Source organism: Balaenoptera physalus, assembly GCF_965194825.1.
Source record: "Balaenoptera physalus genome assembly, chromosome: 10".
Classification (NCBI taxonomy): Eukaryota; Metazoa; Chordata; class Mammalia; order Artiodactyla; family Balaenopteridae; genus Balaenoptera; species Balaenoptera physalus.
Window position 1 is genome coordinate 19,870,714 of NC_138889.1, and position 217,516 is coordinate 20,088,229.

Sequence of the window (217,516 nt, forward strand, 5' to 3'; positions counted from 1 at the left end):
CTTACTTGGGAAAGGAAATAGCCACCCAAGTCCAGGAAGCGCAGCGAGTCCTATACAGGATAAACCAAGGAGAAACATGCCGAGACACACAGTAATCAAATTGGCAAAAATTAAAGACAAAGAAAAATTATTGAAAGCAGCAAGGGAAGAATGACAAATGACATACAAGGGAACTCCCATAAGGTTAACAGCTGATTTCTCAGCAGAAACTCTACAAGCCAGAAGGGAGTGGCATGATATACTTAAAGTGATGAAAGGGAAGAACCTACAACCAAGATTACTCTACCTGGCAAGGATCTCATTCAGATTCGATGGAGAAATCAAAAGCTTTACAGACAAGCAAAAGCTAAGAGAATTCAGCACCACCAAACCAGCTCTACAACAAATGCTAAAGGAACTTCTCTAAGTGGGAAACACAAGAGAAGAAAAGGACCTACAAAAACAAACCCAAAACAATTAAGAAAATGGTCATAGGAACATACATATCGATAATTACCTTAAACGTGAATGGATTAAATGCTCCAACCAAAAGACACAGGCTTGCTGAATGGATACAAAAACAAGACCCATATATATGCTGTCTACAAGAGACCCACTTTAGACTTAGGGACACATACAGACTGAAAGTGAGGGGATGGAAAAAGATAGTCCATGCAAATGGAAATCAAAAGAAAGCTGGAGTAGCTATACTCATATCAGATAAAATAGACTTTAAAATAAAGAATGTTACAAGAGACAAGGAAGGACACTACATAATGATCGAGGGATCAATCCAAGAAGAAGATATAACAATTATAAATATATATGCACCCAACATAGGAGCACCTCAATACATAAGGCAACTGCTAACAGCTATAAAAGAGGAAATCGACAGTAAGACAATAATAGTGGGGGACTTTAACACCTCACTTACACCAATGGACAGATCATCCAAAATGAAAATAAATAAGGAAACAGAAGCTCTAAATGACACAATAGACCAGATAGATTTAATCAATATTTATAGGACATTCCATCCGAAAACAGCAGATTACACGTTCTTCTCAAGTGTGCACGGAACATCCTCCAGGCTAGATCACATCTTGGGTCACAAATCAAGCCTCAGTAAATTTAAGAAAATTGAAATCATATCAAGCATCTTTTCTGACCACAACGTTATGAGATTAGAAATGAATTACAGGGGAAAAAACGTAAAAAACACAAACACATGGAGGCTAAACAATACGTTACTAAATAACCAAGAGATCACTGAAGAAATCAAAGAGGAAATCAAAAAATACCTAGAGACAAATGACAATGAAAACACGACGCCCCAAAACCTATGGGATGCAGCAAAAGCAGTTCTAAGAGGGAAGTTTATAGCTATACAAGCCTACCTCAAGAAACAAGAAAAATCTCAAGTAAACAATCTAACCTTACACCTAAAGAAACTAGAGAAAGAAGAACAAACAAAACCCAAAGTTAGCAGAAGGAAAGAAATCATAAAGATCAGAGCAGAAATAAATGAAATAGAAACAAAGAAAACAATAGCAAAGATCAATAAAACTAAAAGCTGGTTCTTTGAGAAGATAAACAAAATTGATAAGCCATTACCCAGACTCATCAAGAAAAAGAGGGAGAGGACTCAAATCAATAAAATCAGAAATGAAAAAGGAGAAGTTACAAAAGACACCTCAGAAATACAAAGCATCGTAAGAGACTACTACAAGCAACTTTTTGCCAATAAAATGGACAACCTGGAAGAAATGGACAAATTCTTAGAAAGGTATAACCTTCCAAGACTGAACCAGGAAGAAACAGAAAATATGAACAGCCCAATCACAAGTAATGAAATTGAAACTGTGATTAAAAATCTTCCAACAAACAAAAGTGCAGGACCAGATGGCTTCACGGGCGAATTCTATCAAACATTTAGAGAATAGCTAACACCTATCCTTCTCAAACTCTTCCAAAAAATTGCAGCGGAAGGAACACTCCCAAACTCGTTCTTTGAGGCCACCATCCGGCCTAGCCTAAAAGCAAGTTGGTCCCCTTTCTTTTAAGATCTTATCCTTACTTTGGTCTTACAGCTTCCAAACTGAGTAGGGTAGGGACAAGCGTTCTGGCACAGGATGGGACCCAGCCAAGGAAACAATATTGAATTTGAAAATTTAAAAAATAATTTATTATGGGCAAATAGTGCAGGGAGAAAAAAAGAAGAAGGTGGGTCAAATTTTAGGAAAAGTAATGAAATCTTGGGAGAAGATAATAGTTGAAGTCAAAAGCAAACGAAAATATAGCATGAGTTTAAATAATTGATAGTAACGACAGAAGTAGGGGCGTCATACCTAGAGAGAAGAAAATACAGTCCTACCATACTCTTGTCCCCAGGACTGAGCAAAACTTAAATAGTTAATATAACTTCTTGGTTTTCAACCCTTGTTGTCAACCTGTAGATAAAACACAGGACCCTTTGCTGTGATTGCATAAGAAAATGTAAATGTGATCAGCACAGACAAACGAAACAAACATGGTATTGACAAAAGGTGAGCTGTACAAGGGGAGAGGAAAGACAGAGAGCTGTGGAGACACAAATAGTCTCAGGCAGAAAGAAAATGATGAGATTGGGGGGAAAGTTGATACCATAAGAAAGTTGAGAGTATAGCTATATACTAGAGCTAATATTTCTTGAGAGCTTCTGGGTGTTGGATACTAAAGGCTGCAAATGCCTTATTATTATCTGCATCGTCATGAGCAACTCCGTGCAATGGGTATCATCCATTTCCTTGGTTTACAGGTGAGGAAACAGAGGCCCAGGAAGGTTATATGAATTACTCCGGATTGCAGAGCTAATTAACTGAGGAAGAAAGCTTCCAAGCCATGTGGTCCATGTCCAGATCCAGTGCTTTTAGCTACTATGCTACCACTTCTCCCATCAATAAAGCTAGCAAAACTCCATGAAGTTACAAAAGAGAAGCAGCATGAGTAATGACATGAATATGATGTATTGGAAAAGAAGAGTGATGAGTAGTAGTGGGGGTAGGGGTTTATGTTCCTCCTTCATGTTAGGGTGTTAAAATGGATCTAAAATGGATATAGCAGGATAAACATAATGTTTAGAATTATGGGGGTGACACTGAAGTAGCGAAAACCTGTCTCTGGAGAGGGGAACTGGGGTTAGATGGGTTGAATTTCAGTATTATTTGAGTTGCTATCATGTTCATGTATTATTTTCATTAAAAATACTTTAATTTATTTAGAAATAGCTTCAACTGTGTAAATGCATCAAAACATGAAATTCAAAATTATCTTTAAATCTCTCATACATTTTTTAAATGCTTTCCTTATCAGGATCGTTCTTATCAGCTTTGAAGGCCATTTTTTAAAAATAAAAATCCAAGAAGTATGAGTTTTTAAAATTAAAAATTGTCCCTGATAATATTGCCAGGCACCCCAGAGAGAAGGTGTGGAACTATTAGAAGCAACCTGGATATCAACCCTGCTTCTGGGAGGCAGTTCTGACTACAAGGGCAGGAGAGTCTCTGAAGCCAGGTAGCAGGAGTTTGTTTTTTATTTTAACATTTTATTGGAGTATAGTTGCTTTACAATGATGTGTTAGTTTCTCCTTTATAACAAAGTGAATCAGCTACACATATACATATATCCCCATATCCCCTCCCTCTTGTGTCTCCCTCCCACCCTCCCTATCCCACCCCTCTAGGTGGTCAGAAAGCCCTAAGCTGATCTCCCTGTGCTATGCGGCTGCTTCCCACTAGCTATCTATTTTACGTTTGGGAGTGTATATATGTCCATGCCACTCTCTCACTTTGTCCCAGCTTCCCCTTCCCCCTCCCCGTGTCCTCAAGTCCATTCTCTACGTCTGCGTCTTTATTCCTGTCCTGCCCCAGCAATCTCACTACTGGGCATATACCCTGAGAAAACCATAATTCAAAAAGGGTCATGTACCACAGTGTTCATTGCAGCTCTATTTATAATAGCCAGGACATGGAAGCAATCTAAGTGTCCATCGACAGATGAATGGATAAAGAAGTTGTGGCACATATACACAATGGAATATTACTCAACCATAAAAAGAAACGAAATTGAGTTATTTGTAGTGAGGTGGATGGACCTAGAGTCTGTCATACAGAGTGAAGTAAGTCAGAAGGAGAAAAACAAATACCATATGCTAACACGTATATATGGAATCTAAAAAAGAACAAAACAGAAAAGGTTCGGGAGCAGGAGTTTTGATCCTCTGGAACCGTAACAAACAACTTAGAGTAAATGAATCAGGCGCCTGGGTGCCTGGAGGAGTCTGGAAGCCTCTCTGTGATGGTGTTCTTTGTTTTTACAGGTCTAATCTCATAAATGTTTCACTAGGCTCAGTGCTGTGCATTTTTAGGCTGTTATATTTTTCCACCTGTGTACTTCATAAAAGTAAGCACTTTTATGCTCCCTTTAAAAAGGGGATCTCCCATTTGAATTGCCAAGTGAAAGCTTTAGAAGGAATTCATTAAGCATACATATATGTGCAGTATCTCCATCTGTCACTGAAGTGAGTATGAATGTATGTATATCTATCTATCTATCTATCTATCTATCTATCTATCTATCATCTATCAATCATTATCTCCCTGTTTACCTATCTGTATCAGTCTGCTTAGGCTGCTATAACAAAATATCATAGACTGAGTGTCTTGAACAACAGACGTTTCACACAGTTCTGGAGTCTGGGAAGTCCAAGATCAAGGCAAATCCAGTTCCTGGTGAGTCCTCCTTTTTTGGCTTGTAGAGGGCCACCTTCTTGCTGTCTCTTCACATGGTGGAGAGGGAAAGCTCTGGTGTATCTTCCTCTTCTTATAAGAGCTAATCACATCATGGCAGCTTCACCCTCATGACCTCTTCTAAACCTAATTACCTCCTGAAGGCTCCACCTCCTAATTTCATCATACATAAGAGGATAGGGTTTCAACATATGAATTTGGTTTGGGGGGGCACAGAAATTCAGTCCTTAACTCTATCTATCTATCTATCTATCTATCTATCTATCTATCTATCTATGTATCTATCTCTCTCTCTCTCTATCTGTCTATCTCTGTATCTATCTGTCTGTCTATGTATCTATCTATATCTATCTCTCTATGTCTCTGTCTATCTATCTATCTATCTCTCTATATCTACCTATCTCTCTGTCTATCTCTCTATCTCTCTATCTATCTGTGTATCTATCTATCTGTGTGTCTATCTATCTATCTGTCTATCTCTCCATCTCTCTATCTATCTCTCTCTCTATCTGTCTATCTATCTATCTATCTCTATCTCTCTCTCTGTCTATCTCTCTATCTCTCTATCTGTCTATGTATCTATCTATCTATGTATCTGTCTATCTATATCTACCTGTCTACCCATCTATCCTTATGTATAGAACAGTAACAGTGGCTTATAAGTCACTTCCCTACATTATTTTATCCTTCCAAAACTCTTGAGAGGTCAGTAGGCCATAGGAAAAGCACTGAGTTCACTGAAACACTTGAAGGTTGAATTAACTGTTTGTGATCACTCAGTCAATAAATGGTGATGCAGGGAATTCTACACACATCTCCTCTGTCCTCCTTTCCTCCTTCCCTCCCTCCTACTTGCTGACTCTATTCCAGCCACATTATTTACTGATTCTTCCCTGAGGACACTGGCATCCTTCCTCTGGGCCTTGCAGAGGTCATTCCCATGATCTGGAATGCTTTTCCCTCAGATGTCTGACTCATCTGCCTCCCTCTAGACTGTTCAAATTCCACCTTCCCAGTAAGACTTATCCTGTCTACCGTTTACGTTGAAAGCCTTGCTCCTCTCTGCCCACAATCTCACCTCACCATATACTGCTTAATCTCCATAGTATTTATTCCTGGCGAACCTACCAGATAATGTACATGGGTTTCTGTTCTCCCTTCCAACTGGAAGATAGGCTGCACAGACTCAGGAATTTTGCCATTATTAAACCTGGTTGAGGCCCAGTAGAACTCTAGGGCCAGCCAGAACTGGGCACAATTGTCACTCTTGTGATTTGATATTTTAGTGGGTTAGCTCAGAGCCAAGCCAGTTATTAAAGAGGATCTTTAATTTTAAGCAACATGGTACATTTGAGGTCAACTTAAATTTTCGGTAATTACAGAGCAGGTATGAACTCTTCCTTTGTTTCTCTAGACACATGGACCTGGATGCCAAATCTGTCCTCTCTGGGTGTAAAGGGAATATATGAAGTTGACTGGCCTAAGTCTCAATTGAATAAAAAGATGCCCCAAAAGACATTTCAACATTTTTGAAAAGTACAATCATTAAGTGTGGTTCCTTATCACACATCAGGGATTCTCTAGCCTCCAGTGTGGTCAGAGTGGTGAGGGGACAGACATATAGAGAAGCCAGGGTGAGTCACCCCATCTCTCCCTCCTCTGGACCTTAGTTCCTCCTGATTGTCACTCGTTAGACTGAAAACAGATTTCAGGAGTCAGCACGTGCAGCCATAATGTGTGCCTAATTCCACATCCCAGTCACTGGGACACAAAATTTTGGTGTCTTAAGTCGGGCTCCCACATCACCACTCACATGTGTCAGTTCTTCCTCTACAGCTGAGTCAGTGAGTAAAGACACATAAACAGAAGCAGATTAATATGAACAAGGTTTTATTGACATATATATATGTACATAAAGCTGGGAAAGAGAAGGGCCCATTGAGGCAAATGCATAGGGGGAGGGGAAGCATCTGAAAACAGCAGTGGGCATCCTGCCAGTTCCAAGTCTAGGGAAAACTGGCCAGGAGCTTGGGTCCGCCAAGTTAACAGTCAAGCCAGGGATGGCACAGTGGATGATACAGCCAGCTCTCTTCCATTCTCCTAACTGGAACTTCTCAAGTCTGGTGTAGTTCTGAAGTGGGCTCATATGCTCCTCACCCTCCAGCACACACACACACACACACACACACACACACACACACACACACACTCTTGCACACCCCTGAGGTGTGGTCCTCCGGCTTGCTGTAGGAAGAGAGGAGGTTAAGTTTCACTTCAAGGGGCTGAGCCGCTTTCCAGTGAGGCAAAGTCCATTCATGGTTACACACAGTTTGCAGAATAAGATCTGCTCTTCATTTGTTGAGTTTCTTCATAGAAGAAAGGAATTCGCTGGTGGCTCCTATGAAGCCCTGGGCAGGTTATGCGGCTGCCACACTCCTATGAGCACAGGCACAGCTGCCCTGACCAGGGGCCTGCAAACACAATGCTGGCTCGTCTAAGTCAGAGGGGTGTCCTGACTCGGGGACCCCAGTGTTCTTCCTGAGAGTGGAGCTTCCTCTCTAAGTATGGATGCTGCTATCCCCCATGGTACCACCTGGGTTTTGACCAGGGGGGGCCTCAGGTGCTTTGTATGAATGTGGCACCAGAAGTGTATCCAGTCACAGCAGGTGTGGTGCTGTCCCCCATGCCCCCTCCCCCCGTTCTCAGCACAGATGGGTTCCAAGTCTGATGGCAGTTATTGACACAGGGCCTCCCAGCACCGGTGAGATGTTGTGCCCTCCGTCCGCACCACCTGTGTGTTGGCCAGGTGGGTCCCAGTTGTAAGCGGGAATAGCAGGTCCTCCAGTCATGGGCATGATGTTGTTCCCTCCTAGACGACCACCACCTAGATTGTGGGCAGGTGGGCCCCTTGTGCTTGGCAATAAGGTAGAAGTAGAAGTGTGTTGAAACCCACGGGTGATGACCACACTTGCAACTGCAACAGATGTGGTGTGCTCTGTTAGAAGGAGGAAACTGACATGTCCCTTGACAGATTTCTTCTCCTTGGTGATGGAACTTTTAAAAGTAGATTTTCTACGTCCAGATGGGCCCTGTGTGCAGTGACGGCAAGTGGAAACACTAGGGCCTCCCATCGTGGGGATGGTGTTGTCCCCTGCCATCACCGTACCACCTGTATTCAGCCCAGGTAGGCCCCAAGTGTTTGGATTTAAGGTGGAATCAGGTATGTTCCCAAATGCTGGGATGGTGCCTGCCCCTCCTACTGCAGCAGCCTTGCCGTGGTCAGGTAGATGGCAGGTTGTCTGGCCCGAAGTAGGAACAGAAGCGGTGCTGGGTGCCCCACTTAGTCCTGCCCCAACGTTAAGTGGTCTGGATGCCTGTGAGTGAGTGAGGCCTGGGGCTGGCACACCGACCCCAAGGCTCCCACCGGCCGTAGGGGCTGCAGGTCCCCTGAACAGTGGGCCCGGTGTGGTGTCGGCAAAGAGTGAGCTACTGTCCCCAGTACTGGGCATCCTGGTGGCAAGTCCGAAGCCAGTAGCAATGGACACAGCCCTGGGGAGAATGCCTGGGTTGTCGCCAAAGGCCGGCTGCGTGTTGCTGGTGGTGGCGAATAGGGAAGCTGGCAAAGCTGACTGCATGATGCTGACTCGCGGTGGCTAGGCTGCAGGAGCGACTAGGACTTTATCTTGTGCTGAAGCTGCTGGGTTTCCCAATAGAAAATTATCGTTAGGCCTCTGCCCATCATTGGCCCCCAATGTGGCCTGAGACGGGAGACCTGGGTCTAAGGAAGCTTGAAGTGTTGGTCTATCTGTTGGCCGGCGTTGCAGGTAAACGAGTCGAGGCATGGGCTGAGGCATTGCTACCACTGGGTGGTGTGTTCCCAGAACTAGGAACAGCCCTGTGAAATGCCTATTGCTTCTGCCTAGAGACAGGGGCAGACTGGAAAATGACAGCCTGCGAAGGAGGTGTGGTGTCCATAGGTACAGTGTCAGAGCTGCTGCCTGCTGAAGCATTGGTGACGGCCGAAGCCGTAACTGGGGGGCTGGGGAAAACAGGAGCCGAATGGGAAATGACAGCCTGGGAAGGAGGTGTGGTGTCCATAGGTACAGTGTCAGAGCTGCTGCCTGCTGAAGCACTGGTGACGGCCGAAGCCGTAAATGGGGGGCTGGGGAAAACAGGAGCCGAATGGTAAATGACAGCCTGGGAAGGAGGTGTGGTGTCCATAGGTACAGTGTCAGAGCTGCTGCCTGCTGAAGCATTGGTGACGGCCGAAGCTGTAAATGGGGGGCTGGGGAAAGCAGGAGCCGAATGGTAAATGACAGCCTGGGAAGGAGGTGTGGTGTCCATAGGTACAGTGTCAGAGCTGCTGCCTGCTGAAGCATTGGTGACGGCCGAAGCCATAACTGAGGGGCTGGGGAAAACAGGAGCCGAATGGAAAATGACAGCCTGGGAAGGAGGTGTGGTGTCCATAGGTACAGTGTCAGAGCTGCTGCCTGCTGAAGCATTGGTGACGGCCGAAGCCGTAACTGGGGGGCTGGGGAAAACAGGAGCCGAATGGGAAATGACAGCCTGGGAAGGAGGTGTGGTGTCCATAGGTACAGTGTCAGAGCTGCTGCCTGCTGAAGCATTGGTGACGGCTGAGGCCGTAAATGGGGGGCTGGGGAAAGCAGGAGCCGAATGGAAAATGACAGCCTGGGAAGGAGGTGTGGTGTCCATAGGTTTGGTGTCAGAGCTGCTGCCTGCTGAAGCACCAATGACGGCCGAAGCCGTAAATGGGGGTCTGGGGAAAACAGGAGCCGAAGCTGTAAATGGGGGGCTGGGGAAAACAGGACCTGAAGCCATAAATGGGGGGCTGGGGAAAACAGGAGCTGAAGCTGTAAATGGGCGTGTGGAGAAAACAGGAGCACCAGGGAGAGAGGCCCTCTGCTGCCCATCAGAGGTCCCAAATATGGGCTGAGGGTTGGTTTGGGGGCCAAAGGGATGGTTAAAAATTGGGGTGGCGCAGGGGACCATCGGCACAGGTGGGGTGATGGACACTGGTACCCCTGCAGGGTGCCTCTGCTCCACCCTGAAACCTGGGGGAGACCTAACAATGACAGCTTGGGAAGGGGCAGTAGTGTCCGTGTAGACACTAGGCTGCAAGGTCAAACTTCCAGATGCCGTGACCATGCTGGTGGAAGGGATTGCCACAGAAGTCATGGGCTGCCCAGTTAAAATAGGGGGATTGATGGTAGGGACTGGAAGAGGGGTAGGTAAGTATAAAGGAGGGGTAGGATCTACACAGATGGGTGTTGGGGGTTCTTTTTCATGGGACGGTGGCTGGACCTTCCTTATATTCTTGGGGATCTTTTTCCAGCGACACTGAATGTTCTTCTCCAAGGTGCCTGGGTTTTTGGCAGCAGCTAAGCACAGAAGCTTCGGAGGAGGGGGCAGCTCACCTCGATCCCATGTCAGTGCCTCGTTCCCCGACGGGGGCGACCTCAGCCTTGGCAGCGGCAGAAAAAGCGGCAGGGGAATCTTCCGCTTCCAGGGCCTACTGCTGGTAGATAGCAGGGAAGAGGAGCTTCTTGTTGGGATGCGTGAAGACTCTTCACGCTGCAGCTCCTTCCCAGACATCGGTGAGCCTGGTGATTTGGGCCGGTGGTCTTCACCCAGCACTTTTTTTGTTGGCTTTTCCAGCAGCAGGGAGCAGCATGCGGTTGGGGCAGAGGACAGCACGGCATGGGATGGGGCCTTCACCTCCCTCTTCTCACCTCCTTCCGGGGCTGTCATTTTGCATTCTGCCCCTGATTTCCCCAGCCCCCGTCTCCTCAGTGGGAGGTGACTGGATGGTACCGGCTTCCTGACGTTGACTCCCTGCTCAGGGCAGAAGGCAGGCGCTGGAGCAGCAGGGTGGTCCCGGTCAGATGTGGCAGCCTCCCAGGAGGGCAAAACCAGCGGGTGACAGCCCACCAGGGCCCCACGGCGGGGCGGGCGGCGGGGCCGGCGGCGGTGGCGGAGCCAGGTACGAAATTTGCATAGTACATTGCCCATGTAGGACCGGTTGTGCGCCAAGCGATCCGAGAACACAGTGAAACTGGGAGAGCTTCTCCTTAGCTTCACCTCCTCTCAAGGTCTAGCACGCACTGGACACTGGATGGCTCAGCCTGGCGCTTGTGACATGGCCATTGTACTCGTCACAGAGAAAGGGTGGGCGGGGCAGGGGGTGGGGCAGGGGGTGGGGCGGGGGGCGCATGCAAGCCCAGCCCGTGGAGAAACCCCGGCCCAAGGGCAAAGGGCGGGGCCCCAGAGCCCGACCCCTTCTGGACTTTATAGTGGCTGGGACTTCTCGCTGTGGGTGGCAGGTGTTTGGCACCGGATGGGCCACCATGCGGAGACTGTTGGGGACTGTGGGAGCCTTCTCCTCCAGAGCTCACCCTGCCTGGGCACCGGCTCTGCAGGCCCCTCAGCCCTGCGTTATGTATCGGCCAGCCCTTCCCCCACAAGGGGCCCAGGGGCCAGAGCCTGTTCAGAGCTGAGTGCAGGAGGCACCCAGAGCTTGCCAGGCTGTGGCCCGCCTCCTCCAGGGACCTCCCCCGCCTTTCTGCGAGGCCTGATGACGGGAGCACCTTCTCCAGGGCTGCTCAGCTGCCAGCATCACCATGAGCCAGGTGGCGAAGGTTTCTGAGCAGGGGATGCAGAGCCCTGACCCGACTGGGTGCTGCACCCCACGATGTCCCTTCCTGGCAGATAGGTTCTTTCTTCACTTCTTTTTCGAAATTTGGTAAAACAACATTTAAACCTTCGACTGTTCTTCAGGGTATACAGATGGTAGTGGCTTAGCCGGGATTCGAAGCAAGCCTGTGTGATTCCAGAGCTCGTGCTCTGGACTGTGGCGCCTCCTTATCATATATGCTTCATGTGTTACTTTTTTTTTTTTCTTCTTGTGGCCCTTATGGTACTTAGCCCTAAGTGCCATACATGTGATGAACACGTACACTGCCCTGTAGGAGGTCTTTTGTTCAACGCATGAATTGTTCATCCACCACACGGGGTTCTAGTCTCAGAAGATACAGGTCAGGGAGCACCAGCTGTCAGCATAGCAGCGTCCCACATTTCTAATTGAGGCTTGCAGCCCAGATTTTCCCTTTGGTCTAGTTTGAAGGATCCAGATATGTAAAGCTTATATTCTAGATAAATCATGGGCTATCCGGAAAGAAATTCACCAGTAAGTTATTCCAGTTTCTCTGGCCTTCCTGGAGTATATCCAGTAAGGCATCTCATTCATGTCTGGAAAGCAAATATATCATTTATTGCAACTTCATCGTGGAGCGACGTATTGGTTTAAACTACGATAAACACAATTTGGTCATTGTGAGTATGCCAGCTGGGTCCACTGTTTACTACACATATGTAACTCTAGCGATTCTTATGCCCAAGAGAGGAGACATACTCTTGGGTGTCTAGGGCAAGGGAAACATGTGTTGTTATTCAGGAGCTGGAAGCTTCAGCAGGACAGGAAAGAATTGAAAAATCCTGGTCTACACATGACTTTACCTTGTTTGAAACTTGTTTCTTTGGCTTGCTTCATTGGAGTGTTTTCTCTCTCCTGGGGCTGACATTGTGTGTTATGTATCACGCATGTGACATGTAGAAGTTTCAGAACCCAGAGTCATATGGATCAGTAAAAATGTATTTATATATTTTAGTTTAAAATCTATTGAAAATAACACTGGGCATAATTCATATATTCCAAAATTAGTTTGACCCTCTGCCCATGAGATTCTTTTTATGATATGTGACAGCTAATTTGGACTTCCATCCCCAATAAACTTTGAGGTTTGAGGACACAAAAGGTTTTGCTCAGACCTAAATTCTGTCTGAAAAATAGGGGTAAATATTATAAGCCCTTTCTAACCTCTCCAGGAGCAGAAATGATTTACAGCTGTGGCATTGAACCATAATTCCTTGATCTCATTTGAGAAGAGTTCAGTAAGAAACAATGTCCTGATTTTTGTTTGTTTTGTTTGTTCCCTGTTTTCTTGTCTTGCTTACCAACAATCCATTGTAATTCATGAGTTTGTATGGCAGCAGGCTGAGTGTTCCCTGGAGCTCATTAAATGAACTTTTGTTCCTAAAATGATTTTTGTCTCCTTGTTTTCAGCCCCTCTTCTTTCCTCTGCCCTTGACTATAACCAGAGCTCAGCAAAAGCTGACTGGCTTTGTGCAGACCCTACTTAGGGTAGTCTTTTCTTAATGATTTTATTCATGGCTCCTCCATTTCATTGTTTGCCTTCTCAAAATGTGTTGAAATCTTTCTGTGGTTGATGACTTCCACAATGTCTTGGCTTTTATTGGTTGCTTAATTTTGGTATTTCTACAGTTTTATTTAAATATGGTTTCAGGAGGAACAGAAAGTAAAGGTTTCCTAGTCTGCCATCTTGCGCTCAAAATCCCTGTTGATTTTAGCATCCAATGTTCCCATCGGAAAACACCCAACCTTGGCATTAATAGATGTAACACTCAAGATTTCAGCTTTTCTTGAGCAATCACTAAGGATTTAATATGTGGTCATTTCTAATGGGAAAATAATAACTATCTCATGGAGTTGATTTGAGGATTAAATTAGATAATGAACATGAAAATGCTTTGTAAGGTTTAAAAATCTATAAAAATGTTTTGTGTTATTATTTGATTTGTTGCTATTTCAACTTTAGCTGACAGTTGTTTATGACCTTGCTTATGTGAGAAAATGCCTTCTGGTTTATTGTGTTGAAAGCCAGAATATATTTTTCAATAGCTGAATGGAAATGGCATCATTTGTGAAGGTTAAGGTTGAAGGCATAAATGTTTCTTGACACCTATCACTTTACAATGTTTTCAGGAACTAATTGACTCATGTATTCCTCTTCCAAATTTTGCTGAGGACCTCCTACCAGCCAGATGCCTTCCATCAGGTGTTGGAAAGCATTTTCTGGATTTTAAATGTCTTAGGCTTTGTGGGCCATATACAGTTTCTGTAGCTTCTCCTCCCCTTTTTTCTTCAACAACCTTTCAAAACGTGAGAAACATTATTAGCTCACAGTCACACAGATCCAGGCTGAGCGCCTGATTTGATTTGTGGCCAGTATTTGCCGATCCCGGCTCTGCGTCCTCACTGAGGAGGAGGCGCATTTTTGAGTAAATCACTTCTTTGAATCAACTGTTGGTCTTCTGGGGCTTGTCCTTATTCTCCTACAGTCTCTAATCAACATGGCATCCAGAGAGATCCTATTAAAACAGGTCAGATCATGTCACCCAAGTCTCTTCAATGGCTTCTTCACAGGAAAAGCAAAGTCCTCAGAGTGCCTCCACAGCCGTAGAAATCTGGGCCTCTGTTTCCTCTCTGACTGTTTCCTTCTCCTCTCCACTTTGCTCCCTCTGTTTTCCACACACTGACATCCTTTCTGCTCCTTGGATACTCCAAACCCACTCTTGCCTCATTGCCCTTCCATCTGACTGTTCCGTATGCTTGTACTATTCACTTCCCAGATATGCACCTTGCTCCCTCTCACAACCTTAAGTTCCCTCTTAAATTTTATCTTCCCCAGAAAGCCCTCATTGATCACTTACTTTCAGATCGCAGCCTCCTCCTACCAGCTAACAATCTCCATCTCCCTTCCCTGCTTGCTGTTTTTCTACAGCACTTACCTGATATACTAGTTATTCTACCCATTTATTTAATTTTTATTTACATATTTAAACTTATGATTTTATATTTGCTTCTTTACTTTTGTCTCTCCCCTCAGCTCGAGAGAGGCTATATTCCTCTGTGTTGATCACTGCTGTGTTTCCTGAACATGCCTATAAAACATACTGAAGAAGGGTGCCTGAAATTTGGTAAGGGATCAATCAATTTTCTTAGCTGAATGAAGAAATATATTCATAAATTAATGAACAAATCTCTGGGGTTTCTGAATTAAGGACTAATGGGAAGAGGAAGGCAAAGGGTTGGGACAGGGTACTGCAAGAAGTAGTATTTGGAGTACTCTGATAGCTATCCTAATAGATACGATTTTGTTCATTTAAGTAGTTTTAATGAGAGAGCTGGGAACTAGGGACACACAGCATCAAGAGTTTTATAATGCATTCTGTAGAGTTCTTTTTAAGTGTGTACAAATATCATTGAAAATATATGCATACATATACACCTCTGTTACTTTATTTAGTGCTTTACAAGAGCCCCTCAGTGAAGGGGTAGTAGCAACTATCAGTGTCCTTCCTTTATGATGAGCTTAATTTATTCAAAGTTACATCATAATTTATTGGTAACTGAGAAACTAGACTTAGTTATTGAGTAGACCCTCCCTAGAAACCTATGACATTAATAAAACCAACAAAAGTTTGTTCAGTTTCCAATGATACACACACTACAATTATGGGCCATCCATTTTAATGAAGGGAAGAAGTGATTTAACAAATACAGAGCAAACAGAATATTAAGTTTTGTCCTCCATTAATATTAGTAACGGATAAAGTAGGCTCCAGCGCCTTCAAGATAGCTTGAGACCATCATCTCTGTGTCATGGGCAGGGGGATGTTCAGCCAGGATGTCTTTCTCTGTCACTGAGAAAAATTTCCATAATATATAATGATACTTACTGAAACAGGTATGGGGCATTTGGGTAATTAGGAATCCGTTAGCATATTTTTCCGGAAGCCTTGACTACAAAATGAAGATAGCAGATTTGGACACTTTCAGCTATGAAGAAGTTGTTTGGGTATTCATCTTTATGCCAAATGAAATAAGCTTATTTCATCTCTGCAGCTTCCCATATACCATTTTCCAACCTCTGTTTTGTGTTTGGAAAGACTTTTAGAAATTAAAAATCAAGTTAAAAAGTGAGTGACAACTTAAATGGTATATGGAATATTTTGCTGACTTACAGGAGCATGCAGAATTAAATATGACCCAGTTGAAATGTTAATTTTATTTTAATATGTATGTTGGGATGGAGTCTTCAAGGTGCCAGAAAACAAGAATTCACCCATCCTGTTTGGAACTGCAGCACACACACACCTTCAGTTACCAGTTCTGTTCATGCCACAGAATCATCTTGAGAATACATACTGTTTTTTATGTACCTGGTATATATCTCAATTAGTTTGAAGAATTTCCCAGATACCTGTTAATATGTAGTGCTCCAATTCCAATCTTGCCACGTCCTGTACCAGTGACACAGCACATAGGAATTTTATTTCTCTTTCTTTCTCTGGGTTGTTCAGAACCCAACGAAAGAACAATGGAATGGCATCAAAGAGATCAGGGTTCTTGACCCAGATTTACCATAAAATAATTGTGTCCTCTTGGGAAAATTATAGTTATTCTAGGCCCCTTTCCTTTTCTTTACTTTGACAGAGCTGCACTAGATGACCCCAAATAACATTGCACTCTTTCAGTCGTAGCTTAGATGTGATTGGTTTTCTGAAACAAATGAAGACAATGACACATGAAGCTGTGCAACATCTCTGTCACTATGTTTTCTTAGAGTTGCCTCCATTTTACAGATGATAAGATGGCTGAGCACAGAAGTAGATTTTTGGACCAGAAGTTCCAGAGTAAATGGAGCTAAACCACAAGTTTCCTTCTTTTCTGAAGCTCACTTAGCCAAAACATAGGCTGCTGAATATTAAGCTGTAAAGCATATTATGAGTACATTTTAAAAGAAACTATTCCTCTAGGATTTCCAATTAATAGCAAGAGGTTTTGAAATTCTTCAAAGATCATCTAATTTTGTGAGATTTACAGCTCTATTTTCCTGTCAAGCAAGTTGTATTAGTGCCAGATAATCATGTGAGCTTCTGGATGCTTCTCTGAACCTCTTGAAGTTTTCTTCTTGCTATCTGAAATTCATTCCAGATAAGCCTTTTTCTAGAGTGTACGTACAGACTTGTGTATTTTTATATAGGAAAGCGATGCAGTGAGTCAGGACGGGCGTTAAGCCCTCATTCTCAGACTGTCATTGAGCTCCTGATGAAATACAATCATCATTTCCTCAGAATCGAAAAGCAGTTATCTCTAGTTTTTAATCCCATTAACTATTTATACATTTACGTATGATACATGTACCTATTGTACCTACTAGGTGTGTTCTCTTCGGGACGTACAAAGCTCTTTGAGACATAGGTTGTTCATATTTTTGTTTTCCCACAAATACTGTGACCTTTAGAGCAGGAAGGTCTATATTTTACTAACATCTAGAACCAGCAGTTAACATGGTGTCTAAGATGTAGTCAATAAATATGAAATAGATAAATGAACACATTTCTAAGGAAGGGCCAGGACATGAACAATAGAAAATTTTCATTTTCAGTCACAAAGCCACAACAGACATAAAAATTATACAGACAACAAGTGCTACGGTCATTCAAAGAAGGCATAGAATAGATACAACAAGGATCTCCTCTATGGCACAGGGAACTCTACTCAATATTTTGTAATAACTTATAAGGGAAAAGAATGTGAAAAAGGAATCACTGTGCTCTACACCTGAAAGTAACACAACATTGTAAATCAACTATACTTCATTAAAAAACAAACAGACAACAACAACAACAAAAAACCAAAGAGGTCTTAGAAGTTCTTATGAGATTCCATAAGAGAAGACAAATGAGGACGGGAGAGATGGCTTTTGAATCAATACAGAGGAGAAGTCACAGAGAAACTTGCCTTTGGCCTGAACTTGAGTTTCCATTAAGATTGCAACGCAGGGATATTACAGATGAAGGTAATCACATAAACTTACTATACTGAAACTTGCAGAGGTTATGAGTGTTGTTCAAGATCCCAAAGAAAGTGCATTGTGGAATCAGAATTTTAAGTGAGGCCTAATGAACTAAAAACAAACAAACAAAAAAACAAGCCCTTCCTGCGATACCATGTTGCCTCTGAAGTCGTTTTTTTGGTGGGTTGGTAGAAACTGGTTCCAGTGTTTCTTGCAGGAATGACTAGTTCTGTCCCCCCGCGGCCCCCCACCCCCGAGTTGATCCTCCAAGTCTCCTTTAGAATGGACTTGCTAAAATGCAGACACACAAGTATTCATGACGCCTGTGTCCAGTCATTTCTCCTGCCATTGCCTACTTCACTTCTGGATTATATGAACAATTCACTGTCTTCATTTTCCCTCCTCCAAGAATTCCTTTCTCCCTATGGGGCACCTGGGAAACTCACTTCATTTTTCAAAACTCAATTTACATATTATGTCTTTTGTGCACTCTTCTTTTTAGTGTTGTGATCACACGCTCCTTTTTGCTGCCCTTGCACTTCTGCATGCCTGATTGTTGCACTCGCTACACTGCATTGTAATTTTATTTTTTACATATCTCTGTCTTCTCCTGGGCAACATTCCTTGGGGCCAGGGACTACCTTTTTTCATCTATTGATGTTGCCTTAGCATGTTACTTGTTGTGAAGTAGTTAGTTATAAAAATGAGATTTGATTAAATTGAAAATTGTTATGTACCTATTAGTTATTATCATTTACAGATATAACAGGAAAAAATATTAATGTTGGTGCTGAAAGTTCACTTCTAGTAAATGGTGGTGGTACTTGACTTCACTTATATTATTTTCCCCACTATTTTATATCTTTCTACCTGATAGCTCTTCTTTATTTCCATCTATGTTTCTTTATTACTAAACCAAGAAAAACAGGGATAAGGGTAGGGCTAGGCCATACTTGGCTGGAATAGTAAAGAAATTGTGTGGGGTTTTGGTGAGAAAATCCTGAAGCATACAGGTCTGCATCTTCCCTTTGAGGCACGTGGAGGGGTCTGCTTCTAAAGAGTTTTATTAGCAACTAATCAAGATGCTTTTGCACAGGCTCCTGATTAGCTGTTGGTACACTAAGAGTGAATCAGAGTTAGTGTAGTTTCTGATTTCTTTTACATTGTCAATGTGGATGATCATTTTTTACTGCTGGGGGTGGTGGTGGTGGGGAGTGAGGGAATGTTCCTTTCCTGCTCCTGATGTTTCAGTCCTGTCAAGAGAGCTCTTAGGGACATTTCAGCCCTGCTTCTTTACTGACTCTGCCCCAGGGTGATCAAGTGACTTATATAGAAAGCTTGAAAAGAATTAAGTGAGCATGCTTGCCTTGACTAATTCTGTTCTCTCCCTTGAGAGTGTGAGTGAGTGTCTTCTTGTTTCTCTCATTCTGTGTATTACTAGTTAGTAAATCTGCCCAATTCTGGGGTTCCGTTATGTGATCATTTCTTTGAAACTGGATTCTCAAGCCAGGGTTATCAACAGTAACAGGAATATTCGGCCCTCCATCTTTTCTCTTTTATCTTATTTCCTAATTTATTCCAAACCAAATGGAATTAAGGCATTGTACTTGCTGGAAGGTAATTAAAAGACCCTAACATTTGGTGCATTACCTGGGAACACTGAGAAATAAAAAGAAAGGAGTAGACATTTTGGAGAGGAAAATGTCCATGTGGAAAATATTTTGATACTGCCAAGGAAGGTAGTCTAGTGCCTTGGTCTTTAATGTATGGTGGGATGTTGAGACCTTTGACTGTTTGAAAATATTTAGGTTTGTGCAGTAAACTGCTGAAGCCTAGAAAAGGTTTAATGCATGCTGTGTAAGTGTCCCGTGCTTGCTGGGAGACTAATAAACTTGGAGGCTTAACACAATAGAAATTTACTATCTCACAGTTGTAGAGGCCAGAAGTGTGATATCAAGGTGTCAGCAAGGCTGCTCTCCCTACAGATGCTCTAGGGGAGATTCTATCCCTGCCTCTTTCAGCTTCTGGTGGTGGCCAGCTTCCTTGGCTTGAGGCCACATCACTCAGTTTTTGTCTCTGTCTTCACATCACCCCCTTTCTGTGTCTGTATCTTCTCTTTTGTCTATCTCAAATGTCCCTCTGCCCTTCTTGTATAATAAGTACAATTTTCATTATATTTAGGACCCATCCAGATAATATAGGATGGAAATCCCATCTCAAGATCCTTAATGACATTTGCAAAACCTTTTTTTTCAAATGAGGTAACAGTCAAGGATTAGGACATGGATATATCCTTTTGGGGGCCACCATCCAACCCACTATACCAGCCGTAAGATACTTTGATTTTGGCTGATGGCTGCAGCTTATGCTGTGGCAGAGTGGCTGTTTCTTTAGAGCCACTTAAGTAAAGGTCTGACATAAAGAAAAGGGGCGTTAGGGAGTTGCAGGTGACTGAGCAATACCTGGAGCGGAATGAATAAGGCACCTGGAGGGTCTTTAGTATACAGAGACCTTTACCTGGCACTTGACTTGAGAGTGTGCAGGAGTTTACAGGGCAGGAAAGTCTCAGGCAGCCGTCCACCTTGCCTTACTCTTCAGGTACAGTTTTTCCCAAGCAGGCTTGACTGAGACAAAAACTCAATTGTAAGGAAAACATGTTTTGTAGAACTTGTCGGCATTGACACATATGGTCTACCGTAGGCTCAAGTGACTCCCTTTACATGTGGACACAAGCTGACACTGGATTTGTCAATTATGTTGGAGAAAGAAATGTTCTTAAAGGCAGCCGCCTTTGGTCTATGCAGTTCCATAGCAGGAGGCAGTGAAAATGGCCATGGCGGCATAGGACTGTCAAATCTACGCATCAGAACTGGAGGTGTAATGTCACTCGACAGAACCCATAATCAGTTCAGTACTGCAGTGTGAACCACAGGGTCGTCAAAGAGGAAAGATAACTCGAGTCCATGTGTGACAGATGCTCAGGGCTGTGCACTGCACCTGGCAAATTCATAGTGACAAATCAACGTCAGGCTTCAAAGATTCCTCCTAGTTCGAAGTTCGCAGGTCAGAAATTTCAAATAAATGGCATAGACTAATGGACATCCTAGTGAGGCTAAAACGAAAGAGACTTTATCTTTCTCTCAAATGCCATTGAGTTTCTGCTATGTTCTTTGTTCAAATTCTGTACTGGATTCTGGGAACAAAAATGTGCCTAGTTTCACTCTTCTAGGAGTGGGGGCTTGGCTTGCTTTTGAGATTGTTTTTAAATTTTGGGGATAGTGCTGTAAAATCAAATTGTATCTTAGTAACTCTTTAGACTCTTTAAAAGCATGGTTCATGAGAGGCTTGATAAACTGATAAAACAGCCAAGGCCCTGAGAGACCCACACCCGTGTCAGTGACAGAAGTCCAAGCTACAGATACTGAAGGAGCCCTCAGTCCCATTCAGGCAACGAAAGCCCTGTCACTGAGAATGAACCAAATGTACATTTGGGAGGATTGTTTATGGACATTTAGGACTTTGGATATTTAACCCACAGTAACAAGGAAACTTGATTTGAAAATTGGACTTTGATACTTTGGGACCTTAATTCATAAGAGCGTTTAATGTGTGCCCTTTTAATTTCTCTGTGAAGAATTTGATACTGGCAAAGGTGTACTTCCAAATTTGCAACATTTCTATGATTTCTGAATTGTATTACTGGATGTTTTTATGTATTTAATCTTAGTGTATCATTTAACCTCATCAGCTTTCTATGGTTAGCTGTGCTGTGGATGGCTGGTAGAACAAAAAGTTGTTTCTGATCATTGGATATGAGTAGCCCTGGAGTTAATTTAAATTAATGCAATTTCTCACCCATATCGGAGACTTCTGGGATGAAACTCTAAGTCATCCACCAGCAGTTCCCGGAAGCCACTCAAATGAGTAGCCCCATAAAAGTGTGAGCGGGACTGTCCTGATAAAGGTCTATTATTTTTCCTGAAGGGAGAGCCATATTCCATTAATTACAGGCTTAAAGGCATAGTTGAGTGGGTTAAGAGATTGAAAAAAACACGGGAGCATTAGTGACAATTTCCCTTCTCATTCCTAATGGTACCAGCATGTGAAGGGAATTTGATTAGTATAACTTTTTTTTTTTTTTTTTTTAATTTATTTATGGCTGTGTTTGGTCTTCGTTTCTGCGCGAGGGCTTTTCTCTAGTTGCGGCAAGTGGGGGCCACTCTTCATCGCGGTGCGCAGGCCTCTCATTATCGCGGCCTCTCTTGTTGTGGAGCACAGGCTCCAGACGCGCAGGCTCAGTAATTGTGGCTCACGGGCCTAGTTGCTCCGCGGCATGTGGGATCCTCCCAGACCAGGGCTCAAACCCGTGTCTCCTGCATTGGCAGGCACACTCTCAACCACTGCGCCACCAGGGAAGCCCTGATTAGTATAACTTTTAACCTCCCTGCTCTTATATTCACTGACACTGGCTAGGTGAGGTGACCTACTTGACTGGCAAAGTTAGGAAGAATAACTGACCATGCTTTGCTAAGCTCTTCTTGCCTTCATCTTGGGAGTGAGTCTGGTGATAGACAAAAGTTCTCTGCTCCACTGTGGACATGCCCCTTTCACATGGGTTTGCCTGGAACCAACTTGCTGCAACAAAGTGGGTAAGTCTGGATAATTCTAGAATTCAGTTGACAGACTCACTTGGCTGTCTCATGAAGCCCCTTTTTCCAACATGGGCTCTAATAGTAAAAAGTGACATAATATGTGGGCTCCAGTGCAAAATGAAAATATAGTGCCTCTTGTTCAAACTGCAAAGAAAAAGTGTTGTTGAAAGTATTTGCACTGGGGTGCATAGTGTCCTCCCCAAATTCATGTTCACCTGGAACCTGTGAATGTGCCTAAGTAAATCTTTTTTCAGATAGACTCGAGATAAGATGACATCATACTAGATTAGGGTGAGCCCTATATGGGTTCTGTGGGTTGTTCTCTCTTCTCTTTTTCATATATGTCATCTTTTTCAGCAGAAGGGTTTGGCTAATATTGGGAAGTAAAATGAGTAAGAAAGGATATGATAAGATTCCTTGGACATTCTTGTCTCTTAAAAAACAACTGCTTTCTTTCTGTGTTAGAAGTAAGTTCAGATTCAAATGGAAAGCGTGGCCTCCCGGAGCTGTTAACACCTTCACTTAGTCTTGGATGTGACCAGTAGCACAGAATTCTGGTGGAATTCAGTAAGACTCCAAATGGGTACCAAATAAGCATGTCATGGAAAGCACACCATGAGCAGGGTGAAAACTAGATGTGAATGGGGCAGCAGGAATGGTGGCAGACACACATATTGCACATGTCCCCTCTGCTCATGCGTATATTTTATTGTCCCATAAACTTTACTAACAAAACGTAAGTTCAAAGATAAAATCATTAAGAATTTCAAGACGTCAATAGCAGAGCATGAAACCAAGCAAACGTGGGGCCTTTCTGAGCATGGTTCATGCGGGACTTGATCAACTGGTAAAAGAGCCAAGGTTCTGAGATACCCACACCATGTCAGTGACAGAAGTCCAAGCTAGAGATATTGAGGGAACCCTCAATGCCATTCAGGCACTGAAAGCCCTGTCACTGAGAATGAACCAAAATGTAAATTTAGGAGGATAATTTATGGACATTTAGGACTTTGGATTTTTAACCCACAATAACAAGAAAACTTCATTTCAAAAGAAAGTGTGAGGTCTTCAAGTTTGCTTTGGTTATTGAAGGTCCTTTGTGGTTACATATCAATTTTGGAGTCATTTCTTCTATTTCTGCAAAAATAGGGGATTTTGATAGGCATTGCATTAAATCTGTAGGGAGCTTTGTGTAATATGAACATTTTAACAATAGTTCATGAACATGGGATGTCTTTCCATTTATTTATGTCTTCCTTAATTTCTTTCAATAACCCTGCAGTTTTCAGTGTACAAGTCTTTCATGTCTTTGGTTAAGCTTATTCCTAAGTATTTTATTCTTTTTGATGCTATTGTAAATGGATTTGTTCTAATTTCTTTTTCGGATTGTTCATTGTTAATGTGCAGAAATGCAAGTGATGCGTATATGTTGATTTCATATTCTGCAAACAAACTTTGCTAAGTTGTTTTATTAGTTCTAATAAATTTTTTGTGAAATATTTAGCATTTTCTACATCTTTTTCAATAGTTTCCCTTTCAGCCTAAGTGTATCCTTCAATCTAGGGGACATTTTGACTTCCATCTTAGGCTTTCATCTTAATTCTCAATTTATTCAGAGTCTTAGTTGGTTAGTGTTCTCCTTATTGTTTGCCACTTTGGAGAATCCAACAAAATGTTCTACTCAAGGTGAGACCTCTTTTCTCTTCCACCTCTGAACCTGAAAATCACTTATTACTCACTTCATTCTCTTAGAACATAGCATTCGAAGTTTAAATGGTGATCTTTCTTAAAGGAGGTCAATATGCTCACCAAATTCAAGACCTCTGGTGAGTTGTGTCAAGTGTGTAGGAATCATATTAACTTGTTGGCTGTTAGCACCCCTGGAAACATTTCTAAAGTGGCGTTTGAGCTTGATATTCAGGTTTATTAGACACCGCGTTAAAGAGTTTAACAGAATAAGAGTAGGCTGGTCTTTCCTAAAGCAGAGTTTATCCAAGGGTGACCTTGTAGCCACCTGCATCAGGCTCATCCTCGTTGAGTCATTGAGTGCCCTCAACTCCCCTAAACTGTAAACTCCTTATAGACAAGAATTATGTTTTATAGCTCTTGTTCCCCTTCCCTATACCTAAACATGCCTGGAATAGAAGGCGCCTCTACGAACAGGTGTTGCTTTATTTTAAACTACATTAAGTACATGTATATTTTCATTTTCCTCTGGAAAAGGAGGCTACATTCCACAGGATTCAAATATCAAGCCTTTAAACTTCCTTGAACCCATAGATATATAAATAGTTGCATAACTATCCCCCCTCTATACAACTCTAAGATGATCATATCAAAGTATGGTCATCATTAATTGTTTTTCATTGCAAACAGATAATAAGCAAAGTGAAAGGAACTTCTTCCACCAAAGTAAAGGCCAAAGTTCAAAAAGTCAAATTAATATGGGATTTGTTACTATTCTAAATAGTAAAGAGCACTGACAAGAAATATCACAGTGCTGGTTGCTATTATCATCTTTTCATTTTCCATTACAGTTGTTTATATTATCTTCATGGGATTTCACTGAAGTTATCAAGGTTTTTTAATAGTCAAATTAAAAAACAAAATCCCTTGAAATGCCAATACAAAGAAAAATGAGTCAGAACATGAAAAAATGTTTTAGACAAGTTGACAACATATATTCTTTGCTCATTTCTCTTTTTGAGACAAGTTCCATCTTATTCACATCCACATGTACAATAGACTGAATAAAATACAACCCCATCACTCGATGGTGATAAAAAAAGGAAAGACAAGCTGGGTCCAGACAATTCCTCTATTTATTCCTAGTATCTTGTTGCATCTGGCAAAAAAGAGCATTTTGGAATATTCTCTAAAGTTTTGTATTTTATTTTATAGTAACTTGCTTATTTATCTCAATGTAAATATTAAAAACGCATGAGAAATAGTTTAACATTTGGCATTTGACTATTCCTATCTATTTTCTTAATGTTTCCTTTGTGTCCTATGATGATCTTTTGGGATAGACAGCACATACCACTCTCATACTCCCCAGACTCTACAGCCCCATACACATGCAAAATAGCTTGTGGGGATGTGTTAACATACACTTGGTTGAGGCAGGAAGGCTGTAGAATACATAGTTTTTACACCTCAACATTTTAAGTGTTTTTGGAAAGTAACCCTAGTTTGAGTGCAAGATCCATCGATTTATCAAATGCATTTCAGGTATACCTAGGTATGTCCAGTAAAATGGTAAGACTATATTACTGGGAGACTATTTACATGAGCAAGTGAAAAGGCATCAGTGAAAGAATATATTATAACCAAGAGCCAGATATAATATGTCAATCAGATAGAATGTAGATCCCAGAAACATATCCACACATATAAGGACAATTGATTTTTCAACAGAGCTGCAAAGCCAATTTTGAGGAGAAAGGATAGTCTTCTTGAAAAATGGTGCTGGAAGCATATGGCACACGGATATTGTGCATAGATAGCCATATGCAAAAGTATGACCTTTGATCCCTACTTCACACCATATAAAGAATAAGCTAAATGTAGATCAAAACATAAATCTCTAAAACTAGGACAAAATCTTTTTGATCTTGGGTTAAGCAAAGATTTCCTAGAGATGACACCAAAAACAAGATCCATAAAAGAAAAAAAGTGATAAATTGGGTTTCATCTTTGGAAGCCATTATTAATAAAAGAAAAGCCACAGGTTGGAAGAAAATATTTATAAATTATATACCTGAAAAGACTTGTGTCTCTAACACGTATAGAACTCTCAAAACTCAATAATTAGAAAATTTTTTTTAAATTAACAATATGGGTAAAAATATTTAAAAAGAGATCCTGCCAAGGAGGTGTACAGATGCAAATAAGCACATGAAGTTGCTCAATGTAATGAATTATTATCTAAATGAAAATGAAAGCCCCAGGAGATGCCACTACACACCTATTGAATGGCTAAAATTAGAAAAGTCCAAGCACACCAAGTATTGGTGAGGCAGTGTAGGAACTGGAAGACTTTTGCACTGCTAGTGGGAAGGAAAATGGTACAGTCACTGCAGTCAACAGTTTGGCTGTTTCTTTATAAGTTGAACATACACCGACCGTATGATCCAGGCTTTCTGCACCTAGATATTTATGCAAGAAAAGTGAAAGCATATGTTCATACAAAAACTTGTACGTGGATCATCATAGCATGTTTATTTTTAATAGACAGAACTGTAACGACCTCGAGCACCCATCGACAGGCGAACGAATAAACATGCTGTGCTAAACTCATCCAGTGAGACACTACTCAGCAAGCAAAGTGATCAGCTATTGGTACCCACAAAAACATGAGTGACTCTCAAAATAATTACACTGAGTGAAAGAAGCCAGATAAAAGAGTCCTCACTGTGTGAATCCATTTCTATAAATTTCTAGAAAACTGCGAACACATCTCTAACGACAGAAAGCATATCAGTGGTCACTTGGGGGTGTGGAGGGGTGGAATGTGAGGGACAAAGAGGGGCTTTATGAATGAGGCATAAAAACACTTGCAAGTGATGGATATGTTCCTTTTCTTGATTGTGTTGGCAGTTCCATGGGTATATGCATATTTCAGAACTTAAATTGTGTTCTTCAAGTATGTGCAGTGTACTGTGTGTCCATTCTATTTAGCAGAACCACTAAAAAAGGCTAAGAACAGACGTTTGTCTCAACAAATAAATGTAGCAAAGAACAGAAAAGTCAAGTACAGTATGATCTCTGTCAGTTGAAGTTTCCTATAGTTGATTTCCCTCAAAAAATATATCCCAGTTCTTAAAAGAGATGGGACTCTTAATAAAAGGTAAAAAAAACCGGCAAAGCCATCAGCAGGGTGAGCTCCAGCCAGTTTTCAATTGTGAGACACTAGGTGCACGGAGCAGACATGCTAGGATGTTTGTTCTTCCTGCCCAATATTTTAGAGAGGATATTAAACACCCCCGTTAAATGCCTGCAAGTGATGGCCAGAGTGGAGTTTGGAGAATGATGGCTGTGATCTTTAATATGGTTGTGCCTTTGTAAAGAGTCTCACTCAGAATTTCCAGGGTAACTTTGGAGTCAATTTTTTTTTGTTGTTTTTTGGATGATATATATGTCTAACTCACCTCAAGAATATATCCACATAGACTTGAAGTTAGAGACCAGCTGGTGTAAATTTGTGTGGTTATCTCCTGACCTAGCCTTTTAGCTTCTCTTTGTTCCTTGATTGTAGTTAAGCTTCATCTTGCCTCAGGGCCTTTGTATTTGCTGTTCCCATGTTTTGGAAATATTATTTCCAGAAAAATTGTCCATAAATGATTCCTTTCTATTCTTTGGCACTAATCTCTTAAAGATATTTTTTCCTTGATGGTCCTACTAGCCTAACTTAGTCCCAATTTATCAGATTACCTTACTTCTTTCACAGAATAATAATAAAAACAAATATTTTCTTTGGTGTCTCTTTGTATTTAGATGAACTTCTTCCCAAAGAACTCAAGCCCCACAGTGACAGAGGCTGTTACCTTTCTTATCCCTTATTCTGTGTCTTAGAACTGTGGCTGGCATGTAGTAATCACTCGAGGCCTGTTGACTGTGTAAAGAATATGTGAGTAGATGAACAGATTTGGAGTTATTTGAGTTCACTCTTAATGATGGCTGGTGTTGGTGATTAAATTAAAATTGTAGGTTTTAGAGTTGGAAGTGATCTTGCTGAGTCTCACAGCTACGGCAAAACTCTCCCTACTGCAGCATCCCTGACAGATGATCAAGTCTGAGCTTGAATAACTGTATATGAAAGACCCTAACCAAGGCAACCTCCTAGCTTTCTTCAAGCAGATCACAACCTTCCATGGGAGTTTGCTCCCTATTATTCAGCTGTAATTAGGAGAAAACGGTTTGATTTACCCAGAACCATCTTCTCTCAGTCTCCTTGTTCTAGTTCCTAGAGAATAGATAGGACAGAGTTTCCTCTAAATTACATCCTTTGGGTTTGCATTCCCGCTTGTAACAAAATAAGCACCATGCTATGGCAAAGTTCCCCTTGATTGTCTGCCACTTGTTGCTACATTCCTTGTTAGTGTTTAGAAATAATTTGTCTTAATGTTCCACATTATAATTGATGGAGCATAGAAATAAAAGAGATCTCGGGGTTATGTCAGAAGCAATCAGACAGATATTTTAACTTACCCTTTTAATGCATTTAATGCTGACACTGTGAGGAATTGAGCAGTATAGTCACCGCGTTATTGCCATTGCTGAAAAAAAATGTATTTATGGTGAAATTTATGGTAACTTTGAAAGCATTAGCTGATGGGGGAATTGTCAGCTACATCTTAGAGCTCTGAGCATTTCTCAAAAAGTTGTGATACGAAACACCTCTGCCTTTTCTTGTATTTCTGTTATGTTCAACTACTTCACAAAAAGCATTCTTCATATTCCTGAAATAATGATGGGCTTAGTTGAGATTCTTTTGGGTCCTAAGGGACCAACATGTGTGCATAACAGTGTTGAGTTACACAGAGCCTGGATGTTTAGCTCCAGACTGAAAGCCCCATGGAGTCGTTTTTCACATCTGTTCACCAATGTGTATGAATGGGAGCAAACCAAAGTTCTGGCTCGTTTGATCAAGGGGAGCCACACTCCTTTTACTTTTGCTGTGACAAACATGTAAAGAGGTGTAAAATATCTGAAAACAGCCTCTTAGGGTTTGGTAGAACGCTTAAGTGGGATGTAGAGAATATACAACAAAAAGAAAAGCAAGTGAGTACTGCTGGCAAACTTTTTCAAGGACAGCTAACAAAATAACAATAGTAGTAACAACAATAGTAAGATTGATTTTAAAAGACTTAAGAGTGGCATGGATTCCTAAGCACTCTACGTGTATTAACTCCACGCCACAGCTCTGTAAAATGGGTGAGGTTATTAAGCCCTTGTTTTTCAAAGAGGAAGTGAAACACAAAGAAATAACACTCCTGAAGTCCCACCACTAATAAGTGGTGGAGCTGGGGAAAAAAGATCCAGGCAAATTAATTTCAAAGTTAGTGCTCTTAACCAGTAGGTTATGTCCCACAGGTAATATTTGCACATTTTGAAATCACTTTACAAATACTCTTTTTACCCCTAAAGTACACAGGGAATACCCAGGGAAATTGGCATTATAGTTATTTTTATATCTTTGCCAATAATCTGTTAACTTTTGGCAGTTCAATATCCTTCCCCAACTTCTTAAAAATTCAGCCTACAATCCAAAAAAATAAGGGCTAGTGAAAATAAATGTCTTGTAAATCCAGTTCAAGAGAGCAACTAAAAACTAAGGCCCCAAGGATGTAAAAGAGAAAGCAAAAGAAAAGAAGAGACAAGAAGCCCAAACCCTGTGATTAAGCTCCACGTTGTTAGGTAAAGGGGCATTTAATTAATGCTTCTTTAATACCTTGTGCACAGAGGCATGGCTCTACAGAAGCCAAGGAGTCTCCCTTTCATCACTGATTCATGGTATGCTTCTGGCAAGGTCACTTCCTTCTTTGAGCCTCAAAGCTTTTCATCAATACAGTGAGGGAATTGGAACAAGGTTAGCTCTCACAAGCCAGCTCTCATGTTCTCTCATGTCACCTGTGAGTCTAGGTAAGTGCTGAATGTCTTTAACATGACAGATTATATTTTTTCTTAACCATTTCTCTTCTCCTGATTTTTACGTAATTTCTAGTACATAGTAGAATAGTAGAAAAGAAAAAATACCACACTGAAAAGTAACTGATACACTAATTTCCCATTCTCATTTCACTGCCAATTCAGCCAAAAGTCTTCTGTAGAATTCTGATGCAGACCATAAAAACACGCTGTAAGTGTTCCAAAGTCTTTTCCATATTTGGTAGTCCTGTGATTTCCATTGGCAGAACTATCTTGGACTGTCATCTGAAAATCTATCAAAAAGAAATTAAGTAATAGGAATTCATATCAATGGTATTGGAGAAAGAAATCCTTGAACTTATCTTACTGTATGAACCTTCATCCATGTACAAAATCAACAAGAAAGGTTAAACTTTAAAGGCAACATATTCCCATGAATAGAAGGGAGAACATAACACAAATAATATACAATGCTAACATTATGTACATACACGTATATACAAGTGGTCTTGAAATATATTCCCAGATATTAATTGGATTAAAGTTTGGGGCAATAAAGCATTTTTTCTCATAGAGAACATTATTCTTTAAGGCACATACAGACACACATATCTGCCCTGCTGGCCTCTCACAGTTTCAGTTGATTCCAGTCATGTCCCCAGTTCATTTCCCCATATATTTATTCTCGGATTAGTGATTTTTGAACAGGTGTTCATCTCTTTAGAAATACCTGTGCCATGACTGCAGAGTACTCAGATTTCTTTTTGGCATTTGGTGTCATATGATGGGGAAAGTGACGAGTTGTATGACAGGAGAGGTACAAGGTGAACCTTAGAGTAAGTAAGACTTTATGCATAGTTCTTAATCCCAAAAGGAAAAGAGAAGGATAGCAGCGAAAGTCATTGGAATAAAGGACCTCTCAGATGAATCAGCATTAGGATAATTCATTGGTTACTGACTGTCCAGTCGTTTTTGGTTATAAAGTATTCCTGAGTGACTGCATCACTTTATGAAAGGATCTACCTAACTATAGCTTTCTTTTGCTGGAATTAGTTTATATGGCAATAATATGCATAGAGAATGGCAATTGTGAATTCATGTCTTCCCCAAATTGAAGACACTCGTTAAGGTACAAGTTTCCCCAAGACTGCAAATGATTTATCCATACTATACTAACTGAGACTGTGGCTTACCATTCTTGTTTGTTAAAGGAGATAACAAGGCTAACTTTGAGTAGAGTAATAGCAGGATACTTAGAAAATACTTTCAGGTTAAGTTTTGTAAACAAAGTTCAGTGTTTACCCACCAAAGGCAAATCAGCTCATTTAGTATTGCAGGAAATGCCTTCATACTTTTTCATTGCCACTAAAGGAATTTAAAACACCTGTTGGATATATTCCCTCCTAGAATGCCATTTGTATGCTTATTCCTAATAGGACCTGTTATTTTAAATGCAAACTCATATTATAAGGCTCAGAATTGATACTCAGTATTTTTAGTGATCACATGGTTTAGGGTTCTCAGATTTGGGCTCAGACTTGCATCTCAAGCATTGCAATCTGGGCTTGTTAGATGATTTCCTTGCAACCAGGAAAAATTGTTTATCTGAATCTAAAGTCCAATTAAAGAAATGTGATAGTGGTGATAGCGGTTGATGAAGCAGACTAGCATAGCAGCTAGGGCAATTATGGACAAGTTACATTTAACCTCTCTGTGCCTCAGTGTCTTCCTCTGAAACTGAGTTTCTTCATCAATGGGGATAAATACTGGTACCAATCTGACAGAGTTATTGTAAGAAATGAAGGAGTTCACAAATTTCCTGAAGGCTTAATGTTTGGCTTGCCGTTACTAAATGCTGGTAATTATTAGTAAAACAATATCCCTCTATTATTTATTATATCAAAATAATAATGATAAGGACCTGTTATTTTAGTAGTTCTATTTTTAGGTCATATAGTTTAGACTAACTCATATTGTTTAAATGTGAAACCAAGAAGAAAAACAGTTTTGTTTTGTTTTTTAACCTGGTCAAGGAACCCAAATCACCTAATTCAGAAATGTTTCTAACTTGGCATCTGCTTTGAATCTGTCACAGCCAGAGAAAGTTTATTGTCTCAGAAAGTGACAGCCTTGTATTTGTGTAGCATAAAAAAGAAGATACATGCTAGATAAGATATATATACCCCTTATCATAGTCATGCCACATACAGTGCAAAACTATTCCTGCTGGGTTCAAACACTGTGATCCAGAGCCTGCCATTGCCTATTATCAGGAGCAGGAAAGCGTAAGAACCGTATGTGTTTGCCCTTAAGTTGGTCTACAACACAGATACTGTCAATCAGCCTCTGATAGTACCCTCCCCGTGGACAACCTTCTGTGCTCTTTTGAGCATGCTCAGATGGAGTCTACCATCAGTGTGGTGGGAGTTCACTTGGCTTCAAGTGTGTCCACGTTGAAGGGTGAAATTAACAAATACTAACCAAATTTGTGGCTGTCCAAACTAGGAACATAGTTAAAGAATCAGGACGTGAGGAATCAGGCAAATACTCATTTGGCGTCAACCCAATAAAAAAGCTTCTTGGGGGCTTCCCTGGTGGCGCAGCGGTTGAGAATCTGCCTGCCAATGCAGGGGACACGGGTTCGAGCCCTGGTCTGGGAAGATCCCACATGCCACGGAGCAACTAGGCCCGTGAGCCACAACTACTGAGCCTGCGCGTCTGGAGCCTGTGCCCCGCAACAAGAGAGGCCGCTATAGTGAGATGCCCGCGCACCGCGATGAAGAGTGGCCCCTGCTCGCTGCAACTGGAGAAAGCCCTCACACAGAAACAAAGACCCAACACAGCCATAAGTAAATAAATAAATAAATAAAATAATAATAATAATAATTTAAAAAAAAAAAAAAAAAAAGCTTCTTGGTGAGAAAAAAGTTGCCAAAGATGAAAGCCCAGAATAGTGCTACTTTAGCCTAACCACAGTGTCAAAGTGAATTACACACATACACACAAATGCAAAAGGAAGCCCTCTTCACACTAATGCCCCAAAGTCCTTTATGGGTCTTCAAATTGAGCAGATTAGGTAGGTTGATGGTTGTCCTTTATGGACTGGGTCCAGCTAACAAGACTGGTTACTAACAGAATATCTCTGTTTTGTCATTTAATAGACATCCCAAACTTAATATACCTTGCAATCAAATACACACATAGTTACTCGTACTTTTCCTGTAGACTTTCCAAAACAGAAAAGGGCAGCTCCATTCTTCCTGGTGCTCAGTTACAAAATGTGATTCATCTTTGACTTTTTTCTTTCTCTCTCCTTTCACATCCAATACAGAAGCAAAATGTGTCAGCCCTATCTTTGAGATAGAACCAGAATTTGACAGTTTCTCGATTTTTCCACTATTACCCCTCAGGATTAAGATTTCGTTGTCTGTCATCTTAATTATTATCCCTCTGAAATGTGTCCTTAACACAGTGGCCAGAGAACCCTTTGAGAATCTAAGTCAGAAGAATTATGTGACTTCAGTGTCTTCCCCTTCATCATAGTTGAAGCTGAAGTTCTTAAAATGCTGGAAAGTTGCTACATGATTACCCTCCACATTATATATTTGATCTCATCTCCTCCACCTCTACTCCTTGCTCACTCTTTTCCAAACACCTTATACTCTTTAGTCCTTGATGTTCAACAAGTATAGTAGGCAGACATTTTCACTTGCTGTTCCCTTTACCTGAATTGCTGTTCTCTTTACTATCTACAGTACTCATCCACTCACTTTTTTAGGTCTTTTCTCAAATATCACTGTCTCCATTATGAGGCCTTGCTTGAATTCCCTGTAATAACCTGCAGCCCCACTAATACACCCTACCTCCTTAGAAGCCTCCCTTCTGCTGTAGAATCTGTTGAATGAATGAATGGAGTGAGCTATGTCTAATTTCCAAAAACATAAACATCAGCCGTAAACACTTGTGGAGAGATGGGTTCAGGGTATAAAGAATAAAAGAAGTGTAAATTCAGGCCTTATCATTCACCATCCATTCCTTCAGGGTTCTGCTATGGTGTATCTTTGAATAAAAAGCACAATTTGATAAGACTAATTAATAGCTTAAATTTGTTAGACTCCCAAACCTTTTATAGTAGAAATGTGATAAAAAATTATTTCAGAGATTCTCAACAAAATGTTAGCAAATTGAAGCCAAAAAAGTACAAAAACAATTATATACCGTGACCAAACGGGATTTGTGTCAGGTATGTAAGGCTGGTTCAACATTTGAAAATTAATTAATATAATCCATCCAAGACAAAAAAAGGGAAAAAACCATATAAATACATGCAGAAGAAGCATTTGACAAAATCCAGCATGCGCTCATGAGAAAAACTCTCAGTAAACTAGGAATAGAGAGGGACTTTCTTAACTTGATAAATACGATCTACAAAAAAACCAATAGCTAACATCATACTTACTGGAGAGAAACTCAATGCTTTCCCACTAAGATTAAGCACAAGGCAAGGATGTCCTCCTTTATTATAACTTTTCAGTATTGTGCTGCAAGTCCTTGCTAATGCAATAAGGCAAGAAAAGGAAATAAAAGGTGTACAGATTGAGAAGGAAGACATAAAGCTGTCTTTGTTCACAGGTGACATGATCATCTATGTAGAAAATCTTAAAGAGTTGACCCAAAACTCCTGTAACTAATAAGTGATTATAGCAAGGTTGCAGGATCCAAGGTTAATATACAAAAGGCAATTGCTTTCCTATATACCAATAATGAACAAGTGGAATAGGTTAAAAAAAAAACCCACACTATTTACATTAGCATTGCCAAAAATATAATACTTCAGTATAAATCTAATAAAATAAGTACAACCTCTATAGGAGGAAAACTACAAAACCGTGATGAATGAAGTCAAAGAATAACTAAATGGAAAGATATTGCATATTCATGAATAGGAAGACTCGATATTATCAAAATGTCAGTTCTTTCTGACTTAATCTATAGAAATTCAGTGCGATCCCAATCAAAATCCCAGCAAGTTATTTTATGGATATTGGCAAACTGATTCTAAAGTCCATATGAAGAGGCAAGAGACCCAGAATAGCTATCACTTCATTGAAGAAGGACAAAGTTGAAGGGATGACACTACCCAGCTTGAAGACTTATTATGAAGGTGCAGTAATCAAGACAGGGTGGTATTGGTGAAAGAACAAATAGATCAATGGAACAGAATAAAGAGCCCCAAAATAGACCCACATAAATACAGTCAACTGATCTTTGGCAAAAGAACAAAGGCAATACAATGGAGCAAAGATTGGCTTTTCATCAAATAGTGCTGAAACAACTGGATGTCCATAGTTAAAAAAAAAAAAAAATCTAGACACAGACTTTATATCCTTCATAAAAATTAACTCAAAATGAACCACGACCTAAATGTAAAACACAAAACTGTAAAACTCCCAGAAGATAACATAGGAGAAAACCTAGATGACCTTGGGTATGGCAATGACTTTTAAAATATAACACCAAAGGCACAATCCATGAAAGAAAGAATTGATAAGCTAGACTTCATTAAAATAGAAAATTTCTGCTCTGTGAAAATCACTATCAAGATAATGAAAAGACAAGCCACAGAGTGGGAGAAAACATTTGTAAAAGACGCATCTTGTTAGGATAAAGTGGCAACTTGCAAGCTTCTTACATGTGCAACTGGTGTAATTTATTTTGGTATGTAGTGTGAGGTACAGACTTTAGTTTTCAATGGGTGTGTAGTTTTCTAGGCATCAGTTTTAAAGATTATGACTTGACTTTATCACAATCAAACTTCCCAGACATACTTAGAACTATTTGTGGATATTCTTTTCTGTTTAATTTGTATATGTGTTCATTCATGTAGTAATGCTACAATGTTTGAATTGTAGTGGCTTTATAGTTAAGTTATATAGCTACCTGCTAATTAACAGATACTCAACTTCTAATAAAATTTATGACTTGTACCTGAATGCCTCCAGATTATGTTCTCCAGTCAGACTCTTTACTATTCACTCAATATAAATTCAGAGCTGATATACATTAAAAACTGAACTAAGGTGGCTAACATGTTTTAGTTTTCATCTATATTCCTAGATTTCAAATATGAGAAAGTAATAGAATGCAACATTTTAAAAAACCTCTAATGACTCACATTTTCTATATCCAATTAAAACAGAATACCCTATGGAATATCTTTGCATCATTTACCCAGTTTCATTAATTCTGGCCGCTGAAGTTAATTTAAATTCACTCTGGTAAAATGAGAGCTCAGTATAAGCTTTTAGCATACTCAGTGAGACTTACAAATAGTCATCTGCTAGGTGGTAAACAGTAAACAGTCTTGTTTATTGCAAATAATCTTAGCCAATAAATGTTATTTATGCTCCATTTAAGAATAAAGATGTTAATCTGAGATCACAAAACGATCTTTTTGTTAAAGCTAAAAGCAATTCTACTTTGATTAGTTGCAAATGCAAATATTACCCAACTTCTTTCTCCTTCTTTGATAGTTGTATAGAAATAAAACTAAATATAAGAATGTAAGCCAAACCCACTACAAATGAAACTGCACTACAGGCCCAGTCTCTTCAGTGATTTCTAGATGATTTCTATGCTCAAACCTTCATTATATCCTCTTTTCCTAAACAGAATTGTTTTTTTGTTTTGTTTTGTTTTTTGGTTTTGAGTAACTTTTATTACACAAGGGATTCATATTCTTTATAGAGAAATCAAGTAATCAAATAATCCAAAAATAGATTAAAAAGCAGCCATAATTCCACCTCTCAGATATATTATCACTGTATCTATTTTATAGTATAGCTTTCATATATATTTTTTTAACATCTTTATTGGAGTATAATTGCTTTACAATGTTGTGTTAGTTTCTGCTGTATAACAGTGCCTCAGCTATACGTATATATATATCCCCATATCCCCTCCTTTTTGCGTCTCCCTCTCACCCTCCCTATCCCACCCCTCTATGTGGTCACAAAGCCCCGAGCTGATCTCCCTGTGCTATTTGGCTGCTTCCCACTAGCTATTTTACATTTGGTAGTATATATATGTCCATGCCACTCTCTCACTTCGTCCCAGCTTCCCCTTCCCCCTCCCCATGTCCCTAAACAGAATTTTAAGAAGATAGCCAAGATAAAATGAGAATCTGATTTAGCCTTAGGTCCCAAATTTACAGCTTCAATGATTTAGGAAAATTCCTTGACAGCTATACTGAGCCTCAGTTTTCACATTTGTAAAAGGGTGAGGATTAAAAAAACTGATACTTCTGGAAATGCCTGTCATTCTGATTGGATATTTTTTAAATGTTAACTGAAATTTAAATGTATAAATTATAAAAAGAAGATGACAAAAAGGCCTATTATCATTTTATTACCCAGATAAACCCTGGTGGTCCACTGATAGGAGAAGGGGCTTCTCTAAGTAGTTTTCTTCATCCTGATTTCTGGACACTCCCTTCTTTAATCTGCTTTTGGAGGCAGCTGGTGACATTTTGGCAAGTTTTATTCAATTTCTTTATGCCTTGATTTTAGGAAAGAAGAATAGTAGCTGTGCTGAGCTCTGCCAGGTCAGGTAGAATTTTGGAGTATTCTCTTTCTCTCTCTTGTAGACAGCCACTGTCATTTGGTAAACCATAAGCCTTCCTTTGCTTTGACTGTGGTTAGTGTGTTTGCTGGATTTCTAAAATATATATTTTAGTGTTTACTTGTTTAGATTGAAAAGATTGGGCTATATTTTTAAAACTTTATCCCTTCATTTTGGAAGGCCTTTTAAGTTGTGATATTGCATGCAAGAGAGCTAACGGAATTCTGGACTCCATATTTTCGTTTTTACCTTTTTTTTTTTTTCTCAGACTCTGAACCAACAATGGCTAAGAATGAAAGGAACTCAGACCCAAATATTTTTTCCCTTGTAAAGCACAGAGAATATGGGAAAAAATGAAATTGGGAAATTGTTTTGCTCTCTTCCTCCTCCTTTTTGGTCAGTTACCTCAGTCGTCCACCTCACTTTGTATTTCTAGCCTGGCTTCAGAAAGACCTGAATTTGATGAACTACACACTGTTGGAGTAGTAGATTGCTAGAAGGAACCAAGATCCAGACAACCTTAAATGGCGGCTTCATGGAATTATATTCAAGAAGGATGGTCCAGCCAATTTCCTCACTTCCATTGTGAAAGGAGTTCCCTATTCTTAAGAAAATGGACCTATGTCCGACTGACACAGAAGATGGAGATTTATCCCAGTGCATTTATATATGTATATATATTAAAATTATGTATATATATATATAAATATATATATATATATTTATATATATATAATGCCTAATAGAAATATCTCAGATGGTCTATTTTGTGTTTTTTCTTTAATTTTACTTATAAAATTGTGACCATTTTTTAACTCAAAAGAGGAGAACCTTAAAAATTAATTAAAAAGACATTCTCAGTAGTCTAAGGTTCAGAGTGACTTGGCAGAGAAAATTGCTGAATGGTTAGATAACAGTGCTTGTATGCTTGGCTATTGTAACACTTTCCATTTGAGTTTCTCTTCTTTGAAATTACAAGAACTATTGACTCAAGAGAAAGATTGATAATTAGGAATATTCTGCTTGCTTTTTATATAGCCTATTGAAGAACATTTTAATTAATTATTTGGAGGTCATAGGAAGGAACCTTCATGATCTAACTTTTGAACAAGTAGTGTTGCAACGCAAAGCTATGACTTCAAATTAAAAAGGAAATTTGAAATGACCTATTTCTTTTGGTATCTCAATCCAGATATCTGTCAGTAAAATGAGTCACTTTTCAGTCAAATGGCTGGTCAGCAATATAATTTTTTATTGGGAAGCTGAAAGACACCATTGCCAAACAGAGCATCTGCAGTGTTAACATCTATATTTGAGCATCTTTTGTTTTCCCAAGGGGTGCAGATGAGAAGAAGGAAGGCAGAGAAATGCACTTGAATAAAGCTTTTCAAGGTGGATAGAACAGAGAGCATTCCCAGAGGCAGGTCAAGTTCAACCCAAGAACAACTCTCTCAGTGCTTTCACAACTAGTTAAAATACAAGACCAGTAGTAACAGCTCTCAAATCAGTGCTGAAATCAAGCAGAAGGTTGTTAATATTGATACGGTTAACATACATCAAATAGGATTACTGAATTTTCTGAATCCAAAAGTTCTCCACAGTGTTGACATTTCCTTACTGAACTCCCAGGACTGTTTGGTTTCAAGGGCTGTTGGGCTCAAGACGCATTTTGTTTTAAATAATCCTTCATAAAAAGTTCAGCTTTCAGTCTAATATGATTGAAACCCAGCTTGAGTGTGTTTTATAATGCACTGAACTGGAAAGACTATGGGCATTGAATTATTCAAAACATGGTAGGCGAAGGAGTGATATGTGGGGAGGAGGTGATCAAAGAGATCAGCGAGACTTGATATGTCTTGTTATCTCATTTTATTTACCTTTTAGAACTCTTCCAAATATTAGAGGAAAGAAATCAATATCAATTTTCACCTGTCACGTTCCACACTTCAATTATTAATGAATGTCAAATTTGACCACAGTTTTCTGTACCACCTGCTCTGCAATAATATTTCTGAGCCTTTATTAAAAATGTAAGATTGTCATTGAATTTCCAAATATGATTCTCCAGTGGCTAATTCAGCTTGTTTTATTAATAAGCAAGTTCTGATGAGTAATACTAATTTAATACGCCTGCATGTAAGGTTAAAGTGTAAATTATTCCTGCCGAAGGTGATGAGATATGACTGCGATGTGGTGGTAGGGCACTCACCTTCCTGAACGAACCCTGCGAGCACACAGTTCATGGGAGAAACCAGTACTTCATATAGTAGCAAATCTGATATTTTGCATGTCTCCTGTAGCAGTGGAATGCACACACACACACACACACACACACAAACGTGATCATGGGTGAAAAAACACACATGCGCACCTTAGATGCTTACATTAATTTCTGAATATAGTTCTCCGGAAAGAAAAAGCTTTACTGATGATTTGTATTTTTATAGTTTATTATTTTATCCATACTAAAACACTTCATGAAATCACTTACTGTTTTGTTGTCCATGGAATCCTTTCAATTTTGTGATGCTAAATAGAAATCGAAATAATGATTATAGTCCTTGGCCATGAAAGACTAAGTTACAGAGAACCCGGTGACTGGAGGTCAGAGCTGCCACGGAATTATTCTCTCCTCCAGAGACCATTAGAATATCACTGTGTACCCACTTAAGGATAGAATGCTGCTACTGAGAAACTAGCTCTCTTTTATTTCTACTAAAAGGAGAGAACAGTAGGGGACCTTGGCTGTGTGAGTGTATGAGACTTTCTCTGTTTTGTACAATAAGCCAAAAACTATACATGAAATAGCCTCGAGCCTTTTGTCTTTTGTACCCAGCTCTTTCCTGTATTGCTCCTGATCAATTACACTTAAATCAACAAGGGTTGCTTGAACATTTTGACAGTTATGTGCCCCATACCCTGAAGCATTTTTAAAGGGTTACTGAGATAAAGCTATTTCAAAAAATACTCCCTCCAAATTTTTTCAGGGTGGCATCAATGAAAGTAACTTAGAGGAAAGAAACTAGACCTTGAGTTCCTGGCCTACCACTCTAAGGCCAAGCAAGCATAAACCTTCATAGTAAAACCTAAGTTTGTTCCCAGTTGAGAATTTGGTTTCCATGGTCTTATATAAAAAGTATATGGAGACTTTAATTCCCTATAAGCCCTTTCCAAAGAGTAAATACAGTTGATCATTCATAAGAGATGATGAAAATTACAATTTTGTTGAATAGGTGGAATATATATTATATATAATATATATATTTATTTTTAATATATATATAAAATACATAAAGTTACTATTCAGAGTCCTAAAACATGGATTTTTCTTACTTACCAAAAATGAACAGTAACTTGATCTCTAAACACAATAAAGCACCTGGTCATAGCAGAATCATAACAAATATTTGATATCAGAATGAATTCACTGTTTAGGTGTAAAGAGGGAATACCTTCAGTTTTCCTCTTTCTTGTACCCCATTATTGCATCCTGGACAGAGGGGATTTTCTTGATTTTAATCTAAAGGAGAAATGTTCACTGTTGTTAAGCTGGAAATTGACAACCTCAGTAGGCAGAGGCACTGTTTTTATTTGGCTGAATTCATGTTTCTAGTGATAATTCAAGGTGTAATAGGGTCTTCTCTGCCACTCCAAAATCTGAAAATGATAAGCATCTCACCAGAGTTTCAGGATGGCCCGTTACCTATTCTGTGGAAAGGATATTCAAAATACCATGCTTCATCAATGTCTTCTTTGACTTATTCATCAATGGACAACTACTGAGTTAAGACAGTGTCTTATCCTTGCTTCAAAAAAACAAAAACAAAAAAACCCCACAAACACAAAAAAACTGTTAACAATGAAAACTTATTATGCCAGGCCTTAGTATGGCCTGACTTGGAAATTTAGTTTCAGAGGCTTTTGTGAATATACCAAGGAAAGAGGACCTAGGTGTATCTTATTCCCACAGGCCGCCAATAAATATTGGCTTAACAGAGAAAAAATTAATATATAGTATAGGAGAGAACCTGACAGATGCTTAACATTATTGAGTGATAGCAATGCCCAAACTCATCTGTGATCAAACACTATGAAAGTATCCTCCTAAGGATAAACTTATTACAAATAAGAAGTGAAAATTCAATTATGGAGATATTTTCAGTTTCAGTTCTGATATGCAAAAAGCTTGGAAGTTGTCACTGTATCTTGTCCTTACAAGATAATGCTGTACAAAATGAAAATCAATGACTTTTCTCAGACGTGGTTAATAATATGTTAACTATGAAAGAATTTTAAAACTGTAATTATGTATATGTATATATGTGTCTCTGAAAAATCTGTGTCAAAGAAAACTGAGGCTATCAGTATGAACTCATTTACCTCTATCTCTTCTTACCTTTATTTCCTCCCAAACTTACCAGTATCCATCCAACTCGAAGGATACAAGTGATTTTTATATACTGTGCAAGGTTTTTTTCTTATTCATATGTCGATGTTTCCCCAATTCTCTAAATTATTATCTACATCTTCAGGATCTCCTTTATCGGTTCCTTCATTTCAACATATAAAATATAAGTCCTTCTCATTCTAAAAAATTCTTTTTTGCTAATTATTTTCTCCTTTCATCCAAACTCCTTCAGAGCAGCCTATTCCCACTGTCTTCACTAGCCCCGCCTGGCCCCGACAGGCAGCCCTATGCCCTCAATTTATTGCCATCTGGCTTTCTTGTCCACCACTTCACTGAACTACTCTAAGGTCACTGGGGACCTAAATCCAATGGACACTTACATTCTCTGAAGGATGATGCTGTCATCTACTTCCTCCTTCTTGAAACTCTTATCACCTCTCTCCTTCCCAGAATTCTTTCTCTGCTTATTACTTAAACGTTGTCAGTACTCACAATTTTCTGAAATCTCATCCATTTTCATGATTTTAATGACTGCTGATATGTGCTGATGACATTCAAATTTTTATCTTTCCATGTCTTCACATGCAGGTCCAGTTATCTACCAGTTTGTCTCCTGAATTCTACAGGTGCTTTAAAATTCAACGTGTCCAGAACTAAAGTCTTTTCCCCAATTCAGTTCTTTATCCCCTATTTCCAAACTCAATGATACCACCACCCAACCTTAGTCACACAGATGGGGGTTCAGCCTCCGCCTCCTACTTCTTCCTTACTTCCCAAGATCAAGTCTTGCTTGTAATTTCCTAAATACAATTAGAACTTATTTCCTCCCTTCATCTATACCTTATTTCAGACCCCTTTCTTCTTGCTGTTACCTGGTCTAGAAGTTACCAAATTGCTGTTTGGTGGAACCAGTTGTTAGGCAGTTCTATTAAAAAAGGACTCTAGAGTCAAATAGCTTTGAGGATGGCTGTGTACCATACGCCTGCTGTGACGATCCAGAATGAACATTAGCCTACAGCAGCCCCAAGAAGCTGTGCAGTAAAGAAACCTGATTAACTTTACTTAAGCCAGGTTCTGCCTTCTGCCGGCCTATAAACCTTTCAGTAGGGGCAGGAAAGGAGGTGGCAGCGTGAAAGTCCCACTTGAAAATAAAAAACACTGCTCCTCAGAAGAGTGGGGCATAATTGTCTCCAGGCTTCTTCAAATTCCTCATCCATACTGACGTCAGTGGTCTAAAATGCCACCTGAACTTGTCCTTTCCATTCTTAGCTATTTTTTGAGGAAACCAGCTCCACGCACATGGATGGCTAAGACCCGCTCTCCTCCTCCTCGCTGCCTCCTTTAGGGGCGCTTGCCACTGCCTGGTGACACTGCACTGATGCTCCAGAGCCTGTGCCTGTGGCTCCGTAACACACCCCTCGCACACTCACGGCTCTGGACTTCCGCTGTCCTCTCTGCCTTGAGTGTCCTTGCCCTTCACCGGCTGACTCACCAGTTTTTCACGAGTCCTTTAAGACTTAGCTTAGGGACTGCCTCTTTCGATGACTTTTCTTTGCCTCACAGCTCCCCCTCTTCTTCCACAAACACTGACTAAACGCCCTGAATATGCCCGTCACAGCATGTCACGCGCAGGATGAGACATCTGCTGTGCGTCTTCCCCCTCACTCCACTGCTAAAGGGCCAACGCTACATCTTGCTCATTGTTTTACTCCTCTAACACTCAATCCATGACGAATGAACTAACTAGTACTCTAGTAGTCCTCTTAGTAACAATCAGGCAGGACCTTTTAGAAGAAATCTGACACTCCAGCTCTTCTCTGATCTCACCTTTCAGTCTGATTGAACTAAAGACTTATCTGTACATGTTTTACCAGGGAGACATAATTTAATCCATAGATGTGTCATCACATACTCTTACATACTCTGCCATTTAAAAATTCTGCTCAGATGGGGGAAGGAGACAGGTGTGCTTTCTGACAGCCCCACTGTTTTGCACTTCTAGTACTCACTGGCTTCTCTCTCAGTGCCTTCCTTAAACCCTTCCTCTCTTAACAAGGAAACAGGATAACAAAGTAATTAAGAGCCTGGGTTCTGCCTATCTGTGAAAGAGAAACATAACCAAGGACATAGAGAATAGACTGGTGGTTGCCAAGGGGGAGGCGGTGGGAGAGGGTTGGATTGGGAGTTTAGGATTAGCAGATTCAAACTGGTGTATATACAGGATGGATAAACAAAAAGGTCCTACATGGGACTTCCCTGGTGGCGCAGTGGTTAAGAATATGCCTGCCAATGCATGGGACACGGGTTCGAGCCCTGGTCCGGGAAGATCCCACATGCCGTGGAGCAACTAAGCCCGTGCGCCACAACTACTGAGCCTGCTCTGTAGAGCCTGCGAGTTACAACTACTGAAGCCCGTGTGCCACAACTACTGAAGTCCATGCACCTAGAGCCCGTGCTCCGCAACAAGAGAAGCCACCACAATAAGAAGCCCACGCACCTCAAAAAAGCCTCCACTCACTGCAACTAGAGAAAGCCCACGTGTACCAACGAAGACCCAACGCAGCCAAAAATAAAAAAATAAATAAATACATTTATTAAAAAAAAGTGGATGTATTTAAAAAAACCCCAAAAAGGTACTACTGTATAGCACAGGGAACTATGTTCAATATCCTGTGATAAACCGTAATGGAAAAGAATATGTAAAAGAATCTATATAAATGTATAACTGAGTCACTTTCCTGTACAGCAGTAATTAACACAATGCTGTAATTCTACTATACATCAATAAAAAATAAAATTTAAAAAAACTGCCATAAAAATCATCACATAAGGGGGACTTCCCTGGTGGTCCAGTGGTTAAGACTTCGCCTTCCAATGGAGGGGGTGAGGGTTCGATCCCTGGTCGGGGAGCTAAGATCCCACATGCCTTGTGGCCAAAAAACCAAAACATAAAACAGAAGCAATACTGTAACAAATTCGATAAAGACTTTAAAAATAGTCGACATCAAAAAAAATCTTTTAGGGCTTCCCTGGTGGCGCAGTGGTTGAGAGTCTGCCTGCCAGTGCAGGGGACACGGGTTCGAGCCCTGGTCTGGGAGGATCCCACGTGCCGCGGAGCAACTGGGCCCGTGGGACACAATTACTGAGCCTGCGCGTCTGGAGCCTGTGCTCCGCAACAAGAGAGGCCGCGATGGTGAGAGGCCCGCGCACCGCGATGAAGCGTGACTCCCGCTCGCCGCAACTGGAGAAAGCCCTCGCACAGAGGCGAAGACTCAACACAGTCATAAATAAATAAATAAATAAATAAATAAATAAATAAATAAAAGAACATGAATTTCTTTAAAAAAAAAAAATCTTTTAAAAAAAATCACATAAATCAGAAACAAATGAAACATAATAAAGTCCATACATTAAAAAAAAGAGCATGGGTTCTGGTCACATCCCAGCTTACCACTTACTTATAGCTGTGTAATTTTGGGTAACTCACATAATGTCTCCTCAGACTCCTCATCTATAAAAAGGGGGTGGTAATAGTTCCCTACCTCATAGTGTTGCTGTAATCCATAAACACGGTTAAGTACCTTGGTAAATGTTTGATGCTCTCTGGTTATTGTGAATTAAAATATGTCAATGGCTTCTGGCCATATGATTTATAATAGTTTGACATTTAACCAAATGGTAAAACTATTCCATTTATTATTCCCATCTCTTTTTACCCCTTACCCTGTTTTGTTGTTTATGTTTTCTCCCACCACAGAGTGTTAGTTCCAGGAGAGTAAAGGCTTTATTTTGTTCACTGCTGAAAGCAATAGCACCCAGAGAAGTACTGTACATATGAAGCCCTCAGTAAACACCAGCTGAATGAATGGTGCAAAGTGTCACGAGGAAAAATACACCAAAACTTTCATTATAATAAAAAAGTATAGATAAATCTTTCTCTAATGGCTTCCAGTCAAGTATTTTAAAACACCATATGCTATAATAAGAGCATAAGTAATTTATTAAAATTTGAAGGCAAAACATAATTTTAAAAGATTGTAAAAGATTTAGACCTATGTTAGGCATGATGGAGTATGGATGGTTTCTGGAAATTCACAATCAGATCCAAGAGTATCACTTTCAGAATCTTCTAGTAGACTGAGTTTACTTTTAGTTGTCTTTGATGAAACAGTCACTATTCTACTCTCTTTCTTAACAGAAATGTGTTTTTTCGAAGACTCACTTCTAATTGGTTCATTAAGCAAAGAATTATTTTGCCCAATTCCTTTGCTTTTCTGCTTTACAGGTGAGTCAGAGCAGGAATGCAGGTCCTTCCCAGGTTGTTTCTTAGCAGAGTATTTTTTGGTATATTCACCTGCTTTGCTCATTTTCTCTGAAGAAGACCTGCTATTTCTAGATAATTCCTCTTCTTTTCTTTGACTTCCAGTTCCAGAAATGATGTCTGCTGAAGGAGAGCATGTTCTAGCAATGAAATCTTCAAAAGACTCGTGCCGCTGCTCTGTGACTGGGACCCCCAGCTTGTCTTTGGAAGTTTCTAAGGCCTCCTGAGTAGAGACTGGGACACGGAAGGAGTCGAGAGGCAAAGGAAGCCCAGCATCACCTGTAATTTTCTGAAACTGGAGGGAAAGACAAAAGACAAGACAAAAATTCAGTGATGAACAAAGCCAACCATTAAAAAGTAGAGTTCAAAACTTCAATGTTACTCTGTGATCTTATTATTAACACAGTCAATTGATTATTCAGAAGATTTCAGAGCCAGTTTTTTCTAATTATATCTTGCCAAGTGATTCTCAGCTTAACCTAGCTATATCCAAGGCTATGTCCGCTACATTTTCAGACTTTGGTGATTGGGGTAGTTATTACCCATTTCCTTTCCCTCACTAAAAATGAAACTCTACTCTGTAAGAAAATTAATTTCTTTTCTATCCTCCAGGCACATGTAAACAGTATATAGTTTGTGACCAGACTGTGTTCTCAAGCTGTCAGTTCCCAAGACCAGTCTGAGATTGGCTGAGGTGGGCGAAGGGGGTTCCAAGTAAGGCTAGAGGAAAAGCTGACAGGTTTCCCCTCCCATTCCCATGACCAGGTGAGTCACAATAATATCTTACATATTAGCTATGTCAAGATTACTTATTTTTTTTTTTTTTTTTTTTAAATTTATTTATTTATTTATTTATTTTTGGCTGTGTTGGGTCTTCGTTTCTGTGCGAGGGCTTTCTCCAGTTGTGGCAAGTGGGGGCCACCCCTCATCGCGGTGCGCGGGCCTCTCACTATCGCGGCCCCTCCTGTTGCGGAGCACAGGCTCCAGACGCGCAGGCTCAGCAGTTGTGGCTCACGGGCCCAGCCGCTCCGCGGCATGTGGGATCCTCCCAGACCAGGGCTCGAACCCGCGTCCCCTGCATTGGCAGGCAGATTCTCAACCACTGCGCCACCAGGGAAGCCCTAGATTACTTATTTTAAAAATTATATCAGTACGTGTACCTTCATTAGTGTTCCTTCATTGTAAGCTGACTGCATACAAATAGAAACCTAGATAAAATATGAATAGAATAGACATTTATACAATTTAAAATTTGGAATATTTTCTGTAATGTTTTCTTTCTTCATTAAGGAGAGTTTGCTTTAACTCATAAATTTTCTAAAGAACTTCCAGTTTTCTTATGTACAACAATACAGTATCATGAAATGGGCCCACATTTACTAATCTCAGATTTGGAGAGGACTCCACAGTCCTCTAGCTCCCGAGCATGTGAACTATTAGAGACCGACCATTATTATTTTCTCTCTGACTTGGTCATTTCCTTTTTGCTAATCACTCTTAGAATCATTAAGTGCTGTCCTGTCCACTTACTTGGAGATTTTGCGTTTGTACTGGGGCACTCTGCTTTGATTCTGATTTTTCTTCTTCAAGTGCCTTCTTTTCTTCTTTAGGTGGACTACTAACAGTGGAATTCATCTGGGGACGACCTAGTAAATGAAAATCTGACTGATCTATACCAGCCATTGTGGCCAGCTGCCCAAGCCTGGACCAGAGGAGGAAAGGAGAAAAGACGAAGGTTATTATAATCACATAAGAGCAGTTTAGATTTCCCCAGACCTACAATCATGAAATACTTCTAAAATCTTAAAAGCCAACATCCTACTCCAGACTACAAGCCTCTCTCTCCCCCAAATTCTCAGCCCTTTCCAGATTCATCCTCTAGGAGACATCCCACTGTCTCACTAGCAGCTTCAACATGTACCATGCACGCCGTCCACTGCCTGCCACACCTCCATTCCCACACTTCTTTACCACCTTTCCTCCAGTTTCCAAGAATGTGTTTGTTCCTTCCTTCCCAACACCAATTCATTCACTGACAAAACACCACTCCATCAACTATCAATCTCCACTTCCCTCTTTCAGCAAAATTGCTCCCGGTTGAGAACCACTGACCTATATCTTCCCTGCAGATTAATCATAATTTTTATGTCTAAGACAAAAATAACTTTAATTCAAACTTATCAAACAAGCAAAATAAATGAAAGATAGGAAAATTCTTATCCATTCCCGAATATTTTCAATGAAAACTGCCCTCAATTTAGTCTTTACAAAAAACTATACCTACTAATTACTCTGTCTACAGGTTACTGCTTTATAATGGGCTCCCCACTCTACCAAAGCAGGCTCCCCTATCTGCATTTCTTAAAAAATTTAATTCCTCATTTTAAAACGTCTATTATATTACCTATAATTGCACTAAATTTGGCTGAATATGGCCATGTAAGTGATGAAAATTGCTCCAGTTCCTCAGCAAACTACCATTATAGTCGCAAAGAGGAGAACGCCATGAAGAGAAATGAACTAACCCAGCATCTTTAAGGAGATCCAAGGAAGCATGGAACTTCTGGAAAGAATTCTCAATGCTGCCCAGAACACCTTCATCATCCAGGATCATGCTTGTCAATGAGTGGGCATGAAGGGCTTCAGACAAAGAGAAATTTATATTTCTTAACTGGGCGTTTTCATGTTCCAGCTATAAAAGAAGACTGAAAATGTCTGACATGATTTTTTCTCATTGTCATCAAAAGTAGTCTTGTCTAGTTTCAAGGAACAAAACTAAAACACTCAAAATGTAATTAATCTGTAATTAACCTAACTCTCCACCAGTAAAGACAGAGACCATATCACATAATAACCAAAACCCCCAGGCACCCAACAAAGTTTCCTATATAACACTTAGATGGTATATAAATAAACCAAAGTTATCGTTTTATTAATGATCTTTCACAAAAGATCACATTTCTAACTGGTTAAATTCATAATGGAGCCTCATTCCACATTAGAAAATTACCTGCTTTAAGTTTCCCTTAAATTAGAAAGTTAATTATAGAATCTGATTTGAACAAAACATATTACAACTCTGCTGAATGTTAAGAATTAACTTTAGTAAGCAAAATATCTAATGCTTACGTTTAAAAGTCCTAAATCATACCCAACCCGATTTATTAAATGTACGATCACCAATATTTTCTATGGCTTCTTCAAAATATTCACTCCCGTGCACTCTTCCCCTTCCGCTCATCACCTATGCACTTAAAACCCCCTATAAGCTCAACTCTAGTATTTCTCAGGAAGGCTGTTATGTTCATGATGCCCCTTTTGCCTTATATAAGCAGGTGCTCAACATTTATTGAATGCGTGTCCGCCAATCCAGTGGATGCACTTTGAAAAATTCCTCCCTACGCTCAACCTATGATAAAGTATATTTATATAGAACTTTTTAGATTATGCCCTGCTTTCATGCACATTACCTAATGTAATTCTTATAGTATATATTTTTATCTTTCATTGCATTCTTAGAAGTTTTCCAATATCTTAAATTTATTTAAATGATTCACTTTCCTAATTCATTGCCAGGAGAGTCTCATCATGTCTTTTATGCTACTGTATATACAGTATATGCACAAAAAGTGCTTTCTTGAGTCAAAGAATCATGAACAGAAAATAAGCTAATGTCATAAGAAAGCACACACACACACACACACACACACACACACACAAAATGAGATTTTCACATCTTTAAAAACATACTTTCTGGAATATAGATCATATGATCACTAAATACCAGTAAATGCAAAAGTCCATATGATACAACCAATCTGCAACATATTACAGTTTTAAAGTTTACAAACTATGTGTATATGGCTTAAAATCAAATCAAAATAAAACCAAAACACTCTCAAAAGTATAAGAAATTGTTTACTTCATTGACTCATTTATCAGCCTTAAGTCTTATTACTCTTTCCTCCTTTAACTGCTTTAGGCACTCCTCCAGTTTTTCCTAAACAAACAGAGTAAATGTTATAACTAATTCGTAGTATAATATCCAAAAGCCTTTCCAGCTATAGGACTCATCAGGATTTAAGGGCATAGCCAGAAGTGAATTCAGATTTTAGTCTGCTACTGGTAATATCATACCATGCTAGTGAAATGAATTATCAAAATCTATCAAATTAGCATAGTAAAGATTTATTTAAATTCTACTTTTTCCAACATAAATTTGTGGCAGCCCACCATAAAAGGCATATGTGTATAACATAGCAAGTCAGAAATAAATAGTTAAGACCAAGAAAGAAAAATTCTGTTTTTATTTGTGGGTCTCTCTATAGTAGGAAGTCCTATTAATGAACATGCTTAACATACCTGAATTGCATAATTGCAGATTCAAAAGCATATTTTTAAAAAGTAATCACTTTTAAAGCAATTTACAGTCAAGCACTCTTCCTGGAGTTCCCTGGGCATTAAATAATCTAATTATCAAAACCATAAGAGGGGGCTTGGCTTCCCTGGTGGCACAGTGGTTAAGAATCCGCCTGCCAGTGCAGGGGACACGGGTTCGAGCCCTGGTCCGGGAAGATCCCACGTGCCTCAGAGCAACTAAGCCCGTGCGCCACGACTACTGAGCCTATGCTCTAGAGCCCCTGTGTCACAACTACTGAACCCGCGTGCCACAACTACTGAAGCCTGCGCGCCTAGAGCACATGCTCTGCAACAAGAGAAACCACCGCAACGAGAAGCCTGCACACCACTACGAAGAGTAGCCCCCGCTCGACGCAACTAGAGAAAGCCCGTGAGCAGTATCAAACACCCAGCGCAGCCAAAAATAGATAAATAAAATAAATTTATTTTAAAAAAAAAACAAACCTTACGAGGAAAGAACAATCACTAACCCCGTGTTATTTTACAGATGAGGGAAACAGAGGCAGAGAAGTAGAGTAAGTAGAGTAGCACAGCCAAGGTCACACCACTAAGTAGCAGAGCCACACTGTGGACTCAGGAAGCTGGGTGCCATTCCTGTTCACGGAGGTGGTAGTCTTCCCATTCACCAAGGTCAATAAAATAAAATGAACACTGATAAGCTCTCTTAGGAGTTTTAGGAACTAAGACACTTCGGTCCTTGAGGTGGGGACACTGCTTGCAATAGGCAGAATTCTAACAGAGCCCCTAAGTCTCCTACTTACTGAAGTGCACAAACCTTCCACTCATCCAATCAAACCCTAAATCTGGGTGCGGCAGTGAAGGGATTTTGCAGACGGAATTAAGGTTCAAAATCAGTTGATTTTTTAAGATAGGGAGATTATTCTAGGTGGATGTGACCTACTCAGGCACCCCATGAAAAGGACCTGAACTCTTCCTGAATTGAAGTACAAAAGGGACAAGAGGGAGACTCTCCATTGCTGGCTCTGAAGAAGTCCAATGCTGTGGCAGGGAAGGCAAGCGAGAGGCGTCTAGGAGCTGAGACTGTCCCCCGACTGACAGCCAGCAAGGAAATGGGGACCTCTGTCCTGCAACTGCAGAATCTGAATTATGCCAACAAGCCGAAGAAGCTTGGAGGCATTCTTTCCCAGAGCCTCTGGATGCTAACACAGCCAGACTGACATCTCGATTTCAGCTCTGTGACCCACACAAACTATGGTGAACATCCAACATTTGGGGCTCAGTGTGTTACACTTAAATTTCACGTGCTTTAACACTCTCAGGAGGGAAACCACATGTTCCCGTGTGTATCTGAGCAGGAAACCCAGTCACACTGTGCCTGGACTTCTGACCTGCAGAACTGTGAGCTAGTCTAATAGGTATTGTTTTCAGTCAGTAAGAGTGTAGTAAAAGAATTAATATTCTACTCAACCTCCAGGTTCATGAACAAAATAAATGATTGTCATTGTTTTAGGCCACTGTTTCGGGGTGGTTTCTTATGCAGCGATAAACAATCAGAATACTTATGAGAACAGTAAGGTATATTTATACATTTTAACTGCTTTGAACAATCACTTAAAGAATGAGGAACTCTATTATATGCCATCATTGGGAGAGGAACTGGTGTCACTTTCTGGAGAGTAGCTTTTGGTACCTAACAACAATCCTACATCAGGAGTTTACCCTAAGGAAATCAAAGATGTGGGCAAAGATTTATCTACCAACGTGATGTCATAAGATTGTTTATAACCAAACCCTAGAAGAAAGCTAAGAGCCTCCAAATTGGGATTGGTTTCAATAAAAACAGCTCACCATCTGAAGGAATGCGCTATGAAGCCACTAAGAAAAGAATGACAGGAGGTCTCCACCAGCGTTAATGAATGGGCTTCAGGAGTTCTACATTCAAAATATATCTGTGTGTTTTTCCTGGGAGATGATGCATAAGCTTAATCAAATTCTCTGATGTAGAAGAGTATTCAGTGACATAGCAAAATATTTTTGATACTTTTTTAAGACAAAAGAGCAGATTAGGTGTGTGTACATGCAGAGGTGGCTTTTATTTCCTTCAATAAGTTGTTCATTGTTTTCAAGCATTTGCTCAATGAACATATATCTTTATATTCAGAACATGTTTAAAAAATTGAGAACCTAAGAACTTCAAATTCTTTAATGTTTCATTACTAAAGCCAGTCAAGTTTTCAATGGGGAAAAAGGGGAAAAAATTGCAAAATTCCTCTACTTTTAATATAATGGTTTAATCAATCTTCTAAAACTGATTGCAAAGAAATTCTAAACAAATAAGCAAACAAACAAAAAACCCTCACCACAGTCAGAGGAAAGTAGACTAAAATTCCTGACTGGTTCTAAATAGCACATCAAAGTGCAATTACATGAAATAGTTTCTCCCTCTAATGGAGGGAATTAGAACACAGTGTTAAATTTTTGTGAAAAAGGGTACCCTCCTCCTACAAAGTATTCATAGTTCATGTCCCTTACATGGAAATATGGAACCAAAAAAGTTAGAAAGTAAAATTGCTTGATATTCCATTACTTAAATAAGACTAATGATAAGGCTTTGGAATAATTTTCCTTCCTGTCATCTGCTCTCCTTCCTCCCTTCTGTACACTGGCTAGGGTGATTTTTCTGGGACAAAGCTCCCATCATATTGGATATCAAATTTTATGTTCAACTTTTCTCCATTTAACATTGAAATCAATCATTTCTCATATAATCAGGGGATTCATAACCTTGATTTTTTTTTGTGGGCTACAAAATATTCCACTGAGTGGGTTTACTGGTTAACCATTTTACACATTTAAATTCTTTCCAACTTTTCAATATTATAAGACAAAATGACCGTTTTTATGCATGAATGCTTTTTTCCATATTGAGAATAACGTTCTTGCAATAAATCCATAAAAATGAGTTTGAGATCAAAGCAAATGAACATTTCTAAGGCTCTGAGGTACCTATCTCCAAACTTCTTTCCAAAAGGTTTCTGAGATTTTATACTGCCATCAGCGATGTATCACTTGGTATATAACCTCTACTATAACTGTTGGCTTACTTCCTCACTTAGAGTGCAAGTTATTTGAAGATAGGGGGCGTATTTTATTAAGTGTTTATCCCCAGCACCTGTGCCTAGCACAAAGTAGACGGTCAATAAATAATTGCTTAATAAGAAAAATCCCTGCCAATACAAAATGTACGTGTTTGAAAGACAGACTGTGTGTTTTTCTCTAACTGGATAGATGAAAACTTGTCATCTTCTTTAATGTGCAATTTTTTTGCTTATAATTAGTAATTAAATTTCTCTTTTAGATTATATTGTAAAAATTCAGATTCTCTGAGGCAAATGGGCCTGGCACTACCCATTAGATATATAACTTCTTTAAATGGTGATATTAATCATTCTCTAATTTACCACTCTTTGTGACGAGGATGGACCTGATATTAAGTGTCTCAAGAAGAAGATAGGAAACCACAGAGTTGTTAAACTGAAGTGCAAAGACTGGGGATTCAACACTATAGTTTATGCAACAACAATTCACATTACCATCTGCCAAAAAGTAGTCGGTTGTCCAATGGGGATTATAAACATCCATTTAACATGAGCAACTGAACAGATATTTTACACAGTAACTACTTCAAGTACTGTTTAAAATCAGTTCTCTTTGTTTTCTTAAGCAATTGTTAATCCCCAATTTCGTGAATACTACCAAGTAAGTCACTTGAAAATCATCTAGAGCAATCTATTTCACTTAGCAAGCCTAAAGCTATAGTTCAACAATTTTATTTACTGTTCTGTGACAAAAATTACTATGAACAGCTATCCCCTGGATAAGTAGTCAGGTAAAGCTAGTTTGACTCACTATATCTGATTTACTGAGTTAATAAGCCAGTTGATTTAGAATAGGTCTAATGCATATTTCTCATCCATTCTGCATTAAACTATTTCCCATGCCTAAAATGTCTTTTTTCCCATTCGTACATACCCAAATTCCTACTTCTGTGCTGTAGGGCTTGGCTCAACTACACCTGCCTTTAGTGAAACTTTTCTCACCTGCACAATTGGTGATAATTTTAGTCTCCTCAAGACTCCCACGGGGTTACCTCTGTTGTGACACTTGAGAAGCAACTTGAAACTCCCAATTTTTGTTTTTGTTTTTCTTCCTGAGAGGGCTCATTAGGCAGAAGCCATGTGTGGGTTATCTTTTTTCCTCTATAGAAAGCACCAGAGACCGCCCACATAATAGAAGTTCCAAAATAAAGAATTCTGAAGGACTGAAAAAGACAGGCAATGCAAGCCCATTACCTGTTCCTTTTTGCACGTTCTGCAGTACGCCACGGCAGGAAACCAGACACACCAGGTGGTAGAGGTTCAGGAGCATAACATTCTTTACCAGCAGAGTGTTTCCTTCCATTACTTACAGGTTTCTTTGCGGCCAAGCCTATGTTTGACAAAGCATGAAAAGAAGGAATCAAGATGCACCAAAGGTCTACAGAGCAACTGTCACACGGTTACACTTCGAAAGGAATCAAACAGGCACTTGACAATGATGCCAAGGCCATTAAAAAGAGGATCGTTTGGGCTTCCCTAGTGGTGCAGTGGTTGAGAATCTGCCTGCCAATGCAGGGGACACGGGTTCGAGCCCTGGTCTGGGAAGATCCCACATGCCGCGGAGCAACTGGGCCCGTGAGCCACAACTACTGAGCCTGCGCGTCTGGAGCCTGTGCTCCGCAGCAAGAGAGGCCGCGATAGTGAGAGGCCCGCGCACCGCCATCAAGAGTGGCCCCCGCTCGCCACAACTAGAGAAAGCCCTCGCACAGAAACGAAGAGCCACACAGCCAAAAATAAAATAAATAAATAAATAAAAATTAAAAAAAAAAGAGGATCGTTTTGTACAAAGGTTTTACATAAGCCAGCATTTTAAAAAAATATAAGTTCTCTACAGTAACAAGTTATTTTAACTAAAACAAAAGTATTGAGATGTGCAGAAATGCAAAAATAAATTTTTAAAATAATCCCAAAGTATGATACGTTTTATGTATCATGCAGAAGCACTCAAGTTTACTGAATCTTAGAACACCTTTGGCATTTCTGAATCTCAAGGACAGAGAAACACAGATACACCCACGACTTCTGCCAAACAGAATCTTCAGAATTAGACCAAAATTTCAATTTAAGATGAATTTTTCTATGTAAAAACAATAAAAGTTATAAGGCTGCAAGTTGCTGGGTGGTTGGTGAGTCAATATTATCTCCTATAAGCCTGTCAACCTTCACTGCTCCTTTGATTTCATATAGAAAACACAAAAAAACAAATGAAACCCACTGGATAAAGGAGTGAAATGTGGAGACCTACCCTATATTTCAGTAGTAAAGAGGCAAGTATCTTTATATGAAATATTTGGTTGCAAAAATTAGACCTACGTGGTAATATTTTATTTAGAACAAGCCACATATTAAAATTCACATTTAAATATTTAATTTGAATTTACTGAAAACAAACATCATAGGTTAAAATGGTTATATTTATCCTTCAAATCTACTATATTTTATGTTATGATATTTATGTTATTTTATTTATTTTAATAGATATTTATTGGAGTATAATTGCTTCACAATTCTGTTAGTTTCTGTTACAAAGCAAAGCCAATCAGCCATATGCATACACATGTCCCCATATCTCCTCCCTCTTGAGCCTCCCTCCCACCCTCCCTATCCCACCCTCCCTATCCCACCCCTGTAGGTCATCGCAAAGCACCGAGCTGATCTCCCTGTACTATGCTGCTGCTTTCTACTATATTTTAGCAGCATTAGGATGCAGGGTAAAATGGAGTGTATGTGGTAATATAGAACAAATATTTCATAGAGTGTAGCTTATTGATAATCACCACACGATCCTGGGTGACTTACATGCCTCTTAAAAATATATAGGAGCTCAGTTCATTTTGTGCTATTTTATTGTGTTTTTTAACTTAATTACCATCAAAAAAAATGTTTGTATGCATGTGGTTTGTCTGTGTATACCCTTCCTTTACTTTCAGAAACTAAAGCAAATACATTTTTATTAAAAAATTTTTTAATTACACTTTTCTTGTTAGGAGATAAAAAAAATTTCTAATAAAAGTTCCCATCTTTTTTTAGGCATACATAATTACAATATAAATGTGACACAATTCACACCATTATTTCACCCCTATACTCACCTGGATCTAGGTATATACCCAGATACTGATTTGGCTTACCTCTATGTCTCCAAATAACTGAGGCAAATACAAAAAAAAGCCCAAGAAACAAAATTACTCTTAAAATAGCTCAATGAGCTTGTATACTTCAGTTACGTTTCCACTTTGTTTAATCATGCTAAATAAAAAAAAAGTTTAATTGTTTTCGTCTCATTCCATGATGCCCTATTATATGCCACCAGGTACTAATTTTACAGAATTCCTAATATGGTTTACATATACATGTTTTATTTATATATATTTCCATTTCTAATATCATAGCAAAAGTCAACTTAGCTATTTTAAGAATGCTTTACATATGATATAAATTTTTAATAATAATATCTAATTAGTGTGATATCACAAATCTTAACTTCTTTGTATATACTATTTGATTATTAAAATATCACTCTCTTGAAATAACAATTGGCAGACAATCATAAGCTTTTTTTTGACTTCATAAACACTCGTAACAACTTCTATTTAATACACTATTGCCTTTCACAGAAAGATAGACAAGATGAAAAGTCAGAGGGCTATGTACCAGATGAAGGAACAAGACAAAACCACAGAAAAACAACTAAACGAGGCAGAGATAGGAAACCTTCCAGATAAAGAATTCAGAATAATGATAGTGAAGATGATCCAGGACCTCAGAAAAAGAATGGAGGCAAAGATCAAGAAGATGCAAGAAATGTTTAACAAAGACCTAGAAGAATAAAGCAACAAACAAACAGAGATGAACAATACAATAACTGAAATGAAAACTACACTAGAAGGAATCAATAGCAGAATAACTGAGGCAGAAGAATGGATAAGTGACCTGGAAGACAGAATGGTGGAATTCACTGCTGCGGAACAGAATGAAGAAAAAAGAATGAAAAGAAATGAAGACAGCCTAAGAGACCTCTGGGAAAACATTAAACGCAACAACATTCGCATTATAGGGGTCCCAGAAGGAGAAGAGAGAGAGAAAGGACCAGAGAAAATATTTGAAGAGATTATAGTCGAAAACTTCCCTAACATGGGAAAGGAAATAGCCACCCAAGTCCAGGAAGCACAGCAAGTCCCATACAGGATAAACCCAAGGAGAACACACCAAGACACATAGTAATCAAATTGGCAAAAATTAAAGGTAGAAAAATTATTGAAAGTAGCAAGGGAATAACGACAAATAACATACAAGGGAACTCCCATAAGGTTAACAGCTGATTTCTTAGCAGAAACTCTACAAGGCAGAAGGGAGTGGCATGATATACTTAGTGATGAAAGGGAAGAACCTACAACCAACGTTACTCTACCCGGCAAGGATCTCATTCAGATTCGATGGAGAAATCAAAAGCTTTACAGACAAGCAAAAGCTAAGAGAATTCAGCACCACCAAACCAGCTGTACAACAACTGCTAAAGGAACTTCTCTAAGTGGGAAACACAAGAGGAGAAAAGGACCTACAAAAACAAACCCAAAACAATTAAGAAAATGGTCATAGGAACATACATATTGATAATTACCTTAAACGTGAATGGATTAAATGCTCCAGCCAAAAGACACAGGCTTCCTGAATGGATACAAAAACAAGACCTATATATATGCTGTCTACAAGAGACCCACTTCAGACCTAGGGACACATACAGACTGAAAGTGAGGGGATGGATAAAGATATTCCATGCAAATGGAAATCAATAGAAAGCTGGAGTAGCAATACTCATATCAGATTTTAAAAAGTCTAAAGTCTTTAAAATAAAGACTGTTACAAGAGACAAGGAAGGTCACTACATAATGATCAAGGGATCGATCCAAGAAGATTATAAATATTTATGCACCCAACATAGGAGCACCTCAGTACATAAGGCAAATGCTAAAAGGGGAAATCAACAATAACACCATAATAGTGGAGGACTTTAACACCCCACTTACAGCAATGGATAGATCATCCAGACAGAAAGTAAATAAGGAGGGACTTCCCTGGTGGCACAGTAGTTAAGAATTTGCCTGCCAATGCAGGGGACACGGGTTCAATCCCTGGTTTGGGAAGATCCCACATGCCACAGAGCAACTAAGCCCATGTACAACAACTACGGACCCTGTGCCGCTCTAGAGCCTGCAAGCCACAACTACTGAGCCCGTGTGCTGCAACTACTGAAGCCCGCATGCCTAGAGCCCATGCTCCACAACAAGAGAAGCCACTGCAATGAGAAAGAAGCCCGCACACCGAAACGAAGAGTAGCCCCTGCTTGCCTCAACTAGAGAAAACCTGTGTGAGCAGCAACAAAGACCCAATGCAGCCAAAAAAAAAAAAAAAAGTAAATAAGGAAACACAAGCTTTAAATGACACAATATACCAGAAGACTTAACTGATATTTATAGGACATTCCACCTGAAAGTGGCAGAATACATGTTCTTCTCAAGTGCACACGGAATATTCTCCAGGATAGATCACATCTTGGGTCACAAATCAAGCCTCAGTAAAGTGAAGAAAATACAAAATGTATCAAGCATCTTTTCCTACCACAATGCTATGAGATTAGAAATCAATCACAGGAAAAACTATAAAATACACAAACACATGGAGGCTAAACAATACGCTACTAAATAACTAAGACATCACTGAAGAAATCAAAGAGGAAATCAAAAAATACATAGAAACAAATGACAATGAAAACACAATGACCCAAAACCTATGCGATGCAGCAAAAGCAGTTCTAAGAGGGAAGTTTATAGCAATTCAATCTCACCTCAAGAAACAAGAAAAATCTCAAATAAACAATCTAACCTTGCACCTAAAGCAACTAGAGAAAGAAGAACAAAGAAAACCCAAAGTCAGTAGAAGGAAAGAAATCATAAAGATCAGACCAGAAATAAATGAAATAGAAACAAAGAAAACAATAGCATAAAACTAAAAGTTGGTGCTTTGAGAAGATAAATAAAATTGATAAACCTTTAGCCAGACTCATTAAGAAAAAAGGGAGAGGATTCAAATCAATAAAATTAGAAATGACAAAGGAGAAATTACAACTGACACTGCAGAAATACAAAGGATCATAAGAGACTATTATAGGCAACTATATGCCAATTACATGGACAACCTGGAAGAAATGGACAAATTCTTAGAAAGGTATAACCTTCCAAGACTGAACCAGGAAGAAATAGAAAATATGAACAGACCAATCACAGGTAATGAAACTGAAACTGTGATTAAAAATCTTGCAACACACAAAAGTCCAGGACCAGATGGCTTCATGGGCAAATTCTATCAAACATTTAGAGACGAGTTAACACCTGTCCTTCTCAAACTCTCCCAAAAAATTGCAGAGGGAGGAATACTCCCAAGCTTGTTCTACAAGGCCATGATCACCCTGATACCAAAACCAGACAAAGATATCACAAAAAAAGAAAATTACAGACTAGTATCACTGATGAACATAGATGCAAAAAACCTCAACAAAATACTAGCAAACAGAATACAACAACACATTAAAAGGGTCATACACCATGATCACGTGGGATTTATCCCAGGGATGGAAGGATTCTTCAATATATGCAAATCAATCAATGTGATACGCCATATTAACAAATTGAAGAGTAAAAACCATATGATCATCTCAATAGATGCAGAAAAGCTTTTGACAAAATTCAACACCCATTTATGATAAAAACTCTCCAGAAAGTGGGCATAGAGGGAACCTACCTCAACATAATAAAGGGCATATATGACAAACCCACAGCAAACATCATTCTCAATGGTGAAAAACTGAAACCATTTCCTCCAAGGTCAGGAACAAGACTAGGATGTCCACACTCACCACTATTATTCAAAATAGTTTTGGAAGTCCTAGCCACAGCAATCAGAGAAGAAAAAGAAATAAAAGGAATACAAAGTGGATAAGAAGAAATAAAATTGTCACTGTTTGCAGATGACATCATACTATACATAGAAATTCCTAAATATGCCACCAAAAAACTACTAGAGCTAATCAATGAATTTGGTAAAGTTGCAGGATACAAAATTAATGCACAGAAATCTCTTGCATTCCTATACACTAACAATGAAAAATCAGAAAGGGAAATTAAGGAAACACTCCCATTTACCATTGCAACAAAAAGAATAAAATACCTAGGAATAAACCTACCTAAGGAGGCAAAAGATCTGTACTCAGAAAACTATAAAACACTGATGAAAGAAATCAAAGATTACACAAACAGATGGAGAGATACACAATGTTCTCAGATTGGAAGAATCAGTACTGTGAAAATGACTATACTACCCAAAGCAATCTAGATTCAATGCAATCCCTATCAAATTACCAATGGCATTTTTCACAGAACTAGAACAAAAAATTTTACAATTTATTTGGAAACACAAAAGACCCCGAATAGCCAAAGCAATCTTGAGAAAGAAAAATGGAGTTGGGGGAATTAGGCTCCTCAACTTCAGGAGATACTACAAAGCTACACTAATCAAGACAGTATGGTACTGGCACAAAAACAGAAGTATAGATCAATGGTATGGGATAGAAAGCCCAGAGATAAACCCACATACCTATGGTAACCTAATCTATGACAAAGGGGGCAAGAATATACAATGGAGAAAAAACAGCCTCTTCAATAAGTGGTGCTGGGAAAACTGGACAGCTACATGTAAAAGAATGAAATTAGTACACTCCCTAACACCATACACAAAAATAAACTCAAAATGGATTAAAGACCTAAATGTAACACCAGACACTATAAAAGTCTTAGAGGAAAACATAGGGAAAATCACTCTCTGACATAAATCACAGCAAGATTTTTTTTGACACACCTCCTAGAGTAATGAAAATAAAAACAAAAATAAACAAATGGGACCTAATTAAATGTAAAAGCTTCTGCACCTCAAAGGAAACCATAAACAAGACAAAAATACAACCCTCAGAATGAGAGAAAATATTTGTAAATGAAACAACTGACAAAGAATTAATCTCCAAAATATACAAGCAGCTCATGCAGCTCAATATCAAAACAACAAACAACCCAATCAAAAAAATGGGCGTAAGACTTAAATAGACATTTCTCTGAAGAAGACATACAGATGGCCAAGAGGCACATGAAAAGATGTTCAACATCACTAATTATTAGAGAATGCAAATCAAAACTACAATGAGGTACCACCTCACAACAGTCAGAATGGCCATCATCAAAAGATCTACAAACAATAAATGCAAGAGAGGGTGTGGAGAAAAGGGAACCCTCTTGCACTGCTGGTGGGAATGTAAATTGATACAGCCACTATGGAGAACAGTATGGAGGTTCCTTAAAAATCTAAAAATAGAACTACCATATGACCCAGTAATCCTGCTACTGGGCATATACCCAGAGAAAACCATAACTCAAAAAGTTACATGTACCCCAATGTTCATTGCAGCACTATTTACAATAGCCAGGACATGGAAGCAACCTAAATGTCCATCAACAGAGCAATGTATAAATAAGATGTGGTACATATATACAGTGGAATATTATTCAGCTGTTAAAAAGGAACAAAATTGGGTCATTTGTAGAGATGTGGATGGCCCTAGAGTCTGTCATACAGGGTGAAATAAGTCAGAAAGAGAAAAACAAATATCGTATATTAACACATGTATGTGGAATCAAAAAATGGTACAGATGGACCTATTTGTAGGGCAGAAATAGAGACACAGATGTAGAGAATGGACATGCGGACACAGGGTGGGGAAGGGGAGGGTGGGATGAATTGGGAGATTAGCACTGACATATATACACTACCAGAAGTAAAATAGGTAACTAGTGGGAAGCTGCTGTACAGCACAAGGAGCTCAGCTCGGTGCTCTGTAATGACCTAGATGGGTGGGATTGGGGGAGGGGAGTGGGAGGGATGTCCAAGAGGTAAGGGGTATATGTGTACATATAGCTGATTCATTTCGGTGTGCAGTAGAAACTAACACAACATTGTAAAGCAATTGTACTCCAATAAAAAAAATTCTAATTAGATGAAGTCTCCAAGTGATAGCATGAATAAAGCGTTATAACTGGCCAAAAACTGCTAATTTTTGTTCTACTTAGCACTTGATTAGGCAAGGTAAAGTTTTTTCCTGGTATTGGGAAAGTGAATAATTGTGTAATGATAGATAATGAAATAAGTATTAGAAGTGATTTCGTGCCTGTATGTGTTTCTTTCAGGGCCTTTTACATCCCCCTTAAGCCAAAAAGTCAATGTGACCTCAGATGGCAGCTCCTGCCACTGTAGCTAACTGACATGCCACATGGGGGGAGCTAGTGAGATGCTGTTTTGAACACTTTCCATCACAGTTGCCGCAAGACCAACAGTGGTCGCTGGAGGGCTCCAGAATGCAAGGTTAAGGATCCCGGAGTTAAAACCTCTGACTTGTCTTCTCTCTTCATGGAGAAGTGTTTCCAACTGCTGGCGACTCTACTTACTGGGAGAGTAAGAGAGAAAGGATGAGCTTGATTTGGGCACTGGAGGAAAGAGGTCCAGAGGATATGCAAATGGGTCCAGCAAAAAAGTCCAAAAATCTGCAGTCATCTCTGGTTTAATCCCTCCTCTCCTATGTGAAGAGAGTTAGGGTACATCATGAGAGTAAGGCAGGGGAGATTCATTGCTGTGGACAGGGGGCAAAGAGGAACTAGAGTTTGAGTTTTCAGTGAGGCAGCCTCAGAGGAGATAAGAATCAGGTCCAGGAGTGAAAGTTCAGCCTCACAGAACAAGCAAAACGTGCCTTGAGTATTTGTCTGTTTTGTTTTTTTCTGAAACCATCCTTAAGACAAGAAAAACATTAAATCACAAACCTGAAGACTTGAATCTAGTCTCAGTTCTGTCAATCAACAAAACTAGCTGATATGGTGGAATATAATTTGACCCCAAGCAAGTTCACAGGAAAGAAGTTGGTCAACCCCACACGTTGGCTAAAATATCTATTTGTTCCAGAAATCACGTACCTAATCACTGGTTTTTCAAGAATTAATAATCGTGGGGACTTACAGTATTGTTTTGCAATATTTTTAACCTTTGGACACTTTTGCTATTTTTTGGCTTTTGGGGGATTTTCTGTAATATAAATAGAATATCATAAGCCCATATTATTTAATTCATCCTTGTCTAGAAAATATAATTGAGGCATAAGCTTCAGGCATTAGTTAACAATTGTTAATGAAAGATCTTAAAAGAACAGGTGACTATTCACCAGTTGCTTTGAGAAGACTAGCCCCAAACTAGTTATTAACATTTATTCTCCAGGGAATTCCCTGGCAGTCCAGTGGTTAAGACATCGCACTTCCAAAGCAGGGGGTGGGGGCATGGGTTTGATCCCTGGTCAGGGAACTAAGACCCCACAAGCCTTGTGGCACGACCAAAAAAAAAATTTTTGTTCTCCAGAATTCTCAGTACCTCAGATAAGCCCATGTCTCTCCCCGGGTTCCCTGCCCCCTCTAGTAAAGGTCAAGAGAATTCCCAAGAACCCTGTGGATTTGAGTGAAGTAGAAGCGGCCCTTCCCAGCTTCCGCACTTTCAACTGCAGCAGAGAAGGGGACCCTAGAGCTCTGTGTGTTTCTGGCAAGGTCCCTATCCTTCCCTACTGCCTGACACACCCCTATTATCTGCCCTTCCACCATTAAAACCAATCTCATTATGCCTTTAGCTTTGTTATGTCAGTCTCCACAAGGAACCCCAACACCTAGTATTACCCCTTATCCAGATACACCTCAGCACTTACCCTTCTGATTCTATCTCCCCTTTGCCCAACCTGCAAGCCTCTGGACAGGCAGTAAAATCCTCCGTAGCCTCAAACTCTTCTCTTAATAGTCTTTTACTTTCTTATTCTAAGTGATACTTGATTCTCCTCTGAAGTCAGTGCTTCTCCTGCATCTCTCTCAAGTTATGGCTGACGTACCACTGAGCCTGAGTTCGTGTGCTGGTCTTCTTTTCTCCCCACTGCCACTTCCAAATCATCCTCCTCCCCTCCTCCCTAAAAGCACTCACCTTTGAGTCTGGTGTCAATGGACTATCCATCCATTAACCCTCTTTGTCACAATCATGCACTGAACCCCGCCCCCAGGTCATACTCCCTCATTCCTTAATTTAGGTCCTGACTCTCTATCATTCTCTCCAACATGACTCCTGTCATAATTCTTAGTGATTTCAATATTCACAGAAGATTGTGAGTACCCTGATGTTTTAGTAAGGTTTCTCCTGAAAGTAGACCCTGAAACAAGGACTTTGGATACAAGTGGTTTATTTGGGAGGTAACCCAGGAAGCAGGAACCAGGGAGCAAGGAGAGTAAGATAGAGGGAAAGAGGAAAAGCCTCTGTAAAGGTGTGGCATCAAGGTCACCGCTATGAAAAAAAAAGGGGGGAGGGTATTCAAGTCCAGTGAGAACTCCAGGAAGCATCCTGAGTGTCTCACAAAATTGTCAAAGGACCAGAGGCTGGGGCACTTATTCACTGACTTCTAACCCTACTGGTTGAGGGTTGTTCCCTGAAGCATATCTTCCTCATACTTGCTGTACTTTGTTCTTGCCTGTGAACCTAGCAGGCTCCTGAGCTTTCAGAGAAGACCTTGAGGTGGGAAGGTGCCCTTTTCAGGTGGGAAGATGTCAGAGGGAGTCTGAAATGTCTTCTACCACAGCTGTTGCTGAAACCAGAAGTAGGTCAAGGAGATATGACTAGGACATCAAAAGCATCTGGAATGCCTGGCTTCTCAGTTCTCTTACCTCTTTTTTTCCAGTGATCCTGTCCTCTGCCCTACCTCAACTATTCTCCCCCTTGATCATAATTTAGCCATTGTCATTACCAATTTCACCCTCCAGACGCTTCCTTCTATCTCTCAACTTGGTCCCTCTTGTATCTTTTTTCTTTTTTTTGGTATTTTTTTAATATTTTATTTTTATTTTTTTATGAATTTATTTATCTATTTATTTATTTATTTTTGTCTGCATTGGGTCTTCGTTGCTGCGCATGGCTTTCTCTAGTTGCGGTGAGCGGGGGCTACTCTTCATTGCGGTGCATGGGCACGGGCTGTAGGCATGCGGGCTACAGTTGTGGCTCGAGAGCTCTAGAGCACAGTAGTTGTGGCTCAAGGGCTCTAGAGCGCAGGCTCAGTAGTTGTGGTGCACAGGCTTAGTTGCTCCGTGGCATGTGGGATCTTCCCAGACCAGGGCTCAAACCTGTGTCCCCTGCATTGGCAGGCGAATTCTTAACCACTGCGCCACTAGGGAAGTCCCCCCTCTTGTATTTGACTCCAACAATCCTTAGACTCTTACCCAGACATACAGTACTTTGATCCTATTATCTTACGCTGTTCTTCACCCTCCAAATTCAGCTTTAATCCTATGGTCAATCATCATACTCACTCTTTTACATCTATGCTCACCTCCCTCAGCAAAACTGCAACCTAGGTTACATTCTATTCTATACCTATTCAGTGTTTGTGCCTGAGCAGCTGAATGTGGTTTTAGAACCAAATAGGTCTTGCCACTCATGAGCTGTGAGACCTTAGGCACATTACTTAACTCTGCTGAATCTTAGTTTCCTTAGCTATGCTGAGTAGTCTCAAAAAAAATTCAGGATCACTAGTCTCAAGTGGGTCCTTGGGCTGCCTAACAATCATAATACATTTCCTTAGTCCCTTCACTCTCCCTCCAACAAAAATATCTTCTTCTTTTTTCCTTTCTTCTTAAACCTCACAACATCCTAACTATCAGCTAGCTTCCAACTTCAGCCAGAGAGGAGGAGCAATCAGAAGAGAACTTTCACTTCCAACAGCCCATCTGCTGCACTGTATCCGTTCCACTTCTATGAGTGATTGCCCATGCTGCTAGCAAAGGCCAGCCCCTCTCCATTTGTGCACTAGGGGCCATCCCCTCTCTTTATCAAGAAAATGATTCTGGGAATTTTCCCCTTCTTTCTTCTGCATCATCATTTTTTTCCTTTTAATGTTTCACTCCTATTGGCCACTTTTGACTCGTCCTTTTCTAAGATGTAAAGTTTAAATGATACTTAAGGTCTCCACAAGGAGGGATTTAATTCCAGCATTAAATGTATACATCTATGTAAAGTGCATAGAACAGTGCCTGACATACAGTAAGCATTATATAAGTATTAGGTCTTATTACATTTATTGAGTGCTTTCGTGTGTAATACATTATACTATATTATATTTTACATGTATTATCGTATTTAATCCCTACAATAACCATGATGCAGATGCTACTATTTCTATCCTAATTTTACAGATAAGGAAACTAAGACCCAGCAGGGTTAGTAATGCACCCAAAGTCTCTCACAGCTCGTATGTGGCAGGACCTGTTGGGTTCTAAAGCACATGCTCCTAAGGGTTCTCAATCACTAATACATATAAAAATCACCTGGGATACTTGGAATAGGCAGATTTGGGACCTAATTCCTGACCTGTGAAATCAGAGTCTTCACAGGTTGAAGCCTGGAAGTCTGCCTTTTTAATAAACACTCTAGGTTATTTTGATGTAACTGATATATCCACCACATTTGAGAAACTCCTTCATATATCCTTTAATGTATACGCAGAAAACAGAGGAGAATAAAGCAAACGGTGAACAGTGGATTTCTAGGAGGTGGCAGAGAGGAGAATATAAAGAACATTCATTTTCTAATGTATGATTTAACATGATGTTTAGATTTTCTTCAATGAGTAGATGAGTTTTAAAATATTTTAAACGAATAAAAAGTAAAAATTATCCCATTTTCTACCGAACACATTCAAGCACTGATAACATTTTGAAGATTTTCTTCCAGTTTTTTCCCCTATTCAGAGTAGGAGATAAAATTATAGGTTTTTTTTCAAAGTTAGAATTTTAGTACATATGTGGAATTTTGCATCTTCTATTTTCATGTATTATATTCTGAGCATTTTCCCGTGTAATTAGCCTTATATGAGTTTTAATAACTTAAAAATTGTCATATATCTGTAAGAATTATTTGACGATTCCTGTGCTGTTATATTTTTATGTTGTTTATACTTTCTGCTCTTATTGATAATGCTAGGATGAAAGTGCTCATACCAAAATTTGAGGATTTATTAAGATAAATGGTTATGAACATTTTTAAGAATCTTGAACCCACAGATTAAAATGCTTTTTACTGACATTAATGTTCCTTTGCTCCTATCCTACCTCTTCATACTTGTGTGGCTTTGAACCTGAGCACTAGATTTTATTTTCTTTCCTTACTAGATATTGTCACATTAGCTCATTATTACAGCCAGGTGAGATATTTTGGATTCTGATCCTTTTCTTCAGACACATTAGATATCTTTACCAGCTTCATATCATCTGGAAGTTAATATATGAACAAAAATTCAAAAAAGAGTGGAGTCCCAACTCCTAAATGAGACCACAATCAGACTGACATTGATTGGACATGCATTATGTTTAACAGAAAATGTTCGTAGAAAATTCTACTTTTGGGACTTCCCTGGTGGTGCAGCGGTTAAGACTCCGTGCTCCCAATGCAGGGGCCCCGGGTTCAATCCCTGATCAGGGAACTAGATCCCACATGCATGCCGCAACTAAGAGTTTGCATGCCGCAACTAAGGAGCCCGCCTGCTGCAACTAAGATGGAGAGCAACCAAATAAATAAATATTTTTTTTAAAAAAAAGAAAAGAAAATTCTACTTTTTTCCTTAATATTCAGCATGCTGGAAAACACTTTCCATACCTAAAGCAGAGAATAATTATTTTATTTTTCCCCTATATATATTTCATAGAATCTTAATATTATAGTAATAAAGTGCTAGTACATTTACTCTTAGTAAATAGGTCATAAAATTTTTCAACAAGGTTGTGGTTCCCGAGATTTGAAGATGGCAGAATAAGAAGTCCCAGCGCTCACCTCCACCCATAGGCACAAGAAAATTACAACTATTTACCAAGCAGCTAATGATGAGAAAAACTGGAAGGCTATCAGAAAATATCTTCTATAACTAAAGATATAAAGAAGGAACCACAAGATGGGTAGGAGGACGGAGAGGCGTTATAGTCAAAACCTATACCCCTGGGTAGGCGATCCACAAATGGGAAGAAAATTACAACTGCAGAGGTTCTCCCCAAGGAGTGAGGGGTCTAAACCCCACATTGGGCTCCTCAGCCTGGGAGTCCTGCACCAAGAAGATGAGTCCTCAGAACGTTTGTGTTTGAAGGGCAGCAGGACTTACTTTCAGGAGAGCTAGAGGGCTGTGGGAAATGAGACTCTACTCTTAAAGGGTGCACACAAAATCTCACTGCTTTGGGAACCAGGGCAGAAGCAGTTATTTGAAAGGAGCCTAGGTCAGACCCACTTGCTGATCATGGAGTGTCTCCTGAAGGGGCAGGAGGCAAATGGAGCTCAACCTGGGGCCACAGACACTGGTGGCAGCCAATTTTTGGGAGCTCGTTCTACCACAAGGACACTAGTGCTGGCAAGGGCCATTTTGGAATCCTCCCTGGAGCTTATTAGCGCTGAGACCTGACCCAACCCACCAGCGTGTCAGCACCAGTACTGGGATGCCTCAGGCCAAGGAACTAGCTGGGCAGTAACACAGCCTCACCTACCAACAGGACTACTACCTTAAGACCCCCTGAGACCACAGCCACCTCAGACCAGCCCTGTCCACCAGAAGGCTCAGGACCTGGCCCCACACACCAGGGCACCGGCACTAGCAGTGGGGTCCCTCAGGCCATGCAGCCAGAGACCCTGGGCCCAGCTCCACCTGCCAGTGGGCCAGCACTAGCCCCAGGACCAGCCTCATGCACCAATAGGTAGACACCAGCCACAGGAGTCCCTGGACCCTGGTCCCATCCACCAACAGACCAAAACACCAACTCCAGGATGCCAGAGTCCTACAGCCAGAGACCTCAGGTCCCAGCTCCACCCACCAGTAGACCAGCACTAGCCCCAGGACTCGACCTCACTAACCAGTGGGCAGACAACAGTCCCAGAATCCCCTGGGCTCCAGCCTTGCCCACCAGCAGGCCATCACCAGGTCCAGGACTCTCAAGGCCCTCCAGCCAGATACCCAGGAACCTGGCTCCACCTACCAGCAGGCCAGTATCAGCTCTGACAAACTTTGGCCCCCTCAGCCAGCTGCCCCAGGATGCAGCCCCACTCACCAAAACCTGCCAAGAACCAGCTTTGGGGCACCTTGGACCCTGCAGCCAGTCAGGAACTTGCCCCATCTATCAGCAGGCCGATCCTGGATCCTGGACCAGGCCGATCCTGGACCCTGGACTAGATCCTGGACCCCTACCCGACTACCACCCACTGCAGAAAACAGCTCTAGCTCTTGGACCCCTCAAGTCCCCTTAGCCAGCAGCCTTGTGACTCGGGCCCTCCAACCAGTGGCCAGCAGACTCTGTACAAAGCAGGACTTGGCCACCAACTGGACCAGGGCCAGTCACAATTACCAGACTGCCCACAGTAGTCAGCCCACCACAACAGAAGGACCCATGGAGCCCAAATATGGGGCACCCCTATAGTATATAGCTCTGGTGACCAGAGAGAGTGCATTGCTGGGACCATAGGACATCTCCAAGGACTCAAAGGCCACTTCTCCAAGGTAAGGAAATGTAACCAACCTACTAGAAATACAAACAACAAATAGGCAAATTGAGGCGACAGAGGAATATCTTCCAAACAAAGGAACAAGAAAAAAACCCAGAAGAATTGTGAAGTGGAGATAAGCAACCTACCCTGTAGAGAGTTCAAGGTAATGATTGTAACTCAGGAGAAGAATGGATGAACAGAATGAGAAGTTAGAAGTTTTGTTTGTTTGTTTGTTTTTTAATTTTCAGTAGCTTTTATTCCTTTACACTATATTTTGAATATTTTCCCGACTTTGAAAGTATTTTAATGTTTTTCATTCAATTTTTATTTTATTTATAAATTTATTTATTTATTTTTGGCCACGTTGGGTCTTCGTTGCTGCACACGGGCTTTCTCTACTTGCGGTGAGTGGGGGCTGCTCTTCGTTGCAGTGCATGGGCTTCTCATTGCGGTAGCTTCTCTTGTTGCGGAGCACAGGCTCTAGGCACATGGGCTTCAGTAGTCGTGGCACTCGGGCTCAGTAGTTGTGGCTCGTGGGCTGTAGAGTGTAGGCTCAATAGTTGTGGTGCACGGGCTTAGTTGCTCCCCGGCATGTGGGATCTTCCCAGACCAGGGATCGTACCCGTGTCCCCTGCGTTGGCAGGTGGATTCTTAACCACTGTGCCACCAGGTAAGTCCTCATTCAATTTTTAAAAATCATATAGCTGAAGACATACAGATGGCTAAGAAGCACATGAAAAGTTGCTCAACATCACTAATTATTAGAGAAATGTAAATCAAAACTACAATGAGGTATCACCTCACACCAGTTAGAATGGGCATCCTCAGAAAATCTACAAACAACAAATGCTGGAGAGGGTGTGGAGAAAAGGGAACGCTCTTGCACTGTTGGTGGGAATGTAAATTGATACAGCCACTATGGAGAACAGTATGCAGGTTCCTTAAAAAATTAAAAATAGAATTACCATATGACCCCGCAATCCCACTACTGGGCATATACCCAGAGAAAACCATAATTCAAAAAGACACATGCACCCCAATGTTCATTGCAGCACTATTTACAATAGCCAGGTCATGGAAGCAACCTAAATGCCCATTGACAGACGAATGGATAAAGAAGTAGTGGTACATATATACAGTGGAATATTTCTCAGCCATAAAAAGGAACTAAATTGGGTCATTTGTAGAGACGTGGATGGATCTAGAGACTGTCATACAGAGTGAAGTAAGTCAAAAAGAGATAAACAAATATCGTATATTAATGCATATATGTGGAACCTAGAAAAATGGTACAGATGAACCAGTTTGCAGGGCAGAAATAGAGATACAGATGTAGAGAACAAACGTATGACACCAAGGGGGGAAAGTGGAAGGGGGGTGGTGGTGGTGGGATGAATTGGGAGATTGGGATTGACATATATACACTAATATGTATAAAAGAGATAACTAATAAGAGCCTGCTGTATAAAAAAATAAATAAAATAAAATTCAAAAATTCAAAAAAAAAATCATATAGCTGGCTGTAGCAGCCAGTAGATTAAATAACACAGAGAAACGGATCAGTGAGCTGGAAGACAGAGGTTGTGGAAATCACTGATGCTGACCAGACAAAAGAATAAAAAAGAAATGAGGACAGTTTAAAAGACCTCTGAGAGAACATCAAGTGTACTTACATTCACATTATAGGGGTCCTAGAAGGAGAAGAGAAGGAGAGAACAGGGACAGAGAGCATATTTGAAGATTTCAGAACTAAAAGCTTCCCTAACCTGGGGAAGGAAACAAATATCCAGGTCCAGGTAGCATAAAGAGTTTCAAACAGGATCAACCAAAAGAGGACCACACCAAGACACAGTGTAATTAAAGTGGCAACAATTAAAGGTAAAGAGAATATTAAAAGCAGCAAGGAAAAAGCAACAAGTTACCTTCAAGGGAACTCCCATAAGGCTATCAGCTCACTTTTCAGCAGAAACTCTGCAGGCCAGAAGGGAGTGGCACAATATACTTAAAGTGATGAAAGGGAAAAGCTTACAACCAAGAACACTCTACCTGGCAATGCTTTCATTCAGATTTGACAGAGCGATCAAAAGTTTTACAGACAAACAAAAGCTAAAAGTGTCCAGCACCATCAAACCAGCTTCACACGAAATGCTAGAGTTCTCTAAGCAAAAAATAAAACGCTACAAATAGAAAAATAAAAATTACGAAAGGGGACTTCCCTGGTGGTGCAGTAGTTAAGAATCCACCTACCAATGTAGGGGACACGGGTTTGAGCCCTGGTCCAGGAAGATCCCACATGCGGTGGAGCAACTAAGCCCATGCGCCACAACTACTGAGCCTGCACTCTAGAGTCCACGAGACACAACTACTGAGCCCACATGCCACAACTACTGAAGCCCGCAGCCTAGAGCCCATGCTCCACAACAAGAGAAGCCTCTGCAGTGAGAAGCCCGCGCACCACACCGAAGAGTAGCCCCCGTTCACTGCAACTAGAGAAAGCCTGCATGCAGCAATGAAGACCCAACTCAGCCAAAAATAAATAAATAAATAAATAAGAAAAATATATCAGATTTGTGTTTACCAGAGGCAAGGTGTTGGGGTAGTGGGAATTGGATGAAGGTGGTCAAAAGGCACAAACTTCCAGTTAATAGATGAATAAGTTCTAGGGATGTAAAGTACAACATGATAAATATAATTAACCCTGCTGTATGTTGTATATGAAAGCTGTTGAGAGTAAATCCTAAGAGTTCTCATCACAAGAAAAACATTTTTTTCTATTTCTTTAATTTTGTATCTATGTGAGATGATGGATGTTCACTGAACTTATTGCGATAAGCATTTCATGGTGTATGTAAGTCAAATCATTACGCTGCACACCTTAAACTTACACAGTGCTGTATGTCAATTATATCTCAATAAAACTGGAAGGAAAAAAATTTCAACAAGGTTGTGAATTATCCTTTCTCTGAAACTTAAAACTAACTCCTCACTGATCAAAAGGATTGGCCAGTACTTTAGACACCCCAAAAAGATATTTGTGAACTTCTTCTCTCTGCTGAATAAAAATGAGATTCAATAATGATTAAAAAAAAAAAAAAAAGCAAATTAGCAAAGTGCTAACTGATTTATATGCTTTACAAAGGAGACAGGATAATGGAGATAAACATTTTTCTCACAGGGAATATATAGAATTGTATTTTAAAATAATAAAGTAATTATTGGAAAGAATAATCTTTTAGTACCCCAAATTAAGTATCATTTGGTAGCCTTACAACATATCAGATGGTCACTAATTCTTCCATCTGCTCCGATCCAGATCTACTACATAGAGAATGAATTAGAGAAGCGTATTTAGGGATCTGTTGAACTTATCCTGGTTTGTAATAAGGTGATGGCAGTGGTTATAGAGTGAAAATGGACAGATTCAAATTATGTTTTGGAAACAGAATCAAGAGGATTTGCTGATGCATTGGTTGTAGGGGATAGGGAAAGGGAGGAATGATGATGCCAAGGTTTTTGGCCTGAACAACTGGGTGGAGGGTGGTTGTTTAAACTGAGATGAGGACGCCTTGGGGAGGTGAGAGAGAAACACGTTTGGAGGAGGAAAAGGCGTGGAAATGGCTGTTAAAGAAGAGAGAAGATCGGAAGTTTTGCATATTGTCAAAGGTAAAAATGTTACTGAGTCCAAGCTCGCTCTGCTTGCCGCACGACAGGCCAATAAATCAGGAGACGAGGTGTTGAGGCAAAGAATACGACTTTATTCAGGAAGTTGGAAAACCGAAAAGATGGCAGAGTAATGTCTCTAAAAAACCATCTTATCGGGGTTTGGATGCCAGTTTCTTTTATGGAACAGAGAGGGGGAGGAGGTGGGGAACTGAAGTAAAGAGGCCATAACTCTTGCAAATATCTCTTGGAATGGCCAGCCTCGGGGAGGGGATGTGTTAATTTCTTCTTTCTTGCAGCCATCCACAGGTGGACGGGGTCAGGATACTTCCCTGAACAAAGGCACTTTGGTTTAACATTCAAGCAGAGGGGCAGGGTTCTATTATGTATAGACAGTATCCTTTCAGTGAACAAAAGCAGCGGAATGCAAAGTTTAAAGAAAGAGAAACAGATCCAACATGGCGTCGGGATTGGCTCTTCCCTGATACAAAAACACCAAGTAAGGAAGTTGATTTTACTCGGGCTATTGCAATGGGGAGAGCACCCCAAATCCAAAGATTAGAGGTAAGTCCGTAGGGTGATTTTGCCTGGAAGAATAGCCAAGTCATAGGCGGGGTTGTTATCGAGTCCAAGCTTGCTCTGCTCGCTGCACGACAGGCCAGTAAATCAGGAGACGAGGTGTTGAGGCAAGAAACATGGCTTTATTCGGAAAGCCGGCAGACCGAGAAGATGGCAGACTAGGGTCCCCAAAAAACCATCTTATCAGGGTCCGGATGCCAGTTTCTTTTATAGAGCAGAGATGGGGAAGACGTGAGGAAGTAAAGTGAAAAAGCCGTTTATCTTGCAAAACATCTCCTTTGCGTGGCCTACATTGGGGAGGGGTTATGTTAATTTCTTCTTTTCTGCAGCCATTCACAGGTGGGCAGGGTCAGATTGTCTCCATGTGAGCTAAACAAAGGCACTTTAACATTTAGGCAGAGGGGCAGGGTTCCCTGAGGCAGGCCATTATGTATGATTATAACCACAAAAGCAACGGAAAGCAAAGGTTAAAGTCAAAACACAGATCCAACATGGAGTCAGGATTGGCTCTTCCCTGTTAACAGGGTGATTTTGTAACTGAACAGAACCCTATGAGGCCTTCCCAGAAGAGACCCCTCCCCCATATCCTCTGCTTTAACTCTCGTCTGAAGTGTCTAGATAATAGTATCTGATGTACATTTCCTGAGTTGTTTTACAGATGCTAAAACCCTCACCAAATGGATAGAGTTAACTACTTGATGACATGAGCATGTAGCCCCCAGGCCTACTGGCGGCTACCGATTGATAATATTAACCCTTGTGACACCACTCTGTTACTATCAACCAATCGGAGAATTGTGCCTGAGCTGATCACATACCCTGGGACACCCCTCCCTCACCTTGCCTTTAAAATGCTTTGCTGCAATAGCAGAATAACTGAGGCAGAAGAACGGATAAGTGACCTGGAAGATAAAATGGTGGAAATAACTACTGCAGAGCAGAATAAAGAAAAAAGAATGAAAAGAACTGAGGACAGTCTCAGAGACCTCTGGGACAACATTAAACGCACCAACATTCGAATTATAGGGGTCCCAGAAGAAGAAGAGAAAAAGAAAGGGACTGAGAAAATATTTGAAGAGATTATAGTTGAAAACTTCCCTAATATGGGAAAGGAAATAGTTAATCAAGTCCTGGAAGCACAGAGAGTCCCATACAGGATAAATCCAAGGAGAAACACTCTAAAATGCTTTGCTGAAACTCATCCAGGAGTTCGGGCTTTTTGAGCACTAGCTGTCCCTAACTCCTTGCTTGGTGCCCTGAAATAAATGCTGCAATTTCTTTCATCACAGCCTGGTGCTAGTAGATTGGTTTTACTGCTGAAGGTGAGCAGACCCAAGTTTGGTTCAGTAACAATTTTACTATTGGGGTTGTTTTTATAATCAGGGAATCTCTATGTCTAGAGATTAGTTCAGCTAATCATTTATGAGACCAAGCATGTGAATTTGGAGGGTCTGTGTCTGGCCTTATCACAGGTAAATGAAAGAGTCACTTGTGAGTGAGTCTTCAGGGAGTCATGAGAAAGAATGGACAATCTAAGTCATATGGAGAAGGGTCTTTCTTTGTAGTAAGCTGTTTCTGGAAAACAAAGTTTGGTAGGGGGGATTACCTGTCACTGTTTTCTAGGAGCACAGGGCTCATGTAAAGTTCAACACTGTCAGTGTGTTATACTTGAGATATTTGTGAAATCCCAAGTAGAGATGGCAAGCAGGTGGCTGGATATATGAGTCAGGAATCTGGGAGGGAGGTTCAAGGCTGGAAATATATATTTGAAAGTTCTCAGCATTGTAGGTGATATTTAACACTATGGGACTTGGTATGATCACTAAAGGAGAAATTGTATATAGAGAAAAGAGGGTCTAAGATAGAGCTCCAAGGAACTATAATCATAAACATTAAGTAGAGGAGACGGGCATAGTATGAGAGAGATACAACCATGATGTGGGAAACAGGAGAGTTTGGTGTCATGGAGGCCAAGAGAGGAGAGCCTCTCAGGAAAGGGAAAGTGGAGAAGTGCACTGAAAGATGCAGAGAATTAAAATCAGGGCAGTGACCATTAAAACTGATGAGGGAATTAAAGGAAGGATTCTTTTCTTTTAAGATGAAAGATGCTTCTGAACATGTTTTTATGCTGAAGGGAATAAAATAGCAGAGAGGGTTAAAAAAACTGATGATACAAAAGAGGTGGGTGATGGCTAGTTCTTGAGATGGGATCCAGAATACAAGTAGAAGTACTGGGCTGGAGGAGGGGCCTGGCCAATCATACAGTAAGAGAAAGGGATTAAAAGGTGGAAGGACAGAAGTTTGAAGATTTCATGGGAGAAGAAAAGAAAGATGCCATTTATTTTTGCAATGAAGTATGGATGGAGGTAATCCACTATGGAGGAGGAAGGGGAGTAAGAGGTTATGAAATGAAATAGGTGTACAAGGGAATGGAGTGGAAGAGCAAGCCCACCAGAGAAAAATAGGACAGGATTGTTGGGTAGTGTTAAGTTCCCATTTGAGGTCTGAGTTTGAGTTTAAAGAGAAACCACTCAACCTGGTTTTGGGCTTCTGTCCAGCAATGTTCAGCTACTTGGGTGTAGGCATGAAGAAGACAGAGAGGGTTTATTGAAAGTTGTGATTTTATTACTTACGTAAAACAGAGGAGAAAAGGGGCTAGGTTGTTGTAGATATTTTCAAGAATGTGATTACATAACATGTATAAACTAGACTGAGGGAATTTCACTCCTGACCTTGTCCTATGGGTGGAAACCTTAGGATGGTTCTCTTCAGTTTCATAAGTTGCTAGTGGGGATTTCACTTCCTTATCTCCCCATCCCCCAGTCACCCATCTTGTCCAGGGTCCCACTTTCTGGAGATGGAAGTGGAGCTTAGGAGTGTTTGGGGCCATGGAAGAGGAAGTCATCCAAATATAGTCCTATGGGCTGAGCAGACTTAAGGTGATTGCTTTTATGCAATATGCAGAAGGCAGCTGCCTCTGAGACACCCTCTCCCAAGAAAGGCAAGTAATACACCCATCATCACTGGCAAGGTGTGGCATCCTCTGTCACAGCAAAGAAGGATCTTCTGGATTAGGAATAAGGATAGAAATTGATATAGGGATACAGTTCAATTCCAGTTACAGCTAGGCTTAGGGTTGGGTTTAGGGCTGGATTTGTGGGTCTTCCTGGTGCCAGGCAATGGTACAGTCTTTTGAGGTGAACTCTTCTTTTTCTCCATGTAGTACCCAAAGGTCTAGGAAGCCTCAATAGCCATCTTCCTCCCTCTCCCACTCCAAAATCTTGAAAACCCTTGATGCCCCATCTAGTTTTTCACCAGTTCTTTGTTTATTGATTAAACTTTACATACTACCTTTATATGCACAAAGCTTTGTTTTTTGCTTCTTACAAATGAAAAACTTTGACTTTATAGCTATTGTGTCAAAAATGGACTTCAAGAGCCTATTTTGGAAGTAACAATCCCAAACATCCTGGAAGCAACAGGTGCTTTAGGGTCTGCCAGTCTTGTTTGGATTTCTATAATGAAGTGTGGAAAAAATAAGCACAAACATATTTTTCAGAGATTTATATCATACATCTGAGTGGGGGAAAAAAGATGTTAAAGAGTATGTTCTTTCTGTAATTTTTAAATTTAATTCACAAGAAATTTATTATAATTGTGGTTGTCTCTGAGTAAGGGAGAATGGATACCTGAGGGACTGTGGAGGAAGAGGGCCTATTAAAATAAATTTCCCACAACATTTCATTATGAAAAATTTCAAACATATAGACAAGCTGAAAGATTTTACATAGAGAACACTAGTAAACCCACCCCCAGATTCTGTCATTAACATTTTTGCTATACTTGCTTTGTCCTCTTTCTATGCAACCATCAATCCATCTTATTAGGACCTCCCTGGTGGTCCAGCCGTTAAGACTCCACGGTCCCAATGCAGGGGGCTCAGGTTGGATCCCTGGTCAGGGAACTAGCCTGCATGCCACATCTAAAGATCCTGCATGCCACAACTAAAGCTCTAGCCTGCATGCCACAACTAAAGATCCTGCGAGCTGCAACTAAGACCCAGCTCAGCCAAATAAATAAAATAATTAAATAAATATTTTTAAAAATCCATCTTTTTTTTGGATACATTTCAAAGCAAATAGTAAACATAAGTTATCCCTAAATTCTTCAGCATGAATATCATTAACTAAACTCAAATTTTGTTTACTCTTTTTCTTTTGAATGAGATGCAAGAATCTTAAGGGTACACTGGCTGAGTTTTGACAAACACATACACCCGAATAACCCAAATACCTACCACAATACAGAACATTAAATTACCCCACGAAGAGGAAGGAGGCTTACTTTTTTTTTTTTTTTTTTTTTTTGAGGGCTTTCTCTAGTTGTGGCAAGTGGGGGCCACTCTTCATCGCGGTGCGCGGGCCTCTCATTATCGCGGCCTCTCTTGTTGCGGAGCACAGGCTCCAGACGCGCAGGCTCAGTAATTGTGGCTCACGGGCCTAGTTGCTCCGCGGCATGTGGGATCTTCCCAGACCAGGGCTCGAACCGTCGTCCCCTGAATTGGCAGGCAGACTCTCAACCACTGCGCCACCAGGGAAGCCCAGGAGGCTTACTTTTAACTGTATTCCTTTTAGCACCTTCTGAATTTTATATTATGTGTTTCTGTTCTCTATCTTTAAATAAATATTTAAGCATTTAAAATATTTAAACATTTTAATAATGATGGTTTATAGAGTTTAAACTGGATGAGGAAGAAAGTGAAAACAGGAGGGGATGATAGGTAACAAGAAAGTGGTGGGGTAAATGGAAAGAAGAACTCATTTGAGATCAGACTTTTGTAGCCGTGGTGTTTCCAGAACAAGCGAGTTGGGAGAAAGGAATGTCTTGTTAGACAGTGGGATATTTGAAACTGTTTTCAAAAGTAGTCATAAGTTCAGAGCATGATCATAGGAATAGTACTATCATAGGATAGTAGTCCCCTCCAAACCATATGCTCTGAACTGTACGTTGTATTTTACCCTTGCAGTATTTACCACAACTTCAATTAAGCAACATTTGGTTTGTATAACTATGCTTAATATCTAGCTCCCTTATTAGACTATAAACTCCAAGAGGGCAGAGGTCTTGTCTGTCTCATTTAATTCTATATTTCCAGTGCCTAGTACATAATAGGTACTCAAACAAGTATTAAATACTTAATTGGATTCTTTAAGCAGGGTCATTAATTTATGAATTAATTCAACTGTTATATCACAGTTTGTCACCTAACTTTTTTTTTGTGGTACATAAAGTTGGTTATAATTCAATCAACTTACACTTTAAATTAAGCAATAGAGTTGGACTAGGGTTGAAGACAACCCAGTTTCACTGGAAAAGGGAACCATAATTATATAAATTTATTCTGGACTAGGCCTTTTCTCTGACCCAGCTGTGACCTTGACCAAAGAGAAGCCTCCATTTTCCCATCTGTAGAACAAAGATGACGTCTAAGAGTCATCTCTATATTGACATTCTGGCAGGACATTACAGGCCTAGTGGCTCTGAATCCTTGTTCTACCACGTCATTGTTTAATCATGCCTAGATTACTCTCTAATAAATCACTGTAACATGTGGGGTAACTAGGCATGATTGTGCTGATTTAGTGAGATAGTACAAACGCTTTCTAAATTACCCTTCTCCTTCTATTCACTACACAGTAGTCAGAATGATCATGTTGGAATGGGAGTTTGATCATACCACTCTCCTCTTCACAAGCCTGCAATGACTGCCCATCTCACTCAGAATAAAAGCCTGTCTTTACTGCGGTCCACGAGGCCCTATAAGCCCTTATGCTCTTCTTACTCTCTCTGCTCTGAACATACCAACCTTCTTACTGTTCCTCTGACACTCTGGTCAACTTGCCACCTGTGTTTCCCCCTATTTGGAATGCTCTTCTCCTACATATGTCCTGACCTTCTCCCTCATCTCTTTCAAGTCTTTTTGCTCAAATGCCATCTTCTCAGTGAGACCTACTTGGATCCCTCTATTTAAAACTGCAAACTAGGGACTTCCCTAGTGGTGCAGTGGTTAAGAATCCGCCTGCCATTGCAACAGACATGGTTCGATCCCTGGTCCGGGAAGATCCCACATGCCTTGGAGCAACTAAGCCCGTGTGCCACAACTACTGAGCCTGCGCTCTAGAGCCCTTGAGCCACAACTACTGAAGCCCACGTGCCTAGATCCCATGCTGTGCAACAAGAGGAGCCACTGCAATGAGAAGCCTGCGCACCGCAATGAAAAGTAGTCCCCGCTCGCCGCAACTAGAGAAAGCTCGCGCGCAGCAACGAAGACCCAATGCAGAAAAAAAAGAAAACAAAAAACCTGCAAACTTCATTACCTTTCCCTGCTTTATTTTACCCTATAGCTCTTATTTCTGTACTTCTCTTATTTATTTCTAACATATTATGTGTCAATGAACACAGTTTGGAAACGTGTATAATACAATACTAGATATATTGTAGGTTCTATATATAGAGTATATTCTCTTTCTTCTCCCAGTGGTTTGAGGTCTGAAGGGATAAAGCTTAGGGGTTTATGGCTTAGGATATTCTAGGATAATGCGCTTTCAGGTAATCCAAGATTTATATTCATTACCTGAACAACCTCTTATAGGTTATTTCAGTGCCAGGCACTCCTGAGTAGAAATATTAATAGTTAACACTTTCGTGCATACATTCATTCATTCATGCAAACAAATATTTAGTGGGTGCCTTCTATGTGCCCTTTCTTCTTGAAGACAGCTATTACAAGCATTTCATTCGGGAATCCCCCGAGGCGGGGGATGAGTGAATACGTCTAGTGCCGCCAGCAGAGGGCGTGCTTTCGCACTCTCCGCAGCCTCCCGGCCCACGAGGCTTTCAGGCTCCCACGCTCGCTCCCTAGCGCGGCCCCGCCCGCCGCATCACGTGACTCGGCCACCGAACCAGAGCTGCAGGGCCCAAGCCGGGCTAAGTTCGTTGCCGGTGGCCTCTGCGGGTGCAACCACAAAGGCTAATCCGAAGGAGAGGGGAGGCTCGCGTAGTCGATGCTTCCTCTTCCAATTCAGGTCGGCTCCCGTTACCTTCTCACCATTCGCCGTTGCTATCTTCCTGAGCGTTTGCATGAGCTCTTTCGTGTGGGGAGGCTCCGGTGACCATGTAGGGGGAAAAAGTGAGGAAGCTCCAGGTGCCTGGGACGAGGTCACCGCTGTTGGCACGCCGCTCCGGCTCCCCCCCCCCCCCACATCTCCACTGCGGGCCGGTGGCCCAGTCAGCCCAGGTGGAAACTCCGGCCTGCAGTTGTGGCCTGGCAAGGAGCGCCACGAAATCTCGCGCCGTCTCGCGAGAGTCTAAGTTGAAGGAACATGGCGACGTCTAATCTGTTAAAGGTAAGACCGTCAGTCCAGCTTGGCTTTTACCCCGGGGGTGGTGGGTTCAGCACTTAGGGAATGGCTCGGCCCAGGTTCAGCGGCAAAATGTGGGAGTGTTCAGCGGTTGCCTACCGGAAGGGAAGCCAGGGAGGCTGCCGCCGGGGACCCGAACGCGGGTCTCCGGCCTTGGGGTGGAGAGGCCCTGGGTCGTCCCTCTTGCCGGTTGACCGGTGTGTGAAAGGCCCTGCCGAGGGCTGGAGGGGAGCAGTGCTTTCAAGGGACCAGCTCTGGCCTGGGGCCTCAGAAGAAGGGTGGTGCCGGGTCCTGAAGGATAGGGCAGTTAGTATTCTTGGGGGTCTCAGTTTATTCTGAAACCAGAGCCTAAGGCGCGTAAAAGGAAAATCCAAGAAAATGTTCCCTAACGGGTTTTAATGACTGGACCCCGACCGCCTCAATTTCTGTTCTCATTCTGCCTGCATGAAATTACAAGTCAGACAGCAGTGCCTGTCGCCCCACTCCCTCCCGTACCTGCATGCTACTCCTTCCTTCCTATTCTTCCTTTCTTAAGTTCATATTTTACCCTTTTTTCCTTAGGAAACTGTTCCTCAACCCCATTAGAGCACACAACCAGATGATTACTGTGGAAGCACTACCATCGTTTTATGGCTTAGGATAGTTGCCTTATCAAAGAAAACGGTTAAACTTAGTTTTATGTATTTGGGATAGCAGGGGCGATGTAGGCCCAGAGAGGCAGATTCTCTACCATCAGTTAAAAAGTTTGGAGGAGAAAGAGGAAGACATGGCACTAGTTTCTGCTATGCTGTCTTTGTAATAGGAACCTTTTGCCTTAAAAGTATTGACTGAAATGGGGGTAGTGATTAGCTCAGGGAACATAAATACAAAGGATGAACTACTCCTCCCTCAAACCCATCATTAGGCCTTCAGACAGTGTGGATCGATAATAAAAAATAATGGAATAGGAAATATATTAAAATTTACTGTAACCTCATTCATGTCTTCTTTAGACTACTACACTGTTAGCTACACTGTTAACTGTTTAATACATGGGACTGTCTCATAAAATGTAGACCTAATTTTACTAATTTAAGAGGCAATATATCTTTTAAAAGGGGGAGGGACCTCGAACTAGACTGAATTTCTGCCACTTAGAAGCTGTATGACTTTGGGCAAGTTTCTAAACCTCTCCGTGCCTGACCTTCTTCATCAATACAGTGGAATTATCAATAGCACCTATTTCATAGGAGCATTATGAAGATTGAGTTAACATATGTAAAATCTTAAAACAGTGACTGGAACTTAATTAGTACCCAATACACATAAATTGCTAGAGTTAAGTATTTCTGCTGCTTCTCTAAGAAAACAAATTCATGGGAATTGAGTAACCCATTCTCTACTCTTCTTTTATAACAGTATAACAAAGCTCTAATGTGTTAATTCAGAAAGAAAACTTTAACTTGTTAATTCAGAAAGTCTCCTGTTAATGCATCCGTGTATTTACATAAGCAGTAGTGTATGTTATTAATTGAAATGTGTTTAAGAAGTAATTGAATTCCTTATTCTTTGTGAATTTTTGACTTGTTGATTACCTGGATATAAAGCAAGGTCTTTTTTCCTCCCAGATTTCTCTCTCAGAAAAGAGCGAGTCACTTTATTCTACTCCATACAAAGCCTTACAAAGGATTGTTTGGAGGAGATATAAGTCTGAAGCTACTTCAGTCAATACTAGTAAGTGGTTACCTTGTAGAGATTGTGAATCGACATCTATAGCACACACCTACCTATAGAATGAAAAAACTGCCTGAATGTCTAGAAATCGGCACTTAGGACTTAGGTTAAAAAGATCGTAATTCAAACAGTCCTGTAACTCAAATAACTTTTATAAATGAAAGGAAAGTGGTAATGCTTTGACAAACTGGTAAAAGACTCAGTCTCTTTAGTGAACGTGAAGAGATGCCAAAGATACACTGGAAAATTTTCAACAAAATTATTTAATGGAATGTTGAAAAGGGAAAAAGAATTTCTAAATATTTTATATATTATGTGATTTTAAATATGTACAACTAACATAATAAAATGGATATTATAAGTAGACATTTGATTCTTTTATCTGTATCACCAAAAGTTTACGTATTCAAAGTGGCCAGAAAACCTTTTTTTTTTTCTTTTTTCTCTCCTCATTGCAGGGGTGGGAGGCTGGGGGGGAATTGCCTTGTGTTTATACATTTAGAAGTAGTTAATTAAAAAGTGGGGAAGTTTGTCTTCTGGGAGAAATGCAGTGAGATCCTAACAGAATTCATAGGATCATTTAAATTCAAGTCTGGAGGAGAGCGTGGGAGAGGAATGGAGTGGGAGTTTGGGGTTAGCAGATGCAAACTAGTATATAGAGAATGGATAAACAACAAGGTGCTACTATACAGCACAGGAAACTGTATTCAATATCCTGTGATAAACCATAATGGAAAAGAATGTGTGTGTGTGTGTGTGTGTGTGTATATATATATATATATATATATATATATATATATAAAGCTGAATCAGTTTGCTGTACAGTAGAAATGAATGCAACATTGTAAATCAACTGTACTTCAATTTAAATAAATAAATAAATTCAAGTCTGGTAGTACCTTGAATAGAGAGAGAGCTGGCTGGGGAGTGGCCAAATTAGCCTCATTTCCTTTTTTGACAGGATTAATAGGTTAGTTCATTAGACAAATGCCTTAGACATTGCTCGGTTAGATTTCATCAGAGCATATTTGACAGAATTATCATGTCTTATGGTCAAAATGGAGGAATGTGGGCTAGATGAGAATACAGTTAGAATTTGATTATCAGGTAAACAGCTGTACCTGAAGAATGATGGAGGGGTAGATCTTTCCCTCTCTGAAGGGAGGCCTTTAGTGTCCTGCTGAAAAAATATGTCCTCTTCCTGTGTACCAGTAACCTGGTTGGAGTTAAGTTTATTGAATTTGTGGATGAAGAGTTCGAAGGGATAGCTAATATGTTTATGAAAGATAACAAGGTTCAGAACTTTGCTATGAAACTTGAAAGTCAGAACACAATGCGATAAAAACCACCTACTTATTTCATATTGGAATTTGATTGTAATAATAATTATATTTACTAAAGTAAGTAGGCTATTGCTGGGTTTTGGAAATCTTTTGGATATACAAATATTTGTGTTGTACAGTTTGACATATGCAATTATCAATTGCTTGGGGGTTTATATCACCAAAAACCTTTCAGTATTACTACTTTAACTTTGCTGTTTTAACATATAATTCTCCTTGTTCCTTTACTTTTGCCGTTACCATCTAGGCCTTCAGTGCACATTTTCTTCATTTCCAAGTGATTATCCTATGTCAAATAGCTGTTGTTGAAATCTTATTTTGTTAAGCCTAACCCTGTTTAATTCTTAGCACATTACTTTATCCAGCTGTTTGAATGCCCTTAACTTTCTTGGTCAATAATACCACAACCTTTTCTAGTTTCCCCTATATTCTCCTCTTTTCCAAGGCACCTGCTACATTGCCTCCTTCCACTTGTTCTTGTTGAGCCTTCTTTTTCCCCCCAGGACTTAGCAGCATGTCCCCTGTTATTTTGTTTCAGTCTCCTTTATTCTCACTTCTATGAGGATAAGAAAGTTCACGTAGCCCCCTCATATAAACTTACCCTGTACTCTGCTTTGGCTTCAAACCTCTGCCCTTTTCTCTCTTTCCGTTCACTGTCATAGTTCTTAGAAAAGCAGCCCCCAATTGCTTCTTTTATAATTCTTCACCTTTTTCCTTAATTTATTATGACTTGGCTCTCCCTGTACCCCCACCCAATTATATTAAAACTGTCAGTCTCAGGATCACTAGCAACCTCCTGACTGCCAAAGGAGATTCTCCCCTGATACATTCATCCTCTATTCTGATATTGTTGCTTGCTTGCTACTTAATGCTTCCTTTTGGTTTTATGCCATTCTCTCCTTGGTTTCCTATCTCTCAAATCTCATGTGTTTTTCACCTCTCCTCCCCAGTATAATTATTTCTCAGGATTTAATCGTCATCCTTTTTCTGTCTTTGTACTTTTTTTTTTTCTGGGTCAGTCTTAACTCCCATGATTTCACTATTTTTATCTCTTAACTCTGATCTGAGGACTAGACCAAAACACAGTGCTGACCATATCACTTTCCAGCTCATTTTTAATTAATTAATTAATTTATTATTTTTATTTATGGCTGTGTTGGGTCTTCGTTTCTGTGTGAGGGCTTTCTCTAGTTGTGGCAAGCGGGGGCCACTCTTCATCGCGGTGCGCGGGCCTCTCACTATCGCGGCCTCTCTTGTTGCGGAGCACAGGCTCCAGACGCGCAGGCTCAGTAATTGTGGCTCACGGGCCTAGTCGCTCCGCGGCATGTGGGATCTTCCCAGACCAGGGCTCGAACCCATGTCCCCTGAATTGGCAGGCAGATTCTCAACCACTGCGCCACCAGGGAAGCCCTCCAGCTCATTTTTTTAAAAAATATTTATTTATTTGGTTGCACCGGGTCTAAGTTGTGGCAGGCAGGCTCGCTCCTTAGTTGCGGCTCCAGGGCTCCTTTGTTGCAGCTTGCCGGCTCTTTAGTTGCAGCACGTGGACTCCTTAGTTGCGGCATGCATGTGGGATCTAGTTCCCTGACCAGGGATCGAACCTGGGCCCCCTGCATTGGGAGTGGAGTCTTATCCACTGTGCCACCAGGGAAGTCCCGCTCATATACCTTTGATAGTTCAAGTTCTTTGAGATCTTTCTAGCTGGGTCTTCTCCCTAATACCTCTCTCCTCCCTCTTCCCCCCTCCTCTCTCTCTCTCTCTCTCACACACACACACACATACACACCCCCACCCCTCCCTCTACCTGGCTGGTTACCTCTTGATTTACTGCATACCAGAGTCTTCAAGACTTTTTATGTTTGCTGTTTCTTTTTTTTTTTTTTTAATATTTATTTATGGGCACGCGGGCTTTTCTCTAGTTGCGGTGTGTCGGTGTTCTCTCTCTAGTTGTGGTGCATGGGCTCCAGGGCACGTAGGCTCTGTAGTTGTGGCACTCAAGCTCTCTTGTGCGAGCTCAGTAGTTGTGGTGTGCGGGCTTAGTCGCCCTGTGGCATGTGGGATCTTAGTTCCCTGACCAGGTGTCAAATCCGTGTCCCCGGCATTAGAAGGCGGATTCTTTATCACTGGACCACCAGGGAAGTCCCTGTTTGCTGTTTCTCCTGTCAGGAATCCCCCCCTCAGTATTAGCCTGTCAAAATCCTATTTAGTCATCAAGACCCAGCCTAGATACCTGCTTTCGTCGTCTTTTTTTTTTTTTTAATATGTATTTATTTATTTGGCTGTGTTGGGTCTTAGTTGCGGCATGCAGAATCTCCGTTGCCGTGTGCGGGATCTTTAGTTTTAGCATACGGGATCTAGTTCCCTGAGCAGGGATCGAACCTGGGCACCCTGCATTGGGAGCGCAGAGTCTTAACTGCTGAACCACCAGGGAAGTCCCCCTCCTTTCTTTTTAGTGCTCTCATTTGGAATTTAATTGTTGCTTACTCTGCACAGGCATAGCACTGCATCAGTCTCTTCTAGCACTTAACATTTTGCCTTCTGTATTAGTTACAGGATATGTTTCCATATATATCTAACTCCCTTTCTAGATTGTAAGCACTATTAGTTTAGGGACTTTATAATCCGTTGATGCTTTAACCATTTAGCGCAGTGATTACTCATGGTAGGTGCTCCATAAATGAGTGATAGTTGATTGAAAAGAGAAGTCTAGTGCATGCACTGTAGATGCTCAGTAAATGAGTGTTGATTGGTTAAAGGGAGGAATTTTCTGCCTTTGTTCCCTTCTAAGTAGATCTAGAGAGGGGGAGAGAGAGGGGAGTAGAGGTATACAACCCACAAGGCAATCCAAACTTAAAACTGAAATGTGAAGAACACTACTTTTTTCAGTGGAAACTTTTTTACCCTTTGAGAGGAAAGAAAATGGAAATACAAAGGAGTGGTTCAAAGTGTGTGTAGAATTTATTTTTTATTTAAATAATTTTATAGACACATGTGCAAGGCACTGGGATGCAAAGATAATGCAGAACAATGTCCATGCTCTTTGGAAATTAACCAGATACTAAAGGAGATAAAAAAGTACTAATGATTTGTTTTAAGGCAAGAATTTTAAGAGTGCTACCATGTGTTGTATTGGTCCCTCATCGACATAGGAGATCACTTCTGGTGGGATGATCAAGGAAAGTTTTATGGAGAGAGCATTGGAGCTGGATTTTGAAGAATGGGTAGACTTTTTGTAGGTGATGATTAGGGGAAAATTTGGTAGAACATGCTTGGCAAAGAATATGGATGTGATACCAAGATTTGAATAGTGTCAGTGAATGTGGTTAAGATACACAACTGGATAATTCTTTTTAATGTCTATTTAAACATAAATGAGAGCCTTATTTAGAACCTAACTTTTCATTGGGTTGATGGAAATTGCCCTTTTGAATGGACATCTAAGAGGAATGTGATCCTTAAGGCCACCTTCCTTCACTCCACTGGCCTGTCCTAGAGACCTGGTTACATTTGACAGTCACAGCCGAGGGAGAAAACCAATTCAAGGGTGTGTGTATTGGCCATCACTAGAGGTGGGAGTGGGAATAGAGGACTAAATCATCACTTACTATAAAACTGTGATAAATATAAATGTGAAAATCTTTCATGTTCTGTGAAAATATAAATGAGTGAGCAGTTACCATAATCTGGAGGTGATATATGTTAATTAAAGCTACTAACAGGAAGTGGCAGTTTAAGATACACTTTAGAGATCAGTCATTTATCAATGGATTAGAAGAGAGGAATTTCAGACTGCAGTAGGGTTTCAAGAGGACACTAGGCATCCATCTGGTGGACAGAGAAGGAGAGTGGAAAAGAGAGACAGACAGGTGTTTCTTATTAGGTATTTTGTTAGGGTCCTAGTGAACCTAAGTTGTATCACAGAAAGTCATGGCTCTTGCCTTGGTATAGTAATAGAGTAAATTGGTGGCTGATAGGCTCTGTAAACAAGTAAACAAGTTACAGCTCAGGTTAAATCGTTGGTCATTATGCATGGAGTACATAGAGGTAAGTAACATCAAGGATATTTGATCTGTATAACTGGGCTTGTTCATTCCACAGATACATTAGTATCCACTCTGCTGAATCCTATTCTAAGTGTCAGTGATACAGCCGTGAATAAGACAGACAAGGTCCCTAGTGTTTGGAGCTTATATTCTAATGCATAAATACTAACACCAAAGAAATAAGTTAACACATTGGGAAGTTTTTATAGTAATGAGGTCTGTGATGAAAACAGTATAATCAAGAGTGCTCAGAAGATGGTGCCACTATTTTACTTACTTATTTACAGCAGAAAATAATTTTTTCCCCTAAATACGGCTTTCAATTATGTTCTGTTGAATTTTCCTTCCCTGCTATTTGATGACATTTCAGCCAGATCCCATAGCTTTCTGTTTTTTTTTTTTTAAAGTACTGTTTAGGGAATTCCCTGGAGGTCCAGTGGTTAGGACTCCATGCTTCCACTGCGGGGGGCTCGGGTTCGATTCCTGGCTGGGGAACTAAGATCCTGCAAGCCGAGCGGTGCAGCCAAAAATAAAAAAAATTACTGTTTAGTCTGAATTAACATTTCATTCTCATAGGCAATCAAAGTAACTGTCCTACCTGCTCAAGACCTTGGCTCTGGATCTGCAGAAAGGAAAAGGGATTGACATTCTTCTTAGGTTGGCTTGGGAAGGCCTCTCTGAAGTGACAGTGACAGTGAGACCCAAATGATCTGCTTTCTAGGCAAAGGTCTGAGGTGCAGTGGTGAGCTTGGCATATTTGAGTAACACCTTTAAAAGGGTGGTGTGGCTGGAACATATTGAGAATTGCCAGTATTCAAATACATACTGTAGTTTTGTGGTTCTTTTCGTTAATGGGGATTGCAAATGTGGTTTTAAATCACATAACTTGGAGCACTAGTGGCTCGTAGAGATTATGGGAACCCACACATTCAAAGAGCCAACGTCATAATTTACACCAAAGACCTAAAATATACAAATTGGTTTCCCTTTGAAAGTTATTAGAATGCCATCATTGGATATAATCCATAATCAATAGACTAGGAACTGTGCAGCGATATGCGGGATCTTAGTTCCCCGACCAGGGATTGAACCTGTGCCCCTTGCAGTGGAAGCTCGGAGTCCTAACCACTGGACCGCCAGGGAATTCCTGACTGGGAACTTCAAAGAAGGAACAAATACAAATCTTAAACAACTAAACTCCTTGTGTCGTGGTAAAATATTATGGGCATGAAAGAATACAGGTGACAAAAAATAATTGCTATCAATTGTGAGTATTATTATTTCTTGTCTTGCTTACAACTTGTCCTTTAACTTTTTTGTACTTTTGTCATCATGAAGAAGATGTAGCAAGAAGACCTACAGCAGTAATAACTACATTCTTTGTTTCCTTTTAAATATGCAACATTTGACATCATTATAAAATATTGTAGTAATATTGTTCCCACAGTTTGATGGGGTGTGTTTTGTCCTGTAGTATAGGGATTTCTGGACATTTTCAGGGCAAACTAATATGTCAATATTTGTATTATATTGTTGCAAAGTAAGTGAGTAATTTAAAAATGACTCTATTACTTTTAAAACATTTTGCAAGCCAGTAGGGTTTTCTGTTTCTCATGTGTTTATTTAAGCACTCCTATTTTTTAACATAGTACCAAATTTTATATTTACACATAAGCAATTATACATCTACTCTTTCTTGGGATCAAGTAACATGGAATTGTTGTAGATGAATTCATTGCTTGAAAAAGCACTTTTGAATTTCAGTGGGAGGTGTGCAGATTTTTAAAGCAATGATATATTCTAGAAGGATCTATATAGCATCTTTTTTTTAAAATTAATTGATTAATTTATTTTTGGCTGTGTTGGGTCTTCGTTTCTGTGCGAGGGCTTTCTCTAGTTGCGGCAAGCGGGGGCCACTCTTCATCGCGGTGCGCAGGCCTCTCACTATCGTGGCCTTTCTTGTTGCGGAGCACAGGTTCCAGACACGCAGGCTCAGTAGTTGTGGCTCACGGGCCTAGTTGCTCCGCGGCATGTGGGATCTTCCCAGACCAGGGCTCGAACCCGTGTCCCCTGTATTAGCAGGCAGATTCTCAACCACTGCGCCACCAGGGAAGCCCTATATAGCATCTTTCATTACTGGCCTATAACACCTCCCTCCACTCTAATATATTACAAAAAATTAATTTTTTTCTGTAATTTACCTTCTTCCTAGAGCACATTTGTTTTTCTTTGAAACAGCCACTAGGGCTATAAATAAGAGATTGTGGGACTTTACTGTCAAAACTGTTTTAGAACTGATTTTTCTACTAGGGAATATTTTTCAGGTAAAGCTGAATGTATTTTATTTGGGTCCGGGCAACCAACATGTTACATTAAGAGATTCTGATTTATTTGTACTGATTAGAGCAGGGAAAGGGAGCTGAACCTTTGTTCCCCTGTTTTTCTTTTCATTTTTCTTTACTGTTTTTATCCTCTCCTAATTGTTTGTGAGAAACTTTACACTGATTTTTTTTTTTTTTTTTAATATTTATTTTGGCTGTGCTGGGTCTTAGTTGCGTCTCGTGGGATCTTCGTTGTGGCATGCGGGATCTTTTTAGTTGTGGCATGCGGACTCTTAGTTGCAGCATGCATGTGGGATCTAGTTCCCTGACCAGGGATCGAGCCCAGGCCCCCTGCATGGGGAGCTTAGAGTCTTAACCACTGGGGACCACCAGGGAAGTTTCTACACTGATTTTTTTTTTTCCTCTCAGCCCTCGGGGTTTTACGTTAAGTAAAAAAACAATTCATTAGTAGATAAGCTTTTATCTTATTTAAAATAAAGAAGAAGGGAGAACGCAGGGAAAAAGAAATGAACCCCAAGAGTTATAACTTGAACATTTGCTTTTATTGGACAATACATCCAAAATGCATCACCTCTTATAAACCATCCAACTCAAATGCATTATTCCCCTGGCATTTATTTCTGTGGTCAGTGATTCCACCAGCCATTCATTCAAGTCAGAAATCTGAGAGCCGGGCTTCCCTGGTGGCGCAGTGGTTGAGAGTCTGCCTGCCAATGCAGGGGACACGGGTTCGAGCCCTGGTTTAGGGAAGATCCCACATGCCGCGGAGCAACTAGACCCGTGAGCCACAGTTACTGAGCCTGTGCGTCTGGAACCTGTGCTCCGCAACAAGAGAGGCCGTGATAGTGGGAAGCCCGCGCACCGTGATGAAGAGTGGCCCCCGCTTGCCACAGCTGGAGAAAGCCCTTGCACAGAAAAACGAAGACCCAACACAACCAAAAATTAAAAAAAAAAAAAAAAAAAAGAAATCTGAGAGCCGTGTTGTATTATCCAACAGGCAGAACAAGCACATGTCCATTATCCACAATTTAAGAAATACTATACTGGAAAGTGAATTACTTGAGGACCTTTCATTTATGTGTCCCAATGACTAGCATAATTCTTCATGTACGGCAGGTAGTCAGATGTTTGTTGAATGAATAAGTGTAGTAATGAATGATTAAGAATCCCCCCCCCAAAATAAGTTAAAACTCTTTCATTAGTAGTTATTTTTTTCTCCTTAAAATTAGTTGTTTGGGTTTTTAAAAGTACAAGCATTGTCAGAATTTGTTAAAAAAAATTTTTGTACCTCTATAAAAGAAACCTAAAAGCTTTTTTTTTTTGACTCCCCATTTATGGGTCAAAAGAAACTAAAAGTTTTAAAGGGAAGTGGAATGTGAAATTTTTCATTTCAGTGGAAAAATGTGTCCTCCCACTCCCCCACTATGTTTAAAGAGAAATACGTCTTTTATGTAGTGATGCTTCCACCTTATGGCTTCTAGATAATTGCCACTAAATTTTTATAATCATAGATTTTTTTTTCCCTTCAGTTTATAAGCCTGATGAGGTGAAGCCAAGGGCTGGATCTGGCCCATAGGTTAGAAGTCCTACCATTCCTCTTCCAGGAAAGGTCCAGGGAGTATTTAAGAATGTGGCTCTAACAGAACTAAACTGCTTGGATTTGACCCCTTGCTCTGCCACTTACTGCTTGTAACCTTAGGGAAGTAACCTAACCTAATTACAGTGTACAGTTTTTTCACCTCTAAAATGATAATAATGTCACCTAACACATAGGGTAATTGTAAAGATTAAATAAGTTAATATTTGTAGGTATATATTTAGAATAGAACATGACACATAATTGGCAATCAGATGTTATAAGGTAAAATGATCAAAGTGATGGAGTGATCTATACTGAAGTTAAATAATAGAGGGTATAAATAGCTGAACTCATATTTTTTCACAGATCTCAAATGTTTGAACTACCCTTGGAAATGTAAAGGAAACTATTTGAAGATAAAAGGAAATGCTCTTTGTACCACATTTATCACATGTACAAAATTTATTGGTTTCTATAACCCCGAATTAGCCAAATGCCGTATATTTGTAATGAAAGAAATAGTAGAAAGTCTTGCAGTGGAATGATTAAGCAACAATATAATCAGAAATTTTTTATCATTGCAATTTCAAGCATCCTACTCTGATTACCCTCTCCTGTTTTTCTAACTCATTCTAGTGCTCTCATTCTGATCATCCAGCTCCACTATGGTCTCCAACTCATTGATTCTGCCTCATTGTTTAATGTCTTAAATCTGTGGGTTTATAGTTTTCACCAAATCAGGAAACATTTTAGCCTTTATTTCTTCAAATATTCTCTGAATCCCAAGATTCCGGTTATATGTAGATGAGATCATTTGATGTTGTCTTACAGCTCACTGATATTCTTCTTATTTTTAATTTTATTTATTTATTTATTGACATATAGTTGATTTGCAGTGTTGCTTTAGTTTCAGGTGTACAGCACAGTGATTCAGTTATACTTACATATATATATATATTCTTTTCCAGATTCTTTTCCCTTATAGGTTATTACAAAATATTGAGTATAGTTCCCTGTACTATAAAGTAGGTCCTTGTTGGTTATCTATTTTATTTATAGTAATGTGTATGTGTTAATCCCGAACTCCTAATTTATCCCTCCCTGATACTTGTTTTTAAACAACTTTTGTTTCTATGATGTTCATGCTTTCTGCTATTTTCTTAAATGTGTGGAGTGTATTCATAATAGCTAGTTTAACATCATTGTCTACTAAAACTATCATCTACGTCATTTCTGGGTCAGTTTCCATTGTTTGGTTTTTCTCTTGATGGTGAGTTTATATTTTCCGTTTCTTTGCCTGCTTGACAATTTTTGATTGGATGCCAGACGTGTGTTTTATGTTTTAGGGGCTGGATTTTTAAAATTTCCTTTAAATATTTAAATATTTTGGCTGTGACACAGTTAAGTTACTTGGAATCAGTTTGATCCTTCTGAAGCTTGCTTTTAAAGTTAGAGTGGGTCCATACAACACCGAAGGTACGGCTACTTTGTTGTCATTATAGCTGCAATACCTTTCTGAAGTCTGCCAGATGCCTAGCATATTAAGGAGTGTTTCCACTCTGGCTGGCAGAACGTGAACTATTACTAGCCCTGTGTGGACTCTGGTGATTGTTTTGTCTGCTCCTTTCAAATGGTTAGTTCCCCAGTCTCTGATAGTTTTCTCACGCCCTTGTACAGGTCAGTATGTAGTAGTCAGAGGCTTGAGGGGAGTCCTCTACATACCTCCAGAGCGCCCTGTGTGTGCAGTTCCCATTTTTCTGATACTCTGTGCCATGCATTTTCATCACCTTGGCCTCCCCAAACTCTGAACTCTTGTCTCCTAAACTTAGTGAAACCACCAGGCTGTTTGGGGTCCCTCTGCTTATGCTCAGTCCTGGAAACTCTAGGCAGTGTGCTTGGGCATTTGTAGGGCTCACCTCATTTGTTTATCTTGTCTCAGGAAACACTGTCCTGTACTCCCCTTTGGTTTTCCAGTTGTTCAAGCAGGAGGAGAAATCTGGCACCTGTTATTCTATCCTGGTTGGAAGCAGAGGTCTCTGTCTTTCATCATCCTGTTGTCCTTTCTCTTCCCCTTACCCAGCATAAATTCTCTGTTCAATCATTATAGTCTCTCCCTGGAATACACTTTGGACTCCTTTGCTCCTCTCTTGTTTCACTGGGGAAAACCACAACCCTGGATCCACCTCTTCACCTTTTAGTGCCATCTACGCAGTTGAATGTTGCAGGAGAAAAAGATACACACATGCTATTTTCACTTTAAATTCATGACCACAAACTGTAATTGAGCCCAGTCACACTGTACTTCCGTAGTCATTTATTCTCCCACTTTCCTAGATGTCTGTTTCACATCTTTTCTCTCAAAATTTTGACACCTCCTCCCCCATCTTCCACGGCATTTTCCTTATTTCCATATCAGTGAGAAGCTGAAGCAATCAAAAAGGAACTTCTCACAGTGGTTCTACATCTACCCTCCTACCCACATCTGCACATACCATACTTTGCACGTACTTTGCCTTCTCCTCTTAGCATATAGTCAGTTCCTCCATCTGTGCATTAGATTCCATTCCCTTTTGCCTGTCCAGGGCATTTAAAATTCTCCAACAGTTTCCTTCTTTTCTCCTACATCATCAGTATTATATCTTGGAACATACTGATCAGTATACAAACATACTGTATTCCATCTAGATGGGTGGGATGGGGGCGAGGGAGGTCCAAGAGGGAGGGGATATATGTATACATATAGCTGATTCACTTCACTGTACAGCAGAAAATAACACAACATTGTAAAGGAATTATACTCCAATAAAAAAAAATTTTTTTTGATTCCCTCTCACCCTATCAGTTATCATGCTGTTTCTGTGTTCCCTTTTATAGCAAAAACTGTCAAGAGTTGTGCATACCTTTTCCAGTCCCCACTCCCCCCCCGCCCCACTTAATTCTACTCCAGTCTGGCTTTTGTCCTTACACCCTACAAAACCTGCCATTGACAAAATCTCAGTGACCCTCATATTGCTATTTCAGTGGTTGTCTCACATCAGGGGTCCCCAACCCCCTGGCTGCAGACTGTTAGCGGACCTTGGCCTGTTAGGAACCGGGCTGCATAGCAGGAGGTGAGTGGTGGGCGGGTGAGCGAGCGAAGCTTCATCTGCTGCTCCGCATCGCTTCCCATCGCTCGCATTACTGCCTGAACCAGCCCCCCTCCCCCCGTGGATAAATTGTCTTCCACGAAACCTGTCCCTCGTGCCAAAAAGTTTGGGGACCACTGTCTTACATGATCTATCAGTAATATTTGCTAAAGTTGATTACTCCTCCTTTCCTGATCAGCTTTGTTTAGTTGGTTTCCAGAATACCACACTCTTGGTTTTCTTGCCACCTCTTTGGTTGCTTTCTCTTTCCTTTCCTAGTTCTTACTATTCTCCCCTACTCTTTTTTTTTTTTTTTTTTCCCCCTACTCTTAATGTTAGATACCTAAGGACTCCGGCCTGGCTCTTCTCTATTTATATTTACTCCCTTATTGATCACATTCGATAACAAGTTTTAAAACCCATCTGTACTCTGATGACTTCCAAATTTTTATTTCCTGGTCAGACCTTTCTTTTACATTCTAGATTTGCTTATTGAACTGCCTGTTCAACGTCTTCAAATGGCTGTTTGATAGATGTGTCAAATGTAACATCTCTGCAACTGTACTCCTGAGCTTTCCTTCTTAAACCTGTTACATCTACAGTACATCTACAGTCTACATCTACAGTCTTTACATCTACAGTCTTTTACATTACATCTACAGTTACATCTACATCTGTTACATCTACAGTCTTTTCCATTTCAGTTGATGGCAATGCCATACTTCTTGGACATGTCAAATCACAAAACTAAAACAATTTAGTAACGAGTTTCCCTTTATTCAAGGGAAAATAATCCATGGATTGGAATAGTACAATGCCTAACTAGCAGTGGAGCACTCTTCCTGAAGGATTTTGGGGAAGAGCGAATTTTATAGAATGTTAGAAGAGGCAATACAGAAATAAGGCATGATTGGCTAGGAGGTCAGGGATTTCCTTATAAGGTAAGCAGGTCCTATTTTTTTAGGTAAGGTTAGCTAGCTAAAACTGAGTTAGAGGATTGTGATTGGTGTTATGTTTCCTTGACAGTGAGGTGTTTCCCATCTGTGCAGGCTGATTTAAGTTTAGATTTTTGACGTGGGCTGGGCCAATGGGGTGGCCTCCGTTTTGCTGTTCCAATATACAAATTAACTTTACCAGACAAAAACCTTAGAGTCAGGCTTTATTCCTTTCTCTCATCCCAGATGCCTGCTGTCAGGAAATCTTGTTAGCATTACCTTTAAAACATATAAAATCTAATTACTACTTACTACCTGCACTGCTAACACCCTGGTCCATGTCACTATTATTTCTAACCTTGCCTCTTACACTCAGGTTTAACACTTGCCCCTTTAATGTATTCTCAGCATAGCAATCAGGAAGATTTTTTAAAAATATAAGTCAGATCGTGTCATTTCTTGCTCAGAATCTTTTAATGGTTCCCTCATCTCTCTTATAATAGAAACCAAACTTTTTACAATGGCCTTCAAGGCCCTACAAGGTCCAGTCCTATGTTGCTTCCCTGACCTCATCCACTCTCTCCTCTGTCCTTATTTTGCTCTACCTTGAATACATCAGGCATGCTTCTACCGTAGGGTCTTTGCAATGGCTGCTTCCTCTGCCTGGAATATTCTTCTCCCAGTTATCCCCCATGGTCAATCTCCCATCAGCTTCCCCATGGTCCATCTGTGTGTTTGAGAAGAAGAGTGCCTCTGAGGGAATTAGTTGTGCTGTAAAAAGTGAAGGATAGAGGGACAAGGATATGGCAAATATTGAAATCCTATTGGTGAAAGAGAGCCAGTGGGTGAGATAATCCTAGACTTATTAGCTATTCTGAGTGGTAATGAAAGACTTAAGCAGAAGAGACTTGTAGCACATCAATAAAGATGAGGCAGCCTTTAGTTCGCCATTGGAAAAATTCATAAATCAGGGTTCGTAATTTGAAGGTGTCTTCGCTTATTAATATCTTTTGTAGATAGTAGGTTTGGTGTCCTGCTGCTTAGTTTTGATTTAATTATGTGCTTTTCAGTTTAACAGAGAATAGGTCAAAGAACTGCTTGAACATCGTTTTTGGAATCTATTATAAAAGCTTAATAGGAAAATTCAGTTATTTAATTTCTCCTTTAACTGAGTATTAGAGGAAAATGTTTCTGTAGTTAATCTTGTATGTTTCATCAAATAAGAGACAGTGTTTCCTGTCATTTTACCATAGCTGATAGATTTCAGAGCCTAACCAGTATTTATCTGATACCTGTTTAGTCTACTGTTCCTTTTTGATTTTGATTTTTTATTTATTTAAAAAATAATAAATTTATTTATTTATTTTTGGCTGTGTTGGGTCTTCATTGCTGTGCGAGGGCTTTCTCTAGTTGCAGCGAGTGGGGGCTACTCTTTGTTGTGGCATGCGGGCTTCTCATTGTGGTGACCTCTCGCTGCGGAGGACGGGGTCTAGGCGCGCAGGCTTGCTGCAGTAGTTGTGGCTCACAGGCTGTAGAGCGCAGGCTCAGTAGTTGTGGCGCACGGGCTTAGTTGCTCCGCAGCATGTGAGATCTTCCCAGACCAGGGCTCGAACCCGTGTCCCTTGCATTGGCAGGCGGATTCTTAACCACTGTGCCACCAGGGAAGCCCCCTTTTTGATTTTTAATTGCAGGATTTACACTAGGTTTAATTTTGTAAGTTGCCAGAATCGCGTATGGAAGTAGACCTAGTTGACATAAAATATTCTCTTATTAAGAGGGTGTTATGTTTCTCCATGTCATAGTCAAGAAAAGATTTGCATGTCCTTTCTGTGGTTCTTCCATATTTGTTTATTTGCACACTCTTTTCTTAGAGGTAAGAGTAAATGAAGAAATGATGGTTATAGGAAGATATTAACAGAAAAAGTGTAGCCAGCCATAAGATTAGTACACGAAGTATATACTATAGGATCTCAAATCTGACTGAATTTCTCATTAGCCAACACTAAGGAAAGCAAAGTTACCTACATGATTCACTTAGGTTCATAAGGTAAAAACAAACTAGTTGTTCAGGGGAGAAGCACAGTTAATCCCAGTACTAAATTTTGAGTATCTCCCAGGGGTCCCTATAATAAGAATACTTTGTGATAAAAGTAGGTACCTGGGGCAAGAAAGTACAGTAACTTTTAGGATCAGCTGTGTTTGTAGATGTAAGAAGTATCATTTGCTTTCACAAGAGTTTAATGTTAGTCAGTGGTTCTTAACTTTCTTGGGGTCATAGACCCTATAACATTTTTATGTAGTTTTACTGTGAATTTGCTAAACATGTAAATTCTGAACTCATCTCAAGAAATTCTGATCCAGCCGGTCTGTGGTAGGTTTTATAAATGTGTGTGTAAGCACCATCCTAGGTGATCCTGACGTAGGTTCTTGTTAGACCATATGTTTAGAAACTGCTTCTGGAATATAATTTCAGGGAGTTCAAAGATTACATTCAATACATGGATCTTATCTCATACAAGTGAACAACATTCTCAACAATTGTATGGTGAAAACAATCAGATTCATAGGGGTGTTTGGTGCTGCTGTATTAGAAAATTAATGATTTTTTTTTGAAATTTATTGATCAAAGCAAGTCACATGGCCATACCTAACTTGAAAAGGAACAATACTGATGAGTAACACATGTGGGGTGCCCCCTACACCCTCTCTTCTCTCTCTTTTTAGTAATGAATTGATTTTTTTCCCCTTAATAACGAACCACTTTCACATCACTGGAATAAACATGCATGATTATGAGGTATTATTTAAATGTTTAATTTACTAATATTTTTTAAGACTTGCATCTATATGTTCTAATTAGATTGGTCTACAGTTACCATTTCTTGTTCTCCCCTCACCAGTTTGGTATCAGGGTTTTGTTAGCATTATAAAATGAGGTGAGTATCTTTCTGGTTTTTTTTCTTCCTCAACTTTCAGAGTTTATATGGATTTTCGATATACTTTCTGTGAGGAGTTTAGGGCACAGTCTCTACACACAAGACCACACTCACTTCTGACATCAGCTGCAAATTTGGGAGGTTCCCAAAACCCTGAGGTTCAATAATTTGTTAGAAATATTCATAGGTCTTACTGAAAACTGCTTTGCTCATGGTTATGGTTTATTAAGGGAAAGGATACAGATTAAGATCAGCTAAAGGAAGAAACAGTGTCCAGGAGGGTCAAACACAGAGCTTCCCATGTCCTCTCTGGTTGTCAGGTCACATTTCTCTCCTTCCCTCATTAAATGACAGAGCATATAAGTACTGCCAGTCAGGGAAGCTCACACAACCTTTGGTGTCCAGAAGTTTTATTAAGGCTTCATCATGTAGGCGTTGCTCATGTGGATAATCTCAATCTCCAGGTTGGTTGACCCAAACCCCCTACCCTGAGTCATACTGTTGGTATTTCTGGATTGGCCTGCTCCCTAGGACTATATGGGTTTGCCAGTCCCCTCCCTGAATCACATTGTTAGGTTATCCAGTATGACCCAAGGCCTCAGGCTAACAGACTCTCTTATCAGATACAACATTCTCAGGGCCCAAGGATATTACCTACTGGAAGCCAAGGGCAAAGGCCAGACCGGCTCTTTGGACAAGGCCAAATTCTCTGCTACACACTTTCACGTAACTGTTTTTTTTCTTTTATGGTTGTCTTCCTGTGATTCTTTGATACCAGATTAAGTTATAGGGATTCCATTATGGAAAATTGGTTCTTTTAAATTTCTTTAGTTGTCTCTTAGGAGATAAAAATAACAGACACTTCTGATTTAACTGCACTTAAATTACTTTTTTTTTTTTTTTTTTTTAAGAATAAAGGTTCTCTTCAGTTTGAAGACAAATGGGACTTCATGCGTCCAATTGTTTTGAAGCTTTTACGCCAGGAATCTGTTACAAAACAGCAGTGGTTTGATCTGTTTTCGTAAGTAATCCATTCATTCTATCTTTTTGCTAACATAAAGGAAAATTTGGTGGCTATGTTCAAATGGAATATTGGCTCCAGATTGGGCTGTTTACCTGTTTGAAGTTATTACTGATTGTGTTGGGGGTCCCCAAGACCACCCCTAGGTTCAGTGATTTGCTCGGAGGACTCATAGGACTGAACATAAAGTCATACTCACGGCTATGATTTATTTCAGCTAAAGGATACAAAGCAAAATTAGCAAAGGGAAAGGTACATGGGTTCAAGTCTGGGGAACAGGCACAAACTTCCAAGAGTACTCTCCCAGTCGAGTCACACAGGACGCATTTAATTTCCCCAGCAACAAGATTGCCAGCATATGTGATATGCTGTCACCAAGACGCTCTTTGGAGACTCAGTACCCAGGGTTTTTATTGGGGGCTGCTCACATAGGCAGCCTCTGCCTGGCATGTACCAAAATTCTAGACTCTCAGAAGGAGCAGGTGTTCAGTGTAAACCATGTTGTTTGTACAAACAGGTTAGGCACAGTGAACCATTCTCATCATTTCAGGAAAATTTTCTATCAGTGTAGGAAACTGTCAAACATTCAAGTTCTCAGATCCCAGCCAAACAGGCTTTTCTAAGGAATACAGTCTCAGATCTGTTATGTTAACTCTTAGCCTTTGGCCAGAATGTCTTCACAGCAAAACTATTACCAGTAGGACACCACTCCTGCCCCCATCCCCACCCCCGTGTGCAGCAAGGTAAGACCAACTTGTAGTATTGATCTCAGTTATGCCTTTTAGAGGGCCTAAATTTAGTTAGTTAAAGTAAATCCCGCCAACCATGAGGTTTCTCTTAGAAAAGCAGGTGGCTTTCTCGTTCAGTTTCTGTATGGACCTTTTACATGGCCTGAGGCATCAATTCAGGCAAAGCACAACTATGGCCATAAAGTTGAATTTGACCTGAAAATTTTCCAGGGTTGAAGCAGTGTCATGATAGGGTACATACAAAAAGAAGTATAATTTCGGAGGACCCACATGGTACCCCTGGAAACAAAGAGTTTGCACTTTTTTAGGGTACTCCAAGCAAGACGTAAATTAGACAGTATGGGTTAACAGGGCCCTCAGTGTGTGCTCCCATGGGGCCTTTCACTTTAGCGTTCTCAATCTAGTTCAGTTAATTCAGTTCAGGCCTTGTTTTCAGACTACCTGAAGGCAATTAGTTCCAAGCAGTTTGTTTATCCATGACACCATTTCATTTGCTTCATAGTGTGGATGACATTTAGAGGTGTTCTTTGTGGAAGGTGTAGGAATTGGGGCTCCTCGCAGCTGTCTCAGAGTACTGCTAGGTGTGATTGAAGCGCAGCATTCAGTTTGAATTCAAAGCACTCACAACAGCATGGAAAGCCAACACCAGGAGCTGGGAAAGCTTTCAAGAATACTTATGAAAAACAAAAATCATTCATGTCCTTCTCCCTGGTGCCTCACCAGGTGCTGAGTTTTATTTTTTCTCCCTTACTAAATCAGTGTGTCCCATTCAGTAATGAAAGCTTTTCACTTTTTTCCCAATCACCCAGACCTGGAGGAGGAACAAAAACATTTTTACAGAAAAACATTTTTATACAGCTTAACTAGAAAGACATATGTTTAGGAATTGGTCTGGGTGAAATCCCAAATTTTCAAAAATTTTCATAATAAGTTTACGTCACCCCCACCCCTTTTGTCCTGACCATTTGCCTAGTGAGCAGCCTGGAAAAAGATCAATTCCTTTCTGGAGATAGCTGTGTTTAATAATGAAGTTGCCTTACTAAGGTGTGTGTGCAAGGAAGGATGATGCGAAAGTGAGGGAAATAAAATCAGGTTATTAATTCATTGTTGAAAACTGCAACTAATCCTGAAAGCTGGACACAAGTCCATAGCAGTGAAACATCCCTGAGAGGGGATCATGAATCCAGGCTGTAAGGAGGGAGTATGCTTTCTCCCAACTTGCAGCTTTTAGCAGTAACCACAAGTTAGGAATTCACTTTAGGTCTGTATATCTGATACAGAGGCTATCAGCAACTTGATTTCAGATGGCCCCATCAGAGAATGAGCCCTTTTCTGTGGGCATCTGCAAGTGATTTAGATCTTCCAGCCAGAATCCATGATGTTTTCAGTTTATGGCTTCACAGAGGGTGTCTTAAATCTTCAACAGTCCACAAGTCAAAGTCCTGTTCACTGAGCATATGCCTGCTTTAGTTCAGCACAGCTTGTGTTGAGGTTTAAATAGCCCAATGTCAGACAATATCAGGTTTCAGCTTAGAGTTAGATCCAAGCAATTAGGATTTGTGAATTCAGGATTCCAAAAAAGCCAGTGACTTTTCTCGAGCAGTGGCAAAGCCAAGATGCTGCAGACCAGACAGTCATGTTCTAAGTCCAAGTGACAAGCAAGACTTTTCTAATCCCCTTTTATTTTGTCAGTCTTAGAGTTCAGATTAATCCACTCAGTAATATGCACATCATGCTGGAAAATCATCAGCCTTTCAGGGTCAGACATCTGATTTCACAAGAGCTCAGTAGCAACTAAAAACTGCTTTTTAAAACTCCAGAAGTGTATTTCTATTTGGAAATTTCTTATGTTTTCATGTTGTCTCCCTTTTCTCTGAGATGGCAATAAGTAAAAGTAATAGTATCCATTATGGAGATGTATTTATTCTGTTTCCAGTACTCAAACAGTTCAAATTCTAATCCTTTCACCAGCAGTAAAAAGCAAGGAAATTGTCTCACTAACTTTTTTTTTAATTAATTAATTTATTTACATTTTATTTTTGACTGCGTTGGGTCTTCATTGAGGCGAACGGGGGCTACTCTTCATTGTGGTGTGTGGGCTTCTCCTTGCAGTGGCTTCTGTTGTTGCGGAGCTCGGGCTCTAGGCGTGTAGGCTTCAGTAGTTGTGGCTCGCGGGCTCTAGAGCACAGGCTCAGTAGTTGTGGCGCATGGGCTTAGTTGCTCCGCGGCATGTGGGATCTTCCCGAATCAGGGCTGCAACCCGTGTCCCCTGCATTGGCAGGTGGATTCTTAACCACTGCGCCACCAGGGAAGTCTGTCACTAACTTTTTATTTTGCAACTTTTCCTGATGGATGTGATCCCTCTAGCATTTATGAAAGTACAAGCATGTAATATTTTGTATCTTTATCATACATCCAGATGCAATAGCCAAAGAATACAAAGCCATCTTTAAAACTTTCCTTGTCTCTTTTTTCTTATTACAGATTTATTCAAACTCCTAGCAATAAATTTAACATTTACAATATTAACATTACAGTTGCTGGGAGATCCTGGCTGGAATGTAGGAGGCATGGAGAGGTTGCTGAAGCAGCAGTAGTCAGGCTGAAGAAACAGCTGGAATAGTTTCCTGTCCCTTGGTTATCTAAAATTTTCTCCAGCCCTGAGACCTAATGTAACTATTAATTCCTCCTGCTTGGAGGAGAGACCAGCACAAACATTTAACATTTTTGGTCCACCCAAAAGCTTACGTTTGAGAACTTTTGGGCCTTTTCTCCTCTTATTTGGAGGCAAGAACAAAAACCAGAGTCATCATCCATACTGGGCTTTTTCTCTCCTCACTTGGGTCAGCATGGCCAAAGCAGCTAGAAGATTTAATGAGCCAACTCTCTTGGGGTTAGATCTATCATTTTCAAATTTCATAGGTAACTTTTACCTTTCTCACAGCAGATAGCAACTCAGCTGCTGATTCATACCACGGTTGATTTCATAGCCATGCAAGTAGCAGAGGTTCATCATACTACCACTTAATCCTTCCTTTTCTCAAACAGTGCTTTCACCATGTTTAATGAATCCCACTTCTGACACCAACCATGTCAGTGGTCCTAAGACCACCCCCAGGTTCAGTGATTGTTAGGAAGACTCATAGGACTCAGCATATAGTTGTATTCATGGCTATCATTTATTACAGTGAAGGATACAAAGCAAAATGCAACAAAGGTGCATATGGTAAAGTCCAGGGGAAACCAGGTACAAGTTTCCAAGCATCTTCTCCCAGTGGAACATATCCACTTAATTCCTCCAACAACTAATTTGGACAACACATGTGAAATGCTGTCTACCAGGGAAGCTTCTTTTTTTTTTTTTTTTTTGTTAATATTTATTTGTTTATTTGGTTACACCCGGTCTTAGTTGCGGCTCGCAGGCTCCTTAGTTGCGGCAGGCAGTCTCCTTAGTTGTGGCACGCTGGCTCCTTAGTTGTGGCATGCAACTCTTGGTTGCGGCATGCATGTGGGATCTAGTTCCCTGACCAGGGATCGAACCTGGGCCCCCTGCATTGGGAGCATAGAGTCTTATTCACTGCGCCACCAGGGAAGTCGTCAGGGAAGCTTCTTAAAGACTCAGTGCCCAGGGTTTTTACTGAGAGAGCTGGTCACAAAGGCAGCTTCTGCCTGACATGAACTAGAATTCCAGATCCTAGACAAAAAGCAAGTGTTGAACATAAATCAGATTTTTTACATAACAATTTAGGCACAGTGAGCCATTCTTATCAGGAAATGGTGAGAACTCTCACAAAACCCAAGTTCCTATATGTCAGCCAAGGGCCAACCTTGCAACCATGTCTTCCTAAGGATAGTAGTTTCAGACTTGGTATAATTACTGTGTGTGTGTGTGTGCACTAGTAAAATACTATATCAGTGAGTTGAAGATGTATGACTGAATAATCTATACACATTAAGCTGCTGTGCTCATTTTTTCTCTTTATCACAGAAGAAAATAGTCTAATCCTAAATAACATAGAACTTGTTGCATAATATTAACTTATATCCATGATTCTGCCTTTTGAGAAATTAGAATTCAATAAGAAACAGCTGAGACCTTTTAAAATTTCATAGCATTCATGTATATGTATATTTTTCTTAAATTATTTGATTAAACGTATTTTATGAACAATGTGTTGAATGTGGTGGGTTTTTTTGTTTTGTTTTTGCCAGTTTGTGTTAATAATATGATTTATCATGTAGAGTAATGCTTGTTCTCTATGCATTCCTGACTGGAAAAAGGAGCATAGTGTGATGGTGTTTCCTGCTTAAAGTATACTTCTAAACAGAAATAGTACTTGCTACAGTTAGTGGCCTCAGCCCATCGTTTTTAAAAATCCTTGATCTCCTTGGAGTTACCCAAGGCTGCTCAATATGTAATCCTTTTAAGTTAAAGGATTCCTGTATGTCTTATCATGCCACACCAAAATTATACGACCTACATTAATTAAAACCTTTCCAAATTTTAGCCTATTTAGCCATATTAATTAATAACCTTTAGGTTAGTTATATCTTTCTAAATCTAAGGTACTAAAATAATGTTTTGGTGTTAAACTACATTTACTATTTGTTGCCCTTTTCTCATAACCTGTATCATTATTTTTCAGCAGGGGTACTGTTGGTGTTTTGGGTGGTTATAAGATTGTTCTGCATACTGTGGCCTGTTTATCACCTCTGGCCTTCACCCTCATAAACTCTAGTAGTGGATACTTTCTATGTACTCCTCTCCCTACCCCTCATTATTGAAAGAAAAAAAGCTCTCACTTCCAAATGTCTGAGGCAGTACTTTCCTCAGTTGAGAACTGCTGCTTTAGATACATGTTGTTTGGTTTGACTCTGGTTTGTGAAATTGAGGCTAAAATTTAAAAATAAATTATTTTCAACTTGTGAGACTTTATTTTTAAGAAAATTCATCTTTACTACAAATAATTTTTTTAATGTTTTTCTTGTTCCTAAGCTGGTTTTTATGATACCACTTTCTCCTCTTTTTTCTCCTATCTCTTGTCTACCTCATCTCAGTCATCTAAGCTGATTCATCCCTTTTGTGCCCGTTAAATGTTGGTTTCCTTCAGAGTTGTTTTTTTCTTATTCTTTTACCTGAGTTCTCATCTATTTAAGCAATCCAGATTATTCTCCAAACTTCCATACCCATGTGACCTATTGTTTCCTGCATACTTAAGTTCCATAAGTACTCCAAATTTAGAGTGATGAAAATCTGTTATTTATAGTCTCAAACCAAAAATCTGGAAGCTACCATCAACCTCCTGTTTTTTTACTCCTTCATATCCACTTGATTACTAGATTTCATAGACTTTTAAGTACCTCTTGAATTTCTTTCCATCCCATCTGTCTTTCCCCCCCCACTCTCTTGCCTGAATGATTACAGTAGTCCCATACCTACTTTGTTGTATTTCTAGTTATCTATTGCCACACAACAAATTACCCTGAAAATTAGCAGCTTAAAACAACAAACATTTATTATCTCACAGTTTCTGAAGGTCCAAAATCTGGTTGCAGCTTAGTTGGGTCTTTCTAGCTCAGGATCTCTTACGAAGTTGCAATCAAGCTCTAGGCAGAAGAACTAAGCCTATATTCAACTAGGAGTGAATGATCTTCAAAGCTTACTCATGTGATTGTTGGCAGGCCTCAGTTCTTCACTAGCTGCTCAGTTCCTCACTGTGTAGAACCCTCCATAAAGCTGTTTACTGTGTGGCAGCTTGCTTTCCCCAGAGCAAGAGAGAGTGTTCCCAAGACAGAAGTCATGGTGTTTTATAACATAATTTTGGAAGTTACAAACCATTATTTCTTTTCTTTTCTTTTTTTTTTTTTAATTGGAGTATAGTTGATTTACAATGTTGTGTTAGTTTCAGGTGTACAGCAAAGTGAATCAGTTATACATATACATATATCCATTTTTTTTTTTTTAAGATTCTTTTCCCATATAGACCATTTTAGAGTACTGAGTAGAGTTCCCTGTACTATACAACAGGTTCTTATTAGTTATCTATCTTATATATAGACCTTCATTTCTTCTGTATGCTGTTGATCACACAGACAAATGCCTTGTACACTGTAGGAGGGAACTATACACGGGTATGAATACCATCCAGGAGACGGGGATCATTGGGGGCCATCCTAGAGACTGTACCTTCAGAGGAAATAGATGATGCAAGGTTTAGAAGATAGCTCAAAAAGCATTCTAGTTTATATCATTAGAGAGGAATAAAATGAAAGAGACTACTTTGAAAATGAAATAGTCAAAATAAAGACCTTTGAAATAAAAAATAAAAGAGCTAAATAAAAAAAGATTGAATTAGTAATACAAAAAATAAAACGAAAGAGTTCTCCCTGAATGTAGAGCAAAGTATGGAAAATTAAATAAAAATGAAGACATATTGAGGACAGCTCTAGAATTAGGCTAACTTATACTTAAAAGGGGTTCCAGAAGGAGAGGGCAGAAAGTAGAGGAGAGGATATAGCCCCAAAGGATAAGAAGAAAATTTCCTGGGGCTGAAATCTTGTATCTCTCCACCCAACCCTCTAGATCTTCATATTGAAAGTGCTAAAAACCATGCCTACACGTCCTTAATTTCAGAATTCCAAGGATAAAGAAAATAATCTAATTGTTGGAGGGAAAGTTACCTTTCAAGCGAAACAGACTGTCTGCACTCTTTTCATTGGCCAAATTGGATGCAGGAGGCTGATGCAGTTTTCTTTAAATATTTAAAGGGAAATTATTTTGAACTTAGTATTTTCTACCTAGTCAAGTTTTCAATCATGTTTAAGGCAAGATGAACATATTTTCAGACAAGTAAGTATTTAGAAGATTTAAGGATCCTGCATCCAATGATGAAACAGATACCCTTTCCTCCACTATTTCCAACACTGACCATTAAAGAAATTGAATTTTACTGAACTAAACTGAAGGAGGTACTCTTGAACTAGGAATCCTGACCATGAAATGAATATGAATAGAAAAAAGCAGACACTATCTATCCAAAATTATAAAAAAGTACAAATTGAAACATTTTAGCGTATAAAAATTGTCCCACAGAAACCAACTATGAAGTAGAACACAAATACAGCACTCCGAACTGAGTTCAGTATCCCCACACAACCATGTGGGGTTATAAAACAAACTTGAACTGAAAATTCAAAAGCTAAGGAGAGAAATCAACAAAAGTGGAGGAAATAATGAAATGAAAATTGAACTCGGAAAACAAATAGAACAAGACAAAATCATATCAGAAATTGATCATTGCAGTAGATGAAGAAAAAACAGAGCGATAATCTTTCCAAAATAAAACAGAAAAATGAAAATATTATTCTTTAAACTGATAAAGATCATCTGTAAGTAATCTAGCAGCAATATCCCAGTAATAGTATGTTGGAAGCATTCCGTTTAAATTGGGAATAAGAGCCCAGTCTCCCAGCCTCTCTTGGGAGAATGAGGCAGCTTGAGGGCTGTGGCTGAGTTGCGGTTGCTGGGTGACAAGTCGGAGCCGGGACAGGCGTAATGGCAGAAACTGCTTCTCCACTGAAGCACTTTGTGCTGGCTAAGAAGACAATTGCAGCAATCTTTGACCAGTTACTGGAGTTTGTTACAGAAGGATCACATTTTGTTGAAGCAACGTACAAGAATCCAGAACTTGACCAAGTAGCTACTGAGGATGATCTGATAGAAATACAGAGGTATAAAAATAAGCTTTCCATCATTGGTGAGGTGCTGTCTCGGAGACACATGGAAGTGGCATTTTTTGGCAGGACAAGCAGTGGGAAGAGCTCTGTTATCATTGCCATGCTGTGGGATAAAGTCCTCCCTAGTGGAATTGGCCATACAACTAATTGCTTCCTGAGTGTTGAAGAAACGGATGGAGATAAAGCCTGTCTCATGACAGAAGGGTCACATGAAAAAAAGAATGTGAAGACAGTTAATCAGCTGGCCCATGCCCTTCATATGGACAAAGACTTGAAAGCTGGCTGTCTTGTACATGTGTTTTGGCCAAAGGCAAAATGTGCCCTCTTGAGAGATGACCTGGTTTTAGTGGATAGTCCAGGTACAGATGTCACTGCAGAGCTGGATAGCTGGATTGATAAGTTTTGCTTAGATGCTGATGTCTTCGTTTTGGTTGTAAACTCCAAATCAACTCTAATGAACATGGAAAAACAGTTTTTTCACAAGGTAAATGAGCGACTTTCCAAGCATAATATTTTTATTCTGAATAGTCGTTGGGATGCCTCTGCATCAGAGCCAGAATATATGGAAGATGTATGCAGACAGCTCATGGAAAGATGCCTACATTTCTTGGTGGAGGAGCTCAAAGTTGTGGCTCCTTTAGAAGCATGGAATCGTATCTTTTTTGTTTCTGCAAAGCAAGTTCTTAGTGCTAGAAAGCACAAAGCCCAGGGGATGCCAGAATGTGATGGGCACTTGCAGAAGGATTTCAGGCAAGATTACAGGAGTTTCAGAATTTTGAACAAATCTTTGAGGAGTGTATCTCGCAGTCAGCAGTGAAAACAAAGTTTGAACAGCACACTATCAGAGCTAAACAGATACTAGAAACTGTGAAAAACATAATGGATTCAGTAAACATGGCAGCAGCAGAGAAAAGGGTTTACTCAGTAGAAGAGAGGAAAGACCAAATTGATAGACTGGACTTTATCTGAAACCAGATGAACCTTTTTTTTTTTTAATTTTTATTTATTTATTTATTTATCCATTTATTCATGGCTGTGTTGGGTCTTCGTTTCTGTGCGAGGACTTTCTCTAGCTGCGGCGAGCGGGGGCCACTCTTCATCGCGGTGCGCCGGCCTCTCACCATCGCGGCCTCTCTTGTTGCGGAGCACAGGCTCCAGACGCGCAGGCTCAGTAGTTGTGGCTCACGGGCCTAGTTGCTCCGTGGCATGTGGGATCTTCCCAGACCAGGGCTCGAACCCGTGTCCCCTGCATTGGCAGGCAGATTCTCAACCACTGTGCCACCAGGGAAGCCCCCAGATGAACCTTTTAACACTGGATGCTAAGAAAATAATCAGGGAGGTTTCAGAGGAGGTTGCAAATAAGGTTTCATGTGCAATGACAGATGAAATTTGTTGACTCTGTTTTGGTTGATGAATTTTGTTCTGAGTTTCATCCTACTCCAAGTGTATTGAAAGTATATAAAAATGAGTGAAATAAGCACATAGAAGATGGAATGGGAGGAAATTTGGCTGATCAGTGCACCAATGAAGTCAATGCTTCAATGCTTCAATCCCAGCAAGAAATATTGAAAATTTGAAGCCATTACTTCCAGCTGGTATGCAGAATAAACTACATACACCGATTCCTTGCAATAAATTTGATCTCAGTTATGACCTAAATTGCCACAAGTTATGTTCAAATTTTCAAGACGATATTGTATTTCATTTTTCCTTGGGCTGGTTTTCCCTTGTCCATCGTTTCTTGGGCCAAACAAATGCTCAGCGGGTGCTTCTAGGATTATCAGAGCCTATCTTTCAGCTTCCCAGATCTTTAGCTTCTACTCCTACTGCTCCTACCAATCCAGAGTCACAGGAAGAACTCATGGTTACCTTAATAACAGCATTAGTTTCTCTTACGTCTAGAACTTCTATGGGCATCGTTGTTGGAGGAGTGATTTGGAAAACTGTAGTCTGGAAGCACATATCTGTTTCATTAAGTATGTATGGAGCTTTGTATCTTTATGAAAGGCTGACTTGGACCACCCGTGCCAAGGAGAGAGCCTTTAAACAGCAATTTGTGAATTATGAAACTGAAAAACTGCAAATGATTGTTAACTTCACAAGTGCCAGCTGCAGCCATCAAGTACAACAGGAAATGGCAACCACTTTTGCTCGCCTGTGCCAACAAGTTGATACTACACAAAGACATCTAGAAGAGGAAATTGTTAGATTATCCAAAGAAATAGATCAATTGGAGAAAATATAAAACAATTCAAAGTGCTTAAGAAAAAAAGCTGTTCAACTTGAAAACAAGCAGGAGAATTTTACTAAGCAGTTTCTACATTGAAGCAATGAAGAAGAATCTTAACGATAGAGATTGCTTTGGTGATCATGATAGGAGAAAATGGAACTTGGAAGATTGGGACCGTTATTTTTATGAAGTGACTTTAAATATGAATTCTACTAACTGTACCTAAATAACAAATCCTTGAGTAGATCCTGGTATTGATCTATCTCAGGGAGTTTGCATTTCTGAAAAGTGTTGTGATGTCTCTTTTAGTTTTAATTTTAGGTAAAGAAAAATCCTTTGATACGTGAAAATGATGAATTAGTTTAAAGCAAAAGAACCAACTCTGTGACCCCTGAGGGGTGGGGCCTTTCTCTTAATTAGGGCTCTCTTTGTTTTTTTTTTTTTTTAATTTTATTTATTTATTTATTTATTTTTTATTTATTTATGGCTGTGTTGGGTCTTCGTTTCTGTGCGAGGGCTTTCTCTAGTTGTGGCAAGTGGGGACCACTCTTCATCGCGGTGCGCAGGCCTCTCACTATCGCGGCCTCTCTTGTTGCGGAGCACAGGCTCCAGACGCGCAGGCTCAGTAATTATGGCTCACGGGCCTAGTTGCTGTGCGGCATGTGGGATCTTCCCAGACCAGGGCTCGAACCCGTGTCCCCTGCATTGGCAGGCAGATTCTCAACCACTGCGCCACCAGGGAAGCCCGGGCTCTCTTTGTTTTTGATTCTGAAAAACTCTGCTTCCTGGCATCCAGGAGTTAGAGAATGCTTCTTTCATCTTCTTTCTCAAAACGAATTTTTGATGCCTACTTCAGCGGGAATAGTCACATTTTTGCTTTATAAACTGCATTGCTCTAACCACAAAGGAGTGTGGAAATGTTCTTGAGTGTATTATTTATGCAGGTTACAATCACTTGCCATCCTGGCAGGTGTGTAAACCACTAATAAATAATACTGTTTTTACTCCCTCTTTTATTCCCATTAAAACTGATGTAAAACCGTAAAAAAAAAAATAAAATAAAATAGGGAATAAGACAAAGTATCTGCTCACTTCATTTTAATTTCTGCTAGGTTTAGAAATTTGTTGCCCTAGAATTGTAAGTAGTATACTTATATTTTATATGTGGTCATATCTCATTTTTTTATCCCTAATCCTACATATTTTCTTTAATATCCATATTAAGGAGCTGATCATTTTGTAGGTCTTTTGACATAATCAAGCTATAAAAATTACTTTGATATGATACATCAAAACGTATTGGATCCAACTGTGCAGTGCTTAAATGCTAAGGAGTTCATAGCCTTCGATGCCTATATTAGACAAAAAAAGCTAAAAGTGCATGGTCTAAGTAAACCTGAAGAAAGTAGAAGGAAGGAAAGACAAAAGACAAAATTAATGAAATACAAAATAATTGTGAATAGAGAAAAGAAAAAAGGTAAAAATTAGTTATTTGGAAAGAAGAATATTTATTCCATTTTTGTTCATTATTATGTTTATAATTTGCTTCCTTATCAGTGTTTTCTTCCTGATCTCTTTGATTTATTTTATCCTTTGTCTGATTTCTTAGTTCTTTTATTGAATTCTTAATTTTAAAATTCTTTTTAATATTTTTCTTTACAATGGAAGCTTTCAAGCTACACATTTTTTTCTTAATATTGCTTTTATTGTCACCATAGTTTCTGTGGTATTCAGGGTTTTCCTTTTTATTTCTTTCTTACAGATTCTATTTTTTAAAAAATTTTAATTTAGTTTTTGGCTGTGTTGGGTCTTTGTTGCTGTGCATGGGTTATCTCTAGTTGTGGTGAGCAGGGGCTACTCTTCATTGTGGTGCGTGGGCTTCTCATTGGCGTGGCTTCTCTTGTTGCAGTGGCTTCTCTTGTTGTGGAGCATAGCTCTAGGCATGCGGGCTCAGTAGTTGCAGCACGCAGGCCCCAGAGCGTGCAGGCTTCAGTAGTTGCGGCACATGGGCTCTAGGGCGCGTGGGCTTCAGTAGTTGTATTGCGTAGGCTCAGTAGTTATGGCTCTTGGGCTTTAGAGCTCAGGCTCAGTAGTTGTGGCGCACGGGCTTAGTTACTCTGTGGAATGTGGGATCTTCCTGGACCAGGGCTCGAACCCGCGTCCCCTGCATTGGCAGGTGGATTCTTAACTACTGGGCCACTAGGGAAGTCCCTTTATTTCTTTCTTGATTGTTAGTAATTTTTCTTTTTGTTTTTTGTTTTCCTTTGATCCATGCATTATCTAGGAGCTTAAATTTCTAGATAGTGAAATTTTTAATTATTTATTTATGGATTATAATCAGAGAAATAGCCTATAAAATTATCTTTTTAAAATTTTGTATGTATGCATGTGCTCTTAGGAAAAAATTATCTTTTTGTGAGTTGCAAGAATCGCTACCTAATAAATCATAGCCATTAGTTGTATTTTTTTTTTTTTTTTGGCTGTGCCATACGGCTTGTGGGATCTAAGTTCCCCGACCAGGGATTGAACCTGCGTCTCCTGCGCTGGAAGGCAGATTCTTTACCACTGGACCACCAGGGAAGTCCCCAGAATACCTATTTTTTGCACCAGGGTCACACTATTTCTCTTTTACTTCCTGTTTAACTTGAGGAAGTTGAAACCTTTGGAATACTTCTTACCTCTTCTTCTCTCATCCCTTCTGTCTGTCCTCTTGAAACCTTTAAAAAGTTTTTACTTCATCATTCTTCTACTCCCCAACCCCTTGATTTTTCTAATATAGTTAAGTATTTAAAAAGAATTCCCTGGGGGACTTCCCTGGTGGCGCAGTTGTTAAGAATCTGCCTGCCAATGCAGGGGTACACGGATTTGAGCCCTGGTCCGGGAAGATCCCACGTGCCGTGGAGCAACTAAGCCCATGTGCCACAACTACTGAGCATGCACTCTAGAGCCCGTGAGCCACAACTACTGAAGCTGTGCGCCTAGAGCCTGTGCTCCACAACCAGAGAAGCCACCGCAATGAGAAGCCTGTGTGCAGCAATGAACACCCAACGCAGCCAAAATAAATAAATAAACAGAATATTAAAAACATAAATAAATAAAATAAAAAGTAAAAAGAATTCCCTGGGACTTCCCTGGTGGTCCAGTGGTTAAGATTCCACGCTCCCAATTCAGAGGGCCCGGGTTTGAACCCTGGTCAGGGAACTAGATCCCGCATGCCACATCGAAGATCCTGCACATGGCAACGAAGATCCAGTGTGCTGCAACTGAGACCTGGCGCAGCCAAATAAATAAATACATAAATAAATATTAAAAAATTAATAAATAAAAAGAATTTCCCTTAACAGCATGTCTCTTTTTAAAAACACTTAGTTATGTATTCCAAGAGACTGTGTTCTTATCCAGATTTAATTTCAGATATTTATTGCTCATCCATTACTCCTTCCCTTTTATGTTGAAGTGCCATTTTATATAAAAGGTAAAGTGCATGAACGAGAACTACATCACCTATATGAGTAAATAGTAGAAACGTGTTGAGTAAAAAAATTATTTGAAAAAATTATTATTTGATATAATTTCTGTAATGTTCAGAAACCCTCATAGTATGTTGTAAAACTTGAAAATAAAATGACAGATTCAGGCTTCGTTACTTCTGGGGATGGATGAGAGAGTAGGATTAGGGAGAGGAACATAGAGGTCTTTAAGGGTATTATCATCATACAGTCCTCAAGTGTATTATAATATATTCCTCAAAATGTATATGAAAGTTGACCAGGAGACTTGACATGTTCTATTGTGTGGTGGTGAGAAGTGTTGTGTTTCAAATAAGAGTGTATTGAAGATATTCTTCCATGATGTAACAGCATATAGGAGCACCTGGAGGTTGAGGAAAGGGAGCTGGAGAAGATGTATTGATCACAAGTTTGACTCTTTGCTGGGTACCCAACTCAACACCATTCCCTCTTGCCTTATGAGACTCAAGTCACGTTTGAGCCCTTCTGACATGTACCTGCAGTGGGTTTGAGTAGGCAGGGATACTAAGGTAGTCCTATTTTGGGGAGGTATGGAACTCCTCTGCTGGGTGACTTTTGCTCTAAAACTCTTAAATAGCTTTACCAAACTTTCTTAGAACTGCCGTGTAGTCTAAGACTCTTGCTACCCAACCTTCATCCTTCCTACTCTTCCCTACAGGGATCAGACCAGCATTATGGGCTTATCTTTTGCCCAGCTTCCTGTAGCTCACTTCCCATTGTCCCTCACAGGCATTACCCTCAATAAATCTCTTGCATGTCTGATCCCATCTCTTTTTTGGAAAACCTAAACCACTGCATGGGTCAATATGTATGAAGTGCTTGGTACATCGTAAGCAGTCAATACATGCTAGTTTGTGTTATAGTAAATTAAGTAAGAGATGTTGGTAATTTTGACTGTGGTAGTGGTGATGGATGGAAATGTCCAAATTGGAGAGACATTTAGCTGACGGATACAATAGGACTGTGATTGAATTATAAAAGGGTTAGTTTGCCCAGTTTCTTGCTTATCACTCCCCACTTCACACTTGTCAGCCAAGCCACATTGATTTGTTAATAGTTCACTGCATACACCCTAGTGATCTACAGTTCTTTACTCACATTGTGACTTCATAAAATATCCTTCCCCTACCCTCTTTAGCCTGGCAAAATCCTACTTGATCTTTGAGATAAGCTTAAGAATCAACTCTTCCAGGGAGTCTTCCCTTTTTGTCTTTACCTGTCACTTCCATCCTTTCCTCCTCCTTGGGTTCCTAAACCATCTTATGTTTATAGGCTTAGTAGTCGTAAACATATTGAAATATAGTCAATCTATTTTTGTGTCAGTTTCTTCTTTTAGACTCTAGATTTCTGTAGCCATGAGGTGAGATTGCAGAGGTATTACAGGGGTCAATTAACCATTTTGTACTTTATTCAAAGAGCAATGGGAAACCGTTGGAGGATTTTAAATATAGAGGCAGTAAGATGTAAATTTGAGTTTTATCGTGATCACGTTAGCTATTGGATGGATTAGAGGGGTGCAAGAGTAAATTAAGGGAAATGGTTTGATGTGGGATCTAGAGCCCAATTGCCTGTGTAATTGCCATATACTAGCTGGGTAATCTTGGGAATGTTACTTAACCTTTCTTTGCCTCAGTTTCCCCATCTGTAAAATGGCAATAAAATAGTACTACTTCAGGGTTGCTGTGAAGGTTAAGTGAGTTAAAACAGCTTAGAACAGTATTTGGCATATAGTAAGCAGTTAGCTGTTACCTATTATCTTGTTATTTAACAAATATTTGTGTGCTTACTACATCTGCTTTGGGCCAGATACCACTATTAAGCTGAATTTAACAAATGATGAAAGTAAGTTCAAATTAATATGCAGACAGAACTTTGGATTATAATTATGTCCCTAAGAATCTGAATGTAAAACAGACTATTTGGCCATTGTTATAATGTTACAATTCTAGAGATATTTTTTGGTTTTTTTGACATTTTTTATGGTAGGGGCTCTATAAAGTACTGGGGAACATTTTTTGAATAAAAGAATCCCCAGTATAAGACTCTATCCTTTTGTTATGTTTCCTTGCTCTACAATATATTAATTAAAAAATTCACTCTGTGAACATGTATTAATATTAAATATATTTCTATAATGAATGACCTTTGGGTAAAATATGTCAGCTTTATAGTTTAAAGAGCTTTTGTTTCTGTTTATTTTAAATAAAGGAGGCACAGTGGTAATTGATATGTAAATGTGATGAATGTATGGGGGAAACTAGGTATTTTGCTGTAATGGTATTTAAATTACAAATTTTCTAAAAAAGGATAGTTTATATATATTGTGTTATATATTAAAGGATTTATACTTGTCTTTGCACAAGAAAATATTGATAGTATTTAACTTTGGGAGTCTGATTGGGAGATCCTTTTATAATTTAAAAATTTAATCAGTAAGTGGCAAAGATTTAAGGAAAGCAATGACAAAGAAAATAGAAACAAATGTTTGTATATGAGACAGCTTACAAAGAATGCTTGGTTCATGTGAATGGATTCAAGCACCCTTAGCATGGTCCATGGAAACTGTATTGAAACAGAACAGAGTTCTGTCTTTGTTCTTTTTCCAGTGTTAATGTTTGTTTACCTGCTTTATTTTTACAGGGATGTACATGCAGTCTGTCTCTGGGATGATAAAGGCCCAGCAAAAATTCATCAGGCTTTAAAAGAAGATATTCTTGAGTTTATTAAGCAAGCACAGGCAGTAAGTTTTGCATCTATATATTGTTTAAGACTTTACTCAGAGAATATCATATTTTCTGATTTTGAATGTAGGACTTCCTGAAGTAATTTTAAAATATCACATTAACTTTTGACACACTTGCTAAATAAATTTTTTAATGAAATGATTGTCATTTGTTGTTTTCCCCCCCACCTCACTTGACATTTCTTTCAAAAGAATATATTATTATCCTCAGTTAAAAGGTGCTATAAAAAGAATTTCATTTTTAATACATTCTTTAGAAATCCCCACCACCATTATTTTTTGGCCACACATCAGTTCACATAAATCTTTTTTTTCCTCACAATTAGTACCTCTTTTCAAGCTGACAGCAATTTTCTTCAGTTCTAAATACTTCTCCGACTGTATAATTCTTGGACTGTCCTTTGCATTGCTGCTGCTGAGCTGAAATTCAGCACCTTTGAGTTGATGATATGTATAACTGTTTAATATTGAAATGAAGATAGAGCTCATTTAGGCATTAGGTCAGTTACGCAAGAGCTAGTTTTGTTTTTGTCTTTATTAACACCTTTGTCTTTTGGGAAAAATTAATGCAGAGGTAAAGTATTATTTCACATCAACTCTGGCATCACTAATGCATCCTTTACCACTTTGAAGAAGGGGCTAAAGACATGAGATTATTTTCCTTTCTATAAAATGAAGTTTGAAAACTAGAGAGCTAGAATTTATTCTTTATTTGAATTTTTACATCACTGTCTGGTACAACATTAGTAAAAGTCTGTTAGAAATCTTGTTGAATATTAATGTGTTAGCAGTTGGAAATTAAAAATGAATATATAACTTAAAGGAAGATACTGAAATTGAATATGTGATTGGTATATATTTAATTCTGTTAGTAGCCACTACCATGATAAAATAAGAATGATGTCGCATTGGATATTACTTACAAAATGAAATGTTTTATTGATGACACCATTAATTCTGCTGTCTTGATCAATGATTTTTTAAAAATTAGAGTTTTATAAGGAAATTATCTTTTTTTTTAGGAAATTATCTTTTAATGAAAAATCATCAGGTTTGCTTAGAAAAATTAAATGTTTCAATATCACAGTTTAATCAAAACATACATTTTTCTAGAACTGATTTAGGAAAACAGTTTCTGCTTGCATTGGAAAGCATATCAGCTTATCTGTTTATGACTTTTGGTGAAGATAAATTATGTTTATTTCAAATTGATAGAGCATTATTCTTTAGTTTCTGGAAATGGGCTCATAAAGAATCATCTTAGAAATATTTAGAAGTATACTTCACACTAGAAAACAAAGTATGTTCAGGGTTTGGAATGATGTTTCGAACGATCCAGGAAAGTTTGGAATGTAGACCTTAGCAAGAACTCGAGGATGGGATTTAGTGCCACTAATTCAGAGCAGTTAAATTGCAGGACTGGCAGTGCCAGACATGGGTGTATAATTTTAAAACATTTTAAAACTTTTAAGAAGATCCAGCTTCGTGAGTTTACTAGTCAATTACTAGACTAATTGAGTTTATCCTGTTAGGAAGGACCAAATCTCCCAAATAGGACAGTGAGCATTAAAATGTTTATTATAGCATTATTTAAAATGACAAAAAGGAGAAATAAGAATAAATATGCAATGCTTGGAAAGTTATTAGGATATTGAATTTTTTTCTTTTTTTTTTGTTTTGTTTTGATTTTAAGATTAACGTAACCCTTCTATTTGTATTGGGTTGGCCAAAAAGTTCATTCAGGTTTCCCGTAACAGCATATGGAAAAACCTGAACAAACTTTTTAGCCAACCCAATACATAATTCTGTGGCTTAGCAATTTGGGCTAGGCTCACCTGATTTTGCCTGGCTTATTAATATGGCAGCAGGAAGGCTCTGCAGGGACTGGATGGTCTAAGAGAGCTTTTCTCGTATTCCTGGTGTTGGGTACTGTCCTGGCTTCCCTCTGGGGCTTTTTCCCCCTCACATGGTTTCTTGTTCTCAAGGAAGCCAGTCTTTGAGGTGATAGTGTAATCTTGCAAATCTCTTCAGGTCTTGGCTCAGTAGTCTCACAATGTCACATCTACAGCATTTTGTTGGTCAGAGTTAGTACAGGACCAGCTAAAGTCCAGTGGTGGAGAAATAGACCAGGATCTTTTAAAAAAAAAAAAAATTGAGATATAATTTACATACCAAAGCATTCACGCTTTTAAAAAGTGTATAATTCTGTGTGTTTTAGTATATTCATAAAGTTGTACAACCATCGCCCACTAATTTTAGAACATTTTCATCAGCCCAGATAGAAACTCTGTACCCATTAGCAGTTACTTCCACATGACCCCCCCTCCCCCCCACTTTGGCAAACACTAATCTACTTTCCCTATGGATTTGTTTATTCTGGACATTTCCTATAAATGGAATCCTACTATATGTGGCCTTTTATGACTGACTTCTTTCACTTGGGGTAATGTTTTCAAGGTTCATCTATATTGTAGCATTTAGCACTATTTCATTCCTTCTTATGGCAGAATAATATTCCATTGTATGACTATGCTGTATTTTGTTTACCTATTTGTCATTGATAGACATTGGGTTCTCACTACTTTTTGTCTGTTTTGAATAATGCTGCTATGAACATTTGTGCACAAGTTTTGTTTTAGGTATAATTGACACATAACATTATACTAGTTTCAGGTGTATGACATAATGATTCAATATTTGTGTATACTGCAAAATGATCACCACAGTAAGTCTACTTTCACATCCGTCACCATACGTAGTTACAAATTTTTTTTCTTGTGATGAGAACTTTTAAGATTTACTCTTCTAAGCAGCTTTCAAATGTGTACTACAATAATATTAACTGTAGTCACCATGCTGTACATTACACCTCTGTGACTTTAATTTTTTACATTTATTTATTTATTTATTTTTGGCTGCATCGGGTCTTCATTGCTGTGTGTGGGCTTTTCTCTAGTTGTGGAGAGCGGGGGCTACTCTTTGTTGTGGTGCATGGGCTTCTCATTCTCATTGTGCCTGGTAGTTTCTCTTGTTGTAGAGCATGGACTCTAGGCACACGGGCTTCAGTAGTTGTGGCATGCAGGCTCAGTAGTTGTGGCTTGTGGGCTCTAGAGCGCAGGCTCAGTAGTTGTGTCGCATGGGCTTAGTTGCTCCGCGGCATGTGGGATCTTCCCAGACCAGGGCTCGAACCCGTGTCCCCTGCATTGGCAGGTGGATTCTTAACCACTGTGCCACCAGGGAAGTCCCCCTAATTTATTTTTATAACTGGAAGTTTGTACCTTTTGACCCCCTTCACCCATTTTGATCCCTCTCCTCCCCATCCCCCTGCCTGGCAATCACCAATCTGTTCTCTGTATCTGTGAGCTTGGGGTTTTTTTTGGTTGGGTTTTTTGGGGTTTGGTTTTTGATTCCACATGTAAGTGAGATCATAAGGTATTTATTTGTCTTTCTCTGTCTGACTTATTTCACTAAGCGTAATGCTCTCGAGGTATCCAACCATGTTGTCACAGATGGCAAGATTTCATTCTTTTGGATGGCTAAATGATATTCTATTGTGTCTATATACCACATTTTCTTTATCAGTTCATCCGTTGTTGGACATTTAGGTTGTTTCCATGTCTTGGCTGTTGTAGGTAATGCTGAAGTGAACATGGGGGTACATATATCATTTTGAATTAGTGTTTTTGTTTTCTTTGGATAGATACCAAAAAGTGGAATTGCTGGAAAATATGGTAATTCTATTTTTAATTTTTTGAGGAACGCCATGCGGTTTTCCGTAGCGGCTGCACCAATTTACATTCCCACCAACAGTGTACAAGGGTTTCCTTTCTCCACATCCTCAACAACACTTATTTGTTGTCTTTTTGATAATAGCCATTCTAACAGGGATGGGGTGATATCTCCTTGCCGTTTTGACTTGTATTTTTCTGGTGATTAGTGATGTTGAGCATCTTTTCATGTACCTGTTGGCCATCTCTGTGTCTTTGGGAAAATGTCTATTCAGATCCTCTGCTCTTTTTTTTTGGCTGCATTGTGTCTTCGTTGCTGAGCGTGGGCTTTCTCTAGATGTGACGAGCAGGGGCTACTTTTCGTTGTGGTGCTCAGGCTTCTCATTGCAGTGGCTTCTCTTGTTGTGGAGCATCGGCTCTAGGCATGCGGGCTTCAGTAGTTGTGGCATGCGGGCTCCGTAGTTGTGGCTCACAGGCTCTAGAGCACAGGCTCAGTAGTTGTGGCACAGGGTCTTAGTTGCTCCATGGCATGTGAGTTCTTCCCAGACCAGGGATCAAACCCATGTCCCCTGCATCAGCAGGTGGATTCTTAACCACTGTGCCACCAGGGAAGTCCCTCTGTTCATTTTTTTTTAATTTAATTAATTTATTTATTTTTGTATTTTATTTTTGGCTGTGTTGGGTCTTTGTTTCTGTGTGAGGGCTTTCTCTAGTTGCGGCAAGTGGGGGCCACTTTTCATCACGGTGCGCAGGCCTCTCACTATCGTGGCCTCTCTTGTTGCAGAGCTCAGGTGCCAGACGCGCAAGCTCAGTAGTTGTGGCTCACAGGCCTAGTGGCTCCGCGGCATGTGGGATCTTCCCAGACCAGTGCTCGAACCCATGTCTCCTGCATTGGCAGGCAGATTCTCAACCACTGCACCACCAGGGAAGCCCCCCTCTGTTCATTTTTAATCAGATTTTTTTTTTTTTGCTATTGAGTTCTGTGAGTTCTTTATATATACTTTGCATTTTAACTCCACATCAGATATATGATTTGCAAATATTTTCTCCCATAGGTTGCCTTTTGTTTTGTTAATGGTTCCTTTGATGTGCAGAAGCTTTTACGTTTGATGTAGTCCCATTTGTTTATTTTTGCTTTTGTACCTTTGCTTTTGGTGTCAAATACAAAAGATCATCACCAAGACTGGTGTCAAGGAATTTACTACCTGTGTTTTCTTTTAGAAGTTTTATGGTTTCAGGTCTTATGTTCAAGTCTTTAATTCATTTTGAGTTAAGTTTTGTAAGATAGTGGTCTAGTTTCATTCTTTTGCATGTGGCTGTCCAGTTTTCCTAACACCATTTATTGAAGAGACTATTCTTTCCCCACATATATTTTGACTCCTCTGTCATAAACTAATTGACCAAATATGCGTGGGTTTATTTCTGAGCTTTCTGTTTTGTTCCGTTGATTTGTGTGGTCTGTTTTTATGCCAATACCATACTGTTTTGATTACTAGCTTTGTAATATAATTTGAAATCAGGAAGCATGATGCCTCCAGCTTTGTTCTTATTTCTCAAGACTGCTTTGGCTATGCGGGGTCTTTTATGGTTCCATACAAATTTTAGGATTCTTGGTTCTATTTCTGTGAAAAATGTCATTGAAATTTTGATAGGGATTGCACTGAATCTGTACTACTTTGAGTAGTGTGGACATTTTATTTATTTATTTATTTATTTATATTTATTTTGGCTGCCCTGGATCTTAGTTTCGGCATGCGGGATCTTCGTTGCGACGTGTGGACTTCTTAGTTGTGGCATGCAAACTCTTAGTTGTGGCATACATGCTGGATCTAGTTCCCCGACCAGGGATCGAACCTGGGCCCCCTGCATTGGGAGCGTGGAGTCTTACCCACTGGACCACCAGGGAAGTCCCAGTGTGGACATTTTAACAATAGCATTGTAACAGTCTGTGAGCACAGAGTATCTTTTCATTTGTTTGTGTCTTATTCAGTTTCTTTCATCAGTGTTTCAGTGTAGGTCTTTCACCTCCATAGTTAAATTTATTCTTAGGTATTTTATTCTTTTTGATGTGATTTTAAACAAGATTTTTTTCCCCCTAATTTCTCTTTTTGGTAGTTTGTTATTAGTGTATAGAAACTCAACAGATTTTTGTATATTGATTTTTCTATCCTGCAACTTTACTTAATTCATTTGTTATTTTTTGGTGGAGTCTTTAGTGTTTTTCTGTATATAATATCATGTCATCTGCAAATAGTGACAGTTTTATTCCTTTCTTTCCAATTTGGGTGCCTTTTATTTCTTTTTCTTGCCTAATTGCTCTGGACAAGATTTCAAGTACTGTTTTGAATAGGAGTGGTGAGAGTAGGCATCCTTGTCTTATTCCAGATCTTAGAAGAAAAGCTTTCAGCTTTTCACCATTGAATATGATGTTAGCTGTGAGCTTGTCATATATGGCCTTTATTACATTGGGATACATTCCCTCTATACCTACATTTTTGAGAGTTCTTAATCATAAATAGATATTGCATTTTGTCAAATCCTTTTTCTGCATCTATGGAGATGATCATATGATTTTTAGTCATTCTGTTAATGTGGTGTATCACACTGATTAATTAGTGAATGTTGACCCATCCTTGCATACCTGGAGTAAATCCCACTTGATCATGGTGTATGATCCTTTTAATGTGCTGTAGAATTTGGCTTGCTAGTATTTTTTTTCAGAATTTTTGCAGCTGCATTCATTAGGGATTCTGGCTTGTAATTTTCTTTTTTTGTGGCATCCTTGTCTGATTTTGGTATCAGGGTAATGCTAACCTTATAAAATGAGTTTGGAAGTGTTCCGTGTTTTTTGGAAGAGTTTAAGAAGGATTGGTATTAGTTCTGCTTTAAATGTTTGGTAAGATTCACCAGTGAAGCCATCTGATCCTGGACTTTCATTTGTTGGGAATTTTTTGATTATGAATTCAGTCTTGATAACTTACCAGTAATCTGTCTATCAGATTTTTTTTTCCTTCACCATTGAGTTTTGGTTGATTATATGTTTCCAGGAGTTTATCCATTTCTTATAGGTTGTCAGATTTGTTGGTGTTTAATTGTTTGTAGTAGTCTCTCATGATCCTTTGTATATCTGTGGTATCAGTTGTAATGTCTCCTCTTTTATCTTTGATTTTAGTTATTTGTGTCCCCTTCTTGGTGAGTGTGCACATGTTTTTTGTGGGTTTTTTTTTTTTTTTTTGGTACACAGATGTTTATAGCAGCATTATTCATGATAGCCAAAGGTGGAAATGACCCAAATGTTCATCAGTGGACAAACAGATAAAAAAAGTGTGGTATGTCCATAAAATGGAATAATATTTAGCAATAAAACAGAATAAAGTACTGACATATACTACAACTTCTGGACGAGCCCTGAAAAACTGTGCCATATAAAAGGAGTCAGTCATAAAAGTCTACATGTTATGTAATCTCATTCATATGAAAGTCCAGAATAGGCAGATACATAGACACAGAAAATAGATTAGTGGTTGCTTAGGTCTGGGCAGGGAGGGGAGAACTAGGAAGGAAGGAGGGTAGGAGAGTAATAGCTAAAGGATATAGGGTTTTTTTAAATTGAAGTATAGTTGACATATAACATTTTATTGGTTTCAGGTGTACAACATGGTGATTCGATATATGTATATATTGTGAAATGTTCATTACAGTAAGGCTATGTGAACAAGTTTTAATTTCTCTTTGATTATATATATGTTTTAATTTCTTTTGGGTATAATATAGGTTATACAGTAAATAAAATATTTTAAATTTATGGCATGAATATGTTCCATTATTCTTTAAAGCACCTGTATTTATTTAAAATTGGTATTCTTTTTTTTTTTTTCAGCGAGTACTGAGCCATCAAGATGATACAGCTTTGCTAAAAGCTTATATTGTTGAATGGCGAAAATTCTTTACGCAGTGTGATATTTTACCGAAGCCTTTCTGTCAACTAGAGATTACTTTAATGGGTAAACAGGGCAGCAATAAAAAATCAAATGTAGAAGACAGTATTGTTCGAAAGGTAAGTCAGTTTTCCCATTTTTCCTTAATGTTCTTCAGAAATAGGGTGAGTTGAAGACTTTCGAAAGAAATTTACACTGAAATGGGTTTTTCTACTTCACATATAAATTCCTTTTCAGCTTTTGCCGGGTTTTATTGAATAATATTAGTTTTCTTTCGTCTTTTTGTAGCTTCAGTTCTCTTTCATCTTTTATGTGGTCTTAAGCTGTAAATCTGTGTCTTCAAACACTACCTCGTTTGCTTTTCCTTTTCACTTTCTCCTTTTCCTAGTTTTATCTTCATAATTTTATTTCATTATTCTTTCTCTATACTTTTACCTTTCTATAAATTCAATTACTTTTTTTCTGTTCAAAAAGTCTTATTAGGTTACCTTCTGGTATCTTTGTGTTTAATTGTGGCTAAACTGCTGTCATCTTTATCATTTTTTTTACTTAATTCTAGTTATTATAAACTCAGTATGTACCATGTTTATTTTCATATTTTGCATAGTTTCTAGTTAAAAGCTCTGTGCCCAGTAACAACTCATGAACTAATGGAAAGAACTCAGCTCTGAAATTGAAGAGTCCCAGGTTTCCCTTTCAGTTCTTCAGTCAATAATGCCCTAACCTTGCTGTCCTCATTTTTCATATTCATAAATATGTATATATATATATATATATATATACACACACACATACATACACACAAGTGTATTTCTACTTGTGAGAATCAAATGGAACCACAGATTTGAAAAGTAAAAAATGCTGTTTGAACTTTGAACAGCTCGCTGCTTGCTGTGATGGTTCTAGCAATCAGCTCAGGCATTTAAATAGTGGCCTGGGGCTTCCCTGGTGGCGCAGTGGTTGAGAATCTGCCTGCCAATGCAGGGGACATGGGTTCGAGCCCTGGTCTGGGAAGATCCCACATGCCGCGGAGCAACTAAGCTCATGAGCCACAACTACTGAGCCTGCGCGTCTGGAGCCTGTGCTCCGCAACAGGAGAGGCCACGACAGTGAGAGGCCCGCGCACCGCAATGAAGAGTGGCCCCCGCTCGCCGCAACTGGAGAAAGCCCTTGCACAGAAGCAAAGACCCAACACAGCCAAAAATAAATAAATAAATTAATTAATTAAAATTAAAAAAAATAAATAGTGGCCTGGACCTTGTTGCCCCTTCCCAGCCTTAAAATTTGTACTAATGCTGACAGCATATTCATGAATATGTATATGCCATATTCATCATTTAAACAGAACATCCATAGGGTGGATTTGTATATTCTTTTCTTCTTGAGATTCATTATCAAACATATTTTTATTTGGTCCTTTTCACATTTATCATATTTGTACAAACATGCATATGACCATCCCAAACACACATCAGTATCTCTGAAATACAGCCTTGGAACTATAGGGAAAGCAACATTTTCCATGTATTACCATATTTAATTTTTACAACAACCACTTGAAATTTGTACTGTTATTTTCACTATTTTACAGATGAGAAAGCAGGCAAGTAACAGCTGGAATTCAAATCCATTTGTGTTTGATTCTGAAACACTTGTTCTTTTGTCAGTATTTACCACATGATAGTTACCAAATTTAAAAATACTGCTTTCCTGGGACTTCCTTGGTGGCGCGGTGCTTAAGAATCCACCTGCCAGTGCAGGGGACACGGGTTGATCCCTGGTCCGGGAAAATCCCACCTGCCACAGAGCAACTAAGCCCTTGCACCACAACTACTGAGACTGCACTCTAGAGCCCACAAGCCATAACTACTGAGTCTGTGTCCCACAACTACTGAAGCCTGCGCACCCTAGAGCTCACGTGCCGCAACTGCTGAGCCCATGCACCGCAACTACTGAAGCCCTTGTGCTCTAGGGCCTGAGTGCCGCAACTGCTGAGCCCGCATGCTGCAACTACTGAAGCCCAGTGCGCCCGGCCCGTGTGCCGCAACAAGAGAAGCCACCGCAATGAGAAGCCCACACACCGCAATGAAGAGGAATCCCCACTCACCACAACTAGAGAAAGCCTGCGTGCAACAACGAAGACCCAAAGCAGCCAAAAATAAAAATACATAAATAAATAAATAAATATGTTGCTTTCCTGTAGTATTCAAGTGAATGTAGGTCTAAGAATTTCCTTTTTTAGCATTTGTACTTAAAAGTTTTTGTGTATATTTATGGTACTTGGTATATTAATAATTGAAATGATGGTATATTTTATTCTTTTTTTCCTAGCTCATGCTTGATACATGGAATGAGTCAATCTTTTCAAATATAAAGAACAGACTTCAAGATAGTGCAATGAAGCTGGTACATGCTGAAAGATTAGGAGAAGCTTTTGATTCTCAGCTTGTCATTGGAGTAAGAGAATCCTATGGTATGTTCTGAACCTTTATGATCAAATTTCCTTTTCATGGAAATTAAGACAGTTATAGAATAGTAGTATCAAAGTTATGTTTATTAGAATATAGTCACATCTACTTTTAGTGCCACATGAAATTAAGAGTACACAAAAGATACTCTGTTTTAATGAAAACTACAAAAGTTCATATTCGTGTGGTTAATATTTATTTTCTCCATTTCACTCATTGCTTGGCTAGTGAATCTTTTTAGCAACCTATATTAGAGAAATGTAGATTTGAGTCTCTAGCTTATGAAAGGTAACTGGTTTTGTACTTATATTTTTAGGACATCAGTTAATTCCATGTGTACATTCTGGAATTTCTAAACTTTTCAGTGTCTGATAGTGATACTCTCATTTTTCATTCAATCAAATGTGCTGTTTCCTCTGACCAGAATACTTTTCCTCCTCTTTTATTTGCTAACTCATCCTCATCCTCTCTTTCCTCGTGGAGGCCTTTCCTAATTCCCAGAGTAGGTTAGGTGCTTCATAGTACCTGTGCTTCCCTGTCATAATAACTTCAGTGTATTTAACTGTGTACTTGACACTGTATCTTTACTGGACATAGAATGCCTGACACAAAATAGTTGCCGATAAGAAAGTTTTATATAAATGAACCTTTATTTATCTTTGACTTGCTTTCTCCATTGCCATTATGTTTCTTTAGGTATCAAGTCTAGATTCTCATTAGCCGTGTCCCTGAAATTTATTCCTTTTTATTTCAGCTGCCACCAGTTAAGACTTCTTTGAATTCTACTTCTAGACTTTTGAAACAGTCTTCTTATAGTGATGTTATTGCTATCATTTAGCCCTTATACTTTCACAAGATTAATTTTTAAGTATAATTTTATTGGTGTTTTTCTTACCCATTTAGTGGTAGGCCATGCTAAATTCAGGTTACTTAGCCAGAGATTTGAGGTTCTCCATAACCATTCCTAACTTACTATTCTACCTTATCTTCTATTAACCTTACAATCCACGCAGACAACCTGGTTGTTATACCTCGATTTGATCTTGTGTTGTTCTGCTTCTGAATATTTACTTCCTTTACTAATCAGTGTAAATCCTACTTTGTTCCTAAAGACTCAATTCAAATCCCATCTTTTCTGTGAATGGTTTCTTGATCATCCAGTTTGAAGTCAGTCCCTTTCCTATTCAAAAATAAAATAGTTCATGTTATCTATACTATTTGTCACTTTACTACTCTGTATTGTTATCTTTTTAAGTTTCTTACAGAGAAGGATTTTGTCTTTTATGGCTTTATGTTCTCTTGAGCATTGTCACTGTTCCTTGAACATAACTCCTCAATATTTGTTATTTCATTTATTGTACTCAAAATACTGATTTGAATCATAATTAGAGTAAAATTTTATTTTCTGTTTTTCAGTTAACCTTTGTTCTAATCCAGAGGATAAGCTTCAAATTTATAGGGACAATTTTGAGAAGGCATACTTGGATTCAACAGAGAGATTTTATAGAACACAGGCACCCTCGTATTTACAACAAAATGGTGTACAGAATTATATGAAATATGTAAGTGAGAACTTAGTATATGTGGTAATTTGAGCTATTTTCTTGATTTTCTTAAAATGATTGCTATTTTGCTTCTGGACAGGCAGATGCTAAATTAAAAGAAGAAGAAAAACGAGCCCTACGTTATTTAGAAACAAGGCGAGAATGTAACTCTGTTGAAGCAGTAAGTAATTTTGTAATTGTTTATTCTTTGAGATTATTTGAAGTACAGTAGCCCAGGAGTGGTATATTCATGAAGCAAGTAACATTATTTATCCTTTCTCACTTTTGTGACCAATATTACTAACTGATTTTAGTACTCGTTCCCAGTGAACCAAAGCACAACTTCAGAAGGCACCTTACTCAGAACTCCTTGTTCTTCAGAGCTAATGTGCAAGATAAAATCTGTTTGCCATCCCTGCTCTAGACTTTTCTATATTTAATGTACTTAATTTTTAATCAATCTCCTATTATGTTTTGTGCCTACCTAAAGTTAACCATATTAGGGATTTTCAGGTATCAAGTAGAGTATGCTCCTGAGAGATACAGTTGATTCTCAATATTGATGGGAATTACATTCTGTAAAATAGTGGCTGCGAACACTGAATGAATGAGCACCAAACCATGACTACTAGGGGATATTTCTTCTTGTTATGGGAGGGTGTTTTCAAACTTTTCTTGTCGTGAGATAAAATATTAATTACTTGATAAGAGAACATCAGTCTTTTAAATAGTTTTTATTTATTTTATGTTGTAAGTTCCTCATTAAAAGAAAGAAATGATCAGAGGTAGTAGCCATGCTACAGTGTCTATTCTGGTGTTTTCTTTTACATGGATGACGACCTTAGTGTGCTTTGTTAAGGAATTTAAGAATCAAGTTTAGATAGAGTGTTAGAAATTGCTCAAATATAGCAATAATATTTCTTCCAGTTCCTTTCAATCTTTGGAACATACAAACTAGATTTAGATTCACATTCAAAGAAGTAACATTCCAGTTTGCTTACAACCAGACATTTTTCAACTATGGATGGGATTTCTTTTTTTCTTACTTCTGATTTTTCTTTGGCTTCTTCCATCGTGAGTGATAGTCATGTTTATTTATTCAGAAATTGGACTGAGTTGGGTCTTTTTTCCCTTTTTTGTTTGTTTTGCTTTTTATTATGTGCAGTATATATCCTCTTTCAAATAACTCTGATATTGGCCAGAGAAGGGGGCAAATTTAGTGGTTGCTTATAGAAGTTCTCTATAGAGATTTAAAGCCAGACTTGAACTTCATTCAGAAGGTAGGGAGGCCATTGAATATTTTTTAAACAAATAATGCTACGCTCAAACTTATCCATCAGAAAAATTAATCTAGTGTCAGTATGAAAGATTAATTGGAATTGGGGGGACTTCCCTGGTGGTCCAGTGGCTAAGACTCTGTGCTCCCAATGCATGGGGACTGGGTTCGATCCCTGGTCAGGGAACTAGATCACTCATGCCACAACTGAAGATCCTGCGTGCCGCAACTAAGACCCGCACAGCCAAATAAATAAAGTTTTAAAAATTGGAGTGGGGAATAGCTTGGAATAGGAAGTGGGAGGCTTTTGCAGTAATTCAAGCAAGGTATTAGGAGTGCCAGATAGGGTTATAGCAGTGGGAATGGAAAGAGAGGGTAGAGACAGACTTCCCAGAGGTGGAACATTGCAATATGAATGGGGCTGATATTGGAGAGAATTGAGTCAACAGAGTTTCTAAGGTTTTGGCTTGGGAGAATTGTGCTGCTGCGGGAAGATCAGGTATAAGAATAAATCTTTGTAGTGAGGGAGAAAGATGAGTTTAGTTAGAGGGATTTGAATATTTTGAGTTGATTGGTGTGCCTGTACCACCTGGATGGGGATGTTGTAAGTTTGTAAGATAGAGTTGTTCTTCTATTCTTATACTCTATTTTATACATCTTAGTTGTGTCATATTTTTAGTAAACTTAAAGAAATTCAACTATAGAGGTCCAACTAATACAGTGAATAGGAGAGAGCAAGAAAAAGAATGAGAAAGGTAGAGATAAACAAATACACATGAAAACTTGTATAGAACAGTTAAGTCTCCCTTTCTACTTTAAAATACACACACACATTTTGGGAAAAACTTGAAATAGAAGATGTGAATTTGCTCTTCCATGGATACCAAGTGTGAACATCTTACCAAGCTGAATGATTCTAGAGTTTAAAGATAAGTTTTTGTTTTGTTTCAACAAAGACCCTAAGTGCAATATAATGTGCTTGCAAAGAAATTGTGCTTTATTGGGGAAGTAAGAGGTCTGTTTGTATGGTTGGTTTTGATTGTCTGCTTATTTTTCTTAAATCAACTATTTTGATTGAAGTATAACATATATACAGAAAAGTGTACAAAAATCTCAAGTATAAGTGAGTTATCACAAAGTGAACATACCTGTGAAATTACCAGAAAAAGAATTATCAGCAAGTAAGAAACCTTCCATCATGCTCCCTCCAAAGTATTATTACCATCTTTTTTTCCAAAGGTTATCACTTTCCTATCTCTTAAGAACATAGATTAATATTAATCAGTGACCACTATATAGTTTGTACAGCAAAATTTGGTGCAGAGAAGACATTAAGTATGAAAACTATAGAATTAACTGTAACATTGGTAATTTAAGGCTTAATGCAGATACATTACTGTATTATATACCTTACTGAGCTAAGGCCATTATACTATGTACATAATATTTGTTACATATTTGTTAATTTACAGTTTCTGTTTCCAAAGAGAAATGGTGTGTTAAAGTGAAGTATGTTGTAATGGAAGGAACAGTAAACCAAAAAATCACCAAGTCTGGGGTTCTAATTTAATATGCATAAAGTATGAACAGTATTATTTGAATAGTTACTAAGAAAAGTCACTTCCATAATTGAAAATTATTCAGAGCAGACTTACTGCCCTAAATTCTGTCTTACAGGAATTATCAGCCATCAGAACATGCTATGCTATATCTTAATGCTTTATTGATACTAGTTTTCATCTGTACTTACCTATTAGGCTATTACTAGTGGAAGACAGTTACCTATCAGCTCATATGGGGCTACACAATGATGCACACCAGAATTTAATCTTAAAGTATGTACATTTTCGACATTTGTGTTTTCTCTGAAAATTAGGAAATTATTATGATTTATCACTTACCTTTTTTGAATGTTGTAAGTCTTGATCTTAATCTTCTAAACCTGATTACTTTTCAGTATCATAGGAAAACAAATTTCTGGGCCAGTGTTCTGTATAATAGAGCAAGTCTCACCTAAGTAGTACCCAGTTGTGAGGCCAGGCCTAATAAAGGCCAAATATACATTTCAGGTAATGTTCATATAGTGCTTAGCAGCTTACTGAATTCCTTCCTTGTTTATAAGAGTTTTATTTTGTTCTTTTGGGTATTCTAAACATCTGATTATATCTTTCTTTCTAATATTAATATCTCTTATTTCCTTCAGTTGATTAAATCTGTTAATGGTTTATTTTAGAAAAATGTTAATAATATTGGGGATCCTTGTCTTCTTTCAATGTTTGATAGGAGTGCTTCTAAATGGTGCTTCTAAAGCACCATTAAGCATGATGCTTCTTTCTGGCATGATGTATGCATTTTATGATGCTAAGAAAGTACTCACTTATTTTTCTTTTATTAAGAATATTATCAGGAATTATCTACCTTAGCCCTAAAGCCATCTTATTTTATGGAGAATCATTAGAGGCATTTCCATGAAGGTCATAAACAAGGCAAGGACACCCACTATTTCTACTTCTGTTGAACAGCACATTAGAAGTATTAGCCCATGCAGTTAAACTACAGAAATCAATTAGAGGCATAGAATGGGTAAGCCAAAAGGAAAACTGTCTCATTTTAGAGATGATATGATAGTACTTTGTCTGGAAAACTCCACAGTCGATGATAAAACTCAAACAGTAAAGTAATTCAGGAAAGTGGCAGGATATAAAATTAACATACAAATATCAGTCTTCATATACACAAATAATAAACAGAGGATATAAGGTTAGGGTAAACCTTACTTATAGTAGTAACAAAGAAAATTAAATACTTGGGAAAAATCTAGTAAGAAATGTGTGAAACCTGTAAGAGGAAAAGTTTTAGGCACTCCAAAGACACAGATGTAGACTTGAAAAAATGGAAAGATATCTCTTATTCTTAAATTCTATGACTTGAAAGATACAGATATCAGTTCTTCTCTAAATTAATTTATATATTTCCTGTAATTCCAATAAAAATACCAACAACTGTTTATTGAAATTAGACAAGTTGAAAATAAGTTCATGTGGAAAAATAAACATGTAAGAATGGCCAGGAAAACACTGGAAAATAAAAACTTTGAAGAGAACTAGCCCTACCAGACATTAAAACATACTATATAAATTCTCTGTAATTAAGTGGTGTGGTATTACAATAGAAGAAACAAAAAGAAGATGAAATGAACAGAGAAGAACTACAAGAACAACTGGAAAACAGGTAATAAAAGGGCCATAAGTAAACACATACCAATAATTACTTTATATGTCAGTGGACTAAATGCACTGATCAAAAGACATAGGGAGGGGTGGGATTTCCCTGGTGGTGCAGTGGTTAATAATCTGCCTGCTGGTGCAGGGGACATGGGTTTGAGCTCTGGTCCAGTAGGATCCCACATGCTGTGGAGCAGCTAAGCCCATGTGCCACAACTACTGAAGCCTGTGTGCCTAGAGCCCATGCTCTGCAACAAGAGAAGCCACTGCAATGAGAAGCCCTCACACCACAACGAAGAGTAGCCCCTGCTCACTGCAACTAGAGAAACCCCGTGCGCAGCAATGAAGACCCAACACAGCCATAAATAAATTAAAAAAAAAAAAAAGACATAGGGAGGCTAATTGGATAAAAAAACAAGACCCTTAAGTATGCTGGCTACAAGAGACTCCCTTTAGGATGAAGGACACACAGACTGAAAGTAGGTATGGGATAAGTTTTTTCATGCAAACAGAAATGACAAGAAAGCAGGGGTAGCAATACTCATTTCAGAAAAAATTAAAGGCCATGATGAATGACAAAGAAGGGCAGTATATTATGATAAAGGAATTGATACAAGAAGAGGATATTATACTTGTTAACATATGTGCACCCAATCCAGGAACACCTAAGTATAAAGTAAATACAGATTAAAAAGGGAGAAATTGACAGTTAATACAGTAATAGTAGGACCCCACTGACATCAGTGGACATGTCATCCAGACAGACAATAAGGCAGCAGAGATCCTGAATGGCAGAATAGATGAGTTGGATTTAATTGTTATCAACGGGACATTCCATCCAAAAAAAGGGCAGAATAAACATTCTTTTCAAGTGCGCATGGAACACTTTCCAGGATAGGTCACATACTAGGTCACAAAACAAGACGTAACAAATTTAAGAGGATAGAAATTACATCAAGAGTTTTTTCTAATCACAACAGTGTGAAACTAGAAATCAATCATAGAAAGAAAAGTGGATAAATAACAAACATGTGGAGACTAAACAACATGCTGCTAAAAATCCAGTGAGTCAATGATGAAACTCAAAGAGGAAATCAGAAAATACCTCCGGACAAATGAAAATGGAAACACCGCTTTCCAAAATCTATGGGATGCAGCAAAAGCAGTTCTAAAAGGGACATTCATAGCAACTTCAGGCCTTCCTCAAGAAACAAGAAAAATCTCAACCTAACCTACCACCTAAGAGAAATAGAAAAAGAAGAGCAAACAAAGCCTAAAGTCAGGAGAAGGAAAGAAATATAAAGATCATAGAGAAAAAAAATAAAGATTAAAAAAAACCAAAAGAAAAGATTATTAAAACCAAGAGCTGGTTTTTTTGAAAAGATAAACAAAATTGATAAATCTTCAGCCAGGCTCACAAAGAAGAAACCGATAGGATCCAAATAAACAAAATAAGAAATGAAAGAGGAGAAAGAACAACTGATACCACAGAGATAAAAAAATAAATCAATTGAAGAGGAGGGAACACTCTCAGATTCATTCTATGAGGCCTAATACCAATAGCAAACAAAGACACTACAAGAAAAGAAAATTAGAGGCTAATATCTTTCATGAATACAAATGCAAAAATCCTCAACAAAATATTAGCAAATCGCATACAACAATATGTAAAAAGGATCATACACCATGATCAAATTGGATTTATTTCAGGGTCACAAGGATGATTCAGCATATGCAAATCAGTGTAATACACCACATTAAAGAAAGGAAAGATAAAAATCACGGTATCATCTCAGTAGATGCAGAAATAGCATTTGAAAAAATTCAACATCTGTTCATAGTAAAAACTCTTATCAAAGTGGGTATAGAGGGAACATAACAAAGGCCACTTACAGCAAACCCACAGTCAGCATAGTACTCCATGGTGAAAAGCTGAAAGGTTACCCACTAAATTCAGGAACAAGATAAGGATGCCCATTCTAGCTGCTTCTATTTAACCTAGTATTGGAAGTCCTAGCCACAGCAGTAAGACAAGAAAAAGAAAAGGTATCCAAATTTAAAGGTAAGAGGTAAAATTGTCACTATTTGCAGATGGCATGATACTCTGTAACAGAGAACCATAATGTCTTCGCCCCAAAACTATTAGAACTAAGAAATGAATTCAGCAGAGTTGCAGAATACAAGATTAACGTACTTTTATTTCTGTTCAGTTTCTATACACTAATAATAAAATATCAGAGAATGTAGAAACCAATCTCATTTAAAATTACATCAAAAAATGTAAATACCTAGGAATAAACTTAACCAAGGAGATTAAAGACATACACTCTGAAAACTATAAACCATTGATGAAGGAAATTGAAGATGATTCAAAGAAGTGGAATGATATCCCATGCTTGCTTGGATTGGAAGAATTAATATTTTGAAAATGGCCATACTACCCAAAGCAATCTACAGATTTACTGCAATCCCTATTCAAAATACCCGTGACATTTTTCACAGAACTAGAACAAATAATCCTAAAATTTATATGGAACCACAAAAGGCCCTGAATTGCCCAAGCAATCCGACACTCTCTTCGACAAGTGGTGTCTGGGGAAACTATATAGCCATGTGTAAAACAATGAGATTAGAACATTCCCTCACACATACACAAAAATAAGTTCAAAGTAATTTAAAAACATAAATGTAAGACCTGAAACCATAAAGGCCCTAGAAGAGAATATATTCAGGACACTTTGTCATAAGTCATAGCAATATTTTCTTGGATGAGTCTCCCAAGGCAAAAGAAATGAAAACAAAAATAAACAAATGGGGCCTAATTAAACTTAAAAGCTTTTGCACAGCAAAGGAAACCATCAAGAAAACGAAAACAATCTGGGAGAAAATATTTGCAAATGATGCAGCCGACAGGGATTAACAAGGATTTGTTAATATCCAAAATGTAGGAACAGCTCATAAAACTCAATATCAGAAAAAAAAAACCCAATCAAAAAATGGGCAGAAGACCTGAAAAGACATTTCTCCAAAGAAGACATAGAGATGGCTAAAAGGCATATGAAAAGATGTTCAACATTGCTAATTATTAGAGAAATGCAAATCAAAATTACACTGATGAACCACTTCACACCTGTCAGAATGGCTATAATCAAAAAGTTCACAAATAACAACTGTTGGAGAGGATGTGGAGAAAAGGGTACTCTTGTACACTGTTGTTGGGAATGCAAGTTAGTGCAGCCGCAATGGAGAACAGTATGGAGGTTCCTTAAAAAACTGAAAATAGAGTTACTATACTATCCAGCAATCCCACTCCTGGTTATATATCTGGAAAAGACGAAAACTCTTCATTCGAAAGGGTACATGCACCCCAATGTTCATAGCAGTGCTATTTGCAATAGCCAAGACATGGAAGCCACCCACGTACCCATCAACAGATGATTGGATTAAGATGTGGGGTGTATGTGTTCACACACACACAAACACACACACAATGGAATATTACTCAACCATAAAAAAGAATGAAATATTGCCATTTGCAGCAACATGGATGGACCTAGAGATGAAATGAATCAGAGAAAGACATGCACAGTATGGTATCACTTACATGTGGAATCTAAATGATACAAATATATAAAACAGAAACAGTCACAGATATAGGAAGCAAACTTGTGGTTACCAAAGGGGTAAGAGAAGAGGGGAGAGATAAATTAGGGGTATGGGATTAACAGATACAAACTACTGTATATAAAATAGATAAGCAACAAGGATATACTGTATAGTGCAGGGAATTATACCTATTACCTTATAATAACTATAATGGAGTATAGTCTGCAAAAATACTGAATCACTATGCTGTATACCTAACTAACTGTACACCTATCTGAAAGTAATACAATGTTTTAAATCAACTATGAATTGATTTTAATAAAAATACATAAATTTAAAAAAATAGTGTGATATTGACACATGAATAGATAGTGGACTAGTGGAATGGAATAGAAAGTGCAGAATTATATATGACAAAGGTTGGATGTCAAATCAGTGGCAGTAAAGATGGTGATGGGACGACTCAGCAGATACTTGGAAAAAGATCTTTTGATCTGTATTTTACACCATTCAGAAAAATAAACCCCAAATAGATCAGGGATCTAAGTGTTAAAAATGGAATCATACAAGTACTAGAAGAATTCCTCTTTAACTTTGGCGTAGAGAGAGGTTTTTTATTATGACTCAAAGTTCAGAGTCAGTAAAAGAAAAGACTGACAAATGTGACTATACACTAAAAAAATTGCAATCTTAGAAGTTCTCATCATAAGAAAATAAAAATTTTAACTATGTATGTAATTATGTATGTATGTTAACTGGACTTAATTGTGACTTAATTCACAATGTATACAATTATCTATTTATTATGTTGCACACCTTAAACTAATGTTATATGGCAATTATACCTCAATAAAAATAAAATAATTTTAAAAATTAAAAAAAATGTAATTGCAAAAAGCACAATCAGCAAAGTTAAAAATCAGCTCACAACCTGGGAAAAAGAATTTGAAATATATGTCACAGACAAAAGCCTAATATCTCTACTATATAAAGTTCTACTATATAAAGAACTTTTAAAAATTGAGGAACAAAAAATGATAAATATCTGATAGAAAAAAGTTGGAAAAAAGATACAGATATATACTTAATACTGGCCATCAAACATGAAAAATGTTCAGATTTTTAGAGAAGAATTCTCTAAAAATGTGGAGGGAAATTGACGATCACTATTAGGTACAATCACACTAATAGTTGTTGCAGACAAGCTCCACTAATAGATACTAAAATCAGTGGCCAAAGGTTTGAGGTAGAATTGACAGTTTCAGAGTATCTTCCTCAAGATATTTGGTAAGGGAAAAATAGTTACTATGATGGAGAAACCCAAAAAACACTTATCTTAATCAAGTGATCAAGGTTAACATAACCAGTAATAGGACGTATTGATATTATGTACCCCTTGATATGATACACTAAGAAGAGTACAAAATCATTTCTGTTGTATTCTTGTCAAAAATTAATACTCTTATTCTAATGAGAAAATTTTAGACAATCCCTATTTTGGGGGAAGTCTACAAAATAACTGGCTACTATTCTTTAAAAGTGTCAAGATCCTACCTAAGGAGGCAAAAGACCTGTACACAGAAAACTGTAGGATACTGATGAAAGAAACCAAAATGACACAAACAGATGGCAAGATACACCAAGTTCTTGGATTGGAAGAATTAATATTGTGAAAATGACTATACTACCCAAAGCAATCTACAGATTCAGTGCAATCCCTATCAAATTACCAATGGCATTTTTCACAGAACTAGAACAAAAAATTTTACAATTTGTGTGGAAACACAAAAGACCCCGAATAGCCAAAGCAATCTTGAGAAAGAAAAACGGAGCTGGAGGAATCAGGCTCCCTGACCTCAGACTATACTACAAAGCTACAGTAATCAAGACAGTATGTTACTGGCACAAAAACAGAAATATAGATCCATGGAGCAGGATATAAAGCCCAGATACAAACCCACACACCTATGGTCACCTAATCTATGACAAAGGAGGCAAAAATATATAATACAATGGAGAAAAGACAGCCTCTTCAGTAAGTGGTGCTGGGAAAACTGGACATGTAAAGGAATGAAATTAGAACATTCCCTAACACCACACTCAAAAATAAACTCAAAATGGATTAAAGACCTAAATGTAAAGCCAGACACTATAAAACTCTTAAAGGAAAACATAGACAGAACACTCTGACATAAATCGCAGTGAGATCTTTTTTGACCCACCTCCTAGAGTAATGGAAATAAAAACAAAAATAAACAAATGGGACCTAATTAAAAGCTTTTGCACAACAATGGAAACCATAAACAAGACAAAGAGACAACCTTCAGAATGGGAGAAAATATTTGCAAAGCAAGCAACTGACAAAGGATTAATCTTCAAAATATACAAGCAGCTCATGCAGCTCAATATCAAAAAAACGACCTAATCAAAAAATGGGCGGAAGACCTAAATAGAAATTTCTCCAAAAAACATACAGATGGCACGTGGAAAGGTGCTCAACATCATGAATTAGTAGAGAAATGCAAATCAAAGCTAGGATGAGGTATCACCTCATACAGGTCAGAATGGCCATCATCAAAAAATCTACAAAGAAATGCTGGAGAGCATGTGGAGAAAAGGGACCCCTCATTGCACTGTTGGTAGGAATGTAAATTGATACAGCCATGTAAATGGAAAACAGTATGGGGGTTCCTTAAAAAACTAAAAATACAATTATCATATGACCCAGCAATCCCACTACTGGGCATATACCCAGGGAAAACCATAATTCAAAAAGACACATGCACCCCTGTGTTCTCAGCAGCACTATTTACAATAGCCAAGACATTGAAGCAACCTAAATGTCCATCAACAGAGGAACGGGTAAAGAAGATGTGGTACATGTATACAACGGACTATTACTCAGCCATAAAAAGGAATGAAATTGGGTCATTTGTAGAGACGTGAATGGACCTACAGACTGTCGTACAGAGTGAACTAAGTCAGAAAAACAAATATCGTATATTAACGCACATATGTGGAATCTAGAAAAATGGTATAGATGAAATCTATTTGCAAAGCAGAAATAGAGACACAGAGGTAGAGAACTGATGCATGGATACCAAGAGGGAAAGAGGAGGATGGGAGGAACTGGGAGATTGGGATTGACATACACACTATTGATACTGTGTATAAAATAGATAACTAATGAGAACATATTGTATAGCACAGGGAACTCTACTTAATGCACTGTGGTGACCTAAATGGGAAGGAAATCCAAAAAAAGAGGGAATATATGTATATGTATAGCTGATTCATTTTGCTGTATAGTAGAAACTAACAGAACATTGTAAAGCAACTATATGCCAATACAAATTAATGCGTCAAGATCATAACACACACACGGACCAAGAAATTGTCACAGATTGGAGGAGACTAGGAAAACTAACAACAAAATGTAATCTGGGTTTGTAGATAGCATCCTGGAATAGGAAAAACTGGTGAATTTCTAATAAGGTCTGTAGTTAATTAATATCGTACGAATATTATTTTCATGGTTTTGATAGTTGTGCTGTAGTTACATAAAAAGTTACCATTATGGGAAATAGGGTGATGGATGTATAGGAACTCTATTTTTACAACTTTTACGTAAGGCTAAAATCAAAATAAAATGTAAAAAAATAAAGAATATTGTGAAGAATGCCTTTATTATTTGGGAAGCATCAATGGAGATGATCATGTGGCATTTTCCTCCGTTGAACTAATTCAGGAAATCACATTAACAGAGTTCCTAACATAATAGCATTCTTTCATTTTAGGATAGAACAGAAAGTCTCCTTGCCTTTTTTTTTTGGCCACACTGTGCAGCATGTGGGATCCTAGTTCCCCAACCAGGGATTGAACCCGTGCCCCCTCCAATGGAAGTGTGGAGTCTTAACAACTGGACCTCCAGGGAAGTCCCAAAGTCCCATTTTTAATGGATAAAAATTTATACCCCAAAGGAATTTTGACATATACTATATAGCCAATAAAAGTTACTCTCAAGATGTTTCTGTTTTTTATACGTAAAATGTTTAAATGTTTGGTTTAGCATGTAATCACAATATTTTTAGGATCCTTTTATCAATTTATCCTAATTCAACTTTCATGTGAATTTGCTTGTCATCAGTACAGCAGATTCTAATAGAGATGAATCGAAGAAAAGTGAGTTATGCTGTGAGTTGTTTAGATAGGCTAATATATTGATATTTTGAACTGAAATCTCTAGGCCAGAGATTTTCAATGAAGATAGTATCTACCTCCAGCGAGTGTTATAGAAATTTGTGGAGGCTTTTTTTTTTTTTTTTTGGTTGTCACAATGATTGATTTTTAGTGAATGTAGTCCAGGAATGCTACATGTCTCACAGTGCTCAGACTATCCCACATAAATAAGAATTAGCCCATATCCCAAAAATAATATTCAGTGGTCCCACTGGCCACTCATGTAAATGAAAATCTTGTTTACACTTAGTTATCTGAGTCTAGAATTTAATTTCATTTTACTTTTAAACCAAAACATTTTTGCATGATATTAGTAATACACTTCATTTTCTAGGTATATTATTGTGTAAATTGAGCAATGAAAATATATTTTTTGTTTGGAATCTTAAATTTTTTTCACTTTTGGAAATTTATATCATCTATAGTGATACTGCTCATGGTATCTGAGTCACCAATGAACCTGTGTTAAATTGAAGTCAGGACCATGAATGCTGCCAGTTTGTCCCTCCAGTTTGTGACCTGAGAGGAGTCTTGTCCCACCGGTTTTAATTAGCCTAGCTCTAATTGGCCTAGCTTGGGTTGAGTGCCCAAACTTGGATCAAATGCTTTGTGTGTGTGTCTTTGTACACATGTGCAAGCATGCTTGAGTTGTTAATGTGTTTGTAGTAGGTATGATATAGTAATACTTGACTCATCCAGAAGATAACCCTTTTAGCAACTTTAGCTACTTGCAGTTCAGTGGAGAACTTAAAAAGTAAGTTAGGCCAAGAGTTCTGAGCAGCTGCATTGCATTAGATGTCTGACAGGCCCAGTGTTCAACTTCTACTTATAGGAGAACAACTTAGCTCCACCCAGATCCAGCTTAGCCCCAACACAATTCTAATGAGCTTGGTTATCACTGGATGGGCCTCTAGCAGATGAGCACTGTATTTTATTAAAACCGGGTAAGAGGCTTCAGAGCTGTGCTGCTTGAAGAGGCATTATTGACAGAAAAGTGACACATAACCGTAAGAAAAGAACGAGAAAAAATATAAAACAAAATTACTTAAAATTTTTTTTCTGTGGCTATTAGTATTTTAGGTGATAGTCCTGTATAGCTTGGTTTTACCTGAAGGCAGTCATTTATTATTTATTATGCACCTAAACTATGTCAGGCCTTGTGCTAGTGGGGATAAGAAGATAGAACGGGTTCCTATCTTCAAAGTAACACTAGAATAAAATGGATTGTTTATACAGTGGAATAATGGAATAGAGAGTGAAATGGTGATGGCAAGTCTTCATTTCTTCTCATTGACCAGAGCTCTGATAGGGAAGCAGTGTATTACACTGGTTAGGGACATACATGTTGGAAGAAGATGAGGATTTGAATTCCATTGTCATTTTACCAGCTGTGTGCCCTTTGGCAAGTTCTTCAACCTTTGTAATCCTTGTTTTCCTAACTGTAAAGTGGGGTAATACCCACTTGTGTTTGATGAACTACTATATCAAAACATTTAAATGCTGTGCCTGGCATGGTAGTTTTTACTGTTAGGGCTGTGGTTTACAGAAGTTGCTTACTGATTCTCAGGTAGACACTATTTTACTACCTGTGCAAAATATTGATAAAAAATGGAATTAACAACAAGGTCAAAAGTCATAAGTTGTTAACATTAAAGTAAGTAAAGTACTTGTTAACCTTGAGTATTTAAGTATATTAAGGGTGGTATTTAAAAAGTCAAGGTGAGTCTGACTGACTCCATTGGTCTATGTAGAGTTACTTGTGTAACTAGTTGAGAAATGAAGCAAGAAGCACTGGTTATAAAGGTTTAAAAAAACCTTTAAAAAAAAAAAAAAGTTAATTTTGAGAATAGCCTACCACACATGGAATGAATGAATCCTTGAATACATACACATATCCTTGTATGGTTAAAGACCTGATAATGATAAAGTAGAATCTTAAGGTGGAGTAATCTAGAATGATTTTTAATTCAACTCCTCTATTTTATAGCTAAGGGAAAAGCAAGTTATTACTTATAGGGAATTACATAACTAACGAAAATCAGATCTGTTCCTATTGTTTTTATTAAACTTCAGTGAAGTAGCATTAATTGTGCAAATTGAATACCACTAAAAAAAGACTCTAGTACATCAGTTAGCCTGCGTTATCCCACCTTTCTCATCTTCACAGAGCTATGCATTCATTCATTCAACAAATACTGAGTGCCTGCTGTGTTTTATGGCAGGCATCATCCTTGAAGAGTTTTGCTATAAAGGAAGGTAAAACATCAAGCACATTGATAGTTAAAGTGTTTCACCTTGCAGACCTCTGGGGAGATTGCTATGGATTTAGAAGTTGTGCTCATCTCAGGCAAAATACAGGAGTTGATGACATATGGCAAAAAGTTTTTTTCTTCACGGAAGCTAGCAAAAGGAGACAGAAAGGGAATACAAGGTGAGAGAGATGGTTTATCACTATCCTTTCCATTCAAGATGTATTTTTCAAATAACAAATATATATACTCAGGGTTGACTCTGTATGTAGAACTTTGGTAAATGATGGGGAGAAAAATACAAAAGCGGAATAACATGGTCCCTGCCCTCAAGAAACTGACCCTCTTGTTAAGACAAGACTCTTTGGAGATAAGGAGAGAAGTCTATCAAGCAACCTCCCTTTCTTCTTTTTGCCTACGTAAAGTAGTTTTCTAAAGGATTTTCAGCACACAGGGATCTATACCATGATTCTTCTCTTTATTTTTTAAAAAAATATTTGTTATGAAACTTTTCAAATATTTTCAGAAGTAGAGAAAATAGTGTAATGAACCCCACCCTCCAAACCTAGCCAGCAGATTCAACAATGATCATCATTTTGTCATACTTGCTTGGTTGATCCTTTTTTTCTTTTCTTTCCTTTTTTCCCTTTCCTCCTCTCCTATCCTTTCTTTTCCTTCCCTTCCCTTTCCTTCTCTTCTTTCTTTATTTTTTTTAAATTAAAAAAAAATTTTTTTTTTTTTTGGCCGAGCTGTGCAGCTTGCAGGGTCTTAGTTCCCTGATTAGGGATCGAACCCAGGCCCTGGCAGTGAAAATGCCAAGTCCTAACCACTGGACTGCCAGGGAATTGCATCTCTTCTTTCTTTTCTCTCTTTCTTTCTTTCCTCTAGCATTTAAAGATGTTATGATGTACATTTTTACTCTAAACACTTCTATATTATAACATTATTTTTAATGCCTGTATATATTTCATCATATGTATGTACTATAATATACCTAACTACTTCTCTAATGATGGGAATTTTCATTATTATTTGTTATTATTATGGTTTTTTAAATAAATAGTACTTCCTGGAATGTATTTACATGCTTATATCTTTATATCTTATATCCTGATATATTTTTAACATCTTTATGCATACATCTTTCTTACATGTGGCATTCTCTTGGAATGGAATTTCCTGGAAATGAGATTGCTGAAGCAAAGGGTATGCACCTTTTACAGATTGCTATATAACACCAAACTGATTTTCAGAAATGTTGTTGTAATTCTGATTCCCATTAACAATATGCCTGTTTATCTTTGCTGATCTGGGTTTTTTCAGTCTGTTAATTTTGCCAATTTCCCAGTATCATAGATTTTAAAAGATTTTTTAATGTGCATTTAAAAATTACTAGGGGACTTCCCTGGCAGTCCAGTGGTTAAGACAGCGCTTCCAATGCAAGGGCGCGGGTTCGATCGCTGGTTGGGGAACTAAGATCCCACATGCTGCATGGCGCAGCCCAAAAAAAGAAAAATTGCTAATGAGGCTGGGCATCTTTATTTATTTTTATTTTTTTAGGATTGACATTAATAGTTTAATTCAAGGGAATATCCATCTGCTAGTTCCTATCATTAAGAACATTGGATTTTCCACTACTTTATTCTTATTATGGACCATTTGTATTTCTTCTTTTGTGAGTTGAGGCTACTCTTTCATTATTTTACTTCTTTATTCAAAAAACCATAGTATCTTGATTTCCTATCTCTGATTTTCAAGGCCCTTCATAATTTGGCCATAACTTACTTTTCTAACTTAATACTGTCCAGTAAGAGGCATTCTACCCAATAAGGAATATTTCCTTATTCATCTACCTCATTCTATTCGTTTTTTTCTTGGATTCATTCTTTTAAGTAATGTTTTACTTTTCTTCTTTTCTGCCTATTCAAATCCTTCAGAATTCTTAAAGCCCATCTTGCGAGTCTCCCCAAATACTCTAGCCTTCATCCATTTCCTGTTATTTGAATTCCCACTGTACCAATTGTTTCTACAACTTGATTTAGTAGCAGATTATAGGCTACTTTGTTGTGTTATTTATCAAGCACCGAATGTGTTGAGTGCATGAATATATAGCTGGATGGAACACAGTCTGTGTCCTTGTGAAGTTTATTTATAGTGTCGTAATAATGTGTTTATTTCCATCTCTTTGCTTTATTGGTGAAATTGAACTTTTCATATACCTCTGTTATGTATGAAGTATGCACACATTTTAGATACACTATAGTTAAATATCCCCAACTGGATTGTAACAGCATTGAGTGTATAAACCATGTTTTATCTTCTCTATTCCTTACAACACTTAACTCATTTCTGAGCACATAGCCATTACTAAGTATATACTTGCTCTCTTAATGTAGTATCAAAAGTTGTAGGCTTGGAGTCACATACCTGGCCTCATATTACAGCTCAAGACCTTATGAACTAATTGTGTAACATTTGTAAGTTACTTAGCCTCTCTAAGCTTGTTTCCTCATATGTTAAATATCTGCTTCATAAGGTTTTCATGAGTTAAATGACATATGGGTTAATCAGATAATGTATGTAAAGCATTTAGCACGATGCTTCCTACAGAGTAGGTGCTCATTAAAAGATATTTGTTATTATAATAATTTGTTTAACCTTTCAAGCTAGAAAGTGCTTCAGTAACCTTTATATCCGTAACTCCTTTCATCTAAGCAGTTACCAAATTCTGCTCAGTTTACTTCAACTATCTTGTCAATTTAGCCTCTCGTTTATGTTATGTTATGTTATTTTTTTGGTCGCACCACGTGGCTTGCAGGATCTTGGTTCTCTGACCAGGGATTGAACCGAGACCCATGGCAGTGAGAGCCCGAGTCCTAACCACTGGACATCTAGCCTCCCTAGTCTCTCCTTTAAATCCTCATTGTAACCCACAATAAGAAATACATTTTTTATTGTGACTTAGTATATGCTTTGTTTATTTGCTCATAGCTGAAACAATGTTATGAAATAATATTCGTTGTTTTTATATGTGATGCACTCTGATTTTTTTTTTGTTCTGTTCTATATTAAAAAAAAAAAAAGCTGGTCACAGCCATTAAAACATTTCACAACAGTATGAAACACAAGACACACGATTTTTGGAGTCTGCAAAATTTGGAGTACTCCTGAACTAGATTATGTTCAAGTGTAAATTTTCAGTGAAACAGAAAACAGAGATTATTTTAGAAAACAGAAAATAGAGCTTATTTTAGAAAACAGAGCTTAATCTGATTGCATTTTCTCTTTTTTCTTCATTAGTTGTATATAGTTAGATTTACCTATTCTCTGTCAAAGGTGGGAGTGTTCCATTGTGCATATTCCAGAGCTGGTATAGAATGAGATTACTCAGTAATTGGGGCAGAGCTTCCCACCTTGGCAGAAATTTCTCAACCACTTCATATGTATGTTGTTTTTCTTAGGGCAGAAATTGACGTACATGGACTTTAAAGTCATTAGTGTAATTCTCAAAGAGGGAGGGACCTGAAAAAAACCCTTTTATTATGGAAAATTTTTTAACATTTTAATAAGTGGAAACAGTGATATAATGAATCTCCATTACCTAAATTTAACTTCAGTAATTTAACAACATTATGTCAATTCCAAGAGGAATTTTTAGCAAAGAACTTTTAAGGCACACACAATTCCCTTCCTTAATACAGACAGATGATCTGTTTTTCAGAAGAGAGATATCAGCCTTAGTGTACCTTGTGTTAGTAATCACAACCTGTTCATTTTGATACCTGCAAGGAGAGTAAATATATGACACGAAGGAGCAGTGATGGAATGGAGCCAGCCAGAACATTAGACCCTGACCATCTTACTTGGAATCTTTCAACAGCCATGTTTGCCATTCTCCCTACCACCACTCAGTACCACCTACCTTGCTGACGTTAGACTGTCCTTTTAAAAATGACTTGGTGGGGGAATAGAAGCTCATTACATTTATCTTCTGCTTAAAACCTTCCCTACCTATAGAGTAAAATCCCAAACCATAGATTTTCATTCATAATCTGGCTCCAGTCTACCTTTCTAGCTTTCTCTCCCACTGTCTCTTCATATTCAGCTTCTTTTTCTTAGAATACCCAATCCATTTCAAGATTTGTAGTTACTTTTCAAGATCCAATTTAGATTTCATCTTGTGGATGAGACCTTTTTAACTACCCAGAAAAAAATAGTAGTTCCTTGGTTTGTTTCTGTTTGTGTGTGTGTGTGTTTTGCCACTTAACTGAGTTGTATTTTTAAAGTTTGCTTCCCTCCCCACCCTCAATAAGACAGTGATCTTCTCCAAAGCAGAGGTTATAGCTTATTCTTCTTTGTATCCTAACACTTCTTTGGTGCTCACAGCAATGAAACCTACTATGTGTTGAGTGGATGTTCATACTTCTAGCATTTTAGAATCTAATTCCAACACAGGTTCTCTCCAGATAAGAGTTCATTGAAGTTTAGTTTTTCAGTTTGTTTTGTACATTAAAAAGTTTTTTTTCCTCCCCTTGTTGGGGACTTTCATTAAAATTTCTAAAGAGAACCTAAGTTCTATAGCCTTTTCCTTAGGGGGAAGTATGCTTTGGTAAACTAAAATAAGAGTATCCATCTTCAACAATCCTCTAGTAAAGGTAAGTAAAATCTACTTTCAGTATTCTTAGTTGTTTGCTGTTGTTGAACATTGTGGTTTTATGGAACTATGAAGCAAAATGGAGTGGAATAGATTTGTGCCTTATTTGTGCTTATAATAGCCTTGACCAATTTTTGATGTATTTCAGCTCATGGAATGCTGTGTAAATGCCCTGGTGACATCCTTTAAAGAGACTATCTTAGCAGAGTGCCAAGGCATGATCAAGCGAAATGAAACTGAAAGTAGGTAAAACATCACATAAAGTTCTCATACTCTTTTAAGAGGATATCTTTGAAGCACATCACTTTTAATAAATTGCTGTTAGATCATTCTTTTATACATAGGTATTTTTGTTATGGCAAACTGCGTAAAGAAAATGATAAAAATATTTAGCATATTTAGAAACACTGTAAAGAAAATCTTTTTTATAAACTTATGTTTTAAGCATTTCTCCCCCTTAGGTATCAGTATGTTTGTGTGTGCTCACATGCGAATTTCAATTTGTTCTCAAAAGTAGGATGCTGCTTTTAAAGGCTAATTTAAATGGTAAACATATGGTAAAGGATAGAACTAGGTATTTTGACTTTTGTGTGGAACCTTGTGGCAAATATTTTTAAAAAGTAATAAAACACTCTATGTTGGTAGTCTTCATCCCTCTCCCCCCAAATATCTTATAATTTAAGATTTCTGAAGTGTATTTTTTATTACTTAAATGTTATTTTTTTATTACTTAAATATGATAAAGTTCTGTTTTGGGAGGTAGCAAGTACATTAATACCAAAAAGAATACAGTAAAAATTACCCATATTCTTACTACTCAGAGACAACCACTTTTAACATTTTGATGTATTACTCTCTAGATTTCATTGCATAAAATTGCAAGGTCCTATTTAATCTCTAGTTGTCTTTCAAGTATGTATTTCAGTTCACTTAAGTCTATACACTCTTCAGAAGTATTTTGGAGTAAAAGCAAGTTTCTCATTTGGCATAAACGAAATATTTGAATTTCTGTATGCCAAACTAAGTAGAGTTAATGTCTGATCCAAGGTGGACTCCCTTCAAAAGGATTTATCTAGTGGTAACCATTCTGTGAGGTAAGATTATTGTGAAGGTCAATTAAATGGGATAATAGGAGAAAGTGCTTTTTGTAAACTGAAAAATTCTTTATGAATACAGTTTTATATTACCTTGTTACTCTGGACAATCTGAGGACATTATTTTACCCCTTAGTGATGTGACTGTGTATTGTGTGTTTAATATTGCATCTACTTTACGAAATGTAACTAATTTTCTGTGTAAACTTTTGTATTTCTTAGAATAAATATATTCTATTGCATTGAAGGTCAAATGACTCACCTTTTAAGAGGAGTTGGGTTTTGCAGTGTGTGATCACTTTAATTAGAGTTTCTTTTAAAAATAATATTTGTCAGACTGAGATTGTAGATCAGGAAGTTATAGTACTTACTATAACAACTCCTAAACTAATTGCACCCACAGAATACTAGTAAAGCTATCAACTTCCAGCTAATATTTCCCCACACTCTTATTATCATAGGCATTCTAGATCCATGATACAAATCAAAGAGAAAGTCTGTTCTGATGGATGAAATGATTACATGGGTGTGTTCTGTCATTTCAGAATTACATTTGATGTTTTCATTAATGGACAAAGTTCCTAATGGGATAGAGCCAATGTTGAAAGACTTGGAGGAACATATCATCAGTGCAGGCCTGGCAGATATGGTAGCAGCTGCTGAAACTATTACTACTGTAAGTTCTCCTCAATGACAATGATAGATATATATCAAAGTTATTTTGTAAATGCAGGATAGGGTATTTAAAATTGGGTATTTTAAACTGATGGCAAAACAGTAATGTTGGAACACCTTTCTTAATAAAAAAATATTTCAGAAAAGTTCCCAAATTTTAAAACTATAGTGTGTTATAAAAATTATGTTTATATTTTCTCATTTTTTGTATTTTTTTTTTAAACTCAACTTAATATAAAACACTTTATTTTTAGGACTCTGAGAAATATGTTGAGCAGTTACTTACACTGTTTAATAGATTTAGTAGACTTGTCAAAGAAGCTTTTCAAGATGATCCACGATTTCTTACTGCAAGAGACAAGGTATATATTCCTGTATGTTAACACTGTTGTCATAATTTAATTTTAATAAGAAACTTGCATCATTATGCTATTAAATTACAAACTAAAAAACCTAGCAACTCTGATTTTTCATCAGTGGAGGGCAACCATATTATATTTGGTTTCTTCTATGCTTTTGTAAGCATTGGGTATGCTTGTGAACCAGAATTTAGCTAGAAAGTTGCTCTCTTAATTTTTCAAGAATGTTTTCCTGTTTTTGAATATTATTGATTATTGAATTCTTATTCATCCTTCCTTTAAGACTCAGCTCAAAGTATACTTCTCCTGGAATTTCCTTGATACTCTGCCTCCCCCCACATCCTATCCCAAGCAGAGTTGATTTCTCTGTCCTGTTTCCTTTCATAGGGCTCTTGTGAGAGTTATATCACATTTATCCTTGCTTTCCATACCTTCTTTCCCATCATTATAGTCTAGGATAAAGATAATGAAACAGTATTATCCTTAGAGTCGTTATCTTTTTATTTTTTATTTTAATTTTTAAAAAATAAATTTATTTATTTATTTTATTATTTATTTATTTATTTAATTTTGGCTGCATTGGGTCTTCATTGCTGCACGTGGGCTTTCTCTAGTTGCGGTGAGCGGGGGCTACTCTTCGTTGTGGTGCGCCGGCTTCTCCTTGAGGTGGCTTCTCTTGTTGCGGAGCATGGGCTCTAGGCGTGCGGGCTTCAGTAGTTGTGGCGTGAGGGCTCAGTAGTTGTGTGGCTCACGGGCTGTAGAGCACAGGTTCAGTAGTTGTGGTGCACGGGCTTAGTTGCTCCACGGCATGTGGGATCTTCCCAGAGCAGGGCTCGAACCCGTGTCCCCTGCATTGGCAGGCGGATTCTTAACCACTTCACCACCAGGGAAGCCCCGTATCTTTTTTAATATCGTAAACCTATCACTAGAATTACCATTAGTTTTTCCCCCTCTTCAACTACCTTTCCTTACTTCCCAAGTGAAATTATTTTCTAGACTCTAAAAACACAATGAACTTTCTCCAGTAGCATTTTTTTAAAATTACTGTCTGTCTACCTTTAGATAAATAAATGGATAGAAAGAAAGGTAGGTAGGTAAGGTACATAGGTAGATAAAGTAGGAAAAGGGTTAAGGGAGTATGGAGGTAATGAGGTCATTTGAAATATTAAAGTGAGTGGCCTGCAAAGGCTTTATATGAGGTGACATTCAAATCAAGATTGAAGTTGATAAGGAATAAGTCATGTGGTTCTCTGAGGGAATAATACTCTAGCCTGAGGGGAGAGCAAATGCAAAGGCTCTAAGGCAGGATTATACCTGTCATGTTCCAGAACCAGAGAAGAAAGAGATCATTGTGGCCAGAGTGGATTGAGTGAGGGGGAGAATAGTAGGAAATCAGAGGTAAGTAGTCCGAGATAACAGGAGGCCGGATCATGTTAAGACTGAGCCATGGTAAGGAGTTTCATTTCTACTCTGAGTAGGATAGAAAGTCATAGAAAGATCTTGAATCAAATGACAGGATCTGACTTAACATTTTATCAGGATCACCTGCCTGCTGCAAAAAGAATAGACTGAAGGGGGCAAGAGAGGAAGCAAGGAAATGGGTTAAGAATCTATTTAAGTAATTCAGTTAAGTAATTATGGAAGCTCTGCTCAGAACGATAGTAGGTGGAGGTAGTCAAAAGTGGTTGGATTTTGATTATATTGTAAAAATAGGCTATACAGGACTTGCTAATGGAATCAGATGTGGAATGTGATAGAAAGATCAGTCAAGGATGACACTCAGATTTTTGTTCTGATCAATTAGAAGTATATGCTTGCTGAGATGAGGGAAGATGAAGACTTTGGGAGAAGCAGGTTTTGGGGAGATGGTTGAAGAGAGATTAGGAACTCAGTTCTGAACAAGTTAACTTTGAAATGCTTATTAAACATCCATATGGCAACATCAAATCTGGAGCTTAAGGGAGGGGACGGGCCTGCAAAAATAAATCTGGGAGCTTCAGCATATAGATGGTTTTTAAAGCACTGACAGTGGCTATGATCTCCAAAGTAAGAGTGAAGATAGCAAAGAGAAGAGATCCAAGGACTGGTCTGGGGCATTTAAAAGTTAGTTATCAGAACGATGAGGAACCAGCCATCTTTCCTGAGGAGAGAGGAGAATGAGTGGAATGACCAGGAGAGTGCTGTGCTAGAAAACAAGTGGAAAAAGCACTTTGCAGGAGGAGGGCATGATCTGCTGCTTTAAAATGCTGCTGATAGGTCAGATAAGATGGGGATTAACCATTGTCTTCAGCAACATGGAGGTTGTGAGTGACTTTGACAAGAATGATTTGTTGGAGTAGTAGTGTGAAAGCCTGTTTAGAACAGTTTCAAATAAGAATGGTAGTAGAGAAATTAGCGACAGTGAGTTAGATAATTCTTCTAGGAGTTTAGCTTAAAGAGAGAGAAATATGGGGCAGTAGCTGAAGGTGGACAAAGCCAAAAGAGAATTTTTAAGATTTAAAGAATAATATGTATGCATATTGAGGCTGTAGAAATAATGGAGGGGGGGGGGAAATTGATGATACAGGAGAAAAAAGGAGGGAATTCTGATTACTTCGATTTTCTCAATGAAATAGGAAACCACATCATCAGCTGAGAGTATGCATGGGAGAGGAAATATTGGAGGTTTGAAAAGAAAGGAGGTGGTATGAAAATGTTTTCTAGGAGAATGTGTGGACAAGAGAAAATGTTATGGTTGTCGGGCAGCGTTAAGACCTCACTTGAGAATAATGATAATCATAACATGAGAAAGAGCATGTTGAAATCATTGACTTGAAAAATTCTGTCAGGCCAGATACATCATTAAAAATAAAAACTAATTTGTATTTTATGTATTTTTAGAATTATAATTAACTATTTTAAGTATTAAAAATAATGTTCGTATCTTATTTTATATTATTTTCAGGCATATAAAGCAGTTGTTAATGATGCTACCATATTTAAACTTGAATTACCTTTGAAGCAGAAAGGGTAAGTTTTTTAAATCATATGTTTAAAATGCTTACATTAAAATTCTTAAATTTTTTGGAGTGTATTATATGTTATTAGATATGCAAAGTGCCCTGTTTCCCTAATCCTATCAGGTTTGTTTTTCATTTTTTTAACTTTTATGATTTTTGCTGCCTTTGATTATTAAAAATTCTGTCTTGATTTTAAATTTTATATTATCTCCTCTTATGAGCAAAGAATGTTGACCTTATTTTTTTCAGTAAAAAAACGTTTTGTTCTTAATCTTTTTGAATCTCTACTTGTTTTTCCCTCCTTGTTATTCACCAGTTATTTTATAACCTACAAAAGCATTAAATATGACTCTATTCACCGTAATGATTTTAAGGGAAATCAATTTCAATGTAAATTTTTATGTGTTTATTTTTTTAGTTGATCTCTCATTGGTGAGATCTCATCTCAAGTAAGATGGATTTATTTGTGCTACTACTATTACAGAAAATCTGAAAATGAAAAGTTAATGAAATATTAATCTGAGTTAGTTATAGTATCTTCAGAGTTGTACTAAGTAGTGCTAAAGGTTAATTGGAAAAATCTTCTTTCTTAATTTTAAATAAATTTTATACACAATGCTAAAATATTCGAAAATAGCATTTCTCAAGAAGGAAAAGTAATTGTTCAGGGCTTTGTTGTTGTTTTTTTTTTTTAATCATTTTCATTTTGTATTTTTTTGAACCGTGTAAGTTATTTGAGTGCCGTCACAGTGGAAGACACTTGGGTCATACAGTTTTATTGGCATTGTTTAGAAGGGCATTTATTGTGTTCTCTTTATAAATATGAAACATATAACACTACATCTTGGAGATCTCTTCATATGAATACATAAAGGTCTTACTTATTCTCCTCTACTCCCAGCATTTTTTAATGAAAATTTTCAAACTGAAGAGTAAAGTCACTCTGTTGCTTTATTTATATGTATATGTATCTTTATATGTATATGTATATGTATATTTATATGTATCTCCCTATACATCCATCAGTCAACTTTTAAATGCATTTCAAAAGAAGTTGCAAGAATCAGTAAACTTTGCTCCCTAAACACTTTAGCATGCAGTCGTTAATTGAATTTTGTGTTTGTTTTGAGATAAAATTTACCTACAGTCATATCCATAAATCTTAGGTGTATAATTTTGTGAGATTTGACAAATGCCTACATCCCTATTAAGATACACAATATCTTCATCATCCTTGAGAATTTAATTACCTCATGTCTATTTCCAATCAGTCCCACCTCCTTCCAGAAGGCAACTATTGTTCTGATTATTTCAACATAGGTTAGTTTTGCCTGATCTAGGACTGCATATAAATGGAATTCATACAATATGTACTTTTTGTGTATAGCTTTTTTCAACTCAGCATAGTGTTTTTAAGATTTATCCATGTTTTTTGTATCACAGTGGTTTGCTTTCCAAAGTGGTTGTACTGTTTTACACTCCCACCAGCAAAGTATGAGAATACCACTTAATCCTTGTTCTTGCCAGTGTTTAGTGTTGTCATTTTAATTTTAGTCATTCTGGATGTATGTAGTATTATCTCAGTATAGTTTTGATTCCCATTTCCCTCATGTCTATTAATATTGAACACTTTTTTGGTATTTTTGGTACTCTTATATTTTTCTTTAAACAGTGTTCAGATTTTTTGCCTGTTTTTTTTCTATTGGGTTGTTCCTTTTTATTAGTGAGCTGTGAGTTCTTATATATTCTGTATGTAGGTCCTTTGTAAGATATATGCTTTTCTTTTGTGGGTTTTGCTTTCTATGTTTTGTCTAGGAAACCTTTGTCTACCTCTGACACTAGGACAAGAAGATAACCTTCTGTTTTCTTCTAGAAGCTTTATAATTTTTAGCTTTCATATTTACATTTAAGAGCCACCTTAAATTGATATTTGCATATAGTGTAAGTTAGGGATTAAATTTCATTTTTTTCTTTTCTGTATGGATAGCAAGTGGTTTCATCACCATTTGTTGGAAATACTTCCCATTCCCCACTGGGCTGCTTTGGTGTCTTTTGTGAAAAATCAAGTGACTTAAAAATATGTATGTTTTTCTGGACTTTCTATTCTATTCCATTGAATTAAATGGGTATCCTTTGGCCGTTACAAACAGCCATGATTAATATAGTTCTGCAGTAAGTCTTTAAGTCAGCTGGTATAACTTTGTTCTTTTTTTCCCTTGAGTGCTTTTGATATTCTGGTATTTTACTAGTATATAAAAATATGGTTGATTTTTGTATATTGATCTTACCCCCTGTTACCTTGTTAAAGTTATTAGTTCTAGTAGTTCTTTTTTAGATTTCTTAAGATTTTCTATGTAAAAAATCATGTAATCTTTGAATAAGGCAGCTTTATTTCTTCCTTTCTCATCTTTATACCAGTTATTTCTTTTTCTGGATTGATGCACTGGCTAGGATCATAAGTACAGTGTTGAACAGAAGTGAGAGTGGGCATCCTTGCCTTTTTTGGCAAGCTTAGGGGAAAAGCCTTAATATTTTGTCATTAAGTACAAAGTTAGGTGAGGGTTTTTCATAGATGCCTTTAATTGGGTTGTTTTTTATTCCTAATTTGCTGAAAGTTTGATAATGAATGGGTGTTGACTTACTAAATGCTTTTTCTGTGTTGAAATGACCAGAAGGTTTTTCTTCCTTATTCTTTTGATGTGGTGAAATACATTGATTTGGGGGAGGGGAGTGGGGAGATAGAAGAGAGATTTATTTAAAGGAATTGGCTTATGTAATTGTGGGGGCTGGCAAATCCAAAGTTTGTAGGGCAGGCTAGCAGCCTGGAAATTCTTGGGCAAGAATTGATTATACATCTTTGGGCAGAATTTCTTCTCAGAAAGAAACCTGAGGGAAACCTCAGTTCTGCTTTTTAGTTTTTATTTTATATTGGAGTATAGTTGATTTACAACGTTGTGTTAGTTTCAGGTGTACAGCAAAGTGATTAAGTTATACATATACATATATCCATTCTTTTTCAGACTTTTTTCCCATTTAGGTTATTACAGAATATTGAGTAGAGTTCCCTGTGCTGTAGAGTTGGTCTTTGTTGATGATTTTTTTTATATATGGTAGTGTGTATATGTTGATCCCAAACACCTGATTTATCCCCCCCTACACACACGTTTCCCCGTTCATAACCATAAGTTTATTTTTGAAGTCTGTGAGTCTCTTTGTTTTGTAAATGTTTGTTTAATTTTTTTTAGATTTCACATATAAGTGATATCATATAATATTTGTCTGACTTACTTCACTTAATATAATTTCTAGGTCCATCCATGTTGCTGCAAATGGCATTATTTCATTCTTTTTTGTGGTTGAGTAATATTCCATTGTATATATGTACCACATATTCTTTATCCATTCCCCTTTTGATGGACATTTAGGTTTCTTCCATGTCCTGGCTATTGTAAATAGTGCTGCAATTAACATAGGGGTGCATGTATCTTTTCAAATTATAGTTTTCTCTGGACATATGCCCAGGAGTGGGATTGCTGGGTCATGTGGTAGCTCTATTTTTAGTTTTTTAAGGAACCTCCATACTGTTCTCCATAGTGGTTGTATCAATTTACATTCCCACCAACAGTGCAAGAGGGTTCCCTTTTCTCCACACCCTCTCCAGTATTTATTGTTTGTAGACTTTTTGATGATGGCCATTCTGACTGGTATATTGTATTTTTGTATTTGTATTTTGTATTTTTGTATTGTAGACTTTTGGATGATGACCATTCTAACTGGTGGTGACATTGTATTTTTGATTTGCATTTCTCTAATAATTAGTGATGTTGAGCATTTTTTCATGTGTTTTTGGCCATCTATATGTCTTTTTTGGAGAAATGTCTAGTTAGATCTTCTGCCCATTCTTTGATTGGGTTGTTTGGGTTTTTTTTGATATTGAGCTTCCTGAGCTGTTTGTATATTTTAGAGATTAATCCCTTGTCAAGTCACTTCATTTGCAAATATTTTCTCCCATTCTGTGGATTGTCTTTTCATTTTGTTTATGATTTCCTTTGCTATGCAAAAGTTTTTAAGTTTAATTAGGTCCCATTTGTTTATTTTTGTTTTTATTTTCATTACTCTACAAGGTAGATCCAAAAAAGATACTGCTGCAATTTATGTCAAACAGTGTTCTGCCTATGTTTTCCTCTAAGAGTTTTATAGTGTCCAGTCTTACATTTAGGTCTTTAATCCATTTGGAGTTTATTTTTGTGTATGATGTTAGAGAGTGTTCTAATTTCATTTTTTTACATGTAGCTGTCCAGTTTTCCCAGCACCATTTATTGAAGAGACTGTCTTTCCTCCATGGTATATTCTTGCCTCCTTTGTCATGGATTAATTGACCATAGGTGCATGGGTTTATTTCTGGGCTTTCTATCCTGCTCAATGGATCTATATTTCTGTTTTTGTGCCAGTACCAGACTGTTTTGATGACTGTAGCTTTGTAATATAGTCTGAAGTCAGGGAACCTGATTCCTTCAGCTCCATTTTTCTTCTTCAGGATACATAGGTTTTTTTAAGAAAACATTTAACCAAGGTTGAATTCTTGGGATAAATTCTACTTGGTCGTGCTGTATTATTCTTTTTATATATTCCTGGATTTAATTTGCCAGTGTTTTGTTAAATATTTTTTGTCTATATTTGTGGATTTACCACTTTCTTTCTGGCCTTTGTGCCTTGTACAGTTTTCATTTTTTTGATATCTTTGTCCTTTTCTGGTTTCAGGATTATGCTGGCCTCAAAAAGTATGGAGAGTTATTCCCTCCTTTTGTATGTTTTAAAAGAATTAGTTTAATTGACATTACTTCTTCCTTAAATGTTTGGTAGAATTCATTAGTAAAACCGTTTGGGTCGGGAGTTTTCTCTGTGGGCAGATACTGATCACAAGTTTGATTCCTTTAATAGACACAGGCATTTCAAATTTTTAAATTTAATCTAGTTGTAGTTTTGGTTAAGTGGTGCTTTACAAGGAATCTTTTCTTCTCAGTTGTCAAAATAACGTACATATAGTTGTAAGTTTATTATCCTTTTCTCTTTGGAAATACATTAAAACTTTTTTTTCTGGAACCATTTGAGAGTAAGTTGCTCATTATTCCAAGTACACTAGTGTATATTTTCTACAAATATAATCACAATACAACTATCAAAGTCAGAAAATTGTCTTTGATGCATAATAACCATCTACTCCGCAGATCCCTTTAAATTTATTGACCATGTTGTATTTTTTATAGCAGAAGGATCCATTGCAGAATCATGTGTTGCATTTAGTTCTTTTTTTTTTTTTTTTTTTTTTGCATTTAGTTCTTATATTCCTTTTTCTTTGGTGTGGAACTATCTCTCCTTTGACTCTCATTACCTTGACATTTTGAAGATTACAGTCCAGTTATTTTGTAGGATGTCCCTTAGTGTGAGTTAATCTGATGTTTTTTATGATTAGATTCAGGTTTGCATCTTTGGCAGAAGTGAAAGTTTATTTTTCTCATTGAATCTTTTTTTTGGCTGCACTACATGGCTTGCTGGATCCTAGTTCTCCGACCAGGGATTGAACCTGGGCCCTCAGCAGTGAAAGTGTGGAGTCATAACCCCTGGACCACCAGGGACTTCCCTCATTGCATCTTATCTGAGGGAGGGTACATGATTTTGATTTATCCCAGTACTGATTTTGTTTAGGTTGATCACCTGATTAAGTTGGTGTATGCCAGACTTCTCCACTCAATTCTTTTTCTTTTTGTAATTAAGTATTTTTTGACAGGTACTTTAAAACTATGTAAAGATCCCATCATTGCTCATTAAATTTTCAATTCGTACATTGATTTATCATCTCAGTATGAACTCATAGTTTACTATTTTTATTCAATGGGTTATAATTTACTTTTTTTTTTGGTGGGGGGGTGTGGGTTGCTGTGCTGCATGGATTAGAGGATCTCAGTTCCCCGACCAGGGATTGAACCCGGGCCACAGCAGTGAAAGCACCAAATCCTAACCACTAGACCACCAGGGAACTCCCATAATTTACTTTTATTCTTTGTTTTGATTTTTAGATTATCCTAGATTTCACTAGTGGGAGCTGGTTTCTGGGTCCTTTTTACAGTAAATTCTTCTTTCTTTTTGGGATGTGAGGATTTACAGATTCATTTTGTACTTTCCCTTGCCTAGCCTCAGGGTCAGCCATTTTTTCACAAAGCTCTAGTTGCTTTTAGTGGACGTTGGTATTTAGTGGACAAAATCTGGTGCTAGGTGTATTCATTGCTATTGTGGTGTCACTGGTCGTAGAGCCTCTCAGTGGACAAACTAAAGGTACACATATGCATTTACAACTACAATACCTCGCCTTGTTTCTTTGTGAATGCATTCCTCACCCTGCTGAGGCTCTGACTCCCCAGACTGGGCCACCCCCTACATGAATGCCTTCCTCATCCAACTGGAGCCTTAATGCCTCCCATTGTGCCTTCTCCTTGCATGGGCACCCTCCTTACCTATTTGGTCTCTTCTCTCATACTCCATACCTGGCCACTCCTTCATGTTAGCACACCCCTTACCTGTTTGGTCTTTGATGCCTGGATGCTAGGGCTTTCTAGTGGCTTTGACACCCCATGCAAAGCTGCAACCCTGCAAGGATGGCTCTTTTACTCTGCTTGGGCTTTCATGTCCTTGGTTAAGTTTATTTCTAGGTATGTTTTTCTTTTGGATGTTATTATAAATGAAATTGTTTATATAATTTCCTTTTGGATTGTTCATTGCTGGCGTATGAAAACACAACTGATTCTTGTGTGTTGATCTTGTACCCTGCAACTTTGCTAATAAATTCAGTCATTGGCTCTAGTAGCTTTTCTGTGGATTCTTTAATACTTTGTATATAGAAGGTCATGACATCTGTGAATAGAGACACTTTTACTTCCTTCTTTGCAATTTGGATGTTTTTATTTTTCTTGCCTAATTGCTCTAACTAGAACTTCTAGCTCTAGATAGAACTTCTAGCACAGTGATGAACAGCAGTGGTGAATGTTGACATCCTTGTCTTGTTCCTGATTAGTATGTTAGCTGTAGTTTTTTTCATAGCTTTGTTATTCTTAATAGCAGCATGGTGTTATGTCTGGTACATATAGCATAGTTTATTTAATTGATCCTTTATTTCTACACTAAGTATTTTCTGATACTTTGCTATTACTAATAATAGTGCTCCAGTGAATAATATTGTACATTTGCCATTTTATATCTGTTTCTACAGTCTAAATTCCCAGAAGTGGGGATTACTTTCTCTTTATTTTTTTTATTCTAAGGTGACCAGGTCCTGTCTTTAGCTCCAGATTAAGTAGAAAATTTCTGTGGAATAAAATGAGTATTACTAGATGATTCAGGCAGTAGAACATGAGTGTTGTGGCTATTGGAGGTGGTAGAGGTAATGTTCTAGAAGAATAAAGCTGCTGGTATCATCCAGGTTATTTGGGAGACTCACTCCTGAGGAGGAATATAGTAGTTCATGGTGAGCCAGTGCTTCCACTGAGAACAATCAGGAAAATCAGCTAAATTTAGGAAATAGTCATTTTAATATTATCAAAGAGCTACAGAAGCAACTAGAACAAAATATTTGAAAGTTATAGAAATGAGAGAGAACCTTTCAGAAGTTAGCTGATGCTTTGTAGCTGTGTTTCCCTGAAAAGAAGTAACTGAGAATCTAGGTTTCGCTCAGGCTGAGCAGTACTGCTGGGGGACAGTAGAGCTTTTGGTGGTCACACAGGACTGGAATGACAAAACTCACTAGGCTCTCAATTGAAAGCCCAGGAGGGACATTCCTTAGATTCAGTGGGTAACCAGAGGTAGACTGATTCTTAACAAAACTACAACCCATCCTTAAACCAAAATAGTTTGATTGGATTAAAGTGATCAGCCTCTGCCATAGCAGAACAAAGGGTGAACACACATTCTTAATGGAAGATAAACATTGTCTGGTGCCTCTGTGATTCTTCTTTTTTTTTTTTTAATTGAAGTACAGTTAATTTACCATGTTGTGTTAATTTCAGGTGTACAGCAAAGTGATTAAGTTATACATGTATTTTTTTTCAGATTCTTTTTTCTTGTAGATTATTACAAAATATTGAGTATAGTTCCCTGTGCTATACAGTAGATCCTTGTTGGTTATCTGTCTTATACATAATAGTGTGTATATGTTAATCCCAAACTCCTAATTTATCCCTCTCCCCCTTCATGATTCTTTTATATGCAGTGCATAGTACTCAGTACAACATTACTAGTCCTGTGATGGCAGAGAAATTTATGGTCAACTAAGAGAAAAATAATTTCAGAAGCAGACTCTCAGGTGATCCCACTATTGGAGTTAGCAGATAAGGACTTTAAAATAATTAAGATTAATAGCTTAACCACAGTGATATACCACTCACGCCCACTAGGATGGCTAAAATTAAAAAGACATTAACAAGTGTTGGTGAAGATGCAGAGAGAGATTGGGATCATTATACTTGGTACACAGCTACTGTGGTAACAATTTTGTAGTTCCTCAAGAAGTTTAACGTAAAGTTAACATGTGACCCATCAGCTCCACTCCTGGGTATATACCCAAAAGAAATGAAAACATATATCTACTCAAAAACTTGTACATAAATGTTCATAGCAGCATTATTCTTAATAGCCAAAAAATGGAAACAACCCAAATGTCCATTGTCTGATGAATGGGTAAGCAAAATGTGGTATATCTATGCAATGGAATTTTATTTAGTCATAAAAGGAAAGAAATTCTGATACATGCTACAACATGAGTGAAACCTTGAGACGTGAAATAAGCCAGACACAAAAGGACAAATTTTTTATGATTCCACTTATATGAGGTATCTAGGATAGGCAAATTTATTGATACAGAAAAGTAGGATAGACGTTACCAGGAACTGGGGATAGGAGGGAATGGAAGGTTATTGTTTAATGAGTATAGGGTTTCTGTTTGGGATAATGAAAAAGTTCTGGACATAGATAGTGATGATATTTGCAGAACATTGTGAGTGTACTTAAGGCCACTGAATTGTACACTTAAAATGGCTAATATGCTAAATCTTTTGACCATGATAAAAGGATAATATTTTTTGAAGGAATGAATGGATATGTGTTATGATCCGGATGAATCATAAAAACATTATGCTGAGTAAACGATACCAGTCACAAAAGGTCACATATTGTATGCTTCCATTTATATGAGATGTCCAGAATAAGGAAATCCATAGAGACAGAAAGTAGATTAGTTATAACCAGGGGCTGGGAGGGAGGGATAGCTGGAAAATGAGATTTGACTACTAATGAGTATGGGGTTTGTTTTTGGGGTAATGAAAATGTTTAAAATTTTATTTTGATGATAGTTGTACAACCTTGTGAATATACTTTAAAGAAACATTGAATTGCACACTTCAAATGGATAAATTGTATGGTATGTGAATTATATCTCAGTAAGAATCTTAAATAGATCATGAATAATAATGAGTAAATAATACATATTAATAGACAAATAGGTAGAAATTGTTACCTGAGAAAAGGTAATATATCTATAGCGATATGTAATTGGAATCATAGAGAAAGGAAAAGGAGGTATGAGCTATTGACCAGAATTTTTTCAGATTGCCAAAAGATGCCAACTTTTGTATTCAAGCAATTCTTTGAATCTCAAGCATGATAACTACAAATTAAATCATTCCTAGGTACATCATAGTAAAACAGCTAAAAACTGGAAAAAAACAAAGCAAAACACAAAAAGCCAGAGATCGGGGGAATGACACAATACCAAAGAAACAACAATAAAATACTGAAAACTGTCTTCTCAACCTGTTGAATTGGAGGAAGGGAGATAGACCACTGCAGTTATTACAGCAGTTCACACAGAAGCTAGGCATTGGCAATGTGAATAGATTGGAGGAGATGGATAGATTCTTATGAAGTAAGTTAGTGGTCTTTATACTTGCTATATCTACCTCAAGATATACAGAAAGAATTCCCAAGAGAATGCCAGTGTAGGTACTTTTAAGGAAATCACTTTCTAAATCCTCAACTTCCACATCTACTTTTTTCTGAAATTGAGCCCTCTGGTGGAAGTATTGCAGTTTCTCCTTTCACTTCTCCTTTCCAGAATTACTCTTCCCTATTTTGTAAAGAAAGGCATATCTCTCTTCATTCTTACTATGGTATGTGCCTTGAATTGTAAAATGCCTCCAAGTTGTGTAAGAAAGGAATATTTTGAAATAATTGGTATTGTTGTACAGAAAATGAATTTCTAATGACAAGATATTATATCCTTTTGCAAAATGGTTTCTAATTATTTGCTTTCAACACAATTGATAGCTAATTTGATCCATTATTAAAAAATAACTTTTTTGTTAGATCAGTATGTGTTTTTTAGCAAATAACTCAGGAGGTGCTTAGTGAATTGAGTAACATTATAAGAAAAGCTTCTTCTAGTCCTGTCTGTTAACTTAATGTGAATAAGATTTTTTTAGGGAAAAGACATAAATTTATAAATACAAAAAGTAGAAGTAAAATTGATGATATCCTGCATTCATAATTGGGAGGGGAAAAAAAGTTTCATCCACCTCATAGACAAAATTTTGCATATGCATATGTTTTATATACACACACAATATAATTATGTTGTTTTGTTAAGTTATGTACTTATAATAATTTGGACAACTCATTTCTGATAACAGTTGATTTTATCTATACATACGAAGTTTTAAAATGTTGAATTTAAATTTATTTACATATATAGTTTAGAAAAGTAGGATAAAGAATAAATGAAAGACTTTCAAACATAAAATACAATACACTCGTTTTAAAGTTTTGTTAGGAAAGTGAAATAGAGATGTAAGTTCATTGTTTAAGGAAAGTTTGTTTACAGTTTTTTTTAATGGAGGATGATATATATCATATCACTGTGAAATTTAGGTTACATTGGATATGTCTCAAAGAGTGAAGTAACAGTTTTAACATATATTGATTGATGTTCTGAATCAGATCGTCAAAAACAGGGTAGAATGCTACTTGTGTAGCATCTTGCAAATAAATCGAACACTGAGCGCTTTAAAAAAAAAGTTTTAAATGTTAACTTATAAATATGCAAGGATTTACACAGTTTTTCAAAACTATTTTAGAAGCATCTTAATAAAATCTTTTAAAGATCATTGGCAAAGCTGCCACTAGAGTGAGGCAAGGTGGCACGTAGGTTACAAAATACAAGGAGGTCTCACTCTCAGTGTTCTCCAAGTGCACTTATGGGAACCTAAGAGTGAGTGCCTCCTTAAACTATGCACCCTAGATGTAGACTTGCTTACCCTAGTCCCATTGGATCTATACAACATAAGAAATCTGTGAAAAATTGGCTTTAGAAAAAATACTTGCAGATTCAATCATTTTCATCAACTGCTTTTAATTTGTTTTTTAGGGTGGGATTAAAAACTCAGCCTGAATCAAAATGCCCTGAGCTGCTTGCCAATTACTGTGACATGTTGCTAAGAAAAACGCCATTAAGCAAAAAACTAACCTCTGAAGAGATTGAAGCAAAGCTTAAAGAAGTGGTACATAAATTTTTTTTAACTTGAAATTTTTATATTATCTTTGAATTTGTGTTTTGCTTATAAGGCTTTCTGTGATAGCCTCAGTTGTTTCTTTTTTTTTAACGTATATCTCTAAGCAGCTAATATTATGAAATTTTACCAGTGCAAGATCTCTCTAGAGCAGTTATTTTTCTTACTGAAAATTTTTATTCTGTAGCTGCCAGAAGGGAAATAGTATTTAATTCTTCCCCTTTCTTGATTATTTTTAAAAGTCAGTTAAATTCTAGCTCGTATTAAAGGACAAAAAAAGGGAAAATGGAGCTAGCTGGTGGTATTTGGAATGATATTAGAGAGACCAGGAGTTTTTCACTTTTTTCTTTTTGTGAGAGCCCAAAATAGATAGCCAGGGATAAATGAGTGTAGATAAAAAGTTAGTTGCTTTCATATTTATTTGTCTCTGCTTGTTATTATATGATATAAGCCAAAGACATCACATCAAAGAGGAAAAAATTAGTAAGTAAAGATACAGAGAAAGTATAGACAAAGAGGGTTAGAGGGGGGAATTCCATGGCAGTCCAGTGGTTAAGACTGCTTTCACTGCTGGGCCCAGGTTCAATCCCTGGTCGGGGAACTAAGATCCCATAAGCTGCATGGTGCAGCCAGCGAAGCGGAGGGTGGGGTGGGGGGTGGGGTGGGGGGTGGTTAGAGAGAAGATTAGTGTCAGAATAAAGTGAAGAAGAAATGTAGAAGAAAAAAATGGGGAGGAACCACTGATTTTCATGTAAAGTTTTATCACATTTTATATAAAATCTCAAAAATTAATGTTTTTAAGAACTAAAAGGTTATTTGGTTACAGTCTCAAATTTGCTAACTTCTAAAGTATTAAAGTATTGTAGTATTTCAGGACTGGTTATTTTTCAGAGATGGGCAATTTAGTAAGCCTCTGTCTGTATTTGCTTATATAAATTTCTGAATTTTGACAATTGGGGATGTAGAAAGGTCTAAATGAGAGGGATGACTAAGAGTGTATGTAAATTGAAAGTAACTTTTTTTTCTGTACAGCTCTTGGTACTTAAATATGTACAAAACAAAGACGTTTTTATGAGATATCACAAAGCTCATTTGACACGACGTCTTATATTAGACATCTCTGCTGATAGTGAAATTGAAGAGAATATGGTAGAGTGGCTAAGAGTAAGTAAAATTTTAAAAAATATTTGGTTTTCTTAAAATAGCACATGGTTCATATGTGTACTTAAGTAATGCATTTTGGTGATATTGTTAATATTGAAGAAATATGGAACATTTTAGAAGAATATAGCATCAATTATATAAAATAAAGTATATTTTCTTAATGAAGACTTCTGGTGAAGCACCTTTGCTCTTGCTTTGCTTCTGTTGTTTCACTCTTTTGTATCTCCACTCTCATTTGAACTGACCTTAACTAACGGACAAATCGTTTCATTTTTAAGATGTTTTTAGTACTAAATATTTAGCCATAGAGATGTTGGTAAATAAATACATCGATTAAGGAAAAAGAACCCATAGGTAAAAGGTGATGGCTTATTTAGTTTAATCAATGCTAATTATGGCTAAATTCCCATGTTAAAATATTTTAAGTCTGTTCCTTTCAGTCCATTTTAATGGAATTTGAGTTATATTAGTATAACAAATGAATGTCTTTCATTTATACATATGGTATTATATATAATATTACATTAATATATGATAAAACATCTATTATAATGTGTACAATTATATGTTTGTTTTTTTTAAAATAAGGTTTAATTTATTTATTTATGGCTGTGTTGGGTCCTCGTTTCTGTGCGAGGGCTTTCTCCAGTTGCGGCAAGTGGGGGCCACTCTTCATCACGGTGCGCGGGCCTCTCACTATTGCGGCCCCCCCTGCCACGGAGCACAGGCTCCAGACACGCAGGCTCAGTAACTGTGGCTCACGGGCCCAGTTGCTCCACGGCATGTGGGATCCTCCCAGACCAGGGCTCGAACCCGTGTCCCCTGCACTGGCAGGCAGACCCCCAACCACTGCGCCACCAGGGAAGCCCTATATGTATTTTATATATTTTTTTTTCATTTATATGTGTATTTCAAATTAAAGATTTGCAGATAGTGCTGTTTTGCCTGGTAGTGTGGGATAGTAAAAATTACTGTGCAGGTGATCTTAATATTAACAGTCACTGGGGAAAATTACTGTTTTGTGACTTTGAAATTTTTGTCAAAATATTAAAAACCTCTTATTATCTGTTACAAGTATATAGGAGAAAGAAAAAATTAGTAAAATTAATATGTATTTAGTACACTGTAATTTAGAACATAAACTTTCAGATTTAAAGTGTTGTATTTCTTTGAAAAAATTGCTATTGCAATTCACATGTCTGATATTGTATCTAGAATATATAAAGAACTCTTACAACTCAACAGTAAAGACAACTCAGTTAAAAATGGGCAAAGAATTAGAATAGACATTTCTTCACAAAAGATATATAAATGTCCAATAAGTGTATGCAAAGATGCTCAACATCATTAGTTATTAGGGAAATGCAAATTAAAACCACTGGGATAGCTGAAAATTCAGACAATAACAGATGTTGGTGAGGAAGAGGAGAAATTGGAACCCTCATGCATTGCTGGTAGGAATATAAAATGGTGCAGCCACTTTGGAAAACTGACGGTTCCTCAAAAAGTTAAACATAGAGTTGACCCGGCAATTCTACTCCTAGGTAATTCCACTCAAGAGAAGTGAAAACATATGAGCACACAAAAAATTGTACATGAATGTTCACAGCAGCATTATTCATAATAGCTGAATAGTGAAAATAACCCAGAAGGTCAGTCAGCTGATAAATAGATAAAATATGGTTTATTCATATAATGGAATATTTTTGGTAATAAAAATAAATGAAGTGCTGATATATGCAACAATATAGATGTACTTTGAAAATATTATGCTAATAAGCAAAGAAGCCAGTTAGACCACATACTGTATGATTCCCTAATACAAAGTGTCCACAGTAGCCAAATCTGTAGAGACAAAAAATAAATTAATGGGTTTCAGGAATGGAGGAGTGGGGGAACATGGGGAGTGACTGCTAGTAAGTATGGAGTTTCTTTTGGGGATGATGAAAATGTTCTAAAGTTAGATAGTGGTGATGGTTGCATAACTCTGTAAATATACTGAAACCTGATTAATTGTACACTTTAAAAGGGCAAATTTTGAGGTACGTGATTTATATCTCAGTAACGCTGTTACTAAAATGAAGAGTAGTTTGACTAGTACTTGCCTTCTTGTCATGTAACTTACAAGTTACTTAGTGAGCACCTTTTGTATACTTTGAAGAGTTATACTCTGTAAGTTTGGATCAGCTTCCAAACTTTTGTCTTTTGGTCTTTCAAAGTCGTGGAAGTTTTTGCTGGCATCACTTCCTCTTCTTAATTTTTTTGTCACTACCACTTTCCTCATTTATGTTGATAATTTGCCTTCATTAAGTTCCTTGTACCTGCATATTTAGACTCTTCAGCATTGGCGTTATCAACAAACATTACAACCACGGTTAGCTCTTTCTTCAGAAACTCCATTTGTGTTCTATTTTATTTTCATTTCCAACATTATTCCCTTCCCTCCTGCCTGCCTGCCTGCCTGCCTGTCTGCCTGCCTCCCTCCCTCCCTTCCTTTTCTTTCCTTTCCTTTTCTTCTTTTTTTTTTTTTTTTGGTGTACTTTTATCATCTTTCTTGACCAATTACCTCTTTCAGTTATCCGCTTTTGTAAAATGTCATGTGGATTTATCAGTGGAAGACATGGATGCAACAAAGCTACATGCTTTGCTGTCTGTGGGTGAATTGAATAAACAGATGACTAACAGATTTTGAAAGAAATATTGTGATTGGTCACTGATATGATGTGCTCTGTTATTTGTTAGTGATTTGTAGATTGAGGAGCTAGAAGTGAAATTTGTGCTTTATGCATAACTCACGTTTATTATATAATGGTAATTGAAAGTTGAATAGTGTTGTTGGGGTACTGGTGTTCTTTAACTATACTGTGGTAACTGAAATTCATGGATATTGGAATCATGCACAGAAAACCAGGATTGCCTGTATATTCTGTTTAGGTTCTAAGAATCAAATTTAATAGGTATTAGATATAAACATTCTATAAATGTAAGAGAGAAGAAGAATTTTGTATTAAAGCATCTAAAACTTAGTTTTCCATTAAAATTTTTCCTAATACTATATCAGATTATATATTATTTATTACTTCTTCTGTCTTTGGTTTTCATAGGAAGTTGGTATGCCAGCAGATTATGTAAACAAGCTTGCTAGAATGTTTCAGGACATTAAAGTATCTGAAGATTTGAACCAAGCTTTTAAGGAAATGCACAAAAATAATAAATTGGCTTTACCAGGTATTACTTTATAATTACATACATTTTTTTAAACATTTTACAAAAGAATATCTTTGTTTTCTAGTAAATTAAAAATAAAACTAAGCAGTAATAGAGACAAAGATGTTTCAAAGTCCACATTCCTTGAAAATATCCTACAAAACAGAATTTAGATTTACTAATTCTTATTTTGAAACAGAAAGACACTTTTAACAAAATCTTTAGAGTCTTATTTTTCACCAAAGCTTATCCTCTGTGTATGTATTTTGAATTTTACCCATTGTCAAGATTATTTGCTTTATATTTTCTGATATACTTTCCTATAGCTGATTCAGTTAATATAAAAATTCTGAATGCTGGTGCCTGGTCAAGAAGCTCTGAAAAAGTCTTTGTCTCACTTCCTACTGAACTGGAGGATTTGATACCCGAAGTAGAAGAATTCTACAAAAAAAACCATAGTGGTAGAAAATTACATTGGCATCATCTCATGTCAAATGGAATTGTAAGTAGATGGTGTGTTAGTTCAGATATTGGTTTGGCTGAAAGTAGCAGGACTCCAAATAAGATTTGTTTAAACAAGATAGATCTTTCCTTCTCTCACAAGTGAAAGTTTGAGCAGGTATAGTAGATCTGTTCCATGAAGTTGTTAGGGACATAGACTTCTGGTTACAGCACCATCCTTAAGGTATTCCCTTGCCTGCAGAATCCAATATGATCCTCTCACTATGTCTGTCTTCCAGCCCAACAGGAAGGGAAAGATGTGAGGGTATAGCTTCCTTGAACAGCAACTTCTAGAAGTTTCCCCCATTAATTCCACTCAAATCTCATTGGCCAGAACTTAGTCACATGGCCACATTTTTGCTCAGGAAAGCTGGGAGGTGAGCCTTTATTCTGGACAGTCATTAAAGTCTGCTAAAATTTTTATTACCATGTAAGAAAGGAAGAATGGGTATTGAAAGACAACTCGCAGTCTTTTTGTATGTAATCTCATATAAGAGATATTATAGTAGATAGATGATAATCATCATGAAGAGATTCTTATTTTTTTAACTATTTTATCTATTATAGATAACGTTTAAGAATGAAGTAGGTCAATATGATTTGGAGGTAACAACATTTCAGCTGGCTGTATTGTTTGCATGGAACCAAAGACCCAGAGAGAAAATCAGCTTTGAAAATCTAAAACTTGCAACTGAACTCCCTGATGCTGAGCTTAGAAGGACTTTATGGGTTGGTTTGTTTTTATGTTTTTTGTTTTTAACATTGCATCCTCTCACATAGCAGGAAACATGTGTTGGCTTGTGTTATAATAAATTTATGAATTCATAATACTCAAATGACTTTTAAGCAAGAAAAATACACTAGTGAGGTATTTACGGAAAAAAAAATTGAAAATAAGCAAGTTACTAAGACAGAGAATGGCAAGAGAGAGAGAAAGAAAGAGATTGAGTTGGTATTTAAATGTTGCCTGTGAAGAGCATGACCAAAGATTTCATATTGAAAATGTGTTCAAAGATTTTTATGATAACCAAAATTCTAAGAATAAGAAGACTTTGGTCCTTTTGAGGCCCTGTAAAATGTACTTATTAGCCTCCTGTTCAAAACTACATTTTACCTCCTACTCCATATGCCTGTTAAAAGTTCCAAAATAAATTATTACCTAGAGAGAAACAGCTGATTTATAACCGGCAGTGATGTTTGCTGTGGTCATATATGACCAGTCCCTCTAGTTTGTTGTTGTTGTGGTTTTTTTGGTTGTCTTATTGTAAAGAGAGCATTTATTGCTTCCTCATAACCAACTCTTTTCTCCTCATTCTCTTTCCTCATTATGCATTTACATTGGTATATTCATGGAAGTACCAAATAAAACTTTGAATTATGAATTTGTGCTCATAATTTTTTCTCACCTATATTGGTCATGTTGTAGAATTGATCTTGGTGTTCCATAGTGTTTATAGAAGCTAATTGTTTTCTCTTTACTCTTCATAGTCTTTAGTAGCTTTTCCAAAGCTCAAACGGCAAGTTTTATTGTATGAACCTCAAGTCAACTCACCCAAAGACTTTACAGAAGGTACCCTCTTCTCAGTGAACCAGGAGTTCAGTTTAATGTAAGGTTTATGTTGATTGATCTAAAATAAAAATACCTTGTTTGAATTTTAATGTTTTATTTTTAGCAAAATAATTTTCCTTACATGATATTTAAAACATCTGTATGCTGTCATCACTTTAGATTTATGCCATTTAGTTTATTGAACATATTAATGAACTAGAGATGTTTATTATTTCTTTACATATTTTTCATGGATACATTTTGGTGTCTGACATACTATATTGCTTTTCATCTTTAAAGTAAACATCCTTTTGCACTCTAAAGCAGCTTTATCCACACAGAGTACTGTTTCCTTTAGATCCAGTTAGAAGATAATGTTGAATTACAACCCACATATCTTCAATTATCTAATCACTTTCATGGCAATATAAATTATATTAACTTTGTTATTACAGGGAGCATAGTCACACTTATTAACAAGCTTTTATCATGTTTGAGGGAAATCATAGGGTTCATTTTAATAAAGCTCCATGTTGGTTATTTGTTACTTTTCCCTTAAACAGTGTTGGATATTAATTTTTAGACTATTTCTAAGTATTTTCTCTTAGACATTGTTGCTATAATATGATGTTTAAAAGGGCTTTCACTGTAAACTATTTGATTTAATGTTTTTTATAGAAAAAATGCAAAAGTTCAGAAAAGGGGTAAAATCAACTTGATTGGACGCTTGCAGCTCACTACAGAAAGGATGAGAGAAGAAGAGAATGAAGGAATAGTTCAACTAAGAATACTGAGAACCCAGGTTTGTAATATTAAGACAGAATGTCTAAATTTTGAAAAACTTTGTTGCTGTTTTTTTAATCTTCAAATCTTTTTTTAAAATTAAAGGAATGTAGGTACTCAGACTTTTCGTACAGAAGAGCTAATTTTCAATTTACTGAAATTTAAAAATTGTATTAGTAACATTCTCTTAGTTGCTCAAAGAGATGTCTATATGACTTGGTGGTCTCTGGTAGGTTCTGTTGGTTGGGCAAAACCTTGGTTTTAGGTTAGAGTTCTCTGACTGCATGTCAAAGAGAATAAATGTATATCAACAACAAGTACGATTCTAGGATTGAGTATTTAAAATTTAATTTTAACACTTCTAATTCCATTGTAATGGGAAATTAGGGACACTTTAAAAAACATATTTTAAAACTAGGATTATACCTTCTGAACATGATAAAGAATACCTATTGCAAACTAATGTATGACTGTTTTAACTTTAGAAATAGTCTTATTAAAACCAAGTTGTCCCACTTTTACTGTTTTCATTTAATATTGTTTGAAACTATTGGCCAGTGCAATCAAGCATGAAACAAAAAAGAAGAAAAGATTAAAATTTTTCACTACTTGTAGATCATATAATATGATAAAGGAACAGAGAAAAGATAAATAAAAATCAAATGCTTTTCTATTTAGCAATAAACAAATAAATAAATAAATTTAAGAAAATAAAAGAAGAAACCATAGAATTCACAGGCATTTCTTTAAAAAGCAGTGTGTTGGACCTGTATGAAGAGAGGGGCCTTTGCCTGAGAGATTCAAAAGGAGATTTGAATAAATAGAAAGATCATGTTCCTTTTTTTCTTACTGAATTTTTTAATTGAGGTATAACTTACATAAAATAGAATACATATTTCATAGTTTTCAGTGTTTTGCTAAATGTGTATACCTGTGTGACCATCACCTCAATTAAAATACAGAACATTTCTGTCACTCCAGTAATTTCCCCATGTCTCCATTCAGCCAATCTCCCCCTTCAACCCACCTGATTCCTATCACCATTGCTTTGTTTTGCCTGTTCTCGGTCTTCATATACATGGAATCAGACAGTGTACTCTTTGTATCTGGCTTCTTTTTAACATGAATTACCATTTGTTGTTTTTTTTTTTTGGCTGCTTTGGGTCTTCGTTGCTGTGTGCGGGCTTTCTCTAGTTGCAATGAGCGGGGGCTACTCTTTGTTGCAGGGCACGGGCTTCTCATTGTGGTGGCTTCTCTTGTTGTGGAGCACAGGCTTTAGGCGCACGGGCTTCAGTAGCTGCAGCACACGGGCTCAGTAGTTGCGGCACGTGGGTCCTAGAGCGCACGGGCTTCAGTAGTTGCGGCGCGTGGGCTCAGTAATTGTGGCTCACAGGCTCTAGAGCGCAGGCTCAGTAGTTGTGGTGCACAGGCTTAGTTGCTCCGTAGCATGTGGGATCATCCTGGACCAGGGATCGAACCTGTGTCCCCTGCATTGGCAGATGGATTCTTAACCACTGTGCCACCAGGGAAGTCCGAAATACCATATTTTTTAATGATAAGGCTGAATAACTTCCCATACTAGTAACAAGTCTACTGAATTTCATATAAAAATTCAACTAGGAATATTTTTGGAATTTTAAAAATTGATTCTCAGTTTTATCAGAAAGAACAAATAGATGAGAGTGATTGAGAACCTTAAAAAAATAAGGTGTTAATGGTGGTGGAACTTGCCTTGCCAAATATTAAAACTTATTAAAATATCTACAAAAATAAAATAGCATAACATACAGATTAATAGAAGAAAATAGCTCAGAATTAAACCTCCTATGTAAGTGTAGATGAACTTTGCAATAAAGGAAATAATTTCCATGGCCCATGAAAAGAGAATGTATTATTCAATAAGAGATTTTGGAAAATTTTACTTCTGGGAGGAAAAAGCATGATATAGTCTTAGTTTATGGCTACAGCAGGATAAATACAGATGGATTAGAGTTGAGATATGAAGTAGAATGGGCAGGTATAGTCATACTATAAGATGTGCAAAGAAAATGAAGTTTTTTTGTTTTGTCTAAAACTGATTCATAATTATGCTCAGTCCGCTAATCCAAGCTATCCCTTTAGGTAATGCTCAGACTTTCTTATTTCTCCCTGATTCTACTCCACCCATCCCTGTTCTTTGCTGTTTTCACAGATGGCATCTGCATGTATTGAGGTTGAGAGAAATTCACTTGACTTCATAGTGACAGTGAAGGGATTGTCCTATCTATACAGTTGTAACAGTGTTCTGGGTTTTTGGTCTTGTCAGCTCTAGAGTGCTTTATCTGTCATCTCTAGAGTGCTTTATCTGTCACCTATGGGAATTTGACTTTCTATTGCTATCTATTGCTGATGTCTGTAGCAGATGAACTATGGTTTATTCTTTTTCCAGTGGGTAAGGACCACGTGGCCTCTTTCCTGTTCTGGCTGCCTGTCCTCTGCTCTTACTGAGCTCTTGAGCCCTCTGAGCCTCTGCTACATCTTCTTTGTGGCCCTTGGCCTACATGGCACACTGTTATCATCTGCTGTTACAGGATCGCCCTCTCCTGACACTGAAGGCCCTGTGGCGGTCCATTGGCTCTAAACTCTATCTGCATCATATGGGAACTGAGAGAAATTCAGGAGGGCAAATTACTTCCATCATATCATGCCACTTTTCAAGTGACCTCCAACCTATTAAATGGGGCCAGGGCCAGAACTCCTCTGTTTTTCTCTTAGCATCTCTAACACAGCCATCTTCAACTCTATCAAAGCTAGAATAGGAGAAATTGGAATATTTACAGTTGTTTCTCTCCTACTTACTGGTTTCTGTAATGTACAAGTGCCTGTAGGGGGACATACTTTTTCCATCTTCCTTCTTTCTTTCTGGACCCTTGACATAAACCCCTGTGATCAAGAGCCTGGATCTGGACATACTGACATTGGGAGTAATTCACCTGACCTCCTAGTGGCAGTATAGGAATCCTCATATCTGTACAGGGGAAGTTGAAGGTGTACTTTTCTCATACTGAGTAGTACCTGACTCCCAAGCCTTATTGCCTTGTAGCCAAACTCCATTTTCAATGTTAAAAAGCAAATATTGATTCCTTTTTTGTTTTCACGTTTCTTTTATAATGAATTCTAACTTCCACTAAGGCAGATGAATGCCTTTTGTTGACTAAGCAGACACCTTGTACTGGAAAAGGCAAAAGAGAAAATATGTAGTAATTTTCTAATTTTACTTATTAAAAGAATAATAGTAATTAAAGAAATCATCAAGGAAGCTATTGATAAAATTGATTTAGATGAAAAGTGCTTACTCCTATAGAAAGTTAAATCCATTTAATTGAGTCAGTACAAACTGAAGATACTTATAACAAGTACAGTTTATTAATCTGATAAATTTATAAAGAATAGTAATTATTAATTTTTGAAACAGACAGCAACTGGCCTCTACTGCTATACAAAGAAGTAACTGTGAATACAAGGGAAAAAGTATGTGTAAGGGGTTTGTTGTATCTTAGTTGATAGTTGATTCTTAACACAATACCAGGTTATATACATATTGTGTTCACAGATAAAATAAACTTTTTAAATGTACATAGTGTGGATACGAAGGAATGAAAGGAAATACACCAAAACCTTAAGTGTGATTTTCTTTTCAGCAGGGAAGTTATGGGTAATTTTGTTTTTCCTCATTTTTTAAAATCTCCATAGTATGCAGATTTTATTTTTCAGAGTGAAAAAAAGATACTGGTCTCAAGATTAATCTAGTGATTGCTAATCATTTGGATAGGTATTGGATAGAAGATAAAATACATTAAAAGTCATTTTTTGTTTTGTTTTACTTAAAATAATTTTTCATTTTTATTTTTTCTTTTAGGAAGCTATCATACAAATAATGAAGATGAGAAAGAAAATTAGTAATGCTCAGCTGCAGACTGAATTAGTAGAAATTTTGAAAAACATGTTCTTGCCACAAAAGAAAATGATAAAAGAGCAAATAGAATGGCTAATAGAGCACAAATACATCAGAAGAGATGAATCTGATATCAACACTTTCATATATATGGCATAATTTTGAATATCATGGACAATATTAAGAACCCAAATTTTGGAGTGCTTGGGCAGAAAGTTCTTGCAGTTTGTGCTAGAGGAAGGTTTATTTGGACTTTGATTACATAAATATTAAAATCTCTGCCTTACCTAACAAAACAACTATATTTTGCCAATCACATTAGTTAGCATGGTGGCATTCCCTTCATGTTGCACACTCTGTTTTAACAGCATGCCGTTTTGTGGAGAAACTTGCATTCATGAAGAGCCCATTATGAACTTTTAAAAATCTGATTTATACCCACCGGAAGAAATACAGTTGGGAAGGGTGAAAGTGGGGTTCTTGTTGCTTTTTTTTTCTTTCTTTTTCTTTTTTTCCTCTCTTACAAAAATGTACTTGCACAAGGAAGGATCTTCAGATGTTTGTGTGCTGAAAAATGCTGTTAACGTTTGTTTTAAAAAATGCAATTAAAACTAGAAATAGCACTCTTGGTTTCTTTTGATCAAAAGAGTGAGCTGGTCTACACAACATTGGGACAGGGCAGATATAGGTGAAAAGATAAGTTTATAATAGTATCAAATTATATGTTCAAACACTGCTTCAGTATAGCAACTGGATTTTAGTGGTGACTTAAAAATGGTATTAAATTTTTCCAACTAAAAAATGTTGGCTTTCTTTTAAGCAGGAGACTACTGTCTTAGTTGTTTATTGTTAAATGATGAAGAGTTTTTAAAATCTTACATGGCTAAGAGAGCTTGTTTTGAAAAAGTGAAGCTCATATTAATTATTATTTTAATTGTTTAAAAAAATGTATGGAGATAGGTCGATTGCAGAGTCAAAACAGCAAAACAAGCATATTAAGTGTTTACTAAGACACTTAATATTTATATACTTAATATTTATTATGCCATATTCAAATTTATTAAAAACAAGACAGAAATCTCCTGCTTTAATATAATACAGTTATGTAACTGACCTCTTAATCTGTAGCATAGAAATATTTTGACATTTTAAAGTCTCATGATTAGGGATTTATAACCTCAAGTTTCTGGAAAGGAAGACATTCTGTTTTAAAAAGTAATAATTAAGTATCAGTCACCTAGGAGGAAGAGAAAAACCACAACATAGACCTGAAAAGCATAAGCAAAATTGTTGCAATCTTAATATGAGCAGTACACTTGCCAAATATATGTACATATATATTTATATATTTTAAAAGTAAACATTTAAAAAATGTTCAGAAGGCAACACTTACCTTGTTCCTTTTAGTCAATCCAAAGTAGCAACTTACTAGTTGCTGGCAACTGAATACCCAGAGTAATGGAGATTTCAGGACTTGAGGACATGAACAACTTAAAAGAGAAAAACTTACTCCCCATTGGGAAAGAATGGCTCAACATGGATTTTATTCATTGTGGTGCACATTTCAAATTTTCTTGCAAATTATTTTATATTTTATTTGATATTAAGTAATATTTTAAATTATTTTGATGATAGTAGGAAATGGAGTGCCAGAGTGTTGAAAGGCGTACAGTATTATTACAGAGTGCTTTTAAGAGCATTTCATGGAATCTGTCCCCAATCCCAAGAGACTTTGTGGGCTGCCTGTTGAAAGGAAGGACAGCAAATTTAAAACATTTAAGGTTTTGCTGGCTGTAGTCAAAGGCCTATTCTGAAACTCATAGGAAATTGGAATTTTGTTTCTAATTTAAAATCTTACATTTGAGCTCTAAGGTAGCATATGTCAGTTATTAGACCAAGCATATTGTGAAGGTTAAACTAAATTAGCGCTCACTGTTTTCTCTAATTAGATGACTGTTAACAATGGGTAAATTCAAAATTTTTAAGAACTGATAATTTGGTAATAATTGTGGCCCTTATGTTTAACAAATAGTTTGGTATTGGCATATTTGCTTGTCCGATACAAGAGCGCCAAAGGAGGAAGCAATGGAAGGAAAAATTACAGGCCATTTCTTAAAGTTTAAGATTTATTGTTGTTTTAAACCAGAATAGTTCTCAGAACTTTTTTTGGAATTTCTAATCTTTTTAGTCATTTAAAAATGAGAGCCATGATGTTTTGATTTATAAAGGCAAATTTAATGCAAAAGTGGGTAACTCTAAATCCATAGCAAAGTTTTCTATTAAATTTTATAAATTTTTAAATTGCTAATTATGTCCTAATTGTATTTTGGGGAATAGAACAGCAACAAATACTGTAGACTTACAGTTTTCATCATTTTGTTCATTATGTATAGAAAAGTTTATCTGACTACTTTTTGGTGTTTATGAAAACCATTTAGTTGACAAGGTGCCTATACCATTGTTGAATTTTCTTTAGATATATTTTGACAACAGATTTGCTAATTTAAAAAAAAAAGGATCTGGAAAACAAACTACCAGCAATTTGCTAAAGATACAGAATCACAGTTAGTATCCTTTATTACTAAGTCCCTTTTCTCTAATGTGCACTTAAAATTAGTGCTATCTGAGCAGGGATGAACTCTGACATAGTTAAGGGGAAAAATATATACATATATATGCATATATTTTTTTCATGAGCAGTATGGCAATAGGACACTTCAGAGGTTAAGATTTGAACATTCATCTTCTAATATAAAGGTGGAGCCATCTTGAAAATGTTGACCTTTATTGCCATCTCATTGCCAGAGTAAGTAGATAAGAAACAAAACTTACAAAGTGAAAATACAGAACAATTTTAATGCTTACAATGAGTTAAATATTTAGAGTATTACTGTTCTAATGATTTAATGAGTATCTTGAAATAAATTCTGAAGTCTTCCAATTTTTACATTTATTGGAGGGGTCCCTGCATTCTGGCAAACTTTAAGTCTCTTTCTCTTATTTTGTGCATAAATGTTAAAATTTCCAAAAATGAAATGTTAGCTTTCTTATTTTTACCTTTTATTAAATTTAATACAAACTATGACCGGAGCAGTTTAAAAGTATTTTGTATTATTTGCAGTAGGATGTCATTGGCCCTGCTCAAAGGGTAAATTTTAAAAATTCAATTTGGGTGAAAGTTTTGCTAGTTTTCCAGAAAGATTTGCTATCTTAAACTCAAGCTTGTTTTTTCTATTTTCATGTAAATGACTGGGATGCTATCTTATAAACTCTTCCAATGTCATGTTTGTGAAATAAACATTACAATGAGAGCTTTCCTGTCATCTACACTATATATGTTGTCTGGAGTGTTGAACAAATTTGAGTTCCTAAGTTGTAATCTATCCTCGTATATACAGTTTTGAATGTGTGCCACTACATACTGAGATGATAATGCTGTACAATTTTAAATGGTAGCAGTTTCTGTATGCAGTAGGCTGAAATATTTTGATGAACTGCTTAATTTTTGGATTTTATTTTTTAAGTTGTATAATTTATTTTCTTGCAAAATAAAAATGTAATATAAAAGCTTTCACCTATCAAGAAAATGTTGATGTTCTACTGTAAAATAGTTTCTAAGAGTTTAGTTAAAAATTTTATAATAGGTATATTTATATATTTAATTGTGAAATAGTAAATCTTAGCCAGCCTTAGGAATCAGAAATATGAAAAGTAACCCACTTATTTCTTTTAAATTTCAAAATCTAGTTCAAAATGAAAGCTAACAGGAATGTAGCTTTTCCATTGATGATGGCATAGGGCTATCATGCCTGGAAGAGGTCAGAATTTTCAAACCTGAAAGTGATTAATGCATTCATTCATCCGTTTAGATAGGTCATGTCATAACCAAAGTTTAAATTTTATATCAGACAAAAGTAAAAAGTATAAAACAAATTATTTCATGTTTTGTGTATTTTTGGAAGTTTGTGAATATTTAAATTTCAAAGCTAGAGATAGTTGTAATAAGGTTATGAAGATGGACTGTGCCTTAGTCTTGGTGGTTGTAACAAAGTACCATAGACTGCATGACTTATAAACCAACAGAAATTTATTTCTCATAATTCTGCAGGCTCAAAGTCTGAGATCAGAGTGCCAGCATGGTTGGTTCTGGTGAGGAACCTCTTTCAGTTTGCAGACTGCTGACTTCTCACTGTGTCCTCACATGGCAGAAAGAGGGTTTAGAGAGCTCTGGGTCTCCTTTATAAAGGCACTAATCCCATTCACAAGGGCTCCACTCTCGTGACCTAATTACCTCCCAAAGTAAAGGCCCCACTTCCCAATAACATCACATTGGCGATTAGGTTTCAACATATGATTTTTGGAGAGAGACAGACATTCGGTCTTTAGCACTTCATAATGACCCTAAAATCAACCTTGGACTTTCTGGGATTTGGGAGTGGGGGGAAATTGACTTGGAAATGAAGGCAGAGAAAAGTGTGGCCTCAGTTTAAGATTCCCCAGAACCTAGAAACAGGTTAGGCGTAGAAACTTAGGCAGAAGCTTCTGGGCCCCTTACTTGCACATGTCTCCCAAGGCGCTGGGAGGGGCCCTTAGAGTTTTGTATTTGTGATTTATATTATTTTTCTCAAAGAGAATCCCCTAAATATCCAAGGTTGAATCCAGTCCTGCTAAAACTGAATGCAAAAAGAAACGTGTCTGGCACACAGAAGGCATTCAAGTGTGGGTCGAATGAATGAGGCGTGTGTGCCTGAGAACAGAGTAGAGTTTAACACTTTGTTTTAAATGGGAAGAGTTTATTTTCTAATTGCCTGTTCTAGACTGTAAAATCAAATACGGACTTTGCATGTCACTAAACTTCTGTTTTAACCAATGGACAGTCTGGAACAGGGGTCTTAGACTGTTGAGGAGTTACAGACTTTTATGAGCATCTGATTAAAGAAAAAGACATGCATATAAACATACGAACAATTCTGTGTATAAATTTTAAGTATTCCAACACTCAAGATTCAAAACCTTTGATAGTGAGATCCCACAGTGGGTAAAGAGCGTACGTAGCAGCCTGCTCTCTGAATTGGTAACAGCCTGATGTCACAAGTGCTGATTCAAACTTAGATCTATACTAGTTTTTGGCTGTTTTTATCTAAAGAATGACAGGAGACTTCCCTGGGTGTTATTGGGGTTTGCTATTTTCATTAATGATAAATGCAATATTTTATTATTATTGTGGTTGCTGAAGCAGACTGATACTACTTAGATGTTTCTTTGACAGTGGTTGATGGTTGAAGGGTAGCAGTGGGAACCAGGAAGGCAGAGAGGAAAGAGCCAACTTTGCAACAAGCCAGGTTTGAAAATTAACACTCCTGTTAAGAGACCACAATTATCATACCTCTAAGAAAGGGTGGGGCTTGGGACTACCTTTACAAGGCCCTTTTCCTAGGGCTGCTAAGTGTGTAATTTTCTTTCCCCCTACTCTACCTTACCTCCTCCATTCTCAGCAGATGACCTTACTTTGGGAATATAAGCAGAGAAAATAAAATAAGGCTTTCAGGCATGCACTTTCATAACTTGCTTTCTCTACTGCTAAACTTTACCTCTAACAGTGCCCATTTTCATCTGCCTGCCTATCTCAGAGGAAGGGCTGCCTCACTTCTTACTCGAGGCCAACTGTTTTTTTTAATCTTTTCACTGAATTCCTTCTGCTTCTGTGTTTTGCTCCAAAATACCTACATATCCTATATCTTCCAAACATCCTTTTATTAGTTACTTCCTCCTTAGCCTCCAACGGGGGTTCTCAAAGTTTTGGTCCACAGACCAGCAGCATTATCATCACTCGAGAACTTGTTGGAAATGCAAGTTCTTGAGCTCCACCCCAGACCTACTGATCCAGAAAGTCTTCGGGGGGGGGGGGTTCAGCGATCTGAATTTTAATAAGCCTTCCAGGTGATGCTGACGCACTGAAGTTTGAGAACCACTGGCTTACAACCATATTCAAGTATCCGCCATCCTTAAAAAAATGCCTTCCCCTACCTTGGTCAAGTTATGACCTTGTTTTCCTCCTTCCTCCATTTTCTGCTAAACATCTTGAAAGAATAGTCCACAGTCTGTCTCTGTTTCTTCTGCTTAGTACTCATTGGCTTATGTCCCCACTGGTCCTCTTGCCAAGGTCATCAGTGACCTCCTATTGCTTAATCAGAAGGCTCATTTTCAATCTTCCTCTTACTTGACCTCCTTACAGCATTTGCACCTTGAACACTCCTGGTTATTGAATTTGGTTCATCTCTTGGCTTCAAAGATACCATTCTTTCCTGGTCCCACACTTATCTCTCTTAGTTTTCTCAGTCTCATTCTCTGGCTCTTCCTCTGCCTGCACATCCCAGGATTTCATCTCCATTTCTACTCTTGCTGAGCTACATACTCTTCCTGGGTAATTTTATCTCCCTCTGTGGCTTCAACCACCATCTGCATGTTGATGCTCCAGACTGTCTGCAACTGCTCTCAAGATCAACATGAATTTCCAGGTATTTCTTGAACACCTCATCATCCATCACAGACTTGCTCCACTTAATAACTATATCTTCCAGGTTAGCAGCCTTCATTTGACTGTCTATTGACCCCCTCCCCACACCACATTATTGATTCTAGGTATGTATTATCTCTAGAATCTGAGCTTTGTTCGCCTTTACTTCTGTGTTCACTGAATGAATAAGAACATTTCATGGTATGCTTTTACCAGGTGAAGTAGGTAGGGACTAGCTGTTGGGTTGCTTCTTAGCCTACGTTTGGAAGTAGACTAAATGTACTGAGTGATAAGTAGTGGTCAGTAAGATTATGTTTGCTTTAAATCTGTGGCATTTCTGGACCACTGGCCTAGCTCTAATTTTTCTCTTAATTGAGCTCATACCTCAATGTCTGAGGCCTAAGACAGCAGCAGATGTGAATTGGGTCATTCCTTTTAGCCTGTGGCTGAGGAGCCACTCCAAATCTAAAACATAAAAGCAGGAAAAGGACTTTCATCATTTAAAAAATTTCCCACATTTTTTTAGTGCAGTTCCTTGCTCAGTTAGGGGCCCACTACTTGTAAAATTGAATTGAAAGGCTTGGGAGCCACTGTTGAGCAGACCTCCTAAAGGTGGAGGAACATGTAACAAGCCCAAAAGTCATTCGTGGGACAAGTAGGACTTCTGTCTTACACTCATTAAGAACTTCCTAAAATATCTTCTTTTGTGTCTTTTTGTTCTAAACCCCAAGATAAATCATATGAAAGTTATTTTTAGGAACTCTCCTGTTGCGCCATCGTCCTATTGTAATCATTTTCTTGTTGAATACATGTTGTCAGATGACAAAAACAGGACAATTTAATAACGAGTTTGATACCCTTTATTCAAGGGAAAACTTGTACTCCCCATGGATTTGGGGGAGTACAGTGCCTCACAAGCAGCGGAGCACTCTTGCTGAGGGATTTGGGGCAAGAGCGAGTTTTGTAGAGCTTTAGAAGTGGCAAAGTGGAAACAGCATGATTGGCTTGGAGGTCAGGGACTTCCTTATAAGGCTAGCAGGTCAATCAGGGATTAAGGAAAGAGTATTTGGTTTAAGTTAATTGTCTGAGGTTGCATATCTGACCTTACTTAGAACAAAGAAGTTATTAAAAATTCTTGGCAGTTGGGGATTGGCTGGTTTGATATACTCTATTTCTGGTCAAGTGAAGCATTTACGGGGACATGAAAATTATCTGAGTTTCAGTTTGCTGACATGGCACCCTAGGCAGGAGGAGCTTCATGCTGGGCTTGGAAAATTATTTCAGCAATGGGGTACAAACATTTCTAAATGTCTGCTAAAGAAGCTCTTGACACTGTCCTTCCCAGGATTTCAAGAAAGGAGATGTTTTGTGGGGTATATAATTAGAAAACATAAGGAAATGACGTATGTAATTTGACTCAGGATGAGTACATTAGTTTCCTATGGCTGCCATAACAAAGTACCACAAACAGAAATTTATTCTCTCACGGTTCTGGAGGCTAGAAGTCTGAAATCCAGGTGTTGGCAGGGTTGGTACCTTCTGTAGGGTCTAAGGGAGAATCTATTCCGTGCTTCTCTCCTAGCTTCTGGTGGTTGTTGGAATTCCTTGGTGGTTCATTTTTTGTAGGTGCATCTCTCCAGTCTCTGCCTCCTCCACATGGCCCTCTCACTGTGTGTGTCCTTTCTTGTTATGAGGACACCAGTCATTGTATTTAGTTTAGGGCCCACCCTAATTCAGTATGACCTCATCTTAACTTGATTGCATCTGCAAAAACCCTATTTCCAAATAGAGTCATTCACAGGCAGGATTTGTGGGGGACACTAGTCAACCTAGTACAACGAGTTATTCCAACAGACTAACTATGATAGAAGTTACTTGTTATAGAGGAATTTAATTAGAAGTGAATAACAAATATCCTTGTATTGTGAATCTAATACATGCATTTCTTCTAAACTCTTAAGAAAATTGTTTATTTTCCACTTTGTTCCCTGCTATGAAAATATTATTCTAATATTCCTAAAACTAACATACTTTTAGAAAAGCACTCTGGGGCTTATGACTATAGTTATGGACATTTATAAAGAGGAAGAGGCCAAAAAGTTAATTTTATCAATACTGATAGTATACTTTCCAAGACATAAGACTCCACTTACACTTATTGGCTAGGTCTCTAACAAATGTAGTTAACTTAGAATCTAAGATGAGGTACATTTCGAAAGATGTAGTCTTCATTAATGACTCTGTGTCCAGACACTATGTTACCTAATGTGATAGGAATGATAACTTGAAGCTACAAATTCAGATATGCAAAAAAAAAAAAAAAAAAGCTTTAAATTCTCTCTACACTGGACTTAATTTTTTTTTTTTATTCAAACACTTCATTTCTATCTCATGGAAGAAATTTTAATCTAGTCATTTTCACCTAAACTCAGTCAAATTCAGTTATCTTTTCATAAATTTTAAGTTAAATGTTTGTCCCTTTCAGGATTGTTCCCCTCACCCCTTCTATCCTGGGTATCATATCGTCCTGGTCTGCCTCATATCCAGCATGGTAACGCCTGTATGACTTGTATGGTGAGGCCCAGTTTCCCAACAGTGCAGCCTCTTGAGGATCACCAGCTCCAGTTCAGCTAACTTCTGTACTCTTCACAGCTGTAACAGGAAAATCACCCATTTAGCCCACCCATGGGGGGCTCTTTGGGTCATGGGGACTTTCTGTGAGTCTACCTTAGGCTCCTCATATCCAAGCACCCTAAGCAATCTTCCATTTATCCTCCAGTGCTCAGGTGGGCCACCTTTTCAGACAAGCTGGTTTGAATCAGGGAACTGAGATCGACTCTCCCTCATACCACTGAATTTATCCTGTGTGTGTGTGTGTGTGTGTGTGTGTGTGTGTGTGTGTGTAGAGGGGATGATTCTAATGTCACATTCCCCTCTGGCTGGCCTGCAGGAGGAGACAGAGATCAGGGACACTCCTCAGAGGCTGATCCTCTGGCTTCCCCTCCAGCTCTAGCCTTTCTCCCCTGAGTTCTACTTAACTAGTATTGGGTAGGGGTAGGAAAAATGGACTTCAAATATTTGTTCTTTTACCTGAACTGTGACTTTAGAATTCTGGAATAAAAAGTTTAGTGTCCTGTTGTCTGTTTGCTTTGGTTCTGCTTCCCCTCGGGGTGGTTATGGCTTCACATCCAGGGTGTGAATGGGGATTATCACAGATGTATAAAGAAGTGGAGGTGGAGGGTGCAGCATGACACAGCTCACAGCATAATCTGATTCTCTGCTACCTTTCTTTTTATAATTCTTGCTCCATCTACTTTGGTGAGGCCTCTTCCTCCACCTAAATGCAGGTGTTCCCCAAGTTTCTTTCTCTGTAGACTCTTTGGGTAATTTCATCTATTTAATACCGTCAACAATTACCTCTTTGCCCTAACTCCCAATTCTATGCTTTAATTCTGAATGGGTTCCTAATTAAATTTTTTGGATAAATGTAAATAAAGATCAGAATTAGATTTTATTTATTTAGGAGTCTAAGTGTAAGCCACTCAAGTGCTACAATTATTCTTGTTGCAGTGAATTTCCCTATTTTCTTAAAAAAACCCGACTTTTCAAGTTCCTAGATTCTTAAATGAAATTATTAACTACATTTTGGCCTTCTTATTTTTCTGAATTTTAGTTTGAAGGGAAGCTATCTGCTGTAGCTCAGGAGTAAATTTGCTCTCCTTCTCTCCCAACTGCCCCTAAGTCTCTTTGAACTTCTCTAGAAGTCATCCTGTCCAACATAGTGACAATATTTCCTGATAGTGCTTTTGACAGCAGAAATGTCCAAAGCTGACCCCTGTGCTTCTAAGGCAAGTCTCTCCTAAGGCAAAACTAGTGTAGAGGTTAAGAGCCTAGTTCTGGCAAGCAGATAGCCTGGGTTCAAATTGTAGCTCTGTCACTAATTACTTGCTCTGTGACCTTAGACAGTTTATGGAATCTAAATTTCCTCATCTATAAAATATGAGTAACAGAGCTCCCTAATTCATTGGGTTTTTGTGAGGATTAAAAGAATTAAACAGTGAAAGAAATGCCCCATACTAAGAACTATGTAAGGAGCTATTATTATAACCAGTCATCTTTTGCTGTTTGTTCACCTAGTGTAGTTATTAGCCTTGGCCTCTGTTTATTAGGCCAGACTAGCTGTTTAATTTTCTCAGTTATTTCTTTAAAATTCAACTTTTTCAGATAAAGATCTGATATATCTTATACATTTCACACACATGCACAAACACACACACACACAAACACAATTTCAGCACTGGTACACATTGTAATGATTTCCTTTCACAGCCATTAAAGCAGTAGGTACGAAAAGGTTTGTGCTTGGCCTACAGTAGGGTCAGCAAGAGAGAAGCCTTGAGTGTGACGTTCAAAGAAAGGAGGCAGGACTTGGTGACCTATTGATTATAGAGGATCTGGTAGGTGAAGGTATTACACACCACTGTAAGGGACCAACCTAGGGTGATTGGGAAAGTAAAGATAAGGGTGCTGTATTTATCTATTGCTATGTAAAAATGACCCCAAAACATAGTGGCTTAAAACAATAGCCATTTATTTTCTCTCGTTTCTGTGGATCATGAATTCAGACAGGGCACAGGAAGGGATGGCTGGTCTCTGCTCCATGATGTCTGGGAAGGTTGAAGGCTGGGACTGGAAATCATCAGAGAGCTTTTTTTAATCCATATTTCTGGCTAGACCTAGCCTGGGAGGTCACATACCTCACTTCTGTGATACTCCACGGTCAGGGCAGTCAGTATTCCCTCCGCAGATTCAAGGGGAGGGAACACCAACCCCACCTCTGGTTGGAGGAGTGAGCATGAGTCATATTGAAAGAAGAGCTTGTAGGGTAGGCTAATTGTATGATGAGGCCACCCAAGATGGCTGTTCTCTTGCTCTCTGTACATCCCTCAACCAGACCCTGCTTCACCTATACCCTACTCACCTGACTGACCTTCCCTCTTAATCATAGAGCCTGATCAGTAAATGCCTACATACTTGCCCTGGCCCCAGCTAGTGAGTGTTGTAATCTTTAAATCAGAACAGCTCCACAAAGATGGTTTATCAAAGGGGCAGTGAGGGTTGTGCTCCTCTGCTGGTTTCCCTGGTAACTGATGAGCCAACCTGATATCAATTCCCCCATAACAATTCCCTCTTCTTCCGGTAGGGAAGACTGTTGCCACTGCCAGCTTGCCATCTGCTGCCCACCATGGTGTGTCTCTCCAGGACCCTCTTGCTTTGGGTGTAAGTAAGATCCCCTATCCAATAAACCATTGATGTCTCTGTCGCTAACTCTGGATTCTTTCCATCTTGAGGTTGGGCAGTTACAAGCTTTGAAGTCCTGCTGGGGTGCCCTGTTAGCCCAACACTAACTTTTGGTGTGGCCAACTTTGAAAAATACAATCTCCCACTTGTTACAAAACATAATTAAGGGTGGGGATTTTACTTTAGGAAAAACCTGGGTTTGGCTTGGAGTAAGTAGGGTTAAAGTGCTCACTTTGTATGTTGTCACTCCTATCTTCTGTATAAAGTAAGTATAGGGAATTCCCTGGTGGTCCAGCGGTTAGGACTCTGCACTTTCACTGCTGTGGGCCTGGGTTCAGTATCTGTTGGGGAACAAAATCCCACAAGCCACTAGGTCAAAAAAAAGCCAAAACAACAACAACAAGCAAAATTAAAGAAATAGAAAAAAATTAAATAAATAAATAAAATAAATATAAACGAAAACAATGTTACAAAGTCACAAAAATTTGCTGTCTCCAGCTGAAGATCCTAAATTAAGCAATGGGTTCCCAAAATGTGAGAATAATCATACCTAACACTACAGCATTCTCTGGAAATAGGTACAGGAAAGCAATGCCATGTAATGCTATCAGTTCAGACCCCAGCTCTACCACTTTCCATGCAATCATGGAAAAATAAGTTAACTTCTTTGTAGCTCAGTTATCTCATTAGTTAAGGGGTGGATAATAATAGCATCTAATTCATGGAGTTTTTGTGAAGGTTAATATAATTTTATTAATTGTTCAAAGTTAGGCATTAATGTTTCCTATTCCTCTTCTTCATCCTGCTAAGAAACAATTGCAAAATTATCTCATCATAAATGAAAAGCTAACTGGATTGCTTGAAAATATTTTCATGAATTTCCTTTGTGCTTTCTGGGTATTAAGGGAGAGAAGCTGGCCCAGTGAACAGAAAAGGCCCAGGTTACACATAAACCACTGGTCTCAGAAGGTCTTCTGGTCTCAGAAGGTCAGAAGTAGTGGAAAGGGGACCTGGCACCTTATCAGCTGGCTTCTAAGCCAGCGCCTCCGCCTCCTGCCACGCGCCGCTCGGGCGTCCCAGCGCCAGGCTCCGCCCCGCCCCTCCTCTGCTGCCGGCCAATGGCCGGCGGCCGTCGCGGCCCGAGGCTGCTATTGGAGGAGGCGGCCGGGTCGGCGGGTGAAGCGGGGTCAGGGACCCGCCGCTGGCGATCCCTTCTCTCCGCTGGTAACTGTCCGCTCCGCGCTCGGCCACCATGGCTGTGCTGGCGGCCCTTCTGCGCGTTGGCGCCCGCGGGCGCAGCCCCCTGCTTCGGAGGCGGATGCAGGTGAGAGGGACTGGGACTCGGGACTCGCCTCGGAAGTCTTCTGCCTGCGGCCTCGCGGCCGGAAGGAGCCCTAAGTGCAGGCCTGAGGAAGCCCCCGGCGGGACCCACGCCCCGAAAGCCACGCGCTCAGACTTGCCGGCTCGTATAGGGCATTTCCGTTCTCAGGGGCCCTCCCGGATCGTGATAATTGCTTTCTAGTGTGTCAAATGGGGCAGGTAATTTGACAGGCAGAAAGGCGCGGGCTTGGTTATGACCTTGCCCGACGGGTAGGGAAGGCCCGTAAAACTGTTTCCGAGCTTTTCTTTAAAGCATGTTTGTGAGCGTTATTGTCAAGAGATTTTGATTTCATGCAATAGGTAATCATTATGGGCTTACAGGGTGATAATAAAAAGATGTACCGACTCGGAGCAACTTCAAACCTATCAGGGAAAATAAATGGCTACTCACTTTCTTGATGAGTAACGCTTACGTATTAAGGGCGTCCAGAGCCGTGTTTCTCCTCTGGCTGTTGTGTTTAGGGAACACAGGAGCGACAGCCTTGAAGGAATCTACTATTTTCCGTACGTCAAAGCAAGCTAGCTTGCACCACATGTTTAGGGTCTGGCAAAAGCTAAGGAGTAGGTAGAGAAGTTCAGGGTGTGGTTGGTGAAACGTGACTTTTCCAGTTTGGTTGGAGTAATAAAGTTTGAAATCCAGTCATATTGTAAGGGTTTGGATTTGACTTAAGTCAGTGAGGACCGTTGATATTTTTGCTCTTGTCATAATTACAGGTATAGGAGCACTGAAGTGGGGAAAAAACTGTTGTCTGTTAGGTGTGATGTAACTTGACTGGTGTGCTGGCAGTAGGAGCTGAAAGGGAGGAGCGCTATGCAAGAGATTGTGAAAGAATAAGCGTAGAACTTGACAAATGCAGAGTGAGGGTGGGAGCCAAGGGAAAAGGAAGAGTCAGGAGGAGTGGGTTTCCAGGAAACATGAGTTCTTAGCATATTTGTTAGTGTGTCGGAAATCACAAAAATGTACTTGGGTCATCCTGAGTTTCAACCAACATTTACTAGTGAATTAGGTGAAATAAGTACTCTAATTTTGTAAAAAACAAAACAAAACATAAACCAAGTGCAGAACCCTCTTAATTTATAGTTTAACTAGGAGCTTAAAATCAAACACAATTGTTGCTGATGAGAAAAATGAAGTTGTAGGTTATGTAGCATATGATTTGTGGTGTTCATTTAATTGAACTCTAGGAATTAGTTGTATTGGTTGTTACTTGAATTAAGTGGTCATTTAATGAACCATGGAAATCTGTTTGTTTTAACAGGTTTTAAATATTCAGTGCCATTTTGTGGAATGGAACTTGATCTCTAACCCATTAAACTGGCTTTTTCTCTTTTGCCTTCAAATACACACAGGTCTCCCTTACGGTCAAGAAACCTTTATGGACTTTATCAGAGCTTGTTGCTTTCCAGCTGGAATTGCTTTTTTCTTATGGTCAAAAGAGTAGTCCTCCTCGTCACCTTCGTTTACATCCATTTCTCTTTAAAGCTCTGCAGTTAGATTTCTGTACTGCTCAACAGAAGAATACCAGTGATTTTCTTTTCCTGTATTTTTTTCTTCTTCTTGACTTTTCTTTATACTATATTTGACACTTTTGACCATTCCCTCCGTTAAAGTCCTGTCTTGCTATTTTGAACCAAGATAATTTTCCTTTAATACTCAGACTTAAAAAAAAAAAAAAAATCCTGCATTGTGCCAGTCCTGAGCCTGTTTGTTCCCAGATTCACCTCCTCCTCTCTTTCTATATTGCTGTGAGGCCGACCCTTGCAGGTGCCAGCATCATCTGGCTTCTGGCTGGGTTCAGAGACTGGTGGAAGATTGGGAGATAAGAAGGGAGAAGTCAGGATAATTATTTTTTTCCTCTCTCTGCCTTAGATTGTGTTTCTGACAATGTCTGCCAGTCCTTTGGTTCTTGCTTCTGCCAGGTGACCCTGACCCCTTGGCTTTGGTAACCCTGCTTCTTCCCTTTGTCTTAACAGCCTGAGCATGCTAGTGGCTTCCTGTTGCTAATCTCTGTGCTGCTGTCTCCTGTTCTCAGCTCTTCTGTCACCTGTACATTTATTTATTTATTTTAAAATTTATTTATTTATTTATTTATGGCTGTGTTGGGTCCTCGTTGCTGCGCGTGGGCTTTCTCTAGTTGTGTCGAGCGGGGGCTACTCTTCGTTGCAGTGCGTGGGCTTCTCATTGCGGTGGCTTCTATTGTTGTGGAGCACGGGCTCCAGGCATGTGGGCTTCAGTAGTTGTGGCTCGCGGGCTTAGTTGCTCCGCGGCATGTGGGATCTTCGCGGACCAGGGATCCAGCCTGTGTCCCCTTCATTGGCAGGTGGATTCTTAACCACTGTGCCACCAGGGAAGCCCCTCACCTGTGCATTTAATTCTCTTCATTAAATTCTGTTTCACATAGAATGGTTTTTATTTTCCTGGTTGAATCCTCATGGGTACTCATGGTTTTTGCGTTCCCTTCCCATTCCCTTTCATCCTTCGGAGTTTTGAACCTCAGTTCTCAGGCCTTTCTTATACAGAAAAAAAGAACAGAATGTTTTGGTAAGCAAGTAAGTGGTGACAGTGATCTGATTGGCAGTAAACACAGAGAGAAATTGATAGATTCAAGAGATAGCGTGGAGATAGAATCTGTTGAACTTAATGACTGATTGGCTGTGAATGGCTGAGAGAGGAGTTCCACAGGCATTGATGAGCCCAGCTACAGCAAGTGTGTAGACAGAGGAGAGAAGAGGGCTTTGTACAGGGCTTTTGGGAGACACAGTATTTCAGGACAGGCAGAACGAGTGGGAACCCGTGAAGGTGAATGAAAAGAGAGGATGGTGTTGTGGAAGAAAACCAGAGGAATGTAGTGTCACCTGAAAGCCAAGGGAGGGGAGATTTCCAAGAAGGAGGGTGTATTAGTTTCCTTGGGCCATTGTAAGAAAATACCACATATCGGGCAGCTTAAAACAACAGAAATGTTGCACAGTTCTGGAGGCTAGAAAGTCCGAAATCAAGTGTTGGCAGGACCCTGCTGAATCCTGTAGGGAAATCCTTCCTTGCCTCTTCGGAGCTTCTTGTGGTTTGCTGGCAATCTGAGTCCCTTGGTTTGTAGATGCATCACTCCAGTCCTCCATCTGCACATGGCAATCTCCCTGTGTCTTCACTTCCCTTCTCTGCGTCTGTCTCTGTGTTCACATTTCCCCTTCTTATAAGGACATCAGTCATATTGGATTAGGGCCCACCCTAATGAACTTGTTTTGACTTGATTACTTCTGTAAGGACCACGTTTACAAATAAAGTTACATTCTAAGGTCCTGGGGGTTAGGACTTCTTTTGGGTGGGGCACACAATTCAACCCATAACAGAGGGAGCATTCAACAATGTAAAAATTTAATATAACAGTGTTTATATAAGATTTTAACAAAGGAATTATATAAATGAAATACATAAAATGAACATATACATAAAATGGAAAGTGTTGATTGAAATTAGCATAACTTTAATACTTGGAGAACTTTATAAAGACCTGAAGAAATACAGATTTGGATATCAGTTTTATGTAAGGGAACTTTGCTTCCTCATACAGACAATAATATGCATAAACACAAGGTATTTTGAGTACTAACTGCTAAATCCTCTAAGAAGTTGAAAAATTTTTTAAATGATTAATCTGTTTTCTCAAAATGTTTCCTTGATAATGGCTCAATTTCTAATTCATTTTACTGATTTTTACAGTTATTTTGGCATATGGATAGTTCTCATGAATTTGTGTCCTGTGAACAGAAATAATGAAAAATTGGTATCACTGATGACACGCTTGATTAGTGAAGAATATCATAAGCAAATCATTAGTTACTCAAAAATTATGCAGTACTTTGGAAAGAGCAGTTGCCTCAGCTTCCTAAATTTTATTACTATTTTAAATAAAATATATAATATGTATAACAAATATATAATATGCATAATATATAATATGTATATATATGTATAATATGTAAACTATATATATGTATAATAGAGTGAGACTGCTTGGATTTGAAATCCCAGCTCTGCCCCATATTGGCTCTGTGACTCTGGGCAGGTTACTTGACCTGCCTGTGCTTTAGCTTCCTTACCTGTAAAATAAGAATACTAATATCCACCCGTTGGCTGGTTCTATATCTAAAACATATTACATATACATCTGTTTGTATCCACCCCTCTTGTGACCTCCCTAGCACTAGCCACATGAGCTCTTGCCTGGTCTTCTTCCCTTTTTCTACTCCTGCTCCTACAATCAGTTCTCTATACTTTAGCCAGAGTGGTCTTTTTATAATAGAAAAGCCTTCAGTGGCTTCTCATTGCACAGACTAGAATCCAGAGTCCTTCTCATGGCCTCTTTGGTCCCTGCTTGCTTCTTTAGTCTCAGCTCAGACTGTGTTCTCCTGAGTATGTGGCTCCCGCTATACTGTTCCACTTTCTATACTTAGCATGTGCCAAGTTTGTTTCTAATTCAAGACCTTTGTCCTAGTTCTTCCCAATGCATCAAATGCTCTTTTCCCTAGATCTTCCCCAGGCTGACTCTTTTTTTTTTTTTAATTTATTTATTTTGGCTGTGTTGTGCCTTCGTGGCTGCACGTGGGCTTTCTCTAGTTGCAGCAAGCGGGGGCTTCTCTTCGTTGCGGTGCGTGGGCTTCTTATTGCTGTGGTTTCTCTTGTTGCGGCGCATGGGCTCTAGGTGCGTGGGCTTCAGTAGTTGCAGCACGCAGGTTCAGTTAGTTGTGGCTCGCGGGCTCTAGAGCGCAGGCTCAGTAGTTGTGGCACATGGGCTTAGTAGCTGCGCGGCATGTGGGATCTTCCTGGACCAGGGATTGAACCCATGTCTCCTGTATTGGCAGGCGGATTCTTAACCACTGCGCCACCAGGGAAGTCCCCCAGGCTGACTCTTTAATATTCAGTTTCTCAGCTCCAGTGACATCTCCAGAGAGCCCTCTGTGGAACATCCCATGTAAAATAGGCCCTCACTCTGTAGCTCATTATCCCATTTTGTTGGCTTCAGAATATATTTACCCTACCTGAAATGTTTTTCAGAGCTGCTAGTAAGCACCAGACTTTGTTGATTTGTTTAGCGTTTCTTGCCATCATTGGGATAAAAAATAAATAAAATCAGTCTCTTCTTGAAACTTACAGTCTAGTGGGGAGACAGGCCAGTAAGGGTCACAGAATTATGTGTTTGGGACAAATAGAGTGTGCACAGTGTGCTGCAGAAGCTAAGACTGGAGTGTCTACCTCTGCCTGCATTGTCAAGGGTGGTCTCTAGAGTTCTTGGGGCAGCTGAGCTGTCCTTGAAAGATGATTGTGATATGCAAATAAAACTTAACTAGTTGTGTTCATTTATCACATATTTATCACACATTATGTTCAGTGTCTTGATCCTACTATAATTTTGTCATTCCTGGGATATTTAATGAGCTCTAGGCACTATGCCAAGTGACAAGGATGTAGCAGTGAATGAGAAAGGAGGAGGAAGGGAAGGGGGAAAGACAGGACTGCTCTCAGAAGCTTGCATTATATGGAGAGAGAGAGATTATATATGTGAACCCTGTATTTACACAGTGTGAGAGGTGCTTTGAAGGAAATAATCATGTTGAAATAGAAGCCAACTTTAAATAGGCAGGGAGAAGCACTCTGGGGTTGTATCATTTGAGCTGAGACTTGAAGAACAAAAATGAATCAGCCAAGGATGGTGGTGTGCTGAATTGGGCGATTGGGATTGACATGTATACACTGATGTGTATAAAATTGATGCCTAATAAGAACCTGCAGTATAAAAAAACAAAGAAAACAACTAATACTAAACTTTCATTGGGTTATTTGTATGGAAATATGTTAATATAAATGTTTCAGACATTACATTAAATTTCTAAAAATCTTATATTTGTATTTGTATGGAAATATGTATGGAAATATGTTAATATAAATGTTTCAGACATTACATGAAATTTCTAAAAATCTTATATTTGTATTTGTATGGAAATATGTATGGAAATATGTTAATATAAATGTTTCAGACATTACATGAAATTTCTAAAAATCTTATATGTTCTGGTATAATGTCATAAGTCATAATCCTAGTTATTACTTTAAAATGTATATCTCAGAAATAACTAATTTTCTTGTCAACTGCATTATTATGAACTTTCATCAAATCTTTAACCATGGTCATTTTTAAGTCTTTTGTCATTTACAGACAGTTCTGGGTGTACTCTGATGATTTTGCAAATATGTTCCTATAAAAGGCTTTCATCTTCAAGAAATTCATGGAAAAGACTCTGACAAGTACAGGTTTCTGGTAACTGACTGTACTGCTGAACTGAATGAATAAGCATTTTCAGAACTCTAATGAAAAACTGATGAACTCATAAAAGTGCTAACAAAAGATCAAGATGAAAAAAAAATTAATTACATGGGACTGAGTGAACTGATGAGGATGAGTATAATTTTTGTGACTTTCTGTCTGAATTAAAAAAAAAAAAATCCCACAAGGACTCAGAGGCAAAGAATATACAAATCAATTTTCACTGCAAAGTAAAGGAGCTGTTACAGTGGAGGATTACTGGACTGAATGTCAATATTATGACATAGTATGAGTGTGTTTCATGTTTGGTAATTGCAATCATTGTTGCTTTTGTTGTGGTCATCCATGTACAATGCTTGGTGTCAGTCTATTTATCTCTTGTAAAAATAAAATACAGTGTGTGTGTGTGGAAAAAAAAAAAAAAAATCAGCCAAGGCAAGCTGGGGAAAGGCTGTTACTGGCAGAGGCACACTGCAAAGAGCTTGAGGTGGGAATGGGTTCAGAACAAAGAGGAGGCTGGTGTGGCTGGCACAGAGCAAGAGTGGCATGAGTTTGGAAAGAACATTAGAAAAGAAGACAAAAAAAGGAAAGAACATGAGGAGCCAGATCATACCATCCAGATCATCAGGAGCTCCAGTTCCAGGAGCCAGGAACTTGTAGGATAAGGGAAAGACTGTGGATATCATTCCAAGAACAATGGAAAGCCATCAAAGGATTTTAATCAGGGGAGCGATGTGATCTGATTTACATTTGTGTGTGTGTGTGGGGGGGTTGTTTTTGTTTTTTTGTGTTTTTTTTGGCCGCGCCATGCAGCTTGTGGGATCTCAGCTTGTGGGATCTCAGTTCCCCACCAAGGATTGAACCTGGGCCACTGCAGTGAAAGCACCAACTCCTAACCATCGGACCACCAGGGAACTCCCTGATTTACGTTTTAAAAACCGGATGGACTGAAGAAGGGAAGTTGGGGATGCAGGAAATGAAGTAAAAGGCTGTTACAGTAGCAAGAGATGGTGGCTGGGACTAGGTGGCAGTAGTGCAGATGAAGCAAAGTGGAAGAATTTAGGTATATTTTAGACTGAGTATTGACAGTACCTGTGATAGAGTATCCCTAGGTATTAGGCAGAGATAGAGGGTGAGTCCTAAGATTTTGGCTTAGCACCTGGGCAGATTGTGACGTGATGTCTTGAGGAGGGAAATGCTGGAAAGAAACTAGTGTTCTACTTTTCCGGTTTATCACGGCGTGAGGCACCATGAGCAGCAAAGTCTCCCGTGACACCCTCTACGAGGCGGTACGGGAAGTCCGGCATGGGAGCCAGCGCAAGGCCCGGAAGTTTTTGGAGATGGTGGAGCTTCAGATCAGCCTGAAGAACTGTGACCCTCAGAAGGACAAACGCTTCTTGGACACTGCCAGGTTGGCACCATTCTCATCCCACCCAGCCCTCAGCGTCCCTGTGTCCATCTCCTCCCTTCAGGCTCTGGTTGAGCCTGAGATGGCCAGGCACTTGCGGCACTGAAGTGCCCGGGTAGTTCAGACCCCCTGCTCCAGGCAGGCCTGGCTGGACAGACCCTCACACTGGGTCTTAAAACAAGAGGGGAGGGACTACCCTGGTGGCACAGTGGTTAAGAATCCGCCTGCCAATGCAGGGGACACTGGTTTGAGCCCTGGTCCTGGAAGATCCCACATGCTGCAGAGCAGCTAAGCCTGTGCGCCACAACTACTGAAGCCTGCGTGCCTAGAGCCCATGCTCCACAACAAGAGAAGCCACTGCAATGAGAAGCACGCGCACCGCAACGAAGAGTAGCCCCTGCTCGCCGCAACTAGAGAAAACCCGCGTGCAGCAACCAAGACCCAATGCAGCCAAAAATAAATAAATAAATTTATAAAAAAAAAAAAAAAGAAAAATTGGCAGAACATTTTGTACATTAAAAGCACCATGGGCAAACCTCAGAGCCTGTACTAAGGCACAGCTTAATAAACCACATTCCCACCATTAAAAAAAAAAAAAACAACTGGTGTTCTAGGGTGGAAATTGAGAGACATGAGTTGGACGTTAAATTCAGGCTATCAAGTTGGCACTTGGATATATGAGTCTGGAGGTCAAGGCTGGAGATAGAAATTTGGAAATCACCAGGACATAATTGCTGTTTAAAGCTGTGGGGCTAGATATGATTAAGGAGACAGTGAAGATGGAAAATTAAAAGGGGCCTGGAACAAAGCCCTGGGACGTTCCAGCACTTAGAGATTGGGAAGGGGAGGATGAAACAGCAAAAAAGACAGAAAAATAACTAGAGAGATAAGAGGGAGACTATAAGATTGTGTTAAAATGGAAGCCAAGAAAAGGGAGGGTTTGTGTAGTGGTTTACACATATTACCTCATTTCATTCTCACAACAACTTGTGGAGAGTATTTTAGAAAACTTAATGCTCAAGAATACTCAGCTAGTAAGCCCAGGCTCTTAACCACTGTGCGTGTTTCCCCAAGAAGAAAAGTGAGTCCCAGGTTGCTGAGAGGATGAGATGAGTATAGTGAAATCTTTATTGGATTTTGCTATCCAGACATTGTTGATCTTGCGCAGAGCCAACAGTAGGATAGATAAAAGCCAGATTTGGTGGGGTTGAACAGTAAGTAGGAGGTGAGGACAAGGAAACAAATAGTAGGTAACTTGTTGGAGAACTTCTCTTGTACAGAGGAGCTAAGAAATGAGGTGAAAGCTCAATGGGAGTCTGGGTTAAGAGAAGTTTGTTTTTAATTCTTTCAGGTGGGAGGAAGCCTATTACTGTGCTTACGGAATAATCCAGGAGTAAAGGGGATGAATGATGTTGGGGCGAGGGAAGGGATAACGGAAGATGTGGCATCTTTGAAAAGGCAACTGGAATGGGATCCAGGGCAAAGTGGAGAAACCAGGGAACCTTCAGCTAAACAGAACCAGAGACTTTAAAGTGGTTTAGAAAAGGCCCTTTGATTGCAAGGAACAACATCCCATTTCACACTAGCTAAGTAGAAAGGGGCTTTTTTGAAGATATACAATAGGCAAGCTCTTGGACATCCAAGGTTAGGAAATAAAGTAAAGCTGGCCTTGCTGGAACCCTAACTAGAAAATCACTAACTATGTTATCTTTTGTCTCTTGTAGTGTGGTATGGTCTTTTCTTCCTTTTCTGAGTGTATATGTTCCATTCCTTTGCTTCTCTGCTTACTTGTGGCTTTTCTCTTTGCTGTAACCTCTGCTTTTACATGGTGTTGCTGACTAACTCCAGCCCCTTGGGCCTTTCACTTCAAGTGCCCATCATCATCCAGTTGATCGGGTCTCTCAGAGTGCTAGCTTGGTTCAAAGTCCATTCCATTTTTGGTCCTGTCAGCTCTGGCCAGTGGGAGGAGGATGGGAATCACCTTGTAGGTACTTAGGGCTGTCCCTTCCAGACCCTTTGGAGAAAGGGGTGTAGCTGGAGAGGCAATGACTGGCATGTTTACTACAAGTAGGAAATTTTAATTCAGAGTTGGGTCACAGATAATATGCTAGAATCCTTCAGTGTAAGTAGGTTATATAAGCAGCAGCCCAATTTGGGCTTACTTAATTTAGAACTTAGATTTAACTTAAAATTATATTTTATAAAGCTTATACTTAAAAAGGCTTAGAAATTTTAAGATGATAAATTCATCAGAAGTTAAAACATACATTTCCAATGAACAGTTAATCAGACGAGAATATTACAAAAGTAGTAATTTTAAAAATTGTAACAGTGATATATGCAAACAGGAAAATTTGGAAATTAAAGTATAATGCAGCAAAAAGAAATTACCATAATCCTGTTACTGAGAAGTATAAAGTGATGTAGATTAATATTTTTTACATCATAACAAATATTTATATTACAGGAAATAAGATATGTGGAACGAAGTTATGTATCAAAACCCACTTTGAATGTAAGTATAAATTTAAATTGTGCTTTAAAATTTCAAGAATTTAAAGGAAATGTAGTCTATTAAAAATGCATATTCTAAAGCATGTATAGATGAGGGTCAGCTTGGGATGATTCAGTGGTTAGGAATAGCTAATTATTGAAATATTAAGTCAAACTCCCAAATTACCATAAAAAATTTCAGTCTAGCGCCCTGCATAATTTCTGCTTCTTCCCCAATCATTGTCTATGGTAAACAACCTTCTCTAAAACTAGGCAATGTTCTTCCTTTACTTTTGGGGACCCCCATTATATTGTGTTGGTACATTGCAGAGGCCACATGGAAGATACTAGAAGAAAGGGGCTGAAGGAGACTGGGGATTAGACAGGAAGGACCATCACCTGGTCACCTAGTGCTTCCTGAGGGGTCCTCCTTTTGTTTCATAACGGTTCCTAAAAAGACTTAGTAATAGCCTCGACCAGAATCTAGGGAATGGTTCTCTTATTATCTATGAGGATTTATGTATGTATGTATGTATGTATTTATCTAAGAGCATGTAGAAGGCAAGCGTAAGGAGAGAATTGTTAAAATAGTGTTTTGTAATATTTAAGAGAGCTTTTATTTACTTTTTCTTAAATTTTATATTGTCTTATTAATAGTTTAAGAAATTATGGCTCTGGCTGTGTCCTAGTTAAGTGGTATGGCCCCACTAACATACAGGTCTTGACCCTAGACCAGAGTTTCCCTTCAGTAAGGAAGCCCTTTAATTAGGGCTTTTTATGCAGTTAACAAGGGTAAACTGATCATTTCTTAAATTTTGACTAAGGGATAGAATTGAACCTTAAGCTTCTGGTCTATGCCTATTTTAGAACTGGTTTCTCTTAGGTTTTCTATTAGGTCTTAAATCATAAAGTACCAGCATTGAACTGATTTTAGTGCTGTTCTAATATTATTTTCATCTTTGATGGGTAATTAGTCATTCATAAAAAGTCTGTTTCTTGGATAATATATCTATGAATTGTTCATTTATGAAAGATGATGTGGGTAAAATATTTAAATATAATAATTTTTACCATCTTCTGTCTTGCCAGGAAGTGGTCATAGTAAGTGCTGCAAGAACACCCATTGGATCCTTTCTAGGCAGCCTTTCCTCTCTGCCAGCCACTAAACTTGGTTCCATTGCAATTCAGGAAGCCATTGAAAAGGCAGGTTAGTAGTTGCTTTACTTTTTGTGTTGAGTGGCAGTGATTCAATGGAACAAATGTTTATTTTGCACTTACTACATATGTAACACTTAGAAACGAATTAATGCCTACATTTCTGAATTCCCTTGAAAAGAAGTCCTTGTACTATAGTGTTACGAATGAAGCTCAAAACTGACAAGAAAAAGAAACCATTCCTGCTATATAATGTCATGTACTTTACTAGGTAATTACTAATTATTAAATTGAATGAAATATGGAAATGTCTTTTTGATTTTTTAAAAAAGGGATTCCAAAAGAAGAAGTGAAAGAAGCATACATGGGTAATGTTCTACAAGGAGGTGAAGGACAAGCCCCTACAAGGCAAGCAGTACTGGGTGCAGGTATTAGGACTACATTTTTGCTTTTACACTTAAATGTTTGACATGGCAAAATGGAAGTCATTTCAGCTTAAATAAAATGTTAAATGCATAATAGACTTATATTGGCAGAAGAGATGTTGCAGATTATAGTTTAACATGCTCTATTTTATTACAGTTTATTTGAAGAATATCTTTGTTTTTCAAAAGTATGACTTATATTGGTTTTAGGCTTACCTATTTCTACTCCATGTACCACTGTAAACAAAGTTTGTGCCTCAGGAATGAAAGCCATCATGATGGCCTCTCAGAATCTTATGTGTGGACATCAGGTAAGAAGTACCTTCTTTTCCATTTTATAACTAAAATAATATGCAGTGCTAAAAAACACTAAAAATCTAAGCATATTCATACTCTAGAAGTGAGATTCTTTCTCATAAGTGCAGTTGCTGTGTTGTTTCAGACACTCAGGAGTGTCTGGATTTGCCAATTCCATTTGAAGTCGAGGTCAAAATGATAGCTCAAGTGTCTAGTATTAAAAAGTAGTTTTCAGCCAGGACGTTTTAGTCTTTGGGTGCCCCTTTACTTAGAGATTCTGGTTGATTTAAGACACTGTAAATTTTGTCTGTGCTAGAATGAGAAGGGTTTTTATCATAAATGAGAATAAGGTGCTGACCCTGGGAATCAAATCGTTGATTGAGCCCAGAATTGATGACTAATTTATAGTTCCTTATGTTCAGGTTCAGCTGTAAAATTGTGCAGGCTTTCTGTTGGCCTTGATGATTGTGATCTTGTCTTTACCTGAGACTGAGCAAGAGATAGGCTGCTCAGCAAATATATGCTGGATGTTAGGAGGCTAGACCTGGACTCGTAGACCTAAGAGTTTATCAGATCCAAGCCTTTTTTTCAGTTGAGGAAAGAGGTTGAGAGGACTACAAACACAGTTAGTTACAGGGGTAAAATTAGAAAACAGGTGTCCCTATCCCTGTCTAGTGCATTCCAGCCTATAACACACCAAGGTAAAAGGTAAAAATCAGTTGTGAGGTGTTTGCAGATTATTTCTTACATGTACAAGAATCATAATTATGCATACCCTTGCTGTTACTCCTCCCTTGCTTTGTTTCCAGTTATAAGGCAAGCCAAAGAGAAAAAAAAGAGTGATACCTGATACACATGCTAAAAACTGAGATGATATAGAAAAGTATAAAATGAACAATCTTCTTTCTTCTTGCCCCACTTTGAATCTCTGACTTATTCATCACTTTTTTGTGTATTCTGCCACCTAAGAGCAGAGAAACTTTGGGGAAGTTTCTTAAACTCTGTGCCCCATGTAATGTCTTGGAGATTATTCTGTATCAGCACATAAGATAGTACTCTATTGAACTGAACAACTTTAATATACTTATGGGTCCTTATTGAATGGACATCTAGATTGTCTCCAGTTCTTCACTATTTTAAATAATGCTGCAGACAGTACCCCTATGCATATATCTTTGTGTACTTATAAATACTTAAATCAACTCTTGTTAATTGACTGTACTACGCGGTATAGTGTAGTGGTTAATAACAAAAAGTCTGGAGCCAGACTAATTTCAAATCCTAGTTTTGCCCATCATTAGTTGAGGATCTACTATGTGGACGTTCACTGGAGATTGGTGAACAAAGCATTAAAAAATGTCATCGTGTGCAAGTCTGTCTTTTGGAAAACTTCCTCAGAGGAGATTTTTGGAGTCAGAGATTTAAAAATTTTGATATTTTCAAATGCTTTCCATGAAAGTTATACCAGTTACACATTTTCCAAAGCTTGTGAGAGCTTGTTTGCCTATACACAAGGTAACACTGACATCAGGTATTACCAAACCCTTGTTAAACGGTCATGAGATTGTTTAGACGTTTCAGAACGGTTTGAATGACAAGGAAAATTTTGTGTCAGTTGATTTTTTTGTGGTTCTCTAGCAAATGCTTTCAGTTAGTGTTCTTTGATTCATTTGTGCATGTATAAAATTATCTGATTTAGAGGAATACTAGGAATTGCCTTATTTTGAATATTATCTGATTTTGGAAAATGGTCAATTTTATTATATTCTGTAGAATAATTGATAACTTAATTTCTGCCACTTATTATTGCCATCATCCCCAGAAAATACTCAGTATTTCAGGATAACAGAATAAAACTTATATGAGAGCTATTTGAGACTCTCCATATTTGAAAACAGGCAAAATATTTAGGTTTCTTTGGTATAGAACTTCTGTTTGTCTTTATTCTTGATTAAAGACTGTGAGAATATAATATTGGCTTTAATTTTATATTTACATTAATGTTTTATATTAAACTATTTTTAAAAATTAGCCCTTATAATGCAAATGAATTTCTTTTGTTAATCTGTAATTACAGGTTAGTTGATTAATACTTATTAAACTTCTACTATATATGCCAGGCACTAATGACATAAAAATAGATATGACAAGGGTTTCTGGCCTCAAAGGAGCTTAGTTTGGTGAGAAGATTTGACACATAAATATAGCTACAGTACAGTGTAATATTATTAATAAAAGCAATGCACAGTAATTGAGGAACACAAAAGAAGGAAGGGAAACTGTTCCAAAAAAGGATAGAAATACGTGGTCAGGGAAAGCATGAAGTGGCTGTGTTTTGATTAGTTTTAAAGGAAATGTAGGTGTTTTACACGTTGGTGGATAGGTCAGAAGTGCAGAGGTGGTGTGAATTAGCACGGTATCTTTGAAGACCTTGATTTTCTTTTTTTCTTTTTGGCTGCACTGCGCGGCATGTGGGATCTTAGTACCCCGACCAGGGATTGAACCCGTGCCCCCTGCAGTGGAAGTGCAGAGTCTTAACCACTGGACCGCCAGGGAAATCTCTTTAAAGATATTTAAACAGTTCAGTATGACCTCAGGTGTAGGTCCAGGCATGAGACTGGAAAGGGAACGAGAAGTCAGATTGTAAAGGGCCTTATGTACTATGCTGGTGAGTCCTGTAAGGAGTGGAATGACCAGACTTACAGTCTAGCCAGAATGACTCAGATGAGTGTAGATGACACTTGGTGGAAGGACAGGCTGCATATCAGATGATCAAGTAGAAAATTACTGTAACTATCTGGGAAGAGTTGATCGGGAGGATCACAATCAAGGAAGTAGGATTATTTCCGAGAACTGAGATTACGTTTTTGGCAGTGTCAGTGAAATGAAAGGTTAGAAGAATTTCAGAAGACGGTTCTACATTAAAGATTCCTGGCATTCTTATTAATGTCTGATTCTGATCTTAATTATCATTACACGTTTCAGACCATTTCCTTTTACCAGTGTCAAGAGGGTACTTCCTATAGTGACTGTATAGCAAATGTTTAATAAAGTCCATGTAGAATACTTGTTTGTTGTAGCTGTGTAAAGGGTATAATGGGTTTGCAACTACAGTTGACCCTTGAACATGGATTTGAACTGCCTGGGTCCACTTAATGTGCAAATTTTTTTCAATAAACACGTACTACAGTTGAATCTGTGGATGTAGAACCATGGATAGGGAGGGCCGACTGTGAAGTTATACACAGATTTTCAAGTGTGTGGAGCGTTGACGTTCCTAATCCTGGTATTGTTCAGAAGTCAACAGTACTACTTGAATTGACATTGGGTTTTTGTGTGTTGCTGAGCAGGATGTGATGGTGGCAGGTGGGATGGAGAGCATGTCCAATGTTCCCTACGTAATGAACAGAGGAGCAACACCATATGGTGGTATAAAGCTTGAAGATTTGATTGTAAAAGATGGGCTAACTGATGTCTACAATAAAATTCATATGGTAATTGTTGCTTTTTAATGGAGAAATGCCATGTATATAAAATACTGCTTGATTTAAAATATATATATATTTAATTTATTTTTATTTTATTTATTTATTTTTGGCTGCTTTGGGTCTTTGTTGCTGCATGTGGGCTTTCTCTAGTTGTGGCGAGCGGGGGCTACTCTTCATTGCAGTGTGCGTGCTTCTCATTGCGGTGGCTTCTCTTGTTGCGGAGCACAGGCTCTAGGTCCGCGGTCTTCAGTAGTTGTGGCTCGCAGGCTCTAGGGCGCAGGCTCAGTAGTTGTGGTGCACGGGCTTAGTTGCTTCACAGCATGTGGGATCTTCCTGGACCAGGGATCAAACCCATGTCCCCTGCATTGGCAGGTGGATTCGTAACCACTGCACCACCAGGAAAGTCCAATATATATATATCTCAGAAACTGAACTGAAGGATATAAATGTTGATTGAGCCATTCATTTTAGGAAAATGTTTTTCTAAGCTCATTGCATCAACTTGGCTCAATTGTTGAATAAATTGCCCCATACTGAAATAGGGCATTTTCTAACTTTAAATAATGGATTCCATAGGTGTTTAATTATTTGTCTTCAAAATAGCAACTTCTGGGCTAATTCAAGTATTTGACGATGAGACATGAGTAAAAAAATTACCTAGTACAGAAAGAAGTATATTTTAAGAAAATAAATTTAACTGCTAACCACTATTTTATGTTATGCAAAGTTAATTAGTTTTTTAAAACTTCCAACTTCTATCAGGGCAACTGTGCTGAAAATACTGCAAAGAAGCTGAATATTGCACGAGATGAACAGGATACTTATGCTATTAACTCCTATACCAGAAGCAAAGCAGCATGGGAAGCTGGAAAATTTGGAAATGAAGTTGTTCCTGTCACAATTACAGTAAAAGGTTGAAGGATAGATTTTAATTTTTAGTAGATTTTACGTGTTGCTAAATATTTTATGTTTAAGTTTTAGTACATTTTTATCTTTGTTAATTTCAACTGAGGACGCTGACACTGCTGCTTATGGTTAATAAAGGGAAATGTTGCTAATTCAGAGGTAATATTTAATTTCTAAAATAATTTAACTTAATTTCTAATATAATTCTTTCTAATATAGCAACAGAGAACACACTAAGTTAAGTGAAAAGGGGGGATTTATTAGAAGGCCACTTGGGGATTCGTCCCAGAACTGAAAGATGTACGGCAGCAACCAGTCAGCTCTGGGAACTTCAGGGATTGGGAGTGGGTAGTCAGTACCATTAGGGCATGCTGTCTCGGCTTTTCCATGCTGCTTTTGTTCTTTATTGTCTCAGCCTTCCTGTGGTGCTGCCTCCATCTCCAGGGTCACATCTGTAGGGCTCTCAGTCACAAAGGAAAGAGACCTCCTCACCAGTTGCAGCAAAATGAATCCACAGTAAAGACTCAATTAACTTCATTTAGGTTACATTTCGATTCTAGAAATAATTACTGTGATGAGAATGATGGAGTACCAAAACTTATCCAGCCTAGGTTGGACATCTACCCCTGGGGTTAGAAGAATGAGGTCTGTGATCATAGAAGGAGGCTGAGAGAGGAGAATGGGATGTGGCTGAACAGAAGATTTAAATTGCATCAGGCTACTTAATAAACTCTTCTTTAAGACACTAACAGAAATTATTGATGGTAGATTCTTGAGTGGAATTTACTTGGGATGGTTTAAGGTATGTGGGCATACAGGGAAGCACAGACTACCAGGCACCTTGTGTACCGTTTCTTACTGAGCAACTAATTATTATCTTCACTGCTAAGATTACTTAATTTAAAAAATTTTGTTTTAGGTAAACCAGATGTAGTGGTGAAAGAAGATGAAGAATATAAACGTGTTGATTTCAGCAGAGTTCCAAAGCTGAAGACGGTTTTCCAAAAAGAAAATGGTTAGTATTAAGAAATGAAGCATAAGAAAAAAGAGTCAGTATACCATGTCTCGTCTTAGAACTGCCTAAGGATTTTTAAAAATTCTAGAAAACAACTAGATGGTATTTAACATTTTCAATGTATCAGGCTCAAGTGAAGTTAACAAAACATATGATATTTATCCAAAGTATATTTAAAATTGCTTAACAGTTAATATTTTCTTTGCGTGTCTGTGTGTGTTTGAACTTTTTTTTTATTACTAATTTTTATTGGAGTGTAGTTGATTTACAATGTTGTTAGTTTCTGCAGTACAGCAAAGTGAATCATTTATGCATATACATATATCCACTCGTTTTTAGATTCTATTCCCGTATAGGTCATTACAGAGTATTGAGGTAGAGTTCCCTGTGCTATACAGTAGGTTTTTATTAGTTATTTATTTCATATAAACAGTTAATACTTTCAATATATAAAGCCTCTGGAACAGGTTGTAGAATGATGTAGAACAGTTTTTCATATGCACTTCATCTTGAAAGTTTTTCGTGATATGAAAGTCAAGTTTACATATTATGTTAAATATCTGTAAGCCTCTGGAGGACTAAGCTGATAGCTGTTTTTCATTGTTATATCTCTAGTGCCTGGTTCTCAACAAATAAATGTTGAATGTTAGTGTAAATGGGATCCCAGGTTACTAAATCCTTTGAGGAAAAAAGGTCAGTTCTACTTTTAAAATTGGCTGTATACAGCTGCGATAATAATCTGAAATAACTTTTGTCCCTTTTTTGATTGAATTTCTCAATACTAACTGTAGGAGTGGATCAATCTTTTTCATTAAAGCATCATATAAAAATTTATATTGCAGGGAATTCCCCGATGGTCCAGTGGTTAGGACTCCATGCTTCCGCAGCGGGGGCACGGGTTTGATCCCTGGTCGGGGAACTAAGATCCCACAAGCCTCACAGCTCAGCCAAAAAAAGAAAAAAAAAATTTATATTGCAAAAGTATATTTTTATAATTTTAGCAGCAGTCTATTTTAGGGTCTTCATTGGTATTTAAAAGAAAACAGCTTAATTGACATATAATTTGCATACCATAAAATTCTCCTGTTTAAAATGTACAGTTTAGTGACTTTTAGTATTCATTTAACTTCAAGTGATTGTAGAGAAGAAGAAATATCTGATTTTGACACTGATTTGCAAAATATATAATGAGTGCCTGCTCTACTGTGAATAAGCAAAGACTTAGTGTTAGGAAAAATATGAAGTGGTCCTTATCTTTGAGGAATTATGAACCAGCATTTACCCAGTGCCATCACGCATGCCTTTTGAGGTAGCTTTGAATAAACTGTTACAAAAAACTAACATAAGGGGACATCCCTGGTGGTCCAGTGGTTAAGACTCCACGCTCCCAATGCTGGGGGCCCGGGTTCGATCCCTGGTCTGGGAACTAGATCCCACATGCCACAACGAAGATCCCACACGGGGCAGGAACTAAGACCCAGCGAAGCCAAATAAATAAAAATATATTTTTAAAAAATCTAACATAAAAAGGTATACTGACATTAATTGTGTTATACACATACACATTTAATTATGTGTATTTTCCTGAGGGCAGGAATTATCTCCATCCATATCTTCATGCATCTAGCAACCCAGGCAGTATTCTGTAGAAATTTGTTAAATTGATCCAAACGAATTCAACGTGAAAGAATGTTCTGACGTCATGCTCATTGATACTTTCAGGTACAGTAACAGCTGCCAATGCCAGCACACTGAATGATGGAGCAGCTGCTGTGGTTCTGATGACTGCAGATGCAGCCAAGAGGCTCAGTGTTAAACCACTGGCAAGAATAGCAGGTAGAAAATGTTCTGAACTTGTTTATTCCTAAACCCCTATATTCTTCCTGAAATTGAGGTTCTTTGTCAGTAATATTATATGTAATATTGAAGTTGGCTATTTCTGTCTGTAGGTTGTACTTTGTGACAGAATTTAACTAGTACATGTTTTAACTGAGATAGAACCTCCTTCAGTATTTTCGTTCGGATTTGCTTTGTATAAGAGAAAGCTTTTAAAAATCTTTCCCTATCTGGATGATGTGTGGGAGACTACAGGGTACCTGTTTTCCCCTGGCACTGTGGGGAAAGGTAGCCAGGTAGAATAAAAAGAATATGGGCTTAGGAGTATAGAGATACAAAAAATCTAATTGTACTGGCATTTATTATTAACTGTGTGGTCTTGGCATGTCCTCAGTCTCCTTAAGACTTTTTAGCTGTAAAATCTGCCTTGCCTTCTTCATAAATAGTTAAATAGATACCATTTTGTTTAGATCATGGTTTCTTAACCTCAGCACCATTGACATTTCACAACAAATAATTGTGTTGTAGGGGGCTATTCTATGCATTGTAAGATGTTTAGCAGCTTGGCTTCTACCCACTAGATGCTACAATAAGTGGCATTCCACCTGTGCAACAACCAAAAATATCTCTAGATAATGTCAGTGTCCCTGGAGGCAGTTCCCCCTAACTCCCTATCTGTGAAAGTCAATGGCTTAGATGACTGGTATAATCTTGTAAAGTGCAGAATCTTAGAAAAGGCACAAATACATTTAAATACACTAAAAGGTGTAGGAAACTTGCATTTTTGCATATTGTATAAGTTGTTAGATATAGTCTTGGGTGCTTGTAAAAAAAATTTTAACGACCTTTTTTTTTTTAATAAAGCATTTGCTGATGCTGCTGTAGAACCTGTTGATTTTCCAGTTGCACCTGCATATGCTGTACCTAAGGTGAGAACAGAATAACAGACCATAACTCATTGTGCCAATTTCTGGTTTTGCTTATACCAAGGTTGCATGTTTTAGATTTTACATGTTATTCATCTGCCAAAGCATAGAGGTAGCTTAGTTTCAAATCTTCTCACTTCTCCTGAAAACAATTAGAGAGCAACAAGGATAACAACAACAAAAGTAAAGGGGCAACCCACAAACTATATTTTCAGTGGAGCAGATAAAAACTACATGATTGAATTCCTTGTGTGGAACTCACACACCTGCAATGGCAACCACAAAGTGGGAGGTTGGTGCAGCAGAGAAAAGGGAATGCTGAGGGTCCGGGGTTCTAGAATTCAAAGCAAATATTCATTACTAGAAGGAGCAGTCTTCAATCCTGAAAGGGAACTCCTGGGAGCTGGTCTGAGAGTAAAACTGGAGATGGAGAGGACCTATCTGCTCCAATTGTCAGTCTGAGTCTTTGCGGGAAGTTACTAAGGGGTCCCAGGAAAGGAGACAGTGTTGTGTTGGTTTATGGGTTAAGGGATCTCAGAAGACTCCAGCAAATGTTCCCTTTCAGAAGTAGAGGGCCTCACCGAGAGAGAGAGAGAATGTCTGAGGGTGGCACCCAGATTAAAAAAAAAAAAAAAAAAAAAAATCAGTGGAGAATAAGGATAGAGAAGGATCAGAAACAACAGGGAGTGATGATCTGTCCAGAGGTGGCAGATCTCAGAAAGCAACACAGTTATACAACTTCTGAAAGTGAATGTGCATCACATTGGAAAGGAAGGGTGATAAACATTTCTCAGCTACATTCTGAGAGCTAGAAAAGTGGCTATAGTTAGGTACCATGTTTTGTCTTATGGTGTTGGAACTAGAGGAAGCTGTTTGAGCTGTACAGCTTAGAAAGCTACCTGAGCCTGCTGGAGGAAGAGAGCAAGGAGGAACAAAAGTTTCATGTTAATTTTATTGTTGCTCACAACAAAAAAATTTCTAAAGATAAACAACACCCTTCTGCAATAGCTGAGGAACTATCAAAACAAAAGATCATATAATAAGACTTTAAATAAATCATTTACAATGAAAATACGATAGCTCTGAATAACTGTGCCCCAGATAACCCCACAGCAACTTTTATAAAGCAGAAACTCTAGGGGATGCAATGAAAAATTAGTAGAGACTAATATACCTCTTTCATTTGATAGATAAAGAATCTAGAACTAAGCAACATATAATCAGTAAAGTAGATCTTAAGAATATGTATCAACTATGTACCCCTAAATAAAGAGTACGTTTTTTTCAGTTATCCATGGAATGTTCAAGAAAATCAAGTTTTCTCTCTCTCCAAAATAGAAATACGATAATGCAAACAAGTCTTTGATTACAATGCAACAAGATGAGAAATTAGGGCATTCCCTGGCAGTCAAGTGGTTAGGATTCCACACTTCCACTGCAGGGGGCACGGGTTCGATCCTTGGTCAGGGAACTAAGATCCTGCATGCCGTGCAGCCCCCAAACAAAAACAAAAACAAAAAGATGAGAAATTAAAATCAGAAAATAAAAGGGCCCTTCCTCCTGGAAACTAAGAAACTCCATATTTATGTATTACATCAAAGGGAAATAATATAAATGAAAATTGCAGAATTTCAAGAAGATAATGAAAATAAGTTTTGACTTAATTATCTGAACATAATCTATATTTTTAAAAATTTAGGTTCTTAAAGATGCAGGATTGAAAAAAGAAGATATTACAATGTGGGAAATAAATGAAGCCTTTAGTGTGGTCGTACTAGCAAACATTAAAATGCTAGAGATTGATCCCCAAAAAGTGAATGTCAATGGAGGAGCTGTTTCTCTTGGACATCCGATTGGGTAGGTAAAATTATAAAGAAAAATATACCTAGGTTAATGGCTGCCTTTGTATATTCCTATCAAAACTTAAACTGCTTCATGATAATTCTTGTTACTCTTGGTTTAACAGTTTTTCTTCCCACCCATCCTTCATAAGGCAAATACCATTTCTGATAGGATCCCCATTGAACACAGATCTATCACATCTGTTCCTTGAAAACTAATATTGTTTTATGTTGAAGAAGATAATTTAAGAGTAAAATCTATGCTTGGGCTTTTTAGAAAGCTGTAACCATTCTTGGGGCTTCCCTGGTGGGCCAGTGGTTAGGACTCCACGCTTCCACTGCAGGGGGCATGGGTTCGATCCCTGGTCCGGAAACTAAGGTCCTGCGTGCCGCTCAGTGCGGCCAAAAAAAAAAAAGCTGTAACCCTTCTTGAAACAAGTCTCCCAAGTTAAAGTAAAGTAGTTAAATTCAGCTATAAGTAATGGCTAATTTGGTTATTCATACAGTCTCTAAACCATTAAAGTACCAAAATGCTTTCTTAATCCTAGGATGTCTGGAGCCAGGATTGTCGTCCATTTGGCTCATGCCTTGAAGCAAGGAGAATATGGTCTTGCCAGTATTTGCAACGGAGGAGGAGGTGCTTCTGCCATGCTGATCCAAAAGCTGTAGACAACTTCTGTTGTCTAAGGCAACAACCCTATGTAGCCAGAAAGGCCTGCTGTAATCAGGGTGACTGATTACCCTGGGTCAGCTTGTATGAAAATAATGTTTCACTTTTTATTATTTTCAACTCTTTTTTAAAAAATAAGATAAAAAATCAAATCCCCAAACCTTTTGAGATTACACAGTAATTTTTCCTTCTACTTTACATTTTTTCTAATCTTGAATACATTTTTTGTTATAAGGCTGTACTGTTTAAAATACCACTGTGCAATATTAGTGACTTATAAGTAGCTAGAAGCTTCCATTTTAGAGAATAAATCTTAATTTACATTTTTGAGGACTGTTAAAGATTAAGTGAATGTTATCTATCACTAATTTAGATTTAATAGACCCTTCAAAGTTAAGAGCAGTTATTCTGTGCAAACTAGGAATGCCTCAAATCATTAGTCAAGAAGCTAAAGACTGTAGTGTTGCTAGAAACAGGAGGAACCCATGTGCTCAGGTCTGAAGTGGGTGCAATTTCTCATAACCTCATCATTCAGAATTTGTTTGGGGGTGGGGGTTAGGATTTTTGCTCTGAATTACTACAGTAGCACAGAGAGTGGGAAAGAAGGTGGAAACTAAACTGCTCAACTGAATGGATTTCTGAAGGGAAGAGATCGCCACTTTCATTATGCCACAATGCCTGTTCTTAAGCAGAAGAAAATGCAGCACAAGTATCTTGAGTTGCATCTCATCTAGAAAAAAACCACACTGTAGGCAGGGGCTATGCACACCAACCTCAGCTGCAGTTCTGAGAAGGGAAACCTTCTGTTCAAGTTGATGTTGACAATAGTTGGGGAGTAGAGGGGACAGAAAAGTGGTATTACATGTATCTCATGGCAAATAATTCAGTGAATTATTCAGTGAATCCTTATCTTTGAAGGAAAAAAAAAGATAACATGGAAAAAATTGTTCTTAAGATGCAAAGATTACTTTCAAAAATATCTGTATAGTAATTACAGCTCCCTTTTGCAGCTCATTATGTGCTAAGTACTGTCCTAGTGGCTTTATTTGTATTAACTCCTTTAATCCTCACAAAAACTCAATAGGGTAGATACCATTATTATCCCTCCTATAAAAATAAGGAAATTGAGGCATGGAGTGGTAACATAAATTCTCAAGGTCAAATACCTCGTGAGTAGCTGAGATGGATTCAGTTCCAGGCAGTCTTACTCCAGAGCCCAAGTTCTTAACTCACCATGTTTGGCTTCTCAGTCTCAGATAAATATCTGCCCTAACTGTAATAGGAACTGGGTAAAATACATGGGAAAAAAAAAATCCAACCCAAAATATTTAGAATACTTCATTGAAGATAAGCAGAATTAACAGTGAATCCAAAAGTCAGTCATCTGGAAAACAAATCTGGGAGAAAATGAAGAGAGAAAAAGAAAAGACATAGAACCAACAAGTAAATGGTATTTATTAAAAAGAAAAAAGGTACTCTGAAGCAATAATTACAATATAAGAGAAAAACTCAGATTTTTACTAAGTGGGAAGATTTTGAAGGCCTTATTTCATTAACAGAATTAACAGAATCACATGTTCTATGGAAAAGACAGTAAAGAAAAGAATTCTTCAAACAGCTAGGTAGAAAAATTGGTAACCTTAGTCCTTATTTCTGTAACTGTCAGAAGATAAGTGACCAACATCTACATATTTTTAATGGAGTAAGAGTGATAAAGATACTAGAAGGAGTGTCTAGGCATGCAAAAGCTTAGAAAATGTAGCACTGTGATGTTTCCTCCAAAAGTGACAAAGGTTTATATCAGCACACGGAAAGAATAATCAAGAATTTGGGAATATGAAAGTTAAAATTTTTAAAAATGATTAAGGACTGACTAGGGAGCAAGGGAAGATAGTGGTGAAACGGGTTAAAAAATATATATATATATATATATGCTAAATAAAGGGAAATGCCATTGGAATGTAAAAAGGAGTTCCACATTTTAAATTACTATAGAAGATAAAAGCTGAAAAACCCAATTACAAAGTAAAAGATGGCTGGTGTATATCACAAATTATTAGACATCAAGGCAGAAAGTGTTCAAATAGGACAAGAACAATTCCGTGTAAAGATTACTCAAAATGAAGTTATGGAGAACCCAAAGAGGGTCATAGAAGAAGTGGCTTTTATGAAGGATGACATGAGAATTTAGCTTGCATTTAGGAGCTGATTGGCATCCTCCCTGGAGACTGGGGAAGCCAGCAGATACCACCTCTATGTTCTCACTTGAGCCCAGTACACATCACCAATATCTCACTAAAAGGGGCTTATACACATCTGGTGCCCCAGCTTTTGCAGCTGCCACCAAAGGGAGAGGCCCCTGGATCACCTGGTTCTGATAGCCAGCAGGTTTTATACTTACGGGTGCCACAGAACTGTAGCAAAGAATCAGTCATTAATAGGTATAGCAGCCCTGCCCACACCTCCCAAGGGTATACACCTGGGCCCAGGCAGAGGCAACATGCAAAAAAGCCCATCTCCCAGTTTTCTCCATGAGAGGGCCCTAACTACATACTTTCCCAGTTGCTGCCTACAAGTACAGCTTTCAGTCAGCTTGCATCTAGGTACAGACTGCAGTCTTCCCCTTTGGGAGCCACTAAGAACAAAGAAGGCAGCATGGAAAATCACAAATGTTTAAGAGATAAAGAGCTCTGGTCAGGCTGATGTATAAGGTTCTCTTACCTAAGATCACTCTGTCAAGACTGAGAGAGGTGGCTCTTTTATCTAAGGTACAGAAACCAACACAGAGAATCAAGGAAAATGAAGAAATGGGAATATGTTTCAAACAAAAGAATGAGATAAAACTTTAGAAACAGACCTCAATGAAACAGAGATAAGTGATTTACCTAATAAAGAATTAAAAATAATGGTCATAAAGATGCTCACACATCAGGAGAATAATGTTTAAACAAAGTGAGAATTTCAAAGAAGGTAGAAAGTATGAGAAAGTACCAAACAGAAATCAGAGAGCTGAAGAATACACTAACTGAATTGAAAAATGCAATAGAGGAGTTAAGCAGCAGACAAGTAGAAGAAAGGATCAGTGAACTCAAAGACAGGGCAGTGAAATTATCCAATCAGAGGAGCAAAGAAAAAAAAAAAGACAGCTTAAAGGACTTATGAGACACCATCAAGTGAGCAAACAAGTATATGCATTATAGGGGGTCCCAGAAGTAAAAGAGAAAGGGGCAGAAAGCTTATAAGAAATATCAGCTGAAAACTTTCCTAACCTGGAGAAAGAAACAGACCAGATCCAGGAAGCACAGAGAAATCCAAAAAAGATAAATCCAAAGAGCCCTCACATGGAGACGCATTATAATTAAATTGTGAAAAGTTAAAGACAAAGAATCTTAAAAGCAGCAAGAGAAAAACTTGTCATGAACAAAGGAACCCCCATAAGACTATCAGCAGATTTTTCAGCAGAAACATTATAGGCCAGAGGGGAGTGGTATGATATATTCAAAAGGGCAGAAAGAAAAAACAAACTGCCAATCAAGAATACTTTATCCAGGAAAGCTGTCCTTCAAAATTGAAGGAGATAGTTTCCCAGACAAGCAAGAGCTGGAGGAGTTCATTACCACTAGACCAGCCTTATTAAAATGTTAAAGGGACATCATCAACCTGAATCAAAGGATGCTAATTAGTGACAAAGAAACCTTTGAAAGTATGTCTCACTGGTAAAGATAAATATATAGTTAAATTCAGAATACTTTATTGTAATGGTGGTGGGTAAATCCTTATAACTGGTGTGAAGGCTAAGACAAGATTAAAAATAAGCATAACTTCAAAAATTTTTAATGGATACATAAGGTAAAAATATGTAAACTGTAACATCAAAAACATAAAATGGAGGGGGGAGTAGAGTGTAGAGCTTAAGTATTTGAAATTAAGTTGTTATAGCTTAAAATATACTGTTATAAATATGAGAGGTTTTATATAAGCCTCATGGTAACCACAAAGCAAAGACTTATAGTAGATGCACAGAAGATAAAGATAAAGGAGTCTATATGCACACCCCTACAAAAAAAATCATCAAACCACAAAAGAAGAAAGCAAGACATGAAGGAACAAAGGAATTACAATACAGCCAGAGAACAATGAACGAAATGGCAGTAGTAAGTCCATTTCTATCAATAGCAACCTTAAATGACTGAATGGAAAAAAAAAAAAGACCCAATTATATGCTGCATACATGAGAATCACTTCAGCTTTAAGGACACATACAGACTGAAAGTGAAGGAATGGAAAAATATGAATGGAAACCAAAAGAAAGCAGGGTAGCTATATTTATATTGGACAAAATAGACTTTAAGACACAGAACGTAGGAAGATAAAAAGGACATTATATTATGATAAAGGGGTCAATCCAACAAGAGAATAAAACATTGTAAATATTTATCCACCCAACATTGGAGCACCTAAATATATAAAGCATATATTAACAGACCTGAGGGTACTCCCTGGCAGTCCAGTGGTTAAGACTTGGTGCTTTCATGGCCGGGGTCTGGGTTCAATCCCTGGTCGAGGAACTAAGATCCTGCAAGCTGCACAGTGTGGCCGGCGGGGGCGGGGGGGGCGGGGGAACGAGACCTAAGGGAGGAAGAGACAGTAATCCAATAATAGGGAACTTTAATACCACAC

At 38.3% G+C, this 217,516-nt stretch overlaps 2 protein-coding genes and 2 pseudogenes across 6 annotated transcripts; 3 read left to right on the forward strand and 1 right to left on the reverse strand.

The window, feature by feature from the left end:
• Window positions 1-45,186: 45,186 nt before the first annotated feature.
• Window positions 45,187-48,771, reverse strand: LOC309636462 (centrosomal protein of 78 kDa pseudogene; annotated as a pseudogene). Its single transcript, XR_014268498.1, has 3 exons — window positions 48,683-48,771; window positions 47,688-47,859; window positions 45,187-46,452 (listed from the first exon to the last, which is right to left on the reverse strand). The product of XR_014268498.1 is annotated as a centrosomal protein of 78 kDa pseudogene (transcript).
• A 24,064-nt stretch (window positions 48,772-72,835) lies between these two features.
• CUL5 (cullin 5) lies at window positions 72,836-190,001 on the forward strand. Of its 3 annotated transcripts, XM_082476866.1 has the most exons (20): window positions 72,841-78,949; window positions 79,219-82,017; window positions 100,960-101,069; window positions 117,956-118,055; window positions 125,667-125,843; window positions 128,056-128,197; window positions 129,609-129,754; window positions 129,837-129,917; window positions 149,133-149,226; window positions 150,624-150,754; window positions 151,008-151,115; window positions 154,057-154,121; window positions 165,579-165,711; window positions 166,753-166,884; window positions 169,989-170,112; window positions 170,418-170,593; window positions 171,160-171,321; window positions 172,081-172,199; window positions 172,820-172,943; window positions 176,823-180,432. In XM_082476866.1, exons 2-20 carry the CDS (start codon window positions 81,994-81,996, stop codon window positions 177,015-177,017), a joined length of 2,343 nt encoding a protein of 780 aa, XP_082332992.1. In that variant the 5' UTR covers window positions 72,841-78,949; window positions 79,219-81,993; the 3' UTR covers window positions 177,018-180,432. The 3 variants fall into 3 exon arrangements, with proteins under 3 accessions (XP_082332993.1, XP_082332992.1, XP_082332991.1); XM_082476867.1 differs by lacking the exon at window positions 176,823-180,432 and adding an exon at window positions 188,579-190,001 and having other exon boundaries at window positions 72,836-82,017; XM_082476865.1 differs by having other exon boundaries at window positions 72,841-82,017.
• Window positions 101,077-112,533, forward strand: LOC309667916 (mitofusin-1-like; annotated as a pseudogene). The gene is made up of 2 exons: window positions 101,077-110,518; window positions 110,841-112,533. The product of its transcript is annotated as a mitofusin-1-like (transcript).
• ACAT1 (acetyl-CoA acetyltransferase 1) lies at window positions 189,832-213,164 on the forward strand. The gene is made up of 12 exons (XM_082476890.1): window positions 189,832-190,000; window positions 200,252-200,299; window positions 201,367-201,484; window positions 201,765-201,860; window positions 202,068-202,168; window positions 205,505-205,648; window positions 206,405-206,555; window positions 207,468-207,563; window positions 209,286-209,399; window positions 210,264-210,328; window positions 212,025-212,182; window positions 212,715-213,164. Exons 1-12 carry the CDS (start codon window positions 189,929-189,931, stop codon window positions 212,833-212,835), a joined length of 1,284 nt encoding a protein of 427 aa, XP_082333016.1. The 5' UTR covers window positions 189,832-189,928; the 3' UTR covers window positions 212,836-213,164.
• The last annotated feature ends 4,352 nt before the right edge of the window (window positions 213,165-217,516 follow it).

Excerpts from the sequence above, each read along its gene's own strand:
- CUL5 (XM_082476865.1), top strand. The coding sequence starts at position 81,994 with ATGGCGACGTCTAATCTGTTAAAG. Across the intron at positions 150,755-151,007 it reads CTGCTGAAACTATTACTACT|GACTCTGAGAAATATGTTGA; the intron begins GTAAGTTCTCCT and ends CTTTATTTTTAG. Across the intron at positions 172,200-172,819 it reads AACCAGGAGTTCAGTTTAAT|AAAAAATGCAAAAGTTCAGA; the intron begins GTAAGGTTTATG and ends TGTTTTTTATAG.
- ACAT1 (XM_082476890.1), top strand. The coding sequence starts at position 189,929 with ATGGCTGTGCTGGCGGCCCTTCTGCGCGTTGGCGCCCGCGGGCGCAGC. Across the intron at positions 190,001-200,251 it reads TGCTTCGGAGGCGGATGCAG|GAAATAAGATATGTGGAACG; the intron begins GTGAGAGGGACT and ends TTTATATTACAG. Across the intron at positions 210,329-212,024 it reads CTGCATATGCTGTACCTAAG|GTTCTTAAAGATGCAGGATT; the intron begins GTGAGAACAGAA and ends TTAAAAATTTAG.